Consider the following 268,575-nt stretch of genomic DNA (forward strand, 5'->3'; position numbering starts at 1 on the left):
GGTAAATAAAAGCACAGAACACTGACAGCCAGGACTGGTATCTGTCAACAAACTTACCGTGATCATGGGAAACTTGTCCACATCCATGGTAAGTGGACATCTGGCTAACCAAACTCATTCCAGACCACAGATGTTGCCAGACCAGAGTGTGCCAGACAAGGGAGGTTCAACTTGTATGGTCTTCTAGTTAGGATGCTATGCTGAGGTCTTGATCACTTGATAGTGTGGGAGTAAAGTAGGTAGCACTAGAGAATACATACGTGTTCCCGCCTTGTTGCTAGTTAGATAACCATTGGTTAAAAAGGCTGAATTAGTCTGTGATCCTTAAAGATTTCATGGCTCCCCCTTCTTGCTGCCCACAACTTGACGGGGGCAGGGGGTGAGGGTTATTAATCATAGCTGGCTAGTCACATTCTCTCCAAGCAGTGAATAATCACGTAGTCCTTACTCAGCCCCAAGCCAGCAATGTTTGGAGCAGCGCATGCCATTTCGGTGAGTACCATTGCAGGGAAGTGTCAAGAAATGTGGTCCATGGAATTTCATAAGCAATGGAATTCAAGCAATCCAACTAAACTGAAAAATAGGGGTGTAATTTGAGCTAGGGAGGAATACACATTCATGATGTCTTTGTGACATATGGTCAGACTCTCAGGTGGCCCTGCCGTGATTATGGGTAGGACAATACAAGATAAAAGGATGATGTGACGGCATTGGGAGACACTCTTTGCTGGGGCAGTATGCAGGGGAGATGCTCTTTGACGTGAGTCCGTTAAAGGTTCCTGCGATAAGGACACTTCATAGGAGATCCTGATTCAGCAGGGCTCTTGAGCATGTATCTACTATAGTCCTGCTGAAGCCAGTGAGTGTTCAGGTTAGGCATGTGGTGAAGTACCTACCTGTTCCTGCTCCTTAAAATCATGTTCCCACCTTGAGTCTTGGTTAGAAGAGAGAGTTGTCCATTACCAGTCACTAATAATGTGTAATAATTGGTCAGTAATCAATAACCAGCTGACTGATAACCAATGATCGATACACATTTTAATTCTGATATATGTTTAGTGAGAGGGGTTCTCTGAAGTCCAGATTAGTGTAATAAGAACAAACTGGAGATGTGTACAGTTTGATGGGGTCTATTCAGTCCTTAATTTTCAATGAAAGATGCTCAAGCGAATGTTTTATTTTACTCTCATAACAGACACATCAGGCCCGGATGTGCCAGGGCTCTGACCTGCCAGGCCTGGAGGTGCTGGGGATCTGAACTTCCAGACCCAGAGGAGCTGAGCTTTGAACTGCTAGCCCTGGAGGTGCCAGAACTGTGAACTGCCAAGCCCAAAGGTGCCAGGGCTCAACCCTGGCGCAAATTAAGCACTGGATATCTTGCATAGGTGCCGATGTCCCTTCTCTCCAGGGAATGCTCAACCCTCCCCCCGCCCACCCCCACACCTGCCCTCCCCCGCTCCACCCCATCCTACTTCTTCCTGATCTTCTACTGCAGCCACTCTGTCCCCATACCACCCCTTCTCCGCATCCCCTGCTTGGACCTGCCTCTCCCCACCTCCTTCCTTGAGTGGTGCGCCCCCCTGCTCATTCCCTCGCCCTCTCCCAGAGCTTCCTGAATGCTGTGCAACAGCTGTTCTGCAGTGGGTCAGAGGTGCTGGGAGGGAAGAGGAGGAGTTAACTGGCTGGCAAGAGGTGCTGGGAGGGAAGCGACAGAGGTGGTGGGTGAGGGGGGAACTGCTGGCTGGTGAGAGGCACGGAGCGGGGAGCGAGGAGGGTAGAGGGGTGCTTGGCTGCTGGAGGGTGCTGAGCACCCACTAGTTTTTCCCATGGGTTCTTTAGCCCTGGAGTCCCTCCCTCCACCCCTGAGACAGCACCTGTGACATACTGATTTAATAGCACAGAGAGGCGTAGTTCCTGACAGCAGCAGGAGACCTCTCAGACTGCCCATGTCCAGTGTGCAGAAGATCCCACTTCATGATGTCTTAGGATAATTCCACCCTTTGTTTTCCTCCTTGGGTAACACTGTAACAACCCTTATTGACATCCTCCTTTCTGGCTCACAATTCCACGTCTAGGCACTGGTTTCTCCTCATTGCTGGTTCCCTTATTTGAAGAATTTTGTTTTTCCATGGTATCTTTCACACACCATTTGCACTCAATGTTGCCAAAATAGCTGTACTGCAAGATTGCTGCTCAGGAAAATCTCGCTCACAATGAGCTCAACCACAAAGAAGCTCCAGGTGTCAGAGACGAGGAGGTGGGTTGTCATGCCTAGTGGCTGGAGCAGGAGTTGGTAGCCAAGAATCAAAGCCCAAGCTCCGAGGTCAGATGCCAGAGTCAGAGCAGGAGACTGAAATCAGAAGCTAAGGTCAGGGCTGGATTATTTGGAGTGAGGCAGTGTAGGGGCAGAGGCCAGAGCAGGGCTGAAGCAATCCCGGGAACGTGCAGGAGCCGTCACAGCTTTGAGAGAATGCTTTGAGCAGTAACTGAGCTGCTGCTGGGTTAAGAGTCAGTCTGCTGTTCCTGCCAATGAATCAGGCAGGGTAGCCAATCAGGCAGTCTACTACAGGCAATATACAGAAAGAGCATTGCTCAGACTGGCTGTTAGATGTGTTCATGTTATTGGGAAACTTTTCTTGCCAGCTGGGGTAACTGGCCCTACCCCACATTGTCTGCTCATGTTAGGAGCTGTGGCTTTTCAGATTCTCATCAGATGTAAATTAACACTGAAGTCTCAGTGGAGCAGTCGTGGTTTTCATCAATGGAGGATCTGGCCCGGCCTTACTATAGTCTCCACTCTCAATCATTTCTGGGCCCTTTTTGCCAGAACTACCAATCAACAAAAGGATTAATCAGTGCTCAGGGTTTGCTGTTGGCCTTTGAGGAGATGTATCTTGCATACTCTATACAAGCAGCTCACTGGTGTCTTATCACTACCTACCTGACTGTTCTAATTTGTTGCGCTCCCCAGTTACACCACATTATGTTTTAAAGCTGAGATCTCAACTATGCTCCTGCGGGGTGCACCTCTGAGAAGTGATGATGACGTGAGCAAAGAGATGAGCTCATTGCTGCAGGACAGAAAATAACTCGGGATGCTTCTCAACACCGTATGCCTGAATTTAGGCAAAGGAGCAACTGAATGGGGGCTCTGAATCCCCCAGGATGAGCTGCATGTTCTGAGGCTGATAAACCAGCTCACCTGTATTGTACAAGATTGGGGTCAGATTTGTAAGCATGTAGTTAGTGCTTGTGAGATGGTGTACGCATTAATCTTCCTTGGTACGTTTGTATCCCATGCTATAAAGTAACATGTACGTTTTGCTTTATAACTAAAAACGCCTGCTCTGAACTTGTGAACCCAGGCGGGAGGAGTGACGCCGCTGCACGTCAAGGAGGACCAAACCTCCCTACACCAAGAGGCTAACCTGAAATGCATGTCTGAAAGGCTAATGGCTGCACTTTATGGCCAAGTTAATGCAAGGAGTCTCCCTCCACAATAAAGTTAGCAGAGACGTCTCCAGGGGCCTAGCAAAGGAAAGCTCTGAAATCTGACGCCTCTTAGAAACCTTGCCAAGTGGAAATGTTTTTGTGGTCTCTGACTCCAGTTGGGGCTAGCACCCTGCTTTTAATTCAAAACCTCTAAATCAGTTTATAGCCATTGCATGGGCAGTCTGAAAAGTTGCTGGGGCCAGCTCTGCTCTGGTGTTACTCCCTTGGCTTCAGCTGAATTACATTTCAGTTGGATTTGGCCCACTGTTTGCAAATAATACTTTCTACCAGGAATGAATCAGACATTTCCCTCTCTGTCCTCCTATATCCATGTTGCATGCACTCCTAATGCCCTCCTGTAAAGGAGTCTGATACTAACAGAGTAGCATTTCCCCAATGGGATTTTACCATAATGATTAACTTCTCAAAGAGCCATATTCAGGCCAGTGTGAGTAGGTGGGTGTACTGCTCACACAGGGGCAGTTGTCCTACATGGGCTGCCAAAGATATCCTCAGGGTAGTTTTTAGCTACCAGTGTTTGGTTGCTGTCTGATCACCCCTAGAAAGACAGTGGAACCCTAATTAAGTACTAGTAGGCTCTGCCCGATTATGGATCCATGCAGCCTGACAGTTGGAAATCTAAGGTACTAAACTGCTGCTTCTCAGATACCAAAAGTCATGTGGCTTTATTTCCCAGTTGATTAAAACAGGTTGCCTTTGATTCAGCACATCACTTGAGCCTGTGCTTAGGCTTCATTCAAGTCAATAAAATTTAAGTATGTGTTTTAGTCTTTTTCTGCATAGGGCTAGTTTGCAAAACAGAGGACTTGATTTGAAGGCAATAAAAACATGTTATGTTTTCCCATCTGTTTTAATGCTCATAAACTTCTGCACAACTCTGTGGGCCAGGTGGTCTTTCATCTACCCACACATGCACAGTCTTCTTCCCTGTCTAGGTCCTGATATGTTTTAACCTTTTTGTCTCTCCTTTCTTCTTTTGAATGGACTAAAACTACTGAGCATTTAAAGCGAATCATGTGAGTAACCCCATTGAAATCAAGACTCAACATGCAGCTTTTTTTTTTTTTTAAAACCATTCCACTTCCCATGTTCATGGAAAGTTTGGCCTCATGGTTCATTTTGCTTTTAAGAGGCATTCACATCTTTGATTTAAACTTCTCCATTCACAGGAGTGGCATTTTATTTACATATTGATCTCAATACTTAAAGCAGAAGAGAAGGTTCCCCTTGTTTGTGTATGAGCCATGATCATGTCTCTATAGACCTATGTGCATGCATGTTGTGTGTGTATATATTGTGAACCTTAGTGGTAATATTAAGGGCTCAGTTGTCTGATGCATCTGAGTTCCTCTCAAAATTGTGTGGAAGGGCACTGACCTTGCATCCTCCAGGACTGGTAGTCGTCGAAGCATCTTATTGGTTACTCCAAGTCATATCCCTAAGGAACCTAATGCTAATAGAGGATTGGATGGTGCAGATTATTATTGTTTTATTATTAGAATTACTGTAGTTCCAAGCAGAGTTTGGTCATTCCTGTTGCCTCCCCAAGAATGCTTCATCCTTTCACCATGATACCTATGTATGTCGTGGGTCATGGGAACTGGCTTTACACTAGCAGGGACTTGCCCTCAGCAAGCAGAATTCTTCACCGGCAAAGTCCAGTGACTTTGCTGACATAAGTGGCTCAGGCAAGTCTGAGAGTCCATGCTTAAAAATACCTATGTTTTTAGTACTTCGTGTGGTATGTAGTGCAGCATCACTGAAGGGGCTTGGTAAGGCCTATTGATAAGAGGCTCTGATGATCCTATATAGGCCATGAAAATGGATTCTGCACACCTGATGTTTTTTAAAGAGCTTGCTCATGAATAAAATGTGTCTTCACTCTTCTGAAATACACTGTTCTTAAAATGAGAAATAATCAGTTTTATAGCACTGCGTTTTGTAGGGCTGCATCTACAATGGCCAGAAAAACCATAACACATAGATCTGTAGAGAGTTGGCTTTCCTGAGGTACATGGGTAAAACCTTTAGACTGCTCTGGGGTCTGCTGCAAATGTGAGCTGAGTGAAGCAGGTAACGCACATTAAAGAGTCATTGATTTTGTTTCTTAAATCTATGGAGGTTCTAGTACTGAATCCTGGGGAGGGAGATGAAAGAAAGTGTAAATTAGAATCCAAGATTTCTTTTTTTCCACAATAAACTCTTGGCAAAGGGCTCCTCTTCTGCCCTTCCCAGCTTGTCTCAGGGGGATCTTTAAATAGCAGTTGCATTTTATTTCCCGTCTGCCTTTAGTGTTTGCTGTTGGCATCAGTTTTCAAACCCTGAGTCACAGATCTTTGGGGATCTGCCTTGGAAGCATGATGGGAACCAAATACACATCACCAGCCCAGATGAAATTGTTGGCATTGCTCAGCAGGGGAATTACAGCATATGACTTGGGATGGTGTAGTGCAGATAGGATAAGCAAAGGTGTACTGTTTGTGAGCTGAGTGGACTAGCGCTAAAGGCAACCACTGCTGAAAAGGTAGGGGGACAAGCGAAATAAAGTCTTCTTTGAAAGATTTGACATTTGGCATGAGAGGGGTGAGAAAGCAGGCAGCAACCACATGACCATGAATGCATTTCCCTCTCCTTTCAGGCCAACGTTAAAAAGAGTTGCAAGCTGATGATTATGTGTTCTGTTCATTCCCTCTGGGGCATCTGGCATTGGTCTCTGTCAGAAGATAGGACACTGGGCTAGATGGACCTTTGGTCTGACCCAGTGTGGCCATTTTCATGTTCTTAGGTTCACTTTCATATGACAAATCAAAAGTGGGATTTACTTACTGCACTGAGGTTTAGAGTAACAATGGCACCAGCCTTGGTTTACTCGGCTGAGATGAAGATGGCCAGGGTCTCCCTCTGAAGTGTAGTGTGGAAGGCATCCCGTGCAGATAGATGGGACTTGGGGTAGGAAAGATGGCCACAGAACAGTCCCCCCGTGCACACACACACTCTGCTCAGTTCTCTCTGTTGCAGCTACATGTGAGCTTTGCTTCTTCTCCCTTCATGTCTTTTAGTATGCAAAAAAACCCCTAAGAGTCAGCTATTGTCTTACTGCCCAGGAGGTGAACCTGTGAACCTGTTAGTAATACATTTTCTAAAGGTAAATCTATACTAGGGCCTGGTCTACACAAGGGAGCAAAGTCGATCCCAGATATGCAATTCTAGACATGCCATTTGCATAGCTAGAATTGACATCTCAGGATTTACTTTCTTCCCTGGTGTAGATTGGGTCTCTTTGGGCTCACGTCGACATCCCTTACTCTAACCGTCAGCGTGGAGTACCAGGGTTGACAGCTGAGCCCAGAGATATTGATTTTTGGTGTGTCTTCACATTTTAAGCATTGATTGTGCAGATCACCAGTGCAGAGTGCAAAGCAGCAACCAATTCCAAGCTGCAGCTGCTGTCTGCACTGTTCCAAGAATCCAGGGGCAGCCTCACTGCAAAACAAAATGATGGTGTCACTGCATGTCTGAGAAAGATCCCTATCTCCTTGACAACATAAGACAGCTGGATGCCGTGAGAGATTCCATAATGCCATGCTGCACTTTCCATGCTGCAGAGAAGTATGCTGCATGTGCACTGTGCAGTTGGGTCCCTCTGGACCTCTGGGGCTCCTGCTAATGGAACTGGGCATAAGATTTAGTGCAGGTGCTGCAAACTGTGCTGCTTTTTATAAGCTGACATCTGGCCTGTCAGCTCCCTTGGCACTGAAGTCACTAGTTATGGCAATTGCCAAGAAACAAACTATTTCTGCAGTGCAGGAACTTCAGTGTGTGGAGGTTGAACCAAAAAAAAATGTAGAAGGGTGCAACATTTTAATACATTTCAGTGCTAAGAGGCTTCTAGAGGTGTCGCATTAGGAACTTGCACAGATGTTATGAGCTGCTGAACATTTGGGGACATAATCTGAATTTGCATGACAAAGGGAAAAAAAAGCATCATCTCCACATTACTTCTTTGTTCACTCAGCACTCTGTTCATGCCAACTACTTCATTCAGACAGGGGATTGGAATGCCAGGGTCAGCTGCCAGGGAAGCACACTGAAGCTTGCAGGGGTGTCATCTTATACCTCGATCCTGTTGGAAAGCTCGTGAATACTACATAGATGTATTTTGGGGTGCAGCTCCTGAGTCTGACCAAAATCAAGTGGAAGACTTCCACAAACTGTAATAGTGGTTGGCGTCCAGCCCCATTTGCTCACTTTGAGACTGACTGACAATGAAGCTCACCAATTTCAAGGCAGGCTGGACTGGATCCTGAAAGCATGGTACTGCTCCTTCAATATCCAGGGGGAGAGAGGCAGCATGGAATTGTTCCAATGCACCATTTTACTATTGCTTGATATGCCACACCCCTTTTCTTCTAGGATGTCTTCTCCTGGGGTTTTCAGTTGTTGTCATTTATTCTTTGTATTACAATAGTACCTTGGCTGCAACTGGAGTCTGATTTTGCAAGGTGGTGTTGATACCCACATTCTGAGACCATGACTGCCCTCCAGAGTTTACAGTCTCAATGGACAAGACAGACTAAAAGAAAATTGATAAGAGGTGTACAGAGAGAGAAAGCTTTATGTTTTCAGAAATGTCTAATGATTTTTGGGTGCTTCTAAGATTTGGGAGGCCAACTTGAGATCCCTGAAAGAGACCTTTCTCTTAGAGGGTAGGCACACTCATGTCTTTCAGAAAATCCTGCCTCTTTAATGTGCCTCAATCTGGGCAGCAAATGACAGAGTCTACATGGGGGAGCAATGTGCTCTGTGGAGTTGCATTTTCTAAAATGCACCAACCTTGCACATTAATTAGTCTGTGTGGGTCATGCCTGTGCAAGCTGAATGTTCCATAGCTTGGTTTAGGATAGTACTGGGGCAGTACAATAAGCACCAGCTGGGTCTGCAAAGACCAGTGTGATGTGGTATACAAACCCCACACAGGACAAGAGGTTAAAGCACTGCTCTTAGCTCAGGCAGCCCTGTCCTGCTGCTCCTGTAGGAGATGCTCCAGCTGGAGAAGGAGTGTTAAAAGGCAGGAGATCTGCTCCACTCTGCAGCTGTGACAGAAGAGCGGCGAGACAGAATCTCTCCCCAAGACAACTGCCTTTAGGGAAGAGAGGGCCTTACACAGAGATAGCCTGAGGGGAAATGCTTCCCACTCCCTCACAGGGTCTCCTTATGCTTTATTAAAACTGGCTTACAAATATGCATAACTCAAATATACTCTATGCAAAACAGGTCATGTAGTGTATCATTTTTAAAGTTACAGTCTGCTGAAGCTGTATATCCTATTTTTGTGCATGTATGATTCTTGTATACAAAGTTAGAAGTATGGAGTGTGGATCTGGTTTTAATTCTAAATGTGCTGATGAGGGCCATTAGTGATACTATAACAACTCAAAACAAAAAAGCAGTCAAGTAGCACTTTAAAGACTAACAAAATTATTAGGTGAGCTTTCATGGGACAGACCCACTTCTTCAGACCATAGCCATACCAGAACAGACTCAATATTTAAGGCATAGAGAACCAAAAACAGTAATCAAAGTTGACAAATCAGAAAAAAATGATCAAGATGAGCAAATCAGAGAGCGGAGGGTGGGGAGTCAAGAATTAGATAAAGTCAAGTACTATATGCCAAAGAGCCCCTATAATGTCCCAGAAAATTTACATCCCAGTTCAAACCACGTGTTAATGTGTCAAATTTGAATATGAAAGAGAGTTCAGCAGCTTTTCTTTCTAAAGCAGACTCAAAATTTTGTTACTATAACAACTCAATATGTCAGTACTCAGACCAATGACCTGTGAATAGTTTTATTTTTCCTGTAAGCCCAAACTGTTGTTGGTCTTAGAAAGACGTGTGACCGTGCCACTGGATACTGGAATCCATCTTGAATCTTGTATTTAACCATGGGGATGGGGAGACTAAACAAAGGACTTCTGTCCTGGGGGAAAGTCTATTTAAGGACTGGGAAGCAAGCAGGTCTTTGTCTTCACTTGACCTTTGAGACTGTCTCACCCACTCTAAGAGGATACACATGAGGAAACCTGATAACAAAGAACTTTAAAGAACTGCGAAAAAAAGCTGTAGGCCCAGGCCAGAGTAAAGATCAGCTCTGACCTGAAACATTTTTCCAGAGATCAGAACAACTGTTTAGGGCATGAAATTGCATGTAACAAGTTTCTTAATATATTAGAATGAGCTGGCATCCTTCTGTCTGTTTTCATTTGCTTTAAATCCCACTTTTTACACTTAATAAAAACACTTTTTGTTAACTGTCAAGCCCAGTGTAAACAATTGTTACCTGGGAGAAGGGGAGGAAGCAACCATTGTGCATATCCCTCTTTCATTGTTAAGGGGGACAAACATCTTTAAGAACTTTCTCTGTGAAAACTTATTAACAGGGTAAGACAGGTCTATTTGAGATTTTGTTCCTTTATAGCTGGCTCTTCCCAGACCTGAGCTGATTCAGTTTCTGGGGTGCAGTTACCCCAACTCTGTGCCATGGCTGGTAAGACCAAAGCTTTTGGCCCAGCAGGACAGGGTGGTGGAGAGTCCCAGAGGGCAGGAAGGCAGTCATAGTGGCTTGATCAGGCACACTGGGGACTATCCCAAAGGGACTTCTGTGATCCTACCTGTCACATCCATCTCGTATGAACTCTGGGAGGTTTGGTAATTCCTTTGGTTTGAATTCCTCTACAGGGGAAAGCCCAGGAGGATGGGCCACACGGTGTGGGACAGCAGTTGCCTCCCATGAGAGAGGAAGCCACTATGCTACTTGCAACCACCAGACACTGCTTTGTGGTGACCAGACGTCCAAGGATGGGACAGGGTGTGTGGAGGCGTTTGTGTGTGTGTGGAGAGGGGGGCTTGGTAAATTGGAAGTGGCCCAGGGGAATCCTTAAGCACTGTCACTGATGGCCATTCTAGGGCCTTGGGTTACAGCCCAGTGGAGTGGGAAAGCCTGGACTCCTCTCCCCTACCAATACCTTCCTGCAAGTCACGGGCCTACACCATGAACACTAGGCAACACTACGTTGCCAGCCAACAGCCATCTCCCCTGAGCAAGGACCCTAACAACCAAGTCATGTATAACACATGAATGTGCTTTAGAAACCCTTCCCTGCCCATAATGCCTGTTACCCCTTCGGGTAGACAAGTCCCAAGTCATCCAAAATAAGTCACTTTTGAAAATGTAGGTCTAAATGATGTGTGGAATGTCGAAGGGGCTGTCTGTGGAAAAGCTGGGAATTTAACCTAAGTTTGAATTCCAGTTCAGGGCCTCACCCACCAACCCATCCTTTCTCTCTGAGAGACTATCATCTCTTACCAGTGAATTGGGCCAACGTGTTATGCCCAAACTTTATATTTTGGTTGGGATTGAGAAATTAAATGGCCCCCATCAAGCTACATAATGGTTTGGCCACTGGCACATCAGAAACCTCATGGTTGTAGCGTGAGCAGGAAGATCAATATTATTTGTGAGAGCCAGAGAATTTCTCAGTACTTCTGGGACTCAGACTGAGAAGTCCCTCACCTCATGAACTTCCCTCTACAACATATCCTAGATCCATCTAGAAACTGGATGACCAAAGTTTAACAGTCTGAGTAATGGTGTTGCAAAGCAGTCAGGTAGTTAATGTAACTCTCTATTGGCAAAAGCACTTTTCACTGGTGTAATTGTATTTACATTGGAGTTCGGCCAGCATAGAAGTGTCATGAACTATCACACCACACACCGACACCGCTGTACTGGCAAAATTTCCAGCATAGACCTGGCCTCAGTCCCATTGAAAATCAATTGCATTTAGGCTCCTAAATAATTTAGCTATTTTTGAAAATTTTACCAAGTGTGACTAACACACATGTTCGAGCCCTTTGATGAAGAAGAATGGGGTTCCTCACATGATTACAGTTCAACATGTGCTGAAGTGTTTTCCTGAGCTGGGGTTATATATTGTATAGTCTGTCTCCTGGCTGGTGGAAAGCCCATCTTTCCCCAGCAAGTTACTGTTACTCGCATTTCATTATCACCTTAGACCAGCTTACATAAAATAAACTTAACATTCCAAATAGGGAGCCAAATGCTGAGGTCCTTGAGCCCAGTTGTGCTACATGTCTGGTATCAATGAGATTCTATCTATCAATGTGAGTAAGGGCTTTAGACTCAAACCCTTAGATTTTATGCAGGGCTTGTCTACATGGGGACATCCAAGAAAGTTAATCTAAATTAACTAAAGGTATGAATTTTCAGTGGATTAGTTAAGTTTCATTAAATCCCTGTGTGGATATTGTTATTTAGAATTAAAGTAGTCTTAATTTGGTTAATCATTGGAAGTGAGTCCTGTATCAGCTGTTCCATCATCTTGCCAAGGACCAATATCAGATTGACATAACTATCCAGGTCATTTCATTTACCCTTTTGAAAAACTGACACATCGTCAGCTTTCTTGCAATCATACGGAACTTCCACAACACTTCAAAAATCACTGAAAATCAACATTAATTATACAGTTAGCTCCTCAGCCAACTCTCTTACAATCCTTGGGTAGAAGTTATATGAATCTAGTAATTTTAAAATGTCTAACATTAGTGTCATCTGTTTAATATTCACTAGAGATACTAGTTGGAAAGAAAGAATGTTATCATCATCATCTTTGTCATATGATGGGAGTATATCATCTCTTTTCCCCCTAATACAGAACAGATATATTAATTTGGGCACTTGTGGTTTCTCTGCATTATTATTAAGTCTACCATTTCTATCTAGTAATGGATCAATGCCATTGTTAGGAGTCTTTTTGTTCCTAATATATTTAAAGGGCTCTTTTTTATTGTCCTTCACTAAGCAGGCCATTGATTTCACCTTGTGACTCTTTCCTTTCCTTTTCAATTTCTTATAATTTCCGGCTTCTGAGTTATGTTCCTTACTATCAATTTATCCTCTAAATCATGCCAAGACTTAACTTAGATATGAGGAATCCCAGATCCGTACCTTCACCATAAGGCCATCCTTCATTTCAATAGCAACTTGATGTTGGAATTCCAAATTATTCATTTATCCTTTTCTTGTTCCTTTGATATGTTCTTCAGATCCAAACTCTTTGCTGTGCAAGTGAATCATAGTAAAGTTATAAAGTCCTCAAAGAAAGAGCCAATTTAATTAATTTGATTAAAAATATACTTTGTGACCAACAAAATGGAATCCATTACAATGAGCCATTTCTCCTCCTCTAGCCCAAACTATTCCACTTAATATCTTAATCATAATGAGTTTTACAGTCCATGGACATTCGGAAGAGCAGTGGTCAGTAGTTACGCAATTAATTTGGCTTTGCACTGGATTCCTCTGCCTGTCAGAATCATTCCAGATTTGAAAGCTGACATGAGAGGAATAAAATACTTAATCAAATGTTTGTATTTTGATAATCTAACTCAAGCAGATCGCAGCATCTTTGCTCCATATGTACAGCATCTTTTTCTAGGACATCCAAAGGATGTCCTAAATTTTATTGCCAGCAGTTTTTAAAGACATGATGAAACTAGATTAAATATAGAGGAACATACAATCGGATTACAAAGTGAAGACAGGAGTCTCAAAATGTCTGATATGTCCAAGTAGAGTATGTGTGATGATTTGGCTGCTAATATAAATTGCAAATGCTGCCCAGCCTGAACATTTGAAGATGAGACTAGAGAAGATTATAATATATGTGCTATCAATGGTTGCATATAATTGCTATTGCTTTAGAAGGAGGTTACCCATGGTGGTGGGGGTTGGCTTTGAATTTGCTGGCTGGTGATGGAACTTCATACAAATTTAAACTACGCTGAGAGTCTCTCAGACTTCTGTTCTTCCATTTTCAGAAAATCTTCCCCAGAGTCTCCTTATATAAATTCCAGATTACCGTCTGATGAAAGCACAGGAAACTTCAGGGATTTAAAGCTAACTGTTTATGCATTGTGAAGCCTTTGTCTGAGGATATGATATACAGGAAAAATAAAATGAATTAGAAGTTTCACCTTTAATTCTGTCTCTGAAATTAAAAATACAGCAAGTTTCTAGTCTTACATCAAACTCAGCTTTGTATAAATAGCTAGTTTAGGGCAAAGGGAGTTAGCATTAAATGATACAGATTATAATGATTCTTCTTCTCTCTTACAAGTCTTATCCTACCAAAGGTTCAGGCTGGACTCATCTTCCTTCTTTTACGGGTCATTCTCAGCATTCTGGTGGCTTTCTAAGGCTATGTCTAGATTACAGCTGTAAGGAATGTACCAACAGGGACTCAATACTGCTGAAGGATTTGGGGAATGCGTCCTTCAGAGATAATTTGCATGAAAATGCAAAGGTATGCATATGTAATACCTTGTGAACAAAGCCTGATGGGAGCAGATGAAGCAATGAGGTTTTGTCTATTGTAAACAACATGTTGTAAAGTCACAGTTTATGCTATCATCCAGTGTAAGAATTGTGGAGCCTCACCAATGCTTGAAGTTTTGTGGGGATACAGAGCAGTCATCACTACTGTGTAAGATATGGATTGCAGAGGGCTCCCTCCCTGTAAGCATTGTGAGGTGAGAAAGGGGGAGGGATAGTGGTTGAACCAGCTGGCTGGAAGCCTTTTAGCTATACAGCTGTAAGACTTGTTTGACTAGTTCTCCCCTCCCACTGTTCAAGGTAGATCTAAAGATAGATCTATAGTTATTCTGAAAATCCACCTTGGTGGGTACTAAGATGCTGTCGCTAGGACCAGATCTGAATGCCACTATGAGCTGAAATCACTGGTAGCTGAAGGTATGGAGAGCTGGAATCACAGGGTTTTGCCTACAGCAAAACCCACAAGACAGCAGCGGATGGCAAGTAGGAGGAGCAGTGGGTGGCCAGCAGGCGTGACTGGCACATGGCCAGTAAGAGGAGCAGCAGGTGGCTGGCAGGAGTGACCAGTGGACATCTGGTGGGGCAGCTGGCAGGGGCAAGTGGAATGCCAGACGAGCGCAAAGGTGGCATTGCCTCGGGTTCAGTGAGGGAATGCATCAGGGTGATGTGTCAGGGCCTGCATGAACTGGACGGAGTTGTAAGTGGAGCATTTGAAGAGGGGTACAGAGAAAGTTTGGGTGTGTGGATTGGCTGTTTACAGCATTGGACTGGTGAGTCCGAGAGGCAAAGGACACTGCTCAATCCATTTGAGCTGGGACAGTTACTTGAGGATTGGTTATGAATTCTGGGTGTGATATTTTCCCAAGCTTATGCCATACGACTTTTCTGCCTCTTTCGATAAAAGTTCCTTTTCTACACTCAGGCTCTGTGTTTGCGAATGGGGAAGCATTGCCTCTCTCAGGCACCCAGGGGTATGTGACTTTCCCAGACTACTGGGTGGGGGCTTGAGCCGGTTCTGTGTGAGATGGGTGAAAAGAAACCCCTAGATGTTGAACCCGGCCCTGCTTGCTGCCGACTCCTTTCGGCCGAAGGGTTACACAGCGATTTATCAACAGAAGTTATCTTCCAACAAAACTTCTGTAGACAGATTGTGGCCAAACAGCTAAGCAGATTGCAAAAGCAATCTTCTCTGTTGACAGAGGTGGCCATATTGCCCAGACGCTCTCTTGACGAAATGGCCAACTGGAACTGCAGCAGTCAAGCCTGCCCAGCATCCCGGAAGCTCTGTCTGTTGGACATCCAGACCAGATTTCTGTGAACAGAGATCTGTTGACAGGCATTATACCTTGTGGGGAGCAGGATAAGACTGTTGACAAAAGTGCTGTGTTCTGTCAATTTACTGTTGACAGAATGCCTTGGGGCATAGACTTAGAGAGAGCTTCTCATTGAAAGATCTAGAGTTCCAATTTAATACTTGGTATTTTTTAAACAATCAATATAATATCCAGGACAGAACTTAGAGAAGTAGGTTCTTCTTAATGACACTCACAAAGGCCATGAGCCCAAGTGATACAAAATCTCTGAGTACTCTTTTTCCTTCTGAAAAGATTTTCAGTGGGACTTAAAGTGAACACCTCTCATTGAAAGACAGAGGGAGATGGGTACTTTAATTTCCAACTCTTCTTTGTATAATAGTAGCCCTAGTTTCAAGGATCAATGCCTGAACCAAAAAGAAATAATTTGGGGCCGTGGACTACCAGAGAAACACATCTCTGGGTTCACTAATGCTCCAGTTTTCTTTGAGCGGTCAATTTCTGGAATCCTTCCCATATAAAGAAATAAACAAATTGATTAAAATGTTCAATGTCGCTTCCTATTTATATTCAGAACAACATTTGCATTGTGTAAATAGCAGGATGATTATCATTAACTTCATTTGGACTCCGAAATGTTTATATTTTTCACATGATTTAATCAAGAATTAATTAGGTAGTATCAGTGAAGAATACAGCAATTTAAGCCCTGGATTGCACACTCTATGACAAATTTAGGGCTGAGGCAAAACAAGTCTAAAAGAGTCTAAAAGGACACAAGTTACACCTTATTCCGGCTCCATCATGGGCGACTTCATTTTTTGGGTAGCTCTGTTGGAATTCTGCTTTCTCACCCAGAGATCTGATTAATGTTCTGCATGGTCTTCTGGAGGACCAATGGAATTACTAACGAGATGCATTTGCCCCTCCGCATAGGAAAAACTGTCACATAGCAGTAAATCGCAGAGCCCTGGTTAGCTGACTCAGGTTTGCACAGGTCAGGTAAGAGTGGGTGTGTCTACACTAGGAACTAACTTTGAAGTTAGGCGCTACTTCGAAGTAGCCAGCAGAGAGTCTACACACATTTTCCCTTACTTCAAAGTTAACGGGGTGAGAATTCTGGGTGAGAAAGCAGAATACCAATGGAGCTACTCAAAAAATGAAGTTTCCCATGATGGATCTGGAATAAGGTGTAACTTTGAAGTAGGGAGCCCAACTTCAAAGTCCTTACTCCATTCCTGGGAATGTAATAGTGCCTTACTTCGAAGTAGGGTGTGTACAGATGCTCAACTTTGACATAAGCAACTTTGAAGTTATTTTTGTAGTGTAGACACAGCTGGTGTGTGTGTGTGTGTGTGTGTGTCGGAGAGAGAGAAAATAACGGTGTTGACATTCCCACATGTGTGGAGTTTGGGCTCTGAGAGCCTCCGCACATACTGGCTGCCAGAGCCCAGGTTCCAGTCTTTAGAGGGAACATTTACATGGCTATTTTAGCTGCATAGTGCAAGCTCCGTGATCCTCAGTGAATTGACCTTGGCTCATAGACCTGTTGCTGCAGGGTGGTGGTTTTACTGTTTTTCTAGCAGTATTGATCCCTAGTCTGGGTTTGGCCTTCCTGGAGACTATAATACTATGGGATCCTGTGAGGTTATACAACTGAAGTTACAGCTATTTGGGCATACCTGCAGAATGAACGACAAATCAAAAATCAAGATCCTGGTATTTGGCATAATGCACAGTTCGAATAGGAGAGGCAGACCCCACAGAGAATGGGTAGATGATGTACTAGATTGGTGCGGAGCTAGTCTACAGAAATTAAGCCACTCTGCACTGGACAGAGAAAGATGGAAGAAAATACTGAGGGAGGCATTGGACACCAACGGGCACTAAGACCACGGTTGTTGTTGATGATGATCGTATGATTAAAGACTATAATAATGCAAGAAGTTTGGTTTAAGATTGAACAGGCACAGGCAACCTCAGTCCTAGCATTTCCTCACTTCTGTGTGAATGTGTTCAACCCTAATGGCTTGGTCCACAATGCAAAGTGTTAACCAATATATCTATGTCAGCTAGGAGTGTGAAAAAAATCAATCCCTGCCACCCTGCACTCTGCAAACAGCACAGCAAAGGCCTATCATAGACATAGTTATATTAGTCAAACAGTTCTTCTATTAGCATAGCTAATGATATTATGGGAATGGACTTTGCTAAGCAAGCAAAACAGCTTTTACTCCTTTTGGCCCTGCCTTGATAAGCAGTGAAATAGTTGCCCATGTTGAGCATGCATCTGAATTATCACTCTTTGGCACAAAGAGGTGAGTCACACCTCACAGCTGTGATTTCAGGCTCTCAAGAAATCCAAGCAGATGTCTCTACCTTGGTTACACTCACATCACAGCTTGAAGGTTTTCGTCACATCCATATGAGCGAGAGACTGGCTTTTTAAAAATGCAAGCTGAGATTCTGGGGAACAACCAAAACTTCTGCCCATACCATTTTGAAATAGAACAATTTTAATATACAGATGTTCACTCTAATCAAGATTGCAATTTGCTCCTTGCGGAGCACTGAAACAGAAACTTTTCCCTATATTGCTATATAAATAGAAAGATTCAGGTTTATAGTAAATCCTTCTGCTTTATAGATGCACTGTGATAGAAAGAAATGAGATATTCATGGCTGAGCATGGTGGTTGCCTAATTGTACAATTTGTATGTCATGATGACTTTTTTATTACAGTGAGTTTTAGCAGACTAGGCTCATTGTTGGGATAGGAAATCTCTATTTTTAAAATGAGCTTGATTTTTTTCCCAGGGGAAAATAGGGGTATATCTGACTTAATCTAATACTTTTAGCATATTTTCCACCCTCATGAAGGAGGTGCACCCCGCCTCCTCACAGGATTGGACATGCTTTTGGGATACACAGGATTAAACCTCTGTGCATCTGCCCATTGTTCACAACATATTTTACACCCAGGGTTTATTATTCTTATACTTTTGTTTTACAAGGTCAGCAGCAGCCATGTCACTGTCCAGGGTTTGAGAGCTGTGACACTAAATTGGAGATCTCTACTGTGCCAGTTGTTCAGAGCTGATGTGCAGACAAGCGCAGAAAAGCCATTTGTAGTGTTCAATAGCAAAAATTATTGGGCCTTCAAAACCCTTCTGTCTTACCTGCTCTTGAGTGCCATTAATTTGCACCTTGTCCATTCATTATTTCCATATATACAGATCTAGTACACGTTTGTAACATCCATTGCTCTCTTATACTAAACACTCCTGAATTACTGCACCTTTAGCAATAAGTAATCTGATGGAAGAACTAGCTTTATTATAGGTTTTGGTGTCTTCAGTAAGATTTTACTGAGTCAGAGGAGGGAGAATTCTAAGAGAACTCCTTTAACAAAACTAAAGTTTTCAGATCTGGTTTCATTTATAAGCCTGGAAGCTAATCACAGCATCTCATCAGTAGGCGTGGGTGTTGGGATGACCTCATGGAGTCTGAATTTTTACGAGCCTTCCAAAATGTTATGGGTAGAGTTTGCAAAGCGAGATGTGGTCTGTGAGCCATCTTCCTGTGTAATTTAAACCCATATTTTTCAATTATGAAAAAGAAAATCTCTGACTAAAGGGAAGTCTGTGGTATCCATCAGGGGTTAAAAAAAATCTTCCAAACCTCGGCTGGCTTGTGTGTGTGAAATGCATAAATAAATATAGTGTAGACATAGATGGACTAGGACATATTCCATCCATTTTCCTTTTCTCTCCAGTGGGCTCCTTCCCTGTGATTGTAGCATCGAGTATTAGTGTCAGCACAAAGGTTTTTAAAAGAGAAAAAAATATATGAATATTAATAAGGTGTCTGGATGTGAGATGTCTGATCTTTCTGTGCTGGAGACTATAGTCTCATTTGTCCGATCCAGGGTCAGTCAACTGAGATTTACCTCAGTTTTTATAACTGTCTTTTTTTCCCTACATTGAGAAATGACTGTGTATAAAGTAAACCAGGTAAAGTATATTAGAGAATGGTTACAAAATCAAGGAATTTGGGCTAGAGAGGTAACATACAATAAAAACAGAACAATAAAAATGTAAGTGTTAAAGGGACTTATTCAGTGAGCTTGAAACTCAGACCCACCTTGATAAACTCTGGCCAGGGAATTCAAGGTAAGGAGACCTCTGAGCTGATGATGGATGGTGGCTGCTGCCTAAAGGTGCTCAGGGCCTTCAGTGTATGATCTCCACAGAGGGAGGACAGCTGAGTCCCTCACTGTGATCTGGGGATTAGGAGAGCTGCAGGTGTTTCAAGGAGGCAGGTGAGTAGCTGATACTGCAGTGATGGTTACTGGATGGGATGTCTTTTCCTTTTTCTCCTCATAGACACTGATAATGGTCCTCAATGACGATCTGAAAAGAAAACGCAGACGCTTGCTGCCTCTGGGGCGGACAGCAAGTGGCCAACGTCACTCCCAGTCTTATAGAAGCTTATTAGTGGGAAACCTGAGGGGAGCAGAACTCTAGCCAAGGCGGGAAGATCTGGTTAGAACCAGTTTTCCAACAGTCTCTGAACGTTCTAGAGAGAGAGGGCAAAGTTCAAAATGGAGCCCAGGAGTCAGAGGTGACTAGAAATACAGAGCTGGAAGGGACTTCAGGAGGTCATTGAGTCCAGTCCCCTGCCCTCTTGGCAGGACCAACCACCCTCCTTTTAATTTATTTATTTTTTTAATCTACTTGATCCCTAAATGGCCCCCTCAAGGATTGAGCTCACAACACTGGGTTTAGCAGGCCAATGTGCAAAACACTGAGCTATCCCCGCCCATAACTCCATTTTATTTTACATAAAATTGGTGTTTTATTATTAAAATCATTACTGTATGATCATGAACAAGCAGTATGAGGTATTCAAAATTAACCGTGAACAATGGGGCTGTTTACAGCCTGATATCAGCTTCTCAGATGCACAAAGCTCAGGCACAGCACAGCGAAGAGTGATACTAAACTGTCCTTTATGCCTCTCCCAGTCCTGGGGTTGACTGAGGGCCAAACCAGACTCCATTGCAGGTAAGAGCAGCACTGGGAGCACAGCGACTATCAGCTGAGCTCATGGTCTTCATGCCCCACCCTCCTCATACCCTGCCACATCGAGTCCCCCACACTAACCCCAGTGCACCATTGGGGCTGGCCTTCCATGATTGTCCCACTCTGGTGGACAAAAGGGACCTTAGCAGTTCCTGGCTCTGGCCCTACTATGGTTTGCTGTTGAATTAGTGTGGTAGTGTGTGGTGGGACCTCAGATCTGCAGCTGAGGAACTTGAAGCATGTTTTCTCAAAGGAGTTTTAAAATTTCCCTGAAGTGGGAGCTGAAATCCATATTTCTCCAGCCTTTCAAGATCTATTCTCCCCTTTGGTGAGTATGAATAAACTCATTTAACGGACAAACTTACTTTTCCATGGTTCTTCATACTCCCACTATTAAAGAATATCTATTTACTTTAATTACGGTCCTCACCCACGATTCTCACATCAGCATGTTAGTCATTTTCCATGGGATAAAAGAACATCATTCAGAAGTATTGCAAGATGTTCAGCAAAACCTCAGCCGTCCCTTGGTTCTCCCCAACTCCAGTGAACCATGTCTCTGCTGGGTAATGGCAGTTATTTTCATTCTGAATATTCATGCCACTCTGATTTGTTTAAAATAGAACCGGACACTAGAGCTGCCTTTTGGTCAACTGTAAAGTCATACACAGTAAATAAAAAAAGAAAAAAGATTAAGCTGTCAGAAAGTGGGGTTAGTTCATGAACATTGAAAGATTTACCTTTGCGGTGATTATTTTTCACAACACCTGCTTTAATCTTAAACCAAAGGAAAAAAGATTGGTTGCGGGTTGTTGAAAATTGTTTTAAAATGATAAGCAATCACTAAAAATTCCCAGGGTTTTCTTGGTTCTTCTTGCAGGCTAACAGAGTCTTCACCAGTCAGTCTGCCTAGAGCCAGCGTAGAACAAGGTGGGTGAGTTATGCCTCTCAACCTTAGAGAGCAGACTGATTTATCATTCTCTGTTTTGAGATTCCTGTGTGTTATCATGCTGGACTTGAAGATAGCTGTTAGGTTGAAACCTTTCTGCAAGACTTCTTTATGTTCTGTTCTAACTTCTCTTTTTTTAAGCACTGAACATAACACTGTTGAATACAATAAGAAGAAAACATGACTTGAGTTTGAGAAGAAAATATATTCCAAATTTGTTTTGAGTATTCATAAATTTCACTTTTATCTAGCTTGTTCTCCATAGGCCCTCATTAATAGCCCAGTGAAATCAATGGACTTCTTCCATTCACTTCATTGGATGTTGGATCTAGACCCATTTTGGCAGCAAACTATTTCAAAGCAAAACCCAAATAAAACTAGTTGTAAAAAAATAGAAAAAAAGTCTAAATAATAAGTGGAATGTTATCAAAGTGTATTGAATTGGGTGTTCTGGAACATAACCAATCCCTATATCCAGTTACAAAACTGTCAGTATCCAGGTGATTGTTTCTTAGTTCTCTTGTGGACATATTTGAATTCATTGGAGATAAGAAAAGGCTGCAAATTCATAAACAGAAAAGTTCACTCCCATCATCTTTGAGGGAAAGAAGGCTAAATCAGGAAGAAAGATGATCTAATAGTTGAGTAATTGGACTGGGACAAGGAAACTGGATTTAATTACTGGCTTTGCTATAGACTTCCTATGTAATAGTTAGCTGTTGCAACCCAGATCATCAAATGGATCCAATTGTATTGTAATCTCTCTGTGCTTCAGCTGTTCATCTCAAATCCCCAGAAACAAGGATAATAATTCTTTGGAGCAAGACCTATCTCTTACTATTTGTATGTATTAACAAAATGGGACCTGATTTTGTATGAGCCTTCTAATGACACTGCAATATAAATCATAACAATAATGGTATAGAAAGGACTTTTTCATAGATTTCAGTGTAATGGAATTAGCTGCAATAATGCCCAAATGTATTCCGTTTAGTCAGCTTCGTCATAGTTAACACAAAATCACAGGCATTTGACCTTTGCTGCAAATGTTCCAGGGAGCTGTGTTCTTTTTTTTTGCGTGTAACCAGACACCACTTCGATGTAGAGTTCTGAGCTGCTGAAAGGAATCAGTAACACGCAGAACAATGCAATCTGTTTTGTCCTCTCTTTTCCTCCTTGTTTTTCAAAGTGGTGTGGGCCAAAAAATGAAGTGATTGGGCACTGGAAATGGAAATATCCCCATACGTTATTGCTGGCACAATACTATTCTCTGGGGCAAAATTCGTGAGGCAACAGTAGCCCTTCTACTATGCCCTACATCACAGCAATACTTCATACTGTTCCAGGAGGTATTGTATCTCAGTGTGCTGTGTCAAATTTTCAGGGACTATACACCCTATAAAAATTCCCTCCAGTCTAACTGCAACTGACCAAAACATACACTTCACCATACCTACATATCACTTGAGAGCTAGGCAACTGTTTTCTGTCATCCAGTTCCAGTCCATCGCTCTGTCAATACCCACTTTTTTGGTATATCCCCTAGTTTTAACAAATATATTTTGTAGTTGTAGCACCGCATTGTTTAGATCTTCACCCTAGACCATATCAGAGTTCATTGTGAGAGCTGTAGTTGCTCCTTTCAAACCTAATAGCACACGTAAAATATAAACAGAGACAATTTACCATGAAAATTGTCTTTGGATTATTCCTTATAAACCACACACATTTTCTGGTCCTGTTCCATGGCCTCCATGCTGCTCAGTGCAAGCAGTAGACTGGGGCTGGTGGGTAATGTAGCCAAAGTACAATCCATTCTGGCAATCTCCCACTGCCAGGTACTCCCATGAGGACTACAGCCAGTTGACACCAGTTAGAGCCAACCCTGGCTTGCTCTAACCTGTGCCTGGGGCCAGGCAGTGCATCAGGTAATCATAAATTATTTTTGTCTGTCCGAAGGTCCCTGCTTCAACCTGCATGAAGCAAGCAATGATATTCGTTCTTTCTCAGAACTTTGTTTTTTTTTATTATCCTTAACTCGAATATTTGCACAATTTCTCTCCTAAGGATTTGGGTGGGCTGCCACTGACCTGAGCCTTGTTAACCTGCCATTTTTCTGTCATCACAGGTTCTTGCCTCTTGTGTTACTTGGCTGCTTGCAGCATGTTTCTGTTGTTTAGCTGGAAAAAAGTGTTTGTTGAGCAGCAACAATGGCATTTGGTCTCTTGGCAGGTGTCTTTGCCATTGGCACTATGTCTGTCATATGACTGGCTATTAATAATGTGATGGCCTACATTGCTTTGCCTTGAAGGATGCGATTTGACTTGCCATGGAGTTTATCTGACCTGAGCATTCTGAAGAGTGTAAAGTCCTGAATAAATCACTCCTGAGATTAGAATCAGTGTGTGTCTCAGAGGGTTGCATCTGTATCGTGTAAACTAAGATGAAGATTACACATTGACCTTACAACTACTGTAGACTCATGACAATGGCTCTCCACTATTACAATTGCTCCAATTTCTTGGCCTTACTGACACAAAACTCTCCACAGTGTAGGCCCCCTATCTAATTCCTTTCACAAAATCAAGTTCAAGTTTATCGACCAGTGCTGTCCACCTACACTACTCACTTCTTCTCTGACAAGCACTTTATCTGTGTTTCTCTGAAAAATTTCCAGTCAAAATCTATAAAGCCACCCCGTTGTCTTCATCTGAGTACCTCCTCAAACCCCATCTCTTCCATGATGCACACTATGAAGTGCAATCTGATTGCTACTAATAACCATATAAATCCTGCATGTCCTATTAGGTTTATTACACCATCTGTGCAGCCCGATTGTTTGTCTCATCTACCTACTGTGTCTTGCCTATTACATTGTGAGCTCTTTGGAGCAGGGAATATTGCTTCCTATATCTCTGTGTAGTGCCCAGCCCAGTGGTGCCACAGGAAGTTGGATGTAAAATAAAGAAACCTTAAGGCTGCTCTAACTTTTGACTGGGACCAAATAAACCTGCCAGCCAGCCCCACAATTAGGCAGGCATAATGATAGATTAGAACAACTTTTTTGTCCCTTTCCCAGACTCAGGAGCTGGAACAAATATGTTTTCACAGAAATTTGTGGAGAACCCTGTTAAGTGTTTGTAGACTCCAGTTGGTTTCATCCCTATTAAATTCAGCTGGACTTTGAAGATGAGTTTTAGATGGGAAATGGAAATAATGAAATATAATCCAAAAATGCTGATTTTACTGCATTTCTGGAGCAGATGGAACACAGGATATGTGGAGATCTTGCTAGAATGACGAACCATACTAGGATTCAGAAATTCCATCAAAAAGCTCTGGGTGTTCCCAGACTCAGCTTTTGGAACTTTTGAGATTGGTCCTCACATGCATATGCAATGGGGTCATTGTCAGCAAATGGCATCTCAATTAACTCCAGATGTGGAAATTGTGCACTGTGTACTTAGTACCATGGACAAAACATGAAACCACAGATAATGAACCAAAATCTCTTAGTACAAGAGAAGCCAGCACCATACACTCATTTCTGGTTTTAAAACTGAAGGGACCTACCTCCTTGTAAAATGAACATGAATGAAAAATGCCCTTTACTCTCAAGAATTAATAGAAGTACATTACCATTGCCCCAACCTTGTTTGTTCTTGGCTTGTATTAAGACTGTCAGTTACTTCTGCCCCCACAAACCAGAGAGGGATTTTTCCAAGCATTGCACAAGTTTTCTTTCTTTTTTTTTTTTTTGTGGTTCTTGAAAAGGAACAGTGGAGCTTTGATACTACAAACCATGGTTGTCCTTCCCCATATGGATCTGATACATGTTTTACCTACATGGAAAGCCATGCCCAGCTGGCACAGAGAAACTATGCACTAATGTGAGTCAGAGAATGGGTCAAGGCATGTACCATTACACACTTCCCACATGAGTTCTGCTGGTTTTGATGGAATGCCCGTTCATCCCTGTTTTCCTCTCTGGCTGCCATGTTAAGGGGAAACACAGAAAGCTGCTGCTTCCAGATTAGAAGGTGTCAGTAGAAATGCAAACATGTGACCGTTTTAACCGTTTTGTTTTACGCTTTATTTGAAGACCAAGAATCACAAAGAGAAACACTTGATCCCAATGTAATGAATGGAGTCATTCATTTACCACCTGGCCCTGATTATCTGAGTTAGTCCGTGGATAAAAGAAGTACAGATATATGCAGAGTGAGAGAGGGACAACATTTTCATATGGTACCTCTTTACCAATGGCTCAAGGAGTGCTCCCTGCCCTGTTCAGCCCCAGGAGCACAAAGGCATGCATGTCTTCTGCTCCAGAAATCCTGCTGATCTCTGCATGTGCTGTCCTGACTTGCTTTCTGCCAGTCCTCTGACCGAGAACACACTGTGCTCCTGTTTCTGGCACACCAGTAGCAGCAGCACAGAGCACTGAAAGCAGCAGGGAGACTTTTCACACCTTTCAAAGTCTCAAAATGACAAATTGTTAGCATCACCATCAGTACAAAGGGGTGGATGGTGAGCTCAGCAGGAGGCCAGACAGCCAGTGGCATGAAGATGGAACACCTGACTTACAGAAGGCTTTCCACGTTGCGGTACCTGGGGAGGGGAGGAGCAGCATAACAAAGGTAGCACTTTTGCTGTGTCTGATCTGTGGATAAATGCCTGTGTCCCAGCATGACATCACCGAGGTGCAATCCAGACCTATGAGTAGCTGTGGCACCCCTGTCCTCTTACCCAGAGTGCCCTTTGCACAGCTTTACTGCTGAAACTTCCAGCCTGGACTGCTCACAAATATCCTCTAGCATGAGAGTCACTCCCAGCTATGTCGGTGTATGCTTCTGAGTGCGTTGCAGACTGACAGCCACATGTTGGCTCTTACCAGCCTTGGATATACTACAAAGTGATGCTAGCGTGTTCCCCAGTCCCTGATATCCCCCAGAAAGGCACAATGCAGGTTGAGTCTCTTCAATCCAGTACTGGTCCTGCCGGACCATGGATGTTGCAGGACCAGAGAGTCCCAGGGCTGGGGTCAGACTCACATCAGTGGGGCTGGGGCCAGAGCAGTGGCTGACAGCCTGGCCCAAGCCAGAGTTGAGCTCCCACTGGCTCTGCTGCAGCATGAAGGGGAGAAGAGCCCCCACTGGAGCACAGGGCTGTGGCCAGAACCCTTGACAGAGCTCCCTGCAACACTATGAGGCTGAGACCAAAGCCTCCATGTGCCAGAGCCCCATGACAGCCCCAAGAAGGCAAGAGTACCCAGGGAGCAGGATGCTGGCATTGCCTAGGGCAGAAGCCCTGAACCTCGCCTGGTCTGGCAAATTCTGTCACTCGGGACCTGTCTCGTCCCGATCATGCTGGACCAGGGAGGTGCAACCTGCAGAACCTCAGAGTAATAAACACCCTGGGAATGGAGGTTGTTCATAAAACGCTTAACAAAACATTATGGTTGACATTCAAAAGCTCATAGCTGAACATTGACTTTGAGAATTTACTGCGCGGACAAAAAGTGCGGTGTTCCCTTTTTATTAGCAGTGTGCCGTTAGCACAGAACTCTGATGTATTTTTGTTTTGTATCTGCTTACATACTTGTTTCCTGCTTGCATATTTCTGGTTCCAAATGCAGTGTGTGATTGACTGGTGAATTCATAGTTTTGATGTTTGTAACTTTGAAGGTCTACTGTATCTCCTGAATTGCCCAGCCCTCTCTTGGACAGTACAAGTTTATATAAAGCCTGTTATTGCTTTAGCAGAAATAATATGCACACAAATGGAGTTTCCTCAAAAACACTGGATTAGGTAAAACAACGAAAGAAGTTATAAACTACAACAAGGGAGATTTAAAATGCATGCAAGTGATGAGACATAAATGTCAGCAATGGTTACAAGAAAAATAAAGATAAAATGCAACTGGTGCCTAACCTAGCAAACTATATTAAAGTCAAAGCAGTTTTATCACTGCATGCCCTCAGTAGTGTTACTGATTGAACTTCTTGGGTCTGGAGTTTTTCTCCCAGAGTTCAGCAAATGCTATCTTTGTCACGTCAGGCACCATGAATGCTACGGGCAGGGAGAGAGAGCGGTAGTGCCCTGGGATGTTTGTGTTTTTTCATAGCCTCAATCCCCCTCCTGAAAAACTTTTCCTATTGAGACTCAGAAGAGAAAAAATCTATTGGGAAAGAGGTTCCCTGCTGTTTTTTCTCACTTATTTGAGTGCCTTTATTTCCCTTCCTGTTTGATGAGTCTATTCACTAATTAAATGCAAATTAAGCAGAATACACATTCCTTTGTTTAGCACAGACCTGTTTGTCAAGCTCAGTTTGGAACAAGCGTTAAGAACACCATACAGTGGAATCCTGTAACATCACATACAGTGATACCACACACCCATTTTATCACTGATCAGCAAATTATGAGGTTTTGGCTGATCCCTTACTGTGCATAATTTATACAAATATTATTACACTATTGTGCAAAGGAATGAATACAGAGATGCATTATGTTACCCTCATGCTGTCTGTCCAGCACCTTTTATAAGCACCATTGATAACTGCTTTTGGAAATCAATTCAGATGGGGCAGTCTGTTAAAGCGTTATTCTAAACCAGTAGCAAAATGAACCTCAAGACTTATTGGAACAAAGTTTTAGTTCAATAATTTTTCCATGAGAAATAAAAGGGTGAACTTTTGGAAGTCACTAAGATTACTGTGCTGCCATTTTATCAGGATTCTTACCACTCTAAAGTCCTAGCTTCTGTAGTTCTGAGTTTAGATGGGAATTTTATTTTTCATGTAATAAAATGGACATCTCCCACCCTCCTGGAAAAGTTGGAAGCCTATTACAAAACACCCCACACTGATTGTTATTAAATCCCCAAGATGTTTAAGCCAATGTCATGACTTTCTGAGGCTTGACTAATGACATTTGAATGGTTGGGGTTGGCAATATTGCAATTACAACAGCAATCGCTAAAGTGTAGCCAAAGCACAGAGATTACAGAGACCTAGGACATGCTGCTTGGCAGAATGCAAGAACTGTGTCTGTAAACATTCCCAACTAACACCACACAACACTCTAGCAAAGAGGGAGGCTGAGCACAGGAGATTCACTATATAAGCCAAATAGGCCTTAAACAAAACATGACAGCAATGCAGAGGGAAGGTGATTGGTTCATACTCCTGGCTCAGCTTTAAGTGGGAAGTAGTAAATTACATGAATTACATTTTCAAATCAAATCTTGCACTTTGGTCACCTTCTTAATTTATGGGGGATTAATGTTTATTCCTTGGGCTGAAAGCTTAAGACAACATATTTTGGAAATAAAAGTTTGTTTTTTTCTCTCCAAGGAGACCAACACAAGTCTCCTCCCAATCAATGGGACATTTCACCCTTACTGTGATTTCTCGCATCAGCTGGCTTTGTTTCCTTGTCACTGAAAGGAAGAACACCACGACTACATCTTTCTGCTTTCCCCAATAGTTGCATCATATAAGAGATTTAAGAGATGTAGAAAAATCGCATGTGAAAAAGTGTCTCGGGTTTTGCACATAAGACTAAAATTTTGATGTGCCCAATTTAACTGAGAGCCAGAGAAAGCCCATACGGGATAGCCAATCTAAACAGTATTAGACTGATACAAAAATGATTCAGAAGTATAACTGCTATATATAAGGTCAAGCTGTAGACCTTCATGGAATGGCTGTTTGTATGGCTAATATGATTTAATGTTTTATTTTTAAGGCCTCCCAAATCAAGAATGCCTCTGAGTGAACAGAAATTTCTATCTACCCCACTCCCTAGCAAACTATATTCACATTCAAGTTACTCTGCTGGCACTAACCTAGCTATAACAAACTTAAACACACTGCAAAACAGCACTAGAGCGATACAGAGTGATTGGATGAGTAACTAGTGAGTGGTAACTCAAGCTGCTGCATCCTCACTCTATTGGAGGCAGGGACTGTCTTCCTGTCAGTCATCTGTAAACATCTAGCACAATAGGGTCTTGCTCCATGGGTCTCCAGGTGCTATGATATTACGATTAGTAATAATAATTATTATTATTATTCATAATACATGTATAGGAGTTCCAGCGGCATGTGGGCTTTCACCCAAACCACCAACAGCACAGCTAGCCTATCTTAAAGCACCACCACCATTTTTGGGAGCTGAGCTAAGAGTATTACTTCAGTTACAGCTTGAATTAATGCAATTTTTACTATCAGAGTGGGTGTCCCAAACAGCCAGCGTCTTGCTTTTATTTTCCCATACCCTGTTTCCTGATGTGTGTATGTGTGAGTAAGCCTGACGTGTGATCTGGTGTGGACCATCTGGTGGATGTTTCTAGCAGCTCATTTTGCTTGGGGTGGGATCAGTCCTTAAGTAAAACTAATGTAGAATGTTACTATCTTGGGCATTTCTCCTCCTACATTAAAATGCTGCTTTGCAGCCCAGTTATCATTCACTGACATCAATGGGCAGCAGCTAGTCCATGGAGGTGTAAACTACAATGGGCTCTTGTAACCAGAAAAGTAACTCTTTAGAATGATTCCTTGGGGGTCCATATTTTCACTGCCTGACTCCCTGATGTATAGGTTCAATTAGACTCGATTGATTTTATGGTCAGTGCAAGCAGGCTACCCCATAGACACCTACAACAGGGTTTATTGAACCTTCCTTTGTTGTAGACAGAATGGACTCCTTATATCCCCAGTTTGATCCTGTGTGAGAATTCCTTTGTCCCTTCAGTGGTTTTCTATCTGCCAGTCTTGTAAACTCAACCTGTTCGCTGGAATCAGCCGGTTTCCATATCCTTCTGAGGTTCCATTCCTCCTGTCTGGTCATGTAAAAAGTGTACCCTGTAGTTCTGTGTAATCAGAATTTAGCTGAGAATTCTGCTGCTGCTGCCAGCGGTAAGATGGGGTATTTTACTGCCTCTTCCATTCCCCCATATTCCCACTGTCTCTGAACCACTTCCCTTCCACCCCCGAGGTGGGGGAGACAAAGGACAGGGAGTCCCTGTGGGGAGGAAGGGTCGGGAGGCTCTGATGGTATAAAGTTTAGCACTACATCATTGCTCAAAATAACAGGTCATAAAGCCTTGGGGGGAAGGGGCTTCTGGACCTGACCCCACCACTTCTGAGCAGGTAGGGGTCACTCTGGCTCATTAGGCAGCTGCCTAGGGTGGCACTTTTGCCTTTGGTGACAGGGACAGCCAGTCCTAATGTGTGGCACCAGATCACAGCGCCCCTCACTCAGAGGTGGCCTGTCCGCTCTCTGTCATGATGAAGAGCTGGGCCAAACCTGAGGCAGTGTTGCTGCAGTTTGGTCTGGCTTGCCCTCTCCTCCACTTCTTTAACTGCCAAACCATACTGTGAAGAACAAATCTCTGCCCCTCGCCTCTTTAAATATCACTCCAAAGCGCCTGCCCCCAGTGTCCTGTTTGGTGGGGTTGGTTGTCTTCCAGCTTGAATAGGTGCACAGACTGCCATGCTGTATTAAAGAGTCTGGGGCCTCAAAGCATATGTGTGCCTCCGGCTCAGCCCTGGGTTAATCTGCCCAGGGTTCTGCTACCCCTTAGCAGCAGAGAGAGGATTTCCCCAGGCTAATGAGCACATTGTACTGCTCATCCAGGCCAAAGTAGCATGAAACAGAAGCTGCAGTTGTTAGACTGGCTGTGCAGGGTGGTTGCACTGATGCGGATGAGCACCTGATTGGAGCACACCTCTCTCAGTGCTGCACCTACAGCTAGGGACTCCCAGGAGTACAGAGTTTGGACAAACAGGCCACCACAGCTCTGCATAGGATGTGGCAAGTCAGGAGTTAAAAACTTTCCTCGGGCAGTAGCAGATCACCCAGCTGCTGGCAATTACACGTGTCAGTATTCCCCTCAGGAAACTCCCTGCCTACAGAAGGGTGATTGGGTGATTGAGTCTCCCAGATAAATTGCTAGCAGGCAGCTGTGTTCCCTGGAGGTGGTATATAAATACAACAGGAAGCAGAGTTGGTGGGTTTTGCTGTGATTTGGGTGAGGGGTTGTTGCTTAGGAGGCTGTAAGGTTATCTGGACAGGCTATTACTTTTACTATCAAAGGCAAACTGTGCTGCTTTTTTAAAACAAAGTGAATGGGGCCAGCTGGGGCTTTCCCTCTCTGCAGGGCTGATAAGGCTGTCAGCTGCTGAGAGCCAAACTGGGTGAGGAATTCATATCAGTACAGTAGTCTGCTACTGAACATGTAAGGAAGAAGTGGCTGTACTGTATGTCTGTACTGGGCATTATCTGCCCATATGTTGCCAGCTCAGTTTCTTGAATAAGACTTTCTAAGGAGCATTACATTCAGCAGAAAGGACATGTCTAGTGACTTTGTTAAATAGGGGAGGCTGTGGAAGTAGATAGGCTTTTCTAATACAGTTGTAAATGTGTCCACTAGCATGATATTCATAAATAAAGCTAGGGTTCCCTGACTGTTATTCCCACAGCTGTTTTAATTGGCTGAAACCATCTCTGTACCAGACAATTCCCATACAGTCCATTTTAGCATTTTTGCAGAAAACAAGTCTCCATCCTAAGAAGATGGTTTCATGACAGTTTACAGTGCAGGTTGCTTGCTAACTGTAATGAAGGAAAACAGATGGTGAATTTCCTGTTTACAATGCGAGGGATAAAATACATGTCCTGGGAGTTACACTGCTCTGCAGAGACCGGATGTTGCTAATAAGTCTATTTTTCTGAGGAGTTGCATTGTAGAAATTCATATCGGCTCTAAAAGCTTACCAGAATTCCTTAGCTTAGCATATAAGCATTTTTTTACGATCACTTTGGTTATACTTTATCATTCTGGTTGAACAGCTTTGTCAAGAGAATTTCTATTGACACAAAATGATGAAATGGGAATTTGGGGGATTTCATCTTCCTCAGTCTTCATTTAGCAATTTCTGTAACTAAAGCTCAGAATGCAAGGCTGGGTCTGGCTTAAACCCATCAAACAAAGTGCAAGTTACTGCTGTAAGCATTAGCTGTTGCCATTTACTGTAATTAGACAAACAGTTGCCTGGGATATGTCCTAGTTAAGCTATTTTCCCACTTAGACCTTTCTTTTTAAAGGACTGTGCTATGGTTATTAATTATACTTAGTTCACAACATACAAGGGGCTTCACATGCAAATAAAAGCTTGTGCATTGAAGAGATTACATGCCCAGGAGAAGGGTGTGGGAAGGGTGACTGAGTGGTGCATATGTATCAGAGAGGTAGCTGTGTTAGTCTGTATTTTTGAGAACAAGACAGATATTTTGGAGCATAAGCTTTTGTGGGCAAAGACCCACTTCATCAGATGCATGAGCTTCACACATGCCTTCTAAGTTCTGTGACTGGTGTAGGCTGATTTTGGTTAGCATATTTGATATTCTGTTGACACCTTTACTCTTTCTCTGCTCAGGAGCCTCTAGCGCTTCTAGCCCAGGAAGAAGTGTACATGTAACTTTGTCATTCAGAGGTCTCAAAGCTCATTGCTATGGGGACACCCAGAATGTCACACAGTATTCAAGGTGTGGATATACCACCTATTTATATGGCAGCATTATGATATTTTTTCTCCTTATCTAGTCTCTTTAAATGGTTCCTAACTTTGCTGGCTTTTTTGACTGCTGCTGCACAGCAGAGCAGATGTTGTCAAAGAACCATACAATGGACAAGATGTTTCTTGAGTGGTGGTAAATATCTTAGCCCCCGCCATTTGGAATGATCGGGATTGTTTTCCAATGTTCATGAGTTTGTACTGATCAACATTAAATTTTATCTGCCCTTGTGTTGCTCCATCACTCAGTTTTGTAAGATCCCTGTAGCCTTTTGCAGTCTGCTTTGGATTTTGCTGTCTTGAATGGTTTTGTATTCTCTGCAAACTTGGACTTCTCTCTGGTTATCCTTTTTCACCAGATAATTTATGAATATGTTGAGCAGCGCTAGTTCCCATACAGATCCTTGGGGGACCGCCTTCTTTGCATCTCTTTTAACCAGTTACTGAACAAGCATAGGACCTTCACCATTCACCCCAGACTCTTTTTACTTTGTTTAAGAGTAAGAGGAACCTTGTCAAAAGCTTTTAAAAAGTCCAAGTACTCTGTAGCCACTGGGTCACCCTTATCCACGTGTTTGTTGATCCCCTCAAATTATTCCTATAGCTTAGTAAGATATGACTTCACTTCACAAAAGCTGTACTGACTCTTTCCCAACAAATCATGTATGTGTGTGTGTATCTTGATAATTTTGTTCTTTACTGTAGTTTGTCTGGTACTGAACTTAGGCTATCAATTGCTTAGATTGCCTCTGGAGTCTTTTCTAATAATCAGTGTTATTCTAGCTATCCTCCAGTAGTCTGGTATGGAGGCTGATTTAAATGATAAGTTACATACCACAGTGAGTAATTCTACTGTTTCATATTTATGTTCCTTCAGAATGCTTGGATGAATACCATCTGGTTTGATAATTTATTACTGCTTAATTTGCTAGTTGGTTCCAAAACCTACTCTAATAACAGCTCTGTCTGAACATGGCCACCCCTCTGAAGCTCAGCCTGAGACAGTTCCTTTGATTTGTTATGTAAAAAGAATGTGTTAAGGATATCCTCTGCAAAGCATTGACTTAGCTTCTCTGCATTGGCCTTTTCCTTGCCTTGAGAGCTCCTTTAATATCTCACTTCTCCAGTGGCCTCAGTGATTGGCAAGCTTCTTGCTTTGAATGTACTTAAAAAATGCTGTTGGTTTTGTCTTTTGCTAGTTGTGGTTTAAATTACTTTGATTATATTATACCTGAGTGGATGATACAAGCTGATCTCACTGGCTGACTGGTACCATTGTAGCACGATACCTTCCTCCAACCTAAAATTAGTGCTAGGATAAACAAGGGGTATGTGGGCAGGGGAGCAACTCTTAAATTCACTGCTCTAATCATAGGGAATAAGTTAGCTGCATTTTGCTGCCCTTATCCATACGTTCCTTTGGGATTCTTGCTGATGTTGTATATGTTTAATATTGACACTGAATTAGGTCTTCACAATGGCCTTACATGAGACATTGAAACAACTTTTGGAGGCTACATTATTTACTTTTTGTCTTGCTGTAGTTCTTGCATGCCTTAGTTATGGGAAAAACACAAAACCCAAAAGATGCTCCTTGCCCTGGTCAGCTGAGACTGTAATTTTATGTAATAAACACATTTTTAGAAGAAAAGAGTGCCAACTCTGTATGGTTTCTAATGAAGTGACTGTAGCCAGGAACTCATTTTCTCCACTACTATGATACACTAGGAGAAAGGGAGTCAAAACCAGGGATTTTTCTATACCTCAGTTAAATGCATGATAGCTTTTTAAAGTGCTTAAGGCAGGCAGGATGGGGCAGAGAAGTCATTTCCAGCACATGGAACCAAGTGGAAGAAGAGAGAGATGATAATATTTTGGATGCCTTTTATCAATGTCTGCTTTTTATCCAGCAATATGCAATGACTGTTTGGATCAGTTTAGGCTATGAATTTTACTTTTCACTCACTCCTATTTTTTTTTCTTAAAGAAAAGAATGACCCTGTGCCACTGCAGTATGGGAAACCTGTGGCAATCTAATAGGAAGGTTAATACCAAGCCATGAAAAAGATGAATGAAATTGGCATTGAGAGCACTACGCTTATCTTCAGTGGCACGGACAAATTTTTTGTTAAAGTTCTTAAATTAAACCCATCCTTTGGGAATTTTATTCCTCCAGTGTGTAAATCGAAAGATAATCCAATTTCTTCCCTCTCTCCCGCTCAGTGCCCTACTTCAATTTTCTTTGGCAGGATGTGTTAATTTTCATGGCCTTAGGGAATTAATCCTTTTCCCTGGCAAACCTGTTCCTTGGACACAAAAAAATGAATGGCTCACAAAAGAAACAAGCAATTCCTTCTATTGTTTAAAATACATAATTGGGTATTAACGTTGTCAGTGATCACAGGTCACACTTGATGCCATGACTACCAGGGACTAGTTTCTCTAGAGGGAGCCAAGCTGCCTACATTAAATCATAGAATCATAAAAGATTAGGCTTGGAAGAGACCTCAGGAGAGCATCTAGTCCAACCCTCTGCTCAAAGCTTGACCAGTCCCAACTAAATAATCCCAGCCAGGGCTTTCTCAAAATGCCTTCAAAATCTTTAAGGAGGGAGATTCTACCACCTCCTCAGATACAGTGCTTCACCACCCTCCTAGTGAAATAATTTTTCCTAATATCCAATCTAGAACTCCCCAGTGCTATGTGAGACCATGGCTGCTGCTTCCGTCCTCTGTCAGCAGTGAGAATAGCCTGGCTCCATCCTCCTTGGAACCACACTTCAGGTAGTTAAAGGCTGCTTTAAGATCCCCTCTCACTCTACTCTTCTGCAAACAAAACAAGGCTATTTTCCTTGTGTTTCTTCATAAGTCATGCGTCCCATCTCCCTAATCATTCTTCTACACTCCATTGGACTTTCTCCAATTTTTCCACATCCTTTCTGTAGGTGGGAGTGGGATGGGGGGCAAAACTGGACACATTACTCCAGATGTGGCCTTATAAGGGCCCAAATGGAGGGGAATAATCACTTTCGTTGATTGCCTTGCTGTACTTCTAATAATGCAGCCCAATAACATGAGAACTAGGGGTCACCAAATGAAATTAGTGGGTAGCAGGTTTGAAACTAAAAAAGGAAGTTTTTCTTCATGCAGCACACAGTAAGCCTGTGGAACTCCTTGCTAAAGGATGTTGTGAAGACCAGAACTTTAACAGGGGTCAAAAAAGAACTAGATAAATTCAAGGAGGTTAGGTCCCTCAATGGCTATTAGCCAGGAGGGATAGGAATGGTGTTCCTCTCCTCTGTTTGTCAGAGGCTGGAAATGGATGAGAGGAAGAGGGATCACTCAATGATTACCTGTTCTGTTAGCTCCCTCTGGGGCAGCTGGCATTGGCCAGTATTGGAAGACAGAATACTGGGCTAGTTGGATCTTTGATCTGAACCATTACGGCTGTTCTTATATCACCATGGCTGTGTCTACACTACCTCTCTACTTCAAAGGGAGGATGGTAAATAGGGTGTTGGGAGATGATTAAAGAAGTACCGCGCTGCATATGCAGCACTTCATTAAACTAATTCTCCCCTGTGGCAACTTCGAAGTGCCAGCTGGCATGTAGCCGTGGCTAACCCGCTGGTACTTCGAAGTGCCTGGGCAACTTTGAAGTCCCTTTACTCCTCAAAATTTTGCTGGAGCTCTGCAATCATACTATTCTTTTACACAGAGTGCAACTTCTCCTCCTCTTCTCCTCCTGCCTGTCCTTCCTAAACAGTTTACATGCATCCATGACAGCGCCCCTGTTATGTGAGTTATCCCACCAAGCCTCTATTGTTCCAGACACATCACAGTTCTTTGACTGTGCCAGGACTTCCAGGTCTTCTGGCTTGTTTCACAGCCCTCTTGTGTTTGTGTACAGGCACTCATGACAACCAGCCAATTGCCCTACTCCAACAAAAAACAAACAAACAAAAAAACATTCAATGAAAATAGTTCCCCAGGATAGCAGTGCATGGAATGGATCATGTCTCAGAGAGACTGGTCCATACAGCTGCCATCTAACCTCTATTTCCCTGCATGCTGATTAATTTCCTTGGAAGGCTCCACATTCTTTTCACCACTCCCCTACTTGTTTAGTGGGTGGCTGGTACATTTTGATTACATTTTAGGGTTCATTTTTAAATTAGAACTGTATTTTAGCCATGAAGGACTCAGTTTTATTTGAAGGGGCATCACACTATAAATGCAGCCAGGCATTCAGCAATATTTTAGTGGCAATTTCTCATCACATGGGGAGGTGCTTGTGACATTTAAGAACTGACCCTTCTGTTCTCAGACTGCCAGGGTTGAAAAAGACACAGGCCTCACCTGTTCTATTGCACTGTTTCAATAAACAACTGACGACACTCATGCATCATTTTTCCAGTGTTTCTTATTACAAATTAAATCCATCCTTTTAAGAGCAATCTTTTTGTTGTCGATGCCCTTTGGTAAGTAAAAACGAAAGGCACAGCTGCTAGAATCACAAGATAGCCAAAAGCTGAAAATACAGAGAGAAGAACAGTTGTACTTTATTAAGGATATATTCCAAAGTCCATTAAAGTCCATGGGAAGGTTCCCATTCATTTTAATTGGGATTTGGATCAAATGCTAAAATTAGCCATCCATTTCTTAATACATACATAGCAAATATCAGATTGCATCTCAAAGAATCGTCTAAAATGTATAAGTGTTAGTTGGAGAGACAGGTCCTAAAAATTAGATCCGGAGCAGATTATAACAGTTCTGCTAATCTAGATCCATGTGAACCTTCTAAACTACCCATCTGGATTTCATTTTTATAAATAAATGTAACAATTTTGAAGAACTTTATGAATATGTTACTGTGCTACATTTTACACTGAGATTATAACATTGAAAGTGGCAGGGGTTCTTCTTTCTTTCGCTTGAGCTATCAGTTTAAAAGTCTATTTTGCAGATCAGTGAAGATATTGATCTTGGACCAAGTTGCTATTTTGTGTAACTTATTCTAGGACAATATTCCTGTGCTCTTAGCTTTCAAGTACATTTAGACATCATGCTGCATGAATACTGGCTAAATGAAAAAAATATTTTTAAAATGAAAAGTGGTTTTCGGGTGTTCTCGTTGATTGTTGAGCTTGAAAACTCTTAGTTGAGGGATAGTTTCTTTGGATCATCTCCAAATAGGCACCCAGAAATACCGACACTCATAGTCACTGGCTTCTGAAAAATTTTAGCCCACAGATGCATCTTATTGCAATTTCAATATAGTAATTACACACTTCTATTAACTGAAGCTTTAAAGGACTGAACCACTCAATGTAAAAACACCTACACGCACGCAATGAGTTTAAACGAACAATTGGGAAATGGAAAAGTATAAAGATTCTCACAGCAACATGCAGGCATCTACCCTGCATACCCAGAAATAAGCAACAATAAAAAATATAGGCTGGCTCAATGGGTGCCTTACTGTATGTGCTTCTGAAATCTTCCCACATATCATACATACCTACTAGGTGCTTGTTTTCGTATTATAAGACCTGCAGTATTTGAATTTGCTGATTTTTTTTTAAAAAAAAATTATTTAATTTGCATGCTTAAGCTTTTACATTTAATTAGCTTGGGGGTATTTATAAGGTGAGGTTTGTCCAAGGGATCAACTCCAATATGTTTCTATATGCAATGAAGGGATTGCTGTTGGGGCATATTGGTGCTTGTTTTGTATCGTCATCAATAAAGGAGGTCTGGTGATGAACACTGCTCTTGATCCTGCTAAGCTTTTTTTCCCTGTGAATCCTGAATTGGTTGTCTTCAGCTGCAAAAGTGTGAACATGGGTTTCTTTACTCTTGGAGAAAGTAGTTTGATAGGGCGTTGTCTTGCATCCAAGCTTTTCTGACAGCCCTTTGAATAATCAACTTATAGAAAACATCTAAGCACAGGCTTGAATTGCACTGAGATCTGTGGGAGACCACCCAAACTGCAGAGATGACCTCCCAGGGTGTAGTACATGATAATACTGCTGCCACAACGGCCAGCTTAGCTTCATGAGATGGAGAGTTGCATCGGGGTGTTAGGCAGAGAGTGGGCTCTGCTTAGGCTCCGTTTAATGTCTGCATGTGAATTACTCCTCTTTTTCTCTGTGATTATGTTCATTAGCAAAGTGGCAACAGCAGCAAGATAATGATTTATATTGCAGTGGTGTCTACAGACCCCATTATGGGAACAGGCATTACACAATAGCTGATTCTTTTCATCAGGGCTGATGACTGATTTCCCAGGCTGACACCAAGGCTCTGACAGTAGCAAAGACCACTCAGGATCTCCTATGCAATGGGAGTCCACGTTAATCAGGCAGAGAACAGGTAACCATGCAGCATCTACCAGTACCCAGGGAAGGGTCACATTGGTGAAGGGTCTCAGAAATGCATCTGATTTAACGAAGGACTCCCTGGGCCCATCCCTTCCTTCCTACTGCAGGCACGTCTGACTCGTGCATATACTTTTGGATATTTTTAAAATCTCTGCACAGGCAATATTGATACTGGCATGGGGAGGAAGCTGTGAGTCATAGGAGCAAAGGGAGTAAGTCTGAATGACTGTTATAGTGTATAAAAAGAACAGAGTTGGTGGGACTTTCCAAGGACATCAATGTTCCACTTTAGTTCAATTTGATAGGAGCTTGAGCCTCATCTTCACCACAATTAAAAAAGAAAACAACAGTACCCTGGGAACTGACTCATAATTCTTGTAAACTATGCTTGGCCCTCAGAGAAAACTTAATAGAGAAGTTGGAGGAGGCTCAAAGTAGGATATATTATTTATCTGCCTGTAACCCATTTGAGGCTTCACTAATGAGATGCAGCTACCGATGTGGGCACAGCCTCTTTGCCACAGTTTCCATACAGTTTGAGGGCTCTTTTTGGGACCACATCTTCATGCAGCAAACTAGCTGTATCTAGAAGTGGATACAGAAAATTTGCTAGACTACTGACTAAAGGCGGGGTGGGGGGTTGGTGGGAAAAAACCCTGTTTCAGCAACTTGTTTATGGGGGTGAAGTGAGTCAAAACCTCTAATACCACCTACTGTGCTTCCCAGGCTGTGGAAAAAGTAGGTTTAATGGTCACAAGAAGCACAACCCAAAACAATAAATAAACTACTACATTGAAAGAGTGAGAACATCTTTTACACTGTAGGGGACCTGAACTGATTCAAAGCCAATTGGAATCCATACAAAGACTCTCCCTGAGTTTAGTGGGCATTAGACCAGGGGCTTAGCGCATTCTTGCGAATGGTAAATAAATGTGGAAAATATAACAGGGTAGTACAGTAGCAACATGGGCTGATTTTTTGCCACTCTTTCCTGTACAGTTGCCTTTCTTAGGCAGCATCAGCAGCACTGGTGATAATAGCACGTTCTATCCATAGACACCTTGGAATGGCAAGCTGTATTGGAGAGGACGTTTGGGTGTGTGCTGGAAAAGGATAATGCTATGTTTGTCTTTAGAAAAGGCCTTTCCACTGGAGGAACAACTCTTGCAACACCCACATGCCCTTGTGCACCATCAGTACCAAACCAGTTGAAAAAAGATGTCCCCAAAGCAAAGCCAAACCAAGAAAAACTAAATTAATAAAATCTGCAATATGAACCCTACCCTAACTCGAGTTTCTCCCTCATAAAGGGAGACATCCAGAGACTCCAGGAAGGTCCACTCAAGATTTTGCTATTTCCTTCTGTTTCATGCAGAAGGCACTCAGACATTGTGGTGGTGGGCTGCAGTAAAAATCCTTTAATTACAGAGATGAGTTGCTTGGACAGCCATTAGAACCCCAGTCCTGCATTGAGTACAAGTTAGGCCATCCACCATGCAGTCTTGGGACCAGTGTTCATGGAGTCATAGAACACTAGAACTGGAAGGGACCTTGAGAGGTCATCAAGTCTAATCCGCTGACCTCACAGCAGGAGCAAGCACAGTCCAGAGTCTCTAGACTGGGGGTCAGCAACCTTTCCAAGGTGGAGGGCTGAAATTTGACCTTTTGACCTCTAGGTACGGTCTGAGTGCCGGCGATACTTTTTAAAGTCACTAACAGTCCTACTTACAACATTCATTCATAAATGAATTAAAATGCATAGCTTTGCTGTTTATGTGGTGGTTGGTAACATTAGATGGTCTTTTGTTTATCCACAGGTGGCGTGGCTTTGAGCAAGCACTTGTCCGTACGGGGGAGGAAGGGTGGGTCGGAGCTCCCACCTCACATGCCAGTGAAAAATGACTCGTGAGCCACTCTTGGCACCTGTGCTGGAGGTTGCTGACCCCTGCTCTAGACCGTTCCTGACAGGTGTTTATCTACCTGCTCTTACATATCTCCAGTGATGGAGATTCAGCAACCTTGTAAGCTATGCATTTGCACAGCTGCTCAGGAGAAGTTAAAATATTTCTGCTGGTGGTGCACATTCACACATGCCTTGGTGCACAAAAAGTGTTTTCCATGCATGCACAGAAGAAATCTGCACATGTATGGAAAAGGTTAGAGGGAAGATTCTTCAGGACATAGTTCAATTCCATCTTGATGTTCCATGGGCCCTATTTTCAGCTAAGGAAATCCACAGTCAGTCCTAGGGGGCTGAGTTGCTTCCAGGGAAGAGTACATAGGTATTTGGCTAAATTTTCTGTGAGAGGTTTTGTCTATCTCTGCCAAAGGACTGGAATATTTAAGTGCATGACAATGAGTTACACAAGAAAACTCACCTGACACATCAGAGTCCTGCTCCAGCAAAAAGCTGATCAACACGACCCTCATATCTACTATCAGTCAGCAGAAGGGCACCATTATTTTAAGGTTCACAACATTCTTATCATAAAACTTCTCAAGTTACTTTTGCTGTCAGGTTTTAGGGGAAAAGCTTTCCTATTAAAAATAAATCTTATGTGTAAAGGTTTCAATGAGAATGATTCAGAAGTGGGACAGTGAAATTTCTCCAGTGCTACCAAACTCCATGCTGTCTGTTCCCTGCCAGGTTCACACCCAAAACAGGTGCCAGGAAAGTTGAACTCGTACACATGACTTTGATTTGCTGAAACTCAGTTGCATATTTCATTTCCAGGGAAAATAGTCAGAAAATGAAGCTCTTAAGGACATGCTTTCAGCTAAATGTCCAACACGCGCTGCAAAGAAGAAATGTTGGCTGAAAAATTTTACCCCATGCTTATGAAATAACATAATTGAAAACGCATGTATATTATTATTACTATTATTATTCTGGAGAAGAACCAGAAAGATGGAAAGGTAGTTTTGTATTCAAGAGGTCCTTTCTAGTTCTACGAGATATGTGTATCCCCACACATCTTAAAAAGAAACAATTACACCCACAAAATTGTATTTAAAAAGTCCTGAATATGTTGTTATCCAGGAGTTTCTTTTTCCACTTCTCCTGCTTCTGCAAAGACTTGCAATCATACATTAGTTAGATGTAATTGCTAAGTAAAGATTGATGTGGCTTTAACAAACATAAAATAGAGTTGTGATGTGTTGGATCACAGAAATCCCCTTTGGGGTGTCACCTGGTGTGTTGACCAAGCCACTTATGCCCACCTCCCTTCCCTCTGGAGCTCCCCACCACCCTGTCCTGCTGAGCTAGAAGCTCTCGTCTCCACCAGCCAAGGCGCGGAGCTGGGGTTACCATCCCCTCCCCCCTGCAGAGTAACACAGACACTGATCCAGTTCAGCACTGGAAGAGCTCATCACCTAGGAAACAAACCCCCCGTAGTGACCAAACTCTCAAATAAATCTGTCTTGTCTGTGTAAAAGTTCTACACAGCCAGCGCTCAGAATGTTAATGCCTTTTAATGACTAAAGAGAGAAACACAGAGGCTGAAATACCACAAATGGCCCTCATTAGTGCATTTAGAACCAAAACCTGATTTCTACTTCATCTTTCCAACTTCACATAAAGAAATAATCCATGCACAAACCTAGAATATGTACATTCAGCAGTTTGTAACTTTAAAACTGATATATTACTATGGTGATAATTGCATAATGCATTTTGCATGAAGCATCTTTGACTTAGGCACATTCATCTTCATAAGCCAATTTTCATTGGGAGGCCCTGTGATAAGACTACAGGAGGTATTACAAAACATAGCAAGCAAAATATTGTGCGGATTGATTTAAAACCAAAAAACATGGAATCAATTACAGAATTGTGTGTGTGTATAGCAATAAAATTAGAATATACAAAAAGTACGTTGAGCATTTAATGGTCCTATAGGGAATTCTGAAGGGATTATCTACTTAGAACTAACTTGTGCCAAAAGATTTGCAACTAACATTTAAATATCAAATAGAGAATAATGGTCCTTATTCATTATTGCTTTACTCCAGCAGGGTTTGGTTAAAATTTAATGATATTTTCCTGATGTAAAGAAAGTTTCAGAAGGGCAGCCGTGTTAGTCTGTATTTTCAAAAACAAACAAGAAGTCCTGTGGCACCTTATAGGCTAACAGATATTTTTGGAGCATATTGTGGGCAAAGACCCACTTCATCAGATGCATGTCATCTGACGAAGCGGGTCTTCGCCCATTAAAGCTTATGCTTCAAAAAATCTGTTAGCCTATAAGGTGACACAGGACGACTTCTTTGTTTTCCTGATGTAAAATGGAGTTAATCAGTGATTGCTTTAACATCTTTATAGTTCTTTGCCCATTCCTTTAAATAACACTTTCTGCATCATCCATGATCTCAGCAGTTGTGCAGGTTTTCTTGGCAACTATCATGTAACTCTCTGAAGTATGATTCACTATCCCACTGCATCTATGGCCAGTCATTTGCACCATTGCTAACTCAGCATTTACCACCACCATCCTGACTGCGAGGCAGAGTCTGGCCCACAGTGCACAGCAGTTCGACAATAGATGAAACAAGCCAAATTCAAACCTGGTGGAACATGGTGCAAATGGGATTCAGTCATCCAAATCCCATTGGAATCTGATAGGACTTCATTACCTAAGAGCCTTAGGACAGGATTTTCAAAGGAACCTGTGAGGGTTACTTTCTCTTACACCTCAATAGCACTGTGCTCTCGCAGTCTCTTATCCTGACTTCCACATTCACCTAATGTGCCCCCCGTAGGGAATCTGCAGAAAGGGATCTATTATGCTTATTCTAATTGCTCTACACCTGTGGGCCTGTCAGTGTTACAAGAAGGGAGTAGGTGTATGCAGGTAGCCTGTAATTTTGGTTTAATAGAACACAAGATCATAGAACACTAGAATTGGAAGGGACCTTGAGAGATTGAGTCTAGTCCCCCTGCCTTCACGACAGGACCAAACAATGTCTAGACTGGGGGTCTGCAACCTTCAGGTACAGAGCACATGTGGCTCTTTAAGGACTTCTTTGTGGCTCCTGACACTACAATTGCCAAGTTTAAAAACAAAAGAAAACAAACAAAAAAAACCACACAAAACTCCTGATTTATTTTGGATAAACAGTGAACATCTAAAGGCCCACAAATGAACAACTCATATCTAAATAGCAAATGATATGTGATCTTGAAACGTTGGATAACTCCACCTAATGTCCTCCACAGAGAGAGAGAGGGAGGGAAGGTTTGGGAGTGAAAGTCAGGAAGACAGTTGTACAAACACACAAAGTGTGAGGAAATAGAATATGTAATAAGTTTGTGACCATCCTGCAGTAAACATGTATCACATTACAAATCAGTGTGTGCGCGCTATTTTTAAAATAGGGGTTTCAAAAAGTCTGGCTTGATATTTATTTAGGACTGTCTGATATTCCCATGTCTTGAAGTCTTTGAATTATTGAGGTTTTTCTAACTAATTGGAAAAAAATTACTTTTCTTGCTATTTTCATTGCTGACCCCTGGTCTGGACCATCTGTGATAGGTATCTGTCTAACCTGCTCTTAAATATCTCCAGTGATGGAGATTCCACAACCTCCCTAGGCAATTTATTCCCGTGTTTAACCACCCTGACAATTAAGAAGTTTTTCCTAATGTTCCACCTAAACCTCCCTTGCTTCAGTATAAGCCCATCGCTTCTTGTCTTGTCCTCAGAGTTTCTTATTTATTAATTAGTTAAGTTTGAAATCTCTACAGGTTTGTGAGGTTAGTCACTGCTTCACTTTAGTGACTAAGACCTCCTGGAGTCATCTGTCTGTATTCAGAGAACTGTCTATGCTTCAGTCATTAGGACAGACTTGTGCCGGTACCTAAATGCTATCCTGAATCAGGACCAAAAGAGGAATAAAGTGGTGACATTAAGAATAGTCAGTCATTTGCCAGGCCTGTGTATTGAATATAAAATGTTTGATGCTTGATAAGACTTTTTAAAATAAAAATATCTATAAGTAAAGTGGGAAGGAAAAAGAGCAATAACTGGAGGAAGTTACTGCTGCGTTCGGCTACTCCTTGAGTAGCCTTTAATCATCTCTCCACATCTAAAAAATTGCACATACCAAGGCTCAGAGGGAGGGTTGGACTGTTTACTGACTTGTATTTACCAGTTTCCTTGGTATTAGCCACATTGGTAAGCCTACAACTAACACTTGGCCCACAATTGTAATGAAGCTAGTGAAACAGTTTGCTTAATGATTAAGAGCATATAAATATGATCTGAGTAAGAGACTGCGTGTCACTTGAGCAAACAGCTTCCTTAAAGTCTTTTTGGGGCCAGAAATTCAAGACTACTGAGTGAAATAACTAGTAATCTACTTGGGTCATTTTTTAAACAAGTTCAGTGTAATCCATGTTGTTCTTTTCAAACAGCTTTTAAGACTCCCCTGGAAATGGTGAGTGTTGTGAGAATATTTGGCATGCCTCAAGCACGAAGGGAGAGAAAGTTACCTTTAACATTTATGGAAGATTAGTGAGTCACAGTGGTGTTTAGACTGCTGTATTTTGGTTGCTCTCTGAGTCTTTGAAAGGGTTCTCCCACACTGCCCCCCACTAAGGTTCCCCCGCTTTTTTTTTTTTGCATATTTCCAAAACTGCCTGTCCTGCCAACAGCCCTAGAACAAATAGATACAAGTTAAAATGTAGGGAGCTGGAGCTTCTAAAAGGTCATCTGTGAGAACACAATGGGTGCATCTACGCTAGCCCTGAGTTTCTAAAGCAATTTTGAATTGGGGCCCAATTTCGAAAGAGGTCGCAGAGCGTCCACAAGCATAATGGCCTCTTTTGAAATAGTTTTTGGTGAAAAGGGATATGAATTTCGAAACCGCTCTTCCCATGCGAGTTCAGGAAGAGCGGCCCCTTTCGAAATTGATTTTCGAAACAGAAAATGGGTGGACTCCAGGGTGGTGCCCCTGGCCTCTGCCCAGCCCCACCTCCCTGTCGTCCCAGCCCCGACAGGGCCCCATGGACCCAGGATGGTGGGGGACCCTGCACCTTCCAAGGGTCTCACCCCTCCACTCCTGTGGAGGACTTGACTTGCCTGCTGCTGCGCCTGTGGCCCCCCACTACAGGGGCACCCCCCATGTACATAGTCTTCCCCATTTGCTCCCGTACCTAGCTCCTGGTTTAGAGGACCTCATACTGCTTTCTGTTCAAGTGTAGTTTATTTACATGTTTTGTTAGTTTCCATTCAGTAAAGTGTTCCATTGTGGACCCCGGTGTCCCCTGTGCTTGTGTGGGCTGTGATGTGGGGTGGGTGCGTGGAGGTCAATGATGCGGGGTTGGTATGGGCTGGAGGGTGCCAGGGGAAGGGTCAGAGAGGCTCCTGGTCATGGGCCTCACAGATCCTTACCCCATCCCTGTGCACCTGGCGGCATGGAACCATGGGCAGCTGCTCTTACCCACAGCTGCCATCTGCTGCCCACCCTTGCATGAAACGCTCATGCTTGCCCTCCACAATGTTGTGCAGTGCACAATAGTCTGCGACCACCCTGGGGACTTTGGGGAAGGCTGACATCCAGCCAAGTGTTAAGACATCGGAAGCACCCCTTTAGGCATCCGAAGGCCTGCTCCACAGTGTTGTGAGCGTGGTTGAAGTGGTGATTAAAAGTGTCCTGGCTGGCGGTGGTGTGCCCTGTGTAGGGGCGTATCAGCCCTGGCTGCAAAGGGTACACCACATTGGCCATTATGTATGGTGACCCCCATGGGGAGCTTCCGGGTAGGGAAGTATGTGCCCTCCTCCATGCAGCTCCCCAGCCAGGAGTTCTGCAATACCCAGGTGTTGTGGGCTCACCCAGACCAGCCCACACAGATGTCACTGAGGCAGCACCTCGTGTTGACAAGGGCGTGCAGCACCACCGAGTGGTACCCCTTGCGGGTTATGTAGTGGCCCACGCTGTGGTCTAGGGTGTGGATTGCCATGTGGATGCCATCAAGGGTGCCGCAGGAGTTGGGAAACCTGATGGCCATGAAACTCGCCATGGCATCATCCAGGTTCCCAAGGTGGATGGCCCTCTGCAGGATCACATGGTTGATTGCCTGGACTACCTGTGTGAGGGGGGCATTGACATGTGGGTAGGGAGCCCATTGAATGGCAGGGAGCCCCATGGCCCTCCATGCCCCACATTCTCCTCCCTGCTTCCCCCCCCCACAAGTCCCAGGAGCCCGCTCCCCCTTCCTGGCGTGGTTGTGGGGCCTGGGTCAGGCTTACCTCCAGGAGAATGACTTCAATGGTGGCCTTGCCCATCCCGAATTGGTGTCCCACCGAACAGTGGCTATCCAGGGTGGCCAGCTTCCACAGTGCAATCCCCAGGCATTTCTTTACCGGATGCACGGGCCGAGTGCAGGTGTCCACATGCTGCAGGGCGGGTGTGAGCCACTGGCACAGCTCCATGAATGTCTGCCTCAACATTTGGAAGTTCTGGAGCCAACTTTCGTTGTCCCACTGGCGCAGTACCAGCCTCCCCCACCAGTCCCCACTGCTGGGGTGGCTCCAGAGGCACTGTAGGGGATGGGGGATGGGGTGTGGTGGTTGCCCTGTGGCCAGGGCCTACAAGACCCCAGTGGGGGGGTGCGTTCATGGGCTGTAGGGCTTCCACCATGGCCAGGATGGCCATGGCCATCTGGGCTCCGGTGTGGGCGGTGGTGTCAGCATCAGGCAGCTGCTGGTGCTCTGTGTGCTGCACAGTTCCCAGAGCATGGTCTCCGCAGTGTTGTCTGCTGCTCTGCAATGCTGTGTGTGTGCAGGGTGGGTGTGTTTGGGAGGGGCCCTTTAAGGGAGCTACCTGGTTGCGAGACCCAGCAGGGCTTGTCGGCCATGTGCCCCCGTGCGTGGTGTTTCCTGGCTTGTTCTTTTGAAAGGGTTCGTGTTGCTGTATGGCCGTTCATTTCTACAGACCGGCAGGCCTCTTTTGACATAGGGTTTCGGTAGAGTGACCCACTTTGTGTAGTAGCATCCTTCAGTCTACGTAGACTATGGATCGTGCCCTTCGTAGTTCCGTTTGGCATCCTCATTTGCAGCGTTGGCTGTGACTGTGAAGACCCACACGAGAGTGACAGTCCTTGCTGCATCTGTTGCATATGTAATGGGTGTCTGGCAGGTCCTTGCTGTGCTTTCTGTGGGCTCGCTTCTCCTTTGTGCATCCCCTTCTTTTGAAATCCCTTGTTTCAATTTCGATTTTCAACATTCCAGCTTTTGAAATTTGTGTGTAGTGTAGACACAGCCCTCATGTGAAACACAAGCACACAAAAAACTTCCCTAAAGGAGACCTTTTTATCCAATTTTGCGATATATCCTAAAGCAGTGTTTCTTAAAATTATTGTGACCACGGGACAACAAACAATCATATTTTTATGTGCAACACCTATGAACATTTTCTTCCAAAAAATTGTCAGACCGAAAAAAAAAATCAACATATATAGCAAAACCAAAAGGAAGTAATTTCATCAAGTATCATAGCAATGAAGAAGTAACATTGTATCTGGTTATCATTGTAAAACATTTGTTGTAAAACTTTGAATTATTTTTCCAAACGCTCGTGGCACACCTGTGAGTTGTTCATGGAACACCAGTGTTTTGCAGAACATAGTTTAAGAAACACTGATCTAAAGTTTGTGGGTTTGTGATATCCTTCTTGAAGACATAATTTTTCTCATCTTTCTACCTTCTTCTGTACTTTTTCCCTTCTTTAGCTCTACTGGTGGATTAATAGATGTATGTGATTATGACCCTAATTTTGTAACGCCTTAAGCATCTGCTTAAATCCCACCCAGCTCAGCAAAATACTTAAATTTATCCTTAAATCCCTGAGGACTTCTGTTTGGCCTCACTGTAGCTTAAGCCCTGCTCAAGAACTTTGCAAAATCAGAATCTCTTTTCACAGATTCCAAGGCCAGAAGGGATCCATAGGATCATTTAGTCTGACCATCTATATAACACCAGCCATAGTACCTCCCCCAAAAGAATTCGTGGATCAGCTCATACAGAAAATCCACTCCACAGTGTTTTGTCCCAGCCCCCATGTGCTTTATAAAAACTGGCTTATGAATATAAATTTGCATAACTTGAAGATGCTTTATGCAAAACTGGTCATGTAACATATAATTTTGAAGTTACAGTCTTCTGAATCTGTATATCCTGTTTTTGCCCATGTGTCGTTCTTGTATGTCAAGTTAAAAATATGAAGTGTGATTCTGGTTCCAGTTCTAAATGTGCTAATGGGGGCCATTAGTGATACTTTAGGAACTTAATGGCTCAGTACTCAAATGAACAACCTGTCAAAGGTTTTATTTTTTCCTGTAAGCCCTAACCGTGGTTGGTCCTAGAGAGAACTGTGACCATGCCACCTGTTGGTGGAATCCATCTTGAATCTAGTACTTTTCCATGGTGACGGAGAGACTGGACAAAGTGTTTGCACCCTGGGGGAAAGTCTAAGGAATGGAAAACAATTAGGTTTCTGCTTTAGCTGGCTTTTGAAGTTGTCTGGGCACTCTAACAAGACCCACATGAAAAAACCTGGTGAAGGCAAAACTGTTGGTCCTGGGTCAGGAAAAGATCAAATATAACCTGACATAAGCACAACTATTTAGGGTGAGAATTTTGTGACAAGTTTCTCAGTGTATTAGACTTAGCTGAGATGTTTTATTTTAACTTAGTAACTTACTGTGATCTGTTACATGCAATCACTAAAGTCCCATTTTTATACTTAAGATGATTGTTTTCATTCGAGTCCAGTGTAAATAATTGTTACCTGGGGGATGAGCAACCACTGTCCATCTCTTGTTCATTGATAAAAGGAGTGAATATCTTTATGAGCTTTCTCTGTGTAAAACTTACATCCAGAGTAATGGATTAATTTGGAGTGTTTTACCTTATAGGGGTTAGTTTCCTGGGTGCTATCAGTGGCCTCGTAGCTATGAGCTGAGCTAGTTTGGCCTCTGTGTCACTGTGCACAGAGGTGGTAACCCCAACACTGTGCTTTGTTTGGGAGAGACCAGAGTTTCTGCTGCTGGGGGACAGGGGATGGGGAGCCCCAGAGGGCAGGAAAGTGAGCATCACTGGATTGATCAGCACAGTGAGTGTCAATCCCAAGGGATGGCTATGATCCAACCTGTTACGTGTGTGACATGGGCATACCACCAACGCACTGTGTTAGATCCACAGTGACACTCAGAATGACATTTCTGCAGGCCGTTTTTAGAGAGTTGCCCATCCAGAGCACTTGAAAACACTGTTAATATTACAACTATGTTTGAATAGGCAAGGTTTTTTAAAAATAAGTGAAATTTTACTCTGAAAAGGGGTTAAAAATGGCAACGCGGGGCTTGGTGTTTATTGTCTCCAAGGGGCTCCATTTGCAAGTCAAAGAGCTTTCCCCTAGCTAGCCCCACAAACTCAGACTGGAATCTGAAAATCAAGCTGGATACTTTCCTTCCTCGTGTCACAACCACTCATAAAGTTTCTACAGGCCAAATTAAGACCCGGGGTGAAGAAGATGTGCTTAGTGCTATTCGCATGCTTGAAGTTATTAAAATTGAAAGTCTACACTATTCATGTGCTTAAACAGGGCGACCATATCTCCCTGTCCCAAATATGGGACAGGGAGATGGGGGGGTGTGCAGCTCCTCCAAGCCCTGGGGAGCCAGAAAGGAGGCAGCAGCTGACAGTGCTCTCTGGTGGCCCCAGGAAAGCAGCAGCCACCTGCCTCCCCCAGAGGCCTGGGGAATCTGCAGCCCCTGGTGCTCCCTGGAAGCCCTGGGGAAGCGGCAGCCCCTGGCACTCCCCAAGCTCTGGGGAAGCTGCAGCTGCCCATGCGTCCCCGAGGCTGGTGGGGGAACAGCCCAATATCGGACAATTCGTCTCTTTTAAAAAATAAGTGAGGATGCCTTTTTGGTGTCCCAAACACGGGACCGTCCCACCCAATACGAGATGGACGGTCACCCAATGCTTAAAGTTAGACAGGGTGTATGAGTCCTGAACCAGGATCTAGACCAGGAATGGGTGAGATATGGCCCACAGGCCAAATCAGACCCACCAAGCCTGTTAGCCTGGCCTGAGGCAGCTCTTATGGCTGCAGGGGGGAAAGAGCTTCCATGTTGCCCCTGCCTCCCGTAAAATCTCACAGGTCCTATTAGCCCAAAACCAGCCAATTGGAGATGACATTCTTTGATGGAGGTGGAGCAGGACCGCACAATTAGATTTCCTTCCAGTAGGAGCTGAGAGATTTTGCTTAGGCAGGTCAGCACATGAAACCTGCCAAAGGCCTCTGAGAGAAGTTACAGCCCTCTGACCGCCCCCTTTCTCCTGCACCTAAGTTCCCTACCCCAAGCCCCTGCACGCAAACTCCATCCCAGGACTTATACCTTCTCCACAGAAAAGTATCCCCCTTGACTACTTACAAAACCTTGGACTGCCCCCCACCCCCGTCCCAATCAAATTATTGCCCACAATTGATCTAGACCCTCAGTCACTTTGTTGTATTTGGCACAACATAACACATCATATCTGCTGTCTCTGCTTATGCTGCAGCCTGGACTGGCATGGAACTTGACCAAACTAAATGCATTTAAGTACCACACCACAAATTATGGTCTTGCTGGTCAGAATGTTTGATGCTAAGGAAATTTCGAGACATCAATTATCAAGAGGTTAAAGAATTTTTTTTCAAAACTTGTGACTTGGTTGCTGCTGGGAAGGAATCTAGCATACCAGGGCCAATTTGCCTGCATTTAAAATAACAATGGATCACTTTTTGAGTGAAATAACATTTTCTAAGAAATTGCAACACTGGGAGCCCATGAGCTGATTCTTTGACTACTCTGAGAACAGGAACTGGACATTGAATAGCTTCATTTTCCCTTGCTGTTGGAGGAGCGTAAACTTGGATGGCAACACACACACATGTACACACAAGAGTCAGAAAAATGCTCCTAATACCCACCATTTACCTCGTCCTAAAAACTGCTGCCTTAGCAAATTTCTGGATCCCAGTAACTCAGAGCCTGGAGTACTGAACTTGAACATGGATCTCCCACATATCAGTGAAGGCTACTCGGCTCCTTCTTCTTTATTCACAATGTGGTTAAGAGTGCATACCGTTTCTTTTTCCTATAGAGTCAGTATATAATGGGTACAATGTTTTGACCATTTCATCAACTTTGGCTAATGAGTTGGAAGATAGTTCTGATTAATTTGCTCACTGCAGCTAGCCTTCTGTCCATGTTTTATACTAACTTTTAAAAAAATAGTTACTTTTAAAGATGACTTACCCGAGGATAGCTGAGTACTGCACAAAAATAGAAGAGCATCATGAGGAAGTGTAAAAGAGGAAATTAGTTCTATCAGTAAAGCACTGGAAATGGCTTGGAGAAGGTTCACTCAAACATATTGCTACTAACCCTCTGATCAACAGTCAGAGTGGCCCCCCAGAGGACACATGAGACAAAACCAAATCCATTCTGATCCCTACTCAGAAGGATTTCATAGCCAACTCTTAAGAGTTGAAGGGATATATATATAATTTGTGGCACAGATTTTCCTTTAATACTTTAAGCCTACTGTATTTTACCATTGCAGAAGGAGGCTGCATAGCTAACCGCAAGAACAAATCAAATCTCTTGGGAAATGCTGCAACAAATGAAAGCACTGGCCCGCCCCGGTGTATTATAAAATAGCGTTGCATGTTATTTTAAGACTTAGAATACATGCCCTGTTTAGGCTTGCTTTTCCCCAGCTAAACTCCAAAACTCAGAGACAGTATTCACTATGGCCAGTTCACATGACCTCAACTGGCGTTTGAGCGTATAGGACTTGCCTGTTTTACAAGATTAATTATCACTGCCATAAGGGAAAAGCTAAAAGATGTCAGTGCATTTCTGTTCATATTGTTTTCCCTGATGCGTGGGGTGGGGTTGATTTTGTCCCTTTGGCGTGGGAGTAAAAACTCTGAAAAGGCCCAGTCCTGTTATACACTAACCACCAGTGTTCCCTGTAAGCTGAGTGCTTTGGTGGCCACCTAGGAGAGATTCAGATGCTGCCCAACTGATTAACAGATCACCCACAGCGGGTAGCCTGTGTTTATGTTGCCTTGGTGCATATAACAACATTTATTGTTCCAATGGATGGGAAAAATTAGAGGGAACATTGCTGACCCTACAAAGAGGCACAACCTCTCAGGATTTCAGTAAGAGCTACATGCTCTCAGCACTTAGATGGGACAGGCTGGTGCAGACCCCAATGTGGCATTTAGTATAAAAATAACTCAGATGTTCAGTTCCAGAACTTCTCTCATTTTCAACTCCTCTTGACAGTGGCGTGACATGGGCAAAGGGGAAAGGGGAACTGCGTATATTAACATCCAGAGATATTTGGCCAGCAGCGAAGAGAGAAAGTACCCAAGCTAGGTTACATTTTTCAAATTTCCAGTGAATGAGAATCAATGAATCATCCTCCCACATGCAGATGATGCTCAGGGGCTCAAGTTGGAGGACATTTGATTGAGGACAATCTCACAAATGGAGATGTTCTGGGAAACCAGAAGATGTGCCAGTGTAGAGGTCCTCAACAAGGTGCCAAAGTCCTAGAAAGCCTCATTTTAATGGGGGGAATGTGGTTACCCTTGTTCAAGCTGCATAATTACGAGTGCGGCATTCATGTAAGGACAGTAGACAGATGGAAAAGACTTCGCTGTCTCTTAGATGTTTTTTTTCTTCACTTATGACCTGATTTCAATGGGTGAGAACATCTCTGAAACACATTCAAGCAAAGGAACAGTGAAGCAGTAAAAAGGCCACTGTTCAGAGAGACAGATTCTGGTGTTCAGCAATGGGAAGATTATGTTTACGTGTTTAATGTTCACTGAACAGAAAAAACCTAAAAACTAGGTCAACTGAACGTTTACCCTGCCAAGGCAGGTTTTCCCCTGCAGTATCTTTCCTAATGACTTTCCAGATGCCTTTTACGTGTCCAAGGAATGGGTCTGAAACACTTCAATGACTATTTTAAACAGGCCGATAGATTTCGCTATCGGTTTTGTTTCTGCTCTTCAGCCTAAATCTCCCCTTCTTAATGTGAGGTTCACAGACTTTAGGGCCAGAAGGGAAACTCATGATCAGCTAATCTGACCCTCTGCATGTTGCAGGCCCCAGAATTTTACTCACCTGCTTCTGTAACACACCTTTAACCTCTAGCTGAGTTACTGAAGTCCTCGCATTATGCTTTAAAGATGTCAAACTCCCGCATTTGCACTAGTTTAAACCTGCAAGTGACACATGCTGCATGCTGCAGAGAAAAGTGAGGGGAAAAAACATATCTTTGCCCCTCTGACATGAGGAAAAGTGCCTTCCCAGCCCCAAATATAGGAATCTGTTGGACCCTGAGCATTTCAGCAAAACTCAACAGCCCAGCAGCTGGGAAAAAATTCTCTGTCGTTACCTCACAGCACTCCCCAGTTGGTGTCCTATCATTGACTCTTGGGGGTATTTGCTTCTAGCAGTCACAAATTGCTTACATGCTATTGGAGGCAACTTTGTCATACTTCTCCCTCCATAAATTTATCAAGCTTGGTCTCAAAAGCTAGCTAAACTTTTGCCCCGGTTGCTCCCCTGCGAAAGCTGATCCAGTACTTCACGCTTCAGAAGGCTAGAACCCTTCAACTAATTTCAAGCCTAAACTTGTTAGTGGCCTGTTCACATCTGGTTGTTCATGTGTCCACTTCGGTCCTTAACTTAAAGAACTCCTTTCCTGGCCTGGTATTTATCCTTCTGATGTATGTGTAGAGAACAATCACATCTCCCCTCAGCCTTTGTTGGCTTAGGCTAAGCAAGCCGGGTGTCTCAATCTCTGCTCGTAAACAGGCCAAGAGTGTTGAGTTGCCGCTCATGAAGTAGATTTTCCATTCCTTGGATCATCCCAATAGCCCTTGTCTACATTTTTTCCAGTTTGAATTAATCTTTTGTAAGCATGGGAGACCAGAACTCCACACAGTATTTTACATGTATTGTGCAACAATATTAACACTTCCCTAGCTCTACTGGAAATATATCCACTGACGTATCCTAAGATTGTGATCAACTATTACATCTGGTCTTTGTCCTCCTCTGTCACTTCCAACTAATCTGACCAGTTGTCCTTTTTTTATAAAGACAATGCCAGTAGTTGGGGCTTTGTCTTGGAGACCTATTTCTCTCCCCTGACCCTAAGATTTTCTACTCTTGCTATCTGATCACCTACTTCCAACTGGTACATCCCTGTCTATGGCAAAAATTCTTGTTTAGTCCATAAGCGCGTGATTTTGCCTTTTGCCCTATTAAATTTCATCCGATTTCTGTTACCCCAGTTTTCAAGGTCATCCAGATCTTCTTGTATGATATTCTGGCCTTCTCTGTTTTGGCTGTACCTCCTATCTCTGTGTCATCTGCAGATTTTATTAGTACACTGTTGATTTTCTGTGGCAAGGCCATTAATAAAAATGTTAGATACAATTGGCTCCAAGACTGAACCATGAGGAATTCTACTCATATCCTCCTTCCAGCCTGACAATTCATGTTTCACTGTGACCTGCTGTAGTCTCCCCTTTAACTAATTCCTTAAATACATCCTGATTCTCTTATTAATCCCCAACTTCTCCAATTTAACTAACTCCCATGTGAAGCTGTAGCAAATGCCTTATTGACCTCTAGGTAGATTAGATCTGTGGCATTTTCTTAGTCTTAGTTCTTTTAATATTCTTGGATAGAGATTATCTGGCCGCCCTGATTTAGTCTCATTAGCGGGTTGAGTTTGACTTCCACTTCAGTTGTGGTAATTTCTCGCCTCGTTTTGATTAGCTACTCCTAAGCTCCTCATTACCCTTATTACAATTGGTATGCGATAGTATTACTCTGCACTAAATGCCTTCAAACTGCGCTGCTTTCTCCCCTCAGCCCCCACTTAATGCAAACACCCTCTGCTATCCCTTGTTCTTCCTGCCACATACAAAATTTAACATATCTCTACTCCTGAGTCAGTGACTGGAACTGCTTAATCACTGCTGTAGCTGTTCTATAAGGACTCTGTAGTTTGTCAGTGCCTGGGGAGTACCTAGTGAAAGAGCCTAAGTCTGATCACACCAGGGTCATTTAGGAGACCTTGAGTAAGTTGCAGAGCACATGGATGGAACTGGGTTTCTCTTTAAATCTCTGGGGTTATGGTGAGAAAGTGAAGTGGCTTGTTGTGTGGTAAAATCAGTCAGATGTTTCTAAAGTCCAATCTCACTGTATAGCTTGCTCCAGAAATCCATTTCTAAAGGAGTTAGGCCCTTCTGAATGTCCCAGATATGTCCTCCTGGGAAAGACATTGTAGTATATTGAAAACTGTAGAAAGTCTAAAATGTGACTTTAAATCCATGGGGAGGGTTCTGATTTTTCTCACAGGCTTGGGCTCAGAAGGCAGCACGTGTTTGATTTCCTGACCAAACCGTCTGCTGAGAGTTAGCCTAAAACAAGTGGGGTGAGTTGTGCCTCTCTCTTTTAGGGAGCAGCCTGCTTTGTGTCTCTCTGTTTTGAGAGCTGTAGCATGTTGAGATTCTGGATTCCAAGAAACAGAGTACTGTTATGTTGCAGCCTTTCTGAAAAAGTATTTTATGTCTTTACCTAACTGCTCTGGGTGAGTGCCATGAACATAACAGACACCATATGCATTCTGATAAATGAAGTTGGTGAAAACTCACAGCTGTTACTTTCCAATAACATCTCTGGCTCCCTGACAGAAACTTTGGTTTACACTATCATAAGTTAAATTAAAATACAGTTCTTGTTTAAAGCCTTTCTGTAAATTAAAGATTATAGCATTGGGTCAGAAAGCAAGAGCACAGGAATATGCCAGCACATGCGCTACAAGAAGTGTTGAAATTCCATTCTCAGTGTGGACTTACCATATATTGCAGGCAATCTCCAGCTCCGTTATTAACATCCAGGTTGGTGTGTGGGAAGCGGCAAGAGGTCAACCTGCAATACATTCTGGATGAGATGATGATTTTGCATAATTTTGGGGTGTGGAAATGGTTGGATATAGTCCGTTGATTAAATTGTACATGAAGTGGCACTTCTAACATCAAATTGCTTCCATCAAAAATAACTGTCTAGGACTTTTCCCTGTCAGATGTCTGTGAAAGGCTAGTACAGTGCAAGATAGAATAACAATGAGGTGCAACTGTGAGAAATAATGGTAAATTCCACTTGCTGTCATGTATGTTGGCTTACACCCATACAACTCCAAGGAAATGCTATTACTAGACACATTTACAGCCTCCAAAGAATGCTCAGGAATACTTGCCAGCAGTTTATTGAAAGATGAGAGGAATAATACTATAGCTAGCTAATATAAACAATACCCAAGGGCTGAAATGAATCACTTGTTTTATAAGGTCACCTTACTATAGTAAATTGGCCTGGGGTAAGTAGATCCGGGAAGACCTGATATGAACAAGGGATGCTCACAGACACCGTCAGGAGAGCAGAGTGAATTATAACAAAGGAGATGATAGGAAGAAGAGCAAACTGGTTGAAATACGATCCGTTATTGGGACATCTTCTCTTTGAGCGACACAGAACACAGCTTCAGGTCTCGGAAATGTACTGAGAAGTGTCACAGCCAAACATGAGATGGGACAGGCTGCTTACACGTAGTTAACACAATTTTAGGGAAAAAAATATTTATCGCTGAATTGGATTTCTTCAGACAGTATCTTTGGCATCTGGCTTCCCAGAGGGTGAACCGGCTTCCCTCAGTGTATAACAACCCTCTTGCTCATCATGGGGAATTGAACTTGTGACCAGTATTCTCTGTAAGCCGAGGTCTTGGGCTGCCACCTAGGAGAGATTTGAATGCCACCCAGTTAATTAGCAGGATGTCCACAGCTGGCAGCATGTGTTTCTCCTGGCGGTGCACATCCACACATGCCTCAGTGCATATAACAAAATTTATTCCACACAAGATTGGAATAGAATTAGAGGAAATGTTGCCTGTGACCTGCACAGCTTAATGGCACTGAAGGTCTCTATAGCACAGGCTAACAAACAAGCTCTTCTTGTATGTACCTCTAGCACACTCATTTGTAGCTTGGATCGCAAGCAGGAAGCATAACACAGTGGACAGTTGATAACACAAACACAGGAGCATCTCCTCTCCTAAGCAGGTTGAACACACTATGGTTCATGCTAAAATAACACAACAAATGGAATTTGAACCAAATTCTCCTCCTCCTCTCCATCACCCATTTTGGAGATTTGAAAAAGTATGAGACATTTCTGTCCAGCTGATTTTTGTTTCATGGACATTGATAAGTATCTGACAAAAAGGGCTGATAGCAACAGCACTTCTCCACCCTTAAGTAGAAATTTGATATCCTTGGCACAGTGCTGCCATTAAACTACATGTTCTTTTTATGCAAATAAACCTTTGATAATGTGATATGTTCCACATTCACCCAGTGCAATTAATAGGCAGCTGGTTTAAAACAAACAAAAGGAAGTATTTTTTCACGCAATGCACAGTCAACCTGTGCAACTCATTACCAGAGGATGTTGTAAAGGTCAAGCCTGTAACTAGGTTCACAAAAGAAGTAGATAAACTCATGGAGAATAAGTCCATCAGTTGCTGTTGGCCAAGACGGATAGGAATACAGTCCCAGCATCTGGGTGTCTATAAATCTCTGACTGCCAGTTCTGAGACTGGAAAAAAAAAAAAAAGAGGAGATGGATCACTTGATAACAGCCCTTATCTGTTCATTTCCTCTAAAGCTGTTGGCACTGACCACTGTTGGAAAACAGAATATGGTACTGATTTTGAACCACTGATCTGCTCCAGTATGGTCATTTTTTAACATTCTTATGAATTATGTAAAAATGAAGGCTCTGATTCTGTAAGGCACTTAATCCTGCACCTTACTTTAAGCCACTTTAATAATGCCACTGAAGTCAATGGCTCTACTCCCATGCTTAAGGTTAAGCACAAGTTTTAAGTATATTATTGAATCAGGGCCTATGGCTGGAGTTTTTAAATCATGTCTTCTATATCATAAATTGTAGGATTGTTCCAGGAATGTCTTCAATGCTTAACATAATCCAGTTTTGCTTTACTCCAATGATGATACTTCTTTTTCCTTCCACTGAGAAACTATCCCACACTCTGGGAGACTTCACTGTAAAAAACAGAGGCACAAGAAGCCATAAAATCTGACCAGGGCAAGCAAGCACATGTGCAAGCAAGCTTTAAAACTTCGATCAGTCTGTGAGGTCATGGGAGATGTAAGCCATGGTATTACTTATGCTATCTTTACAAAGCACATACGTTAGGCCAGCTGACAGATCATGGCCAGAATCTGATAAGAACAGCTCTTGAAATATTCAGCGATGTTAAAGCTAATCCCAAATGATTCCTTCATTTAAGGTTGAAGTCAAACACTCATTTTTAATTCCACTCTGGAACAGAGTGCTGGCCCTTTGGAGCATGTCTCTGGGAAGGGAACTTCTCCTTCCCAGTTAGATATCCCTCTGGATTTCTGAAGAGGATTTACTTCTGGATATCACAGAATGGAGTGCAGTAAATCTTCAAAGCACCCACACGGCGATGACTAGTCAATCATTTTATTTGGAACTATAATTTAAGGGCAAAAGAGTACTTCCCTAGATGGCTTTTGGAAAGCATGCATAAATAACTTACATGCATTTAGATTCCATAGTAAAGCATCACTGGTTTAGAGAAGATTGTATCACACAAAATACTTTAAGTGATGCTGGTTCCCAGCAAGAAGGAATATGTACTTCTGTCATAACTGGCAGAGGCAGAGCCATGTATTTCTTCTTTTGAAAGAGACAACAAATGTAACTTTAATGAACAATGAAGGGTCCTGTGGCACCTTATAGACTAACAGAAAAGTTTAGAGCATGAGCTTTCGTGAGTTAACTCACTTCTTCAGATGCTGCATCTGAAGAAGTGAGTTAACTCACGAAAGCTCATGCTCTAAACTTTTCTGTTAGTCTATAAGGTGCCACAGGACCCTTCGTTGCTGCTACAGATCCAGACTAACACGGCTACCCCTCTGACATTTAATGAACAATGTTTTTCAAGTCTGCCAAAGGGATGTATGTTCACCGATCATCACTGCGCCTTAGCAGAGCTGGAGATGGTCTAATGTGGTGTCTTAAAAAAAGACTCGTTCTCCATTTTTCTTCACTAAATAATTCATGATACAGGGTCAAACAGCTAGAGAGCCATGTAAAAATGTTGTTAGACGTGTCACAGTTAAAGGAGAAAACAAATCCAAAATCATAGAGGTAAAATCCCACAGAGCTTTGTTTACTATAGCAACTGCAGAGCAACAAGAGCCTGTGTGCCCATGTGTACACACGGAAAGGCCACAGGGCAATGGGACTGCTGCAGCTCCACAGGGTGAGAGGCAGAGGATGCAGGTGTCAAAGGAATACTCCGCAAGGCCTATACTGGGGTGGCCAAACTTGCTGGTCTTCCAAGCCACAGACAGCAATCTTCAGAAGATCAAGCTGTGGCACACCTACTGGGAACGGGATGTTGTGGCTTCATCCATGCTCTGGCTAAAGCCCCAAGACCCTCCTTCTTACTGAACAGAAGCTGCTACCACTCCACTGCAAGGGGGAAGAGTCCTGAGCATCTTTGCCCCCCACCCAGCAGTGTTCCCAAAGCAGTTTGCTTGTGCAGCCCTCCAGGAGAGATTCAGGTGCTGTCCAGCTGATTAGCAGAGTGCCCACAGCTAGCTTTTGTGTATCTATTGGTGGTGCGCATTTGCACATGCCTTAGTGCACATAAAAACTTATTCCCCACATGGATGGAAAAGAATAGGGGGAACACTGGCCCAGGTTTGGTTGGTGAAAAATGAGTGTGTGGGGGGGCTTTTTGAGCTGCACTTTAATGGTGAAATAGCCAGTGTAATGGTTTGTTAGACAGTTTGGCCACCCTTAACCTGTATGCTGAGCAGTTGTACGCAATGGCAGCTCTCCACGCAAGGGCTGAGGTTTGGGGCACAAAGAGGTATGGGGGAATGGGGAGTACCCATAGACCTTGTGGCTAAAATGCTGCCATTGCACTCAGTAGTCAGTCAGTAGTGATGGCTGTGGGAAGGCTGCCTCCTGCTCTGCACATAAGGGGTGGAGGATGTAGCCATGTCTCAGACCATGCCAAGTTCCTTCCATTAGTCCCATTCAGGGTCTGCCTTATGGTTTTCAGAGACTTTTCCCTGTCACCCTGTCCATCACAGCTTTGTCTATCGAAACTGGCTTCACAGCAGAGATTCCCGAGCATTCCTCTGTTATTTTATTGCCTGATGCCAGAAGTAAGTAGGGTGGTGTCCAATCTCTGGGGTTGATGTCTCTTAATGATTGCAGGGGTTCAGCCCCAGCTACATCCCATGGGGTTACAGCCATGGGATTGAAGCAGAGATTGGCAGGCAGTCAAGTCAAAATAAAGCAAACAGCTTCTGTTTAGGGATGGGCACAGAGCTGCAAAATTTTGCTCCAGATCTGAAATGTGGGTGTGTTCAAAAAGACTGGGACTTTTTAGCTAAAGAGACTAAGGGCAAGGGGGAAATGACAGAGATCTATATAATCATGCCTGGTGTGTAAAAAGTGAATAAGGTAAAGTCATTTACTTGTTTCCATAACAAAAGAACCAAATGAAATTAATGGACAACAGGTTCAAAACTAGCAAAAGGAAGTTTTTCTTCATGCAGCACATGGTGGGCCTGTGGAACTCCTCGCCAGAGGATGTTGGAAAGAGCAGGACTTTAACAGGGTTCAAAAAAGAACTAGATACTTTCCTGGAGGTTAGGTCATCAGTGGCTATCGGAAAGGTGTCCCTGACCTCTGTTTGCCAGAGGCCGGAAATGGATGACAGGAGAGGGATCACTCAATGATTACCTGTTCTGTTCACTCCCTCTGGGGCAGCTGGTATTGGCCGCTAGTGGACGACAGGATACTGGACTAGATGGACGTTTGGTCTGGAACATGATCGGTTTCCAAACTTTGTAACCAGTCCATGACTTCACAGTGGGATAAATCATCCCTCTGCCTCCTGCAAGCTCTCAATCTGAACACATAAGAATATAAAAATGGCCATACTGGGTCAGACCAAAGAGGTAGGGGTGTGTGTGTGTGTGTGTAAAATTGTGAAACACATTCATCTTCCAGCCTCAACTACGTATCATTGGAGCATGCTACCCATTCCTATTTGGCACTGAGCAGACCACCACTAACTCACTCCGACCACCACATGCTACAGCACAGGCCAGGGTCTGCTCTGAAGCCACACATCCAAACTCATATGTGTTTGTAAGAGCTGATGAAATACAGTGAAGCCTCGATTTCACAGACTAGTCAGGGGGAAGGGATGTCCATTAAATCAGAGGGTTTACTGAGACCTAACCCCACCAGACTCCACCAGATCCAGTTCCCACTCCTCATCTGCTTTTGGAGGAGCTGGAGCCCGGTGCCATTTGCACTGGAGTTGTCCTGTGCCCACACATCTGCAGGGAGCCCCTGTGTCCTGCTGCTGGAGCTGCCACCAGACCACGCAGCTGCAAGGAGCCCAGAGCTGTGCAGCTGGAGCTCCCAGAGCTTGCCATGCAGCTACAGGAGCTGGTGCCACCACCGGAGCCACCATATGCTTCTCCCACCAGGGGTGGGGCATATGCAAGCGCCCTTTGCCGCATACTCCTGGTGGGAGGAGCGCATGGCGGCTCCAGCAGCAGTGGCTCTGGTGGCTGGTAAGTCCTTTACCTTTTTTTTTTTTTTTTTTTGGTGTGGGGAGGGATGATTTAGGATTTTATGGACCTCGTTGAAATGGCTTTGGGAACAGCGGGGGTCTGGCAGATGTCCATTGTTCCCAAAGTCCGCTAAATCAGGGTCTGCAAAATTGAGGATTTACCATAATAGGCTGAAGGAGCTGCTGCAACAAATGTTTAACACTGTTGGGTCAGCTCCTCCACTGGTTTCAATGGATGTAGTTCTATTAATCTTAGGTCCAGGCTACGTCTGCACTACAGCAATCTTTCCAAAGAAGTTCTTCCAGAAGAGCTCTTCTGAAAAAACTTCTTTTGAAAGAGCATGTCCACACACACAAAAAAAAAAAGCAGATCGAAAGTTCAAGCAGCTCTTTTGATTGAGATTGTCCGCATGGCCCCCCTTCTTTTGAAAGAACAGGCCAGGGATCGAAAATTCCAGTGCCATGAGGACTGCTCTTTTGGAAAAAGGGCCTGTGGAGTGTCTACACATGCTTTTTTTCAAAAGCAGCTGTCAAAAGGAGATGCTGTTTCTGAGCCAGGAGTGGAAGATGGCTTTCAGAAGAAGAGCCGTGTTCTTTTGATTTCAGAGCACATTTTGGCCTGATTTTCCAAAAGAACTTGCTAGAGTAGATGCAGCCCTATGGTGCTTAAACAGGAAGTATATGTTGAAGGTCCTTGTAGGCCTTATGATAGGGGTGTATGAATACTTGTGCACAGAAATGCACCCATGTAAGAAAAAAAAAGCATGAGGAGAGAAAGGCAGCAAAAAGAAACATTCCTGTGGACTTTTTTATTGGCACCAATCAAATCCCTGCTGAGCGTGCACTTGGGAATGCTGGCAGACACTACAGAGAGCACAGGGATAAACAAAGCATAGTAGTTGTTTTCACATGGCCCCAGCGCCATGCTGGGGATGTCACACAGATGTTGTGCGACATTGTGTTTGCGATGCTATCTCTGCTCCATCCTAGTTCTGATGGGTGGATGTGCTGGAATGTTCCCCTGATTTGCCCTTATGGAAATGCAGGGTCTGTGTCTTGGGTGAATTAATTAATCAAGCTGGAGAGGGATGGGTGTGGTGAGGAGGGTGATATAATGAGCATTTGGGCAGCCACCAGCCATGATTCAAATGCTGCCCAGCTGAGCGGCTCACACACAGTGTGCACAGCCAGCAGCCTGTGTTTCTACTGGTGGTGCACATCCAGGGTTCACATAATAAAGTTTATTCTGTATGTGGATGGGGAAAATTAGAGGGATGGCTGCCACCCAGGCTCTGTTCCTGGGTCTGACAGTAGCTCAGTGGGCAGCCCAGGAATTTGCACTGACTGGCTTCCAGAGTGCTGTGTATCCCCAGCTGCTGCAGCCCAAATGCTGAAGTGTCCCCACTTGCAAACCTCCGTTGGAAATGTAACAGAGAGTAAGCCGTGCTAGTCTATATACTATCAAAACAAAAAAACAGTCAAGCAGCGCTTTAAAGACTAACAAAATAATTTATTGGGTGAGCTTTCGTGGGACAGACCCACTTCTTTAGACCATAGCCAGACCAGAACAGGCTCAATATTTAAGGCACAGAGCACCAAAAATAGTAATCAAGGTGGACAAATCAGAAAAAAAATTATCAAGGTGAACAAATCAGAGAGCAGAGGGGCAGAAGGGGGTGGGTGGGGGAGTCAAGAATAAGATTAAGCCAAGTATGCAAACGAGCCCCTATAATGACCCAGAAAATTCCCATCCCGGTTCGAACCACGTGTTAATGTGTCGAATTTGAATATAAAAGAGAGTTCAGCAGCCTCTCCTTCAAGAGTGTTGTGAAAATTCCTCTTCAGTAAGACGCAAACTCTTAAGTCATTAACAGAATGGCCCGCTCCATTAAAACGCTGGCTGACCATTTTGTGGATCAGGAGTGCTTTTATGTCTGTTTTGTGTCCATTAACTCTCTCTCTAAGAGAGTTTGAAGTCTGTCCAATGTACAAAGCATTGGAAATGTTGGCTTGGCCCTCTCTGAGCCTAGGCCTGGCCTGGTGTAGGTGGGCCTCCTCACTTACACTCACTGGGAGTCTTGACTCCCTGCATGTTTCCTCACCTGTGAAATGGGGAGAGAGTCCTGTATTCTCTGCAATAGGCCACCGCTGTTGGACAGCATCCTGCTGTGATAGGCCACAGCAAATATCCCTGGATAAAATGGGCCAGCTCCACTAGAAGAGTCACCTCAGCAGCCAGCCCCCAGCAAACAATTAGGCTGCTTCAGGGCTAGTTCCCGTGATTCTGTCTACCCACCTCTCTCGGGAAGCCTTTGGGACACTAGCAAGGCCACCACATGGGAGGAGAAGGGGTACATTTTCCTGAGGTCCCGGAGGCCTAGCCCAGGCTGCAAACAGTCCCGTGTGTGCGGTGGTTACAAGTTTGTACTGGGCCCAAAAAAATTATGCTTGGGCCCTGGCCACTAGACATTGGCAGAGCATGGAGATTCCCTGACTACACTGGTGGCATGGATGTAGACTGCTGTAGGAATGAGGTGTGAGGTCTACTCCTTCTGGGGATTCCTCTAGCCCAGGGACTGTCCCAGGGCAGGCAGTTAGGACTCTTTACGCCAGGAACAGTGGAGCTGACAGCTACTGGGGACAAAGTGGGAGGGGACCTGGAAATGGCAGGACCAAGGGAGGAAGAGGTGGGGCTTACGGCAGCCAGCCTTGCTCCCGCCCCATCATGACGCGTGGAGGAAGGGCACAGCACTGTGTGGCATTTCAAAGGGACCCAGAGCTTCAGACACCACCACTGCTACCGTGGAAAATCAGGCCTGAAGGCAAATGCCCCTCCACTGCCCACCCCACCCCTCTGTGCACCTGGCCACGAATAGCCAGGAAATGACTGACCAAACACTGTGGCTGCATCTACACCAGCAAGTTCGTTTGAAGATTTTTTCGAAAGAAGAGGGCTCTGGATGCGTCTGGATTTAATGCACCCCAGGGTACTAAGGGAATTGGCGGAGGTCATTGCTGAACCTTTGGCCATTATCCTTGAAGACACTTGGCAATCGGGAGAGATCCTGGATGACTGGAAAAAGGCAAACGTAGTGCCCATCTTTAAAAAAGGAAAGAGGGATAATCCAGGGAACTATAGACCTGTCAGCCTTACCTCAATTCCTGGGAAAATAATGGAGGGAATCCTCAAGGAATCCATTTTGGAGCACTTGGAAGAGGGGAAAGTGATCAAAAGTAGCCAACATGGATTCACCACGGGCAGGTCCTGCCTGACCAATCTGATTAGTTTCTATGACTAGGTAACAAACTCTGTGGACTAAGGGAAGTCAGTGGATGTGATATACCTTGACTTCAGCAAGGCTTTTGATACGGTCTCCCACAACATTCTTGTATGTAAGTTAAGGAAATATAGATTGTATCTTTGGACTATAAGATGGATAGAAAGCTGGCTTGAGGGTTGGGCCCAACAGGTAGTGGTCAATGGCTCAATATATGGATGGCGGTCTATTTCAAGCGGATGCCGCACGGCTCAGCTCTGGGGCAGGTGTTGTTCAACATATTTATAAATGACCTGGCTGAGGGACTGGATTGCACCCACAGCAAGTTTGCAGATGACACAAAACTAGGGGGAGAGGTAGATTCACTGGAGGATAGAGAGAGAATCCAGAGGGACCTGGATAAAGTGGAGGATTGGGCCAAAAGAAATCTGATGTGGTTCAACAAGGAGAAGTGTAGAGTCCTGCACCTGGGGCAGAAGAATCCCAAGCATTGTTACAGGCTAGGGACTGACTGGCTCAGAAGCAGTATGATGGAAAGAGACCTAGGGGTTATGGTGCATGAAAGGCTGGATATGAGTAAATGGTGTGCCCTTGTAGCCAAGAAGGCTAGGAGCATAATAGGGTGCATTAGGAGGAGCATTTCGAGCAGATCTAGAGAAGTAGTTATTCCCCTCTATTCAGTACTGGTGCAGCCACATCTTGAATATTGTGTACAGTTTTGGGCCCCACAGTATAAAAAGGATGTGGATTTGCTGGAGCAGGTTCAATGGAGGGCAACAAAAATGACTAAGGGGCTTGCGCACAAGACCTATGAGGATAGACTGAGGGAATTGGGCTTGTTTAGTTTACAGAAGAGAAGACTTCGGGGGGATTTAATAGCAGCCTTCAACTTCCTGAAGGGGAGCTCTAAAAAGGAGGGTGAGAAACTGTTCTCACTGGTGTCAGATGGCAGAACAAAGAGTAATGATCTGAAGTTGAAGAGGGAGAGGTGTAGGTTAGATATTAGGAAAACCTACTTCACCAGGAGCGAGGTGAAGCATTGGAATGCGTTGCCTAGAGAGGTGGTGGATTCTCCCTCCCTTGAGGTTTTTAAGTCCCAGCTGGACAAGGTCCTGGCTATGATGACTTAGTGCGGGGTTGATCTTGCTTGCAGGGACCTCCTGAGGTCCCTTCCAGCCCTAGGATTCTGTGATACATTTCTCTCTCTGTGTCTCAGTTTCCCCATCTGGAAAATGTGTATCAAGAACTTCCTCTCCTCCCAAGTAGAATCTGTCTTGTCTGTTTAGATTGTTGGCTCCTTGGGGCAGAGGCTGTGTCTGTACAGTGCCAACTCCCCTCCTCTCAGCTGAGGGTCTCTCTGTGACATAAGAATACAGTTCATAATCTTTTTGGAATTGGGCCCAGAACCAGGAGTGCCAAAATACCATGAGAAACATAGTTTCTGTCCCGGGCTATTTCATGTTGCAGGTTACTGAGATCAGTTTGAACCAAAGTCCTGAGACTCAGCACAGAGGTGGCAAAACTATACATCAGATATAAGTTCCCAGGAGCAGGGGAAAGTCCTTCAGTTCTGAGTTTGTATAGCACCGTGGGTGAGACCTAGGCATCACCACCATGATGCGAGAGGTTAATAATAATGTCCAGATGACATAGGTGTCTCTCCCCAGGCCTGACTAAACACCCAGAGTCCCATTCCAGCATGCAGTGGAAAGCCTAAGCTGCTCTGAGCAAAGCACAGGCTGGTCTCTTTGGGGTGGTCCTTTTTCTGGTTCTGCCAAGGTCCATGCCATGAATCTGGAGATTTTCCCAGGACACTACAGCTGAGAAATAGCTGGGATCTCATGAGAGAGCCTGAAGTCACACACTTGCCAGCCTCGTTTCCAGCCCAACGTGGTCTGGATATGCTTCAAACTTTTCAATGCTTGGTCCAAGCCAACTCTCTCAACCTCTTTGGGTTCTGCCTCTCCTAGTGTGCAGTTTCTATAGGGCAGCGCTGCAGATTGTGCAATGGGTGTCACTGCAAAGACACAGCTGAGAAGCACACGGATTTCCTGAGTCTGGTGCAGTCTCTGGACAAAAAAAATCTCATGCATTTCCAGACACGTACATGGCTTGGACTGAGCAAGGTATTGAGAGAAGTAGGCAGCGATTGGGAGAAAAACTATTTATTCACTTGTCACAGTCTGACTGCAGCCCATGGAAGCAAAATGGTTTCCACTTGGAAGCGCAAATCGAATTAGGCTGGCGACACGTTTTCCTGCGTCTGACGAGAAGCTTACTCTGGAGTATTCTTCCTCAGCTGAGGAGCTTTAACTTAGCTCCTCGCTGGAGTTTGGATGCCTAATTCCCACTCGTGGGAGTTAGGTGCCTAGGTACCATTGAGGATCTGGGCATTAGGAGATGAAGACTTCCTGTCTTTGTCTCGTGTGTTTGGCATTGCACAAGCAGCACGTGGATGAAACCATGACAAACATCCCTGCAGGGTTCCAGGGACAGTCCCTGCAATGGACTTGCCAATACAATTCATATACAGCTTCCTGTTGTTTTGTTTTACATGCATCATGTGTAGCCCACTTGTGTTGGAAGCACCAAATTCAGGTGGGGATTAGTCACATTCTTCTGTTTCACAGGGATCTGAATTTCCCCAGCTGTTACAGAATGATTGCAATATCCCCAGGTATTTCTCTCTCTCTCTATCTCTTACTTAGGTCCTTTGGTAGCTGCTGTGGTTTCTTGCTCCAGTTTAGACCCTCACGTCCCTCTTAATAACCAGCTTCTGTCAAGCCCAGGAGAAATAAGGGACATCATTGCTGAGCTACAAGTGCTTTGGCACCTTCTAGACTAACATATTTTGGAGCATAAGTTTTCATGGGCAAAGACCCGCTTTGTCAGATGCATTTCTGAGCTGTATCTCAATCATCTGGAGAAGTTGCTTTCTGTTGTCATGACACTTTTTACTGCTCCTCCACTCTGGTGGCTGAGTGTGTTTGATCTCCCAGCAGAAATTTGACTATCTCACAGCAGCTCAGACTCCCCACATCACAACCCTGCTTCTGTCTCTCCTGCACCCTTAGGGTACATCTATGCTACGGAATGATTCCAGAATTACTTATTCCAGAGTTACTGTTCCAAAATATGCTGTTCCAGAATAATGTGTCAACGCTACTGGTAAGTCCTGAAATAAGCAAACTTTATTTCAAAATATTGTGTCCTCACACAATACAAACTATTTCAGATTAGAGTCCCTGGAAACACTATTAATCCAAAATAAACTATTCTGTGCTACATCTACACAGCAGGGTTATTTCAGAATAAGCTATTCCAGGATAATTTATTTCAGAATAGGGGCTTGTCCTTATAGAATGAGGTTTACAGAATTTGAAATGCCACATTGTATTCTTAATTGCCGAGACATTACTCGACCCTGTGCTCATAATGGTCATTTATAACGCTCCCCTTTCCTGCCTCCCCAGCCCCGCATAGAATAATTGATTTTGTTTGTTGTTTTTTTCTAAAAGAACTAATTGCTTCTGTAGCCACGTTGGGTTCCCCCCAGTTACAGGCCCAGAACAGAGTACCATGACAAACTAGACAATCAGTATTAACAATCTGACAAAATCCACATGACTTCATCGTAATGAGTGGGTGTCTTGATGCTGCATCCAGCTCACCAAGGAAAAAATCCTCAGGCTCCTACTTGGTTCTCTGCTGGCCAAACTTGCACTGAACGCTTCATATCTGCGATGGATCCAGCCCCATTTTATTATATGGGGATCGTGGACAAGGGTTGAACCAGTCTTCAATTTGTGCTATTTGTGGAGACTTCTGTCACAGCTGAGCAAACCTCAGCCCACCTCACACACAGGACACCTGCTAACCCTTAAGTTCCATGAAAATGGTCCCATGCGCACACCACACAGGTTGAGAATGGCTGGGGTCAAGGAACAAGGGCAGGTCCGGTTTCTATGACACCTGTAGCACCAGAACCCTATGCAGTGGAGCGGGTGAGGGCTCATCGGCTGAGGATAGCAACTACTTTCGCTTCCGGGGATTGGGTGGCAGAATTGCAATGCCTCAGTGATTGTACTCAACCATTACGGGGTCAGAACCAGAGCCCACTGAAGTCAAAGGTGCCCAAGAGCTTCAGCAGGCATTGAATCAGACTTCTAGGGCCTGAATACTCCACCTGTGTGGCTTTGAGTCAGGAAATATCCCTATTTGGGGGAGACATATGCACAAGCTTATAGTGAAGCAAGTACTTATGGGCTTACCTGAACCACTCCTTATGCACACTGGATTTCACCCCAGTGAAAGATAGCAAGAAAAACATGTTGATCAGAGAGGCAGCACTGAGGGAGCAATACATACCAACCAATAGTCCCTCTATTTTTTACATCCATGTGCAGAATAAATTTTGTTTTGGGCACTGAGGCATATGTAGAAGTGCACCACCAGTAGAAATACTTGCTCCTGGCTGTGAGTTTTTGCTAATCCGCTGGACAACATTTGAATCTCTCATGGGTGGCCGCCTAAGGGCTCAGCTTAGAGGGAACATGGACGCCAGCCAAAGACAATATGCTCCAACCCAAAGAACTTAGAAGCCAAGAGTAGGTTCCTTTCCTCATCCTCAGATAGATATTTGTAATCCCTTGACAGCCTGATGGGAGCAATCCACTATTACAAACAGAAAGCAAAATACCACTATCTCACTCATTCTTTCCTCAGTTACAACTGCAGAGAAGAAAACAATGATGAAAAAAGAATCCCCACCAAAAAGAGGTTCAGAGTAACTATGATTGGAACAACAGATGGTTTATGGCTGGATCCAAAGCCTACTGATAGCTGTGGGAGCCTTCTTCTTGCCTTCAGTGGCCTTTGCATCAGGCCTCTTGTGCTTTCGGGGCCTCTGGTGAAGTATTGTGTGATGCTTGGAAGTCTTCTTCTGCAAATAGCATTTTTCTCTGAAGACAGCCCACGCCACCTCCAAAATGGGTTATTGAAATCATGTAAGGCTTTGGCTGGTTTGCTCCCTGGCTTCTGCAGCCGGTTGCCTGTCAACTCGATGCTCAATCTGATTTTTCTGGAGAAGCCAGGGGAGGCGTTTTGATTTTTCACATTTCAGAAGCAAGGCCACACTGTGCTGCCAACTGGGGACGTGCGGCGATGCATTTTCCAGGGCAGGCTGGCATGGTCCCCAGAGACTGGCAGGTTCCCTAGAGGCCTGGCTCAGCTTACGGTATCGTCTGCTTTTCAGCTGAGTCACTGAGAGGCAGGAAGAGCCTTGGGAAGACTCACTCACCTGAACTGCGGCTTCCAGGGGGAGAGGAGCCAAGCAGTGTTGCAGCAAAGGGTGCCGTGCTTTGCATCGCAGCCGCTCCACTCAGCGCCTGCCATTCAGCAGGGCTGGCAGCCGCTGGGGCAAGACGGGAGAGGGGCTCAGCTCTGCGCCCTGGAAGGGGTGAGGCCAAGGGCATTTGACACTCAGTGCCAGCCAGACTGGGGCGCTGCCCTCCCCCCACCGTACCCTCACTGCTGTGGCGATTTAAAGGGGCCCGGAGCTCCATCCGCTGCTGCTACTTCGGCAGTGGCGGTGGCTGGAGCTCCAATCCCCTTTGAACTGCCAGGCCTGGAAGCAAATGCTCCCCACCCCTCGCCCGGTGAGTGGGCCTGCTGCCATTTACACTCAGATGGAGTCTGGGGCTTTCTTTCTGGATTGTCCTCTTTTTTTGTGTGTGGGCCAGATCCTCGCCTGGTGTGAATCAGCAGAGCTCTACAGCCGTCACAGTGACAGAGAGCCGCTCTCGGATGCCCCAAAGCCCTCCTGTGCTGGAGCTAGTCAAGCAAGACCTGGCAGAAACATCTGCTTCCCTGCTGACCACTGTTTTTTTAATGCTTCCACATCCTTCCACCTCGCCCCAGCCTCACTGACCTGCTTCTTCTCCTGGTGTGTTGTCTGTGTGCTTCCTGGGGCAAAGACTGGATTTCAAGTCTGTAATGTGCCTACCACTGGCCTGGGAGCCTGGCCAGCTGGGATTTCATCCCATCGCTGCCACCAATGTGCTGGATGGCCTTGAATTCCCTTCCCACCCCACTGCTTTGTCTTTTTTGGTGTGGCCAGGTCCCTGGCAGCTGGGTAGCCTAGTGGCTAGGTCACTGAGTAAGCAGGTGGACAAAGGGGGTGCTTGGCCCCCTGTCCTCCTGACCAAGGAACTCCAAACCACTGCCCTGTCAAGTCCTTAAGGTGGGGCTTGGCCCCAAGAGCCCAGATTCCCCTTTAGTTGGGGCTTCTCAGTAAGCTCCCCATTTTTCCCAGAAGGGTGCAGGCAGGGGGTTATTTGCTCCCTTGGCTGCTGCGTAGTCACACTCTGGCTCCTGTCCTTAGACCACCAAAGTGGGATCGTGCTTCTTCACTGATGAGCCTCAGCCTGAATCAGGCTCCTCCCCTTTCTCCTGGCATTGGTTGTTGGTAAAGTTAGGCAGGGCTAGCTGATCCCAAGGCTTTCTCCAACCTTTGGGATGCTGGGCCCTCCTTTCATCACTCTCTTGCACACAGATTTTAAACCTTTGCTCAAATTCGGGTGAATGAGCCTAACCTGGATCGGAGTGAAGTACCTTGGCGTTCACGGAAACGGGCATGTGGATTTTAGAATACTTGAACTAAATCAGCCCTTCAGCAGTGCTGCAGCCCTCTTAAAATATGCAGCACCTAGCATGAAAAAGCCTCACCTTTTGATCATGTGTTCCAACCCGCTATCATAAGATAAATACATGTGCAGTGGGGTGACTTAATGAACAGCGCACTGGGCTGGGACTCAGGAGGCCTGGCTTCCTGACCTGACTCTGCCATCGGCCTGCTGGCTGATGTTGGGCCAGTCACTTTGCTTCTTCGTGTGTTAGTTTTCATATCTGTGAAATGGGAAGAAGGACTCTGGCTGCCTTTGTGAAGTGCTTCAAGTCCAAAGGTGCATATTCTGTGTGAGCACTGGGTAGTGAGATATGCAGAGCAGCAGCGTTACATTGGTCTCCTCTTATCAAAGTGAGGTATTTTTGCAGCAATCAGAACCCACCTTCCACCCCAAGGTGGTACATCAACATTGCTGGAATAGAGGAATGGACCAGGCAAAGTCCTTCTGGCCTTGGATGAATGCATTTTATGACATCTTATGGCACCTGTGAGCGTCGGACAGCATCAGCACGCTGCCTGCCAGCAGGAGTTAGCAGCTGGCTGAAGACAGCAATGTGGATATCTGGGATGTACATCAGAGGTTAACTACCAGCACCTCCTGCTTCTAGCCTGAGCAAGTGGGCTTGTTTTTAAGGTGGTCCACCACTCCCAGCTCCCAAGCTCTCTTCTTGGCTGGAGAGAGCAGCTGCTCAGCATGGCATGGGCTCCTGGCAAGCAGAGGGAAGTACTGATACAAAAGCTGGTATGAGTTATGCTGCTGACAGAAGATATAACTGTACCAGGTGGGACAGAATAGTCTGCAGGGAATGAGGAGGCAGAAGGAGGAGGGGGCTTGGGCAGGACACATGGTAGCTACATACCCTACTGGTCCCCTGAGAGGAGCCAGCCAGTGATTTTAGATTGACCTCCCACCAGAGCTCCTTAGAGATGACTGCCTCCTGAGGCAGGCATGGGGGGCATTTAAAGGGGCTGGGAGCAGGGTGGCAAAGGTTTGACTGGGCACACACCAGGGTAGTGATCTCTGCCCTATGGCCTTGAGGAGGGTTTATTGTGTTAGCAGGCTGCGAAGCTGCCTGGGGAGGATGTGGCCGGAGGCAGCGTGATCTGCCCCACTGTAACAGCAACGAGCCCGGAAAGGCCCCCTGCCACTGCCAAGATCTCTTGTTTCTCAATTTTCCTAAAGCAGTGGCCACTGCTGAGTGTCTTTTCCAGCTGCTCAGAGGATAACCCCTGCCCCTGCTGCAAGCTCCCAAGTGATGCAGGCTGCGTGAAAGGCAGGCCGCTGCCAGAGGTGGATGGCCTGCCTCTGTTTGGCTGATCTGGTGCTAGGTTTCCACACGCATCGTCTGACTCAGGAGGCTGAGTTGCCTCCTGCCCCCTCCCTCCTGTTTACCCACCCATGAGGGCAGGCAGCAGGGACAAAGCTCTTTTAATTTCCAGTGGCGCCTTCTCCCAGGCAGGGTACAATTAACAGTGACAGATGCCCCTTTGCCCTTTATCACAGGTGCGTGTAGTACCAAACTCCTCATCCCTCTCAGCGTGGGGCAAAGCTATGGCACTCGAACCTGCCGCTCAAGGGGGCAGAGTCTCATTCCCCTCAGCACAGGCTGACACGGCTGCACAGCGTATAGGGAGGCATCCTTGCAGAATGTTTTATTCCCACACCCAGGCAAGGGGCTATCACCATCTCCTCTTGCTCACAGCACAAGTGTCTCATGCAGCAGCAGCCTTGGGGCGGCTCTGGGAGTGCACCCTCTGAGAGCAGGGTGCAGTACTGGCCTGGCCTGCCCTGCAGAAGGACTGCCAGCAGGGGGAAGCGTGTCTCTCCTTGTGTGAGGCAGGCCAATACTGTGCCCTGCTCTCAGAGGGTGCACTCCCAGAGCTGCCCCAACGCTGCTGCTGCATGAGACCCTCGTGCTCTGAGCAAGAGGAGATGGTGATAGCCCTTTGCCTTGGTGTGGGAATAAAACATTCAAGATCTAACCCACAACGCATGACCAGGCGCTCATTTGAGAGGCTGCAATAAACACCAGGCCGCTTCCAGGGAAGAATGGGGGTGTCCTTGGTGCAGAGCGGACCTGCACCTGGACCTGAACCAGGACCAAAGGGCTGCAGAGATGACGAATTATTTACTGCTATTGGACGGTTCGCCGTAATGCTGAGATTTAACAATGGTTACATTACAGAATTATCCCCCCGCCCTTCAAATCTCAGGGCAGGTGAATCAAATACTGTGTTGGGATTCTGAATGGCAGGCTCCGAATTGCAGTGCCGCATATTGGCTCTGCTAACTTTCCTTGCTTGGCCTCTCTGACCAGCAGGGCTTAAGGTAGCAGGAGAAAGTAGGGAAGGAAATGGTGATTTTACTTTGCGTTCATCAGTTGAATCAGAGGCCAGAAAGGAGCTGTAGGGCTCTAGTTTGGCCTTGGCTATAATATATCACAGCCATGAGGCAGGTGCACAGGGGAACGGGGTGTGTTCCCAGGCTGACTTGTACCAGAATCATGCCGCGACCCCAAGGAGTTTGTTAATTGAAGGCTCACAATACCTTCTGTGCAGAGTGAATTCAGATCTTCAGATGAAGTGTGAAGGTGTCCAAAGGTTTTGCAACAGTAGTGGTGTTGCACAGCATCTCAGAGTCCTAGTCATGGACAAGATGCTCTTTGTGCTAGGAGCTGTACAAACATAGAACAAAAAACCTGTGTGCCCCAAGGGCTTCCTCAGCATTTAAACATACCACCGCTTGCACCATACATTTTATTATGTGCACAAGGCTGTGTGGATGTGCACCACCAATAGAAACACATGCTGTGGGTGACTGTGGGGGCTGTGCTAATCAGTTAGGTGGCCCCTGAATCTCCTGGGTGGCTGCCCAAGGGCTCAGCTTACAGGAAACGTCACTTATAACTTACATGTGAAACAGCAGACACCTTGGGTAACAGTATCTGTGCAAAGTGGGGTGTCCTCATCTGATCATGTTTTGCACCCACTTTGCACGCAAGGGGCAGGAGAGAATCAGGCCCTAGGTATCTTAGGGTGTGTCTACGCAGCAAAGTTAGTTTGGAATAGCAGCCACGGCTGCTATTCCAAAATAATTTTGTGGGCGTCTACACAGCAAAACCACTATTTTGAAATAATTTCAAACTAGCAGATGGCTGATTTCAAGTTCTGTAAACCTCCTTCTACGAGGAACAGCACCCAGTTCAGAATAGATACTGTAGAGATGAGGAGCAGTGGGTATTTCGAAATAAGCCGTTCTAGAAAAGCTTGTTCTGAAATAATGCTGCTGTGTACATGTACCACCAGCATGATTCCAGGGGCTCTAATCCAAACTAGGTTGTATTGAAATTTTGAAATAAGTTTAGCTTATTCCTGGACATTCCTGTCCTGTGGATACATTGTTCCAAAATAGCTTATTTCAGAATAACTCCGGAATAAACTATTCCAAAATAGCTCTGTAATGTAGACATGCCCTTAGTGGAGAGGGTGACTTGCATCTGCGCTGAGTGGGCTCTGATATCCTGGCAAAGTAGTGACATCAAAGAGAGCTATGTGTGACATGGAAGTGACATGTTTATCCATCACTAAGTGGTAAAGACCAGCACAGAGACTGATGTGTAATCGATCCAGATAATTATACGGCCCCTTATCATTATAGTGTGTAAGCATATCATGGGGCCATGTGCAGTAGTGTTGTATTATTAGCCTCCTCTTCCTCTCCGTTTTCAGATGGGGAACTCAGGCACAGAAAGTCTACAGCTGAGCTGAACTATAGTTCATCCAGAGTCCCTGTGGTGACTGCTTTTAACTACAACACTGCCATTCCCTATAGAGCCTCCTTTTCACAGAGTTGGCAAGAAGCTCTCCTATCACTGCCCTGCAGCCGTTAAATCCTTCCCCTCTGGGGGCTTGTGCCGGGGCAGGGCCCGGTGGCTCCAAGGAACGTTCTGAGTTCTTGAAAATTTCATCCCACTCTGTGCCAAAAGTCACGTCGCTCGACAATACGTTTTTGCAGAGTGGGATGAAATTGCCCAAGTTCTTGCTAAGCTGTGGGTATGGAAGAGGGTGAAAAATTATCACAAAGGGCACAATGAGTCATTTGGGCTTCCATTATAACATCCTCCCACCCCTGTGCTATTTAAAGTGTGGCTATTATGGTCAGAAAAGTGTCTTTGCAAGAGCTGTTCTGATGTTCTGTATTAATTCACTAGCAGTGACTCCCATACCAAATGAGCTTGGAGCACAGGGTAAAACAGCATTTCTCACGCCACTAGCGTGGTGCAGTGCTGACAGTCAGGCTGTGTTCCTTCTAACTTTCACATGATCACTGACAACCAAGAGTCCAGAAATGGAACTTAGCTGGCAGTTGGATGGAGGCTGCAAAAGGCCAAATACAATACAGCTTGTCCTTTGCAACTGAATTATTGGTGAAGCACAAACAGCATTTTTTTTTCCAGTGTACCGAGCAGCACCACTGAAGGCCTGTTCCAATTTGAGGAGCAGATAAGAGCAGGAAATGAAGTGCTATTTTCAGAAGCTCACTTCAGTGACCCACTGTCCCATGTAGTGGCACCCAGACAACTTACAGAGAGAGAACATGTGTCCTCTGCAGCCTTAGATGAGAGCAGGGCTGGCTTTTAGCTCAAACAGTAGACCAGGGTCAGCAGCCTTCCCCAGGTGGAGTGCTGAAATTTGACCTTTTGGCCTCCTATGTATGGTCCAAGTGCCCGTGATACCTTGTAAAGTCACTAATAGTCCTACTTATAACAGCATCTTCAATAAAGAGGCAGAACATTGCCATTTAGGTGGTGGTTAGCGGCATTAGCTGGTCTTTTGTTAATCCACAGGTAGCATGGCTTTGAGCAGTGGTGTCCAATAGGAATTCAAAGCTCACCACACTTGCGGTTGTCTCTTTGCCTATGCACCACATTATATTACACAAAACTTTTATTAAATAATATAAGAATATTGGTAGCTAAATAGATGCCCTCTCCTTCCATCAGTGCCAGGCACCCCAAGCCCCCCTGTTCTAATTCAATCTCACCAGAGCTGCCAGGGCCGCAACCGCCGTACGGTTCTCCCATGAAGGGGTGGGGGGCATGTACAGAGCAGGTGGACGGCACTTCCATTGTTCTGGGAACGCTACATCACATACTAAGGGCAAGTCTGCACTACCAAATTAAGTCAGCCTAAGTTATATCAATACCCAATCACTGCAATAATTGAATCAGTCTGATGGGTCCACACTGCACGCATTGTGTCGCCATTGCATACCCTCATTGGAAGTGCTTGTTCTGTGGAACAGCTTTTGAAAGGCAGCAGCCGACGTAAGCCCTACGGTGTCCACTCTGACATTGTCACTACATTCGTCTTGGAGGAGGAGTTACTAAGTTGGTGTAGAGGGCAAGGCACATCACTTGGAGTGATGTTTTAGTAGAGTTGCTTGCAGAGGTAGGTCATTGTGAGCGGCCATAGGTCGCTGTAACTCTGTAATGTAGACCACGCCCGGGAAATTGTCCCTGCATCTGAATAGACAAGTTGGACAATGGAAGTATTATTATCCCTGTTTTACTTGTGATTTGCCTGTGGCCATGCAGAATTGGCCACAAACTTCTTGAGTTTCAGCCTAACGCTTTAATTGAAAATAAACCTTTTCCTCTTAAAAAAATAAAAATAAAAGCGTCTCCTCCCTTCTGATGGGACATTTGAAGGCTGTTTCTAATAAGGCTTGTGATTTCCTGCTCTGCCTGCTATGGCCCGGAGGCTTTCCTTCACTGTGTTCGCTGCCTTGCCTTCACTTTGTTCGCTGCCTTACCTTCATTATATTTAGCTGCTTTCATTATGTTCAGCTGTAAAGCAAGAAACCTACAGTATCCTTTATCCTGTGGGACATTGGCATAAGTAGGGTTAAGTAGGCTATAACCCATGGTACCTAATGGTTACATTTCGTTTCTCGGAACTAAGGTGAGCCTGGCCAATGGTAGGAGGTAAAACATTCCAGCAAGTGCTACAGCAAGGAAATATGAAAGTAATAATTGCAAAACCACATAGGCAAGGGATGGTGGATCTGAGTGTGAGTGGAAATGGTAGGCGCACATAACAATGTGCTAACCTATAGGACACCTCAACATTAGGAGGGAAAGGAAATACAAATAGAGAAAGGGGAAAATTTGTAACTCACACACTTTCTGGGTGTGGTGTACTGTCCCATCTGCTGGCACCGAGACCACTTAGAGACTATCTCTACACAAGAAGCATCTGTCTACAGAGGTTACTGTTGGAAGAGATATTCCGGCAAAACTTCTGTCGGTGAGAATAATGAGTCTGATATACAGCCTTAACTAACCTGGCTTTTAGTGAGTGATAGAGGCTCATACGCTAAGCTCCACAGGTCCCAGGTTTGATGATACAGGGGTCTGTTGACATTACTTGTGCATTACATATAGTGGTATCGGTGTAACATGTTAGAAAAGTTGCACCTTAGGCTGTTGGGTGGGAGAGAGATGTTGCTCTTGGAAGGGACCAGAACGATGGACACTGGTGATGAGGAAGATACTGGGTAACATTTCAAGTCATTGTGCAAAAGGATGGTGTGAGCATGTAGACGTGCAGAGGTATGTTCTGTGGTTTCTCCTTCCACCTTACTAAGTTTTGGTTTGTACTTTGTGAAATGTGTTAATAAACTACACAGAATAGGTCCTATAGAGTGTGTTGCAAGTCTGCATCTTTGAGGTTACCAGTTATCTAGTAATTTTAATAAGAATGGGTCTGATCTTGGAGCAAGAACCTATCAACTCTCCAGAAAATAGCTGGGAAATCTTAAGTATCTATGAACAGACAATATCATTTTACATGATGGTGGGGCCCCAGCTCTGCCCGAGGCCCCATATGTACCCCATCCCCCTCCACCAATGCCCCACCTCACCCCGCCTCTTCACACCTGGCTCCACCTGCACCCCACTTGTTCCCATCCAGTTCCACCCACTCCCCCCCACACACCACAGTTTTGTCAAAATAACTGCCGTGTAGCCATACCCTCAATGTCCAAGCCTTCCCAACCGCCTCAGGCTAGGAGTTCAAAAAGTTAACTGCTTGTGTTTTGCTTTGTTTTGTTTTTTCCAAACCTGCTGCTTATTAACTGCTTTTTGTGACTCCTAGGCTATGTCTACACTAGCCCCAAACTTCGAAATGGCCATGCAAATTGAAATATGAAATATGAAATACATATTCAGCACCTCATTAGCATGCGGGTGGCCGCGGCACTTCGAAATTGACGCAGCTCGCCACTGTGCAGCTCGTCCCAACGGGGCTCCTTTTCGAAAGGACCCTGGCTACTTCGAAGTCCCCTTATTCCTATGATCAGATGGGAATAAGGGGACTTCAAAGTAGGCGGGGTCCTTTCGAAAAGGAGCTCTGTCTGGACGAGCCGCGCAGCAGCGAGCCGCATCAATTTCGAAGTGCCGTGGCCGCCCGCATGCTAATGAGGTGCTGAATATATATTTCAGTGCTTCATTAGTAAACTTCAAAATGGCCATTTGCATGGCCATTTTGAAGTTTGGGGCTAGTGTAGACACGGCCCTAGTTCTTGTTTCATGTGGAGGAGAAAATAATTTTTCTTTATTTACGTTCTTCATGCTGGTCATGATTTCATAGCCCTCCATCATATTTCCCCCTTGGTTATCTCTGTTCCAAGCTGAAGAGTCCTAATCTTATTAATCTCTCTTCATATGGCAGCCATTCTATACCCATAAGCATTTTTATTGCCCTTTTCTGAACCTTTTCCACTTACAATATATCTTTTTTGAAATGAGGCAACCACATCTGCACACAGTATTCAAGAGGCAGATGTATCATGGATTTATATACAGGCAATATTATAACTTGTCTTGTTATATAACCCTTTCTTAATGAGTCCAAACATTCGGTTTACTTTTTTGACTGCTGTTGCACATTCAAAGGATGTTTTCAGAGGAATAGCCAAATGACTCCAAGATTGCTCTCTCGAGTGGTAACTAATGTAGAACCCATCGTTTTCTATGCATAGGTGGGGTCGTGTTTTCCAATGTGCATTACTTTACATTTATAAACATTTGAATTTCATGTGCCATTTTGTTGCCCAGTCACCTACTTTTGTGGGATCCTTTTGAAGCACTCCCACGTCTGCTGTGGACTTAACTATCTTGAGCCTTTTTGTATCATCTGCAAATTTTGCCACGTCAGTGATTATCCCTTTCTCCAGTTCATTTATGCACATGTTGAATCGGGGTCTCAGCATAGACCCCTGGCAGACACCACTACTTATCTCTCTCCACTCTGAAAACTGACCATTTATTCCTACCCTTTGTGTCCTATCATTTATTTAGTTACCAGTCCATGAGGGACCTTCATTCTTGTTCCGTGACAGCATACTTTACTTACAAGTCTTTGGTGAAGAGCTTTGCAAGAGAACCAGACATAAGCATGGGAGGTAGAGGTTCAGGAGACGCTGCCCCTCAATGGGCTTCCAGCCACCAGCCCATGCCTGGAGGTCCTGTTGCCACCCAGAGTCCTGGCTGTCAGCTCCAGGGGTCTCAGCCACCAGCCCCACTGCCTCTCAGGATCCCTGCCAGAGAGCCCCATGGGCTCCACAGTTGGCTCTGCCTCAGGCCCCAGAGACTCAACAGTCAGCCCTATGTCCAGGGCTCTGCAGCTGCCCCAATTGTGTCCCCAGCCTGGGGCAGGGAGGGCTGCGGCTGGGGCACGTGTACCCTATAAATTATTCCAACACTACTGGAGGCCACATCTTGGCAGAGGAGAACGCAATCAGAAAAAGATGTGAGAAGTTGGAAGAAATTTCATAATAAGCATTTGCAGCTTTTTCAAGGCCCCCTGCTAACCCTGCCATGATAGGGTGAATGCACCTCACTGTAAAGGGGAGTTGTGGTAGAGGAGGGAAGTCCCTGTTTATTCATTTGCTTCTGAACTCCTAAAGGAAGCAAAGGAGCCGATAGATAGTAGCCATCCGGCAAACCTTTGACCTTCCAGCTATGCCAAGTAGCTTGGTGATGAGATAAAGAGTTCCAGAGTTCAGAAGAAAGTGACTGAGAGCCACATTCTAGAGAGTAGCTTAGATAGCTATAAAACTTCCGGGAGCCTCTGCATAAAGCACTACATGTTGCCAGGGCAGTTCTCTTCACCAGCTACTGATCTGGAATCATCGGGAGGACAGGGGGCCAGAAGGGTTGAGCTTTATTAATGACAAGCCTATAGAGCATAGTTGGTTTATGAGCTATTAGTGAATTAAGGGGTAAATTGTGGTAGCTGGTCCCAAAGTAGATCCTCGAGATCTTCAGGCTTTGGGCATACTGCCCATTCCACAAAGTAAGAGACAGGGTGATGTCAGAATTTCTCCTCTGTCATGTCACATCCTCAGCTGGACCCTGGAGTCAGGTTCTGTAAATGCAACTAGTCACTTAGAGCTGTAAACTTCTTAGTTCCCTACTAAGTTTCTCAGACCCATGAGTGTTGAAGGAAGCAGCTGACAAGGGTCTTGTATGCTATAGGGTTGGTCCCAATTTTTTCAGCAAAAAATTTATTCATTATAATGAATAGTTATTACTCAATAATAACTTTTCTAGAACATTTTAATTTTTGTTTAAACAAAAATCAGATTTGCAATTGTAAAATAAAAGGTGAAAAAAGTCAGATCGTGGGTGGATTTTTGGTTTTTTTGTTTTTGTTTTGGTAGGGTGTCTTTTTCATTCCTTTTTTAGAGGTGGTAAATAAAGAAATTCATAGATGTGTTAGTGAAAAGACTCTGAAGTAATAACTGGAATATGATATGGCAAATCATTGCCAAGAATTTGAATACTAAATGAATTTGTATTGTTATATTTGTATTACTGTTTTGGTTAATTGGCATCTTTTCAAGAACAGGATGTGGTTGTTTTTATGTTTGAGTTTGAGGGCAGTGTGTGGGAGATTAACCTGTGTGGCCAGAGAGTGGAGGACCCTCTTCACTAAATGTGGAAAAAAAATACGGTAAAATAAAGGAAAAGTCTTAAATGAATCAAACATATACTAACTAGCGAAATATAATCTAGATTAATTTGTTATTAAAACAAATTGAAAGGCCATATTCAGAGTAGTTACCAATAGTTCCCTGCAAAACTGGGAGGAGGTATCTAGTTGATTCATGCTGGGGACTATTCTGAGTCTGGTACTAGTCAATATTTTCATTAATGACATGGCTAATGGAGTGAAGCATATGCTTATAAAATTTGCAGATAACACCAAGTTGGGAGGGGTTGCCAGAATGGTGGCATACAGGATGAGAATGCAAAATGACCCTGACAAATTAATTCTCATATTTTTTGCGGATATGGACTAACACGGCTACCCCTCTGATAGTTGGAAAATGCATCTAAATCAACAAAATGAAATTAAATAAAGACAAGGGCAAAGTACTACACTTAGGAAGAGAAAATCAAAGGCACTACTACAAAAGGGGGAACAATTGGTAACACAGAAAACGATCTGAGAGTCATGTGGATCACTAACTGAATATGAGTCAACAATGGGATGCAGTCGCAACAACAGATAATATCATTGTGAGATTTATCAATAGGTGTGTCATACTAGAGATCTGGAAGATTAGTGCCCCTCTCTGTGTGTCACTGAGAAGGCTGCAGCTGGAGAACTGTGCCCAATTCTGGGAGTCAGACTTTAAGAAAGAAGTGCACAAACTGGATTGCAGTCATGAAAACACTTGCTCCAGGGTCAACCCAGCCCTGTAAGACTCTCCAGTGCTATTGTCTAAAAGACAGAATCCTCCACTGGTGTAAATCAGCTGTAGCTCTGCTGACCTCCATGGACCTCTGCCCAAATACACCACCTGGCCCAAGGTCCTATTTTTTGCCCTTCTCAGTCTGTTCTTCCCCAAATCATCTCTTCCCGGAGGATGGATTATCCACCAAAACCACTTCCTGGGAGTGACTCTTCAGATAAAAATCTCCCCATGATACAGCTTTTAATATCAGCTTTTAACACTTCAGTACGTTGAAGTCATCCCAGATGCCTGCCCTTTTCTTGCAGCGGTTACTATAGTAGCAAATGTCCAAACAAAACATATAGCCTTAGCTCAGGCAAAGTTTTCCTGGCAGATGGCTTTCACATTTATTTTTTTACAAGCTGCCTTTTGGAAGATCTCTTAGTTTCCATTAGCTGCCTCTTTCTCTGTCCTTCTCCCCCGTTGTCTGCCCTCTCTGTCTCTGCCGAAATTGAGATAAAGGTTAGACATCTGTTTCGGATCTACCCACATTGTTTAACTGAAAGCCAAGAGACCCAAGCTCCCTGACTTGTAAATCACTGTGCATCTGGAGCACAGTCACAGCTAATAGCTGGGCCTGTTTACCCCACTCTGTCTAATTTTGAAAAGAGTGACTTCATTTCCAATTAGTTGTGTTCTGTCGTTGGGTTATTTTGGCCTTAGGATTTGCTGGGGTCAGGAGTGAAGAATGGACAAATTTAAAAAAAAAATCCTTAGAGTGGAAATTGCCATAAACTTAAACTACAGAACTGGGGCATACCACACCTCAGGTAATAATAATAAATGACTGATATAGATACAGCAAACTGGGGGAGGTTGAGGTGGAAAGAGATTTTTTCACGGACACAAGGCATTAGTGACCTGTGGAACTCGCTGCCACAGTATGCCCCTGAAGCCAAGTGCTCTGCAGGAAAGGATTGGACATGAATTGGGAGGACAAGAGTATCCCAGGTTAAAAAGATGAAAGGAAAACACCCACCGAGAATACTTTGAACACTGATGAGTCCTAGTGCCTGATGACACAAATCGGCTCCTAGCTAATAGCAGTCAAGAAGGAACTTTCCCCAGGTGTTCCCATAACTGCCTACTCCAGGGTTCTTCTCACCTTCCTCTGCAGCTGCTGAAATTGGGCATTATTGAGGACAGACTACGAGGCTAATTGGACCGTCGGTCTGAAGCAGCTTGGCAAAACCTGGGTCTGCCGGATATACGAGACCTGTGAAAATTGTGTCTGAGACCTATTCAGAGGCATGAAGAAACCAGAAGGCTACATCCTTTTTTTTGTTGGGACAGAGACCAATAAAAATGCAGGACAATCACCAGTGTCTGCATAGTCCCTTCATCACTGAGGAGAAACTACATAACCATTGCCAGCTTGCATTCTCCAAAGAGCCAGCCCAGAAGGCAGGAGACCACACCTCAGAATAGTACAACTCCCCCAAGAGCCCTTGCACTATCTTCATGGCTCTGTGAACAGCCAGGCAATGTCATTCCTGGACTCACTGCCTCCAAATTCTTTGGACAGCCACACACTCAGCTGCTGTTCAACAGCTCAGATGGCGCATGGAAGAGCAATCTATGAGCTCAGCAGGCTAATGTTACACTGGTTTCTGCCCGCAGAGGCCCTGATTGGTGGTACCTACTGCATTTCCCTGATTGGCTTGGGCATTCTCTTTAACGCCTGGGGAAAGACCTGGAGGTTGCTTGTGAAACAAGGTGCTGCAGTAGCTTGCAGGTAGAGTCCTGGCTAGCTGCTCTCCTGCCAACAAACCAAATGCCGCTCACAGGGGGCAGAAGATTTTGTCAGCAAAAGGGCCAACAAACAGTGTACGCACTGCCTGATTTTTAGCAACACAACTGTGTTAACACAGCTATGTTGGTAAAAGCTGTGTTGTATAGACATACCCCTAGAAACAAGCAGAGCTTTCTGGTGTACTTTGCATGCAGCTCTGCCTACATTTGTAATGTAGTAGTGTCCAGGAGCTTCAGCCATGGGCCAGGACTTCACGATGCTCAACACTGTACAAACACAAACCAGAAAGCCTGTCCTCACCCCAAGTAGTTTACTATCACCATCTTCTCCACCAAATTCATATATAATATATATGTAAATCCTCTAACCCAGGACATCCAGTAGTTCACACTTCCCTTCTCTCAGAATGCTGGCCTGAGATTCAGGCTAGAGAGAGGTTTTTTTAGGTTACAGGTCCAAACAGGCAGGTGTCCACACAGGTCGAGTTCCAACTTTGTATCCCTCATTTACCAAGGAGCATGTCCTCTCTGGAACTGTATACACTGCACAGTGAGACATCTGGTGGTTAAATAATGCCCTCCACATAAACATAGAAGTGAGAGACACTGAATCCACGCAGGTCACAAAGCAAACAAATCTTGAGTTCCCTGCATTATCCGGATTCCCTTTCAAGAGAAAACGAATTATTTTTGCAGTTTTTAAAATTACATTTCATTTAATTTTCTGTCATTTTCTTCTCAAATTGAAGAGGACTAGTGAGAAGGAGAATGGAATCTCAGCTTTTCAGTTTCCCCTTATGGACTGTTAAATAGTCGGCTCTGATTAAAGGGAAAGCATCATTGTCAGTGATTATTTGTCAATTACTCCAAGGCCTCACAGACAGAATTGCTGCCCCAAAGCACTTACGGTCTGTATGAAGAAAGTTATAACACACAAGGAAAACAGCTGAGACAGAGATTTAAATATTGTGTTGACTAAGAACGGATGGCTGAGCATCACATCCAGCACTGGAGTGGTCTTGTATAATCTTTATTTCTCTTTCTTTTATCTTTTTTGGCAATGCTTGTATTAAAAAACAGAGTTTAACATTTCATCACTTGTCATTATCCAAGTACATCTCCTTTATATATTCCTTTCTGAGAAGTAAACTCTTATCCTTTCCATCCAGTTTCATTGGACTAAGTGTATTTCTGGAGAGAAGTCCAGGTACATCAGCCAACCTTTGAGTGCTCCACCATGCTGAGTGAGATGTGCATTATTTCTTCAGATATAGAATATCAATACTGAAAGGGGGGAAAAAAAGCAAATGGATACATACAGAGCATTGCATATTTAACATACCGCACCCAAGAGAGTGAACTAGCCAAAGAGAACATCATTCCAAGTTAAGGTGTATCACTGTATGGTACTTAACATGGCCCCATTAATGGACTATCTGTGTTCCAGACTCTTTTTAATATATTTAGCCTCCCACAGCCTTGTAAAATAGGAACATGCTCTTATTACCTTCTCATAGATGGGGAACTAAGCTCCAGGCAAACTAGGCTGCAAACCTTGAAGGTATGTAACCTCTCAACTTTGATTGAGTTCAAGGAACATTAGGAGGCCTTTGTGGCTCTGGGCCTCAGTGACTTGGCCAAGGAAGTTGAGATACAGAAAGGAACTGCACCCACATCTTTTAAGTCCTAGCTTAGTATTCTGACTACAGGCCCGTTCTTTCCATCTAAGGCCAGATGTCTCAAGCAAGGCTTCTAGAGGTCTATTTATGTACCTAGATAAGCACTCTGATTTTCAAAATTGCTGAGCATTTAATACACCCATTTTCTGAGAGGTTTGTCTTTTAAGAATCAAAAATCTATAGTACATGGCATTTCATCAACAGTAGAATATTATGGGCAGAGATGGAGGGACAGACAAGGATATCAATGCTAGAATAAGGAAAGCAACAGCATTCCAGACTCTTCATCCCATATGGAGTTCACAAATATCTGCGAAGACGAAACTGCAGATCTTCATAACAAACGTGAAGAGTGTGATCTTGTATGGATGGGAACCTCATGTTCTAAAAAGTCTTCAAATCACAAGCTACAAGACATTCATAAACAGATGCCTAAGATACATTCTCAGCATCAAATGGCAAGACATTCAAATCAAGACAAGAAAGTGGAGATGGCTAGGCCACACACTCAGAAAACGATCATCCAGTATAGTCTGTCAAGGTCTCAAATAGAATCTGCAAGGAAAACGCAAAAGAGGAAGACCTCTGACAATGTGGAGAAGATCTACTGAGATTGAAGGACAACAACTAGGGTATTCTTGGAGTCAGCCAGAAGTTTTATCCTGAGACAGAGGAAGTGGAGGAGACTTGTAGATGACCTATGCTGTACCCAGTGTACAAGGGTTTAAGTCAAATAAGTCATATATTACTTTGTAAAATGAAGGGGATTCATAAGTTAAGTGCAATGCTATATGCTTAGACTGACTTCACTTACAGGGGCTATAAACCTAATACTAGTTCATGAAATATTTCAGAGCCACTATGAATTGTCTTATAAAAGTTTCCAGGGGTGGATATAATTAGAGGCCTAACTCCAGCATTAGTGCAACCTAAATGCTGAGACCTCGAGTGTTTGAAAGATAGTAAATTCCAAAAGTGGCTGCCACGGTGGTTAGCTCTGTTCTGTTTCACATCCAAAAAATGTTTGATAGACATAAATAACGTAGGAATGAAATGAAAAAGGACATTTTATGAGGGAAGCAGCAGCACAAAATGTTCTGTAATGCTACTTATTTACAGCTTAGCAGAGTTAGACATTGCAGGAGCAGCCTTAACTATTGCAGGTTCCGAACCATTGAATGCTTGATGCTTTAGTTTGAACAGGAAACACTGCACTTCATTTTTCTGGGTGTGTTTGGAATGAGAAGAAATAAAAAGAAAAGGGTAGAGTGGAAAAATCCAGGAAACAAACATAGCATGCTAACTAATATAGTCTGATTGTTTTCTTGTGCTCCCATTCTGTCTGTCAATCTGTTGTCTCATGGCTTATATTTAGACTGTAGGCAGGGACCATCTTATTGTTCTGTATTTGTACAATGTGCAGTCCAGTTGGGTCCTGATCTCTCACTGGGACTCACAACTGCTGCACTAATATAAATAGTAAATAATAAAAATATCAGGGTTGATTGGCCTGGAGAATTTTCAAGTATTAGCAACTTCCTCAGTAGAGTTTGTGCATTCCGTGTTGCCATGTGTATGCCAAGGGCTCCCTGGGCTGGTACTTATTCCTTCTGGAGCCTATAAACTCCCTACTGGTTCTAAAGCAAAAGCAATACTTAGCTCAGTTGTTCCCCTTGGCCTGAAAAGTTCACAAACTCTACTAGCTTTGTGAAATTCAAATATGAGATTGCCATCCCAAAATAAAGTAAGGAAATACAACCAAGACCCTGGTGCAAATTCCAGAGAGAATAGATCACCCTTGCATTCTTCTCTAAAGATCTGAAGGCCCCAGTTCTCTTTAGACTAATGGCGTATTGAAAGGTCAAGGCTCTCCTAACAAAATACACAGTCATCAGCACTCATAATCTAGACAGCAGTTCTACCCAAGCTGCTCTCGGCCTTCGTGATTGTATTGTATAGGGTTTTGTAGACCAAAATCAGCACCTACTGAACCCATGGTCTCTCTCTTGGCAGTCACTCGATAAAGAGTAGGATGTCTTCATGTCACCCTCCTATTTGTGAGTCTGCGGGTGGCTGTTCAGCCTGATTCTGGAGCCGCAGGTCTTATCACAGAAGGGGCAGATGTTGGTAGCTGTTGGAGGGGAACGGGGCAGTTTTTGCCACTCTTTTCTTCTTCTCCACCTCTCTTTGTCTGTACTGTGCAGGGGTTTCTCAAATTGCACAACCTCTGCATGGATTACAGCTCTCTACTGGGGATGGTCCTGGGCAAGGTTCTCCCAAGTGTCGACACTGATGCTGCACTTTTTGGTGTGTGCCTTCAGCACATCCTTAAGCTGCTTCCTCTGGCCCCCAATGCTCCTCTGTCCTTCCTTCAACTTGGAAATCAATCTGTTTGGGAGGTGCTAATCGGACACCCAAACCACATGACCAGTCCAACAAAATTGTTGGTGAATGATAATGGCGTCTAAGCCGGTCATGTAGGCTTTTGTTTAAAGGCCAGGGATCGATCCTCAAAAGTTGTTGGATTGATTCCCAGTTCTGACAGAGACATACGACTTGTTATTCCTACTCATAACAGTGATCCAGCTAGTCAAGTATGTTTTCTGAGAGCAGCCATGGTAGGATATTTTTATGATTTTTATGATCTTTTTCAAAGCAAACTACAAGGAACTCCATCTACCCAGAGTTGGTGCATCAAAAAATAGTATTTGTTTATCATTTTTACCGTGCAAATATATGTGATAAAAATACAAGGTAACCTGTGTACAGTTTGTATGCTGTGTTGTACTTTAAATCAATGTATTTGACCATTTATGTTAGTTTTCATAAAAATTAGGGCTGTCAATTAATCACAGTTAACTCTTGCAATTAACTCAAAATAATTAATCACAATTAATCACAGTTTTAATTGCGCTGTTAAAATAGAGTACCAACTGGAATTTATTAAATCTTTTGGAAATGTTCTACATTTTCTAGCCTGCATTAATCTCCCTCTGGATGACACCTGAGATCCCAGCACTATCAGGTGCCATTTGATGCTCTGACCACCAGAGGCCTGAGAGCTTGGGACACTAACAATGAGACAGTGCTGATAGCGTGTAGAGCTGGTCAACATCATGCTCAGATGACACGGCAGCTCATGGGGTCTGACTGGGGCTGGACAAGAGAATTTGCCAGACCGCAGGAGGTCAATATTGTCTAACGCATTACCAACACTCCCACTGCTTACTGGGCTCTCGGAAGACATTTAGGGGCAAATTACAGCTAAATAACAGCACAGAACACTGAGAGCCAGGACTGGTGGTTGTAAACAAACTTTATGGGACTGCGGGAAACTTGGTCACACCCGTGATAAGTGATCGTCCGGCTAACTGAAATCATGCCACGTTACGGATGTTGCTGGATGAGAGAGTGCTGGATTAGAGAGGTTCAACCTGTGCTTAAAAACTTGTACTCCTAACTTTGCGTCAATGCTGGTTATGAACTGTACATGCCTTGTGGAGTTCTAAGCAAGGCTGCGAATTTTCAATAATCCAAGCAGGCCCCCCTAGATGTACAACTGCCATCTGCTAAACCAGTGAGTAATGTGATGTTTGCTTTCCAAGATTAGTTTTAATAATTTTTTTAATGGACGGCTTTAATCAGCATTGGGGATCAGACCCAGTAATAATGCAACCCCAACTCTGTGGCCTGGTCAGACGGCATTGCTCAAAACTAGGCAGCTTCTCTCGAAGACCAGGGAAAGGCACGGAAGGGAAAAGTAACAGCTGGAGATAATTAATGTATCCACGAGTTCAGTTTGGCTGCCCGCACGCTGAAGCAAACACTTATGAGTTACAGACAGAGCCGAGCTGCTTCTGCAAAGGCCTCTGCAGAGTTATTTTTGGTCTGAGTCCCCGGCCACGCTGGCAGATGCTCTCCCAGCTGAATGACAATCGCTTCCATGTGTGCAAGCCGGAATGCAGCTGTTGAGCGGATTCCAGCACCATGATGTGCTTCCTTAAAAGGCCCGAGAAAGCTGAGCCTGCTGTGCAGGGAGTGAAAAGGGAGGAGAGTTGATGGCTTCTCAGACAGTCCCTTTCCAGAAAAGAACCACTTAGGTGGGTATACTCGGATCGCAAATAGCTAATCCTCACAAAACTCCCTCCAAGAAATCCCCATCTACCCCAGGTAGATGCAAGAGGACGAGGAGAGGAACCTCTTTTGGGTTGGGGGCCACAGACCCACAGAAAAATCAGCCAGGGCCCTCATAAATGCAGGAAGCAAAACAAAAGTAGAAATTAAAAAGCACCGTACTGACATGGCCCCTGAATGGGACAGCACATCCTGCCTGGGCTAGACAGGACCTGCGGGGTCCATCCAGCCCAGATTTGCTTGGCTCTGGCCTGTGAGGCTCAGAGTCGCGCCCCCCACACCCCACCGGCCACACGGTGGGCAGCAGACACTACTGCTCCAACCTCATTGGAATGGGGGGCCATGGGGTTGGAGCCCCAGCTCATGTTCCCCACAATAAGTGGGGGCTGTGCCCTGAGATTCATGGGCTGGACCCAGACAAGCCATAGGCTGGGTCTGACCCATGGGCCATAGGTTCCCTACCCCTGCAGTAGGAAATACTGTCTCATGTGCAAGATGGATCCCTGGTCAGTTTTCCCTCTCTGCTTCCAGTTAAAACCAGAGACCTGGGGAGGGGATTATTCAGACAGGCTGCAGTGCTCCAATCCTGATTTGCATTTACACTAAGACACTTTTAGAGCACTCCTCCAGGAATGCAAAGAGGGCAGAAAATGCTTCTACAGGCCTTATTACCCTGGAAAGAGGCCTCTGTGTAAATGAGAATCAAGCCACAATGCAATGGGGGCATTTAAAAACCCTCAAAACAACCCCTTTCCCACCAGCCCTTTTTACAATTTAGTGCTTGAAATGTGCCAGGAGGCCAGTCCAAATCAACCGCTGGATGGCTTGCCTTCCAAGGCAGACCATCTCCTGCTGATGGTGCAAGACCTGTCTTGTGCCCATCCTCCCACGCCTGCACCAGAGCAAGAACAGCTCTGTATCAACAGAGGAATACAATACAGGGAGGAGTGAAAAAAAATCCACTTTGAACATTCATCATGGAGTGTCAGAAGAACCTGTAGAGAACTGGGTGGTGATGCACCCTTTGGGTGGGAGAGCTGTCTGGGAAGAACAGGTGTTGAAATTGATGCACGTGCAGTATGGATTATATTTGATTGGAGAGGTAGGAACACATTGAGAGTCAGATGAAAAATGAATGTCATTTGGTGTCCTGAAGTTAAGAACTGTTGGCTCATTATTTAACAGCTTAGTAGAATTCATTAGAAGATTAGTGCTCTAGATATGGAGAACTTCCACACTAGGTAGGATAAAAATTATGCATAAGAGATCCAAAGTCTCTTTTGTTAAGCCAAACAGTCATGGTCTTGGATGGAGGAGAAATTCCCCCTTGCATTGTAGTCTGAATCATCACCCAAAATCCTGATAGTAGCCCAAAAATCATGGGTTTATGAAAATAAAAATGGAGAAAATGTTGATTTGTTTTTATTAAAGTATTCTCTGTAGTATTTCACAGCCTCCATCAGATTTGCTGCTCATAATAGACTCTCTGGTGTTAAATTCTGCAGCTCTGTGAACCTAGAGAAACCCCCTTTTCCTTGTAAAGAGAGCTGGGCACAACATGGCTTTCCCATCCCACAAGAATTTTTTGAGCTATTGAAAATTTTTCCCCTTCCAAATCAGGAGGAAATGTTAAAACAGTTTGACAATTTTTGTAAAGCAGAAATTCAAAGGCAAAAAGAGGAAATGTTATCAGATTAATTGAAGCATTTTCTTTTGAATTTATTTCAAAAGGTTTCAAATTAGACCTTTTTTTTTACATTTTTAGTTTAAAATTATGTTAAACAAACAAAAATTCATTTTGAATCAAAACCTAAACCTTTTCATTTAAAAAAGTCAAAAATGGACAGTTGAATGATTGCAATACATTTTTTTTTCCAAACCCTATCCTGTGAAAATTTTTGCTTCGCTCTCAAGGGCAGGGACTGTCTTATGTGCTTTCCTAGTGTGTAGCACAATGGGAACACATTTCACTCTGTAGATATTGTATCACCCTCTACTGAGATGTAATTGCTTTTAAGGCGAGAAGGAAATGCTATATTATCATGCAACATGTGGATAATAAACCATTTGTTGTACAGTAGGTGAACCATTATGGCTTTGTTACATGGCTGCTTTTATACAGGGCATAGTCTAAAGGCTTCTTCCATTAGATGTCTTTTTCTTGTGACTGTCCTGCTTCAGTTACCAAATTTCCTCCGGTCATGCACTATTCATCCAGGTGTTTATCTTTGCTTTCAGTCAAACTGGCAAGGTGGACTCTTCACAGGGAAATGTTTCCATACTGGGCTATAAACCACACACGGAACTAACCCAAGACTTCGCTCTCTACACAGTTTGTTGGAAAGATAATGAAAGCTGCTTCTGCTCACACAGCAATGCACAGACCGTATAAGTCAGGCAGTGCCCTCTGATGTCCATGTTTGATTTCAGAGCCAAAACAAACCTACTGAAAACTGACAAGCCAAATATCTTGGTAGTCTGTGGACGATGTGGAGTGTTTGAATGGAAAATGATATAATTCCTCTGTTAGTTACCGCTTCTCATGGTGCTTAAAAGAGAGACAGTGCTACAGAAAATAAATGCATGTGCTGGAAAGGTTATGTCAAAGGCATCTAGACCGTGCCAGACTGGATCGCTTGTATGGTCCAGCTAGGCCAGTATCCTGTCTCTGAGAACAGCCAGGAGCAGCTGCTTATGAAAAAGGTGTAAGAAACACTACAACACCTAATTATTGGATAACTTGTTGTATGGAGGTCTCATTCTAATTCCTACTAGTGAGTGTTGTCTTGAGCCCTAACATACAAAGGTTCATCTCCCAAGAAATTTTTCTTATAGTGAACTTTGACAATGCTTTTCTTGTAATGCATAAAATGTCTGATCTTTGCGGAAGCTTGCAAAGCTCTTGGCAATGATTTTTATGCTCTCAAGACAGCATGAAGAAATATTTGGTACCATATTCCAGCTCGCTTGCTCTCTTTGTGTGTTCTTTGATGGCCCCTTTCATCAGCCAAATTGGTTAAAAAAAGTTTTACTTTGACCAAAGAATTTTTTTCTGTTTTTCTTTTTAATTCAAACAAAATTGAGGGGAATACAGAATGAAATGTCTCTCCAAAGCAAAAAGTCAAAATGTTTCATTTTGGAAATGCCAAAATAAACTTTTTTACCATACTTTTTTTATTTTTTTGTTTTGGTTAGCCAAAACAACTTGCTGCCAGTTTAGTTTATGAATTGTTGTGGTTGACCCCAATCTGCATTGATGGTGTGGAATGGCTTTGTAAAAAAAAAAAAAATCCCTCTTTTCTGCTTCTGAGACTCAGTCCCAGGGCTGATGCACAAGACACCTCTTCTGCTACCTTTTCTTTCATCTTGTCGTATCTGCCAGTTTTCTCTTCACTGGAGTGTCTGAGGATCTCACAATAGCTCATAGAGCAGTGATCCCAGACTCTTTCCTTAGTGCAGACCCAGAGCCCCCTGATTGTTCAAGGACCCCCATCAAAGCCAATTCTAGCCACTATGTATATGTCATTAAATGAAAAAGGAAACTACGGCATAGATTTTCAGACAGCAATTAATCACATTAGTGAAAGCAAATTAATTTTAAAATAATCATGGATTGTACCTTTGCAATTTATTTAAAACTTATTTTCTATGATCATTTTTATTTAACTTTATTTTTTCACAGCCCCTCTGCAACACCCTCACTGACCCCTAGAGGTCTGAAGTAACCATGATCATATCCTATCCAGCTTGCACCTCAATGAGTAGGGATGCGCCACGGTCCATGTGGAGCCCATTGGCTGTCGTGGCTGAGCCCAGTGCTCACTCATGATCCCAATCCAATGTTTTATCTGCTTGAGCATCCATCCTGCCTCCACTTTGCTTCTTGCAGGCACAGCTCACGTAGCATGCACTGGGGTACCACCAGTACGGCACATTTGGACACAAGGATGATGCAGATAGGCTGACCTCTAAGGATCACTCATGCTCTGAGGAGCTGGAAAGCTCGTCCACCCTCCGTGTCACTTGTTTTAAGCCCCAGCTTTAAACTTTTTTTTATTCCAATTTGCTTCACCACACTAAGGCAGAGCTATTTCCAACAAACTTCAGAGCAACCCGTTTGCAAGACTGCACGCTGCTGCTGGTTATCATTCTGTTCATGGTACAGGTTGTACCTCTTTAGTCCAGCCCCCTCGGGACCTAACTGGTGCTGGACAAGAGAATTTACTGGACCACTAGAGGTCAATGCTATCTAGCAATATTACCGACATGTCCACCACTTACTGGGCTCTCAGTGTCCTGTGCTGTTGTTTAGATGTAATTTACCCCTAAATGTCTTCTGAGGCTTGGTCTACACTAGGAAGTTAAGTTGATTGCAGATACCCAATTCTAGCTACAGCAGTTGCGTAGCTGGAATTGACGTATCTGCAATCAACTTACCTGGCAGTCCTTGCTAAGAATGGTCAATGGAAAAAAAGTCTACCATCAACTTCCCTTACTACTCATGATAGTACTGCTGACCCTGATAGATCAATTTCATGCATCTCTGCCAGGTTCATGAAATCAAACCTCGGAAGATTGACCCTGTCTGGGTCGATCTTCCGGGTAATGTAGATGTAGCTTGAAAGCCAGGAATGGTGTCTGTAAACTAACTTTATGCGACCATGGGAAACTTGGCCACACTCATGATCAGTGGCTGTCCAGAGAAATAAAACCATGCTGGATTATGGATGTTGCTGGATGAGAAAGTTCCAGATGAGAGAGGTTCAACCTGTATAACACAATGCTTTGGTAACACTGCTGTGCTAATGATAGACCATTCTCTTTCCCAAAGGTGATTTTTAAAAAGTCCCCATAAAAGATGTTTACTGGCTAATGTGTGTGCTCCGTATTAGATTGAGTCACACCAATGACTCAAATCCAAGATGGAAAATTAGCTCTATTGTTTTCTCTTAGAAAGTCCCAAAAAAATCAGCAAAGCCCTTTTCTCTACTCCCATATTATCCCGTGATTTCACTTGACCGCTCCAATGGATAATTTCCATCCTCTGAAGGAAATTTTTTCCCCACTTGGCTCTAAGCCATTCGTTTTCTAACCTGTTTTTTCCAATAAGTAAAACATTTTTGATTTGATAGAAAATTATAAATCCAAGAACTCACACAAAGACCAGATCCTGGATCCTAAACAGATATGAAATCTTCTTGCAGCCCACAAATAAAAAGCTAGCCGGAGACAGCAGTCTTGGCTTCATGACCATTCCAAGAAAATAATCCAAGGCTGTGTCTACACTACCTCTCTACTTCAAAGGAGGATGGTAAGTAGGGGGTTGGGAGTTTATTAATGAAGTGCTGCGGTGCATATGCAGCATTTCATTAAGCAATCCCCCCCCACCCCCGGCGCGGCAACTCTGAAGCTTCAAACTTCAAAGTGCTGGCTCGCATGTAGCTGCAGCTAACCCACTGAGGAGTAAAGGGACTTTGAAGTACCTCAGGCACTTTGAAGTACTGGCAGGTTAGCCACAGCTACACGCGAGCCGGCACTTCAAAATTTAACACTTCAGAGTTGGCGCGGGAGGGAAATTTGCATATGCACCACAGCACTTAATTAATAATCTCCCAACACTCCACTTACCATCCTCCCTCCAAAGTAGGGAGGTAGTGTAAACAAGCCCCACAGGATCCATATTCGCTTCCAGGTAGCAACGTCACAGATGCAGTGTTAATAGGGCTTAGAAGAAGAGAAGTTGTGGGGATCAAAAGTAACTTGGACATGATTTGAGCATCATTTTTCACCTTTGTTTCATGCAGGGTTCAGCAACCCAAGTAGCAAGAAGAGCCAGTTTTTTCCAATTCAGTAAAAAAGTCAATAATTCAAGAGCCACATTGCATGTGACTATGAAACTGTCCTTAATAAACAACAACAAACCAGACTTTTTGTAACCCCTATTTTAAGAACAGTGCACACCCATGATTTGTAATGTGATAGACATTTACTGCAGGAGGTTCACAAACTTTTTACATATTCTATTTCCTCACACTTTATGAGTGTGTTTGTACCACTGTCTTCCTGACTTTCACTCCAGAGCCTCCTGTCTCTCTGGAGGGCACAAGGGGGAGTTATCCAACATTTCGAGATCACATATCATTTGCTATTTAGAAATGAGTTGTTCGTTGTTGGGCTTTTAGGTGTTCACTGCTTACCAAAAATAATCAGAAGGAGTTATTTTTACTTTGCAATTATAGCATCAAGAGCCGCAAAGAAGTCCTTAAAGAGTCGCAGGCAGCTCCAGAGCCAGACCCCTGGTTTAGTGCTCTGAATACATACTGGCCTTTTCCCCCATGGAAGCAAATGCTAGTTCTGATCCTAGTGAGATTTGCTGGGTCTCTTTTCCTGGATTAACCTACAAGGCTTTTGGGATCCTTTCAAAGAAATGGATGTCCTTTGACCCAGTATGACTCAAGATGATAATAATTTGCCTAATATGACATCACTCATCAGCTTGCTGCTCTAAATTGGGATTCTCTGATCAAGTAATTGAAGATGGCGCAGTCTACTTTCAAAGCAGTCCGTTTCAAGGGTTGTCTTGCATAAATCTGGGAACAATGATACAACAGCACAGAAAATATCCAAAAAGTCCAAAATGCCAGTGCCAGATCTCTCCTTTCTGGCTGACTTTTTCCTGACTGGATAAAGAGGAAACACCACAAACACCCCAGATGGATCCAACTCCTGAAAAAGGAGGTGCTGGACAGACAAGTCAGTGTGGAGGGAGTAGTTTTACTCCCCAGTGCCCAATGTGGGCAGGGTTGCTGTCACATCACGTCCCCACCTCTGTTAGGTGTAGCAGGCCACCAGCAGCCTGATGGCTATGGGAAACGCTGGTGACCCCTTGACAGGAGAAATCTCCCATCAACTTTCCTAACTTGTCACTCCTGGTGACCGTAACAAGGGGGTGGAAGGCACAGGAACCCGATGACAGGAAGAGTAAGCGGGAGACCAAAAGAGCGTGGGGTGGCTAGAGCCACACAGAATGCAACATCCACCATCCTGGATCCGATACTAGTGCCAGACTCGGGCCTTGGCTGCTGTTTGAGCTCAGATAAGAACTGAAACCCTGACAGGTCACTTTGACATCATTCGGCCTGGCAAGCAAATTTCTCTGGGGAGAGGGGAAACCTTCTGCTGGAAGGTTTCCTCTCAGTTAATAAAATGCCTCCTTGATTCTGGTTTGACTGTGTGTGGAGAGCGGTGTATGATTGGGCTTCACGTCAATACGGCATTGACTGACAGACCCTTCCCCCACCTGTAGCATAACTGTCGGGTACACCTGTGGTCCCTGCCCTGTTTGAGGCACATTGGGGTGCTCCCTAACAGTATCCCAGGTATGCAAATCACACCAAAGTGGGCTGGCAGGCTCTTCCCCACCCTGGTTCCATCCTCTGGAGCTAGCCTCTCTGGAGCAGCAAGCACCCGACAGGTCCCAAAGGGAAGACTCTTACCCTGCAGGAAGGGGTTTTGGTGGTTCTGTACCCATCCTGCCACTGTCAGGCGAATGATGATGTACAAAATGTGTAAGGGCAGAGCTGTGTGAAAAGTTGGATCTACATATCTGGAGGCTGCTTGCTGAAAACAAGGTCACTGTTCATAGCCTGCCTGCAATGGTATGTGCCAGCCACGTTTGTTACCACCATGGAGACTTCTTCCTTGGGGAGTTCAGACGCTGGCTTCAGTTGGTGTAGCCTCAAACCGTTCTACCAAACTACCCAATAATTCAGAGTTTTATGGGTTTTACAAAGCAGCATGGTCAAACAATTATGTCATTGGACAGCAGGTCAGCAGAGCAGGGTTCTTCTCCCAGGACTCTCCCTGACTTATTTGGTGAGCTTGTCACATGTCCCTTGTTCCTCAGTTTTCTTATCTGTAAAATGGGGATAATGACACCAATTTCCTTTGCCAAGTGCTTTGGCATATGTGGGTGAAAATTGCTACAGAAGGTCTAAGTATATTTATTTGGTCTCTAAAATCCACTTTCAGCTCCTTGTTTCTTTATTTTGGTCAATGTTGAATCTCTGATCCTGCAAAGACCTATACAGGAGGTGAGACTGGATAATATGGTTGTTCCTTCTGGTCTCCAGCTCTGATTTTATGTGCTAGTGCTGTTCACATGAGTGTTTCCACTGACATCGAAAACCATCCCAGATTGTAAAAGATGGCACAAAACCATGAGGCTCTCAAAACCTTCAGTAGACTTTATTTAAAAGTTCTTTTGTATAGATTTCCTAAAAACAAAAACCACAATACAAACATAATCCCCTGCCCTGCAAACAAACAAAAAAAAAAAAAAAGATAAAACACACAACATTAGAGGAATGCCAAAAACATTCTACACCATGATTTAAAAATTCGTTAACTGAGGCGTTGGTCCCTGCAGTGCATCTGTATTCAGAAATCTTGCTTTTTTTCTTGACTGGTTTGAGTGATCGCATATGTCACAAATCCGTAAAAAGAGAATCAGGTGGAAGTTTAATCCAGCAAGAGAAAAAAACAGAATGAAAAAATGAACTGCCCATTTATCAGAATTAACTACTCCTTTTACACATAGGCTTTCCATCTAAAGTTATGCTTAGTTATGAAAATGATACAAGCAAGTACATAACAGTTGCAGTGAAATAATTTTGTCCCTTATTTTCTAGATTTTACATTGCCGTAAACAGGCATAACGCCAGAATCTGAAGGAAATGGTAGTTCATAGACATGTTCAAGCAAAAGAATCGGTAGTGGATAACTATGACATAATGTTGAAGGTATATGCTATAACCCGGACACATGGAGTACTCAGTCCACAAACAGTTTAGCACCATATTGATAGGTCATGCAGCAAAACGCTCTCTTCAAGGTTTGCTTGGAACTGAAAGCATGAAATAGTGCAGTGCAAGGTAGTCTATTCCCTTTGCTTCTAAAGGGGTAAGTTGGCAATGGCTGACTCCCGGTTCTCTTAGAGGTATGTGTTGATATTTTGTTGACTTTAGGTGCCGATTGTCGTGACCACTGCAGGGTTAATGTGAGCTGAAATTTGAATGGAGAGAAAAACACAACGTTATCGTGTGGCTGGGAGACCCTGCATGTACAATGCCAGACCAGCAATGGTTAAACACTGACAGTCAAATCTTCTGCCTTGTGTTCCTGATATCTTCCAGGGTTAGATTTAGCAGGTCTAGTATGGACCCATTAAATCCAACGCTGAGGGAATCCCCATTGACCTTGGTACTTTTTGCAGTCATGAGGAATATGAGAAGTTGATAGATTTCTCCTGTCAACCTCCCACTGAGGGGATGGCAGAGAAATTCAGCCTAAGGTGCATCAACTCCAAATACTTTATGGTCATAGCTGGAGGTGTGTATTTTAGATTGACTTTCTCCTCTAGTGTGACCAGCTCTGGGTCAGGAGCAATGTTCCCTCTAATTATCCATTCCCTGGGTAGAATAATTTTTGTTATGTGCACCAAGACGTGTGGATGTACACCACCAGTACAAACACACACTGCCGGCTGTGGGCATTCTGCCAATCAGCTGGGCAGCACCTGAATTTCTCCTGGGCAACTACCCAAGTGCTCAGCTTACAGGGAATGCTGCCGGGGTGCAGATGTGCTGACTTTCTCAAGGGGCATTTGCAAGTAGCACAACACAGCCCTGGACATGTTGACCTCAGAGTCTTCGCCCACATGGCCACTTACACAAGGGTTGATGGATTACTGGATTTGGGACTGTCTTAATTATCTCTGGTCACGCCCCAAAGAACTGCACTTGTGGAATACGTCAAGAGCTATGGCTTTGACTGGCACCTCTTCTATCTACACACATGCCCTAAATTAAAGAGCTAAGCTACAGCACATAATCTAGGGGGCTTTCTGTACTGCACCCTCTCCGCTGTCCTCCCATGCCCACAGATCTCGGACCAAGGGCCTTCTTGGAAGAGAGGCTTCAAGGAGGATAATTCAGTGCACCTGTGCCTTCATCCACAGCATGCTGAAGTCAAGGGAAAGACTCCCGTTGATGTGGATAGAGAAAAGGGTGGGAATTTTTATCTGAACTGCTTTGCAGTCATCACTGGGACAGTCCAGGTGACACAGGTTTGGACCATTCTGTAATCAGAAACCAATGTTTTGGTATCAGGTTGGAAGCGGCAACATCCTGACGCCAGAGCGATTATAGACCAGACCCACGACTGCTGTAACTCAGAGCTGCTCTGTTGACATCAAAGGAGTTACTCCAGTTTGCACCAGCTGATGAGCTGGCTCCAGGACTTTAAATTATGATCAATGGCTTATAGTTCCACTGCATCTGTCTGGACATTGTCCCCTACTGGAGAGGTGTCGGGTGGAAGGGACTCAACTTACCCGGAATGCAAACTGTTTCACATTCTTTCTGCGTGTTAAATCTGTTTTCATTTCCAGCGCAGCCACCATACCAGAATCTAGCACAGCTCATCGTCTGTGAGTCATAGTACCATTTGAGCACAAAACTCCTGCAGGTTCCTTTGTCCTTTTGCAACCTGCAGATATCTGTGACTACAAAAATAGAGAGAGAGACAGAAAGTCTTAACAATGACGTGTAAACACCACCACTGCACTTCCAGGGTTTCACAGATGCAATTTGACATAGATACATCCTCTCAGACGGTGCATGCGTAGGAGACAGAGACAGATGGATCATTGGGTAAATGGTGGCATGCAGGGTTAAAAGAGAGAACCTAGAAATTACCAGCTGATCAGACTACTGGTTCATCATTCCAGAGTCCTACCAGTAGCACCTGCTGCTTCAGATAAAGGCAGAGCCACCTTGCCACCCTGGCAGTGCATCGAGCCAACTGGGCAATGCTTCCCGTGAGGGACGAAATTTCTTCCTGGCCCCTGCAAGGGATGGCTTAAAGTTCTGAAGCACAAGGTATTGGCCAGATTCTGGTCAGCCCCTTGGTGGAAGGGCTTCCCGTTCCCTCTTTTACTTGGGCTAGCTGGAATCTTTATGAGATCATGGTCCCAGCTTCTTACAAGTATCTTGAAGAAGGCTAAGCACCTGGCAGGAGCCGAGGAGAAGGCAGGGCCGTCTCCGTCCTCCCGCCCATGCCAGCCTGTGGAATGTGCCAGCTGTAGACAGGGTAGCGGGCTGCACTAGCTTCAGTGTGTGCAGCCCAGCAGGGCCAAGGGGACTGGCTGCACACACTGTGCTTCCCACTCTTACGTGCCTAGTGGAGAAGGGAGCCGAGCATTGATCACAAACACGCCTGCCAAAGCCCCCCAGCCAAACGTGGCTCTAGTTCTTTTTTAAACTCCAGGCCTAGCAGAAGTCAGCCCTGCACAGGCTGCTCTGCACAGCAAGTGCTGCTCAGGTGTGGGAGTGGAAACCATCTCATTTCTCTGTCTGCTACTAGGAATAAACTCCTGTCCAGCAATGGAGAGTGGTGCTGCATCATAGCCAGCAAGTGAAAGCCAAAAGGCCATGTGGCCTCTGCAAGCTGACCTCCCTCATCTCCTCCCAGAGGACGGCACTTTCTCTCCTACTGAGGAGTCCACACTGACATTTTCTCCCTCCAGTATTCCTGGCCCCATGCTGCTATGGCTGGAGACGGTGGGGCCTCACCGAGAATGTCCCTAGTGATCCCACTAGCCAGAGATGGGTGGGATGGGGGTGGGGATGTTTCAAGGCATTCATCAGTATGAGCTGCGTCTGTGTTTGCCTGGCTGTGGTGTGTGGGTGTGGGTGTGGGTGTGTCTGTGTGATATGTCTCTATTAGATCTATGTGGGTGTGATAAGAGAGCTCTGGAAACATTTAAGTCACCTTAAATATTGCCACAGAGGTTCCCCTCCTCACAGTGATGGAGGGATATGTAATAAACCACTGGCAGCTGGGATTCTGCCCCACCTCGCCAAGGTCACCACCTTCCCGTGTCAGCCTGCTGTTGCGGGCTGCAGATTTCTCTTTCCCGAGCAGACGTGGGGAAATGCTTTGGTGCAAAGGGCTGACAGCAGTCTGCGGAGATCACCACCTGCATTACCCCATTTCTGCCCTAAATCACCATGTTCTTCTGCATACGAAATCTGTGCTGGACATGCCATGTGAGCCAAGGGACTTTGGGAGCACAGGTGGACTGTGTCCCACTTCAACAGTGTCAGCTGAATATAATGGATTGTCCTTGTTATCATATGAATTGCCTATACCCTTAAGTCAGCCCAGTTCTCAGAAACTGCTTAGACCTAAAGATCTGCATACGGCATGTCAGACGCAGGTGGCTTTTCCTCACGGAGCTGTTTTTGGAGCTGTGCAGTCTGTACATGCACGGGTATCTGGATTGTTTTTTAAGTGACAAAATTACTTGCAACATGAGCCATAGTTGGCTCCTATGACCTGCAGGAGGTGTAAATGCATGCAGCCAGTGTAATTCAGCCCCATCATTTACCCCCGCTCAGAGGGGCTGCTCCACAGGACAACAACAGGCCAAAATGATTTTGTGCTTATCATTTTTTTACCGAAAAACACAGCTTTGGGTTGACCAAAATAATTCACGGACTCCAGTAGACTGTGGCAAGCAAATAAAAATGTTGGCAGTGCCAGGAGGATTGGTTTGGGGTGGGTCTAACCAAAAATGTTTTGGCTTTCCGTTTTGGAATTTCACACAATTTTTTTCTGAAAAAAATATAAACCCAAGTTTTACAACACTAAACCCTTGAAAAGGATCCAAGCAGTCCCTCTGGCCCAAAGGCCTTTGCTCTGACTTGTTTCACTGGGGAACAAATGGAAAACTGTTCGTTTTGGGTTGCCCTGAACTTTTAGCATTTTCCAGCTCTGCAATGCAACCCAAAAATCACGTATTCACCCTGTTCTCCCTGGGACCACATGGGATGTTTGCAAACCTTCATTTTACATCCTGGCTGCTGCACAATCCCCAGCTGTGAAAAGATGCTGCAGGCCTAAGGGAGGCTTGTATTCAACTATCCCCTGGGAATGACCATGGGGTCCAGCTCCTGGGGGTGGGACATGGGGCTCTGGGCTTCTGTCCCGCTGCAAGCCCTGGTTCCACACGTCCCATTGGCTAGTTCCTGGTGAATAGAGGTGGGTGGGGGGTGCCTGTGGGAGAAGGCAGTGCACACAACCGCCTCCTCCCCCAGTAGGTGCCTGACCTGTTAATCACTTCTGGGGCACAGCATGGTGTCAGGGGAGGCAGGGAGCCTGCCTTAGCCTTGGTGACCAGGAGCTGCCAGAGGTAAGCCCAGGCCGCTGCCCCAGCCCTTGTTCTCCCTGAACCCCTCGCCCCTCCTGCACCCCAATCATCTGCCCCAGCCTGCAGCCCTCTCCTGCACTCTGAATCCCTTGGCCACACCCCCAGTCCTGGAGCCCCCCCCCCCCCCCCCCGTACCCCAAACTCCTTACCTCCAGCTTTCTCACAACCCCACCCCCCGACTTCCTACCCCAACCTGGAGCCCCCCTGCACTCTGAACCCCTCATTTCAGGCCCCTCCCCAGAGCCTGCACCCCAGTTGGAGCTCTCACCTCCTCCCCTGCCCCTTCCCTTCCCCAGTCCGGTGAAAGCGAATAAGTCCAGGGGACAGTGAGCCATTAGGGAAGAGGTGGGATTAAAGCGTTCACTGGGTGTGATTAGAAAGTTGACAGCCCTAAGGTGACATAGGGTGCAGGAGCTGTGGCTGGGTTGATGCTATGCCCTGATCACCTTGGCCTGCCACAGCAGCCACTTGGAAGCCAATATCAGGGACACAAGTTAGAGCAGTCCTGAACGTGACCATTTCTGGGGTCTAGTTGGACTCTGGATCAAAGGGCAAAGTTTTAAACTCAGCAAACCTTCTCTGGCACCCCCCGGGGGTTCTGTGCCAAGCACAGATCTGCAGGACCCACACATCTTCCGCAATATTCCCAGCGGCTCGTTCCTTATTTTCATACTGACATCTTTCCCAGACTGCCACTTGATTAATAATCACATACAGCACACACGCGCGCACACACACAAGCCACAAAGTAAAACCAATTAGTTGGGGAGGAGGGAAATGCTGACACACTAATTGTTGCAATATTCTCCCTCTTGCTTGGGAACATGCTTCTTCAATAACAAGTTCCTGGTGTATTCATGTAATTCATAAGCTGCAATGGGGAAAGGACACTAAAGCTTACAAGGACTTTCAGGGCTGGCCGTGTGTGCATTCAGTTTTGCAAGACAGTCACAGAATGTGAAAACGAAAATAACTACTTCTTAATTGCTTGGTTTTGCATCAAGTCAAGAGTACATTTTTTAAAAGTTTAAAAGCCTTTTCCTTGCTTTCCGTATGAAATTTAGCCTGGGTTTTTGTAGAGTACAGTTCAATATATAAACAGGAGTTTCAAAGCTGACTAGCAATTTGCTGTAACACAGCACAAAACCCTTTAAAAACAGGCCCTCAGAAATTGTTGCAAGCTGGACATAAAAAACTTGAGCTATTCAACAACTAGTCATTTTCAGCCGTCTCAGCCTACATGCATTCCAGCTACGACATTTCCTGCAGCCGTCACCCTGACTATAAAATTTAGGTAATGTTAACAAAGCACAGGAAGTCCAAACGTCTCATTGAACTTCAGGGGACTACCTGACCAAGTAAGGACTAGTCATGGGAATAAATGGTTGTGGGATCAGAACTGTTTCCTTTAACGCACTGAGGGCAAAGATCTTTTTTCTCATTTTTTATAGTTTCCTCTGAGAAGACTATAAACAGCCAGACTGGGCCAGACCAAAGGTCCATCTAGCCGAGCGTCCAGTTACTTTTAAATTATAGGAGAGTCTCCACACCAGTGTTTAGCTTTTCCAGCTCCCCTGCAAGCTGCCAAGTCCCTCTCATAGTTGCATGTGCAAGCATCCACTGGATCTTAATTTTAAAGGTGAAGGTACTCACCCCAGAAGTGCTTGCTTATTCGCCTCACCAGGGAACATGGACCATGTGATTTATCTAACCCACACAACACTCTGAAAATCTATACATTTTGGGGGATTAAAAAAAATTCTTTGGGTTGCTCATGAACCGATCATAGCAGATATTCAATATTCCCTGCCCAAGCCACGTCAAACTAACTTATGCAAAGAAATGCTGCTCGTAGCTGTCCCAGGAGCATAAAAACCTCAAATCAATTGGCTAAATTATTCACCATGACTGCTTCATGTTACTCTGGCCGTGTCTACACAAGCCCCAAACTTCGAAATGGCCATTACATATATACAATACATATTCAGTGCCTCATTAGCATGCGGGTGGCCGCAGCACTTCGAAATTGACGCGCCTCACTGCCACGCAGCTTGTCCCGATGGGGCTCCTTTTTGAAAGGACCCCACCTACTTTGAATTCCCCTTATTCCCATCTGCTCATAGGAATAAGGGGACTTCGAAGTAGGCGGGGTACTTTCGAAAAGGAGCCCCGTTGGGACGAGCCGTGCAGCGGCGAGGCGCATCAATTTTGAAGTGCCGTGGCTGCCCGCATGCTAATGAAGCGCTGAATATTTCAGCGCTTCATTAGTAAACTTCAAAATGGCCATTTGCATGGCCATTGTGAAGTTTGGGGCTAGTGTAGACACGGCCTCTGTGTTTCAATTTTTACTCAGAATAATATTCCTGTGGCTTGTGTGTGTGTGTGCGTGTGTGCTGTATGTGCTTCTGTACAGATAGTAAAACAGCATCTCTTCAGTTTTCCTGTTAAGGTAAATTGACTTTGATGGTTATGCAATGGGACCTCTGATTAAAGTTGTAATTTCTTAACAGTCTAGTCCTTTTCATGTACCTCTAGGAGTGTTTTTAAACCTCCTTCCCTGATTAGCTTTTTTAGCATTTGGATTTCAGCACTGATCACACCAGTGCATAGCTGTTTTCTCCCTTGATTTCTTTGACAGTTAGCTAGAGTTCCTTCTCACTGACTGGTCCAATTTCCACACAGCACTGTATTTTTGTTCTGATCCATGACATCATCTAGTCCCATGCTGGGGTCTGGCTTGTGCAGTAATTTGCTGAGGTGGTGACTCTGTCTTCCTTTTGCTCTCTCTTTCAGTACTCGCGAAATCTTTTAATTTCTTTCATGCATTGTCACAGCTTCACCTCCAGCCACTGAATTATACCGGAGGTTCTTGGGAGACACTAACTCAACTGAAACTCCCACCGTCGTTTAAGGAAACACCAGAGAATTAGGTGTCCTATTTTGGACCTTCATTCACTAAAGCTTCTCTGTTCAGGAAAGCACTAGAGCCTGTGATTGAAGCTAAAGCCTTTGTGCTTGAGCAGAGGGTGTGGTTCTGTGCTGTTGTCCCACACTTCAGCTTTGTTGCCTATGCACTTAATTTCCTTTCCTGTTGCAGCTTTTGTCTTCTATGGGACAGTAACACATTCTCTGATGGTTTTTCCCTTTGTTGTTTTCCACTTTCTGGGACTAATTAGTTTCTTATTTACACAAGTCTCCATGTGCTTCCCATGCCTTTCCTTCCTTTTGTCTGTTTCCTAGCTGGTTCTTAATGTTCATTCTGCATTCTTTCCCAATGTTCCTAACCATAGCTAATTACTTTGGGTGGTATTTTTGAGATCAGTTACTTTACTGGGAAACTGTGCCACCTGGTTGTTGGTCTGGGGGATTGAGACCTATGGGACTTTTGGCTAATCTGACGATGTAATTTTGGGCAAGTAATTTACCCTCTTTCTAAAACAGAGCTAACACCTTTCGTTGATATTCCTGGAAAAAGCGTATGTAAGTAACATAAGCTCAGTTCAGAACCTTTTTCAAACATTTCCATTCACCAGTCTCACATACCCAACTGTTTTCAGGGCCTCCTGCTCTGGCTAAGCATTGTTTTTTGTTTTCTCGCTTCAGTGGGACTCAAAGCTCCACTGTGCAGTTTGCTAAGCACTCGCCAGACACATGGAGTGATCTCAACATCCATTGTCATCATTGAGTTCTGCTTGAATAAAGAGGGTGTCTTCACACTCACTCGAATTTCCTGTGTGTTCCCTGCATTCTTTCTATTTGCTTTTTGGTTTTTCAGTCTTTACTGTGCACTTGGATCATGTTTTGAAGGATTCCTCCACAACCCTCGGGGCTAGGAAGCTGCTTTTTAACAGGAAATATGAAAGCCAAGATTCCCATGTACTCATAGAACTGTAGGAGCTGTGGTATTAAGACAAGCACCAAACAACATGAGACTTACACTACACTCATGAGAGGTGGTAGCTAGACATAGTCAAGAATTTGCCAGCAGAAAGATTTGCTGGTGATTTGCAGCTTTGAAATATGCGTCTACAAACTTCATCCTGAGGGGGGATGATTTTTTTTCCCCAAAACTCAAAATCTGTGCTGTGCCGAAAGGGGGCGCTATTTACCTCTGGCAGGAGGTTCTCTGAGATGTGCAGTCCCTATTTCACGCCGACAGACTGTCGTGTGAAGAAGAATCCCAGAGCGCTCCGTAGGCAGTTCTCATGTGGCCTCTAGCAATCGGACTAGATGACCTCTCAAGGTCCCTTGGAGCCCTACGTTGCCGTGGTTCTCTGGCATTAACTTTCTTCCTGGGTTTGTCTCCCCTCTCATAATGGGTGATGCGTGAACCCTCAGCCCTACCCCTGCCGCACAAAGCTCCCAGATGGCCGAGGCAAACCCCCCCCTTCCCAAGGGGACAGTGCATAGCCCCAGATGTCCTCCCAAGGCCATGGGCTTGGGGGGGTGAGGAGGGCCGGCAGCATCCAGCCCTGGGTAGAGTACAGGGGAGTGGGAGAAGAAGTGGTGTGTGACACCAGCCATCCTTGGAGCATGGGGAGGCCAGCTTGTCCCCAGAACACAGGTGCTGCATGTCCCCAGCCTCCCTAGCTCCCAGAGGGCTGACAGCTAAGCTCCAGCCTCCAGACAGCCTGAGGAGACCTGGGAGCGGGGAATACTCTGACTGGGCGGGAGAGGCTGGGGATGGAGCGTGGGCAGGGCCAGGCTGGCAGTTTGGGAAGGCATTGCCTTCCCCTGCCTCTGATACCCTCCATCCGTGCCTCTCCAGGAACGGGCTGCAGCACAGCCATTGCAGGAGGCAAGAATCTATCCATTCTGGCTGGACTCTGTCCCTGGCCAAAGCTGCACCTCCCCACCCCCAGCATAGAACACAGGAAATTCCTTAAGGAGAACATCGCAGTTTTCTAGTGTGGTTCATCCTCCACCCCCGCCCACCCTTGCTTGTGAGTGTTTTTCCACATAAGGGGAACATCTGGATTCAAGATCCAAGCAGCAAAGAATATTTTCCAACTCAGTATATCCGCTAAAGAAAAGCGTACAGCTAGGCAGGACTGGCAGAGGAGCAAATGCATACACCAGAGTGATGACATGAGTTAGGGACACAATGAAGGAGGCCAACACAACCATGCTAGCAGGAGTTTCCTGGTGATCGCAGTCCTCTTCCCAATCCGGTGACCAGGTATTTATCATACAGTAAACCCCCCGCCCCCCAGGTTTTGCTGGAACCACAGGTTTCAACTAACTCATGTTCAGCCTGGCAATTCAGGAGGCACTGCGAGGCATGCCAACAGCGTGTCCATGCAAAGCACGTGATGGGACCTTCTCAGCTGCTGGAGAGCACAAGTGAGGAAAAGAAAGACACATGCTTGCTGGCTCCATTTGCCCTAGTCCCACAGTGGCAAAGCTCACAACAGAAGAGCCTAGAGCAGTGACAGAACTGTGGTCGTAAAGGCGGTGTCTGCTGCATTTGTGCGTTTACCTGATAATAATCTTTTCTCAAGGGGCGGTTGCTGCATGACTTTCTCAGCTGCTGTAGGGGGAAAAAGTGCAGGGGGAAGGGGTTGTTTTTAAACCAAAATTTCTTGCCAATCTAAAATTGTATTTGACAATTTTACAGAAGTGCAAAATGGTTAACCCTGCGTGATACTTACATGGCTTCACACATCTGCTAATGCACTCAGCTTCTGTCTCAAATCTATTGGCATTCCCGCCACACCCACCATACCAAATCTGGGTGCAGATCTTGTTTTTGAAGTCAAAGAACCACACAACCTGATACTCCTGGCACTGTGTGCCCATGTCAAAATCCAGCAAGCAAGGATCTGTCAAATCTAAATTTCAAAATGTGCATACGTTAAATGACTCTGAAAGGGTTAAAAGCTGAAAAGGCAAAGAGAGCAAAAAAAATCAAGCATTCAAAAAAAGTCCCCGGTAGAGCTGGGCCTGGCCTGACCTCTGCTTGTGCAAGGTCTCTGGTCATATCTGCAAATACGCTTGCACACACCTCACTAGAGACAACATGCTAAGCAGCTGTTGCATGCACCTCAGACATTGTTTCAATAGGGCTGTTCTTGTTACGTGCTTCTACCTAGCCTCGGACATAAGCATCGAATCAATGCACTCTAGTAGTCAGCAGCCAAATGGAGCATGGTGAAAGTGCCAGAAGAGCGTAAGACATTTCCCAGACCAAGTGAAATTCAGGACTTTATTGTCTCCTGTTGTTTCATGCAAAAACAAAACAATTTTTTGCCTGATTTCAATAGTGGGTAAAAGCAGATTTCTCTGGGGTGGACTCTGAGCTCCACCTGGTGAGCAGTTACTCACAGGAGCAGTCCACAGGGACAACCTGTGTAAAACAACTACTCATCAGGGATTCACAATCCGGTACTGTCTATGCAACCTCCCACCTCCACCCCAGAAGCCAAAGATCCTGGCAAGGGTGGGGGGTGCCTGGGCTGTGCACGACAAGGGTGGGCAATGTATGGCCCTCGGGCCATATCCAGCCTGCCAAGCCACTGGATCTGCCCCATGGACCTCCTCAGGTGCAGAGCAGGCAGTGGCTGCTATAGGAGACTGTCTGCTCCCTGTAGTTCTCTAGTCTGCACAGCGGGAGGGAAGGGGAGGTTTTGTGTGCTGCTCTGCACCCTTGCAAAATATCTCAGCTCCCATTGGTCAATTTACAGCTCCCTTCTGCACTCAACCTTCATCCCAGACCCCACACCTCCTCCATTAATATCATGGATGAGGGCAGCCCCCTGACGATCTTCTAAATTCTTGGCAAGACCCCCCCATCCAAAATTACTGCCCACTGCTGGACTATGAAGTCCTACTGCATAGAGGTGTGATTTCCCAATCCTGGCCCATCTGTCTCTAAGCTGCTCTCAGCACGGGCATAACCGCTGTCATTTTGTCAATTATGGAGGGGCAGGTCATGGGCGCTGGGCTGGGTGGCACTGCTCTGGTCTGTTTAATGGGACCACTCCAAGGTGGGCAAGGGAGGCCTGGGCTGGCTCACAGAGGCCCATGGCTGAGGGCACAAGAGTTTCCTGTGCATTGCAAAGCAGAAGAGAACCTCAGCAAAGCTGGGGACAGTGGGTGGGGTTTGCCATTGGGGCATTTCTAGCACTGCTGGCAAGGCAGGATAGCCCAAAGGGGCCGGAACAGGGAGGAGGAAGGCTGCTCATCCCAGCCAGTGACAGCTAGAAGCACATCCCACACCTTTTCCAGAGATCTAGCAAGTATCCCTTTGGGAAGTGCCACCCCCAGCAGTCCCTACTGCCCTATTCAGTCATGGCGGTTTCCCATTCACCTCAGCTTGGACAATACACCCCCATCCCATGCACTCTAGGAGTAACTGGGCCATCAGTCATAGCTGGGCATCATTCTGTGGCAGGATTTAGGCAGTGATGGTGCCAGGTGAAAGATCGCTGAGGTTTTCCAGCTTGGCGGAAGGGCTCAAGCCACTCCTTTGTATGCCAGGAACTTCTGAATCCACTCAGCTATCATGTATGTCACTGAGGCTAATGGAGCCAAGCACCCAGCTTCCTTGGGAAGCCATTGGAAGCAGTCAGACTAATTCCCTTAAGCTCCTCAGATAACAGTGAAGATTGGATTTTCAAAGGGAAAATTAACTTAAAATCCCATCTCCTGAAATGCACAGCTCCCAGGGGAATTTTCAAGGGCTCAGAATGGGTGGTGTTTATATGAGGGAATGGTGGATGGGTTTTCTGGGGTTAATAATGGGTGAAACACTTAGGAATTTCAGCTTTACTCCTGGGTCCTCTGAGGTCTTTGGCTAGGAATTGTTTGCGTGCTGTGGTCCAGTCCTGCTCCAGTTTACATCAGTGAGAAGTCTACTATGGATCTTAACAGGAGCTGACCTGGGCTCTAATACCGCATTCTGAGCGTACTAGTGTGTGGTATAAGTGTGTATTCAAATGCCTGTTTGCCTTGGCATGAGTTTTGGTTTTAAAGTACATTTTAAAAAAACCTCACTGATTGCAAAAGCTCTGATTTAACTAATTGAAGACTGGAATATTTAAACGGAGCCCACAAGTGATATTTTAGGGTTAAATCCTGCAGTTCCTGCTCCAGCCAAAAATCCCATTTACTTTAAGAGGAGTTCTGACTCTGTGAGGACTGCAGGGTTTGGCCCTCACTATATAACCTATTACAGGTTGAACCTCTCTAGTCTGGCAACCTCAGGACCAGATGGATGCTAGATGAGAGAATTTGTCAGACCACAGGAGGTCAATGTTGTCTAGCATGTTACCAGCACTTCCCCTGCTTATTGGGCTCTTAGAAGACATTTTAGGGGTAAATTACAGCTAAAGAACAGCACAGAACACCAAGAGCCAGGACTGGTGGTGGGAACCAAACTTTATGGGACCACAGGAAACTTGGTCACACCCATGATAAGTGGTTGTCCAGTTGACTAAAATCATGCCAGATTACAGATGTTGCCAGACAAGGGAGTGCCAGGTCAGAGACGTTCAATCTGTAGTACATTTCAGAGCACGCTTTGCTGCGTCAAATGGCTGACACAAAAGCTTACAGGCAGGTTTAGATTACAGAATCCAGTATTTCTAGTCTGCTCTTCTGCTTAATGTCTTAGACCCCTGGCAGGAATGCTGAGAAGCTATTGTGAACTGTTAAACTCTTTATCAAACTGCATGTTTCCTCTGGGATCACTAGCTCCTGGGAATGCTGGCTCTTCTGGCACCACAACGCTCTAGCAACGACTTCCCTACTCTCCATTCCACAAGCACACATGCCTGATTAGCTATTGCACCGTGTATAATTTGTGCATGTTGCTGCTGCTTTGTTCCATCTAGCAACCCATCAGCATTCCCATGAGACACTGTGTGAAGGCACAGAGAGATAAACCAATGGGCAGTACACCATACAGTTCATGACACTATTTTGGAACGCCTGACGGGCAAAGTGTTAAACGTGTAGGCAAAGGGTTAAACGTGTAGGCAAAGGCTAGTTGTGCATTCCAAACCAGCTAGGTTCTTCCAGGTGAAAGACGGTGGGGAATGGGGAAAGAAAATGCAAATGAGTCCCATGCAGGCAATGGACATGGTGAAAGGTGATGAATGAACAGAGATGTAAACTCTGATGGAACCAAGCCGTGTACTACAGCCAGTCTCAGCAATGGCATGCTGTCCAAACAGAGAAATGAAATGTTTCTAATCTGGAGCCAGCAAGTTCAAAGAGCTACTGCTGAGCAGGGCTGTTTAAATGCAATGACAGTGATACATCCTGCACCCTTAAGCAGATTGCTCCAGCCTCTCCTCCTGCACAGATGTGTTAATCGTAGGAAAGCTAGCAAAGATTTTTCAGACATTCCTAGAAATCCTGGTCCTGCACAGTGCCCTGGGACTGTGGGAAGAGCTACGATTTATTCTGTGTGAGTGTACATATGCATGCATGCAAAATCACCTGAATAAACTTAGAATCCTAGACTCCTAGGGCTGGAAGGGACCTCAGGAGGTTATTGAATCCAGCCTCCTGTCAAAAGCAGGACCAACCCTAACTAAATCACCACTGTCAGGACTTTTTCAAGATGGGACTTAAAAATCTCTAGGGATGGAGATTCAAACACCTCTCTAGGTAACACATTCTAGTGCTTCACCACCCTCCTGGTGAAATAGTTTTAATCTTAATCTGTTTTAAAAAAACAGTGACCATGTTATTTTACCCTCGTGTACTTCCTGGGAAACCCCATTGATCTCAGAAGGATTAAAGGGCTGGCCTCAGAGTTTCCTAATTCCCATTAGAAATTAATAAGTACTTATTGCCCAGATCCCCTAGCCAGCTCAGAAAATGTCACCCTCCAGGTCTACATTTGTAACTCAAACTCATAGAGCTACTCCCAAAGAAAACAATGTGCAGGTAGCAATAAGGTCTTAATGAGACAAAAATTACAGACCTCAGGACTGCAGTTTGGACAAGGAGCCAGTTTCACACCTCACCAATGAACTGCAATGCAGGAAAACAGCACCTCACCAATGAACTGCAATGCAGCTAGGTTGCTTTCCATGAGTTGACTTTCGCCATACATCCAGAATTCTCTCCTTTCTGGCTTGGGTGTCCTGGCCAGGGGGCTGGAATCAGTGCTAGCTGAGGTGTAATGGATCAGACCAACTGCAATCAAGTGTTCAATGGACTTTTTTGGGGGAGGTACCTCTAACGTAATATCCTTATGATTATTTCAGACCAGGTGGAGGAGTTGTTATAGGTATTAATTGAAGCAATTGTACATGTTAATAACAAATGTTCACGACAAACACACAGTTAATTGCTGAACAGGAGCAGATCACTTGCTCATTAATGGTTTATTGCAATAAACCATTGATGCCGCGGTGGAAGAAATGAAGAAGAGGGTGAGCAGGTGACGGGACTTACAGTGTGAGGGAAGCCTGCTAAACTGCCTCAAAAATGTCATGTGACCATTTGGCATAGGATCCCTGGGAAATCTTTCACTTTTGCCCCCCTGGTAGGCCACAGACTCTTGGACAGAGCTGTGTGCACCAAGCAGTTCATTGTCCTCAGCTCATCCTCTGATGGACAGTTCATTCCATCCCCTGTCCCACACTGGTACAATAAGGGCTGCACATGGAGCAACCAGCACCATTTATAACTTCACACCAGGAGGTTGCCAGAACAGTACAGAACACTAATGGGGTCATGTCTGATGTCCACCCAAGAACCTGATTCTGCAAGCCTCACTTACAGGGGAACTGATGCACTGAAGTGGATGGGAAGAATCCCATTGACTTTAAAAGGCCATGGACCAGGACCCGGGAGTCTGATCTTAATCCCTTGAGCAGTCACACAGAGACCAATGACATTTCATGCATTGTAAGTTCCTGTTTGGGGTCAGGCCATCAGAATCTGGCCCTAAATGAACACACATTTCCCAGCTCTTTACATCTGTCTGACGAAATAATGTCACTCCTAACAGAAATAACTGGTCAGATGTTCTGCTGGTGGAAATCATTCCAGCTTCATTCATTTCTCTGCAGATCACACTAAGACCTGATCCAAGGTCCACTGAAGTCAACAGAATGATTAGATCAGACCTCTGCTGAGGGCCTAGTAGAGTCACAATGTGGGTGATTACGGAACCTACTGTTCCAATTCGAAGTGCCGTGCTACTCACCGATTTCTGGATGTTCCAAGGGCTCAGTATTCACCATCAGATTAGCAGTTGCTACTGAAGGTGCCTTGGGCACTGGCAGACTTTCTGTAAGAGCAAAATCAAATAGAATGATTGAAGGAAGGGAGAAAAACCTTTCAGCAAAACATGTAACTAAAGGAAATCCAACACCACCTCCCCCTAGGGATTTGCCTAGCTACCTGTCTTACTTCTTGCCTACTAGAAAGCTACAGTTCAGACCAGGAATTGTGCTTGTCAGCAGGAAACAGACCAGATCATACTGAATATGGAAGGAATTAAATAAAAGTTAGTAAATAAAATCTTTGGCCGAAGTGCTCATGAGGGGAGGGAGAGACACCGCAACGTTCAGCACTGGTTTTGTTTACGTAAATACATAAACTCTGGAAATGGGTCTTGGTTGCAGCAGAGCCAATGAGTAATTCAGGTCAGAATAACTGAGCATTGTTGCCGGGGAGGAAAAATTAGTCCCAGACAATCAGGCTGGGCTGCTTTATTCTGTATTATAACAAAGCCAATGGTTACTAATTGGTGCTTACGTTGGAGGCGATCATGAAGTCCTGGGGTGGAATTCTCCACAAAGCTCCTTTAATGAAGATTGCCCCTGGTTTTTCTACTGGGGAGTTTGGAAACCCCTGGAAAGGTCCATGGGGCTTGCTCTCCAACTCCATGGTCCCTTGGGAGGCCTGCTTATATCCCTAGCAGTCTGAGTACAAAGTTGCTGGTAGAAGCCCCACTATAAGTGCATGACCAAGAACTCACTCCTGGATACAATTGTTCTCAGGACTTTTGGAATGGAGGACAGCGCAATTCCCACAAGGCATTCCGTCCTATGCACCCCTACTCCGACCTGCTCACCTAGGCTCCCCACCCCTAGCACAGACCTCAAATCCCCCTTGCACAAAAATGGGAGGAAGGAAGGAGATGATACCAAAAAGTAGCTGACACTGATTTCTTTCTGCATGGGACAGGGTAAGTCACGTGTGGATTTGGGCTGGGAAGGGAGCTGAGCCCACCCAGTGGGGCAAATACTCAGCTGGTGTAAATTGGTGCTGCCCACCCCGTTTCAATGGAGTTGCATCGATGTACAACAGCAGAGCATGCTACCCCTCCATGCAGTTTGCTGTTCCCAGGTCTGGCAACAGTTACACAGCTGTTTTGATGATAACGTTTGTGTTTGAATGTTACCAGAGATACACAGGCCTAGCCAAGTCTGAACTCTGCTGGAAGGGCCTTGCTTCACACTGCATGTGCACCAAAATAGGCTTTGCCAATAGCATACGGAAGTCAAGAGGACAGGTTCAAAACCATCCCTCAGCCAGAAGGATAGCTCTCTGCATGAATTCTGCAGGTGTGCTTGTGTGGGAATGCCTGCTTTTCAAAGCGCAGCTGTATGTGGGCATCAGTGATAGATGGAACCCTTTACTAACCAGCCTAGCTTCTGATTCAGTTCATGCACATGCCTTTTCTTTGGGTCGACGGCTTTTCGGTACATTCTGCTGGGTGAACCACTTGCTTGCAAAGGTAAGCGACTGCATCAAGTTGGATTCCAAAGCCACCAAAACCAACAGGAAGCCTTCCATGACTCCAGCGACGTGGGGGAGGCTCTACCAGTGCTAGAGCTGTCAAGCAATGAGCAATCTTCCCCCTACCACTCAGCTAATGCCTTTCTTTGCTGATCAACCAAAAGCTTGGGCTTCTCCTGAGGAGCTACCACCAACTGTCCCACGGCTTTGGAAGGTTTCCTGCATTACCTACATGTGGATTTGAACTTGGGTCTCCAGAGGACAAACCTGCTGTTTAAGCCCGTCTGAATGGACCCATGTCATACGTTATGCTAGGACAAGAGGGTGGGTAGGTGGAATGGGAAAGATATGATCACACACTGAGTATTAGCAAGGCATGAATCATCACCAATTTACTCCCCATTGTTAGTCATTATTCCATTTAATGTTTTCCTTCGGGGGTGGGGGGAAAGGGGTAATTTCATCCCACATGCCCAGAAAGACACTTACTTGTGCTGAATGTTCCTGTGTAGGTTACTTTGGCTTGTGATTTGTGATACCCGGTAATTGTTACATGGTATTTCTGCCCGCTTCTGAGGCCCTCAATCACTTGTTCAGTGCTGGTTATGTTTAGCTTCAGGAACAGAGAGTGGTCACGTGCAGAGGTGATGGTGATGTCAAAGAAATCAGGGGTCAGGGGCTCAGGGTTCACCCAATGGAGTTTAGCGCTGTTCTCTGTGATGTCAGTGATCTGGATTTCACTCTTCACTTTCACTACAATGAGAGACAAACTAAAGTCAGAGTCTTCAGAGTAAATTCTAGCCCAATTTGCTGCTGCTGAGCGGGTGGAGGGGAAGGTGAACTGTGGCTTTAACCATCTCCTATGGAACAGATTATGGAATAGTAAAGCCACAGTTTTAAAAAGTGACTTGTGATTTTGGGGGAGGACAGGGCACTGTTTACAGATGCCCAACCTGAGGTACCACACAAGATTAAGTTTTCAGAGGGCGGATGTGCTGCACTTTCTGAAATGCAGGGCCCTTCTAGGGGTGTCGAGCTGGGCACCCAAAAATTGAGACACCTGAAATCACTAGTAATGTTTGAATTTCTTGCTTTAAATACAGATACTATATAGTACCCTGATTCTGAACGGAATTTTTAAAAATGTATTTGCCCTAGAGAAAATAAGCCATGCTCTTTAATTCACACCTGGAAGTGACTTTAGTCCAGGCTGATCAGGTATCTCATGTTGGCTCAGGGAGGAAAAGCTCTTGATCCTTGCCCACCTCTTGCCACCCCGGGAGCAGAAAAGAGCAAAGGGTAGAGCAACCGCAACAGGCTGATGGCTCACAAAGGGGACATGGTCTGAGGAGCCCATAGAGACAGCAAGGAATGTTCAGTGAATAGGGTCTGAGGGACCTGGATAGGTCAGGGGAGAATCAGTGACTCCATAGCCAAAATATTCCCACAGAAACGGAGCAGGAGGACAACTGCTGCGGGTACAAAGGCAGCTCTGAGAAGGTTGCTTCACGCCTTAGGCTCTGCTGCTGAGCTCCAGTCATGGGGGAAGACTGTCCTATGACCAGAACAGCCCCAGCCCTTCCCTAGGGCTCACCTATACTTAAAACACTACAGCACCACAGCTGTGGCACTGCAGTGATTTGGTGCAGTCTCTACTTACGCCAAGGAATGAGTTCTCCTATCATCATATGTTATCCACTTCCCTGAGATGTGGTAGGTAGGTCAACAGAAGAATTCTTTCATGAACCCAGTGCTGTCTACAGGGATTATAGGTCAACTTAATTACACTGCTCAAGGGCATTGATTTCTCACACCTCTGTAATGTGATGTAATTATGTCAATCTAGTTTTCTGGTATAGATGAGCCCCCTGTCTGTTCTCTGACTTATTTATAGGTGCCAGAGTCAGAACCGAAGAAATGAATGCACGTTGTGCCATGTGTTACTTCAACACCTCAAAATAATCAATTTGGTTCTAAAGGGCACATTTCTTCAAAGTTTTTCATTCTTTCTATAGACAAAATGATGGAGCTGCAAAAATGCACTCATGAACAATTTTGAATAAAAGATGTGAATTGGCTTTCCCACACTCAACGTTTTTGGTTCAGAAGTAAATTTAGAGAAAGTGAAGTCTTGGGAAACCTGGAGCAATATTATGATCATGTGTCAAGCTAGGATAGAAATATTCCCTCTTTCCTTCTTCCTCTGCGTAAAAGTTTTGCTTACCCAACTATCTGACCTGACAAGCGACCAAATCACACTGCATGTAGAAGAACAGTAACTAGGCAAAGATATAGCAAAGCACTTGTCTTCAAAGCCCCCCACAAACTGGAATATGTTTGTCTGATGCTCCTAACAAGTTCAGATAGCAAACAGATCTTCAACTATCAGCTGGCCAACGCTTACAGAAACACAATAGCTCCACTGACTTCTGAGTTACACCAGCTGCAGTCCTGGCCCAGTGTCCACCCAAGGATAATTTATGAACAGAAAGGAGATCTAAATGAGTCCAATTATTTGCAGTGAAGAGTTTTCCCAGGTCTGGACAAAACTGTGACAGAACTTTGGGTAAACCATTAGAAATGCTGGCTGAAAACTCCAGTGATGCATTGAACTGCTTCTTCCCAGCAAACTTATGAAAGAGTCAACCTCTAAAGAAAGTGTAATCATATATTTACATGGTGACATGAGTTTCTCTGCAAACATTTAGTGTACATCTGCCATTTGTTCTTTGTTACTTGTTTCACTGATAAATAAAGACTCGTGCAACCCCCTTACTTTGCACACGGAAGACTTCTTTTTCCATATATGGTGCCAGAGTTGGTTCTGTCTGCACAAACTGTGATGTTTCCATTTAGCTGACTGAGAAGTCAAATGATCCTATACAGCAGCTGTGTTCTTACCCACAGTGGGCTAAATTCAGCCCTGATGTATTGCTATGCTATCAAAGACCCTCAAGGTCCAGCTGATGGCATTACACTTATGACTCAGTAGCACTGGATTGGACTGTGTATAGATTGATCATTATATTTATTCTATCTAAACCACTGAGAAACAACTGTGTGTTTGAACAAAGAAACATCTTTTATTTATAGCTGGGTTTAGTCCAAATTCTGTCTAATCTTTACTTCATTCACAGCCATGAGGATCTAGGCACAAAAGTTAGAAGGTCAGATCTCCCTCTGGTGTAAATCAGCAAAGCTCCATCCAAGTCAATAGACTTGTACCACTTTACACCAGTAGAGGATCTGGCCGGCTCGATGCTCTTCCATGAATACAGCCCTTTCTGAGACAGAAAGCACTGACTATTTTATTTCATGATATCTTAAGAAGTGAGCATTGAATTTTATTGCTCATACCCTAGATCACAGAACACCTTCTTAAAAATGGGAAGAACTCTGCCTACCTGTTGGCTTATCTGTAGCAGCTGCACTTCCGTTGAGGATTATAGTGGTATGGGGACTGGTAGCTGTGCTTGCAGCTGTAGTTTTAGTCATATGGGCACTGGTGGCTGCGCTGGCGGTTGCAGTTGTACGGGCATTGGTGGCTGGGCTTGCAGTTGTAGTTGTACTGGCACGGGTGGTTGGGTTAGCGGTTGCAGTTGTACCGGCACTGGTGGTTGGGCTACCGGTTGTAGTTGTACGGGCACTGGTGGTTGGGCTTGTGGCTGTAGTTGTAGTTGTACGGGCACTGGTGGTTGGGCTAGCGGTTGTAGTTGTACGGGCACTGGTGGTTGGGCTTGTGGCTGTAGTTGTAGTTGTATGGGCACTGGTGGTTGGACTCGCGGTTGAAGTTGTACGGGCACTTGCAGTCACGTTATGTGCAGCATATCTGTTTAAACAAAAACCTGTTGTTACTCCTAGATATATTTTTCTATTTACCCTAAAGGAAAACACCATTTTTTGTTAGTGTTATACGAGAATTCTGAAGGGGGCGAAGGCCTAATAAAAGTCCATGAAGGTCAATAGGAATCTTTCCATTGACCTCCCTGTGCTGGAAACTTTGCCCAAAGAGGAATGAAAAGCTGGGGAATTTCTACCAAACCACTGAACACTCCACCAAAGTGCTATCGGGGCAGGCGCGTTCCAAGTTCTGTTGGCAAGTAGGCAGTTACTCAGAGAGCTCTACAGATAGCCTGCCACAACCAGCTTCTTAAAAGAACTTCCCTTTTCTCATTTTCAAACTGTCCTGGTTTTCATGTCATGCCTATCACCGTCCTGGGGGAATCATCTTAACACACATAGGCTCATAGCAATGCATGGCTGGATGGAAGCTCAAGTAAGCATCTCCTCCATCCCCACGCGTGGTGAGTCAGGACCAAGTATATTGAGCCCATACCTTATGGCATGATTGTGATATGAGAGAGGGCAACAGCCATTAACATACAGCCCAGGACAGCACCACCATTTTAGTGGTGATTTACCCTGATGCCAATGAAGTAAGGGAAAGATACATAACTACTGAATGAGGTACATCAGGCTCAGTCTTGTTTGCTTGGTGCCTGGAATTCTCGTTGAACTTACTGGGATTTTGATGAAGAGAGAACCTGACAGATTGGGTCCATTGACGTGACTAGTAAATGTAACATAAAAAAATCTGCTTTTGGAAATCTTGGTCCAAATGAACAAAATAAGTTCTATCATCTACAGCCTGTGGACCATATCTGGTCTAGGAGGGCTCCACATGTGGCCCTCTGGGACTCCACCTGCAGCCTGTAAAATACTGGGTCCCCACATGCCTCTTGCATATAAATGGCCTGATTCTTGCTCCATCCCCACTCCTCTCTCTTCTCCCCATAGCTGGAATGCATGAGAGGTGTGTGCAGGAGGATTCAGACGGGGGGACCGCAGGTGGAACCGTGCTAGGCCATGGGCTTCTGTGGCCCACTGAAATGAAGAAGGGTCACTCGTGGCCCACCCACCCTTCGCAGTTGCCCATTGCTGCTCTACTTAGCAGGATTATATCACAAAATTATCTAACAACAAAGACATGCTGCTTCTTTGATACAGCACTAAGAACAACAAGCTGCATCAACAGTTAGATGACATGTGAGAAGATCCACTCAATATTAAAAGAAATATGAAGACTGTTCCTGTCCTTCAAAGATTTCACCTCCAAAGCCCAATCTGTGGCAGGAAACCTACTACTTACAATGATTTCTGGCCAAATTTAGAAGAGGTCTTTGCTGACTGATCACTTTGGAACCAATCACATTGTTTCCTTATATCTGGAGACAGGTAAAAAGAGTTTTCACCTAGACAAAGAAACAGCTCAGTGTGAAATGTTTTTTTAATAACGATAATATTTTTAAAAAATTATTTCATGTTAATTTAACCACATTGATCTCACTTTGGCCACAGAAGAGAGCAGATCTGTTTTAGCTTGGACTATTGTGTTAAAAACAATATTATTATATCTCTGGTACCAGATCCACTTGATCACTACAAAAAAATTAAGCCGAGTTATTATTTCAAAACGTCACCATTTCCACAGTGATCATAAGTTTTAGATTTATTCGGGACAAACCCCAAAAATACATTAGACAGGCTCAGCTGAACAGGTATTTTTTTTCTGACAGTTTAAAAGATCTGGGTCTCCTGCTTCTCATAGAGGGAGAAACCAAACAGCAGGGATCTAAACAGATACAGGTTTAACCTTTCTAGTCTGGCACTTTCATGGGCAACATCCGTGCTCCAGCAGGATTTTTAAGCTGTGTCTACACGTGCACGCTACTTCGAAGTAGCGGCACTAACTTCGACGTTAGGCAGTGAGACGTCGAAGTCGCTAACCTCATGAGGGGATCGGAATAGCGCCCTACTTTGACGTTCAACGTCGAAGTAGGGACCGTGTAGACGATCTGCGTCCCGCAATGTCGAAATTGCTGGGTCCTCCATGGCGGCCATCAGCTGGGGGGTTGAGAGATGCTTTCTCTCCAGCCCCTGTGGGGCTCTATGGTCACCGTGGGCAGCAGCCCTTAGCCCAGGGCTTCTGGCTGCTGCTGCGGCAGCTGGGGATCCATGCTGCAGGCACAGGGTCTGCAACCAGTTGTCGGCTCTGTGGATCTTGTGTTGTTTAGTGCAACTGTGTCTGGGAGGGGCCCTTTAAGGGAGCGGCTTGCTGTTGAGTCCGCCCTGTGACCCTGTCTGCAGCTGTGCCTGGCACCCTTATTTCGATGTGTGCTACTTTGGCATGTAGACGTACCCTCGCAGCGCCTATTTCGATGTGGTGCCGCGCAACGTCGAAGTTGAACGTCGACGTTGCCAGCCCTGGAGGACGTGTAGACGTTATTCTATTTCGATGTTGGCTTCACGTGTAGACGTAGCCTTAGTTAGCCAGATGTCCACTGATCCTGGGCATGGCCAAGTTTCCCATGGTCCCATGAAGTTTGTTCACAGACATCAATCCTGGCTCTCAGTGTTCTGTGCTGTTATTTAGCTGTAATTTACCCCTAAATGTCTTTTATGAGCCCAATAAGCAGTGGAAATATTGATAATGCTGCCAGACAATATTGACCTCCCATGGTCCAGCAAATTCTATTGTCATCAGTGGTCAGGTCCCAAGGGTGCCAGACTAGAGAGGCTCAATCTGAATTTTATTCACAGATGCCAAAACTGTATGATGTTGGTCTGCAGGGCAAAACCCCAGTTCTGAGGCTTTGTTAGCCCGCTGGGCTGCTTTTGATGCAGCACCAGATGGATTATGTACTGTGTGAGATGCAGTGTTGGGATGAACTGTCTACTGTCAGCACAGCATGTGAGGCAGCATGCTCCACCATGCCGTTTTTTTTCCTTGGGTAACATTTACAAGCTGCATGAAACACCCAATTCTCCTTTTAGTGGGCCAGATCCTTGGCTGGCACACATTGCAGGGAATGGAAAGCGATGGCTGTTTGTACCAGGTGAGGATCAGTCCCAGTCACATCATACTTCCTGACAGGCGGGAGGTACTGGAACAATTTTTATAGAGGGGGTGCTGAGAGCTGCTGAACCAACCTGGTATAGAACGGAAGCCACTTCAAGCCTGGGGGTGCTTCAGGAGCCCCCCACCCCAGCCCTAGTTCCAGCACCTATGCTGACAGGCATTTCTAGTGCCACACCATCGAAAGGAGCCATGCTCAGTAAGCTTCAGGGGACTCAGTTGCCTCAGCCCTTTGTCATTTAGAGGCAACAAACCGTTGGGATCTGACTCTTTGGGTAGTGTAGTGAGGGGAGTGTCCCACTGCTTCAAAGTAAGGGTTAAGGCAGGCTGGAGGGAGCCTGTGCAGCTCCACCAGCCAATGAGGGAAAGGCTCCTGTGGGAGCCAATCAGAGGGCAGCTTGCTAGAGCAGCCTTACATATAAGGAGCTGCTCCAACAGAGCTAAGTCAATTGGGTCCTGGCCAGGCAAGGGGCAAGACCACTCCCAGAGAGAGCTAGCACCTTAAATCGGTGAGTGCTAGGCAGCACAAGGGGAGCTTGGGGAAGGTTCCAGCCTGAATTCTGCCAGACTGCGGGCCCTGAGGTGGAGGCCCAGAAGGTGCATGGTATCACAGTGGAAGTGGCCCAGGGAGTAAGGCAATGAAGGGGAGTAGCTAGGCTGCTGAGGCCTGACTGTGAGCAACTGGGCCACTGAGGCCAGAGTGAGTGGGCCAATGGGCCTGAACTTAAAGGACTAGACCACTGGGCCTGACTGACGGGGTGACTAGGCCACTTAAGGCTACAAACAGAGGGAGAGATGCTGTGGGGTGGGGCAGGAGGCCCCATCACAGGGTCCATGATTTAGATCACTAAGCTCCTGATCAGTAAGCTCTGAGAACAGCAATCCCTAGCTGGCCCTGTTCAAATATGCCCAGGGTGGTGTGCTGGGGTGAAGAGGGAATCAAGCATAATGAGTCGCCGGCATGCTGCAAGACAGGAAGAAACAAGGCTGCACTGGACTTGTCCCTGAAAATCTATATAATCTCTGCGGTTCATTGAGCCACTGAAGATTTTGCATCAATCAAGGTTTTGCACTACTGAAAGCAGTGAGCACAGAACTCCCCTTTTGTGGAACTAATTGGCATCCACAAGACAAAAGGATAAAAAATGGTCAGTGGCCTGTGCTCCAAGGGGTAGGAGTGGAAGAGGATTACCTACTGGGGGCTAAGATCTCAGATTTAGAGCCAAAGTTCCCAACACTCTGGGCTGCCTAGACCCAGACTTTTTATGGATTGACCTGGGAGCCAGGGAGCCAGAGCTAAATTCTCCTAACAGCCTCAGGTGTTCAGCTCTGCAGCTTGGGCTTTAGGCCCTTCTCTAGTTAAAATCATAAAAGACAGCAAAGCTAGGCCAACAACTGCTAATTTGCTGTACTTTTGTGCTCTCCCCATCTGCAAGCTGCACTACATTAGCATTTTTATTCTTCCACTTTTCCCAGGCCCATGCCATGGTGTTATACTCACTGCTGATAAAGGACGGTAACAATTTCCCAAAGCGCAACAAGGGCTCTTCGTGCAGCTCGGATGGCTTCTCGACCAATTTGAAGAACACGTCATTTGGCTCACTAGCCAAGCTGTAGATATTCTTGATGTTCACTTTCTTGCCAATGCCAAGCACCACGAAGAAGTACCCTTTACATTTGGCACCCACAATAACTCTTTCAAGATGCTCAAGTTCTTGCTTTTTCACTTCTCCAGTCATCATCAAAACCAAGACTTTCAGATCTCTTGGGTTTGGTGCACTTTCAAAAACATGCCCCGTTGTGTATTGAATTGCACTTCCGATAGACCTTGTGCCATACAGCTGGGTCATCTGGGTCCGAATGAAATTCAGCATCTCCTCTTTGGACCCGTAATCTGTTAAGGAGAACTCAACTTTTACTGGCAGGGAGCTTGAGTCACTTTCGTATTCATAAGGCGCATGTTGGAGAACCGCCACTCTTGCATGGTGCTGGGATGACTTTGGATCAGAGCTTATCTCCAGCTGATTTACTATGTAGGCAATGTACTTCTTCATCTCATTGAACTGCAAAGGAGTGGTGCTCTGAGAGCTGTCCAGGAGGAAGGCCATGTCAATGTCTACGTCTGTGGGGACTGCCCTCCTGTCTCTGAAGAAAAGCCTTTGAGGAACACCGACACATCTGGTATCAGGATCACACACATCTAAAAAAGAAACACACCCCGTTTCATTTGCACGCCCTTAAGAGGACTGCTCCTTGACATACTTATAACCTATTTTCTGTTGAGCCTAGACGACACAGACATTAGTACTTTGGTGTGTAATATCCCTGGTAAATAATGCAGTTTTGCTATAAAAGCAAATCAAATAATACTTTTGTGTGTTTCCACAATGTTGGCATAAATTAAGCATTCCTTCCAGGAGGTGCAACTGAGTTGATTGCAATATTGCTTAATTGTTTCATGTTTCTTAAGCAGTAATATGCTCAAATGCTATTTATTTGTATGGACTGAAAAATATCCCCTAATAATAAAAAATACTACCAAGGTTTGAGCAGGAAGGAGTAGATTATGAGGTATAAAGAATTTCATCCCAAGGCATCTCCAGGGCTAGCCAACTAGAGAAGGCGGTGTTCTGAGCACTAAGTAACGGGGAATTGCAGCACTGGGACAGGAAAAGGCACATGGAAGGAACATAAGCAAAAGTTATGATCTGCAGAATGCAACACCTGGAAAGCCTCTTCAGACCAACATGTGATCTGGGCCCTTTCTGCTCAACATTCATTTCCAAACATAATTCATCAAAGCATATACATGTGAATGTAGCCCATCATATACTGCATAAAGGCTGACTTATGATTGTACTTCCATCACATGAGAACTTGTGTTGGCTCTCCTGGGGCTACTCACATAAATAAGACAAGGTCCTGACTAAATGGATTTAAAAGGAAGTAAAATCCAGTGCCTTACCGAAACAAAGGTGACATGTCAGTAGTCTTGTAATGGTTTGATTAAGCTGAGCTGCAGCAATAGGAAGAACAATAGCTTGTCCAGCTGCACTGTTATTTATCTGGTTTAGACAAAAGCCGAAAGCACAGGGCTCATTACACAGTATTCATATGTTTTGAATAAATTAACTTCTTATGGTAAGGGTCATCTTGTGTTAAGGCACTGGTTTGGAGATTAGAGAGCTGGATTCAGTTCCCTCATCTGCATACACACCCTAAGTGACCTTGGACAAATTATTTAATCTTTCTGGGTTTCCCATCAGTAAAATGGTCATGATAAAGTGGTACATCCATTCCTATCCCTATGCCCCGCCATTCCTTGGTATTGTCTGGTTAAGTTGTAAGATTTTTTTTAAAGGAGGGACTGTCTCTCGCTGTGTTCATATAGCATCTAGGGCAATGGGTGATTGGGGCTTTGGGGTACTAATAAATAATAAGTGCGTTGGAGCCTCCTCAGAGTTTAAGTGCAAAGAGCTCATTAAATTTCTGCCGATGTATTTAGACTTATTTCTTATCCATTCACAGTTAGTCATGTTGCGTACTTGTGTGTGTACTTTACTGAGACTGACAAGGAATTTTTGGGCTATGTTTGTACAGCACCTGGTGCGACAGGGTTGTGCTCCACGACTAAAGCTTCTAAGAGCTGTCACCATGCAAAAAACAAATGTATCATTCCACAGCATGCATTGCATTGCAGAAGGTTGCATGAAGTCCATTGTTGGCCCTGACAATGTTGCTCAGAATAAAGCATTTGGAAGTCTTGATTTGATGTTTATATTAGGTAAAAGAAACGTGCCAACTCAGGCCCACTGATGGGGGGTGGGGAGGGAGGGCAAGGGGAACAACTGCACAGGGGCCTGGAGTTTCAGAAGGGCCCCTTTGAAATGCTGAGGTAGTGTCACCGTGCCACTCTACGAAGCTTGGCCCCACCCGTTCCACCTGAGGCTCCGCCCCTTCCAGACCCACAGTGGCTATTAGCCCTGCTGTGCCCACTGAATGCTGCAGGAGCTATACAGAGCTCATCAAGCGGACAGGAAAGAGCAGGAATGAGTGACCCAAACCTGCAGTGCATTTATGAGCACTCGATCCTCTCGGTTAGTGAGGAACACAGACATGATTCCAGCATCGTAGAGCTTCTTCACAGCATCGTTCAGTTGGCTGGAGGTTCTGGTTAGACCGTTGCTGAAGAACACGGCCATCTTCCTCATCAGAAAGCCGCTGCGCACACGCTTGAAGGTATTTCTGGCTATGAAGGCCATGGCCGTCTCCAGGCTGCGTTGCTTGGTTGTCTGGGTGATTTGGAGGTTCTGAAGCCTTTCCAGGAGGTTGGATTTCTTCTTGGCATCCGCAAAACGGATCTCCGTGGTGATGTCACTGTTGTAGGTCACAACTGCCACCCGGGCACCCCGGGGGCAGTTGCTCTCAGCAATGGTTAGATTGTTAACCACTCTCAGAACTGTCTGCTTCATTCGATTGAAAATCTCATTATTGACGCCCGAGGATGTATCTATAGCAAATGCCAGTTCTGTTGGGTACACAGGGCATTCCTTGGGGCCTACCAAAAGATCGGATTAAAATAATTAATATTAGATATTATTATTAATTAGCTATGACCAGCTCCTCGGTGGGCATAAATCAACTTATCTCCATTAAGTCAATGGAGGGTGTCATGTAGCCTGAGGCTTTGGCCCAGATTAAATACGTACATAAAAGTTACTCTCGGAAATTAAATCATTGATAGTGACTTACCATAGCAGCAAGCTGTGAATAAATAAGAGAAAGTGATGTAAGTGAGTCAGTTTGCATAGCATGAGCATAAGACAAGGTAGTGACAGAAACACCAGAGCCTAGAGGTACTTACGACATTTATCTTTGATGTTCCTGATAAGTGTGCATAGCTTTAAAAGGGAGGGAAAGGAAAAGAGAGAGAGACAGATAAACACACTGTCACATAAAAGATATTTCAGAGCAAAATGGAAGCAGAGAAGTTAATATTCAACTTACATCTCTGGATTCTCCTTTATCCCCTTTAAGTCCCTGTTAGAGTTTGAAAGAAAGGTTGCATTACAATACATATTGGTCAACTGTTATACCAAAGTTACTTAAAATTGTTATTTAACCAGGGAGCATGCAAAAGTAAGAACAAAAGCTTTATATTTTAATTTCCATTTCCACAAATCATTCTGTCCTTAGCCATCTAGTACAGTAGAATCCTTATTTGACAAATTACTTGGAGGTTAAGGAGTTCATTTCAAGGTTCTGTTGTACAGGTTGAACTTCTCTAATCCAGCACTCTCAGGACCTGACTAGCACCGAACAAGAGAATTTGCTGGACGATGGGAGGTCAGTCTTGTCTAGCTTACCAACATGTCCACTGCTTACTGGGCTCTTAGAAGACATTTAGGGGTAAATTACAGCTCAATAAGAGCACGGAACACTGAGAACCAGGAGTGGTGGCTGGAAACAAACTTTATGGGAGCGCAGGAAACTTGGCTACAACCCCGGTAAGTGGTCATCTGGCTAACTGAACATGCTGGACTATGGATGCTGCCAGATAACAGAGTGCAGGATTAGAAAGGTTCAACCTGTAGTACAGTGATGCAGGACTCTTATTGCTCATCTAAAGGTGCGTTCTAATGGACAACGTACGTCTTGTACATGTTAGTAAGCACCAGAAAGTAGAGCAAGTTCTCGATAAGACCTTTCACTGGCACGTTTCCACTGGGAGATTCTACCCTGCCCAGGGTGTCTTACTGCACCCAGAGCATGAATGAATTTTATCTGGCGATAACAGCAAGCTATGAATTATAAAGCAAGCACAACGAAATCAGGATCCCACTCAACCCAAAGGAAACATGCAACATATCCAAGATAACGGAGAATGACCTTGCCATTTTGAGAAAAAGAGGCAAAATAGAGTCTGCTTCAATTGGTGGCACACATGCTACATACGAATGGAAAGGGAAATTAGCAAGATCTCTGGGGACAAGGAAGCCAGTCTACTAGATCAGCTGTAAATACAAAAAACACTTACAGGTGATCCTGGGTGTCCAATCTCTCCTCTCTGACCTTTTGGCCCTGGATCTCCTGCATTCCCCTGAAAGACAGGAGAGCAAAGATCACCAATCCCCCTTTAAGATGTTTGAACACAAGAATAGGAGAATTTCCCAAATGCTCTTCCAGGCAGTGTCTTAGCAATCCCCGGACAGCAACAAGGATATATCAATAACTGATGAAAAACAGTTGTACAGAACTCAAAAAGCTGAGGCGCTGAGCTATCTTTCTCTCATTTCTAGCACGAAGGACTTCATGAAAAACTGCGTCATGGTAAAACTTACCCTGCGGCCTCTGTTTCCTTTAGAGCCAGGATCTCCAACACCACCTCGAACTCCAAATGCGCCCTGTTTAGAAAAAACCATAAACAGTAGTTGTAGCCGCAGGCAGCATAAAGAAGACATTTGTTACATTTGCAGAACAGGAAGGGAAGTTACATAAGCTCAGCCATACCTTTGGCCCTGGGTATCCCGGGAAGCCTGTTTCTCCCTGTAAGAACAGAAAAATGTGTTCAAATTTAGGGTCCGAACAAATAAATCTTGTTTTGAAGAGAGATCCAAAACAAGTTCCAGAAGAAAAAGAAACAGTGGAGGAAGTGAATGAACCTCCAAGCAAAGAGGGAAAAACAAACTGAAGTGATTTTAAAAATCAGACCATTATTAATATCAAACCAGACTGAAATGAAAACAAAAAAGCAATAAAGTAGCACTTTAAAGACTAAAAAAAATAATTTATTAGGTGAGCTTTCATGGGACAGACCCACTTCTTCAGAGGGTCTGTCCCACAAAAGCTCACCTAATAAATTACTTTGTTAGTCTTTAAAGTGCTACTTTACTGCTTTTTTGTTCTGGTGGTATATAGACTAGCATGGCTTTCTCTCTGTTACTATTCAAGACTGAAATGAGTTATTTCTAAAGTGCCATCAGCATGCAGGGCAATGCACAACATGCATCAAAGAGGCGGGGTTTGGCCATCATTTTATTGTGATGCAATAGTCAGATAAATTAGAGCAGACCCTTGTTTCTACATGCAGCTCCACTGATTTCAACTCAAAATCCCATGGCTCCATGGGTACAGATCCAGTTGTAGGATGGAGGTCCTTGTTACCTCCCAGGTTTGGGTTGGTTTTTAAGGTCCCTCAAGCAATATCGTTAGCTATATCGTTGAGCTTACTCTTTTGCCTTTAGGTCCTGGCCTGCCAACTCCATCTCGCCCATCTTCTCCCTAAAATTTGCAAACATGAAAGCATTAATTTGTATCACATGTGCTAAGCTACTTGGTGCAATGTGAGTCCCAAAAACCCATTCAATCCAGCTCCAAAGCCCATAGGAATCAATGAAAAATGGCTTTTAACTCAGGCCCTTTTAGAATTAGTTACTTAGAAGTAAAACCAAAGACGTTAAATTGAAACCTTGCTTGGCGCATGCGCAGGCTGGGTGAAATCTGGCCTCACTGAAGTTGAAGGGAATTTAGCTGTTGACGTCAGTGGCAACAGGATTTTACCCTGTGTGTTTATTTCACTGCTCAGCAGCAGCCCGAAATCTCTCAACCATCTATTGGATAGTTATTCTATTCCTAGAGGAATCAGGGACACCAATCCAGCATCCAGTGGAGACAATGGACACGTTGTCACCTCCTTCAGTGGCACCACTGCACGGACCTCATCAAAACGTACACCCATGCTGAACTTTTCATAAGTGGCCGAGTGCTTTCAGGATCAGCCCTTGTGTTTGTTCCTCCTTATTGTAGGCTACCAACCTTTATCTCACTGATGGCCCAATCTTACAGGAAAGCCAGGTATATGAGACGGCTTACAGGTGACTTTCAGGACTGCAGTATGTATTGTGTTGGGAGTCGCAGGAACTATGCTGACTGCTAACTAGGATAGCCCTCTGAGCCCAGCACAATGGATCAGGAGACATAGGTATCACTTCAGGGAAACGGTGATTTCACCCATAGCAATAAAAATATTTCTTGCACTGCTCTGTACACCTGTTCTTGCTCATTGTGAAGAATTCTTAGATGCTAAGAAACGGGTAAGAGAGGAAAAACAAACCACCTAATAGCATCCCCATCAGTGAATGTAAAATCTCCTCCAAGAATGCCATTTTTAAAGGCATGTTTGCATGAGAGTAAACTATGATATATATTTCTCCCTTACATGCAAGATACAAGGACCACAGACATGCCAATGATGCTAAATTTTCTGCCTGGCTGGAATTTTGCACATTTGTCCCAGAAAAGGATTCAGCCCAGAATCTTTTAGGTGTGCCCATAGCAACACTTACCGTCTCTCCTCGTGGGCCGGGAAGTCCAGGCTGTCCTTTTGTTCCAAGATCACCAGGCTCACCCTGAAAAAGGCAGCATTCATGTCAGCCTATCTCCCAGTCACGCATTGGTCCTTTCCCACAAATTCAGCTGTAACAGCCCCTTGCTGTAACCATGGCCTTGTTTACACAGCTAAACATGTGGCAAAAACACTAGTGCTCTTTATCCTTTTGCCTGATCCAGGGATTTCAGAAATGCTTCAGGATACAGAGAAGCTGCAGTGTGCAGGTCGCAATTTGTCTCTTTTGAGCATATCGACCAGCAGGCCAAAATACAAAAGGCCAGATGTTTTGCTGGTAAAATCAACGGAGAAGTTACAACAGCAGATTAGGCGACCCTATGTCTATTGGTGAAGAGAGCATCACAGTGGGATATGGGTCTTGACAAAAGTGGTAGGATCATTTTCTGTGGCAAGCCAGCAAAGTCAGTGATGCTACACCAATTTCTACCAACTGGCCCAGAATGTTTTGAATCTCAAAGCTGTTTTTTATGCTAATCAATGGGCCTTATGGTTCAATGAAAAAGGATTCCAGTCAAGCAGCCAGTGGCTTAGCCTGTATGTAGCTTTCTTCACTCCACCCTCTATATAATAAATCACAAGTTTTCTACAACAGGTTGACTGCCAGAAAGTTTTATGAAAAAGATTAAGCAGCTTTCCAGTATTATTCTAGACATTTGATGCTCAATATTTTGCAGGACATACCTTCCGACCCAGGGGACCAATCCTTCCCCGCTCGCCTGGTGGTCCAGCAGCACCTCCACCACCCTGCAATACAAAGAAAAGGTTTTGCAGTGGGTCAGTAAAGCTCAGTAAATCGAAACTAGATCTGTACTAATAACGTGTGTGTGTGTGTGAGTGAGAGAGAGAGAGAGAGAGAGAGAGAGAGAGAGAGGGAGAACGAGCCACAACACACAATGCAGAGGTTTTGCTGGACAGTGGAAATCGCCTATTAGCTATTCAGAATATCCGTCAAAGCTGCTAGGGCAGGGGTTGGCAACCAAAATAGCAAGAAGAGCCATTTTTCTGACGTCGTTAAAATCTCAATAATTCAAGAGCCGCAATGCATCTGAATATGAGACTGTCCTTAATAAATAACATCGAACCGTACTTTTTGTAACCCCTATTTTAAGACCAGTGCACACCCAGTGATTTGTAATGTGATACGTGTTTACCGCAGGAAGTTCACAAACTTTTTATATATTCTATTTCTTCACACTTTACGTGTGTGTTTGTACCACTGTCTTCCTGACTTTCACTCACAATCCTACTTTAATGATGCAATTTTACTTCATGTTTAATTTTAGTTTTCTTAAAATGCACATTGCCCTTCACAGCAGGAATGCTGCAAGCTTCCTTTTCAAAATCAAGATTTTATTAGCAACACGATCAAAACACAGATACAGTATAATATCCCACAATGCACTGTGCATACTAAAGGGGGAGTTATCTGATGTTTTGAGACCACCTATCATTTGTGTTTCAAAGTGAGTTGTTGGGCTTTTAGACATTCACCCTTTATCGAAAATAATCACAAGGTTTATTTTTCACTTTGCAATCATAGCGTTGGGAGCCACAAAGAAGTCCTTAAAGAAACACCTGTGCTCCAGAACCGCAGCTCTGTGCTAGGGTTTCAGCTGCCCAATTCTCATTTATTTTAATGAAAATTGAGTGGAAAAATGAGTTAGTGGCATCGTTAATATCAATCTACATTAGACTAAATTCCTGTTAATTCCTGAGTAGCCCTTCCTCACCGCCCCCCCCCCGCCATAAAGACTGAGGCACTTTGCCCATAGAAGCAAGAGGCAGGAAGTTAAGCAATCCACCCACTAGGCCACCTGACTCTCGAAGCCCCTTGGAGTTCTGGGAGTTTGCCTGAGAAAAGATTTGAAACCTGCTCAGGACTTGAGCCGATGAATTCAAAATTAACGTTTGTGTTTAAAGCAATGGCTTGAGAACCCTTATCACAAGCTGCAAACAGAATTCTTTTGGCAAGGCACGTGGCGCTGGGGAGAAAGAAATAATGAGCGTCATCCAAAGTCCCACTGTGGGTTCTTGTTGACTTTGTTGAACTCAGGCCCAGGAAGCTTCTTCTGGTCCCTCAGAAGAATAGAAAGAACAAGAAAGACTTACTCTTGGGCCAGGAATGCCTTGCTCCCCTCTTAGACCTGGAGTTCCAAGCACGCCAGGAGGACCCTACACATGGAAAGGATAAATACCCAGTAATGTTTAAAAGATTAAAGGACTGAAATAACACTGTTAAAATGAGACTGTGAGGGAGACCAAAAGACAAAGGACCAAGAGACAATTTAAACCATGGGGCCAATTCTTCTGTTTTATGAGGTGACCACCACACCACGAATTTAACAAGTGATTCAGGTCCTGGGGCCTGACAGCCACTGGGCTGTTAAACAGAGTCCCCTTGCTGTATTATTCACAAACGTTTGTCAGCTAGTCTCAAAGATGTTTACACAGAAGAGTGCAAGGTGAAGCTTACTGCAGTAGCAAGGGAAATGCAGCCACACAGGACTGGCCAGTGAAACTCACTCACCTGTGGTCCTCTTGTCCCCGATTCTCCCACATTTCCTTGTGGACCTGGGGAACCTTTGGCACCCTTAAAAGACAAGGCAATGCAGATGAGAGTGGGCACATGGGGGGTTGCAAGTGATTTGCAGTGAGTCCCAACTTCCTTCCCTTTCTTTACAGCTAGAGAGGAGGGGAGATGTGACGACTGAATGTCACTGATGTGGAATCATTTCTGCCCTTGTTATCTTGTCTTCTGCTTTAGCAAAAACAATTATTCTGATCACCGTGTATTGGAAGACCCCTTTACCCCCACCCTAGCAAAGGAAAGTGCCCATTGGATAATGAGAATCAAGCACAATGAAAAATAACCCTTTAAGACCAGTAAGCTATGCACACGAAGCTGTTTGTTTCTCCTACTGATTCATATGTGGCTAAGTCCCGTTAGCATTAGTGAACTGCCTTACAAAAGTGCGGGCTGATTTTGCAGTTCTTACTTGAATAAACCTTGCAATGAAAGCACTAGAGTAAGATCCGCAGAGCTAGGTTCCTGGGTCTATAATAGTGTAGTACAATAGGACACCTGAGTCATAGATCTCAGGATGACAGGGACCATTTGCTCATCTGGTCTGATCCCCCTGTCTACCCCAGGGCAGAAAATTTCACCCACTTACCCTAGTCATGAAACACAATTGTAACTGTATTATTTAAATGCCTGAGCTCTCTAAATACCCACTCACTTCAATGGGAACGGAGGGCACTCACTGTGTCTTGGGGAGACTCAGCATTTTAGGATGGAGGGCACAAGCAGGACCCCAAGTGGCAGCAGGCTGGTGGCCTGGCTCACTGGGACGGTGGGCTACAGAGCCCACAAGGGCAGCAAGTGGTGGGATCCTGGGAGTGGCAAAGCTGGAAGGATCCTAGAAGAGCCACCTGGAGGCCAGGACCTGGGACAGCAGAGCCCATTTCAGGTTGGCCAGGAGGCTGGCCTTGGATGTGGGGAAATGGGGTACTTCCCACACCTGTGTTGGGAACAGGAGTGAAAGAGAGAGCAGAGCAGGCCTGCACTTTGCAGGTGTGTGTGGGGGGGTCTAACTTCTCAGCTCCCTCCTGTCCTGTTGTGAAATGCGAAGACAGAGGTAAATTTGGAGAAGATGTAGAGAAAAGTAAGAGAGAAATGAAGCGCAGTTCTGCTTCCAGAACAGCACAGGTCACTTTCAGCTCTCTGTCCGGAACACATCAACTCGATACAGCTTAGTGGTCTGCAGTGCAAGGTGGCTGCCCCTGCCACATTGCCAGATTTTATAGTTACCACACACCACATTAGACACTTACTTTGGGTCCTGGGGGCCCTCTTCTTCCAAAACCACCCTGTGAATCGATAAATCACAATATAACATGTTATGCAAAGCAACTGAATTGAATTCTCACAGCTTGTGCACTGCAAATTCTTTTAGCCACATGCAATGAACACACTATGGAAGAAACATCCCAGAGCAGCAGTGGCAGGTGTCTCCAAAGGGGTCTGATTTACCAGCTGAAATAGCAATGACCTCCATTTTGCCCTTTAAAAGAGGGAGGCCATTTTCTGCTGTCTTAAACTCCACAGACATCAACGGAATAAATCCAGTGGCAAAGAAATTGGAGCCTAACCTTAAAACCCTAGGAAAAGTGTGGAAAATCTCAAGACCTTTTCCTCTTGAGGTTTATTTGGTTTTTTTGTTTTGTTTTGTTTTGTTGTGTTTTCCTCTTAGAGTTGCAAGGAACATTTGAGGTAAGGCGCAAGATCTTTCTGTGAACAAGATTCCTCTGACATGAACTAGATTTACCCCAGCTGAGGATCTGGCACTAAATATTGCCAACTCTAATAACTTCATAGAAAATACATGAACTACACAGTTGTGACTCTGAAGATTCACTGTAGAACAAGGCCTGAAGGCCAATACCAGGACCCTATATCAACTGAATCTGGGTGCATTGTAGTTACACTTTCAGGGCTCAGGTTTGATCTCAAACATAAAAACAAGAATGCGGAGACATCCTGAGAGTGCCACAGCAGCATCCAAAAGGAAGCAGTAATTTTTTGAAGAGACACACAAATGGACAGTGGATTGGATTAGATTAGCTAATATAAGTAGGTTAGCACCCACAGAGTACAGAGAGGCAAGATGGGTTTTTTTAACCAATACATTCATTTCAAAAAGGAATTCACTGCTGTGAACATGAGCCAGGTCCGATATACCTGGTGCTCTTCTGCAAACTGCTAACTAATAATACCATTCTGTCTGGTGCAACACTGTTCTTCCAGATATATCATGTCTTTTAGGCATAGCCCTGAACTGGGAGGAGGACAAAGCTGCGAATTTGGGGAGAGAGTTCATTTAATTTGCTTTTGCTCTGGTTTTACATGACTATACCTCCCCAGCCTTCTTTAGGGCAGTTGTTCTTAACCTTTACTGCAGCCTGCACCCCTTTGGTTCTGAAAATATGTTCTTGCACCCCTTCACAAAAATGAAAAATGGAGATGGGAGCCCTGTACACTTTTAAATGCTTATTAAATATACACAGCATAGTTTTGCTATTACTCATCACAAATAATAGTACAGTACGCACACAAAAATACACAAGTGCTACCCAGAGATGTTGCAGAGTTTTGCTGTGGAAGTAAACTGTAACTGATGCACTAACGTTTAGCGGCTAACTGACTTCAAACAAAGGCACTGCACTGCCACATCATCGTCTGTGCATGCGTCAAGAAATACCCTGCAACGTGGCAGTACACTGTGTTTTGTAGTGAGATAATTTCACTACAATTTGCTTAAAAAAGCTGAAAATAATTTTTTTATTTGTATATTACAATAATTGTTAAAAACCGTATAATGTTAACTAATACATAGGTTTGATGACACAAAGTAGTTGTACTTATGTGCCCGTGCTTAGTTTGTGTTTTTGACGATTCATCTTCTAAAAAAATCCGGTATGTCTTGAAAGGGCATCACGCACCCCCCCGCCAAGGAGGTGCATGCACCCTGGATTAAGAACCACTGCTGTAGGGTGTAATTGAAAGCAGAATCTGGCCTTTGTTCTGAGATCTGTGTGGCACATTCTACACCGGATGTCCGTGCAGCAGCTGACATTCATGTTATAGGTCAAGACATTCGCATGTGACGTGTCAAGTTGACTTTGTTTCAAAATGAAGGAAGGATTTTTTTTTTGTTCTAATAGATGCTAATAGATAGATACTTCTTTTTGCATATTGGCTATCAAAATCAGAGACAAAACTAAGCTACCACATTACAACCCAACTTTTCCACAATTTGGGATGTGCTGGTTGGTGGTTTGGATTGGGCCCATGTCTACTAAAAATACAAACCTAATTCTGTAAAATAACTGTGCTGCTGAAACATTATGTCAAACCCCCATCTAAACAAATGAAAAACTAATGTAGGCTTAAATCCTGAAGTCTCTATTCAGTCCTTGGTCAGGGACAACTTCCATTGAGTTGGCAAAGGTTTGATTCACTAAGGTGGGAAAAGACAGCAAGAGGTGGACTTTTATGATTAAACAGCACTGTGAGAAGTGACATTTTGCTTGGGTTCCATTGGCTGTACCATTCCATCCTGTCTACTCTTAGTTTTTACATTGATTCTTCAAGATCCTTTGCACAACACCAGATACTTCCTTATGGGGCTAGGGGTACCGACAATACCAAGATAACTAAGGCTACTCACATCATTGCCAATGCTACCAGAGGAACCAGGTGCCCCATCCGGTCCAGGTTCTCCCTATGATAAAGAAAAGACTGAGATAAGAGTCCTGAGGTTAACTAGCAAACAGAACACAGCTTAGGTCTCAAAAATTAAACATTTAAACCATCTATATTAGGGACTGATCCAAAGCCCATTGAAGTGAAAGGAAAATCTTTCTATTGACTTTTGTTGGTGTCGGATGAGACCCTTGATACACACCTTAGAGTCCATCAAAAGTCAGAAATTTCCAAGCTATAGAAAATTACAATATTTGTAAATTTTTTAAAAAAATTCTTGTTCAACACAATTTTGGAAAAAAATAAGGTTAATTGAAGCATTCCATTTGGGTCAAATCAAAATGCTTCCTTCCAATCCTGGAATTTAAAAAAAAGCAAACAATATTCTAAATTATAATGTATCATATATTATAATTCATTGGCTTAATTGATAATACGAAATAATTATATTTTTGAATGAAGAGCCCTTTCAAAGCGACATTGCAATGGTCTGGTCCAATAAGCCTTAATTTAAAATATTTGTAAATAAAATTTTGCTAAAAGTGGCATGGTTCCCCAGAAAGATTCAATTTCAACAAATTGCCATTTTCAAGGGAAAATAATGCCCTCTGAACAGTTTTGACGAGTTGTCCTAGCAATTTCCTCTTTTCATGTTTTCTTTGTTCTATCATACTTTAAAAAAAAACTCAATACTTTACCATTGGTCCCATTTCTCCCTTTAAGCCCTTGAGTCCTCGCTGTAAGTTATTAGCTCCTGTCTCACCCTAAAAGTAGCAGAGGCAATAAGAAACAGCCCTATAAGTGGAGCCATCACATGCTGTAAGATATTCCATCATTCTTCATGCAGGTTTCATTTTTTAGTATAAATGGTGCAAAATATATCACAACGGTTACTCAGGATAGGAGACATATTACAAGAATAGAATAAGAAAAGGGAGAGGATTTCATATAATGAAACAACGTTTTCAATAAGGAAATAGGTGGTCCGTTTAGTATAAGTCAATATCAACAGGCAGGTGCTGGTCACATGTTGATCCCACACTAGCAAGAAGTATGTTGGGGCTTTCCTTTGCGCATCTGGTAACTTATGTAATAGGTAGGATTCTGTATATTAGTGCTTTGATATCGCCACTTACATAGGTGCAGGGGAAATATGTCTATCTGTTTAGATAACTCTTCTCATCTGCCACAGGGTTTCCAACCCACAGAAGTTTCATTTACGGACAAAATGGGAAAAATTCACAGACAGACAAAATTTTTTACGCTCATAATTTTTATCCTATATTAAGATGACGTAAATGGCTGAAAGTGAAAAGTAATTGTGGTAATTAATGCATCACAAGAACAATGTGCTATTTAACTCACAATCATTTAGCTAGTCATGTTGCCAATGCGCTGATGCTAACTCAGTGGGATAAGGTAGGTGATGACATCACGTGGATCACGTGATTCACGTTATGTCACCTCAACCACTGAGCTAAATAAACAACTAAAACATCCAATTTCCGCTGCTCTGCAGTAAAATGGTGGGAGCAGCACAGAAGAAATTTAATTGCAATAGAATAATTGCTGCTTTTTGAAATTTTATTGCACTTTTATGAAATTTACGGACACCTACATTTTTTTACAGACACATCCAATTTTGGCTAATTTGTTTGGACTGTCCACAAAGGTACTTATGGTTGGCAACCCTGATCGGCCATGTAATACACACTGTTTCGTTTGCTTCTTGTAGGGCTCTACTTTACTTCATGTCTCTCAGCCTCATATTTTTCAACTGAACCTTTCAAAACAGGAATGTTTCTCCCGTTTGTTTACTCAGCCACCTGTAACATTAACTTGCACATCTGACTGAGCAGTCCTCTTTGGCAGGGTCAGTGGGTCACATGCTGGCAGGCATCTACAAACAGGCATGTGATTGACACGTGTATGGCACCAGCAATTTGACATAGGTCTGTGTAGCCACCAACCAGTGGACTTGAACCCAGGACTTCAGTGTCTGATCATCTACAGCTTGAGCTAAAAGCCACAAGCCTCTCACCTAAGGCTGTAGAGGATGTGCATTCTTTGTCTCTGTAGGTGGTCTAGGTGCCACTACATGGGACAGTGAACTGCACCCCCCGGTGTGTGGGTTACACCTGTAATCTGGAAGTGGGGCAGCTGCACAGATAATGCTTGCTCAATCTATTCCTCATAAGGGCCTGGTTCTACATTCCTAACACAGCCAGGACCAAATCGGCCACTGGTGACTTTACTGGACCTAGTAGACACCAAGGATCTAGCCTCCACCCAGCTCGTGTTCTGGGGGCCCCGGAATATTGGACCATCCTTGTAGCTAATCCCTGCAGCGGGCAGGGTGCGATGGCCTAGCAGGTGGTAAGCCTGACAAAGACTGAAGTATAGTTACCGGATCGCCTCGCAGCCCTCGTTCACCTCGTTCACCTCTGTCTCCTTTAACTCCTTTGTCACCCTTCAGGAGAGACACAGAAAATTAGAAACACTGCAGAAAGAGCTTACACACCTGCCAGAAAGAGCTTACACACCTCAGCCCCTCAGTGCTCACCAGCCCAACCACGCTCTGTCAGGCCAAATGGCTGAAAGGATGAAGTGAGCAGTTCAGGATCGAGCTGAGTGAATGGCACTCAATGGTCACGGCTCGGAAGAGTCCCTTTGGCTCGGATTTGCCCACAGCTATTGGCTTGGGTACAAGCGTTAATGAATACAAAGTATTTGGCCACTCGTAAGGAAGAGAGCATATTGGCTGTGGTCCTTAGGTACACACACAGCAACCCTGCAGCTGTTCTAGGAGGGTGTCCCTAGTGTAGGTGGAACCCCTGAAGCTGTACAGCTGATACAGTAGCTCCAATGCTATCCAACTCTCTGCCGAGATAAGGGGTGTTTCAGGAGAATGGGGGCACAGCCAGGGCTTCTCTCTGCCCCAGGACTCATATAACAACCCCTTGAGGATACAAGGAGCCAATGTAATTTAGAGCAGCCCTCCAGCTGCTCTTAGACCAGGGGACCAGATTGTTGCCCATTCACCACCAGCTGAGAAGAAGCTTAAACATGAAGAAGAAGCTTCTCCTGAGCTGGGTAGTATGTCCCTCAAGCTCAGTCTAGGACTGGGGTCACCAACTCTCATCCTTATGGAACAGCGAATATAATAAAACATACCCTTCTGCCTTCATTTCCTCGCTCCCCAGAAGTGCCTGGTATGCCTCTGTGCCCCTGCCAAAGACAAATGCATTAGCAGAATTCCCACTGCTTTACGGGACAATACCCTGGCTGCTCATTAAGAGACAACTCATTAAACCAACTTACTTCTTCTCCATTTATGCCATCCAGGCCAATTTCTCCCAGTTCTCCCTATAAAATAAAAGAAGCATCGAACAAATGATTAAACCTACGCATAAGGGAAGAGGGAAACTTCTGCTACCAGTCCTTAGCACAGGGTCTGTAAAACTGTCACATACCTTTTCTCCTGGGAATCCGCGAGAGCCCTAAAAAGAACAGAAAGTAAACAGTTACTTTCCCCTAGAGACTTCCCACAGATGGCTGCAGCTACAGAAAGATGGGGCAGTCAAATTAGGGTCCTAAACGTCCCCCCTCAATCAAAGTGAGAAGGGAAAGCAGCCAGGTTATCCACATCCTTACAGCCTTTCAGCAAGCATCAGTAGCATTGATCGTGCTTAATTTGTGCCAGTTCCGAGCCCCAGCACCTCCACTCCTGGCTGTTCCGAGCCCCAGAAGTTCCGAGCCCCAGCACCTCTGGGCCTGGTAGGTCAGAACCCTGGCACCTCTGGGCCTGGCAGTTTAGAAAGTTATGAAAGTAAACAAATTGCTTGAGCCTCAGCACCTAACTGCTGAAGCCCTGGGCCCTCTTTGATTACAAATGAAGCCCCGGAGCTGGGCTGTGTGCAAAGTCAGCAGATAAGCATGAAGAGTTTGGAAAAATCTGCTCTGGGAGCCAGCAGCTCTATTTCTCCAAACAGCTGTTTTCTGAGGAGCTTTGACAAGTGTGAGGAGAGCTGGGGATGAATTGAGCTGTTCCTGAAGGACAGGCTGAAACTGAAGGAAGGGACAACGTGTAGCTGAAAAGCCCTGGGAAGGAATTTTACAGCTCACTCACTGCAGCCTTTGACAGAGCGCTTCCTTCCGCTGAGCAGCTCCCAAGAGCAGCAAGTGGGAAATGACAGCGAAGAATCCACCTAATTCTCCAGCCCTTCCCACTGCACTCCATTGTCACAGGGTGTGTGAAGAGAACAGGGCACCCAAGATCTGGGTGGATCTTAGTCTAGCAGGGACTTGCCAACTCACTTGCCTGAGTAAAACCGAGCACCATCTAGCCAATAAGTTACTTTCAAAGATTGTGATGCAGCAGGAGAATAGGGGCCAAAATGATGCCTATTTTAGCCCATGTCCTTAATAATATGTTACTCCTTAAACAAAGCCCCTTTTCCTCAACCTAATGACCTCACGCCTGAGCTCTTTTCTGCGCCTCAATAAATCCGTCTCCAAAGGTCGTTCTAGAGTGGACCTCTTTCTGAGAGAGTCGTTCTAGCTCAATGACAAGATATGGGCTTGATACAGAATCTCTGAGGACAGGTCTACACAGCAAAGTTATTTCAAAATAATAGCCATTATTTCAAAATAAATATCCTGCCACTACTGCTACACACTGCAGCTGCCACTCTGAAATAATTTTGAAATAGTGGACGGCTTATTTCAAAATTGGTAAACCTCATTGTCTGAGGAGTAGCGTGTATTTCGAAATTGCAATTTCTAAATAGGCACTGTTCATACAGGGAATAGAGCCTATTTCAAAATAAGCCATACTGCATCCAATGGCTCTGTTTCAAAATAGGCTCTATGTGTGCCTATTTTGACGTAGCTAAGTTGTATTTTGAAATGCATTTTTGGGTGTGCGTCTACGCTAGGAACTAATGTCAAAGTTAACTGTGAAGTTAGGCACTACTTCAAAGTAGCCAGAAGAGAGTCTACACACATTTTCCCATACTTCAAAGTTAATATCAGAGTAGGGAGCCTGACTTCAAAGTCCTTAACCCATTCCCAGGAATGGAGTAGTGCTCTACTTCGAAGTAGGCTGTGTGTAGATGCTCAGCTTTGAAGCTGCTTACTTCGAAGTTGTACTTTAAAGTAAGCAACTTTGAAGTAATTTTTGTAGTGTAGACGTAGCCTGTGTGTAGCAGCGTTATTTATTTATTATTGAAATACCTCTTCCAGAATAGTTTATTTCTAAATAAGGCTGCTGTGTAGACATACCCTGAGAGAATTTCTCTGACGTGGCAGAAGGCACCCTTCCAGCCCCAGAATCCATGAATCTCAATATTTATAACAAAAATTGCCAATCTCGCCAAGGTCTGGCTTTTTAGCTCCCCTTCTCTGAGCCATTATTTACTACATCAAGCTAAAACAACAGCCATCTTCCCACTTAGCTCAGTTTCCCTGTCGCAGGTTCCTTCCCCCACACAGTCTCATCCCTGAGCCAAGATTCACATATGGTGATGGCGTCAAGACAATCAATCTCCTCTCTTTCCTTCCCCGCTCTGGTCCAGCTGCAAAGCCTCCCAAGGATGATAATATTTTTTCTGCCGGCTGCATTCATGAGATTATGTTCAAGCACTTGGCATGGCACTGTTCTTTCATGTGACAACTCTATGAAACGCTGAAACGGTGACATATGTAGAAGACACCATATTTCTGCCAGGCTATCTTGGGGAAATAGCCCTTCCCTAGCTTCGCACGAGCTCCTCAGCAGGACAAAAGGATAACTACTCAGGCTGCCAGCTTCCTGGAACCAGGGGTCCTGCAGCTCTCTATCCCACCCAGACACTTGTTCCCAGGAAGAGCAGCAGTGGAGTTACACTGCTTGACGCCCACTTTGGATCCATCTGTATTGTCGAGAGGCTCACTTAAAAAATGTACCTTAATTCCCCTCTGACCAGGACAGCCCTGGAATCCTTGCGTTCCATTGACACCGGGTGGACCTCGCTCACCCTATTGGAAGAATAGAGCAATTAGTAATTGGTTCCCAAACTGGGATCCACAGACCCCTGAGGGCCCATGAGAGCGTTCCAGGGGGTACTGCAGAAACTGACTGGTCTGTGCACTTCTTGCATTTCACTTGTCTTGGCCACTGAACATACGGGTCAGCCAGCACAGCGAGCACATGTGATTCTGGTTCTTTCTGCTTTAATAAGTAGCAGTGGCCTCAGGAACATAACAAAACACATTTCCTTTTTTTAAATATGTGCCTTTTTAATTGGATTTTTATAATAAAAGGATCATAGAAAAATAAGTTTTAAATAAATTGCAATATTGCAATCAATGATATTTTTAAATTAAATATCTCCCAATCATGCTATTAATGGATGTCCGAAAATCTATGCTGTGGTTTCCTTTTTCATTTAACAAAGTGTATGTAGCCATTAGAATCAGAGGGATAGCTGAGTTAGTCTATATCTTCAAAACCAACAAGAAGTACCGTGGCACCTTATAGACGAACAGCTATTTTGGAGCAGAAGCTGACGAAGCAGGTCTTTGCCCACGAAAGCTTATGCTCCAAAATATCTGTTCATCTATAGGGTGCCTCAGGACTTCCTGTTTTTATAGCAACTCCAATTGGCTTTGCTGGGGGGTCCGTGAAGACTGGGGGTCTGTGAATGGTTTGGGAAGGCAATTGGGGGTTGAGAACCACTGGTTTACAATACACCTTGCTACTCACCCTACCTTTGTTTAGTTACCCATTCAGAGTGTGGTTTTACTGTACCAGACACTGACGATGTCTATAAGGGCTGGGTGGGGTTACACAACAAAGTGTTACTTTACTTTCCAGAGGTCAGCAATTGATGAGGTCAGACATATGCAGTGTGAATTTCCTCACAGCAGCCTGCCAGTGACCTTTGTCATGACATGTGGCGGGCTGACTCTCACCTTAGGAAGCATTTGAAAGAGAATAACTTCCTGCTAAATTGTCTCCAGCCTCCCAAACACAGCTTGGTTATAGGAGGTTCTTTGGACAGCAAACACACTCTGGATGGCTCCATAATGACAGCCGGGCCCTTAACTACTCAGACACAGCTCCCATAGCAGAATTGGGCTTCTTCCTATCTCCTAGAGCTGGTAGGGACCTTCAGAGGTCATTGAGTCCAGTCCCTTGCCCTCACAGTATGGCCTATCACCATCCTTGACAGATGTTTTTTAAAACTATTTGCCCCAGACTCTTAAATGCCCCCCTCAAGGGCTGAGCTCACAACCCTGGGCTTGGCAGGCCAATGCTCAAACCACTGAGCTATCCCTCCCCACTGTGATGGGGCTGGATGGATGTCCACTTGGCCTCTGTCTCAGCAGCTGGTGCTATACAGCACAGAGTGCTTAGTTCTCAGTTTATGTATGACCGTGAGGGGAAGTAACTGTTCCGAGGTGGTGATGCGAATGCGAAATTGAAGCCACGAGACAAATTGTCTTCACCATCGCTGTTACTGCCCGATATCCCCAAGGTTGGACTGCAAAGGGCAGAGCAACCGTGCCACATTTCTTTCTGTCTGTATCTGTTACTTGTGGGTGCTCCCCTCCAGTCACACGCTCAGGGAGTTTGCTGGGTATGTCTGGCTTTCTGTGTAACCAGGTGTGGCCAAAGCTGCTCAGTGCTTTACAACCTGCCCTGAGGAAGGGGTGGTGAGTTTGAGAGCAGCCCTAGGAGTATGACCAGGGCTTCTTCAACTCCCAGCCGCTTCTTACCAGGAGGAGATTTTGGGCACCAAATCCCCATGCCCCACCACCCTCACAACCAGAAACCATCTCCGCTCCATCAGACACCCTTTTCCTTCCCCTCTGAAGCAAGAGAACACTCGGCAGTTACTTACGGGTCCACCTTCATCTCCTGGGTAACCTCGGTAGCCATTCTCCCCTGAAACGCCCTGCAAACCAACACAGATCAGTTGCTTTTTCACACAATTATCAGAGGTTTCCTTGCTGCAGTCTGTTCTCCCCATTTAAGGCCCTGTTCAAAATTGCCCTGGGTTGAATGCACAGCAGTCATTGGTGTCATATACTCTGTTGACTAAGAAGTTAAATAAATCATCTAATAACAGTGTCTACAGACCTGGTAGCTAGTCTGTGCATCCACATATTTTCTATCACTATGATTCTTCATTTGCACTACACTGTCCCATCCAACTGCTGCACAGGCTTGTTGCATCTGGTCTTAAACTAGGTTGTAAACTCTTCAGGGCAGGCTCCGGCCCTTACTAGTTGTGTACAGCACCTGGCATAAACAGGTTCTGAGCAGTGTTCCCTGTAAGCTGAGCACTTGGACGGCCACCCTCGAGAGATTCAGGGGCCACCCAGCTGATTAGCAGAGCACCTGCAGCCCCCAGCATGTGTTTCTATGGGTGATGCTGAACTGCACATGCCTTGGTGCACAAATAACATTTATCCTGCCCATGGATGGAAAAAATTAGAGCTACCACTCGTTCTGACTCTGACAGGAGACTCTAAAGGGAACTGTAAGGAGAACTTTGGCATGAATGCCTTTGCTATGTAACACAAAGCTCTACCACTTCATGTGTGTTGCTTTAAACGATTGTCTTTAAGAGCCAACCGTCCTCCCGTATCCCTCAGCGAGGAGAGCATGATGCTGAAGCGAGCGACTGAGTGCAATGTGTGTATGCCTGAAAGCTGGAGGGGATTTCTATGCATCATGAAGTGAAGTCGGGACGTTATGAAACCAGAGGCAACAACGTACCTTTGGTCCAATAGTACCGGGCACACCTCTATCACCCCTCTGCCCAGAACACTTGCAGGGAACTTGGCAGCACGCTTTTTCTGCAACATTGTCCTGTAAGAAAGGAAAGCTGTTACAAAATCCAGCCAGAGAGGAACTCCCTAAGCAACCTTCATCTTTGAGTGTTGCCTGGAGTACACAGGGAACTCACACACCTGCTGGTGTGATTCACTGTCCTGTGTAGCGACACTTAGACCACTTACAGAAAGAAAGAATAAGTTTCCTCTATAGCCTTAGCTAACAGGTCGTCTGCTTTTACCTCAAGCTGTAGAGGCGCATACACTAAACTGCAGAGGTCCCAAGTTAAGTTCCACCTGTCGGTGGCACAGACCGCTGCAGGAAGAGTACTTCATTAGATTAAGGAGCTAACAAGAGGCTCAGCAACGCACGGCGCAGCTGCCAAGAGTGGCACATAAGCCGATTTCCATTAGCACTCACGTTGGGAGCTCAGCCCCACCCCTCCTCCCCCACGCAGCCAGGAGCTGGCGCAAAGCCAGGCCGCCTGTGGATTAACATAAGACCAGAGAATGCTACAACCACCACCTAAATGACAAAGCTCTGCACCTGCATTTATTTATGAATGAAGCTGTTCGTAAGTAGGACTATTAGAGACTTTATAAATATCACTGGCACTCGGACCGTACAGAGAGGTCAAAAGGTCAAATTTCAGTCCTCCGCCTTGGAAAGGTTGTTGACCCCTGTTTCATCCCCCAATACTCCAGTGAACACTGAACAATTTAATGGCACGGTTTCAGTGTAAGGTAACGACCTAGGTTTTAGTGGGTTTTAGTGCCTCAGAAACAGCGCCAGACATTCCCAAGGATTTCAGTCACTTTTCAATGGAATTTTACCCTCCACTGTATTTGCAACCGTTTCTATTTGCTTTTCCCAGAGCTACATGCAGGCAGAGATGTGTTTATACAAATGGCCAAGGAAAACGAATGCCAGACTCCCAGAGGAGATTCAAGCAAACGCCTTCTCGGGCAGAAATGGAAGTAACTCATACAACTAGCTCACATAAACAAGGGAAAGAGGATCTACATTCGTCCCAGGCAGAGGTCCAATGCAACAACTCATGGGAGAGTTAAGTGCTATGTTGGCCTTGATATGCCCCACTTTCATTGGAACCAATGCCATATGATTTAAGTGACCAATCCCATTGCTGAAATGCTCATATCATGAATGTACCCCTTAGAGAGCAAGCCGCAGGCATGCCACAGGCTGAAAGTCATTTGTACGAAACAATCTCAAAGAGCAAATGAATTTATGAAATGTAGGCTACGTCTACACTAGCCCCAAACTTCGAAATGGCCACGCAAATGGCCATTTCGAAGTTTACTAATGAAGCACTGAAATGCATATTCAGCGCTTCATTAGCATGCGGGCGGCCGCGGCACTTCGAAATTGACGTGCGTCGCTGCCGCGCTGCTCGTCCTGACGGGGCTCCTTTTCAAAAGGATCCCACCTACCTCGAAGTCCCCTTATTCCCATCTGCTCGTGGGAATAAGGGGACCTCGAGGTAGGCGGGGTCCTTTCGAAAAGGAGCCCCGGCGCATCAATTTCAAAGTGCTGCAGCCGCCCGCATGCTAATGAACAGCTGAATATGCATTTCAGTGCTTCATTAGTAAACTTCGAAATGGCCATTTGCATGGCCATTTCGAAGTTTGCGGCTAGTGTAGACACGGCCATAGTCTGGTTTGTGACAAACAATTCACTTTGTGAATTTAATTATTGGTTTCCTGCTAGTGAACCATCCCAAAGGTCTCACCTATTTCTACTCAGGATTTTACTACAGGCTGAACCTCTCTAATCCAGAACTCTCTCATCTGGCAATATCCATAATTCAGTATGTTTAGTTAGCCGGATGACTACTTATCAAGGGTGTGGCCACGTTTCCTGTGATCCCATAAAATTTGTTTCCAGCCACCAGTTCTGGCTCTCAGTGTTCTGTGTTGTTATTGAGCTGTAATTTACCCCTAAATGTCTTCTAAAGCCGTGTCTACACGTGCACGCTACTTCAAAGTAGCGGCACTAACTTCGAAATAGCGCCTGTCACGGCTACACGTGTTGGGCGCTATTTCGATGTTAACATCAACGTTAGGCGGCAAGACGTCGAAGCCGCTAACCCCATGAGGGGATGGGAATAACGCCCTACTTCGAAGTTGAATGTCGAAGTAGGGCACGTGTAGACAATCCGCGTCCCGCAACATCGAAATAGCGGGGTCCGCCATGGTGGCCATCGGCTGAGGGGTTGAGAGATGCTCTCTCTCCAGCCACTGCGGGGCTCTATGGTCACTGTGTGCAGCAGCCCTTGGCCCAGGGCTTCTGGCTGCTGCTGCTGCAGCTGGGGATCCATGCTGCATGCACAGGGTCTGCAACCAGTTGTTGGCTCTGTGGATCTTGTGTTGTTTAGTGCAACTGTGTCTGGGAGGGGCCCTTTAAGGGAGCGGCTTGCTGTTGAGTCCGCCCTGTGACCCTGTCTGCAGCTGTGCCTGGCACCCTTATTTCGATGTGTGCTACTTTGGCATGTAGACGTTCCCTCGCAGCGCCTATTTCGATGTGGTGCTGCGCAACATCGATGTTGAACATCGACGTTGCCAGCCCTGGAGGACGTGTAGACGTTATTCATCGAAATAGCCTATTTCGATGTCGCTACATCGAAATAAGCTACTTCGATGTAGGCGTCACATGTAGACGTAGCTTAAGAGTGCAGTAAGCAGTGGGAGTGTTGGTAATGCTGCTAGACAATATTGACCTTTCATGGTCCAACAAATTCTCTCGTCCGGCACTGGTCAGGTCCTGAGGGTGCCAGATGAGAGAGGTTCAAAAATTCATTGTAATTGAATTAGAACGAGGAAAACTGAAAGCTAGCTCTAATATGTTAGGCAGTGCTGAAAAGTGGGGTAGTGATTATGGAGAGAACTGTTCAAGTGAAGCATCACAAAGATTAGCATGAAATTTGGTCTCATTTAATATTGTAATTAATGATGTGCAAGAGAAGGGTAAAATAAGGGCAGAGAGCCAATTAAGAAGAGAAAGAAATTATTGCAAAGAGCTCTAGAGAGACTGCAAATTTGGATAAACAATAAAATTGCCAGCTAGTTTATTAGCAGAAATACAACTCAAAGGCAACTATCCATGCAGAGGAAGAAACCTACAAAGCAGTACTGCAGGTTTGGTGCCATGGAATGAGAGCTAGGTAGCCAAGAGTTAGAAGTACAATAAGGCAGCAAATTGCATATACAGAGGCCTAGCTTCTTGGAACAGGGAAATAATAGACCCATTCTGTGGCATCACATCTGGCGTGTTGGGCTGAATACTCTAGGGGTCTGAACTGGCATATAGGTCCTCTGCAATTCACACAAGCAAGTCAGGGTTTAATGGTATTTATTGCAGCATCCACAGAAAAGCACAAACAAGTTTATAGGGCCAGATCCACAGCTCGTGGAAATCCACAGAGCTCTGTGGAGGGAGGATTTTCACCAGCCAAAGAGCCAGCTCGTACAGAATAGAAACTTTATAAAGTTACTTACAAGTTGTTCTGCCAGTTCGAAATCTAAATCCAGTAGATTTACTCGGAGAGGCCTGTTATAGGTGAACCCCCGTCCAAACTCTAACTTCATCACATCCTCAAAATTTGGTGTTCTCTCCAGCCCCACAAAGATGAGCGCCTTTGCACCTGGGGGATTGGAACAGAGCACATTTCTTATGTAAGTGCCAGCAACATCTGGAAGCCTAAATCTTGTAAAAATCTAATCCTGTCTGTTCAGCTGGAAATCTAAAGAAAACGTGTATATGTTCATTCACTTGAATGATTTTAGGGCTTTGGCTAAACAAGGGATTAATAGTCCACCTGCTTCTCTCTGGCTTTGAAAGTCATCACCATATTTAGGTACCAGTAGTAGTGGATGTGTGGCTCCTGGCCTGAGCTACACCCTTTCGCTCCAGGCTTTGAGATGTCCGGGTTCAAATCGGAGCCCTTCAGCATGGGCTTGCGTGTTACAGGCCATACACAGAATGTCCTCCATAGCATTGCTCAAAGGGGAAAAGGATTAAAACCACCATGTGTGTGCGAAATTCACTTTAATTCTGACCTCACCCTCCACAGAGTTGTCAAAACCCTGCACACACTTCAGCTCTCAGAAACCCAGAGCAACACAAAGCAGAACCGAAATATGGGTGTTTTGGCATGCTAACAGGCTACCTTCTCTGTGCAGTGCAGCTGAGGCAGCCTCCATCTGAGCCATTCTTGCATCTACACCATCAGTTAAGTGAATTACCACCTGAGAAAGAAACAAACTCAATTCAGGCCTCACTTGTGAAACAAAGCCATGTACAGCCATGCAGTGAAATAATTGGCCAGATTCTCAGCTGGTTTCATTGCCTCCAGGGGAATGACACAGACTTGCACCAGAACATTCCAGGCCAATCTTGCAATAACATACTTCCCTCAGGTGCACATTTCACCTGAGGTCAGCCTAGCTGACCCTACGATTCCTCCTGCCCTTCAGATGCATGGATGTCTGGCTTTACATGCCAATTAATGTTACTCACATGTACATTTTCCAGTTAGTAATAGCTACAGCTCAGAAAATAACCCAAAATGGTATTCACAAATATTAACTGGAGTGATGCTCAACAGTGTTGCATCCGTACAATATATTTTCAAATGCCACTCATGTGCAGCAAGACAATGGTGTTAAGATGCTCTAACAAGGATGCTTTCTTTATTAATCTACTTGAACCAATTAAACTAAGATATAGTCAGGAATATTCCAAGTAAAGAAAGAATGGGGGGAATCTGATGCTGAATAGCCAAGGAAATCTTTCACGCTCTCATCATTTCAGTGGGGCGATATTCTAGCTGGCAGAGAAAAGTTAATTTCTGTGGAGCTGTGCTTGTTTAAACCAGCAGAGACTCTCCCCCAAATGGGGTTCTGTGTCAAAGGCCACAGGAAAACCTCCGCAAGGAGGGGAGAACCCAGACTTACTTTCACGTTGTCCGCAGGAGCTGTTCTGAATTTGTTCTGGTAAGATCGCAGCGTCTCTGCCGTCAGAACATATGGACCCCGGTTGCCCATGTCTTGGAATTTCTCAAACAATTCAGGCTGGTACTCAGAAAAGTCGAAGGCTTCCACTGCTCCGGTAGGGGTCTGTGCCATGATTGCCACCCGCACAGTGGGCTTCTGGTTGCCAGTACAGCTGAGCCTTTGCATCTGGGTAATTCTGTTCAGAATGATCTCTACCTTGGACTCCAAGGCTTTCTGAGAATTAAATATATTTTGCCCAGGTCCGACATCCGAGACATCAAATCCAAGTATCACATCCAGTTTGCATTCTGGAGAGGCAAAGTACATAGAGTCATTCAAGACACAGAGTAAGGCAAAGGGAAGGAGGAGAGTAATGATAACTTCAGAACAGAGCAGACTCATAGCTCATGTTTATTTTTTTTCACTGAGCAGCCGCTTATCTGTCTGCTGAATATTGTCTGCATCCTAGATTGTGGGTCCGTGGCCCAGCAACACTCTTTGTGCTATTTGTACGACAGCAAGTACAATGGGGCCCTGATCCTCGCTTGGGTCCCTAGTTGCTTCTGCTGCTACTACTAATAATGATGATGAATAAAAAGTGGTTATACTGGGGAGAGGGCCTCTGTTTTGCTCTGTGTAGCTGTTATTTAGAATTTGACTTCATCTTCTGTAAAAACAGAACAGAAAATGAATGTGTGGAGCAATATATGTATCTTAGATGCCTGGGGAAATTATCTTGCTTTGCCTCTTTGAAAGCCTGTTCATCATTTAGTAGTTAGCAAGCAGGCCTACTGATGGGGGAGCAAAGGGAGCAGCATTTCAAAGGGGTCTGGAGCTCTGGCCGCTGCTTGCTACTTCAGGCGTAGGCCCTGCCTCTTCCACCCTTGGCTCTGCCCCTTCCACCAATGGCCCCACCCCTTTCAGGTAGCAGAGTTAGCCCCCCCTCTCACTGTGCTCCGGGGCCCATGGTGGCTGTTGGCCCTGCTGTGAGCAAGTATTTTCACCTTTCATTTGTTACCACTTCCAATTTGTGACCAAAAACTGGAGTTTCATTTTACCTCGATTTGCACAGAATTACACATCTTGCTTTATTCTTGGAGAGAATTAGTGCAAAGCTTTAACAAGAGCTGGGAAAAGTCTAGTGGTTAAAGCAGGGCACTGGCAGCCAGGATTCCTGGGTTCTTTTTCCAGTTTAGTGACCAAACAGATTTACATCATTGGGTAGGGTAGGTGTAGACTCTGATGGCCCCAGTTTCATCATCTGTGTTTCTCTACTTCTCAGGAATATTGTGAGGTTCAATCAATCTCTGTGAAGCACCTTGAGAACATTGGCTGAAAGATGTGATTAAAGTGGAAAATGTTTTTCTTATCTGCATCATGGGCTTGTCTAACTTCTCCCCAGCAGGGACCACATCAAAATAAAGACATGAAGTCTCCCCTTCCCACTCTGTCTCCTTTCTATTTTTTCAATAAGCCCAAGGCAACACCAACAGTTGTTTATGTTCAGCTACTCTGGTGTGCCCTCCTTATGGCCTAATGCTCCTGCATGCATCCTGGCCTGGCTGCATCCATGCAGTCCCCAGGAAACAAGGATCAGCCAGCCTCATGTGAGCTGGCAGCTGTCTGCAGATGTCCAACTTGTCCTTAGCAGAACACCAGTGGCCTACAGGCCACACTCTGGGAAAGACGGGAATAAGGGACAAAGCAGCCCCTGCTCACATGGAAGACCTGGCCCAGGGCCCTATTGTGGCATTGAGCTACTAGATCAACCAAAGGCTAGGACAGAACTGCATTGCCCAGTGGAAAGTCAGGGAGGGAAATTGTTTCAGAAAGGCACAGCTTCTCCTCAGGCCACCAATATGGAGGGCCATGGTAAAGGCCATCTCCCGTGAGCAAATACAAATGGTTTTGATACAAGCTGTAGAGGGAAGGAGGAGGTGCCTGACTCTCTCCCCCATCTCCATGCGTCTCATGCAATGGGATTACTCACTCGAGTATCTACTACTCCATAGGCCTGATCAAAGCCAAATGAAGTCAAAGGAGCTTTCCACTGACTTCAACAGCGTGGAGCAGGGCCTATGCAAGTCAGAGATGGTCACATGAATGAGCACGTTTCCCCTGATTATTCGAACGTACGTGTGAGTGACGTGTGAAAAGGCGTCAATGCAACTTGAGGCCCTTGGCAGTTCAGTGATTTGCACTTTGCTGAAATCTTACCAAAGTGGATTAATTTTGTGAAACTAAAATCCTATAATAATGGTGTAACTGTCAGTAAGGAATCTAGAACACTGTGTTTTTAGGGTATTTTTAATGCATTGGGGCAATTTATTTTGGTATCCTTTCATTTGCAAATCTTGGTGCCTAGTTACAATGAGTCCCAGCAAAGTCAACAGCTGCAAGGTCTGAGAGCAAAGCACTAAATAAATTCCAAGGTGAAAGACTTCCCCTTGAAAGACATATCCTCCAACCCTCAACAAGTCTTTAGAGGGTGGGGAAGGGAAAAACCCATCAGCTGATCTTGACACCTGCCAGAGAAGTGTTTTTTCCAACTGCTTGCTCGCACTCTCAAGAGCTTTATAGATGAGGGTCAACACTCAACCACGTCCACAAGCAAATGCAGACTTTCTAGCCCTGGTTTCACAAGAGCCTTGCAGCTGATGCAGCCAAGCGAGTTGGTAATTCAATAACTGCTGTTGTTTTCAAATGCTCTTGAAGGGTATTTCAGTGCAAAGGGCATTCGGGCAATTCTAGTCTATCTGGGTTCTTCTCCTGAACCCATCACCTTGGTACCTGAGTTTCTCAGTCTAATCAGGGGGTCACAAAGGCCAGGGTAACCATGGCAAGATCCATCCCAGAGGACGAATCTCCCAACAGTTGTGCTAAATAAAGATCACAAAACACTCACAAGGCCACCAAAGTCAGCTGGGACAATGGAGGATCCAGAGGTACCACTTTACTGAGCATCTCACTGACAGCATGGGCAAAGAGCAGAGGATGGCCCCAACATGCATCTGGGTCAGATAGCCCCACTTCTTTTCTTGCAATGCCGTGGGGTGTCATCTCCTTGTCCTGCACCCCAGGGTATCCCCAAAATTGCATGGATTCACACTCTTTCTCACCAAAGGCCCCTATCTTAGCCAGAAAGCACCCTGTCGGGTGAGGGGGAAGTTAATTAAAAGAGATGCTTGGCTGAATGCAATTAGCTCACTAAAGATAGGTAGCTCCTACTGCCTCCCCAAGCAGCCTCGGATGTCCATTGGAAGGACTCGAATACAACTCCCTTCTCATCAGCAGGGCCCACACCTTGTTAATGAACCCCCCACCCCCGCCCGAGTATAGGAGAGTAAACACTGAACCCTTGTCCCACACTAGGAAGCCAAAAGCAACCACCCAAACCAGAGCATGCCTCATACTATATATGAGCTGCAACACTGATCAACAAGAAGTCAGGAGACATGACCGCGGAGGGACTTTTACCACTACCCTCCCATAAAGGGCAGGTGGGAGTCCTGATGAGGGGTAGTACCACTGCTCAGAGATGTTTTCTCAAGCAAGGATTGAACAGCACCTCTTTGAGAGGGGCTGGCAGCTCTCCTGAATCAGGGAGACTTCAGCAGTCACCATCAGCAATGGGGACATCATCTCCCCAGTCTGAAAAGGCTTGTTCTCAGCCAGCAGGCCCTGGGCTTTCCTCAGGACCTCCCGGAGCTCAGCAAATAGGGGCCACAGCTTAGTTACAGGGTTGGGTTTAGCTCAGTGGAGATGTACTGTCTGGCCAACAAATGGCTGGATAGAGATGTCCCTCAGAAAGCTGCTGGTCCAGCCCATATGTGACTGATCTGATCCACAAAGGGACAAAAAGAGAATTCTTCCTAGCAAGAAATAATTCTCTCTCTTTCCAAGCTGCGGTCACATATTTCATGCAATAGTTGTGCTCCAGACTGGCTTTTAAAAATTATACCCACCAGTGCCTAGTCTATCATCCAAGTGCTGTATCTGTCTTGGGCCACTTGTACTCAAGGACTTGTCAATATGATGGACAGGCAGAGGATGTTTAGCTGCCAATGTATGGCAGATAGACAATGGGCAAATGTCCCACTGGGTTATCTACAGAATGATTCATGAGTTGTATGGTACTTTCTTTTGTGTCTATCTAGAGCCAAACCAAGTCCACCAATTTCTTGAGAACAGGACAAGGAAATAGATCCCACAATGTGACAATGTGCTCTGAGGGTGAAGGGAAGAGAAATAAAGCTCATTACTCTTCTCCCCACAATCCTGAACCCTCCAATATCTGTAGTTAAATGCAATTCGGATCTAAAGGCAAAATCCACCTGTCGAGGCTGAATTCATGGGCATAATGTGCGTACGGATGGTGGACAGTTAGTTTTAAGTTTACTACTTAGTTTTCATGACACAAAGCTTACTAACTGTCAGCACAAAGATAAGGTTACGCCTAAATCTGTAGGGGAACATTAGATTCTAGAGTAACTAGTTTGAGATGGAGATACTGTCAGAGTCAACACACAGTCAACTCTAAGTGCAGGAGACTGGACTAGATGACCTCTGGAGCTCTCTGCCAAGTTCTAAGAGCCTGTGCTAGTGTTTGTTACCTTAAAATGCCTCTTGGGATTGTGATTTGGCATATACTGCAGTGACACCCCACCCCATGTGTCATAGGTGCTCCACAAATGCATGGGATGGCCTGGTTCTAGGCACAGATAGCTTACCATCTAGGGAAGAGATTACAGTCCAGGGCCAAGCTGCAGCCACAAAGAGATTTTAACACCAGATTACAAAGGGGGACATCTGATTTGGAATTCATTTTCAAGTTTGATACCTATCACCATAGACACAATAAAGATCTCAATTATCTTACGCATTACAAGGATAATTTCCCCATATTTTATATTCACAGTGATGGCAGGCATCCCACTTAACTGACACTTCACAGGGTTTTTTTTTTTCTCTCTGCCCCTTCTTCTTTCCCTGCTTTTAGCTGATTCCTTGATTTTCTCTCAATTTTTCTTTCTCAGTATACTCCAGATCTGAAGAAGTGGGTCTTTCCCAGGAAAGCTCATCACCTAATAATAGTATTGCTAGTCTTTAAGGTGGTCCAGGACAGCTGGCTTTGTTTTGTGAAGATACAGCTACTCTCCAAGACTGCAATCACGCAGTAGGATTTGCGAGAGCAAAGCTGCAGAGAGCATGGGAACAGGAATACAACGATACAACCATAGAACTATACATGAAAATAACAGTTTTGAAGCAATCGTGTTTACCTCTCATTTCGGTCACTCCTGGACACAGCTTCTCTTCCATAACGGCATCGAGAGTAATCAGCACTTGCTCATTCAGCTCTGACAGCTCTTGGGCATTTGCCACGCGGAAAGCCGTGGCACTGTCCGAGGCCAGCTTGCTGACATCATCCAGGTCGATGTTCTTTACGCCTACAGCAAACACCTTGACCCGTGAGTTGGTCAGGGCCAAGGCGGCAGCTTTCCCGTCGTCTGAAGGTTTGCCGCCTGTCACGATAAAAGCAATCTGAGGGACGTTGTCCTCCACCCTACTCCCAGCCTCCTTCACAAAGTGCTTTGTGTGGATGTGTTTAATGCCCTCTGCAGTATCGGCCACACGGCCTCCTTTATAAATTACTCGGTTGATAGCATTTAAGATCTGGTCCTTGGTGGTATAGTCCTTGAGGAAAAATTCATCCGTCACATCCGAGTTGTACTGAGCCAAACCCACCTTAATGGATTTATCGTCCGAATAAAGAGCATCGATTATGGAATATACAAACTGGATAACCTGTTGGAAGCTCTCTCTCCCTAAATTGATGGAGCTGTCCAGCAAAAACACGATGTCCGCTTCCCTTTTGCCATCTGAAACAGTTAAAAACAAGGTGTGTGTTAAATCCTTTGTGCCCCCCCCCATTGTTGTAAACAGGAGAGGCAAACAGACCATTCTTAAATGACAGCCGAAGGCTGCTTGATGCACACAGAAATAATTCTGCATTTCATTGAGAAAAGCGTCTTGCTTTTGGAGAATAAGATGAGCCATGAGACCATGACTGATTCAGAATGTTTCAGTGAAAGCCAAATTCCTCAAAAATGAGTGGATGCCTCCTTATTTTTGGTGGCCAACCTTGGAGGAAACTAATTTTCAGTCAGCAGCTGACTGTTGCATTTTCTAAAAGTCAGGCCCCCTTTAAAATCTCATTCCTTTTGGGCACCCCCAAAATGCTAGCACCCAAATTCCTTAGTCACTTGTAAAATCGTGGCCAGAATAGACAATGTGACACAAACCCCATCTCACACCTCACCCTTTTGGGGGGATTCATATAAGCACATGAAGCCCCAGGTTCCTCATGGCTCATCTCTGCTCTGGCTCCTGCTCTGCAGGTTTGAGCTCGCCTGCTAAAGCCATGGCTGAATCTGTCAGTCTGTGCTGGAGACAGTGTCCTGAAGCACCAATGAATCAGGAAAGCTCTTGGAAATGTGACATTTGAAGAAACCAGACAGCAAAGCAGGCTCTGCAAGATCTACTGCGACCCCATTTTGGATTTGGCAAAATATCAAGCAGAGATGACCTCTTAGGATCAAAGAGAACATTGCAACAGGAAGGAGCATCCATATGCTCATTTTGTGACAGCCATTTAGGGCGGCAGATTATATGCTGAGAACACAAAAGGCACAGGTTAGGCTCACTGAAAGAGGCAATAATAGCTACATGGAGAAAAGGGTAAATGTATTTAAAATGGTTTGGATGAGCACCATAAGGTTATGGGTTTATTAGACCCAAATATTAAGAGGTCTGTCCGTCCAGGTTCCAGATTAGGATACCACTGGGCGTCATTCATTACTGGGTGCCAGTGAAATTTCAAGCAAAGCAAATGCTCAACAAGCAAGTGATGAAAACAATGATTCATACACAACATGCAAACAGGCCAGAGTGAAGCCAGAGCAGATAACAGGATAGATGGGAGATGGGGGAACAGAAATCCAAGTGCCAAATAAGTGTCCATCCTGCTTTTATTTTAAGACTCAGGGAGCTTCTAACTACAGTCCTGATCAGTGTTCCCTCTAAGCTGAGCACTTGGGCAGCTGCCCAGGAGAGATTCAGGTGCTGCTCAGCTGATTAGCAGAGCCCCCACAGCCACCCATAGTGGTCAGCTTGTGTTTCTATTGGTGGTGCATGTCCCCACAGGGTTTGGTGCACATAACAAAATTTATTCCATCCATGGACGGGAAAAACATTAGCGAGAACACTGTTTCTGATCCAGCACTCGTGGAAGTCTGTGGAAGTCTTTCCACTAACTTCAGTAGACTTTGGAGCAGGACCGAGGTGAAGTAATGTCAAGTTTTGCTATTGTTTCCACGCTTTATTTATGTTTTTTCAATGACTCATGAAATTTTGATGCCCAAAAGACAGGGGCTGTAAAACATAATAGTTATGATGGAACCATAGAGTTTAAGGCTAGAGGGCACTATCACATCATCTAGTCTAGCCTCACCTCGGCTGTGGCTACACTTGCCCCCGCCTTTCGGAAGGGGTATGCTAATGAGCCACTGCGGCAGATGCTAATGAGGCACTTCCATGGATATGCTGCACCTCATTAGCATAATGGCACCCACACATGTTTCAAAAGGCTGCTTTCGAAATGCACAGTGCTCATGTAGACAGGGGCCTTTCAAAAGGACCCCTGGATTTCGAAAGCACTTCCCATTTGATTTTGGAAAGAAGGGGCTTTCGAAATCCAGGGCAGGGTTCCTTTCTAAAGGGCCCTGTCTACACGAGCATTGTGTGTTTAGAAAGCAGTCCTTTCTAAATGCGCGCAGTGGCCATTATGCTAATGAGGTGCTGCATATTCATGACAGTGCCTCATTAGCATATGCCAAAGTGGCTCATTAGCATCCCCCTTTAGAAAGGCAGGGGCTACGGTAGCCCTGGCCCTCTTGTATCATGCAGCCATCGTCACAACCCAGAACCTGTACACTAAGAGCCCGAGGGCAGGAATCAGGCCAACTACCCATATGAAACTCGAGGCTATGTGCCACAAAGGACAGGCATGACTGAGGTGTATCAGCATATGAGGCCCACCACAATGCCAGGGAAACTATGAAGTGAGATACCCAGATAATCCTGCAAGAGTCTGCTCCCACATGCTGATGAGGAAGGTGAAAAATGAAGGTCACTGCCAATCTGACCTGGGGCAAAATAAATTCAAAATAGTGCGTCGTTATTTTGGACTTCATAAACCTCATTGCAGGAGGAATAACGCCTCTTTCAGAATAGGTGCTGTTAAGACACAGAATAGCGCTGTTTCGAAATAAGCTGTAATGGCCTCCAACGGCACTATTTGGAAACAGACACAATGGCTGTGTCTACACTAGCGTTCCTCTTTTGAAAGAGGCATGCAGATGATGGAAATTGAAAATGCAAATGAGGTGCAGATTTACATATCTGGCACCTCTTTTGCATATTTTTCTTTTGGAAGAACTTCTTTTGAAAGAAGAAAAGCAGTGTAGACACGGCTCTTTCGAAAGTAAATCCCATCTTCGAAAGAACACTTCTTCCTATTTTTTTTTTTTTTAGGAAGAATGATTCTTTCGAAGATGGGGTTTACTTTCGAAACAGCCGTGTCCACACTGCTTTTCTTCTTTTGAAAGAAGCTCTTTCAAAAGAAGAATATGCAAATGAGCTACCAGATAAGTAAATCTGTGCTTCATTTGCTTTTTCGATTTCCCTCATTTGCATGCCTCTTTTGAAAGAAGAATGCTAGTGTAGATGTAGCCTATGGTCTGGACACGCTATTTAAAAATAGCTGGGTGCTATTTCAAAATGCATTCTTGTGTATAGCTGTGTTATTTCAAAATAAGCTATTTCAGAATAGCTATTCAGGAATGGATTATTTCAAAATAATGCTGCTGTGTAGAAGCAGCCTAAGTGCTACAGGTCTGCTTCTTTTTTGGACGAAGCTGCAGACTAGCATAGATGCCCCCTCAGAATATTTCTATCTTGTTTGTATTCTAAGTTCTACTGTTTTCCCAGTTTCACTAGGTCCTTTTGGTGAGTATTCTTTCTTGCAATGCCAGGAAAAGAATAAGGACCACAATGCATTGATTCTAAACAGCTTCACGTTTGAGAAGTTTATCCCATGCTGCATCCCAAAGATTTCCCCCATTGTATGTCAACATGAATAAAAGACTGACCAGGAACATAATCTGGACGAGATGTGGGTATAGGCTCTTGAGGTTCCTCAAATGATTTGAAGAACCTCTTTTCAATGGTTGGGAGTGCTGTAAAATCTCTGATGGTGAAAACAAGTCTAGGGTCATCGGTAATCCTCTGCAACTGAATGCTGTCTGCGTTCCTTGCTCCTACGCCCATAGTTTTAACCCCAGTGGATGCAATCAAAGCAGAAGGTCTAGTCACATCATCCTGGGACCTCCCTCCAAGGAGGAGAACTAAGTGCTGGGGGACCTGGTCTTCTATTCTGCTTCCTGCAGACTTAATAAAGTAATTCTTCACCACATAGTCCAATGCACTTCCAACATTCAGTGGGGCCCCTCCTCTGAGCCGCAGGCGGCGTATGGCTTGCAAAACTGCATCTTTGGTCTTGTGTGTTCTCAGGAGGAACTCTGGGAAAATCGTGTTGCTGAATTGGGCCACACCAACTCTCACTTTGTTCGGCCTCACATCCAGCTGCTGAACAATTCTGAGAATGAAGTCCCGAATATGAGCAAGGCCATCGGTTCTGATGCTGTCAGAGCTGTCAATAAGGAAGACGATGTCCCGCTCATCGCCTTCCAATTCTGCAGGGGAAAAAAAGCATCAAAGAGAGAGGAAAGTTACTGAAATGAAACGCCTCACATGTCAGGCAATTGTGATATATTTGACCCTAATAGGTGCTCTACAATGAAAACCCAGCCTGTAGGCATGGGAATTGACTTCTTTTTGAGGATGGTGCTTTTTGTTTGCATTTTTTTTGTTTGTTTTACCAGTCAGTTTAAATGGTTGCATCCATATAGGATATATCTCCTGTAGTCTGATTACTATTTTAAGCCTTTATTTCCTTAAATCTTCCTAACCTCCCTTGGCCCCAGGTTTATGCTCATTTTAACTACAGAAGTCTCCAGGCAAGATAAGCAATGCACATTTTGCCCAGAAGCGTGAACTGTCAATATCTTCAGGAAATCCCTAATGAATCCCCATTCTCCTGACTGTGCAAACATTCCAAGTTTGTTTTTAAGGGTGGCCGGGGGGGGGGGGGGGGGTGGGGGGGGGGGTGGGGAGGAAGCGGAATCTTTTGTTGGCAGAGAATGAATGGAAAGTTATTTGCCCTTCTAGCAATAGCTACTTTAACAGCAATGCATAATTAAACCATCTCACCTGGAGGAGCTATGTCTCCCAGGAGACTCTGTATCTGGTCTGTTGTCAGTGTTCTAATCGGGGTCAGCAGCTTCTGATCGAGGTTGACCAGTTCCTGGAAGGTTCTCACTGGGAATACATACTCAGAACTAAGAGAAATCTTTGTCAGCTCTGCGGGATTTGCATTCTTGGCAATAGTCAGAGGTGCTACACCCACTTGTTTGATTTGGAGTACAGAGTCATCTACCTCATCAAAAGATGGGCGGGAATAGAGCAGTATTAAAAATTGAGGGACGCCTTCTTCTATGCGACTTCCAGATGGTCTCGTAAAGATATTCTTCGACACATATTCTAAGGCGGCTCCTACGTTAACCTGTTGGCCAGATTTGATCCTTAATCGTCTCACAGCGCTCAGCACCTCCTCCTTGCTGGAGTGCGTGTTGAGAAGAAACTCAACCTTGGAGTCATCACTGAACTGGATCAGGGCAACCCGGGTGGCATCAAAACCCACATCCATGGAGTTCACCAGCCGCTCGATCAGGCTACGGATTGAGTTGAACTCACCACTAACATACTGGGAGCCATCGATGAGAAACACAACATCTCTTTTGGGGCTCACTGTCAAAAGAGAAAGAGTTCAGTGAGGCACATAGGCCCAAGACTTACATAACTCAATGATCTAAGGTGCAACATGTTGAAGGCACCCCAAATACATCCTCCTCTGGGGAGGCCATAACCAAGCAGCCTGGTGGTGCAATCAGCTTTCCAATGAAACCAAAGTTTAAGATTAAATCAGGTGGAAATCTAGGATGCAGTCCTCACACACAACTCTGACTTCCCTCTTGCAGAGTCCAAGGGAGACAAGAACCTGCAAGCCCCCCGTTGTGCTCACACACACTCTCACTTTGCAAGAGCCACTCATTTTACTAAACAGGTATCCTGATTTGTCTGTGAACACATGCTAACCTCAGTGCACAGAGTGCTAGATGGTCGGAGCTCTCATTTGGCCATGTTAGGAAACAGAAGCAATAAGGCCTCTTGTGCACCTCTAGACAATGTGTGGAAGAATGATGGTTTTTCTCCTGCTAATGAGTCTTCTAACTAAACGCTAGGAGGGGGCTGAGCAGGCAGGGAGCTGAGGAACCCCACCCCTATTCCCTCTAGCAGAGGAACTATTGCAAAGTGAGGTCTAACCACTGTGAAAGGGAGTTCAGTGCTATTTCCTCTCTTTACATCACTCTGCACTTGCCATCTGAGAGTGGTTTTGCCATTGCTGGGATTGCCTAGAAAAAGGCTTGTTCCCTGGTGATCAGCTTTTATACATGGTTTCGGATGAGCATCACTTTCCTTGCTGAACTACAAGTGTCTGACAAATTGTATTTATCAGAACAGCAAGCTGAACATTTAGGCAAGTGTCAGTATCGTATATAAATGATAGAACTTTCTTTGGAGGCAGAAATTGCCTGGTTATTGGTAACTAATATATCACCCCATTTATTTATTGTAGGACTATGGTCCAGATGTCACTTTGACTTCAGTGGACTGTGTAAACTTAGTAGTCTGTTCACATGGACAACAGGACAGGATTGAGGCCTGTAGATGTACAGGTTGAACTTCACTCATCTGGCACTCTTGAGATCTGACCGATTCCAGACAAGAGAATTTGCCAGACTATCAGAGGTCAATATTGTCCAGCAGAATTACCAACACATCTCTACTTACTGGACTCTTAGAAGAGATTTAGGGGATAAATGATAGCCAAATAACAGCACAGAACACTGAGAGCCAGGGCTGGTGGCTGGAAACAAACTTTATGGGACCACAGGAAACTTGGCCACACACATGATAAGTGGATGTGTGGTGAACTAAAATCATGCCAGATTGCAGATGTTCCCAGATGAGTGAGTGCCGGATTGGAGAGGTCCTACCTGTATTTGTATATCTGACTGTAATTACACAGATCCTCACAAACCCAAGGTCAATTGACTGGGCAAATAAAGGATAAGTTGGTAGGAAGAGGAGGTTGTTTCTGGAGTTTTATTTGAGAATGCCTTGCCTTTCTCTTTGGGCCTCACACCCATAATGTTGTTTAAATGTTTGTTTTTGTCTCTGACTCTTACTTGTATGAGCATCACTTTGCGGACACCGCTGCCAAAAAGCAACATCTTACCTGGACTGGGTGTTGTCAGTTCCGGAAGGGTGGTTGGAATTCTTGTGTCTGTTGGGGAGAAGCCCGTGACTTTATCTGAGATGACTTGCTGTAGGCGATCCAGTTGACCGAAGTCGGAGATGGTCACCACAAAGTCTGGAGAGTAAGAGATGGTCTGCAGCTCTGAGGGGTCAACATTTCCAATCCCGATGCCTAAAGGCACCATGCCGCCCCTCTTCAGGTCTACCGCAGGCCTTCGCACATCATCCCTGGATTTGCCAGTTGTCAGCAGGATCAATATCTGAGGGACACCTTCAGCTATTCTGCTGCCTGCTTGGCTGATGAACACATTATTTTTGACATAGTCCAGGGCTGTGCCCGTGTTAAGAGGAGACCCTCCCATAATGGACAGGGCCTGGATGGCTCTGATCACACCTGCTTTATCAGCGTAGGTATTCAGAAGGAACATGGGTTGGATGACATTGCTGTATTGTGCCACAGCCACACGAACCTTGTCTGGGCTGACATCTAGGCTCTCAACCATTCTTTGCACAAAGGTCTTCAGTGCAGGGAAACCACTTCGAGCACCATCTGAGCCATCAATCAGAAACACCACATCCTTCTTCTGACTTTCGTCAACCTTTACTGGAGACAACAAGGGAGGGGAAGACACGTGAGGGTCTGTGTAAAGGAGACAACCTCAGTATAAAATGAGTCACAAAGAGAGGAAAGATTTGGGATCTTAGGTCAGCTAACCTAGACGCAGATCCAGTTTCTTTATAGTTTACCTTTAGCTAGGCAGTCAAATGCTCTTGACTAATGGGTAGATGAATGGAAAGCCAATGAGAACCATGACACATCTTGTGCTGGGTGATACGTACTTAGTTGGGAGGGGCTCTATACTCTTTCATGGAGGCATCAGCCTTCAGCAAGGGAAGAGAAATGGAGAACGTAATCAGGGAGTGGAGATCAATGTTTCTGAAGAGTAGCACACATTCATACCAGCGCACTCTACTTAGGGTGCCCCAGAGAGGTGGCAGATGGAGTAGAGAGAGAAAAAAAATTCCCTGTGGAGGAGGTGGGGATGGCTTGGTGGTTTGAGCATTGGGCTGCTAAACTCAGGGTTGTAATCTCACTCTTTGAAGAGGCCATTTAGGGATCTGGGGCAATTAGAGTGAAAAAAAAATAAAGCTGTTAGTGATAGGTCCTGGTGTGAGTGTCGTGGACTAGATTTGATGACTTCTGGAGGTCCCTTCCAGCTCTATGAGATTAGGTGTATTTCCATATGTTTAGAGTAGTCTAATCTAGAAATAAGTAATGCTGTGCAGGTAGACTCACATGCATAGCTGCCAACAGGTGGACTTGAACATAGGACCTCTGGAATTTAAAGCAGCAGCTGCTACAGGTTGAGCTAAAACCTAGCTGGCTCCCAGCTAAGGCTGTAGAGGAAACTCATTCTTTCTCTGAGTATGCTAGGTGCCACTACATGGGGTTGTGAACCACACCCAGTTGGTGTGTGCATTAAATACACTCACACAAATTCCATAGTTGACTGAACAACAGTGAACACATCTTCTGACAATATTTCAACTGACTCAAGCCAGCAAAATAAATAAGTAAAATAAAATAATAATGAAAAAATTCTCATAATTTTCATGTAAAAAGTAGTTGAATATTTCAAAAAGCTGTAGAAAGTTCAATCAGTTCTACTAATGAACAAACTTACACTACACTGCAAAACTGTAGTTCAGGCCAACCAGAAAACAGGCACTGCCTGTCAACAAGCATGTAAGGTTTATCAGGCTAGGACCCTTTGGCTACATCTACACGTGAAGCCAACATCGAAATTGTCTATTTCGATGAATAACGTCTACACGTCCTCCAGGGCTGGCAACGTCGATGTTCAACTTCGACGTTGCGCGGCACCACATCGAAATAGGCGCTGTGAGGGTACGTCTACACGCCAAAGTAGCACACATCGAAATAAGGGTGCCAGGCACAGCTGCAGACAGGGTCACAGGGCGGACTCAACAGCAAGCCGCTCCCTTAAAGGGCCCCTCCCAGACACAGTTGCACTAAACAACACAAGATCCACAGAGCCGACAACTGGTTGCAGACCCTGTGCATGCAGCATGGATTCCCAGCTGCGGCAGCAGCAGCCAGAAGCCCTGGGCTAAGGGCTGCTGCCCACGGTGACCATAGAGCCCCACAGGGGCTGGAGAGAGAGCATCTCTCAACCCCCCAGCTGATGGCCGCCATGGAGGACCCGGCAATTTCGACGTTGCGGGACGCGGATCGTCTACACGGTCCCTACTTCGACGTTGAACGTCGAAGTAGGGCGCTATTCCGATCCCCTCATGAGGTTAGCGACTTCGACGTCTCACCGCCTAACGTCGAAGTTAACTTCAAAATAGAGCCCGACGCATGTAGCCGCGACGGGCGCTATTTCGAAGTTAGTGCCGCTACTTCGAAGTAGCGTGCACGTGTAGACACAGCTTTTATGGAGGTATGAGGTGAAGTACTTTGCATTTTCCCTGCTTCCATCTGCTGGTAGGAGGCAAAGCAAGGGCAATCCACAAAAGGAAGCCCATGTACTCACAGATATCTGTAGGATACCGTGCTCTTTATGATCTTTGTAATTCGATTGTTACCCTTTGTTATCTTTTATTCCAGTCACAGTGTTGGAATTTCCTCCAATTGCAACTGCATTTAAATTACTCCTTGACACCTGGGCACAAACTATAACAGTGGTTCATGTTTAGATTACACTTCAGAATACAAATCATGAACCGTAAGATTTTTAATTCAGTGAGAAAGTTTGTGCCTAAAGCATAAGAATGGTAGGTCCATCTAGCCATTGGTCCATCTAGCCCAGTATCCTGTCTTCCGACAGTGGCCAATGCCAGATGCCCCAGAGGGAGTGAACCTAACAGGTAATCATCAAGTGATCCCTGTCCTGTCATCTATTTCCAGCCTGTGACAAACACAGGTTAGCGACATCATTCCTCCCAATCCTGGCTAATATCCACCGATGGATCTAGGCTCCTTTGAAATACTTTCCTGGATCAGGGCCTGAATGAAGGAAAACCAGAAAAACATAGAACTCCACTTGCTACGTAACTATTTTAAACTTCAGTCATATTGGGCCTGAACTACCCTGACATCACTGGTAGATTTTTTCCACCAGCTTCAGTGTGCATTGGAACAATTGTTTCATATGTTGTTCTAATTTCTACTATTTTTGCAACATATTTTCAGTCTTCTGAAATAAATTTGATCTATGTTCCAAAATTATAAAAACAAAAGAAATGGTGGCTTTCCATACCTGGTGGTTCAATTTCTATAGTTGTCAACAGGCTCACTATGTTTGATTGTATGTCACCGATATTAGGAAGGGACTCAGCCTGCAGAATGAACTGTGGCCCATAAACAATTCTCTCAAGTTCTCTGGGATCGGCATTCCTGGTTGCGATAATGAAAGTGATTACACCAATTTGTTTCAGAGCCTCTGCTGGTTGCTCCACGTTGTCAGTGGATCTCCCAGCAGAAAGCAGAACCAAGAACTGAGGAACACCTTCTTCAATCCTGCTTCCAGCACTCCTCACAAACAGATTCCTCAGTGCGTAATCCAGTGCAGCCCCTATGTTCAGTTGTTTTCCAGTCTTTATCTTCATTCGTTTCACTTTCTGCAGTATTTCCTGTTTGCTGCGGATTTCATCAAAGGTGAATTCCACTTGGACGTTGTCACTGTACTGAGCCACAGCGACACGGACAGCGTCCGGCTTCACATTGAGGCCAGAAATGATTCTGTGCACAAAGTCCCGGACAAGAGGAAACTGCCCCAATAGGTTGGCAGAGCCATCAATCATGAATAAGATATCTTGCTTACGGCCTAGAGCTAATGGAGAGGAAAGGAAACAAGCTGTTAAAATCTTTTTTTCTTTGTATGGTTCATCATGGACTCTTTTCTTACAAGGACCTGGATTTTCATATTTAAAATGATTGAGTGGTTTTCATTAACTAAAGTAGCTAAATAAAAAGGGACACAACCCATTTCACTTTGGTCACCTTTCAATTTCATTGACTTCCCAAAGCAAAGTTATCTGTTTGTCAAATTCCCCTTAGTTTTCTCATTTCCAGACTGAAAAATCTTAATCTTTTTACTAGCTCCTTCTGTCAGAGGCTGGAAATGGATGACAGGAGGGGGAATCAGTCAATGACTCCCTGTTCTGTTAGCTCCCTCTGGGGCACCTGGTACTGGCCACTGTCGGAAGACAGGATACTGGGCTAGATGGACCTTCGGTCTGACCCAGTCGGGCCATTTATTATGTTCTTATGCTCTTCTGGATGGAGCCACAATAAAAAATCTCAGAGAAAAATATTTCTAGATCTCAGGTTAACTTTAAACCTGATACATATTTTTGGAGCTAAAGTCAGAGACTTTCTTAAACTTTCAACTCATTATCAGGAATAAATTCTGCCCTTTTCTACACCTGTACCAGCCCACTGATTTCAGTGTGGTTTCAACTGAGGTTTGACTGTCGCCATTTTGTTTGGGGTTTGCTTTTGTGCTGTTCTGCACCATATTCATCTCTCCATTTCATTTTTTGCTCCCCACATGTGAGCTGGACCATACAAATACCAGTCACCATCGCTAATGCATCCCAAGAAGTCAGGATACAAAGGCTGCAGGAACTACTGGGCAGAACATTTGGTATGATGGTCATGGTCCCATTCTGATCTCCATTTCAGTGCTGAGTCAGCAAGGCACTTAAGCAGCTGCAGAATGAGGAGCGTGTTAGAGCTCACTTCAGTGAGTCATTGGATCTACCCACATAAAATTAAGCTTAGGCTCAATGCTTTGCTGGGTCAGAGCTTTGCAGAAGGAAGAAGCTGTGCAACATTTAAAGAAAACAATCAAAAGAAACAAAACCAACTTAATACAGTCAACATGAAGAAAGGTAGATATTACCTGTTGGGGTAAGTGGAACTTCTTCCACACCTCCACTAACATAGGTTGTTAAAGGACTTATTAACTCCTGTGGTAAAGCTGCCAGGGAACTGAAATCATCCATAAAATATACCATGCTCGGGTTAAATGCCATCTGCTGAAGTTCTGTCTTATCTGCATTCCTAACTCCAACACAAAACGTTAGCACTCTGGCCCGTGCTAGCGCATTGGAAGCTTCTGCGACTGCATCAGCAGATTGTCCTGCTACAAGCAGGACGAGCACCTGTGGAACTTGTTCATCTATTCTGCTCCCTCCAGCTTCAGTGAAGTGATTCGTAAGGACAAAGTCTAGTGCAGAGCCAGTATTCAGCACCGACCCCCCTCTAGGGAGCAACTGCCTCAGGCGAGCAATGATATCTGCCTTGGTTGGGAATGAGTTTAAATAGAATTCGGTGGTAGGAGTGTCACTAAACTGTACTAGGCCAACTCGTACTTTGTCATATCCAACATCAAGGCTGTTAACTAGGCCCACAACAAAGTCGCGTACAAATGGGAAGTTGGCATTTCCAACGTTGAGTGATCCATCCAAAAGAAAGATGATATCCCTTTTGCTTTGAACTGCAGTGGAGCACAGAAAATAATATGAGACATTATAGAAAACATACCAGTATTTGTCATGTGTGCATACAGTCTGCACCGCACACACATGTATACCTCGTTAGAGAGAAGAGGGGAGCAGGAGAGAGAGAAAGAAAGGAAGAGAGCATTTCCAAGACAGTAATGGCAAGAACACTGCATGAAGCTGTTGGAGGTTTGGGGTTCAACTTGGGCCACAAACAGTATTTGAATGGCTCATATTTAGAAATGGAGCCCAGTCCTCCTCTGCTGCATAGAAAATGTGAAATGTGAAAAATGTGAAAATGTCATTACTCTGGGTGAGAACCTCGGCTGGTATAAACTGATTAAATTAGCTTCAGTAGAGAAGCAGTAATTCACACCAAATAAGAACCTGAAATTCTGGAGTTAGCCTCCATTCACTCTGCTGGGAGAGAATATTTAAGTAAAAATTTATTAGCACTTTGCAGAAGGCTCTGTAGTAGGTAAGATACACTGTGATCTGAATCATGGTCAAATACAGTGAAACCAGCACCAGAGACCATCCTTATGAGACAATCTCCCAATTCAAGTGACTGCTTCAAAGCCTAGTGAGACAGCTTTTGCTCTAATCTGAACTAGCCACATGGACTCTTGTAGAGATTTACCCAGAGAGTAGAGTACAGTAGAGTAGAATAGAAATGACCCCTGCGGTACAATTGGACTGCACTTGCAGAAGAAAATCACCTGTCTTCAGCAACCAGTTTTAGCTGGTACTTTATGTGGCCACCTAAAATAGATTTTACTGATATGTTTCTTTTTTTAAGTAGGTGTCGCTCATGGCTGTGTTGGGATGACTACACAAGGTGCTTATGTGTCTCCACCCTTCCTAGCTGCCGAATACGTCGTTTGCATTTTGTTGTCAATGACTGAGAGGAACTTTGGGGACGTACTGCCTGATTTGGCACTTCTTACTTAGGTCCTTATTCTGACCTCTTTTAAGGATGATGCAGAACATCTGCCCCACCCCTGGGCCCTTCCAGCACAGAAGATGGTGGTATCAGAGCCACAAAGCCAGCAAAGTCCTGCTAAAGATCTCCCCCTACACCAGCACTGTGGCCTTTTGGCTCTGGAGATGGGCAGTGAACTGCAGGATCGAGGCCAAAATGCCCCAACTTTAAAGGGCTGAAAGATACTGCTAAATCCCATTGGGAAGCTTAGGGTCAAACATTGTTCCAACTGAAGTCAATGGCAAAGCTCTTAATGACCTCCGTAGAGCTGGGACATCACCCTGGGAATCTCCCTTCTCCAATTCCCACCTCTGCTCCTTAAAGGTTCTGTGATATCAGAACCTTCCTATGTACTGAAAAGCTGCTGTTGCTTCCAGGCTGAACCTGGGCTTCTAGCTGGGATCAGCTGGGAGTGGGGAAAGAAATTCCACTTTTAAGGGGATGCCGGTGTCAACTTTTCCCTTGTAGTTTGATTTTTAAAAATGTGTCTTGTGTTTGAAGTTGCTGAGGGGTTTGTGATGTTAGTGGATGTGTCTGGGAGTTGGACCAAGCTGGCTGGAGCCATGGTCCAATGTCTGAGATAAATTGCAATATATATAGCAGTATACTGCACGCCTCTCCACTTTATCACATGGCTATCAATTCTGCACATATATATAGGCATGTACTTAGGAGTGTTCCTCTATTTTAAAGGTTCTTAAGTCAAGGATGATGTTTGACATCTTGAAATGGGAACATTAGACTTTAAATATTAATTTCTCCCAACTCATGGTTTTTCCATAGGGTCCTAGTAAGACAGCATTAAAAATCACCTGGGTAGAACGGGCCCCTTTGGAATGAAATTATTTCTGCCAAACTATACGGATTGAATCACCCATCTCTGTTCTCATATGCAGTCACCATTCAAGGCAGTGAAGGCTATGTCTACCCAGTAAGGTTATTTCTAAATAACAGCTGTTAGTTCGCAATAATTTTGCAAGTATCTATACTATGTACCCACTATTTCAAAATAAATTCAAAATTGAGGGCACATTATTTCAAATTTTGTAAAGCTCATTGCAGGAGGAATAACACCTATTTTGAAACAGGCCCTATGAAGATATGGAATAGCGTTATTCAGAATAAACCATAATGGTGTTCAAATAGGCACTATGTGTCCGAACAGGCTATTTTGAAATAGCTGGGTGTTATTTTGAAATGTGTTCTTGTGTGTAGCTGTGTTATTTCAAAATAAGCTATTTCGGAATAGCAATTCCAGAATGGATTATTTCAGAATAATGCTGCTGAAGAGAGCTAATATCCTCAGAAAGTCTACTGGAGTAACATACTGAGCAATAACACCTGTAATGGGTTGTTGGAAGGGAACATTTACTTGCATGAAGTGTTTCTTTATGTCTGTGTGTATGACAGAGAAAGAGGGACAGAGAGAGAAGTGACATTTATAAGTCATAAAGAGCAAAAAGTTTAAGGACATTTTTACTTAGCATTCAGAAATAAAAATGTCAGGGTTGACATGTAGCCATGCGAATCCATATTAGCAGGAAACACATTTGGTAAAAAGCTGTTAAATGATAGCTTCTTTTTCTGTGATAGTCATCTTAATTAAGGACCAGTGCAGCCAAACTGTTTTTCAAAATGTCATCTCTCCATACGGAGCAGTCATTGCATTTTTAAAGGATTCCTAAAACCATATAGTTTCCCTGCATCTGGGTTATCATTTTAGTAACTTGGTGAAACTAGAAAGTGATACAGACCTGATCCAATTCCACTTAAGGCAATGGAAATTTCTCTAGTGACTTTAATGGGAACTGAAGGAGGCCTTGTTTGTCTAATATTTTTCTGACATGGGACTTAATTGTGAGTTTAGATCATGACCCTTTTGTATTTTATTACAAGAATCAAACCTCAGACTCCTCCACTGGATGAAAAGTCCTGAGGCAAACTGTAGTACAAAATCTTTGGGCAAGTAAACCATATATTAAAATACATGGAAAATTGCTTTAGAGGACATTGCTCAGGTTACTGTATAAGAGTCTAATCCAAAACCTACAAAAGTCAAAGTAAAGAAACAACTGATTTCAATGGGCTCACGCTCTAAATGGGTACAATTCCATGCTTTTCTTATGCTCTACTTAGTTTTAGACATGCTTAACTAATGAGAGTGTTTGCAAATTTGAATTAAAACTCAGAAATGTTCACAAACTTTTCAGGTTCATTTTCTCTGAAAGTATGAATGGCCAAGCTTTAATTTCACACACTGCATGATCAAATCTCCATGGAAAGTAAATTTCAAATTGTATATTTGATTGTGTAATTCAAAATTTGTTCTCTGGTGGTTAGTTAAATAAATCCTCTAATCAGATATCAGAAACAATATCATGTGATTAAGTAATTAATAAGAATAGCACAAATTGTGAAGTTTAGATTCTAAATATTTCTGACAAGTATGAGGAAGGGTAGCTATACAAAAATATTAATGAAAAATCTCAAGTCACACATGCATTAAAAATGCAACAATATGCTCATGAACATTTGCAAATAGAAAGGAGGCAAAATATAATTGAACTAAATCACCACTCATCTTCCCTAGGTATAAAATAAGAACTGAAAACTATCTCAGCTGAATCTCCTTTGATAAACAATTAAGGTTACCTTGTGGAATTTCTGGAACTATGACTCCAGAGAGCGTTTTTATTGGTGTCAGCACTTGAGGGAGAATGGCTTGTAGACCTGGGGCACGGAAGTCAGATGAAATGAATGCAAAGTTTGGTTCCTGAGCAATCGCTGCAAGTTCTGACTGATCTGCATTTCCGGACCCAAGGGTGAGAACCACAATTCCATTTCTTTTCATCTCTGCTGCTGGCTGGGCAACATCATCTGCAGACTTACCACCAGCAATAAGTACCACCATGGGCAGAACACCTTCTTCACTCCTGTACCCTGCAGAACTGGTGAAGAAGTTTTTCCTAACATAGTCCAGTGCCATACCAGTATTGAGTGTCGTACCGCCCATCAACCTCAATTTCCTCACGGCATTGGCGACATCTTTTTTATTCTGATTGGTCCTGAAATAGAACTCTGGTTTTACAGTATCCGTGTATTGTGCCACAGCTACTTGGATAAGGTCTGGTCCAATTTCCAGCCTTTGGATGATTCTGACAACGAAATCACGGATTGCATTAAACTGGGTAGCTCCCAATGCAGTTGTGCCATCTAGCAGGAAGACTATGTCCTTCTTGTTCACTTCAACAACTGAAAATAACAATATAAATATATGTTGTCAGTGGAAGTGCTCAATCAACAGTGCTTATCAACGCAACATCAACAATTGAATGGGCTAGATAGATGACTTCTGGTTTGCCCGAAGTAAGTTTTACCATTGCTTTACATGCCTCTTATGGGCACTTTGGTTTTATGTCCTGAACTTCATTTCTTTCTCTTTAAAAGTGCTTCCTGTCAGAACATTGCCCCTTTTTCTAATGGGGGGTTGCACTGTATTCTGTTACAGTATGATTTATTATAACAATGTCTCTTTCTAAATAGTGCAAAATTATATAACATACCAAGGCTAGACATGATAAAATTGAAAATGTCATAGGATATTGGAGTGCAGAAAAACCATATGAATGAAAAACCTTCATAAGCGTCAGTGGGCTAGAACATCAGTTGTCATAAACTTGTGTATTCCTATTAATTTCTATGGAGGCATGCTAATTTACATCTTTCGGGTGCCTCAAAATGGGTATGCACACAAATGCAATTAAGTTCTTACTCATTCCACTTACCTGTTCCCTGCATGTCTTCGTGCCTTATCTGTTTCCTTAGCTAACAAAAGCAAGTTATTATAGTTCTTCACTCAACCTATCTGTGGAAGAGTCAGCGGGTTTTTATTTTGGCTCAAATCTCATAAAAAATAGTTGATAAAAGTTTAAGTTGCCAAATCTATTTAGGGGTGTTGATTTAAAAAGTAGAAGGAACACAACTGGATTTTCAAGTCTCTACATGAGCCTGAAGAGCTGGTAATTAGAAAAAAAACAGTTGTGCCTTACTACATGTTGAGCATCTCTAGTCCAGCATGCTCTCATCCAGCAACATCCATGGTCTGGCATGATTTTGGATAGCCAGATGACCACTTATCACGGTGTGGCCAAGTTTCCCACGGTCCCATAAAGTTTGTTTCCAGCCACCAGTCCTGGCGCTCAGTGATCTGTGCAGTGACTTAATTTACCCCTAAATGTTTTGTAAGAGCCCAATAAACAGTGAAAGTGTTAGTAATGCTGCTAGACTATGTTGACCTCCCATGGTCCAGAAAATTCTCTGGCTCAGCATTGGTCAGCTTCTGAAGATGCCGGACTAGAGGTTCAACCTGTGGAATCAAAATGCCATTATATTTAACACAGAAAATGAGAAATATGTGAAATAAATATCAATATGTTTAGTAGTCATAACAAAATATGATACGCAGGCACTATCGTAAATAAATATGAATTGCATCCCTTGTGCCTGTTAATATTGCACAATCTTGGTTTAGCTTTTGACATTACCCTAGAAGCAGTAATGGAAGACTCAACAATTACAGGGTGGAGAGAGGGTCATTTGATGAGTTGCATGTTCAGATTTAACTGGCACTTACTTCTTTTTACAAATTCCTGGCTTTTCTGGGGGGCAGTGAAAAACAATTATATAAGAGCAGCAGAGGAATTTTTTTTCAGGTTTGGGTTTTTGGGTTTTTTTTGCTCACAGCAGGCAAGATACTCAAAAGTAGCTAGTTGTTTTGAGAGCCTTAATTTCGGGTTCCAACTTCGGATGCTTTAGGAGGGCTGGATTTTCCAAAAAAGGGCTGAAAGCCAGACCCCACTACAAGATTTCAAGTTGGGCACCCAAAAAATGGTATTCAAAATCATGAATCCCTTTTGAAAAAGCTTACCTGATTTGTGTTGCATGTTTTGGGCTAACTGAGGATTTGGCTATACTTTTGGGAAGAAGACTGACTTGGTCAGGGTCAATCTTCCGGAGTTCAGTTTTGCATGTCTGGTAGAGATGCATGAAATTGAACTATCTGAGGTTGGCTGTCATCCCCTGTACTCCTCAATATCATGAGGTGTAAGGGAGGTCAGTTGGAGAAACTCTATCAGCCTCCCTCTATGTGGACAGCCAGGTAAGTCGATTGCAGGTAAACCAATTCTAGCCACACAATTGCCATAGGTAGAATTGTGTATCTGCAATCGACTTACCTGCCTAGTGTAGACCAAGCCTGAGAAAGAAGGGTGTAAGGAAAGCACAGTGCTGCAATGCAGTCTGTGATGAGGCTGGCTGGTGGAAAGCAGTGTGCCTCCTTAAAATGCTCTTAGGATCATGATGCTCTGACAGGACAAAATCCTTAGTCAGGGCCATTGGTGTGGTCAGAAAGCCCAGGAAGCAATGGAGTTGATGCACTGATGGACAGGCTGCTACTGGGATTCAGTACTCCATGTGCGCATTACCGCACAGGTGGCAGGGGTTCTGTCTGTGGCAGCATGTGCCAGAGGTTTGGCCAATGGTTTCAGACTATGTTGCAGTCCAGCACCACGAAGTAGTGGGAGCACAGAAGTAATAGCCTATGCTATTAGTGTAGTGGGAGGAAATGGCAGACTGATAGTCCATTAGTGATTCCCTGGCGTGGAATAGAAGCCTAGTGTTTGATCTTATTTCCTTTCTCAGGCAAAATCCCTACTGGCTGGAAAGATTCCTTCAAGAGTTTTGCTTGAATAAGGACTGCACGACTCATACTTTGTTAAAGGTTAAAGCCAAAACTCTGCCCACAGCCCATCCACCTACTCCTCGATGGGGAATAACTACATTCCTCTGGTCCTGGACTCAAGGTCCAAGTAGCTCATATAGGGGGACGCGGGAGTTCTTACTCCATCTGTCCCAGTGTATAATATAGATCATAATGTAGTTCTCACTGCCTGAGCATCCCAGTTGAAAAGGGGTGTTACTAACATAAGCTGCCAACGTTAAGCTAATCGCATAGTATTCATTAGTGGTGTAACTTCCCCACTTTCCAGAACCCTGGTTCGTATCCATACCCTTCCAAAATGTGTTCCCCCAGCAGGCGGTCGTGCTTCTCATCAATTTCCTATTAGAATGGCCTGAGGCCAGAAAGCTGGATGTAGGAAGGATGCCAACTTCATAAGAAGGCTTGTTAAAACACTGATTTGTGTCCTCCAGAAAGATGCCAAAAAAAGTACCCTCTGGGCTTGTGTACAGCTAGATACCCATACATGGAGGACCTAGGCTATTTTTTAACTTTATGGAGCTGTCTATGGGAAACAGCCAAAGAGTTTGGCAGGTACAAAAAGTGACCAATATGGCACAAATCTCTGTTAATCAATGTGATTGCCATGACCAAGTTATTCACTGCTTTCCATCATGAAGCAGGGATTGCAGCTAACCTGGGCCCAGACCAGTGATCCCTCTAACTTTTTTCATCTATGGGCAGAATAAATTTTATTCTCTGCACCATGACTGGTGCAGATGTGCACCCTCAACAGAAACATATGCTGCTAATTATCTGGGCATTTCCAGCTTGCCCCTTGCAATGGGCGAGGTTGAGACAAAACCATTTCTTCCAGATTATTTAGGGCAGGAGGGGGCCTTACCCTCATCTCTCAGATCTGACCCGGAGCCTTCTGAAGCCAATGGAAACACTCGCCCTGATTTCAATGGGGTTCCCTCAAGTTGCGTTGATTTTACTGGGAGGTAGGAGCCTAACAACCTATGGGAAACTGGGCTTCAGTACTTCACAGTGTTTACATGAAAGAGTTCTTACAGCTTGCACTAATCTGTGTAATGTACAAGCTATACATTCTGGGCAAAATATCAAATGCACAAATGGGAATAAGGTACCCAACTCCCATTGGATTTGTGTGCCTAAATCCCATAGGCACATTTGAAAATTCCAGCCTCTCTGTCCAGGTATCTATATACACACGCATCCATATCTTAGACATTTTCCATAATGTTTCAGACCAATACTGTTGTGATGCCTTCTTCAAACAAGTTGTGATTCCTTCTTCAAACAAATTATGCTATAAATAGAAGGAGAACAACTGACAACCCCTGTGGCCTTGTGAGAACTCGAATGCGGAGTCTAATCCATCTCTGAGTAGCACGTTTCCCAAAAAGTCCTTCCCATACAACTATCGAAGAACTGAAAAAAAAGTTTTAAACTCAGACCCTATAAGCTGCAAGTCCCAGGCACAGCTCAGCTGTCAGTTGGACCCTGTGGGCCTCACTTTAACAGGCTTGAGAATCGACATTTTTAGTTGCACAGAAGCAAATGCCCCTAATTAAATTTGGAAAGCAGGCCTGATGATTTGCTACACAATCCTGTTCAGAACAAATTACATGGACGCATTAATGGATGGATGGTGGTAAGATCTGCTCTGGGTTACATCCATGCAGCTCCAGTGAAATATTGTATTTCAGAATATAATGGACTGAAACATATTGGAATGAAGTTTTCAAATGCCTACTCAGTGGGATGAACCACACAAAATATACCATCGTCCATACAGGCCTTTGGATTCAGAAAGGGTGACTAATGTACACCATTACGGTAATGAAATGCTCAAATGGAGATCTTTATCTACTCCAGGAGGAGAGGCAGCTGAATGCAGGCATGAACATTTTGGAAGGCTCACTCATGACAGGGGCCTTTAAAAATTTGGCAGCTCATGTCTATTATGATAACCGCTGATTCCAGAATTTATCTTAATTAAAGCGATTATCAAATGACAGTAACCTAGGGATTCTAATTAGCTGCGTGTTCCATAAACTTCATGTGTTAAAAATTAACTCCAGCACAGATGCTTCATTTCAGGGAGATGTTACTGGATCTACTTATGCATTTTCTTACAATGACCCTGTTAATGCTGCTGAGCAATAGAGAGGTTGGTTTATTACTTTAAACCCTCATTGCCATTAAACTGAGAAGTGACACTTAAGTATTCTGCTTTCAATATCTCCACATAAAGTGGCAAAACAACTCAGCTACTGTATTCAAAGATGTATTATGTCAGTAGGAGAGGGATTTTCTCTAAAAATAATTGAGGGCTGGTTAAAAACAAGTCACTGTAATTGTACTGTCTAATGCAGCCTTCTTCCTCATCCCTGTACAGATAACAACTATGTGCCGCTCAGTGCTACCAACAGCTGCTGCAGGCCCCAGAGCATGATTGGAAGGGGGCCTGGTTCTGCACCCTGGAAGGGGAGGAGCCAAGGGCAGAAGAGGCGGGGTCTAAGGCACCTTTCCTCAGAGCCATGTGCAGTACCACTGCTGTGACAATTCAGAGCGGCCTGGAACTCTTTTCAGTGCCACTGCCAGATGTCTCGCAGAGACACTTGCAGAGGTTATTTTTCTCTCCCCTACTCCTTCCTTCCCCCTCTATTTAGCTGATTCCTCAGGGTTTTCTTCCTCTTAGTTCTACTTCTCTCAGTAATTCTCCGGATCTGAAGAAGTGGGTCTGGGCCACAATAGCTCATCACCTAGTGAATAATATTGTTAATCTTTAAGGTTCGACAAGACTGCTTGCTTTGTTTTACTAGGGCAGAGTGACATTTGCCATCAAACTTTATCAGTGGAAAGGTATGTTTTTGGCTAAATGACAATATTTGCAGAACATTTTTTGCTTCCCTTTGAAATTTTAAATTTTCTTCTCAGAAAACCAGAAACGAGAAGAAAAGAAAAAAAGAAAATTCGGGTCTCAGATGAAATATATCTGCTGTCAATTGCTGAATGAAAAAAAAGGGGGAGGGCTTCTTGGTTATTTATTGAAGGAAAATCAGCATTTTCCTGAAGAGAGCGGGAAATTCCAGCTAGCTTCCTCCTCAACCAAACTGGATCAGAACATTCTTTGACCATAATAGTAGTTGAAAACATCCCTTTTACAGGTTGAACCTCTCTAATCTAGAACTCTCTCATTCAGCAACCTCCATAATCTGGTATGAATTTAGTTAGCTAGAAGACCACTTATCATGGGTGTGGCCAAGTTTCGTGTGGTCCCATAAAGTTTGTTTCCAACCACCAGTCTTGGGTCTTAGTGTTCTGTGCTGTTATTTGGCTGTAATTTACTCCTAAACTTCTTCTAAGAGCCCAATAAGCAATGGAAGTGTTGGTAATGCTGCCAGACAATATTGACCTCTCATGGTCTGACGAATTCTCTTGGCCGGCACCAGTCAGGTCCCAAGAGTGTCAGACAACAGAGGTTCAACCTGCAGTTACTTCTCAGTTTACTACTAAGAATCAATCCTAATCTGCAGCCATCATCTATAATACTGTATATTCCTTATCTGCATTTTAGCTTCCCTGACCAAAGGTCACACTTAAGTCATCTTTTAAAGTTTTACAGCAACACATGATGAAAGTTTGCATGACACAAGCATTCTTCAGAGACTGACAAATAATTTGTCTTCGGAGAGATTTACACGCTGCTTATGTTGTTTGAAACGCCTCTTGTGAAAGCATCAGGTCAAAATGTTATTTGCTGCGGTGATGCATTTCCTCAATATTGTTGTCTTCTTTCTTTCTCAGAGAACATACCAGAGATGGGTTTTCAACATGCAAGAGGCCATTCATTCAACGAAATACAACATTCCATAAAGGCATACATACCTTCTGTAACAATGGTTGGGGCATTTAACAAAATGAGTCTTTGGGCCACTCCAACAATGTTTGGCAGTAAGAGTTCCTGAAGGTCATCAAGGTTACGAATATCCAGGGCAGTTAATGTGAAGCTTCCATCAGTAGCAATCTGCTGAAGTTCTGCACGCTCAGCACTGAGGACCCCAATGCTAAATGCAAAAATACTAGCTTGCTTCACGGCTAACACACCCTCTCTGACATCATCACTAGACTCTCCACCACTTATCACCACTAAAATCTGAGGCACGCCTTCCTCTATTCTGCTGCCTCCTGCCCTGGTGAAGTGGTTCTCCACCACAAATTCGAGGGCTGTACCAGTGTTAGCTTCCTCACCACTGAGGAAACTAAGTGCCTTCACTGCCTTCAAAACATCAGCTTTTGTAGAGTAGCGGTTCAAAGAGAACTCAGTTCTGGGTTGATCGCTATACTGCACCACCCCAATGTGTATCTGCTGAGCTCCAACTGAGAGTCTTTCAATGAAATTTACAAGGAAATCACGTATGGCTGGGAAATTGACACTTCCGATGTTGTTTGATCCGTCAATAAGGAAAATAAGGTCAGCAGATTCTTGCGCTTTAAAAAAAGAAATGCAAAAGGTGAAAGCATTAAAACAAGTGATTACATGCAGTTGTACAGTGTTCTGACATGTTTCTTTGGAAAACAGTAAGAAACACGAAAATGAGGAAACAAAATAGACGTGTATTGAGGACAGTGAAATTTGCCTCTCCGTTCTGCATTCTGATTGAATATGACTTAATAAACCAAATATCTGTTTTAGAAGACAATACTATATTTTATTTTGAAATAATCTAAATTCATTTTTACAGTTAAATACCAGAACAATATGGGGAAAAAACTCTAGATCATAGAATTTTGTGAAATCTAGATAATTTCTTGTCTGAATATTTATAGGTGTTAGGAGACCCAAAAAATAAACAGATTTATACATAAACACACATTTGCACATTCAGCAGAAATAATTTGTAATCACAGTTAACCTCCCCTGAATTTATCTCATTGCATTTTTTCCAAACCAATTTGCAATAGGACTTTCAGGAAAAATGTAGCTGCTGTGCTGTACAGCTATATATAGCTGGTATAGTTCTTCATATATGAAAGTTTCAGCCTCTTTTTGAAAATGAGCTCTTTTGTATGATTAAATGTAGGCTGAATATATATATCTATATATTTCACACTGAGTGGCTGTTATCTAAACACGTTTGTAAAAGTATAACTAAATATTCTGTTCAACTGACTGTTTGATTCATTTTAGAACTTTATTCTCAATTGTCTAATCCATATGCAATATTAGTGGGACAGGTTTGTCATTACAGGTGCAATTACTCTGCAGATGAAGGCTACCAATAAATTTGCTTATATTTGTGGTTTTGCATAAACACAGAACCTGCGTTGATTACAAATGCAGGTATCTGGTTCTGTATTTTTGCATGACTGCTGGATATTCAATCAAATAATGCAGAATCATGTTAAAACAGGCTGATGAAACCAGTCATGACATAATTATCCAACCACACTTGTAACCGAGCCCTGGATGGCCAAAAAGACAATGTGAATATGTACATCAAATGAAATGTCAGAATTAGGACATCCATCTCACCAGGACTTACCAAAGCAGACTAAGAATTTCCTAAACAATCTAGTTTTCCCTCTTTACACTTATTCGTGTCAATGGGGGCAGTACACCATACCCCAAAGAGGACTCAGGTGTTTTCGGGATACAACTCGTTAATCCTCAGGTCACTAATAAATAATTGACAAGTGGATATTGGAAATCTTCTCTGACTCTGAGCTTTAAAGCTCCTATGGCAAAATCCCAGACCTATTGACACAAAACTCCCATTAAGTTGGATGAGGTTGTCATTTTATCTCTGGTATTTGCTAGGAGCCAATTTTGTGAAATACCATCACACAATGCAGATATGTGATTCATACAATACGGTAAAGGGCTATTCTTGTCCATTACCCAATCCATGAGCTATTTTAGTCCCCATAAACAATACCATATAAAGAACTTAGCTGTGGTTAGCAACTACTAGGGGCTCAGAGATGTAGTCAAAAGGGAGGAAAGTCCTTAACTTTCAATTTAGGTGATCATCTCAGACTGTGGTGTACTCAGCCCCCACAACAACTAAAAGATCAGAGACACTATCTAGACCAATACATGGCTTTGATCATGACTCTTTCATGTGTCCTGGGTCTCTTCTTAATAGCGGTATTTAACTGATTGACCATCCTTTGGACTGTGATCATCACCACAGCATAAGTAGCTCCTGTATAGGAGGAAACAACAACATAAGGGAGGCAAATGTTGGATAATTTGTCATCACTGTAAAAACCTTGTACATACATACACACTGATGGAACAAGCCAGTGATGGAGAACAAATGAAAGCATGCTTGTTACACTATTAAGCAAAGAGTGTCAGATTAGATGGACAGCTAAGATTTAATGTTGGCACCAGGGCAAAATCAAGGCTGACATTCCTATTGAGTCAGTTCTGGGACTGTCGAAGTTTGACATCTTTCTGTTTTCTAGAGTGCAAATACAACATCTGCTTTTCCTCTTGAACATGTGGTTCATGGATTATAATGCTCATGGCATTTTTTGGCTGGAAAAGGGGCTGCATGGTATCACAAGATAAAATGAAAGTCTATCACCAGTTGAATGAATGACGCCATAAAGTCATCTTAGAAGATCTGCTTGGACTACGTCTAGCAGAGCTCACAATATCATCCAACGCTGATCATTCACTGCAGCATTATTTTTATTACAATTCTTATAAAGGTTGTGTAACTCACCCATGGACAAAATGCAGTTAAATACTAATGTAACCTTTCATTTTTATTTATAGAAAAATAACACTCGCCAAAATTATTCTTGAATGACGGTAGCCTTAGAAATACTCCTTCACAGATATAAACATGGATTTTGGGCTTCACAATATTTTCTTCTCTAAAAATATAAGCCAATAAGGAATTATGTACATTACGCTGGTTCAAGTTGTTTCATAGAGGGTCCAATCTTCCACACAATAAGCCAATGGGAAAATGCTAACTGTCTTCCATAGGAGTTGTATGAGGCCTTTAGGGGTAAAAATTATGAACACTCCATAGAGTGAAATCAGTACACTCAATATCACAATTATTTTATATATTGAGAAAAAATATATTATCACAGAGAAAATTTAGATCACTGGTGGATGAAAGGTTTGATTTCCCCTTGGATTGCAAATGACCTGTCTGTTTGCCCCATCAAATACTTAGCAAAACAATAGGCCTGTGCTCACGCATTTTTATGCAGAGTATCATGCAATGATGGATGTCAACTGATGGGACTGAAATGAGGGGTTAATTAGACAAGACAAAATGAGTGGATTAATGTTATATCTTGTATGCCACTGTTGTCTTACATTACCAAATGCTACTGTCATTTAGATGGAGTCTCGGGGATAAAAACAAAGGTTTGATCACTAGGCCTTGTTATGCAGAACATACAGTCCTCTTGGGATTTGATCATCGCATAAATGGGCAAAATTGTCTTATTCACTGGGCCCTGTTCTGCGGACTCTTGCATCCAGGGCAGTACCCTAGAAATCAGTGGGGCCCAAAGTGACATTTCCTTCTATCACAATAGTTCTCGTGCCGTCCTGCCGCAATGCAAAGGGGATTGCCAACTCTCCTGCTTTCTTTGAGCAGAGAAGAAAAATTCCCACTATTCCAGTCGTTTTCAACCAGTGTGTCAGTATGCACTGGTGTGCCGTGAGAATTCTCCAAATGTGTCATGAGATTTTGTCAATTTCCCCTTGCTGCAGCTGTTGGAAGAGCCACCACAGGGGGAATTTGATGACCCTGTGCCAGCAAGGCTGCCTGAGTCCCAGCTGGCACAAGGTTGGTCAATTTCCACCCCCAAGACAGCTCTTGGCAGAGCCATTGTGAGGAGAAATGCCGACCCTGCAGGAACCCGTCTGGAGCAAGAGGCAGATGAAATACTGCTTCCTGCCCTGAATGGACTGGTGGGGAGCCCGCCCTCACCCCTCTGCTGTGGAGAGAAGGGAAGAAAGGAAGGAAGGTGGGCGGCTGTTGAAACTGGGATGCAGTTTAAATGCTGTGTCCCGGCTCCAACAGGGTGGCAGGGAGAGGCAATGTTTATGTGCAATTAATTCGGCTGAAAAAGTGGGTGTGCCATGGAATTGTCTCATTGAAGTGCAACGTGTTACTGAAAAGGTGGCGAACCACTGCACTATTCTACAGCAGGGATAGGAAGTGGACATTCCTGGAGCCAGGTCTTGCCACAATTATTACCAAGCAGGGAGCCAACACGAGGAAGGAGCTGTATTTGCTCCACCTGTGCCCAAGAGACAAGCAGGAAGACTAGCCAGAGGTTTTTAAAGCTGTATCTTCCTGAGAGTGCAAACATGACTTCTCTGAAGCTCCTTATAGTGATCAGTGCTTCCAGGTTTATAGAATCCACAGCATCTTCCCAGACAACTTCACTACTGGCCAGATCCCAGCCTGGAGTCTCTGGAATAGCTCCCATGGGTTTCGATGGGGTCTGAGTCACAGAAGTGTGGCCCATTGCATTTCCCACACGTCTTCCTCTAGATATAGTTGATGGACACACGACTAGTTTGTGGTCCCACTGAGATAGGTGACATTCTCCCCACTGATCTCAATGAGTTCTGGATCAGGGTCTTATGGGGCATTCTTTCTATGGCTGGGGCTATTGCTGCTGGCTTTTATTTCACAATGCCCTGTGAGTCAGTGGCAGCAAGGGAGCTGATGAAGCGGGATTGTCTTCTAGTCTGGCAGCTGACAGGACGTGCCCCTCCTTTAGCATTTATATAAATTGATATCAAAGAGTGGATTTTATGGGACATACATGAAGCTCCTTAAAGTTCTTACAAAACACCCCACAACGCTGTTGGTTCATGAATGCACAGCCGGAACTCCCGGTGGGATTTCTGCAGTCATTTGCATCACTAACCCCATCCATGCAGAATACAACTTTCCTACAGAAGAGCCCTACACTTCTTGATCAAGCAAGAGTTAGCCCAAGCACTGAGGCTATGTCTACACTGCAGGGGAGAGGGGTGGCTTTCAGAAATAACTTATTTCAAAGTTTTAACAGTGAAATAAGTTATTTCTGAAAAAAGCATTTTGAATTTGAGCGGTCACACTAGAGAGACCAATTTCAAAATAAGTCCAATGATCAGCTGCCTCTTTGAAGGCCAAGTAGGTCATATTTACCTCTATTTAGTATACACTGCGTCAATTGCAAAATTGAAAGGGAGAGGGGTGAAAGTCATTCGTTTTAGTGGATATGCTATTTTGAGTTAAATGCCTTCTTATTCCAGAGTAATGAGCTTTGAAGTGTGGACGTAAGGGTTTTTCGTTTGGTTTTTGGTTTTGTTTTTTTGGGTAGGGAGGGGGTTTGGGGAAACCTTCTTTTTCCCCATAAAGAAACCCCAAGCCAAACCACAAAAAAAAAAAGAAAGTATTGTAGACAAGCCCTGAGTGTGGGATGAGGGTGCCCGAGTCTTATGAGCAGCTCCATGCAAGCAGGTTGACGCTTGTGCTCCCATGGATTATATCACAGGATCACGGCCTGCATTAGAAAGATTGACTTTTTTTTTTTCCATATTGCTTAAAGGGTCAGACATACAGACCTAGACAAAGCTGGATTTCATAACCTGGCAGGGTTTTGCAAACAGTAATCACCTTTACTGTACAATTTGCTTAGAAACCTTTGTTTTTAACCCTTTGACCGTCCATCTCCCTCTTCCCCTACAAACAGTGCAATACCAGCAATTACCATACTTATCTCAAGGATCAGTATGGCAATGTCTCAGCACAGCAGTCTGCCATTACCTGTGACGTCTTTAATCTCTCCTTTTGCTCCAGGAATTTCTGGAGTCATAGATGTACAGACACTTGCCACTAAGTCTCCTACTATGGCGTGGAGAGAAGTAAAATTCTCTAGGTTGAAAAGGTGCGTATCGAAGGGTTCACTCGCTACTTCCTGTAACTCCCCTTCCTCTGCATCCTGCACTCCAACTGCAAACACGTTTACGTCAGCAGAGTTAAAGACAGATGATGGCAGAGCGACATCATCCTGGGATTGTCCGTCCATTAACACTATAAAAATCTGAGGGATGCCATCACTCGCTCTGCTTCCAGCATCTTTAGTGAGAAGGTTCTGAATTAGGTACTCTAATCCTTCTCCAGTCTTGTTGCCTCCCCCCAGATAAGTCATGTTCGAAATATGGGACAGGACATCGTGGGTAGAGAGATACGTATTCAACTGGAACTCTGTGTGTGGGTTTCCGCTGAACTGGATCAGGGCAAAACGGAAATCATTTCCTCCCACAGCTAAGGATTTTACAACATCATACAGAAACTCTCGAACAAGTTGGAAATGTTCCTTTCCAATGCTCCAAGAGGAATCCACTAGAAATATTATATCAGCAGCAGCACCGATTTTGACATCTTTAAAAAAACAGATGGGTTTAGGATTTTCTACAGGTCAGCTGAACAACTCCATGATGCACGGCCTATTTTGCATTATCAAACAAAGCCCATAGTCCCCCTATAACCTGGGCCAAAAGGATCATTCGAAGCTAGACTGTGCATAGCCCTGCGCAGGGGCACCAGGGGAGGAAAAGAGGCAAAGAGACATCTTCTCCACCACCTGCACAAAGGCTAGACACAGACCTTGCACTCCCAGAACAACAGGATGAGAAATGATGACATGTAGCGTGGGCAGCAGCGTGCCCCATTCCACAGGTGATGCTCTTTCTGCACAGCAAGAGCATCACGGTGTCTCCGACATAACTCTCTCACCGAGGGACTGTTTGAACATGGTGTGACTCCTCCCCTCCCCTCCCCTCCCCTCACTTTGGGTTTGCGGCATTAGACTCCGATCCACTGGTGCCAAAGAATTTCATTAGTTGCACTGTCCCAGATCCTCCAAGGTATTTAAGTGCCCGACTCCCATTGGGAAGTTGGCACCCAACTACCTTGGAAGAGCTGGGCCATTGAGGTAAAAAAGATTACTCATGATCTTAAAAACCTACACAGGCTTCAGTGCTTTGCTGGACTGGGGCCCCAAGACACCTTTCCACCCCTGGTGTTTTTAAAGGATCAAAGTTCCACTAACGTATTCTTAGAACCTGGACTGTTAGCACCAGGCAATCTCCTGGATAGAGTAATGTTAATATACATGAGTACTGCTTACAAGTAATTTATGCTATATGACCCAAACGCTGTCCCCTTGCTTGCTTGGAGAAGGAGTCCCCTTGACTTCTCTGCACTATTAAGGACTAAGGATGGGGCTCTGCATACTGATTTTCAGGTGCTTTGTACTCCCAGCAAACTCCTAATAAGTTAATTGTAATCCAAACAAGGTTGTTAAATCCCTTCAGAAAACTAAAGCAGCTTTCTGTGCGGCAAAGCAGACAGCGCTCATCAGTGGGAATAGCTGAAAATCAGCATTCAATTCATTGCAACATTGTCTTTAACCCCACAAGCGTTCCGTCACATAGGGGATGCAAACGACCTCTGCCAAGAAGCACAGTCCAGGGGCCAGCAACCTTTCCGAGGTGGAATGCGAAAATTTAACCTTTTGACCCCTTTGTACAGTGCCAGTGATACTTTTTAAAGTCACTAACAGTCCTACTGTTAGTCCTACTTACAACAGCTTCATTCATAAATAAATGAAGATGCAGAGCTTTGCTGTTTCGGTGGTGGTTGTAGCATTGTTATTGGCAGGCAGCATGGCATTGAGCAAGCTCTCAGCTGCATGCAGGAGGAGGGCTGGAGCCGAGCTCGTGCCTGGCGTGCTGATGAAAAACAGCTCACATGCCACTCTTGGCACCCATGCCAGGGGTTGCTGACCCCTGGCATAGACAATACATAGGGTGGGGACCCAGGAGATGCAAACGCTCCATTTGCAATGACCTCATCTCACACCGAGCACCATCCAACTCAGACATTTTTTTCTCTCCGTGCTTAGGATCACTCAAGCCTCTGCCTTGGCACTCCACCGGACTGATTTGCGAGGTGCGCTTACTATGCTCAGATTAACTCTCAGTCAACAAACATGGGCAGGTCACAACATATTTCCCTCGTGCACCTTTGAAAACCAGCCAGGGACACAAGACGAAATACCACCACCATGTTGCAAATAAGGACCCCTCCAAGGAGGTTGGAGGCTTACCTGCTGCCTGCTGAGCCTCAACCATGCAGCAGCTTGAGAGCACGAGGCAAAAGATGGCCGCTAGCGGCAAATGTCGGTGTTTCCTCATGGCGTCGGTGTCTCTCGTTTTTCAAAGCACTGAAGTTGTGCCCTAAATGGGAGCAGAGAGGGGATCAGTTCAAATGGCATTCTCATGCCAGAGCTCTCGCTGGTGCTTCTCCCCCACCTCGCTGTCAAGGGAATGGCTGACAGATTAAGGCATTTATGATCCGCCTCCTCCTGCTGTTAGTAAATCCCATAAGCCCCCCCCCCTTGATGCCAAAGTTTTACTGGGAACTTCCGCTGGCTCCTGCTAGAGGTCTGTGACCGAAAAGATGCCATCAATGGGACATGTTCTCGTCTCAGTTGTGGTGAAACATTCAGCGCTGGCATCGGCAGATGTTAACAACCATAACATTTTCCAGTGAGTAGAAGATACCACAAATAGTGGAAAACTGACGGCGCTACATAGAAGAAGGCTGATGGCCCAGTGGTCAGAACATACTCCTACATAAAGGGGTAGATCACGCCACAAGCAAGGGAGCAGTGCATGGCTGTTCTGTGCCAGGCAAGCCACAGTCTTGCATGTCCTCCATGCTCCATGCAATAGTAGTTTACTCCTGCCCTACACAGCCACAAATTCCTACTCTCCTTCCCCACGCACTAGGGTAGCAATGTGATGAGGCAGAGCCATGACTCCCACCACACCCAACCAGTGGTCCCTTTAAGACGAGCACTTGGGCAGCCACCCAGGAGAAATTCAAGTGCCTCCCAGCTGATTAGCAGAGTGCCAAAGCTGGCAGCCTGTGTTTCTAGTGGTGGTTCACAACTGCATGGGCCTAGGTGCATGTAACAAAATTATTCCGCACATGGAAGGAAAATTATCGGGAATGCATGGGGACGGAGGGGTAGAGCTGAGCTCTTGCCTGGGATGCTGACGAAAATCGGCTTGTGTGCCATTCTTGGCACCCGCGCCAGGGGTTGCTGACTCCTGGCATAGACAGTACATAGGGTGCGGACCCAGTGGGAGCAAGTGTATGGGGCTGAATAAATGTTGTTATATGCACTGAGGGAGGTGCACCACCAGTAGAAACATGCTGCCAGCTGTGGGTGCGCTGCAATCAGCTGGGTGGCACCTGACTCCCTCCTGGGTGGCTGCCCAGGCGCCGCTCAGCTAACAGGGCACTCTGCTGCCTACACCACCTCTGAAGCTCTGCCTCCTCCTCTGCCCCAGCCAGAACCACTGGGACTCCCTTTGCAGTCCCAGCTTGAAACTGAGCTGGGGGACAGAGGCCTGGAGGGGGCGAGCGAGCCTCCTCTGAGCCAATCCCCGTGGGCTTAGCTTGTGCTGCTCCTCTGGGCCTGCTCACCACAGGGCCTGAGCACAGTGCTCCGCCATGGAGCAGCTGCCCATCATTCATGGGGTTGTGCAGGGTCCAAGGACTCATTACATAAGGAGGGCCCTGCTCCCTGCTATGCCTTTCTTCCCCCAGCCCAGATGGCGCAGTCGCTAGTGCCTCTCTAACAGGCCCAAGAGGGGAAGGGGTACATGAGAAAGTAAGAACGGGCATACTGGGTTGGACCAAAGGTCCCTCTAGCACAGTATCCTCTCTCCCGACAGTCACCAAAGCCAGCTGCCCCAGAGGAGATAACAGAACAAGTAATCATTGAGCGATCCCTCCCCTGTCATCCATTTCCAGCCTCTGACAACAGAGGCCAGGGACACCTTTCCGATAGCCACTGATGGACCTAACCTCCAGGAATGTATCTAGTTCTTTTTTGAACCCTGTTAAAGTCCTGCTCTTCATGACATCCTCTGGCGAGGAGTTCCACAGGCCCACCATGTGCTGCGTGAAGAAAAACTTCCTCTTTTCTGTTTTAAACCTGCTGCCCATTAATTTCATTTGCTGAACCCCCAGTTCTACCTGGGCCCCCCTTTCTCCCTTCTCAGTAGCAGCGATGTGTAAAGTTCCTTTTGACACTATGTGGCTGTGTCTACACGTGCACGCTACTTCGAAGTAGCGGCACTAACTTCGAAATAGCACCCGTCGCGGCTACACGCGTCGGGCGCTATTTCGAAGTTAACTTCGACGTTAGGCGGCGAGACGTCGAAGTCGCTAACCTCATGAGGGGATTGGAATAGCGCCCTACTTCGACGTTCAACGTCGAAGTAGGGACCGTGTAGACAATCTGCGTCCCGCAATGTCGAAATTGTGGGGTCCTCCATGGCAGCCATCAGCTGGGGGGTTGAGAGTTGCTGTCTCTCCAGCCCGTGCGGGGCTCTATGGTCACCGTGGGCAGCAGCCTTTAGCCCAGGGCTTCTGGCTGCTGCTGCTGCAGCGGGGGATTCATGCTGCATGCACAGGGTCTGCAACTCGTTGTCGGCTCTGTGTATCTTGTGCTGTTTAGTGCAAGTGTGTCTGGGAGGGGCCCTTTAAGGGAGCGGCTGGCTGTTGAGTCTGCCCTGTGACCCTGTCTGCAGCTGTGCCTGGCACCCTTATTTCGATGTGTGCTACTGTGGCATGTAGATGTTCCCTCGCAGCGCCTATTTCGATGTGGTGCTGCGCAACGTCGATGTTCAACATCGACGTTGCCAGCCCTGGAGGATGTGTAGACGTTATTCATCGAAATAGCCTATTTTGATGTTGGCTTCACGTGTAGACGTAGCCCGTGACTGCCTGCTCCTAAAACCTGCCCAAGGCCAGTCTGTGATTTCACCCTGCCGGGTTGTTTTACAGCACAAGGGGAAAAGGTATTCCGGAATGACAAGCCTGTGGGCAGGAGGGAATCCCAGGTCTCCGCAGAAGGAGATTTTAAGGTCTTTTTGTGCTATTCTGGCTGTTCAGCGTCTAGCACACAGGCCAAGAGCTAAGCCATGGTCTCTGTGTATCAGGAGTTTGTAAGGTCAGACCTCTCTCAAGGACTTGGATGGTTCCTTCTTTACCTGTGCAGACTGTCAGAGGCCACACAGTCAGGACCAGCATCCAATGATCAACTGTTCTTCAACTGATATTTCCTTTCTTAATTTTAGCCATCCCCGCCTGACAGTCAGCCCGGGACAGCTCTTCTCCTCACTTCACCTTTCAGAGGCACCGAAGGCAGGAGTGGAAACCTCACTCCAAGTTCAAGTCTATTAATTTTTCTGCCTGGCAGAATAAGTAACTACAGGAATCCTGCAAGTTTCCAGTCCTGTTTCTGGAATAATGTATGTGGAGAGGACCCCAGAGTATGAACATGGAAGGATCCCAAGAATAACTTTCTATGTTGTAGCTAGGATGTAATACCTTTTATCTCTTTTTTTCATCTGACCTGCATGGCAAATCTGCTGAAAGAGTATATCCCTTAGTATGACAGCAGATATGCAGGTTTACGAGTGGTAAGTTTGTGATTTAACAGTTGCTTCCAATCTTGAATATCACAGCGCAGTATTAGTACTTAACTGACAAATATCATCCAAGTATAAAATGTAGCAAGTAAATATTTCTCTTTCCCCAAAAGGATACGAGGCATTAAAATGACAGAAGAGCTGACTATTAAACAAAGTCAGCTTTAAAAATGACTTTGCTGCTGTTTTTGCCAATTCAGTTAACTCAGACTCCTAACTTTGAGATCATTAATGAAAAGAATAACAAGGTTTTGTAACAAAATTTGGAAGTCAGACAGCTGAACAAAAAACAAAAGCACCTTCACGCATCTGAAACGCACAAATGAAGCAGTACCTGAGACGTTAATTGCACACAATGGGACAGTTTCATGCTCTTTTCATGATTACCATGCTGGTTTTGAATGATGAGTCAGACCTCATCTGCTGTAAATCAATATAGTTCCCTGACTTCCTTGCAATAAACCAGAGACTCCAGTCCTGTCTGTTTCAAGAGAAATGCTAGACCTATAGGAAACTTACACACTTTGTGATGAATTACTGAATGCCCATAAGGCACACATTTTTCTTCCTGTTCAGGAAAAGGAATGCACAGTGTTTACTCTCCTGGGTGCTGTGCATGGCTGGGTTGCCCTGCTACTCTTCCTAGCTCGGTTTCTTTGCTTCAGAGAAGTAAAGCCACAGACTAAGAAAAATCAAAGGCAGGATCTTATTTGAAAGAACTGAGCTTGTTCAGTTTAGAAAAGAGGAGGCTGGACGGGGACATGATAGCGGCTTACAAGTATCTAAAAGAGTGTAACAAGAGAGGGAGAAAATTGTTCTCTTTGGCCTCTGAGGATAGGATAAGGAGCAATGGGCTTAAATTGCAGCAAGGGAGGTTTAGGCAAGACCTTAGGAAAACTTCCTAACTGTCAGAGTGGTTAAACACTGGAATAAATTGCAGAGGGTGGTTGTGGAATGTCCATCACTGGAGATATTTAAGAGCAAGTTAGACAGACACCTATCAAGGATGGTCTAGACAGTGCCTGGTCCTGCCACAAGGGCAGGGGACTGGACTCGGTGACCTCTCAAAGTCCCTTCCAGTTCTAGTATTCTACGGTTCTGTGATTTCCTGGTGAGTGAACAAGTGTTATAGTGGGTGCTTGCCCTTAAAAATCATCATATGCCTACACCTAACCCAAAGCAATGTCCAAGGCGATGCAACTATTTCAGGTCTAAGGCGTTATTGCCATCATAACTGACGTGCAACAGTTCCACTGGAGTCCCAGTCAAAGTAAGGACTCTCTCCCAGCAGAGCGCGCCCAAGCTGTGAGAAAAGGAAGGTGGGCTCCACTGCCAGGCCTTTGTCATCCAACCATACCCTAGCGGCCTGGAGAACTCCCTTCCAGACGGGTATCAGGGGAAGGCTTCCCTCTGAAATGTGGCGGAAGGGGATGGAAAACAGGGGCAGGCACTCTCCTCAGCAGGACAGAAATCCTAATGGAAGTTAGTCGGGGGTCGCAGCTTTAACACCTGAGGAGTCCACTCCATTGATGTTCCTCAACCTCCCCCTGCTAACTTATTTTCATTATTGGTTTATCCGGGGCACCCGATTCCAGCTGCAGTACACCAGACATACACCTCAGTGATGAGATTGACACGGGTGTCAATCAAGCCCCTGTTTCAGAGTACCAACAAAGCATTGCCAGATGCTACAGCACAGCTCCTTCTGGAGGTCTTCATCTCGGCCTGGGCTCTGTGGGATCCATGGGGGCCGGGGAACCGTGTGCCTCAACCCCTCTGGGTCTGCCCCCGATTGCTCCCCCTAGAGAGAGAGGAGTGTGTGAAAACTCCTGGGGATACCTGCCAGCTCTGGGCCCCTTCCACAAGTTACTCCATGGAAGGGGCAACTTGGACCTTTATTCTAATAATAGTGAACTGTCATTACAAACAGGAGGGAAAGGAGAAATACAAGCCCAACACAAGTCATGATCATTCTAGTGGATCCACAAAGTAATGGAATCCTTAGGAAATTCCATGGGAGTTAGGTGTCTAGCTACATTGTAGGATCCAGGCTCAGATCCTTGGCTGAAATAAAATTAACATTGCACCATTAGCTCTAATGGAACTACACTGGTTTGCACCTGCTGAGGATCTGGCCTGACATATTTTACATTCAATCACTGTCAACTATAAGACAGCCATTCACGTTGGAAGATGATGTGACCATTATATGATAGCCATAAAAGAACTCAACACTGCTTCATCCAACACTGTTATCTATTTGCTATCTATTTGTTATCTATTTGACATCTGGTCACTGAGCCAACTGACTCCATAGGGTCTTGCCAGAAATATGTGATCTGATTCATCTCCCTTGGAAACTGACAGCATAATCCTTTCTAAGCTGCAAAAAAGGGGTGAGATTCTGGCCCCACTGAAGTAACTGACAAACTGGCCTCGCACACAGTTACCATTGTGAATAGTCCCATCCACTGAGTTCAAGGTTTTATTCACCTGTGTAAAGTGATCCAAATATGTAAGTGTTTGTAAGATCTAGATTTTAAAAAATAAATTAAAGGACAAGTTAACACTTATCTCCCATTATATCTGAGTGGAAAAATCCCCTTGTGGGAAAGATGGAATTCTAGAAATACTGGACAACTGGGTGTTTCATGCTGTGATTGTTTATTAACATTAGTTTCATCAATTGCGATTAAAATGAAGACATCATTAATCAAATATCTGACATATAATGCATAATCCAAAAAGCAGCTTCAGAATGTTGCGGTCTTTATTTACCTGAATGTGAATAACACGTTTTATTTGATAAGAATATCAATATTTTTCTGGAAGGTATAAAATTTTATTAGTATTGCAGACACGAAGTACTGACCATCCGTATTTCATCTTATAAAACACGGCACAGTCTATTACAGCTGGCCTGCAGAGAGATGGGAAAGAATATATACAAACTGAAGCAATCTTTTTTCCAGCTAATAGGAAAGGACCCATCCAAACAATTTTGGTTCTGTGTTTTAATATTAAACAGCTGTAAGTCATTTTCCTAAATTGTTTACAGGCTCTGAAATCCAGCATACCAAGAAAACAAATATTAGCAAGACGTCCACTGAGATGAAGGAAACCCTTTTTACTGTGTTTAGGTTGCATTGCATATTCCACACTCTGTCTAGAACAGAAAAAAAAAAAAGCCTGTATTCTGGTACAAGACCTAAAAGAATATGAACCCCAAAATATGTTGTTAAGATGGAATACTTATCAATTAATACTTCACTCTGCATTCAGAGAGCTCTCCTGTTGAAATTCCCAGAGACCCCAATCATCCATTGTTCTACACTGGTCACTGGTCAGACATACAAAGCCAGTCCCTGTTCCAATGTGTTTACAGACCAAATAGCTGAGACAACAGATGGGAGAGAATAAAATGTCAGTCTATCAATCCGCGTAAGATAGATATAAGGTAGGTGTTGGTAGATAGATAGATAGATACATAGATAGACAGCCCTTATTAATCGTAGAATCATAGAATACTAGGACTGGAAGGGACCTTGAGAGGTCATCGAGTCCAGCCCCCTGCCCTCATGGCAGGGCCAAGTACTGTCTAGACCACCCCAATAGACATTTATCTAACCTGTTCTTAAATATCTCCAGAGACGGAGATTTCACAATCTCCCTAGGCAATTTATTCCCATGTTTGAGCACCCTGACAGTTAGGAATTTTTTCTTAATATTCAGCCTAAACCTCCCTTGCTGCAGCTTAAGCCCATTGATTCTTGTTCTATCCTCAGAGGCCAAAAAGAACAAGTTTTCTCTCTCCTCCTTATGACACCCTTTTAGATACCTGAAAACCACTATCATGTCGCCCTTCAATCTTCTCTTTTCCAAACTAAACAAGCCCAGTTCTTTCAGTGTTCCTTCTTAGGGCATGTTGTCTAGACCTCTGATCATTCTTGTTGCTCTTTTTTGGACCCTCTCCAATTTCTCCATATCTTTTTTGAACTGCGGTGCCCAGAACTGGACACAATACTCCAGCTGAGGCCTGACCAGCGCAGAGTAGAGCGGGAGAATGACTTCTCATGTCTTGCCCACAACACACCTGTTAATGCATCATCCCAGAATCATGTTTGCTTTTTTTGCAACAGCATCATGCTGTTAACTCATATTTAGTTTGTGGTCCACTATAACCCCTAGATCCCTTTCTGCCATACTTCTTCCTAGACAGTCACTTCCCATGCTCTATGTGTGAACCTAATTGTTCCTTCCTAAGTGGAGCCCTTTGCATTTGTCTTTATTAAACTTCATCCTGTTTACCTCAGATCATTTCTCCAATTTTTCCAGATCATTTTGAATTCTGACCCTATCCTCCAAAGCAGGTGCAACCCCTCCTAGCTTGGTATCATCTGCAAACTTACTAAGCGTACTTTCTATGCCAACATCTAAATCGCTGATGAAGATGTTGAACAGAACTGGTCCCAAAACAGACCCCTGCAGTACCCCACTTGTTATACCTTTCTAGCAGGATTGAGAACCATTAACTACTCTGAATAGTCTCTGAGAGCCTTTTTAACATGTTTATCCTCACAATACCCTCTTGCTGTGGTGTCCAGTCAGTTCTGAAGCAACTTAGTCACTTTATTCTATTTATTGTTCAAGCCAACTAGCCGCACTCAACCAGACAAATAGCCACATGTGGCTAGTGTGTTGCACATTACAGCCCAGGGGTGTAGCCAGGCTAATCTGTAACTTCACAGATAACAAGGAGTCCTGTGGCACTTTACAGCGTAACACATTAATTAGCTCATGAGCTTTCGTGCATAAAACCCCACTTCATCGGATGGGATTTGGAGTGGAAACGCAGAATGCAGCGGTTATATAGTGGACATGGGGGGAAGAAGTTACCCATCACTAAGAGGTCCCTAGTGAGATAGTGGTGGGAGGCAGTTGTGTACAACAGACAGAATATTAAGCTGGTGCTCAGGAGACTGGGTTCTAGTCCCAGCTCTGTTTCATTATTGCTCTGTGCCTCAGTTTCCCTATCTTTAAAATGGGGATAATAGCGCTGACCTCCTTTGTAAAGTGTGCTGAGATCTACTCATGAAAAGGTCCATGTCCAAGCTTGGTGTGATTATTCCTATTATGCAGATAGGATTTCCAAAACTGCCTCGGCAAGCCAAGGATCTTATTCCCATTCATTTTCATCCACCTCTCCAAGTGGCCTTGAAAATTTAAACAAAGTAACTTGCCTTCTTCACCCTGAAGACCTGAGATGGATCAAACCATCAAACCTAGGTCCCCAGATTCCCACTCTGGGGACCAAATTACAAGACCACCTTCTCTCTGACTCCCCGTGGATCTCAAAGGGCTTTCAAAATCTTAACCTCCCTTGCAAGACTCCTGCAATATAAGCAGATTTTAATCTTCTGACTTTATACACTCCAGATCATCAGCCTCAAACATCTAAAAAGCAATTGCTGGACCCCAAAATATGAGACTAACCTGCAAATCATAAGATATTTTGCAAAATAATAATTCTGTGCCTTCATTTACCTTCAGGCTTTGGCACCTTTGGGACACATTCTGCTCAAGTTCTCAAGCTTTGCTCTGTCACTGTGGGGGCTAGAAATTGATTTAAATGGCTGTCAAGAGCCTAATGTAATAACGTGACTCCAGGAGCAGGGATATTAAGTGAGACACCAACCATCACGAGAAAAGCTGAGATCCATCCACACAAATCTGTGGCTATCCCAATCACAGGAGAAAGCCGCTGCTGCAGTAGAGGTGAAAATTAAGTTGCAGCACAGTGCAGGAAGGAAATAGCAGGGAGGTCAGAGAAAGCAGCTCACTGCCAACTTGGAATCACTCCTGGGGGGGGAGCAAGGAGGACTGCTTCTGTACAGGTACCGCATGCAGCTATCTCACTCTTCCCTCTGCTGGGAGCAAGCCTGGGTGGTCATCATGGGCTGTTTACAGCCACCAGTCCTGACTTTCCATATTCTATGGTGTTATTTAGCTGTAATTTATCCCTAAATGTCTTCTAAGAGCCCAGTAAGCAATGGACATGTTGGTAATGCTGCTAACGATATTGACCGCCCATGATTTGGCAACTTCTCTCATCCAGCACCAATCAGGTCCCAAGAGTGCTGGATGACAGAGGTTCAACCTGTGGTTGGAAATTTCAAGTTTTATGTCTGGTGACAGAGAATGTATATCGTATGTACTAACCCCTCAATATATGTGTTCTATTACATCAAATACTATACATCTGCTAGTAATAACTCTTTCAAAAGGCAATCATTTTTACCGCTAGCATAATAAAGTGATTTCCTTAAATATTTTCCCCACAGCTATTTTCTGCCTTTTGTGTATCTTTCTGTCCATAAAGTTTGACACAGTGTTTCTAGTGGATGTTTAAAATTGACTTTCTAAAATCCCCCTTTGTTTGCTTTTTCACTCAAGTGTAGCTTTTGGAAAAAAAAAAAAGAGAGAGAGAGAGAAGTGCAAGGCAGATGACAAGATCTAAAAGATCCAAACTTGAAAGGCAGGAAAAAATGGCTACAGCTGTTTCAGATCACATTGATTCATCACACATGTGTCATCGGGCCTGACTGATTTTGGGGGGAAAGGGTGGGGGAGCATGGATGGGACTCCAGTGTGTTTGTATGCAAGGGGAACAATTTCAGGGTTGCTTGAATACTCCCCTTAAATTCAACTATCCAGCTACAGAGTGTTTTAGGAATTAGTGATATGCATCGGGGATGACAATCACCAGAGGTCCCAGGGCAAGGTGGGAGGGGGGCTCAGCTATGCGCCCCAGAAGGGGCGGAGCCAAGGGTGGAAGGGGTGTGGTGTAGGGCAGTCCCATAGGGCTGCCTGCCACTGGCCCCTCCCACCACACAACTGCATGGAGCAGCAGCACTGCCGCAGCACTTCAAAGGAGACGGGAGCGCCAGCCGCCAATTGTGCTACTTGGGCAGCACCAGTACCTGGAGCTCAGGGCCCCTTTGCAATGCCAGGCCGTGGGGCAACCTCCCCCTTCCTCCCACCCAGGCGGTGGACCTGGTGATATAACGCATGACCATGCAGGGACACCAGGCCAGTATTTAGCCATGGACTCGTGTGTCCTCAGCCTAAGCTGACTCATCCTGCAGATCAGCGGCTTGTCACGTGGTTCTTTGGGAGCACTCACAGTGTTCAGATGCTGCTGAACTTCCCACTCAGGTTTCCTGCTCTGGCCCCATGCCCTTTTCTCAGGGGATGGATGTGTAGGCGATGTAAGAGGGAGAGAAGCTGAGGTTGCAACATTGCCGGGAGATTCAGGGGCTCATTCATCACTCGTTTTAATGTGCAGGGGGTGTTCAGATCCCCACGTGACATTGAAGATCACAGAATCGCAGATTATGGTTGTGAGAGACCTCGTCTAACCCCCTGCTCAAAGCAGGGCAACCCCAACTAAATCATCCCAGCCAGGGCTTTGTCCAGCTGGGCCTTCAAAACCTCTAGGGATGGAGATTCCAACACCTTTCTCGGTAACTCATTCCAGGTCAGCCCCACCCTCCTACTGGAATAGTTTTACCTAATATCCAGCCTACACCCACATACCTACTGCCATGTGAGACCATTGCTCCTTGCTCTGTCTCTACCACCACTGAGAACAGCCTGGATCCATCCTCTTTAGAACCCCTCCTCCAGTAGCTGAAGGCTGCTATCAAATCCCCCCTCACTCTTCTATTCTGTAGACTCAATAAGCCCAAATCACCAGAGTTGAACAGAGGGGATTAGTCACTTCCCTCCAACTTCTGGCAATCCTCCTATTAATGAGGTCTAATAGGCCATTAGCCTTCTTGGCTACATGGACACACTGTTGATGCATATCCATCTTCTCAATCACTGTAATCCCCAGGTCCTGTTCTGCAGAACTGATGCTTAGCCAGTGGATCTGCAACCTCTGATAGTATTTGGGATTCTTCCATCCTAAGTGCAGGACTCTGCACTTGTCCCTGTTGAGCCTTATCAGATTTGTTTTGGTCCAATCATCCAATTTGTTTATGTCACGCTGGACCTATCCTTAACACCCCCCACTCCCCAGAATATCTACCTATCCCCCCTCTCAGTGTCACCCCTAAACTTGCTGAGGGTGCAGTCTATCCCATCAATCAGATTGTTAATAAAGATACTGAACAAAATCGGCCCCAGGACCGACTCCTGGGGCACTCTGCTTGATACCATCTGCCAATTAGACAACAACCCATTGATCTCTACTCACTGAGTCCAATGATCTACCCAGCTTTCTATCCACCTTACAGCCCATTCATCCTACCCATACTTCTTTAATGTGACGGCAAGAATACTGTGGCATCTGATCTCACCTGTCATGTACTGTAGCAATGGTATAAGCCTGCTGGCACTTTGGCCATAGCACTAAGATGCCAGAGGATCAGAGCCTGTGCAGAAGAGTGAGAGGTCTTTTTCCAAGCCATTTTGTGCTTACATTTTACTCACACCTAATATGAGAAAGTAAAACCTGCCACACGGGGTCAGACTTATGTTCCATCTAGCCCAGTCTCCTGTCTCTGACAGTGCTAGGGACCAGCGCTTCAGAGGGGTGCACAGAACAGGGCATTTAGAGTCATCTGCCACACCTTTCCTTGCTGGTGTCTGGCCATCAGAGATTTAGGGTTGCCCTGAGCGTGGAGGTGCTTGGGTGCCCGGGGTAGTTGAAAGCCACTGATAGATCTCACCTTGATGGACTTATCTTGTTCTTTTTTTTAATACATTTACCCTTTTGGCCATAACAACGTCCCATGGCAATGAGTTCCACAGGTTAGCGGTGCCCTGGGAGCACATCCACTTCTGCTGCCTATTAATTGCATTGGGTGACCCCTGGTTTTTGTATGATATGAAAGGGTAAATAACACCCCTCTGTGCACTCTTTCCACCCTATTAATGATTTTACAGACATTTATCTTATCCTGCCTTTAATGGTGTCTTCTCGAAGCTGAACAGCCTTAATCTTTTTTATATCTCCCAGTGTGAAAGCCATTCCATGCCCTGGATCTTAACTACGGCTCCTCGGAGAATTTTCTGAACTACGCTAAGAGGCTGTTTCTCTTTCTAACAATAAAACTCACTTCCGTGTGTACAGAAATGACTTCTAGTCTGTGTCATGAATTAAGGGTCAGACAATGATCAAGACAATGAGGATCAACCAGTCCAAGAACTACAGCACAATCACACTCAGAAGGAATGACCTGGAAGATGTGGAGCAGTTCACCTACTTGAGAAGCATCATGGACAGAGACAGGAGAACAGACACAGATATCAGTGCTAGAATAAGGGAAAGTAACAGCTGCATTCAAAACTCTTTGTCCCATATGGAGTTCACAAATAACATCTGCAAAGATGAAACTGCAGATCTTCAACACAAATGTGAGACTTGGTGTACTAAAAAGTCTTTAAATCACAAGCTACAGACTTTCCTAAACAGATGCCTGAGGTATAAGCTTTGCATCAAATGGCAAGAGTTAGTCACAAATGAGGAGCTTTGGAACAAAACAGAAGAAGAACCACTTGATGTTCAAATCAAGAGAAGAAAGCGGAGATCGCTAAGCCATGCTTTCTGAAAAGCATCATCCAGCAGAGTCTGCCAAGCTCTCACATAGAATCTGCAAGGAAAACACAAAAGAAGACAACCTTGGACAACATGGAGAAGATCTACTGAGACTGAAGGACAACTGGGCACTCCTGGGGTCAGCTAGAAGTTTTGTCCTGAGACAGAGTGAAGTGGAGGAGACTCATAGATGACCTATGATCCAGCTGGGGTTGTAGTCAAGAGTGTCAATCAAGTTGAATGGCCTTATTCCTCTCCACTCACTACCCACTTCAAAGCACCCACTTTAAGCTGCTTAGAAAAACGGGGCTAGGCCATCTCTTCTTAGCTAACTTACTAATGGGAGAGGGAGAGTAACTTTGGATGCTACTGAGCCACTTCAGAAGAAATGTTTTTGTAATTCATGATTTAGTTCTGTCCAGTCATCCCTGGGGTGCCAACTAAAAGGGCAGATGTAGAGAAGACAGTCTTATCTCTTCAGCTTTCTGCTTTGGCTGAACTTCACATGATTCTTTCTGGAGTCCATTGCCAAGAGACATATTTCACAGTCTGAGTTTTGCTGCCATCTGCTGGGGGCCTTGATTTAAATTTCTTCAACTTATGCAGTAACATTTACCATGTTCTCTCAAGTACCGGTAAAAGTCAACATGAGTTTCATATTCCAGCTATTAATTGCTGGTAAAGTAGTTGTCATATTCAAAGAAATGTATAAGCATGCGTGGATCCTCATAAGTCCCTGTGCATTCAGTAAACTCAATTACATTGAAGGTGGGTGAGCAGATCAGGGGAGACTGAGGCACAGAAGAATTAAGTGCCAAAGGTTCAAGAGCAACTTCAGTGTTAAAAGCTCCACCTCTTCCCCTGAATGCAAGTGTTTTAAAAGGCAGTACTAAACATCATGTACATAGCATAGCTCTGTTCTGTGTTAATGCCTCTCAGCCCTTCTGGCATCTGAAAATTCATTGGTCCATAAAAAGCAAATCCCAGCATGGACGGAATTTGACTTCACCTAAACATGACCAATTTTTTTCTGCAGATGGTTTGCAGCAGCATGGGGGAATGCAAGTTCATTGCTGAGTCAGTCTCACATCTCTGTTTACACAACCAATCCCATGGAAAGATAAATCCTGCTAAATCAGTGGAACTACCTACTCAAGTATGGGGAACTGAATTTGGCCCATTCCTTTAAGAGTTAAAATTGGCTGCTATGAATTTTGGGATTAAGGAATCTGACAGGCCACAGGGAGCAAAAAGAAGAAAAAAACACTTTTCAAGCCTCAAAACCGTTTCCTCTTTTTCTTAGCACTTAATGAAAGCAAAGACTGACCACAATATGAAAAAAAGGGCTTTGAACTTTCAGACTGTTATGGAATCCCTAGACACCCAGCCTTTATTTACAATTCATAAAGGTCTACGTCTCCTAGGACAGAAAAGGGCTCAAATGAACTCTGACACAACCAAAGCAATGCTGTGAAATTCTCTAGAATGAAATACGTCAATGTCACACCTCCAAGCCAAACAGAGTCTGACCCTGTTGGAGGAGGCTAACGGAGAATCTAAGCTTTTGCTTTTCAATTCGCCGCTGAAGGGGATGCAGCTACTTTATCTGAGGAAGCGCTCAACATGCCCTAGCCTTTTTTCGGCCACTGCGATCCATCAAGTTTGTATATGTTGTCCATGGCATCTTTACAAATCAAAGCTTGAGGATTCCAAAAGAGTCAGAATTAGGTGCTTATCTTCAGACGATGACCAAGACAATGAGGATCAACCAGTCCGACAACACCACCATCAGACTGGAAGGAGACCAGTTCACCTACCTGGGGAGTATTATGGGCAGAGACATTGATGTTTAACTGAGAGGTAGGATGGCTCATTGGTTTGGGCGTTGTTCAGGGATCTGGGATTAAATCCCTGCTTCTCCACAGACATCCTGTATCAGTGTGGGCAAGTCAGTTAGTTCTGGTCTATACTCTGGGGTAATACTCACTATTGGGGTGTGATTTCTAATGCACACTAATGTGTTGGATATTAATTGGTCCATGAGGACCCAGCTGCTACACACCTAAAGTTCCCTAGTTCTTTCTAACATATTGCTATTTCAAAAAGGACTGAACTAAAGCTGCCTAAGAAACTTTTAGTTCCCAGCAGCAGGATCCTCAATGATTAATTAATGTTAAATACCTTAGCTTGCTTTAGAAATTAAACCCTGTCAAGCACATTGCTGTTCTACTTAGTCACACCCTAAGGCTATGTCTTAACTTTCTGCAAGGTTTACTCTTTCAGAGTCAATCTTCTGGCGTTTGATTTAGCGCACCTAGTGAGGATGTGCTAAATTGCACCGCTGAGGCTCTGCAGTTGCCCTTGGTACCCTCATTCTCATGAAGAGTAAAGGAGGTCAACAGGAGGATTTCTCCCATCAACCTCCCTCTGTGTGGATGGCCAACTAAGTTGGTTATAGACAAGTCGATCCCAACTTTGCAGTTGCTGTAGCTGGAATTGCGTATCTTAGATCGAGTTTTCAGTCTAGTGTGGACCTGGCCTGAGTTTCTCCATGCTTAGTCCCTGCAACCCACCTGTCTAATGAGGATAGTAGCACCACTCTACCAATCAGGGATGTTTTGACAATCAATGCAATAAATATTGTCTATTGCTCAGACACTCTGGTGAAAGGCAGAGACCACCAAATACCAAAGACACAACCTGTTTAGGCCCCTTTGAGAAACTGGTCCTCATGAGCTGAGAAGGACAAATTTGTCCTCGCTCCAATTTCTGACCATTTCAAACTAGAGCGGGTGACTTTTCTATGTGTACTACACACGGCCACTAAGCTCTCGGACTGCTGAGACACAGCACACATCAAGTGTCCCTGGTACAGCTCCATACAAAGCATAAGTCCCTCATGCAGAGTGGCTGTCACAAAACTGGAGAACCATGGTGCCAGTGGCCAGATGGTTTTTCTCTGTATTTTAAGTCAGATGACTTTTCAGTGCTTGTTCCCTCTTTGGCCAGCTAAATACTTACCTCAGAAGCTTCTTGTTAGTTGCTGTTTTCCTGGAACTCTGTCCTCTGAGAACTGAATCATCTACAGCTGCCGTTTGATAAATTCCAAATCTGAAATTTGGAAGACTTTCAAAGGGCCATACCCCAGAGTCACACTCGCAGCCCCTTACGTTGATCAATAGTAAATGTTGGAGAGCTGGAAGTCTAAGCCAATTTGCAGAAAGGTGCGTGTGCTACAAGTCTCCCTAACCACCAAATCTTTAGCCCAATATATCTGTGGCAGGCTCAGATGGTTCTTGTTAAATAGGATATACTCCCTCAAATGAAGCGGTGAGGGCATTTACCATGGAGCATGCTGCCAGATGCTTGAAAACAGTAGCCAATGATACAGAGCAACCATTTGCTAATATGACATTCTCATTGAAGGCTCTAATTTTGTGCCTTTCACATCTGTTCTCCTCATATCATAGAAGGCAGTGTTTTTCAAAAATTCCTCACAGGCTCAGGAGGCTAAGTCTAATATTCAAAAGTGACTTGGGCACTTCAGCACCTAAATCCCACTGATTTTCAGTGAGACTTGAGCTTGTGAGGTACTAAGGTGCTTAATTTATTGGGAATTTGGAGCATTATACCCTTTGAATATTGGGACTTCACAAGCCAAAAACATTTTTGAAAATGGCACCTGGGCTTCTAGACCACTCAAACCCATTGGCCATATTGTGGCAAGCAATGCCATCACCAAAGAAGCCTCTGTTGAGGTTTCTTTTGACACGAAAGGGCAGTTCCTGTGCACCCTCAGCTGATGTGAAGCTCCACTGAGTTCAGAGAAGGTGTGCCAATTCACGTCCGCTGCAGACCTGGTCCAAACCGTATTTAACAGCAGCGCTGCTTACTGATGGTGAAGACTAATGGTACTTGAAATGTGAAGCAAAAGCAACAAGAAGGCCTGTGGTGCCTTAAAAAGGAACCAATTTATTAGGGCGTAAGTTTTTGTGGGCTGCAGCTCACTTCGTCAGAAGCAGGAAGTGAGCTGCAGGTTGCAAAACTTACACCCTAATAAATGTGTTATCTTGTAAGGTACCCCAGGACTCCTCATTGGTCTTGCTGAAAAGACTCTCACGGCTACCCCTCTGAAACTTGAATAGTGAAGGGTTTATTAAGCTGATGTCCGTTCCAAAAGACTACAAGTTAAATATGGACTAAGTGAAAAAATAGAAGATTCAGAACCTCAGAAAACCCTTCCACTGCAAAGCAATTGTTCTGAGCGCTCTTGTTTTGCTGAAGGCTGGGTTTCTCATTTTGGAATATGTTCTTCTCACATTGTATCTGGTTAACTCCACCTGTTCGAGCTTTAATGGTGGTTGCGTATGTGCATTTAAAAAAAAAAGGAAGAATTCCCTTTGGCTCCAATTCCACTTCAGATATACAGAAATATAAAGGGGAGTGACTCATTGCTCAGCTAGCTAACCGCCAACTAAATTCATTAGTAATCTTTGGTGAGGAGTGTAGCAACTGGATGTACACGTTCTGTGAGCCCCCCTTGGTAAACTTCCCCAGCATTCGTATGCAATCCATCAGCTGTTTCATGCATCCTTCGAGGAAAATGGAATGAGTGCATAAATTAGGAACAGACACTCAAGCGACTCTTCTCATTTATGCTACATAGTGTGTTGACTCATTTATTTTATTGCCTGTACTCCTTGTGCCTGACCTGCCCCCTGCTGGAGTGAATGGGAGATTTTCGGCTGACCTAGAGACAGGGTAAGGTTCCACCGAAAAATTCTTGGAGTATCTCTGTTCAGCACAGCTGATACAATGCAAACACTGGAGGAGGCGGGAGAACATTTTCTCTCCTTGGCCTTTGAGGACAGGACAAGAATCAATGGGCTTAAACTGCAGCAAGAGAGGTTTAAGTTGGACATTAGGGAAGACTTCCTAACTGTCAGGGTGGTTACACACTGGAATATATTGCCTGGGGAGGTAGTGGAATCTCCATCGCTGGAGATATTTTAGAGCAGGTTAAATGGACACCTACTGGGGATGGTCTAGACCAAGGGCTGGCAACCAAAAGAGCAAAAAGAGCTTTTTTTTCAAATTTAAAAAAAGCTCAGTAATTCAGGAACTGCAATGCAAGGGATTACATGATCCTTAACAAATAATACCAAACCTTCCTTTTTAAGAACACTGCACACACATCCCACAATGCACTGCACATGTTACAAGGAGAGTCACCTCACATTTTGAGGCCGCATTGTTTGCTATTTAGATCTGAGTTGTTCATTGTTGGGCTTTTAATGTTCACCAAAATATCAAAAATAATCAGGAGGGTGTTTTTTTACTTTGCAATTGTAGTATCAGCAGCCACAAAGAAGTCCTTCAAGAGACACGTGTGGCTCCAGCACCACAGGTCACAGACCCCTGGTTTAGATGGTGTGTGGTCCTACCAGGAGAGCAGTGTATGGGACTTGATGGCCTCCTGAGGTCCCTTCCAGTTCTACTGTTCTATGATTCTATGATATTAGTTCTGCAATTTTTCTCCCTACGCTCCGAACTAAAGACCACATACCAAACTCTTCTTCTGGCTCAAAGGGAGTTCCTTTGGAACAGATTTCTCAGCTCTCTTGTGCCTACGTGAAAGGAAATAAAAGCAACGCAAAGCAAGGAGAGGAAAGGAGCATCCAGGGCTAGTGGTTGAATCATACAGACTTCAAACTGTCTCAGACAAAGAGTTAAAGGGCACAAAACAGACATCAAAACATTCCTGATCCACAAACCAGTTAGTCTACATTTTAATGGAGCAGGCCATTCTGTTAACGACAAGAGTTTGTGTCTTATTGAAGAGGAATTTTCACTCTGCTTTGGAAAGAGAAACTGCTGAACTCTCTTTCAAATTCAGCACATTAACACATGATTTGAACTGGGATGCAAATTTTCTGGGACATTATAGGGGCTCTTTTGCATATTTGTCTTAATCTAATTCTTGACTTCCCCACCTCCCACCCCTCTGCTTTCTGATTTGCTCACCTCGATCATTTTTTTCTGATTTGTCAACCTTGATTACTGTTTTTGGTTCTCTGTGCCTTAAATATTGAGTCTGTTCTGGTCTGGCTATGGTCTGAAGAAGTGGGTCTGTCCCACGACAGCTCACCTAATAAACTATTTTGTTAGTCTTTAAAGTGCTACTTGACTGCTTTTTGTTTTGATGGTACATAGGCTAGCATGGCTTCCTCTCTGTTACTGATCTGGGAGGGATTTTTCTCTTTAAAATCCTCTTCTCATTTTACAATCTGGCTATGCTCTGCTGCTTACATCTGGGACTGAAATAGAGCAGTTAGTAAGAGGAAAGAGAGTATTTACTGAAGGGATGGGGAGACTCCCTCAGGAATCAATGACTCTTTATTATACATAGTAACCTACTCTAGCAGGTCCCCTCCACCCATGCTACTCTGCTTCTTAATATGGAGTGCGGATCATTAGAATGTGGAAAAACTGAGGGACGTGTGGTACAAACGCTGGACATCTGATTCAGAAGTGAAAACAGGCACAAAAGACTCCAGAGAGGCAAACGATGCATTTAGCGTGTGTGAGTGAGAGGCGGAACGACGGACTTTCAGTCAGGTTTACAGTTCAAACTGACCACAAGCAGGAAAAAGTGGACAGAATGAAATCCCTGCCTGGCAACCAAGAGGAAAATGGTAATTTCATGCAAATATCTGGGGCTTCCATTGAAGGTGCCACCCTGTAGGTATTTCACACACGTCAGAAACTAAAACCGGAATTATGAGAGAAAAATCAGCAGGGCAAAGTTAGAAGTAAATTATGGGTATTTTTAACATGTCAGGTAGGAGTATTAGGGCCGTGTTTCTTAAACTTTTTCAGACCACCGAACACCAAACAGTAATGCTTTTTAGGCAGAACACCTCCGGAAATTTTCTTCAAAAAAAAGTTATCATCAGACCAAAAGAAAATCAAACAGCAACATGTGCAGCAAAACCAAAAAGAGGTAAGTTACTCAGGTATCATAGCAATGAAGAAGTAGCATTGTAGCTGGTTTTAACAACAGAAAATAGATACTTTTGCACTATTTTTCAAAATGCTCACGGCACACCTGTGGGTTGCTCATGGAACACCAAGGTTCCACAGAACATAGTTCAAGAAACACCGTTCTAGGAAACCACTTTGGGTGATATTTAAAGTCAGTGAATCAGTGGTTGCAGAATCACAGCCCTCATTTTCAGCCTGAAAAACTCAATCCACAAAGCCACGGCTCCATGGGGCTTACACAGGGGGAGACCATGATCTGATGGTAGGTCTGCTGCCTGGAGGTAGGAAGTCATGCATTGTCACCACAGCACAATCTGCTGTCAATCAGTCACTTGTCTGTTGTGACTATTTCCATTGTATTATGAAGAAACTGTAGGGAAGAGGTTGGAAACCAAGGTGTTGGTTGAGCCAATGTGATGGCCGGGGCATCTGAAATGCCTGCTCCATGGCAGTCGCAAACAATGGGATTAAACTAGCAGAAGAGAGGGGTGAGTAAAACCACGGGATTAAAATTGACAGTCTCCAGAGATCCTGCCTTGAAAGGGCCCCAACTAAGCAGCGAGAGCTTCCTGTCTCAGCTGCATCCCACTGGAGGGGAGCTGACTTTGGCCAGCCAGGGCTGGGGCAGAAGCAGTCTTGGCCCAGATGTATGGTCAGGAAGCAGTTAGGGCCAGGAACATTTTTCTCACCAAGGGCTCTGGTCTGGAGGGGGCTGGGCTGCTGCAGTTAATGTGAAGGGGATGAGTCAGAGCTAACATCCCTCAAGAGAAGTCTCCCGGCTATATCTTCGGTGGCCCAGGAGTAAAAAAATTCTGGGTGTTGCCCCGGGAGGACATCTTGGCTTCTCTCTCTGGCTCTTGTGTATGTGAAGGTCAAACTGCTCCATTGCCTCCCCCTGGAAGAGCCGTCATCGACCAGGATCTCTCCTTTGTGAGTAGCCCAGGACTACTGAAGGTGGGAGAAGCCACTCAGTGTGCACAGGACTGGCAGAATCAGCCTTGCCAGGACCACTGGGCACCCCTCCAAGGTCCCTTCTGCACCAGTGCCCCAAGGAAACAGCTCGCTGGGAACATAAGTAGCAGTGGCAGGGTTCAGCCAGCAGGGCATTTAAACAGAGCAGGGAATTAGCATCTCCGTGCCACCAGGGAGCCTGGCCATTACGGTGCACCAAGCAGCCACCTGCCTACAGCCAGGGTCCCGCTCGTGGTGTGACTGGCCGGCTACACCCCGCACCCAGGACAGCTGCTCCCTCAAACCGGCACCGCCCTGCTGCCCCGGCAGAAAGGGAAGGAAACCGACACTGGCCACTGCTTCCCATTGTCACAGCTTCTCGCCCTGCCTGCGTCAACGCATGGCACCGGGACCTACGCAGCCGCCGCTTCCCAGCGAGCGGGATGCCCCAGAGGCTCTGCCAGGAAATCACCTAATGAATGTCCAGCCGCTGAGTGAGGGCTAGGCTGGGCGAGAGGGGGCAGCGCTGGGAGTGGCAGAAGGCGGAGGGGTGGGTCACACCGGGGAGCAGATAGGGGAGATCTTGGAGACGCAGGGTGGGTGGGGGCAGAGCAGAGGCCAGGCAGGGGGGATGAGGAGTGACTGTGGCTGGGTAGGACCTGCAGCTCCCCAGCTGCCCACTCTGCAGTTTCTTTTCCATTCTGGGGCAGAGCAAAACAGACGTGAAAGGCCAAGAGTGACAATCTAGCTCCTCTGCAGCCTCGGGTGTGCCCTGCCCCTGGCGCTGCCTGCCCAGCCCAGGTACTGCTTCAGAGGCAGCTGAAACAGCACCCCCAGGCAAAAGCACTCCAGCCACAGCAGTACCGACGGCCGGCCGGCCCGGCTTGGGCTGCTGCTGCGATAGCCGTGTTCCCTGGAGCTGCGCTGCACAGGGACAGAGCAGAGCCAGCTCCACAGGGGAGCGGCGTGGCCCAGCCTGGCTCTCCATCCTCCCCCGTCACTCCAACAACACTGCTCAAGCCAAGCAGGACCAGCCCAGGCATCCGCACCTGGGGTGCACGGCCCAGCCCGCAGCCACAGCCGCCTCCACCCAGCAATGGCTGTGGTACACACCCTGCTTGCAGCCTGCCACTGCCCTTCCCTGGGGCCCCTCCACAGAGTCCCCCCTTCAGGTGACAGCCCTGCCACTGCCCTTCCCCCAGGCGCAGCTTCAGTCACCACCCTGCCCTTCCCCAGGCCCTCCCTTGGGCACCCTCACGGTCCCCGGGTCTCCCCTCAGGTGCCAGCTCTGACCCTGCTTCTCTGCCACTCCCAGGCTTCCCCTCAGGCACTGGTCCTGCCACTGCAATGGCCGATCCCAGGGGCTCCCTGTCGGGTGCTGCTCCCTTCTGTGGGTTCTTCCCCTCACCCCCTTGCTTTCCTGAGGCAGGGCCACAGCGACATTTATGGCAACAAGGACAGCAAAGCCAGGGCCCCAGTGCTCAGCAAAGCCAATCAAATGCCGCTAATGGCTTTGAACTCTAATTAGTTCCCTTCCTTGCGAGAAGAGGGTTAAAATTGCTCCTCACGATCTCTGTGCTTGCAGCCGCCAGACTGCTCAGGTGGCTGTGTGAGAACCCGGCAGGGTGCAGTGAGTGGTTCTGCCTTTCCAAGGAAAGACAGGGGACCCAATTCAGCCTGAACGTCACCCTGCAGTAGGGCGACCAGCCAGCAAGCGTGAAATAGCCCGATGGGGAGTGGAGACTAACGGAGGCTTGTACAAGAAAAAGCCCCGAATCTCAGACTGATCCAATAAACTCAGGATGACTGCTTCATTCATCCTGCAGGCTTCAGGGCCATTACACCTGGAATGAACCTTGCTCCTTGATCACATCATAAAGAGAGGCTGCTCTGGCTAAAACTACCCGAAATTTGCAGAGTCAGCGCATGCAAGCTGAGAGTACAGGAGAGAGTCGCTCAGTGTGTAAAGAACAATGATAAATACAGAGCTGTCAGAGCTCCTCTCTAGCCAGAAGCACTTACCCCAGATAAACGTGAAGAATTACTTATTCCCAGATCTTTTACACCAAATTATTTGCAGCTTGGACTCATCTCTTCTCCTTGGTGTTCCTCTCCCGGTCCTGGAGTCGGTGTATTCTCCACAGTGAGCTTGGGGCTCTGAATGGTAAATATCCCCTGGCAGGTTTTTTCCAGTGAGGAGCTGCACAAAACCTTGCCTTTGGTGGAGAATGCAGCGTCCAACTGGCTTGCCTCTAGCGTTACAGTCAAGGCCGCCTCATTGGGGGACCCAAACTGTAAATGAAAAACAGACTTGCATGACGTGGTTTCTTCTGGCCCTTCTGAGGGTGATGTCACAGAGCCAGCGTTGCCTCTGTCCCTGCAAAATAAAAGTTTGTCTCTGTGCTGATCACCTTTCTGAGTCACTGTGCGTGGGGAGGCTCTTGCAAATGGGATGTCTGTTTCAGACTCTCTTTCCCAGGGTTTTATTTGCACTGTTATCTGCGAGGAGAAAACAGGAAATACAATCTAGCTTGTAACATTTAAAAATAAAAAACTGCTTATTTGAACTATGGGGCCCACGTAGGCTACTGCTAATAAGTCCTCCTTAATCGAGGAAGGGGTTTTTCATTTTACCAGCAAGGGAAATGGTCCCTGGGTTGGAGCCTGAGCAGTAAACCGAGAGCAAGCCCTGTGTTCCCTACTGAATCTCTTCTTATTAAGTGGCTAGAGGCAGCACTGAAATTGCAAAACGAACCCTCAGTGTGGCGTGTTCCAATCTGTTTCTGTCTTGAGACAGCTAAGCCTGACCAGGAATGTTCATTGTGCTTTTCCTCTGCCTAATCTGTCAGCGAGCAGTGTATAAGCGTTCCCGGCAGTCCTCTTTGTGGGATGTTACATCTATCTGAAAAATAAGGGATTTTGATTAGAGAGATGAGATGGGTGAGGTAATATTTTTATAGGACTGATTTCTGTAGATGAAAAATCCAGGTTTTTTGAAACCCGAGGAAGGGCTCTGTGTGACCTTGAAATCTCGTTGTCACTCCTAGAAGATGGGCCAATAAACGATATTCCCTCACCCACCCTGTGCCTCTGATTTTCACGGAGCAATACTGCTATCCCAACACTGCAAATGAGGCTTTGGTTGATATTTAAGAGACAATTTCTGTGTCACATGTTCAAATACTGATTTACAGTCTGAAGTCCCATTTTCAAAAAATGACTTTGGACCAGATTTTTCAGAGAGATTTCAGCATGGAAGACACCTAGTGGAATTTCAAATATGCCTAAGTTTTTGCCAAAAAGCATTTTAAGGCAAGTTTGGCATCTGAACTGTGTAGGATCCCATTCAATGCTTTTCTGCATCTTTAGTACCTAGCCACCTTTAAAAATTTGGTCTTGGCTCAAGTTTGAAACTGCAACATGGGCCACTAAATTTAACTAGTTTTGAAAAGAACCGTCAAACAAGTATTTAACATAAACTTCTCTCTCCAGAATGATGGGAGACATTGATTGAAATTAGAATACAAGTCAAGCATCCTTGGGACCTGAATGAGGCTGAAGGGGAGAATTTGCCAGACCACAGGAGGTTATTGTTGTCTAGCATATTACCAACACTTCTACTCCTTATTGAGCCCTTAGAAGGCTTTTAGGGGTAAATTACAGGTAAATAGCAGCACAGAGCGCTGAGAGCCAGGGCAGGCGATTGGAAACAAACTGTATGGGACCATGGGAACCTTGGCTGCACCCATGATGAGCGGTTGTCCAGCTAACTAAAATCATACTGGATTACAGATGCTGCCAGACGAAAGCATTCTAGAGTAGAGAGATTCAACCTGTAGTTTGTGTTTGATTTTTTTTAAATATAAAAGCAATTAGGAAAAGGTAACATATTGCCTATTTCAGTCCTTGCAGAGGCTGGAATCAAGCTAAAAGTAAAATGCTCCTTGACGTATTTTATGCATTTTTACAGGGGGTTTTACTGCGTTTGTTCTTGTTTTTTCTGGCTTTTCAAATATCAGCCACATACGAATTGGCTGGAACACTCTAATGAAGGATACCCTGGAGCGTTCCTACTGATGTAATAGCCAGTTGTCGAAATAGCGCTTGGCACTCTTTGCTTGCTGTCAAGTAGGCTGCTGCTTTAAATTAGGGATCCTGCACCTTGACCTGACATAAAGATGTAGTACAAACATCCATACTCTATGTGTCCTCCTGAAAATGGATCCTAAGTACAGAAAACCTGACTTCTGAGGAAGCTAATTTCTTAGCAGAAATCTGATACATCTTGGAAAGTGTCCTGCAAAATAAGAGGCCGAGATCCCTCTTACATTGGTGTATCTGTTGCATCCTGGGAGCTGTTTTGGTTGGCACCCTCTGAGGATTGGTTCCAAATTCTGAAGAGTATCATCTAAAGTGCAGGGAGCTGAGAGTCTCAAGCTTTTCCTACTACATGCACATCTTGATATATTGGTTCGTGCACCTCCTCCCTTCCTTTAGCAATCACTAGGGCTGTCTCTATTGCTTTCACGCTTGCCTGCAATACCCCTTCCCATGCATGCTCACATCTAATTCCTGGGCTGACCACAGTAATTACTTCCATGGAAAAGCAATATCAGTCTGGCAGGGAATGTATTTTCAGCTGCACTTTTGAGGCCATTTGGTAGCTGGAAATAAGGCAAGCCAGCATGATGTGGTCAGCAAATGCTCTACAGCTCACCGGTAGTCTACAGCCCACATTTTGGGAACCCTGGATCTGGGAATCTATTCCAACCCTGCCACTGACTTGCTGAGTCACCCTGGGCAAGTCACTTGGGCCTTTATTTTAAAACATCGGCATTCAGCTATTTACTCAAGCCAGTATCTATTTTATGCATCTGTTATAATTGTATTTACAAGGTCTGGAACTCACTTTCATCCAGGTGGCAAGCTGTCTGCACAGGAGTAACTTACCTCTAGCAATGGGGAACTGCATTCAGAAGTGATCGGCTCTGGCATTTGCATGTATAATAACACCAGTTTGCGCACACAAGCAGGGTGGCTACGCACACCAATTAGAGGTGCAGTGACAGATATATTTTGCACATACCTTGCATGCCGCAAATCAGAAATCATGTTTCTTTGTGCGTTAGCATCCCCATTTATACAATGGGGATAGAAATACTAACCGTTAAGGGTGTCATGAGGCTTAACTTAAATTTGCCAAGCAGGCTGCTATAACTGGACTATCGTAGCCAATGTTTCATTATCTTCCCTCTCTATAACAGGAAAAAAACCAAAAGCAAATCTGCATGGACGTTAGAGGTTGTGTGGAAATTAGGCTGACATTTTTGCTGATCAGTTTTACTGGTGAGATGTTGCAATGTGGGCCAATAAAATTCCAGTTTGAGACAATGAATATAAAACAGAACATATGGCTGAGCCTAACTGGAATGCTAATTAACGAGACCAAAGACTCTCCCAGGACAACTAGTTGGAATAAGTTTTTCTACAAAATATGGACAAGCATGACACATTGTGATACAGCAGCTGGAGTAAGGGCTGCTAGACAAGTAAATCTGTACAACCAGTACAAAGTTCAAGTAATTATTGACAAAAATGTTCTGCCACTTCTTCCAAACCACAGGATTTACTTCTTCAGACTTGAGGACCTGGGACCAGATTGTCATCTTGCATAAATCTGCATAGCTTCATTGATGTTAATATCCTGGACACTGTAACGCACCTTCAGAAATAGCGATAAGAGAAGTATTAATTCAAAATCTCAACAACCACTATAATTTCTGAAAGCCCCTATAGTCTATTTCGTTTGTGAAAGACAATTTACAGTTGCCCACTTGAGACAGAGATTAGGTCTTCAGTTTGCCAGATTAGCCTGGATTTAGGGTCAGATCTGCATTCAGAGCTGTATGATCCTGTTTCTAAATAGTGTGTAACTTATAGTTTGAATAGTCACAGAGGGGTCTTCATGTGACTTTCAGCACTATTTCCAGATCTGAAGAAGTGGGTCTGCCCCATGAATGCTCATCACCAAATAAATTATTTTGCTAGCCTTTAAAGTGCTACATGACTGCTGTTTGGTTTTATCGTTTGACTTGGTCGAAGCAGGCTCCACATTAAACTGTCGATCTGCTGGGGTCGCGCATTGTGCCAAAAAGCAATGTTATGCTAGAGATACACCTATCTCAAGCTCAGGTCTCATTGTATGCAATTCTCATTGGCTGTGTCTACACTAGCCCAAAGCTTCGAAATGGCCATGCAAATGACCATTTAGAAGATTACTCATGAAGCGCTGAAATACATATTCAGCACTCCATTATCATGAGGGCGGCCGCGGCACTTCGAAATTGATGCGGCTCACCACCGCGCGGCTGGTCCAGACGGGGCTGCTTTTCAAAAGGACCCTGGCAACTTCGAAATCCCCTTATTCCTATAAGCAACAATTTCGAAGTGCCGCGGCCGCCCGCATGCTAATGGGGCGCTGAATATGTATTTCAGCGCTTCATTAGTAATCTTCTAAATGGCCGTTTGCATGGCCATTTCGAAGCTTTGGGCTAGTGTAGACACAGCCATTGAGTCTACATATCAAAGGGATACCAGGCCCCAACGGGCTACTCTGTTTGGGGCTTGACACTGCACCAGTCAAGCCAACGGGAATGTTTACACTGACGGGAATCAAGTTCTCACAGGGAAGTCAGTGGCATGACTCCAGTTTTTCATTGCTGCAAATGAGGGGCGAATTGGGCCCCAGAGTTGGGAAGTGAGCTCCTACAGTCAGACACGCTGTCACCGGTGAGGTCAGGTTTTAGACCCTCACACAAATTACCTTCTGAACTTGGAACCAGTCTCTGGAGAGTAATTCACCCCCAACTCTTGACAATTTGTTGTGTCTCCCCAGGTTCATAGCTGGCAGGAAGCCATCGGGTTACAGGTCAGAGCTCTCCCTTGGAGAAAAGTGATTGTGCTAAGATCAGAAGCGGATCTGCAAAATCTCCTGAAGATTCTGGGCTGTGTACTGACTGAATGCACTGGACTCCCCCGTGCTGGGTGCTCCCACAAAAAGCTGTCTGCTCGGGTGGCAGGAAGTTGAGGCCTGGCCCCTCATAGCTCTCTCAGAGACAGGAAGAGGTGATGTTGTGATCTGAGGAGCAAGTCTTTGCCATGCTGCAGAGGCCTGCCTGGGGGCCCTGCAGAAGGCTGCTGTGGTTCAGAGGCCGACAGCCAGGCCAGAAGAAGGCGCAGTTGTAAGGACAGGTAGGTAGCAGCTGAGGGCTGCCACGCAGGACCCTTGTGTGGACCAGCAAGGGTGGGACCGGAAGGCCTCTCACCGCACTGTGTGCAGCTGCGGGAATGATGGGGAGGGTATGGCATCTCCTCTGGTGAGGGATCTGCAATGCGCTGAGCAGCAGCAAGGCCTTGGAAAAGCATGAAAGGGAGCAACAGGCAGCATGTGAGCTCACACGCGTGTGCTGGAGGAGATGCTGAAATGTTCAGCACAGGGCACTGCCTTGGGCAGAGCTGGCCCCTCTTTGCAGAACCTCAGCTCACCCATGGCTGTCCACAAGGGCAGATCTGAATGTGGTAAGAGGAGGTGCCAAAGTCATCCTTTCCAAAGCATTGCTGGCAATGACGCTTGAAAGGGAACAGCTGTGCTTGCTAGACCAGAGCCGTTCTTGGCCTTTCCCACTTCTACCATTGACCACACTTAGCAGCTGAGTTTTTTGCAGCTCCCTTTGGGCTTTTTTTTGGGGGGGGGAAGGTGGGCAAACATTTAATGAGCTAACTGATGTAGCTACAAGTAATTTTCACACACCCATAATGTCAACTCAGGGTCAAGACACTCCAGACGGCCTTATTCCCTTCCTGAATGTGGTTTCCTAGCAAAGAGGTGTGTAAGAGAGTTAGAGAAATGGCCCATCTCCCTACTTTGAATGTCCCTGCCGAAGGCATATTAGAATCTCGCCGCTAGCCTGCTGGCTTTTTTGACGGGAGAGAAATGATGAGGAAGCCAGTTAGTGGCCACACAGTCAAAGTGAGGCTCGTGGCAGATGCTCAAGAATTAAAATAGGCTATAGTGATTGGCAAACCACAGACCGTGATTGCCCAAAGCTGTGCCAACAACACTTCGGAAATGATGGCCTCAGACGCCAGCCAACTGACGCTGGGCCAACGCTCACCACTTACAGGCAAGTCATGGAACAAATTTTTGGTGTCAGACTTTTGCCTCATCTGCGCTACGCATATTCAGCGCATCCCTTGCACTGTTCGAATGAGGTCCCATTTTGAAGTCCACACTCCGTTGTCACCAGAGAAGAACTTATGCCGACCTCAAAGGGAGCTTTGCCCGAGTGAGAACTAAGGGCTTGTGTACACTGGAAAGGTCACAGAGACACAGCTAGAGCACCTCAGTGTAGAGCCAGGCCACTTCCTGCGGCTCACGCTGGCTGGGAATGGCGAACCATGGGCACTAGGAGCTGTGAGCAACCAGGCCTGTGGATGCTCAACTAAAGCATCTGGTGGTGGCTAGTCCAGATGAACTGTGTCTACTGTAGATACTACGTATGCTGACGGGAGAGGTTCCCGCAGCCACATAGGTAATCCACCTCCACAGCAATCAATACCCAGGTTGATGGAAGAATTCTTTGGCCAATATAGTGCTGTCTGCACTGGAGCTAAGGTGGTTTAACAATATTGCTCCGGGTGGTAGATTTTTCACATCTCCGAGAAACACAGCTGGGTCGATCTAACCCTCGTGTAGATCATACCTATGCTAGGACTTCAGGATTTGCCTGTGTAGAGGTTATAGTTAATAGCTAATTAGCTATGGCCCTGTGGACAGGGCCTAGGAATCAAGAGCCTGAGAGACTGTTTGTATCTGGCTCTGTCACCGTTTGGCTGTGTGATCTTGGGCGATTTTGTTCAGTTTGTGTTTTTTCCCTCCCCTGGTCTATTTAGACCTTATGATCCTTTTCTGTCTTCTTACCTGATCCTACGATGGCTACCACAATGGGTCCCTGCTCTCAGCTGGGTTTTCTTGAGTCTATTGTAATACAAACAGTAATTGATCATAAAAATTAGCCTAAATTAATAATGAAAAGTGATCCCTGTATAATTCTGAGCTCTGTCTTCGCCTTCTATGGGTATATAATTTGCATTGTCGCCAGTACAAATTACATGTAAATACCCAAGAATACACTGGGATTTATTATACTCCAAATTATGCCTTACTTGGTCCTTTGAGTTTTTTCTGGACATAACATAAGCAAATCAGAGGAACTCTCTGCTTAAAAGAAAAAAAAAGAGGGCTAAGATACGGCCTCAAAGATAAATAATGACACTGATGAAATACATGTGGCCTGCATTATGTTTCAACAGCAGGTCTATTTAAACCATATTTCACTGGCAATTTAATATTTCAGATTTTTATTACACCAGTTTTTTTCTTAATATGGTTTTAATATCGAAGCTACCTAACTTAGTGCTCTGCACATCAAAGCAGAGACATGAGGTTTAAGAGCTTACATCTGATTGGCTTTATGCTAAAAAAGCTAGTGAGAGGTTTTTCCTTTCCTCAAGAAGGGTGGAAAACTTCATGGTGAGGGTCTCATGGCCGATCCAGCAATGGGAGTGGAGGGGTTTTAAATTCATAATGTTTTTCGGTTGTTTCTGTTAGTGGTTTCATAACAGCATCACCCCCAACGCCTGCAGCTCCTTCCTCTCTGCAGCAGCATCAGGAAATATGCCATCTGCCTGCTGGAAAATATCAAAGAGAGACATTCCAGAGAGCAGCCGTCAACTCCAAGCAAATCCTCACCGTACTTAATCCCAGTCATTGGGGTTTATCAAGAGATGATGGGCTATAAACACAGCATAGAAAATGGCAGAGCGCTTCTGAGACTCAAACTTGTTTCCATCTTAAGGAGGAGGATGGAGGGGAGCTCTGATCATTATTAAAACACAGAACCTTGACAGGCCAGGAAGGTCAGCAGACAGTAGCCCAGCAGAATGGCTAACCCTAGTAAAATTTCCTCCCTGTAGCATTAGTAACCAGACATGAGTTAATGGCCATGAGTCAGGGTTAGGTTGCTCAAAGATTCCTTGCCCATCTAGCCAGCACAGGGCAATAAAACAAGCCAGTGAATTGTTTTATGGTCCCTAATGCAAAGAACTAAATGGTGGGTTTCACTACATACCTGAGCAAGTTGTACAGGGGGGGCAAGTTATACAGAATCAGAAATGTCAAGATGGAGTGGATATAAGGAGGTCATCTAGTGCCACCCCCTGGATTAAATATACAAAGGTCGTATACAGCCTCATGCAGGCGTGGCAGGGCCAGGGTGGAGGACCCCTCAGAGGAAGCTCAAACAAACAGAAGGGCCTGCAGGACAATCACAGGCACCTGGGTGGGAGATGGCTCAGCCTAACTGGGGCCAGCTGACCCTAATGACTGGGCTAATAAGAGGCCTTTACAAAGCCTTCCCTGGGGGCAGGGTGAGGAGAGTGTGAGAGGCAAGTGGAGAGAGGGGAGAAGACCAGAAGTGGGGAGAGAAAGCAGGTTGGAGAGGAGCAGAAGAAAGGAACAGGAGCACCAGGAACCACAGAGGGAGAGTGGGGAGCTGCAGCCTGGAGAAGGCACCGGGGGAATTGTCTGGGGGAGCGACTCAGGGAGAAAAGCTGCCGCACCAAGGGCTAAGGGAGTCAGCCCTTCCCCCTAGCCATCACATAGTGTCCCCGGGCTGGAACCTGGCATGAGTGGGTGCGGGCTGGGTTCCCCCAGACCACCCCTCACCCCAGCGAGGGCAACTGGGCCCTTGAGAGGGCCCAATGGACTGAGTAGAGGCCAGAGGCCCAGGAATAGGACTGACTTTGTCACATGGGCTACCTTGGATTCATCTGTCTGCCTTGCTGAGGTGCTTCTGTGTCCCCCATTGTAACTGTATCCAAGCACCCCACATTCCTTATTTATCCTCAACTTCCCTGGCAGGTAGGAAAGTTCCAATTTTCCTGTCAGAGGTGAGCCCGGCTGGAGTTCCCCCCTCAGCACAGTGGGCATGTCTGCCTCAGTTTCCCTCCTTCCAGTGCCCCAGGAGTACTCTGAAACATCCTCCCACGTATAAAGATAGCCCTTGTGGGCCACGTCTACACGTGCATGCTACTTCGAAGTAGCGGCGCCAACTTCGAAATAGCGCCCGTCACGGCTACACGTGTTGGGCGCTATTTCGAAGTTGAAATTGACGTTAGGCGGCGAGACATCGAAGTCACTAACCCCATGAGGGGATGGGAATAGCGCCCTACTTCGAAATTGAACATCGAAGTAGGGCACGTGTAGACGATCCGCATCCTGCAACGTCGAAATAGCGGGGTCCTCCATGGTGGCCATCAGCTGAGGGGTTGAGAGACGCTCTCTCTCCAGCCCCTGCGGGGCTCTATGGTCACCATGTGCAGCAGCCCTTAGCCCAGGGCTTCTGGCTGCTGCTGCGGCAGCTGGGGATCCATGCTGCATGCACAGGGTCTGCAACCAGTTGTCAGCTCTGTGGATCTTGTGTCGTTTAGTGCAACTGTGTCTGGGAGGGGCCCTTTAAGGGAGCGGCTTGCTGTTGAGTCCGCCCTGTGACCCTGTCTGCAGCTGTGCCTGGCACCCTTATTTCGATGTGTGCTACTTTGGCGTGTAGACGTTCCCTCGCAGTGCCTATTTCAATGTGGTGCTGCCCAACATCGAAGTTGAACATCGACGTTGCCAGCCCCGGAGGACGTGTAGACGTTATTCATCGAAATAGCCTATTTCGATGTCGCTACATCGAAATAAGCTACTTCGATGGGCCGTGCACGTGTAAACGTAGCCGTGAAGTTCTTTTATTACTAGAATTCCCTGCACCTCAATTGTAATGAGAATCCCACGTGGAAAGTCCACATTTTCCCAAGTATAATCCAAACCGTACATGCATCATACAGCTGTATCATCCCTCATTGGGCCACAGCTCACAAGTGCAGAGCCAGTGGTGCCCCTCACCAGGCCCCAACACACCTGTCCTTGTACCAGTTCAGTCTTCCAAATGTAGTGCTGCCCTGCTCTTCCCAGCCGGGCCAGTTGGCTCTGCCTTTGTTGGGTTGCTCTCTGGTCCTTTAGAGCCCTGAGGTACTGTCCTACAGCCACCTGGGAGCCTCTGACCTGGTGCAGGGGCTGTTTCACTTACAGGGGCCACCCACCCTGTGTTTGACTCATGGGGAGATGAGGCACAGGCTGAGGGGGAGCCACAGATGGCAAACAGGAACCCTTGAAAGTCATTGGGAGCTAGACACCTGACTTAAGGGCATTTGCAGCTACAGAGCAGCTCCCCTTAACTGGTTCATCTTCTTTTCCTCCCAACTATTTGGGTAGCCTCCCTGTGTGCTTAGTCTTTCCTCAGAGACAGCTGGCAGGGAAAGGCGACTTGCTTCCACCTGACACTCACAAGCCAACCTGTGTGAGACAGCAATTACTGTGGGTGTATGCCAGCTGGTGAGTGCGCAGGACCAGCAGTTTCCTGAGTCACCATTCCTTCCTGGCAATGCTTCTGGCACAACATGGTTATATGCTGCGCCTTACTATGGGCTGCGCCCCCAGGACACAATCTAGCCCGTGGGCCATATCTGGCCCATCAGCTATTTTAATCCAGCCCTCGAGCTCCTGCTGCAGAGTGAGGTCTGGGGCTGTGTGCAGCTCCCAGAAGCAACAGCATGTCCCTCTTCTGCCTAGTTCCTATGCACTTCATGAGCTATGCCCACCCCAAGCACCACCCCGGCAGCTCCCATTGGCTAGGAACCAGACCCAATGGGAGCTGCCAGTGCAGCATCCGCAGACAGGAGGGCAGTGCTTGCCAGGGCCTCCATGTAGGAGCCAGCTGGAAGGAGAGTGCACTGCTATTTCTGCGGGCTGCTTGAGGGGGTAAGCACAGCCTGAAGCCTGCACCCTGAGCTCCCCTTTGCCCCTCCAACCCCTTGCTCCAGCCCAGGTCCCCATCCTGTCCTCCAGCCCCCTCAGTCCCTGACCAGAGCAGCATCCTGCACCCCAGACCCTCCTTCCTGGCCCAACCCCAAAGTTTTCATCCCCAGCCAGAGCACTCACCCCCCTCGGCCACCCCAACCCCAATGTCATGAGCATTTCTGGCCCTTCATACAATTTTCATACCCTGATGTGGCCCACAGGCCCAACCGTTTGCCCACCCCGATCTAGCCCAAAGGCCAGCAAGGGAGAAAAATCAGTATTGAACTCAGCGCCACAGTGCCTGAACAGTTTTTAACCCTGAAGCCAATTGGGTGCGGTTCTGGTCCGGGTGACATCCAAGCCATCATCTTTAGGAGACAACCAATCAGATGACAAGAGTGCTGTGTAAACTGACCAGTCAGACCCAGGATGTCCTGGCTTTGGGACCCATACTGATCCTGCAGCCAGACATTCAGAAAATTACTGAGGAAAAATAATTAGGGCGAGGATTCTTCTGGAGCTGCCCACATTTTTGCACCACTTTGTATTGCACATTGCACAGTGAGACACAAGATTAGCACCTGCTGTGAGCAAGCTCCTTCCTAGCTTTGAGTTCCAGTGGCTCAGAAGATATTCGCCTCTCTGTAAATCAGCAAATTCTTGGCCTAGGAGGTGGAAGAGGTGTAGCTTTGGTATTGTCCTAAAGAAGCGCATGTTTAATGCCAAAGCAGATATCCCTTATTGATCCTGCAGGCTGGGAGACCCTTTCTCTGTCGGCTCTGGGCCGGATTCTGATACCTTCACTCAGTACCTTGCACCACAAGTAGCCTCACTGATTTTTGGTGGGTTATTTCAGCTGAATGAAATGCAGCGGGGTCAGATTCTTGCCTCAGGTGCAAGCAGAGAAGCTGCTGGGAGCTGTGCATGTGGAGAGGACGGTGGGATGCATCCATGTGAGGTTAGCAGCAATTCCGTGCCAAAAAGAAAGAATGTTACTTGTTATCCCCAGACTATGGTAAATTGAGCATCCATAAAATAATGGCATTGTTTGTAAAGAACAGATGTTTATTCTTTTTTTGTAGGAAAAGTTGTAATTACTTCCAAGGGTGTCCTCTGTGGCAACCCACTCCTTTGGAGTGCCTCCATTTCATGTACACCCTAAGACAGACCCCACATTAGGCATCCTCATACTGGAGAGGGTAGGGTGACTTCACCACCCTGTCCTGCTCCGCCTGGTCCTCTGGTCTTCCCCAGCTAAGGCACAGAGTTGGGGTTACACTGATTAACCGCACTTGTGGGAAGGTGCAGCTCTATGGCACAGCACCTGAGAAATCAGCCCCAAATGAATGAGATCAAAGGGATCAAAACCCCAAATGAATCTGTCTCTCTGTGCAAAATATTTGCACAGGGAGAGCCCCTTATGTAGGGCCCCTATGTATGTGAAAGATAGGCGTAGTGGTAGCCCTCTCCAAGTAATAACAATTTACACTGGGCTTGATGATTATAAACAGAAGAGTTTTTATTAAGCAAAACAGTAGGATTTAAGGGATTGTAAATAAAAAGAGGACAATCAAAGTGAGTTGCTGAATTAAAACAAAAGAAAAAGCATAGCTAGTTCTATTCCACTAAGAATCTAGTTACTTGTGAATTCTTAACCTAACCAGCTGCCTTTAGATCAGGTGAAAGCTTAAAGTCAGAAAAAATCCTATTCTGTCCTGGGTAGCCAGTAAACTGTATAGCATTTCTGTTTCTCTTTAGGGTATGCCAGGCAATTCCCAAGGCCGGCTGAAGACAAAGGAGCTGAAAAGTTCCTCTTGCTTATAAAGGCTTTTCTCCTGGGCAGGAATCCTTTGTCTTAGCATTCCCTAACCACCCTCCCCGGTTGGAAAAAACCTGAATTCCAAAATGGACACCTGTACCAGCTGGCATGGTCACATGATTTTGTAGCACTAACCACCTCCCAGCCTTACAGGGAAAGTAAAGTATCAGAGGGGTAACCCAATTAGTCTGTATCTTCAAAAACAACAAAAGTCTTGTGGCACCTTATAGACTAACTTTCATGGGTCTTTGCACGCGAAAGCTTATGCTCCAAAATATCTGTTAGTAGTTCGTCTATAAGATGCCGTAGGACTCTTGCTGAGGAAAAGTAAAGCCAGTCATTAGAGTAGATCACCCTGTTCTTTGGGTTGTTCTGGGAGCAACTTTAGCACCTTTAAAATTATAAACAGACAAACACTTCATACTGCCATCACATAGCGGAATGATACAGGCACAGAAATACGACGTACAGATTCAGCAGGCTAGAACACTAAAAATGACACATTTTTTCTAAGCATCCCTGAGCTACACATTTATATTCCAAACCCATTTTCCATAAAGGGCGCGAGAGTCCATCACACACTGCAGAAAGCCCTGCTTTGGGGTACGGTCTTCGAGGTGGTCAGAAGGTCCCCCCAGCAATGCTGCATTCACCAGTGAGAAAGGGAGGCCCCTGAGCTTTGCTCCTTTCAAGGGCACTGTTACAGGAGTGTGCTGTGGCTGAAATTGGGTACACAGGCTGATCATGAGGCCCTGAAGAAGCTCCAGTTTTCACAGCTATCCTCAGTCATCCCTGCAAAGGTTGGCTTGTTGGCCAAAGAGCCAAAGGAGTGAGATGTCTCTGGTTTCTGATTCGCCATTAAGAGGAAGCTGTGTGCAGTCCTGATATCAAGCATGGGCGGGGGAGGCTACAAAACCCAGGTTCTAAGGTACAAATTCTTGAGCATCCTTTGCTGAAGCCTTACCTAGGAAATAACCATTTCCATAGACACACAGAAAGCACTCTCATAACTGTCTCCAGAATCAGGAGGCTCCATAGACTATAGACCAGGGCGGACACCGCATTGTGGTGAATGCAGCTCTTGGAGCCTTGAACCGCAGCTCCTCCTAAGAGACGCATGCAGGGAGTGATGTCTGCCCTCTCCATGCATGTGCCCCACTGTTTGGTGGGAGAAGCACGTCATGGCCCCATTGGTGGACCTGGCAGCTCTGAGTCGCTGGCATTGAAGTAGAATGGGAGGGCTGGGGGTGTCTGGCTCTGGGCGGGGAAGGGCATTTATTTAGAGCGTGGAGGGGGATTGTGGCAAATATGGAAAGATGACAACCACCAATGTGGCGATCTTTGAATTCCTACTGGACTCTGCAGCTATGGGCTGTTCATCTTGTCCCTCTGCCAGCAACAGGAGAGGCGCTAACCTGGATTCTGCATGGGGAATGGAACTAGAAAAATCTGATTTTTGCATATGTTGTGCCCTGTCACCTTAAAAAACCCCTGTTCTTCTGTTTTTAGTATTTCCTTCTCCTAATCCAAAGGATGTGCATCTAGACTAGGACTGCAGCTGCATTATAATTTTGCTTGAAATAAATGTTTTTCATTAGTTCCAAAGGATCTGCCATTAGCTTTGTATTTTTTTCCCCCGGTTAGGCAATGATCTGGAAAATGTTTGCTAAAGCCTCTCTTGGTTCTATTTCTCTCCAAGTTTTGCACGTCACACTGTGTGCAAACACTTCACTGCCATTTCCACCAGTTACTCGTTTTGAGCCCGAGTACAGACCCAATTAGGGGCAGAGCGCAGAGGAAATTCTGAGGTAGGTGGTTGTGGGGGAGGGAAGCGTAGTCTGGATAGAAAACAGCAAATGTTGCTTGTGAATAAGCTAGGAGAATACACACCCTGTCCTGCCTGTCCCATCACGGGGTGCAAAGAATACACCTGCAGCCAGGGGAGTGAGTCAAAATAACATCTGCCTCCCAGATAGGACTCCCTCCTTTGTCCTGACCGCCAGGGCCCATGGCTATTGTGGGCCCCAGTGCAAGGTGGGAGAGGGGCCCTGGCTCTGCACCCCAGAAACGGGGGTGGAAGGGGCAGGGCCTAGGGCAGTCAGCCCTCAGCAGGGTCTGGACTGTTGTGCTGGGTTCCTTGCGTCCCTCACAGCCAAGCCCATTGCTGCGGCAATTCAAAGGGGCTTGGCACGTCTGTTGCCACCACTACCAAAGTAGCTCCAAGCCTTTTGATGTGCTGGGTCCCAGGGCAACAGTCCCTCCCCCGGTTCCCACCCCCATCCCCCGCAGGCCTGGTCCTGACTCTGATGTGATGTGATGGGGAAGCAACAGTGGAATTCAGGGGTCCCACAAAGGAAGGCGGAACCTTGGCTGGATTCTGATGAGTAAATCAGAAGATTTGGGGTCCAGTCCCAGATCCATGAAGTCAATGGGAAAACTCCCCTTAGCTACAGTGGAGAAAAGATTTTACCGATATTCACACTGGCGTAGTACATTAGTGCTGATCCTAGGTCCGGGTGAGTTGTTATGTGAGGAAGGGTAGCCCACAGAATAAGGGCACTAGCCTACCAGTCGGGCAGTCAAAGCCTTGCTAAGCGATATGACTTTGGGCAAGCTCTTTTTGCTTCAGTTCCCTATCTGTATGATGGGGATAAGAGCGCTGTCCTGTCTGACAGGGATGTAGTCAGGTTAAATGCATTAGGAGTTGTGATGAGCTCAGATACTGCATTAATGGTGGCCATGTACCCAAAAGAGCTGTGTGAGAACTAGCATTCTCCTTCTGGGGGATATTCATAAATATGAAACTTGTTTCCATTCAGAACAAATTCAAAATTTCAAGATTTCCTGTACAAGAAAAATTGCAGGGAGGGGCAATTAGGGACTATCATTTTGGGTTGATTTTTATATTCTCAATTTTTTTTTTTAAATTGAAAGACAAAAGGGGTTTTGAAGCAGTCTTTTCACAATGGAAAAAATTGCAAAGTCCCTTCTGAAAGTGTGGAAGCAGCACTTTCAGGCATTATGGGAAGCACTTTGTGTCACTTCTTAAAAATGAAAATCCATCTCAATCAGTAGGTGTTCAACAAATTGGGATTTTTCCAATGGAAAAACATTCTGATGGCTGTGGAATAATCTGAAAAAGGGATGGCAAGCAAAGTGCCAAAATTCGCCAAGGGCTCGAAATTATGATGGGAATGAGCAAAGAACCTGTGCGGGAGAATGTTTAAAGTGGAAAAGCTGTTGCACAGGGACAGTCCCACTCTCTCCACCGCAGCAGCCTGGTTCCAGTGGTACGAAAAGTCGTCACAGCTGGGACTTCCTAGGCTGCAGTGCATGGCCATGCCATCTTTGGTGCCTTGTCATGCCCTTCACTCTCCACAGAGTGCTGCAGAACTGCCTTCCTGGTTGTTGGATCTTACTGTTGATCTCATCTGCTTGGTCTGCCGTGGCTGACTTTGCATCCTGGGATAGGCAATTCCCTATCTCACCACAGGTTTCAGACCTGCTGGCTACCTTCACCTAGTTTAGCCCACGAGTGTGGCCGCTGCATGCTACAGCTTCTTGGAGCCACAGGTGAGGGCTGGGTGCCAGGTGGGGACTGAAGGTGCATGAACTGCTCCGTAGAGAGATAAGTCCCCACACCAGAGGTGCTACCCCTCCCTGGACACCCCATACACCCACTTGAACATATGGAGGCTAATCAAATCTCAAAAAGTGTCTGCATCATGACCTAACTGGGCAAGAGGATGGCAAGTTAAAATCAGTCTAAGAAAGGATATTGGGAATTATTGGTAGACATTCATGGGTTTTAAAACATCTGTATGCATTCCAGAAGGAGAAAAAAAAAGCCCCATGACTGCTCATTGAAAACATCTGCTTAATTTGGGGTAGTAAATAAACAACATGAAGGCCTATTACAAAAGAGACCAGTGCTGTAAATGTTATAATGTCGTTATATAAGTGTACTATACATCCTGACTTCAAAGGCAGTACTCTCTGCTGGTTGCCACACCCAAAGGAGAGTGAACAGAACATAGCAAGAATTGACATACGGATCCTGTGCTGTTCAAGGCAATGCTTGAGATGTGTGCCCTGAGCTTTTCTGGATTTCTTTATACAAAGTGATGTTGAGCAATTATTTTACTTAGTACATTACTGTTTTCAAGTCAAATGGCATGAAGTTATACGGGCAGGGCCAGGCTGGAGTGGGGTTTTTAGTTTTGCAGGGTCAGCATGTCTGGTTTAAGTATGGGGACTCCAGGACTAAGGAATGGACATTACAAGCCTTTTCATAGGGATGTTCTGGATGTGTCTATGCAGCAAAGTTATTCGGAATAGTGGACAGCCTATTTCAAATTCTGTCAACCTCATTCTATCAGGACTAGCACCAGTTCCAGAATAGGGGCTGGATAAAGAGAGAATAGGGACTATTTCAAAATAAACAATAGTGTGACCAAGGGCTCAAATCTGAAATAGGCTCAATTGTGTGTGGGTGCTCTGTTTTGAAATCGCTGAGCGTTACTGCGATATGCATTTTGTGTGTGGGTGCGCCATTTCAAAATCTGTTCCAGAAAATCTCTTCCAGAGTAGCTTATTCCGAAATAATGGTGCTATGGAGATGTAGCCTGTGAGGGCAAAATTGCAAGCAGATTCTGAGCAAACTTCCAGTCCCTTTGCCTTTCTTGTTCTGGATTCATCTAGCATACAGGGGTCCCCGCCTAGCACAAATGGATCCTGTGTGACTTTTTTGCTGCTTTCTGTGCAAGGGGGTGTACTGGTGGAATCAGAGGGGGAGGGATAGCTAAAACACAAGGTACTCCAGGAATCGCCACCTAGCAGATGGTCCCTTGGGACATGTATTAGCTGGTGTAGGTTCGAGCAGCCCTCAGGTTGCTCCCTTCTGTGTCTGTCTGTGGCAGGGCTGGATAACAGTGCAGTAAGTTTTTACAACGCTGGCTGCTTCACCAGTGTAAGATGGATGAAGAAGAGAGGTGCCCTGGGAGATGTAAAGGAAATTAACCTGATCCAAAGCCCATTGAAGTAAATGGATGCCCCTCTTTTGACTTTGGTGGTCTTTGGATGAGGCTGTCAGTCTGCATTTTTATATTGCACCTACTCATTATTTGACTCTAACTAAGAAAATAAAAATGGCTCTGGGGGAATTCACCATTTATGGAGCTCCAACCTATAAATCTATACTGCTCCATCGGTTGTCTTCAACTGTGTGTGGCTTTATTATAACAGCTGCTGCTAAGGGTTGAACAGAGATCTTTGCACCACTGGGCTCTGCATGCAAGAATAGGTAAAACAGAGCTGGGGGTTGAGTGTGGGAGGCACAGCTTGTCCGTGGGGAACCTATGGTTTGCTTAGTTCATGAAAAACATTTGTGATCGTTCCAAACATCTGTAGTAGTTTCACTTGAAAGCCCTGATTGCTATACAATGCAAAAGTCAGCAAACACTCCCTGAGGATCTCTGCATACCAATTCTGTGGTCTAGGGACCTCATTTTGGCCACAAGAACAAGGATCGTTAATTAGGCTCTGTGCTGCCTGTCACATTCAAATCAGAGATACTTTAGAGATATTTTTGGCAACTTTTTGGTGCCAGTATAAAGACTAAGTGCTGAGAAGAGCGGTGCCAAGTTTAAGACTCCACTGAATTTAAGAGTGCGGTGCCAGTTTACACCAGCTGAGAACCTGACCTAATAATTTGTCCATGATAAGTACATTGAATAATGAACTCTTTGCTCTATATCACACATACAATGAGTGCAGTGTTTCCAGCTGGTTTCCTTTTCTGTTTAATTCCCTCTCGGAGCTAATCCTGCACCTCATAGTCCCTGTTCATATTCTTAGCGCTGTAATGTGCCGTGTTTGTTTCCTTCTGTGAGGTTCAGATTTGCAGCAGAAGGTTAAATGGCTGCGCCCCTGGAAGCTGGAGGAATTTCTACAGAAAATTCTTGCATCTGAATCCAGGACAAACAACTCTTTGAGCACAGACTTCAGAAGGCCCAGCAGCAGGAGTGCCTACAACACACATCCACCTCCTCTTCTGCCTTCCCTGCCCCCCACCTAGCGCCTCGGCTAACCCCAGACACTAATTACAAGTTAATTATAAAAAAGCTAGTCTATGGCTACGTCTACACGTGAAGCCTACATCGAAGTAGCCTATTTCGATGTGGCAACATCGAAATAGGCTATTTCGATGAATAACGTCTACACGTCCTCCAGGGCTGGCAACATCGATGTTCAACATCAACGTTGCGCAGCACCACATCGAAATAGGCGCAGCGAGGGAACGTCTACACGCCACAGTAGCACACATCGAAATAAGGGTGCCAGGCACAGCTGCAGACAGGGTCACAGGGCGGACTCAACAGCCAGCCGCTCCCTTAAAGGGCCCCTCCCAGACACACTTGCACTAAACAGCACAAGATACACAGAGCCGACAACGAGTTGCAGACCCTGTGCATGCAGCATGAATCCCCCGCTGCAGCAGCAGCAGCCAGAAGCCCTGGGCTAAGGGCTGCTGCACACGGTGACCATAGAGCCCCGCACAGGCTGGAGAGGCAGCGTCTCTCAACCCCCCAGCTGATGGCTGCCATGGAGGACCCCACAATTTCAACGTTGCGGGACGCGGATCGTCTACACGGTCCCTACTTCGACGTTGAATGTCGAAGTAGGGCGCTATTCCGATCCCCTCATGAGGTTAGCAACTTCGACGTCTCGCTGCCTAACGTCGAAGTTAACTTCGAAATAGCGCCCGACGCGTGTAGCCGCGACGGGCGCTATTTCGAAGTTAGTGCCGCTACTTCGAAGTCGCGTGCACGTGTAGACACAGCTTCTGTGAGCAGCGGAGGAAGTAAGCCCACCTCAAGGGTCACTAAGAGCTCAAGAAATGAGGGAGTGAGTTAAAGCGACCGAGAGGCGTGAGGGGCTCGGAATCTGCCGGTCCGAGATGGTTTCTAGTCAGATGAGGACAGGAGTCAGTCCGAGCTCATTGACAAGAAGATGGAGAGCATGTTACAGGGCAATACAACTCAAGGTTAAATCAATGATAACTGTAAACTGGGGTAATAAACTCTGAGGCCTAAGATACCACCTCAGAGACAGAGAGCAGCCAGCCCGTTCTATTCTATAGAGATTCCTTCAGAACCCTCAGTCCTGTAGTAACTACGGCCCAAACCTTCAATGGAGTGTAGGTGCCTAACTCTGGGAGTTAGGAAGCTAAATCCCCATGAGGATCTGGACCTGACCACCTTCCATTTGTGCATCAAGAACAAGATGAGCATCTATCAGGTGACACCCCTTTCTCTCGTCCTTTTCGCCCCGGGGAGAATTGTACTTACAAGACCTGAGGCTGTTTTTAAGACTTCCCTCAAAACCTTCTGCGGAGAGTCAAAAAGCTTCAATGACATGAGATTTACCCCCTTAACTTTCCTTTTCCCAGTCCCCCTCCTCCGCTGGAGATTGAGTGGTGGGATGGGGCAGAGACCTATACACTGCTTCGTTGCTTTACGTTGCCTGTTGTCAGATGGTCGGCATTTCAGATCAGGAGATTTTAGTAGAAATGTTTTCTGTGTAGGGTGACTATCTCCCTATCCCAAATACGGGATGGGGGGGGTCTCCCTGGCCGCCCCTTTCCTCAGGGAGCCAGGAAGGAAGGAGCAGTGGTACCTGTGCCCCTCCCAGCCCCCCTGAAGTGCAGGGAGCCAGGAACTGGGCAGGAGCCGCACAGGTGGGCTCTCTGCTTCCCATGCTTCGTGCAGCTGGGAAGGAGGTGGCAGTGGTGTTTGTGCTCCCCCGGCTTCCCCAGGCCTCAGGGAGGTGAAAAATATCTCCAACCCTTTTAGGCTCCCTACTGGCTCCCTCTTCCTGTGGCTGGAGAGCATGTACTCACGTACGGTATGTGCTCTCTGGCCGGCAGCTGGTGAGGGAAAAATTCACCTGGCAGGGGGAGGGGCAAATACGGGACAATTAGCCCCCTTTTAAAAATAAGTGGAATGCCTTTTTGGCACCTGAAACATGGGACAGCCCTGCGCAATACGGGACAAAGGGTCACCCTATTTCTGTGGCATCCAGTCACCGGAAAATCTATTGCTATTTGTTGATTAAGGGCTTTCCCCCAGCCTATAAGAGTTACTTAACTTGACTTAAATCCTTGTACTCCACGTGGAGCAAAGGTCATCTACAAGTCTTCTCCACTTCACTCTGTCTCAGGACAAAACTTCCAGCTGGCTTGAGGAGTACCCCAGTTGTTGTACTTTAATCTCTGTAGATCTTCTCCATGTTGTCCGAACTCTTCCTCTCTTTGCAATTTCCTTACGGGTTCCGTGTGAGAGCTTGACGGACTCTGCAGGCCGATGGTTCTCTGAGCGTGTGGCCCAGCCATCACCACTTTCACCTCTTGATTTGAACATCAATTGGTTCTTGTCTTGCTCTGTTCCAAAGCTCCTTGTTTGTGACCAAGTCTTGCCATTTGATGCAAAGTGTGCCTCAGACATCTGTTTACGAATGTCTGGAGCATGTGATTTGAAGACTTTACTTAGCCAGGTCTCACATCCATATCAGAGCACACTCTTCACATTTGTGTTGAAGATCTGCAGTTTTGTCTTTGCAGATATAGTCGCGTAAATGTAAACAACCTCAACAGGAGTTGAATACGTGTATAGAGAAAATCACTTTGAAATCTACCATGCAAAATTAATAGTTTCCAGGCATTCTTTAGTACTTCTGCTGAAAATGCTAAATGTGGGTTGACCGACTCCCTCCCCTCCTCCTGGGCAAAACTCCCCACGTGGAAGTGGTCTGATTGGAGCATATTAAAATACCTGTGTTTTACAGTAGGTTCCTCATTGTTTCTGGTTGCAATCAGGTATTAGTTCTGAGGTAACATTTTTTAAAACATATGAGCATTTAAATCCCAGATTTGTCAAGATATTTAAGCATTGCTGTGCTCAGCATTATAACGATCGAGTGAATGTCCTAAACCTCATTTTCAAAAACGATTTAGGCACCTGGGAGCCAAAATCCCATTGTCAGATGATGGTTAAACCTATGGTTAAAATTTTCAGCAGCAGTGTCAAGGAATTCACAACTAGCATAGATGGTAAAATGACTTGTGACTGTGTGCAATTAAAGTCAGGTTATTGAAGTGAAACCAAAGATCGTATGGTGTGTTAGTGTCACTGATGTACTTGATAATGTGTGAGGGCCATGGTGCTTTGGTATGAGAATGGAAAGTTCAAAGGAAGAGATAATAAAGAGAGCAGCCCTGTGTCTAAAATCCTAACAGCAATTAAGTTTGCATGGTATATTTCAAGCTCTCTCATTTTCTCTGCACGCATGCTTGCTCAACTTCAGTTGAGATTAGCTATAGTTGGGCATTGCTATCAAGAGAAAAGAGCCCTTAAAAGGCAAACAGCAATGGGCTTTCGAATCCCGGGATCCAACGCAGAACATTTGTATTATCCTCCCAGGGATTTCAGAGCAAATCAGGTGCTTGAATAGCTCTACAAATCTAACCTGTTGAAAGCTTAAATTTTATTCTGAGTGATCAGGACTTAACAACCTAAATTCACTTTTCAAAATGGGACTTCAGCTACTAAGGCTATGCCTACCCTTCAGATCCTATGCCAACATGCCTTCACCAACATGTGCCCCTACTTCAGAGCCAGGGTAAGCCAAGAGAAGGGATTTTTCTGCTGGTGTAGGAATACCATCTCCCTAAACAACATTACCTGAGCTAACAGAAGTGTCCTTCCATCAGCATGGGGATATGGCCAGTGAATAGCTAAGCAGCTTTATTTTCACACCCTGACTGACGCAGCTGTGCTGGCATACGTACTATGTGAAGATCAAGCCTAAGTGAATTGGGTCCAGAGCCACAAAGGTCTATAAGCTCCTAACTGCTACTGAAATCAATGGGAATGGGGAGTCTAAATACCTATGAGGGTCTGGTCTCTCAGCGCTGTTTAAAACTTTACCCCTGTTCTATGCGGTTTGTGACCTGTTCAGTACCTCCTCCCTACCACAGCATCACTGTAATGCGTGAGATCAGCTGCAGCAGTTTTGCAGGGACCCCTTCTGCGAAGTCCTTTTCACTGCAGCGGACTGGACCTATTCATTGCAGAAGGCACTCTGTGGCAGAAAGGGTGGCAGAATCTTCCTGGCAGAGCTGGGGAGCAAGGCATTTTAATGGGGAAGGGGAAGCATTTTAAAGGTGGCCCTCACTCCATCTAGCCAAAAAGCCCGAGTGTTGGCTCCCTGAGCACAATAGGAGGCAGGTCTCTCTAATTGCTTGTTTATGGGACTAGAAACCTTTGCTGGGTGTGGGAGGTGGGGGGCGGTTCTGGTCAGTGACATGACACACAAAGAGGAGAGGGCTGTTGTGGGCTCTTCGATTCGCTGTGTGGCTGAAATTGGGACTTTTAACAGGTGAATATTCTCCCTGGTGAGCGCCTACGATATCCTGAACCACGTGCAGGCCTGATGACAGGAAGAGCAGGGGGGCAGACGGGAGCAAATGGGACGATTGCCTCAGGGCCCACCATTTCAAAGGAGCCTAGAGCTCCAGCCACTGCCGCTGCTACTTTGGCAGCAGTGACAGCAGGAGCTCTGGGCCCCTTTGAAGTGCCACAGCAGCCCTATTCCACTGTACTGCAGCGCTAAGGGCTGAAGGCCTAAGCCCCGCCCCTTCTGCCCTAAACCCCGCCCCTTCTGAGGCACAGCGCGAGGCCCATCTCCCACCTCGCTCCGGGCCCTGCTGACCATAGGTGGAGCTGACTGAGCTGGTTAGCTATTTTATATGAAGGCTGTCTGGAGTTTTTTGAGGTGTGCTTTGCACATGCAAGACGTACATGTTCTCCGAGAAGGAAGAGGTGGGGAAGGATTACATAGTAACAGTTTCTGTTTACCAGCCTTTCCAACAGCTTATGGCAGAAGTCAGTGGAAAAAGGGCTTCAGAATTCCCTGTAAAACAAGGCTCAAAAGAAGATGCAGCCTGACTAATGCATTCTCAGTCAAACATTTCATTCATTCCACATGTGAAAGCCTTGTCACCCCACCAGTGTTACAACACTGCACATTTGTCCCTTTCTGTTGCGGGGGAAAAAGAGCTGTGTAGCAACAAGTTGCTTGTATCTGAGAGGTCCTCAGAATTTGCTCCGTATATGAGCACTTACAACAGCTAAAACTAGGGCAAACAAACCTCAATGGCAACAGCAAAGCTCTGAGGAGTTGAGCTGTAGCTCCCAGTAAAGCACAAAGAATTGGATTGTGTCCCTTTTGGTGATTTTTCTCTTCCATTGGAACAGGATCTCACTGGCGTATAGATAACCGTTCCTAAAGCAGAGCATAGAGAGGATGAATTTTGAGTATTTGCTTGGCTACAGATGGCAGAAAGGTATTCTACATTCTTTTTCCCCTCTATGGAATAAGCCACAATAGAGACAAAGGAAGTGTCTCGGATACTTTAGCCATGGATGGGTTTATCTTAGACAAAAGCTTAAACTGTAACATCACATGGTCTGATGAATGGCATAGCAGATAACTTATGAAAGATCACAGCATCACTCCGGCGGAGCAAAATGAATAAACATCTGGAAGAAAAAAATGCTATTGCGCAAAAACCCAATTGTGTGATTTTCATTTGGTAGTGAAAAGCCCATCTTTTCTGTCACAGCTAGGAGAGACTAATATTCATGTGTCTAAATAGTAAGCAAGGATGTCAAATCCGCACAGTGGTGAATTCTGCAAATTGTATGGCATCATTCTTCACGATAATGTTATTCAGCCAAAAACTTGCACCAAGAAGTAAGTTATCTCCTGTCTCCTTTAAAATGTTTTTCACCTTCCGATCAAGAAACAGAAATGATAGCATGGGGCTCAAGTGACCAGCTAAGGATGGCACATGTAAAATAGTTAAAATTAACAGTTCAGAAGCATCTTTTAGTCTGAACTTGAGCTGGGCAGGAAATGTTTTTGCTGTCCTGTGAAAATTTCAAATTTCAAATAAATTGCTGTTCCACAGTGCAAGTGCATTACCCCAGTTAAGCCTGGCAGGGAGGGCACTCTCCTGGGACGTGGGACACCCAGCGTCCCTTAGAACAGGAACTCAGGGGTCCCCTGTGCCAGCTGCAGCTCTTTAAATATGTTTCATCACACAGATCCTCACTGGGAGACACATACTTTCTGCAGCATTTAGGAGCCTACGTCCTATTTCAAAAGTAACTGAGGTTTCTAAGTCACTTTGGTGTTTTGGAAAACTTCTGGGCCTGGAGAAGACAAGAGGGCCATGTAGTTATTTAAAGCTATACATTGGCTCTAACCTCCCAGCCCCTGCAAGATCAAGCTGGAGTCCCTGGACCTTGGGTCCAGAGGTGAAAGCAAGGATTGAGTAGCTGGTTCTCCACCCTGAGCAGGGAGGAGCGGGAGAGTTACTGGGCAAGGGCAAAGTTTGCCTGAGCTCCTCGGCTCACAGCTGGGAGGGAAGTGTGCTACACCCTTTAAAAGGGTGCAGCAAAATTACAGCCCCTTCTCCCCAGGAGGTGGCAGTTCTAAGTCAGATCCTCCCTGGGACATCACCAACTATGTCATATTCAGAGCCCCGCAGAAGGGCTTATTCTAACCCTTCACCTAACACAGCAAGAAGCATTTCTGTACATCGTGCCAAGCTTGGCCCTATTGAACTCTACAGGTGTCTCTGCGCTGATTTCAAATGAGTGTTATATGTCTTCCTGGTCACCTTATTGGACAAATAGGCGAAGCCCCAGTGGTAACAAGGCTGGTACAAGCGCATTAAGCAGAATGTGTGTTTGTAACTGGGATACATACAGACCACAAAGGCTGTTGGTGCTCCTGATCGGGGGAAAAAATAACTTTTTCCTCTCCTTCCAAGCACAAAACACAATCCCAGCCTGAATGTGCTCAGTCTCTTCCTGAGTTCGGAGCCTTTCCCACCAAGGAGCACCTGCTGGGGCTTTCTATAGACATGGATGGAACACACCAAGCTAGCCAGTTTGGCAACTACCAATGGACTCTGGATCAGGGTTGGAGCTGGTCAAGTTACTAATTGTGCATAAGGTACATTATGGATTTAACCTTTTCTCTCTTTTTAGTTCTGGAGTTATTTGTAGATCCAGATTGCTGCTGATATAATCTTTCAGCATAATCATTACCAAACAGATTTTTAAATGCAAATCAAATAAATGCCTGTCCTAATGTGTATGAATGAATAATTTACCTGATTAGATTACAGCCTACATCATACTTGTGAACTGCTCGCCTTCGTTATCCACTAATTCCTGCTCCGTGTTAGGTTGACTGGAGTTCTTAAAGCAAAATCTAAACGCATTTCTGACCTGAATTTTCAAATGACAGTAACTTGGAACTGATTAGGAAACTCTTTCAACAAAATCTCAGGTGACACGCCTTCTTTTTTTGTCCCTTCTTCGTCAGACATCTTTCGGTGAAAACCAAAAACACCTTTACTTTTGGCAAAGAAAAATCTCAGGTTTTCAGGAGGGATTGAAATCTGGAATCTTAAAAGCTGCTTTTGTTTTTTTTTGTGTGTGGTTTTTTTAAAGGCATTTTCCATCAAAAATTCAATCCAGTTGAAAAACACTTTTTTTCCCACAAATAATCTGCCGTCAATCTCTTTATCCTCTTTAAGTAAGTCATATCAGCAAAGTCCCTGCTGCACAGACATGCAGTGTCATACCAACTGCAGACTGCCTAGAAATGTAAAGCTGAGTGGGAGGGAGGCCATCAGACCACCTCCAGGACTTTGATGTGCACAAGTGGTTCTCAGACTTCTTTGATCACGCCCCTTCTTTGTTCCTGTGGTCACTTTTGTCCATCCTGCCTGCTCCCACCAAAAGTACATATACTATCACCCAGGTCTGAAGGCAGTGGTGCCACTACCACCAGTGGCAGAGAAGAAAAGTTGACATGCCATGGAATTGTCACCCTTACTGTTGCTAGCAGTGGCATCGTCTTCACTAGCGAGCATCTGGCCACTCCCATTCCCCAGTTTGAGCACCTCTGTTGGATACAGCGAGATCATTCTCGCTGTCTAAACAAATCTGTCCTGACTTAGATTTAAAATGAGGGGTAACCCCAGGTGGCAAAGAACCTCAGCTTAGCGACACGTTAAACTTGTCTGTGTTGTGCCTGATAAATACTTGTAACGTTCCTTTATTTCAGTTCAGAATTTTACTTCCTTAATTGCAAGAATATGTCCCTACAGGAGCACAGCACTTTACACATAAACTTTAACAATTGGAAACAAGGGGTAGAAAAAAAATATATTCTTTGCAGATGCAGATGAATAGTTGTAAATTTTAACTCCTTGATCTTGGAATACAGCAGCTCTAATTTCTTTCCTTTTTCAATTTTCCCACACCTTCGGGTGCACAGAGCCCTAATACAAGGGTATGAAAAAAATGAGAGATCATGGAAGCAGCTGGGTATTCTCCTGAGACATGCACTGCTCTAGTGCCAGATCTTGAATACCAGCTGTTAACACCCTGAGGTGAAATAAGGAAATAACAATCATTGTGCTTGAGTTGTGAACAGAGCTTGAATTTGGACCCCTCCGTGATTAAAACTTTGAGCGTCTCCCAGTTGAACTAACCAAGTTACAGGCTGAAGTAGTCACGTCTGCTATAGACACCAGGTGAACATGGACAGTCTTGCAAGAGCAAATGACCGAAGGAAGGGGATCTGGATGGGAGGGAAGAGGATTTGTAGCTTTTTGGAGGTTTGTTGGTGGATAGATTAGCTTGAATTGCTGCTTCTGCCGTGGCAATTTATGGCATGGATTCCTAGGGCAAGATGTAGGCGTGTTCATTAATTAACTCTTTTTGAGGGGGACGAGAGGTAAGGGGCAGGGGAATGGGGGAAAAAGATGTGGAGGGCATCTGCATGGAGAAGGGGGGAGCAACGGAGGCCTGGGAACGCACAGCAGAAGGGAGAGTTATTTGATGGCAAAGTGAGTAGGTAACAGCAAGTGTCAGCACCATCTGTGAGACGCGTGTGGTGGGGGGGCTGGAGCCTGGGATGCAGTCTAGACAAATACGTGCTGTGATGCTGGGAGAGCAGCAGCCTGTGAGCTGTGAAAGTGCTCCCCGCCTCCCTCCTGGCTTTGCCCAGGCCTCCAAAGGAGTTGGGACGTCAAAGCTGCACCCTCGAAGGCCTGGGCTGTCCGTGGGTGAGGGCCATGTGGCAGTCACGTCCCCTAGTAGGGCCAGGCCTGCTAGTGTCCCCCAGTAGGGCCAGGCCCCAGGTCTCTCCTGACTGCAGCGTTGTCCTGAGGCGCAGCCTCAATTAGTGCCATTAGCTGCAGCCAAAGGCTTTAACAGTGAAGGAAGGTGATGGATAGTCCCTCAGCTGGATGTCTGCCCCCGACCTACAGTCTCTCTTGCCCAGCTCTGGCCCCTCCGCAGCCATTTCCCCATCTCCGGGGTCCAGTGTTTCCCCAGCAGCTTTGCCGAGTGGACGCTCTTATTTGTGGCAGCAACGTTTCCCTGCCTCTCCCACCATGAGTAATGCTGGCCTGGGGCCTGTGTGACTTTTCCACTCACGCTTCCAGGAACCCACATGTGCACTTGACCTGCCAGAGCTGCTCCTGCCCCGCCCCGCCCGCCGCCTCTGGCACCAGCAGACCAGAACGAAGACTCAACTTGTTCTCTTCCATTGCCCCTTCGTTAGTAACTAGGCTTTAAATTTACCTCTCCTTGGAGGCTCAGATTGGGCTCACTCTGCCGTTAACTGGTAGTCAGAGGCCCCTTATTCCCCCTCCTAGGGAATAAGGCTGGTGTTCGCTACCAGCACAGACAGCAATGGCTGTCACTAAATGGCCTCTGCAAACCATGGACACTGTGCCAGGTGCAGGAGAAATGGTCCCTCCTAGCTAGGCGCATGCCGGAGTAATCCTAAGTACAGTGGGGGGTGACTGGCACCTCTACTCCTGACTAGATGAACCACAAGCCAGCTCCCATGGCCCAGGCCCCAAGCTGTGCATTGGCACTGGGATAATTAGGCTGCAAGACACTCCTGGAGCCTTAGCAGGCAATGCCAGGGACATCCTGGCAGGAAATTGACGGGTTTCGTGAGTAGAACTCTCCATCTGTGCCTGCCCTTCTGTGTGTAGAAACGAGGTCTCTTTGGGGGAGAGGGGATCCCTGTGAGGGAAGGGAGTGGCTGGCAAAGGGGGCCCTTGCCCAGTAGGGTAAATACCACAGCCGGTGTCATGGTGTAGAGCTGTGGCCCCTGCTCAGCCTCAGCACAGCAGGCACGACTTTGAAAGCCTTGGCTGGCTCTTCCTTTCGCCGGCCCTCTTCCCTTTCATGCATGCTCGGTTCTCTCCTCATGGCTCCCTGCCAGAACCCTTACGCTAACCTCCTCTGGGACTGACTCACAGGGATTTGCTGGCTGGTGCAAACTGCTCAGCCATAAAGACAATGAGCCTTATTGGAGGGGATGAAAGTTCCTTCTTCCCAGCAGCACTGAACTCCCGCTGTGTGATCTGCACCAGAGAACTCCAGGATTTAACGTAGCAAAAGAACACATTAATAAAACACACTGGCTAACTCCCTGCTAACCCTCCGACACCCTGCTCAGTGGCACGTTGGAAAATTGGGTGCCCAGGCCAGGCCCATCCATTCCCTTAAAGTGTCCCAAGGACCTTGCCCATTTGCCGCCAATAACCTCTTTGTTCATACCGCTGGTGCGTCTTTTCACTTGTGCTTTTTGCACCTCGCGTAACTGAGCTCTTGTGCTGGGCCTCTGAAACGAAACCTGCGGTCATGCCATTCACATATTGGCCAAATTGCTCTCCTCTGCGCGCCTGTAAGCAATGCCGCCAACCTTCCGCTTCCTGCAAAGACTTTACGCTGCCTCTGGGACAGGGGAATGCAAGGGCACCTGCTCGTTCTCTGGGCTTCACCTCACGGAGGGGTGCATGATAGCTTGTGAAAGAGGGACATACCTGCTGAAGGGGGCCAGCTCATCTGGCTGGTCTGTGGGTGGGGTGGAACTAGCCTTGTGAGTGGAACCAGCCACAGTTCCGCCCTTGGCCGTTGCCTAACACAAATGTTGCCCTGAGACCACGGCAGGCCGTTCAGTGGGAGCCAGCACTTGGCCCTACCAGCACCAGTAGCAAAACTCCTCATGACTCAGATGTGATATGAGCATGAGTGTACAGCAGGAGATAGCTGGGTCTACAAACGAAGAGACTACAGGCCATACAGAAAGAGAACAGCCTACCCCAGCACCATCCCTTCTTCCAGGCCATCTCTGTAAGCTAAGGTCAGTCCTGCTTTGAGCAGGGGGTTGGACTAGATGGCCGCCTGAGGCCTCTTCCAAACCCAGTCTTCTCTGATTATAGGAGCACAGTCATAACAAGGCTACATACAGCTTGGATTCCCCACTGCCTTTCAGCGTCCCTCATTTCAACGTGCACACAGTTGCTTGAGGGAATAAGGGGCCTCCAGGAGACCAAACAAGTATCCGTCTTTCTAAGAGGAATGCCAAGTTGCCATATCATGGGCCATGCCTAACTGCCAGCACTTAAACTTGCAACAGATTATTTTAATTTATAATCAATTTCTGTTTCTTAACCCATACGTCACAATTAATCCAGGCACTCTATCTTTACTTCCAGCCTCGTAAGAAATTTAATACCTCTGAAAGGCCTGTTCCTCTCACAATGGCAAGTTTCATTCCTTAACCCATCTGATTTATTGTTCTCTTAAATTAGAGCACTCCAGTCAGTTCTGTTCGCTGGCAATTTATGTTCAGCTTTTGTACATTCTCATGTGGCTGCTATAAGGTGGGCGCGCAACTGCTTGAAAAACCAGAGAGTAGTTGTCAGTGGTTCACCATCAAACCAGAAGGACATAATGAATGGGTCATGCAGGAATTGCTCCTGGGCCTGGTTCGCTTCAGTATCTTCATCAGAGATTTAGATAATGGCATAGGGAACGCACACATAAAGATGACAGGTAGCTGGGAGGAAGTCCAAATGATTTGGAGGATAGGACTTAAATTCAAACTGAGCTGGACAACCGAGAGAAGTGGTCTGAAATAAAAAGGACGGAATTAAATGAGCAAGAGAAGAGAGGTAATTTGTCCACTCTACTCCATGTCTCAACTGGAGGACTGTGTCTAGATCTGGATGTCACTTTTCAGGAAAGATGTGGATAGATTGGAGAAAGTCCAGAGCAGAGCAACAAAAATGATTGATGGTCTATAACATATGGACTATGAGGACAGATTGGAAAAAAATTGGTTGTTTAGTCTGGTGAGGAGAAAACTGAGGAGGGGCATTATGGTTTTCAAGTACATAAAAGGTTGGTACAAGGAAGAGAGTGAAAACTTGTTCTCAGCCTCCGAGGATAGGACAAAAAGCAGAAGGCTTAAATTGTAGCAAGGGAGGTGTAGGTAAAGCAAGGCTTTAGAAAAAAAAACTTTAAGAAAAACTTTGTCAGGTTGGTTAAATACTAAAATAAATTGCCCTGGGGGTTTTCAGAATCTCCATCATTGGGATCTGTTAATAACAGGTTAGACAAACACCTGTCAGTAATAGTCTAGTTATTACTTAGTCCTGCCTTGACCCCAGGCAACTGAAAGTAGAATTTGATGCTACATTGTTTTCCACGTTCTTCTTTGTGTGCAAGCCAATGATCAGTCATTGGAAGATACGCTGTTCTACCCTAACCAAACAATGCAAGATTCTAGGAGGAGGAACCGTCTGAGCAATAGTGGTGTTTAATCAGGGCCCAAAGCAAAAGACAGAGTCAGTTTCTGAAGCATTAGTCTTGCCTGGCTCTCCTGAAGCTGGAGATTATTACGAGATTCTTGAAACAAGGGATTGCCTATTTGTGGTCTGACTATCTTATTTCAGGAGTGGCATAATTAAAGCACATGACATTTAGAACACAACCAGACTCTATAACTTTCTCTTCTGGAAAGCCAACCCCTCTGGCATCGGCAGCAATGCCTCCATCCGCCACAGGACTCTGGGCAAGGTGGGAAGGGAGCCTGGCTCCATATTCCCAGATGGGGTGTAGTGGCCTAGGATAGTCAACCTGTGAGAGAGTGAGGGGAGGGCCTGAGAGGACAGGAGCTGAACAAGACCTTTGGACCCAATTAGCCCTGCACCTTTTCACCTGTAGCCAGTGCCAGGCCTGGAGGGAGGATGAAAGGAGGGAACTTGGCTCAGTTAGGGGATTAACAGATGACCAGCTAATGTTACCAACCACCACCTAATCAGTAAAGCTCTGCATCTTCATTTCTGAATGAAGCTGTTATAAGTAGGACTGTTAATGACTTTAAAAAGTATTACTGGCACTCAGACCATGCGTATAGACCAAAAGGTCAAATTTCAGCACTCTGCCTCAGAATGGTTGCTGACCCCTGGGTCTAGGTGCTCTTCACCCTGAGTTCAAAGTTTAACCACATATTAGATGGATATAAGTTAGTGCAGTGGTTCTTAACCTTTTCTCTGAGGTGGACCCCTAAACCATTCGCAACCCCCCGTCAGAGCCAATTCTAGCTGCTAGGTACGTGTCACTCAGTGAAAAAGGACACCACATTATAGATTTTTGGACAGCCATTAATAACACTATTGGAAGACATTTAATTTAAAACTAATAATAAGCTAACTTTTCAATTTATCTAAAACTTATTTCTCTTTTATTTTTTTCATTCCCCACCCCACAACCGCAACACCCGGGTCCGCGGATGCGAGGTTGGGAACCACTGAATTAGCGTATACCTAACACCACACAAAGTGCTCTGATTCCGTTTAGAAGCCCACAATCCAAAAGCATCAGCTTCCTGTCTTTTTGGCAGTTAAATACTACCCAGGAGTTCAGGCATCCAACAGAAAAGCATTCTATCTGCTTCAGTCATGTGAGCGCCTCGGTTCCAAAAGAGAAACTACCGGCTATAGCCATCCCTCTTAGCCAACAGAAACGTGCAAATAACGTACAAAGTACAGTGTGTACCCAGCACTCGTGGGAGCATGTTCTCTCCAACTGTCCTCTGAATGGTTCAGCTGATCTATAGGCTCTTGGAACATCCAACTAATGTCCTCCTTGCTGTTCTGTAGAAACACAAATCTCCGCAGAAAACATCTGGTCAAGCAGCTCAGCCAAGCATCCCATTAATACTCCCTGGATAAAATAACTGCAGCAAACTAACCCAGTGGAAATACATGCAATGTGAAATACGCACCCGCGGAGCTGTCTAGCTGCGATGCACTTGGCAGAGGACTTTTAAATGCTTTTTTTAGCTCTTTAGGAAGTTTTAAGAGGTTTAAAAATCATAACCATGTAAATATCAGACACAAAATTATGATCATTAAACACTGAGCTGCTGCTTTTTTTTCCCTTTAGAGAAACATTAGTCAGTAGCATAATCATCAAATCAGTGTTCTCTTATGAAAAATAACCTCTTTAACAAACCCCAGGATGTGGTCTCTTTCGTGATGTCTGTTAAACTGAGTGAAATTGACTCTACAGCTATGTCTACACTAGCACCCCCCTTTCGAAAGAGGGATGCTAATAAGACACATTGGGGCACGCTAATGAGGCGCTGCAATGAATATGCAGCGCCTCATTAGAATAATAGCAGGCGCAGCATTTCAACGATCGCGCGTGACTCGTCTATGGGGGGGGGTCCTTTTGAAAAGGACCCTGCAGATGTCGAAATCCCCTTATTCTATAACCAAGCAGGATGTCCAAAAATGAGCAAGAACCAAATAGAAATAAGGGATTCTGACACGTGCAGGGTCCTTTCGAAAAGGACCCCGTGTAGACGAGCCACGCACAATCGAAAGCGGCACTTTCGAAGTGCCACGGCCGCCATTATGCTAATGAGGCGCCGCATATTCATTACAGTGCCTCATTAGCATATCCCAAAGTGTCTCATTAGCATCCCCCGTTTGAAAGAGGGGTGCTAGTGCAGACACAGCCTACTTGTTGTGATAAAACCGGGTGTTAAACACTAATATACTAAAATATCGGACCAGTGTACTTAGAGCCCTTTCATTTTTGCTGTCTCCACCCTCTGCTTCCTTCTCCCTCGGCCTGTCAGTCTACCTTCCCCAGCAGTCCCACCCTGGGAGTCCATGACCGCTTGATGTGGTGCCCTGTCCCGCTCTAGTGGTGGCTGGGCCTGTGGTTGAGGAGCCTACTTAAGGCTTGGGCCATACCAGGCAATAGGGACTAATGCATGAAGTGTAGAGAGCCAGGGCTCAAGCCCTGCTTGCAACAACCCACATAAGGGGGTTACTCCCGTGAGAATTCTGCTCTCTGACCTCCTGAACGACTGGGTTTCCCACCCCTTTGCAGTGCTTCTCCTGACCACTGGCATATGAGCTACACGCTCAGAGTTCCCCGAGTGCAGAGATGTTTTGGTCACTGCTGATGGGCGTTTCATACTCCTCCAAGCCATTTGGCATCCCCAAGGACAGAGCCTATACTATTCCCCATCAAATTAAAACCCAACACTCAAGCTAGTGAAAGAACCAGGCTGTGATGGCTACACAGACCAAGCAGCATGTCCAAAAATTATCAAGAACCACCAGAAAAATGCAGAATAAAGGGAACATTGAAAGGAAACCATTGCCACTGTAAATCGGCTAAGCAGGCACTGGCAGTGAATAAAGTTACTGAGGCACAACTTTAGTTAGTGCAAATGGATTTCAGAAGAGTTTTGCAGAGTTCCGCCAGCAAAGAATCCTTTTCCATCACCTTCTAATGACAGGACAACTGCCGCGGAGCCCTTATGGCAGAGGCTTTCACAGTGATGACTGATTGCTTGAGTCCCATCTTGAAACCCCTTTTAAAGGGGACTGACCATTAGAAAGAGTTGTGAAATTAGGAATTTTCTCACAATATATTGTGATGAAGCTCCTCGTTACCCAAAGTGGATCCTGCACTTCTGGACAGTGGTAGGTTGCGTCTCATGTCTCCCCAGGTGGGGGAAACGGCAGCTCCCTGCCCAGTTGCTCACCTCAGGGGATCACTACAGCTCTGTATGGAACCCGCTAATTCAGGGGCAGCCTGTAGTCTGATTTAGCCATTCTCAGCATTAGCATAGCCGTGAGGAAAAGAAAGTGGAAAAGTCTCCTAGTCTGGTGGCCTCTAGGTGGGACATAGTGGAAACAGACTACATTTCTTATCGCCGCCTCCCTGCTCTCGTAGGAGTTTTCCTCCCTCTGACTGCTGGGGTCTGAAGGCCTGTTAGCCAGGCAGGACATGCGATGCCCCTTGCCTCTGTGTCTGTGGGGTTCCTGCCTAGTTCCTGACAGCATCTCTGCAGTTCTGTTCTCCTAGCACAATACGCAACTGGCTTTTAGCCAGTTCCAGCCAGTCCTTGACTGGCTCCAGTATTCCCAGTCAGACCTGGCTCAGCAAGTTCTAGCAGGTTTTGGATTGCCTCCAGGTGTCTTAATTCACCTAACTGCCTCAAATGAGTTTAAGGACCTTCTTAATTGACCTCAGGTGTCTTAATTAACCTGCAGTAACTACCATTTGACTGCCATGCCAACAGGGATTTGTTCAACCTAGGGCTAATATATCCATTCTTTATTACTTTCTGGTAGCCATCTGGCTTCCCCCCTTCACAATATATATATATATATATATATAAACACCTTGGCACATACAGCTGTATATCAAAGTATAAGTTTACAGAACCACATAGCATGTGGTAACTTCATTTCTGATGTATATTATAAAGTATCAAGAGTTTTATATCTTTTTGTCTGTGACAAACTCTTAAAATGGATCTAAGACATAGTGTCTATTGGCAATTTTACATAAAAAAGATCCACAAAATAATTGAATGTTACAAACAAGGAAATTCAGAGCTGTTAATGTTTGGGCTTCTTTGAAACCAATCAAAGGCCTGTTACCTGTAGTGAGGTGGTGCTAATTACCATATGACGGTGATTTCTGGTTGCAGACTAAACTGGTAGGTTAGGGAGGGTGTTTCTTCCTGTTAGCTGGTGATACTTATATTAGCACCACATCTAGGAGCAACTATAGACCGAGATACCAAGGTGCTGGGTGCTGTACAAATACAGAATGAAAAGACAGTCTCTCCCTCAGTGCTTACATGCTAACTACAAGATAAAAGACAACAGATGGAGACAGAGAGGGGAGGACAAGAAAACTGAGATAAGCACGGTCAACATAATAGTCTGTGGTACCAGTGTCCCAGTGGCCTACCCATACATCATGTAGCCATCACATATGGGAGAGTTTGAAGGGGGATAATGTGGTGGCTGTTGCGGATCTTCCCAGTGTGAGGGGCACCCTGTCAAAAATTAGAAAGGAGCTTGTTTGAAAATGTAACAAGTGATGGAGAGAGGCTGAGAGCTGATCTGCAGAGGACGCTGACACCTGGGTAACAAACCAGAGCTCATTGGTAGCATGGGAAGAGACTTTAAAGGGTCTTGACAGTAAAGACAAGCAGCTTATGTCTGATGTCATGGAGAAGGGGTAGCTACTGGAGATGTCATCTGTGTCTCTGCTCTCAGGTTCTCTGCATATTATAGGCTGTAACCTCATCCTGTCGTATATCTCACAACATATCATCCATCTACCTGCACATCGATCACATTTCCCAGTGCGCGTTCCCTGGCACCTCTCGCTGGTTATCACAGCCTTTGGTATGACCCGGAATGGCACAACACCCTCTGTAATGGTTTCAAAGGGTGTGATCTGCCCCCTCGAAAAGTCAACTGCTAAACTACAGCAAAATTCCAGCCATGCATTTGACCGGTAGCTTACCTGCCACAATACAGAAAGATGAGGCAGAATCACTGCTGCCAATGTTCTTGCTCTTGAGCCAGTTATTGGACCCACTAGCAGTTGCTTCATCAAATGCGACACAGGAAGGGGCTGGGTGGCCCATCACAGGAGCAGAGCTTGGACAGGTTATGTCCTGGCCCAATGTTTCCAATGTTTAAAGATGCTGTGTTTGATTATTGCTCCATGGGCTTGCCTGCCCCTGCCACACCTCCGCAGAGGAAGTTCAGAGTCCTTTCAGATTTAGGGGGACCCTCTGGGAAATCCACAGGAGGCCAACGCCATCTCTGCTGAGGCCCCATGTCTTCACACATCCTCCAACTGTGCTGGGCCACTCTCCCTGCTCCACCATCTACTGTCTCTGCCCCTGTTGTCCTTAGGGGGACTAGCAGTAGAGCAGCTCCTTAGAAAAGAGGAGCGTGAATGGGGGCACAGCCATCTCTGCACCATCATCTCCACCAGACCTGGCATAGGAGGCTTGGTATGGGTGTGGCCAAGAAAAGGGGATATACCTGAAGCACAGCTGTATTCAGCAATCCCCTGGTAGAGTAACTTCTGAAGCACATAACACACCACTGAAAAGTAGAGCAGCCATAAGGCTGCTCTACGTTGTGCTAAGGAAGGAAGCAGAGGATCCAGCCGTCCCAACTGCTCCCAGCCCCCCATGCAGTTATTTCTTGGCACCCATTTCCTGTATAGTGTGGGTCCTGCTTTGGTGTTTCTTACACACTCAGACTGCCCGTTGGTTCCTACAAGAGCCTTGCAGATCTTGGACACCTCATGCAGATTTTAAAAGGCATCCTTGTTTTAACGGGATATGCTTGCACACATCCAAGAGCCCTGGGATGCCCTGAGCACTAAATGAATCTCCTCAACACTGAAAAGAAAGGCAAGGAAAATTCACCCAGCAGGCTGGCTTTCACTAACACCATTTGCAAACAGTTTATATTTTTCTCCGTTAGCACCAAAGGCGACGAGGCGGGGGGAAGGCAAACAGGCGGTCACTCCCACGGGCATGGGAATGCCTTCCCAAAGGTGGTTAAGAAGGGGAATCTGTCAACCTTCTGTTTGCTGCGTTTCCAAGGTTTGCCTTTCTGGCAAACGAAAAACGACCTGTTGACAGGGTCTGGCAACAGAATTGCATGAAACAGCTTTCTAAAGCAGCAGCACAACATGTGACCCTTGTGCCCATGGAAGTGTTAGGCTCTGAACGGGCATTGTGACCGACCAGGCACCCTGCTCCGATAGGGCTGGAAGGCCCCACTGCCACCCCCTTGAGGAGTAATTGCTGCTCTGACAGAGGAAATGCCAAACTCTAGCCTGGAGTCTTTTTTTTTTTTCCTGCACGCCCTCACAGCTTCAAAAAATAGGTAGCTCCCTTTGTAGGCTCATTCCACTGAGATGTGCTGGGACTTAACTCAGCAAAGCACCCACCCTGTGAATCCCTTAAACCAATGCCTAACTTTAAGCACATGAGTAGCCCCACTGAAGCCAAAATCAGGCATGCAATTAAGTGTTTTGCTTGGGCTGTTGCCAAAACCCATAGAGCCAGGGTAAGATTGTAGCACTCCAGTTCCTGTTATCCTCTAGACCAGGCATTGGCACTAGGGAGCTAAGCTGTAGCCGGCAGTCAGCCGGCTCCAGGGCAGGAGTGAGCCGGTGCCCAGCCTAGGTGCATGCCCCTCCACCAGATGGCTTGTGGGCAGGGCTCACCCATCCCTCTCTGCTCCCCTGCTGCATGGGGCAAGGAGGGGCAGGGCTGAAAAGAATGGTGCGCATGCCAGGGCTTGCTGACCCCTGCTCTAGACTATCCTGCCAAATGCAATTTGTATCACATGCTGCTTCATGTCGTAATCGTCACCCTGCGACATGTCTGGTTTCAGTATTTGGCAATGACTGGTTTCAAAACTACAGTCCAACCCACAGGGGAGTGAAGCCACATTCCAGCCAGTTGGCTGTAACTTTTCATACCCCTGGACAGCTCAGCAAACAGGGAACAGGCAGGTGATGTTACAAAAGATGGCAACCTGCCATCTGCTATAGCAAAACACAGACATGCAGTCCAGTACGGCCGTGCTTACAGAATGGGGACTACCGGACATGTTGCATTGGTTCCATTTGAGATGTTTCAGCTCAGCATATGGACAAGATCCCTTAATTTTTTGTCCACACTCAGATAATCAGTGAGCTGTTAAAAATAATCAAGCTAGCTTGCATAATAAGCACCTTATTAAACACAACTTAGCGCCTAGCTCTGGAAGGAACTCATTCCTTTAACAACATGTTTGTTGGACATGGTTAATACGTGTCTTTCTCTGGTTGCGGGGAAGTCTCAGTCCAGGCCACGTTTAGCTGGGCTCTGTAGAGCTATTCTCCCTGCAACTGTGTTCCTCATTGTAAAATGGAAGTAACAAGCCCAGAGGAAGTTTGTCTACACATGGAGAAAAGTCATTCAGAATATTTTGGATTTTTGACTTTCTATAACTCTTAACATATCACAAGCCATTTCTGAAACTGTCCCTTCAAAACATCCCATTTTGATCCAGTTGCAAAAATAGTTTGATTTTAAGAAAAAAGCTTCACTGTGATTTTTTTTAAATGAAATTTCATCTAAACTGGCCCTTTCCAATGGCAGATGATTCTGTTAATTCCACTAGAGAGCTTTGGATCAACTCAACCTCTTAACAGAAAAAACAAACACAAAGACAGATGGCTTCATTCAGCACCCTGTACTGAAATCAAACCCACGTACTGGGACTGTTTCATCTTCATAGCTCTAGAGTAGATGAAAATGTATGCTCAGTGCCAGTCTCAAAACCAAGTAGCTCAGGAGACGACAAGTAGGTGGCCATTAAGTTGACCCACAAACTGCAGGAAGGAAAAATTGATGTTGGTCTTAAGCCAGGTACAAGGTTTTAGTGCCATAAATATCTTGGTCAGAGGTATGAAAAAAAACCACCCCTAAGCAAAACACCCAGTGTGGACACAGCCAGGCCAAGAGAATGCTTCTGTTGGCATAGCAAATCTAACACACAGAGGGGGGCGGTTACTATGCGGGCAGAAAAATGCTTTCTGTCGTCATGAGGTGGATCTTTGCAAGGATGTTCTGTGGGAACAGCTACACTGGTATCACCGTAACTATGGGGCCCTTGTACCCCACACCTGCCCCGAGCCTACTGAAAATGAAAGGAAGGTACACATGGTGCAGTTTGGAAGTAGAAATATTTAAATGACTTTTGAACGATCCCTGTGATGCCTGTTGACCGTAACACTTTATGATGACTCGTGGAGTGACCATCTGTCCTGTACTGAGCAGGGCGGTCCCTTATTTGGGATGCCAAATAGGCGTCCTGACCTATTTTTTAAAAGAGACGAATTGTCCCATATTGGGCCGCATCCCACCCCCACCTTTTCTGTCAGCAGCTCTGGTTTTCCCAGGTCTCCGAGGGATCGCCAGTGGCTGCCGCTTCCCCGGAGCTCCGGGGCAGGGCCGACAGCTGCCGCCTTCTTCCCAGCTCCCCTGGGCTTGAGGGAGCTGGGAGGAACCACCATCCCCCACCATATCTCCCTGTTCTGTATTTGTATTGACGCATCAGTTCGTGCCTAGCCATCTTAGCTGCTGACCGCTGCTTCCCCGATGCCTGAAGGAGCCCTGTCCCCTGCGGCTCTGTCCTGAACAGACGGCGCTCTGAGCTCTGCGATGAAAGGGATGCTAATCCTCTGTCCTAGCTGCAGCTGGCGTAACGTCCAGCATTCGCAAACTTCTCGATCCTCCTGAAGTCTTTCACAACCGCTTCTCAAGAGGTTAACGGGCTGGCTGAAGGAATTTGAGTTGAAACAAATGCCCCTCGTTCAGAGCAGCTGTCTGAAGGAATGTATCCCACAGCTGTTTCCCAGTTCTCCAGTTGTTGGGAATCCAGCAGTTTTTGAGACAGTAATAGATAGCATCACCCCCTTCTGCTTTAATAAGGGGTTACACAAATGTCATCTTTCTGGCTTCAGTCCCCTCTGCCGTCAGTTTTGCAAGAGGCTTCCTTCTCCAGAACTGAGCTGAGCCTGGTCTGTCTTGTCTAGCAGTGGCTGTCTCCTCTCGCTAGAGAAGTGGGAATGCAGGGAGGGGCAAGATAAGACAATCGCCTTTGACAAACTCATTGCTACTGTGGAAGGCCCAATATTGGTGCATCCACATTTCACAGCAGTTCGTGAGCTGGGGTAAATCAAGGTAGCTCCATTGACTTAGCTGCAGTGAAGGTCAATCTACACCAAACCTACATCTGACGAAGTGGGTCTTTGCTCACGGAAGCTCATGCTCATCCATTTCTGTTAGTCTATAAGGTGCCACAGGACTCCTCGTTGCTTTTGCAGATCCAGACTAACACAGCTCCCCCTCTGATTCTCTACACCAAATGAGGCTGTAGCTCTTCTGCACCAGGATTCAAGGTGCCAGGGCTGGGAGGAGGAAGGGTTCACAAGAACATAAGCCATGTGAGACTTCCCCAAATGCTCCATCAAGAGCATTGTGCCCTCTGCCCATATTCAGCTTCTGGATTAAGAGGGACTTTCAGACGCTGCTGGTAACATCATCCATTTATTGAGAGATGACTTTGGCCAACTGGTCCAAGTCGTTTCGCTGATTGCGGTGGAGCATGGCATACTGGGATCAATAGTCTCCGCAAACCTCTTGCTTCCTGAAGACCACTTGCTCTATGTGGCAGAGTTCCATCTCTCACTTTTCCACTGAAGGCCAGATCTCTCCTTCAGGCCTCTCTGTGCCACCACTATCATTTTATGGCAGCCAAGCCTCTCCGACCTTCCACTGGGTGGTTCCAAAAGGACCACTATTGAGTTCTACTTGTTCCCCTTGTTCTATTCTTGTGGCTGCCAATGGTGCCTTCTGACGCCTCCCTGCTCCATCACACAACACTGCATTTTCCCTCCATCTGGCGACACTTCTCTTGTATGACATTTTGGTGCTCGCTGGGGAAAACAAGGAAGAAATGTGGCGGTGGCGACTTATGGGAGTTATAGTTCAGATGATTCACATCCCCATTCTCCTCTCTGGACCAGGTTCTCTCATAAGAACACATCTCCCATGAAGCACCACATTCTGACCTCAGACTGGAGGTTGTCTCATGGGAGATGTGGTCTGGTAGAGGAAAGAAAGGAAAATGGGGGATATGAGGAAAACAATTACAGTAGGGTCTCGAGAGTCGCAAACTGAAGGTTCGCGAATTCCATTATTCGCGAGCGGCCACTTCCCCCAGGGTTCCGGGCAGGAGCGCCGGCAGCCGGGCTCCAGGCGGAAGTCATATTCGCAAAATTCAACATTGGCGGGGGTTCTCAACACGGAACCCTCGCGAATGTTGAGACCCTGCTGTAATTCCCACGAATCACCACCACATCAGTTCTGGATCTTGTGGCTTTTGGCTTTTCACCGAATAATCGCCATTTTCCCCAGAGTACAGGCATTCCTGGCAAAAATGGGCTTGTAAAATCCCGGTTTTCTGCCCAAACAGCTTCCGCAGACTTATGACGGAGTGAGGCCCACGCGGCCAGTTCAAACTAATATCTGTTAACACACACGCAGGAGGGAGGAGAACATCTTTCCTGGCTGCTGATGCTTTCCTGCTGATCTCCCTAGCTGCCTCACTGCTGAATCTCACCATCCCCCAAAAGAAACACGTTCTACCCTCTCCCTTCTCTCCTCAACCCTTTGATCACCCCTGCCTTTCCAGCCCCAGCTCCCTCTGAGCTCACCAAGGCTATGGCTAAACTGCAGCCCTATTTCAAAATAAGGTATTTCAAAACAGCTATTTCAAAATATTATATTTGGAATCACACAGGTCCACACACGATGCATTTTGAAATGGCATTGCCGGGTCCATAACGCCATTGGTGCTCGTTATGGCTTTTTTCAAAATACACTCACCCCTCATTTAATGAGGACTTTACTTAGGAGTACTCGCTAAAATGAGGGAGGCATATACTTACCACTGTTCACCAACCGAGTGAAATTCCCCCACTCATATGAGCCCGCTGTGGGGTCCCTGGCTGGGGTGCGGGGAGATCCTCAATCCCACCCAGCCCAATCCCAACACTTCCCCTGCGGCAACTCCCCGCACATCCCCCCCACCCCACCTTGCCCAGTCCCAGCATTCCCCCAGCCCCCGTGCAACCCCCCCAGCCCGCTCCCAACACCCACCCCATCCCCTTCCGAATCCCCCTGCCCGCTGCACACCCACCCCCGCCCCCAGGTACCTCTGCTGCAACCAGGAGGAACAAGCCACCACCTCCTCCATAGGAGCCGCCTGCAGGTTTTAACCCTCCCTCCCACTCACGGCCCCAAACTGCTCCCAGCCTTTAACCCTCTCCAACCCCCCCACCCCAAGGTCCACTTACCTTTCCAAAGCAGCACCACCTGCTGCCACTCCTTCACTGAGTTTGGGGCGTTAGGAACCAATCGGACACTTTTACGTGTATTTTAATGGTAATGTAATGTCCTTCTCATGAGTTTTCCTACGAGCAGAAAGCTGGGACCCAATGGGGCTCGTATCACGAGGGATGAGTGTCACGCTAGCCCGTGTCTTAAGAGCACCTATTTTGAAATAACTACTTCAAAAGAGGCGTTATTGCTTTCACTTTGGCTGAATCTTCACGTGCCGCTTCTTCTGGGAGCGGCGTGGGAATAAGCTGTCCGGAAGATGCTAATGAGGCGCGGATGTAAATTTCCTGCCCCTCATTAGCATATGGGCACATGATTCGAAGTCCAGAAGAAGCTCTTCCAGACTCCAAAATACACGTGCAGACGCACGGCCCACAGGGATCTTCTGGAAGGAAACGCTGCTGCCAGAAGCCCCTTCTTCCTCAAAATTTCTGCCTCCTTTGACTGGGATCTAGAAACGCGGTAACTCTGAGCCGTGGCATGGAGAGAACCACTGCTTTGCTCTCAGTCTCAGGCATTGTTCTCCGTACAACCTCCTTAGTAAGATTTTGTAGCTGCAGCACGGGTGGGACTTTTCAGTCATAGCAGAGCCTTTCACGAATGCCTTGAGCAACATAAGGCGGGTGAGGTAACACTTTTTTGAACCAACTTTTGTTGTCAGAGCCGTCCCTAAGGGGAACACAGGGCCTGGGGACAACTTCTCTGGCCCGTGCCCCAGGTGTGGGGCCCAGGGCAACCCCCCATCTCTTCCCACCTCTGCTCTGCCCCCTCTTGCCTCCCCGCACCCCTTCCCAAAAGCACCTTCCACTGAGAGTCACGGCCCTGGGGCAGAAGCTGTGGGAAGCAGAGTGACAGCAGCAGGAAGAGGTGCACCCCAGCCCCAGTCTGCTCCCCCGAGCCCAGCATTGCTCAGGGGAGTGGCACCAGCTGCGACTGGGTACAGGACCAGAAAGCTTCACTGCTGCTGTGCAGCAGAGCATTCCTCTGCTTCCAGTGGGACCCACCGCCTCCGTAAGCGAGGGGGAGCCTGACCCCTGCTGCCAGCCCACACAGCCCCTGGGGTCCGTGGCTAACATCCGGGCCTGGCCCACCCTTAGGACAGTTGAGGCGACAGCTATAGGGGCTCCCAAAAAGTGGGGCTTGGGGCGCCCACCCCAAACCAGCCTATGGATGGGAGGGCCCTGTCTGCTGGAGACAGAGACATGCTTTCAAGCACCACAGAGCTGTGACAGGTTAGGGCCCCGGCCTTGTAAACCAGGGGTTGTGAGTTTAAGCCTTGTTGGGGCCTCTGATGTATTTCATAACCACCTCTAAGTACCTAGGGGCAGGTTAGATAAAGTCTATCTGGGACGATGGAGATTAGGAGTCATCAACCTTTCCAAGGCAGAGTGCTGAATTTGACCTCCATGTACGGTCCGAGTGCCAGTGACACTTCTTAAAGTCACTGGTAGTTCTACTTACAACAACTTGATACATAAATGAAGCTGCAGAGCTTTGCCGTTTAGGTGGTGGTTGGTAGCATTAGCCGGCCTTTTGTTAATCCACAGGCAACCTGGCTTTGAGCAAGCTCCCGGCTGCATGGGGGAGGAGGGGCAGGGCTGAGCTCCCACCTTGGGTGCTGATGAAAGTCGACTCACGTGCCACTCTTGGCACCCGTGCTGGGGGTTGCTGACCCCTGATGTAGATGGTGCCAGGATCTGCTATCAGGGCAAGGGACTGGACTGGATGACCTCTTGAGGTCCCTCCAATTTTATGACTGGATTTGATTCTATAAACCAGTGGTTCCCAAGCTTTTCGGCCTCATGCCCCCCAGCTTCTTTACCGTCATCCAAACCTCCTTGTAACAAAAAATTCAGTTTGTAATTTAAAATAAACCCAAAAATTTGATATAAAACTTATTTAAAATTAAAAATGAGCACAAATACTTCTTCCTGGCCCCTTGCGGGTGCCCAGTGCAGCCTCAGCTGGGCAGCCGCCTGAGCCCTGTGCCAGCCGCTCGCATGCCTGAGACCTGCACAGCCACTCGCCTGCCCACCAGCTGCCTGCTCCAGGTGCGGGCCAGCCACCCAAGTCGCCTGCCCAAGTCCCACACAGCCTGGGCCAGCCGACAACCTGCCAGCCCGAGCTGCCTGAGCCCTGCCATGCCAGGGCTGGCTGCCCAAGTCATGTAAGCTGCCCAGCTGCCCAAGCCCTGCGAGCCACCTACCTGAGCCTCTCCCCTCCCACAAAGCCAGGCACCACCATTCTTACCCCATCCCCATCCCCTTTACCCGAGACAGGCACCCCAGCCCCCCACAACCCCATCCTCCTCCCCCGCCAGCCCACACTCACTCACCTTGGCACATGGGTCTTCGCCATCTGCCTGCTTTTTACCACGGCTGCGCCGGGTCACCTATGTAAAATGGCAGGGGTGGAGAGCCGGAAGCAAAGGCCAGCTTTTTCTCTGGGTGGGGGCGCTGGGTCGCCTCGTAGCCCCCGGGAGTTTCTGCACACACCCCAGTTTGGGAACCCAGGCTATAAACAACAAGAAGTCTTGTGGCACCTTATAGACTAACAGATATTTTGGAGCATAAGCTTTCCTGGGCAAAGACCTGCTTCGTCAGCTGCACGAGTCGGGGTGGAGGGGGTGGTTTCAGAGTTTGGGTTGCAGATCGCTGACGATGAGTTGGAGAGGCCTTAGGTGGGGGCTGTATGTGATGGTCATACTTCAATCTCCCAGGACACTCAGTAGCAGATTTACGGGTGGCCGTCCCGAAACAAAGACATTTCAAAAATCAGATGGAGAGAGAAATCTCTGAGCTGCAATGGCTCATATCCCCCGTCTGATCTGACTTGGTTTTTTTCTCTTTTGATACATACTATCAATACTGGGCCATCTCCACCTTGCTGAATAGACCTTGTCAGCTCTGGCCCTCCCTTTTACCGGGACCCTACTCTTTAAATACCCCTCTGACACCACCCCCCACTCATGCCTCTGATGAAGTGGGTCTTAGCCCACGAAAGCTGATGCTCCAAAATATCTGTTAGTCTATTAGGTGCCACAGGACTTCTTGTTGTTCTCAAAGCTACAGACTAACCCGGCTCCTCTCTGATACACGCTGTAAACAGTGAACCAATTGCTCATGTGGCTATGCTCAGAGGCTGCCTGGCTCGAGTGATGGCCAATAGCCACTAGGTGGCACAAGACAACCAGTCATACCCAAGTCCGTGGTACATGCAGAAAGCAGCTGGGAAAAGGCGGCTCTGCACGAAAACGATTAGGAGGTGTTCACGGGCCCATTTTACAGCTCTGCCAGCAACTGTCAGGTGCTCGTTGGGTGCCACTGTAACCTGACACCAGAAATAATCGAGCAATAGGACAGTGCAGTGACGATGTCACAGGGTTACAAATAAACCCCTCTCTTCAGAGCTGCCACTGGGGGTTTGGGGCAGACGGGGGGCAGGCTACGCCCTTGGCCCTTGGCCGACTGGGAACTCCACTTTAAGAGATCAGTTTAAAACGGATGTGCCCCGTGACTGCCTCTCCCCCGCCAGCTGTCCGCCTCTCAACCCCTTCCACTGATCTCTGGCCCGTTACCGTCCTAGCTAATCTCTTGAGTCACTCACACTGCAGGCTGCAGCTTTATTTCCTGTGCATCCCCAGAACAGCCCTTGGCCCTGTCCCTGCTGCCCACCATCCTGTATAGCAGATAATATTCCCCTGTCTGGAAACAGCCTTCTGCTACCCGCGTGTGCCCCTCCCAAGACACTGGGGTCACTGCTGGACAATGCGGGGCACTTCGTCCCTCCTCCCCTTGACTGTGCTACGCACCAGCTCTAGCCAGCCTGCAGCTTGGACTTCAGTCACTCGTCTAGGGCATTTCGGGGGTGGGATTGTTCAAACCCCACCTACAGCCAGTGAGAGTCAAGTGCCTACTTCTTCCAGGCTCCTCTGAAACCCAGCCTACCTCTCCAAATCCCTCGCCAGGGGTATTCCTCAGGGTTGGTAACATGCCAGCAAAGTAGCACGAGCCCCACTTTCTAGCTGGGGGGCAGACACAGGCAGGCCAAAGAAAAACAGGCAGAACAAAACCACAACCGAAAATGCTCAGGCTGGTCTGCGGGTCACTGCCTGTCCACAGGGAAATAAAGATATTAACTAAAATGGCCGCAGCTGGCTAATGGCTCTCACTAGGCTGGCAGATGCTACACACAGACTGTGTGTCAGAGCCCTGATGTTACTCCAGCAAGACTTCAAAGCTCTGTGTGCTACTGGCAGCTTCCTGGCTCGGGTATGCTGCAGACAAGCCGCTCAGGGAAGTTCCCTTTGTTGCACCCTGCTGAAATGCCACCACACGCTGTGGCACGCCCTCCTGGTCTGCCCCTGTGAACGGGTTGCCAGCTTTCCCCTTTCACAAAAGCACACACTGCAGCCAGGGGTCCCCCAACACATCTGCATCCAGGGGCGCAATGAATTTTGTTCCGTGCACCGAGGCATGTGCACCACCAGTAGAAACACAGGCTGCCGGCAGGGGGTGCTCTGCTAATCAGCTGGGTGACACCTGAATCTCTCCTGGGCAGCCGCCCACGCTCCCAGCTTACAGAGAACACTGACTACACACACACACACCCATTGCTCACTCTCCCAACACTTGGTCCCCACTTCTCCCACCCATCCTCTTTCCGGGACTCCCCTGCCACCTGCACAGGCAGCCTGGGAGGACACAGCCTGCCTGCCTACCCAGTCGTGCCCTGTGGGATAGAGGGAAGCAGGGTGGGTCCCTCAGGTGAGGAACTGGAGACAGCCAGGGAGGCTGAGAAGGTGGGACAGGGCATCACAGAGGGTGAGCTCAGTAGCTGGCTGCACTCTTCAAATGCCGCATGTGGTGAGGTCCCTCTCTGAGGCAGCACCGGGGGCAACCTCTCCAGCAGAGCCGGGAGCCCCGTCCTTAGCCTAGGTACCTTTCCCTCTGCTGCATTCCTCCAGCTGTGCTTCCCACCCTCCTGGAAGCAGGGGCTGACGTGCAGTTCCTGGGGTGCCCCAGCAGCTGCATTCATCAGACACAGCACAAGTCCCATTTCAATTGGACTTCCTGGCCGACCACCAGACACTTGGCACCCTTGCCTGTGAATTACGGCCCTTCCCTCCTCCGCCTTCAGCCTCTAACTGTGAGCAAAACTGCACGTTTCCTATCTGCCTCTGCGGAGCAGCTGCGGCTTGGACTGGGACAGTGGCAGGACCAGGGGTGGAGCTGCACAAGTTGCTGACACCCAGTCGAGAGAGGGAAGAGGTAAAACGGGGGTCTCTGCTGGGATCCGAGAGGGGCTCCAAGAAGGGGAGGGGGATAGAGGAAGACAGGAATCTGCCACCCGCACAGGGCTGCGAAGTCCCCAGTCATGAGCCACTTGCTTGGTGTTTCCTGCTTACCTTCTTCATCCACACCCCAAAGGCAGCTCTGATGAAGCACACCCCTGTGCTGGCTCTGGTCAGCTGCACCACCCGGGAGCCCCTTGTGAGCCATCCGCAAGTTAACAGCCCCAGAGAAGCATCTGCAATACAGACTAAGAAGAGCTGGGCTTCAGTGTGTACACTTCCTGGCCTGGCCTGGCCTGGCCACACTGGGCACAACAGGGGAAGGGCAGATGTGTCCTCTTCTCCTTCCCGCTTGGGGGGCAGTTCTGCAATGGAAAGCCACCAGCTGGATTATCCAGTCCTCTAAATCCCCAGGGATAGCCAGTACCTCTCAGCACTCAGCTCTGTTACCAGCTGTAATTACACACAAGTGCAGGCTAGATCGCCAGTTGCCAGCATGTACCGGTTGAAGCTCTGTAGTCCAGCACCCTCGGGACCTGACAGGTGCCAGGCGGGAGAATTTGCTGGACCACAGGAGATAAGTATGGTCTAGCAGCTTTACCAACACTGCCACTGCTGACTGGCTCTTAGAAGACATTGAGGGGTAAATTACGGCTCAATAACAGCGCAGACCGCTGACAGCGAGATAGCCGTGTTAGTCGCTATACTATCAAAGCAAAAAGGCAGTCCAGTAGCACTTTAAAGACTAAGAAAATAATTTATGAGGTGGTGAACTTTCGTGGGCTAGACCACCACCACCACCAGTGGGTCTGTCCCACAAAAGCTCACCACCTAACAAATTATTTTCTTAGTCTTTAAAGTGCTACTGGACTGCCTTTTTGCTTTGATAGCACAGAACACTGAGCACCAGGACTGGTGGCTGGAAATAAACTTGATGGGACCACGAGAAACTTGGCCGCACCCATGGTGAGCAGTCATCCAGCTAACCGAATTCATGCCGGATGCCAGATGTTGCCAGAGGAGAGCGCTCCGGATTAGAGAGGGTCAGCCTGTGCCTTCAAAAACACCCAGAAGTCCTGTGGCACCTTATAGACTAACAGATTTGGAGCATAAGCTTTCGTGGGCAAAGACCCCCTTTGGTCAGATGCATCTGACGAAAACAGGTCTTTGCCCAGGGAAGCTTATGCTCCAAAATACCTGTTAGTCGATAAGGCGCCTCAGGACTTCTGGTTGTTTTTGCAGATACACACTAACACGGCCACCTCTCTGACACCTAAACCTTGTCTCCAGGCTCCTGAGGGCATTAGGATGCAGCAGACAGCTAACTTGCACATGCTGTGCGACAGACCCAGCAAAGCTCACCGGTTAGCGGCTGGGTCACCGCTTTTAACATAATAGGGGCCAGCTCCTCAGCCTGTGTCAATAGGCGTAGTTCAGTGATGTCAGTGAGTTTATGGCAAGCAAGGCCTGGGCCCAGACTGGCATCGAGCCACGAACTGGATGGATCAACGGCCTGTAAGAGGAGCGTTTAAAGGTGAGACGGGAGATGCAGGTGCTCCTGCTTATTCCCGGGCAGCCCACTGGGAGGTCCCATATTAAGTGATGACTGGACGGGACAGAGTTAATGCCACCTTGGCAGGCTGCAGGCCATTCCCTCGTTCTTGCGCCCACCCACTTAGCAAGGAAGTGACTTTCCCCAGCTCCTCCGGCTGGAGTTGGTGTATGCGAGAAAGTTGCTCAAGCCCCACTGACCAAGAAGCGGCGGGTGCTTGAAGTGAGAGCATGAGGGCATCTTACTTCCTTTCCCTTCTCCATCACTAACTAGGACGACTTCCCTGCATACCTGCTGCTTTCCCCGCTCCACCAGGTGGGGGCGAAGCCGCGCTGTCTGGCCGCCGACGTGTTCGGTGCATGACAAAGAGCAGCAGGCCAAATGGAAACTCATTAGAGACCAGCTCGATAAACTGATCCCTGCTGGGCTCTCCTTGCCCAACCTTGCTGGGAGCAGTTTCACAGCTGAGCTGTGTCCCATGATGGACTCCCGCCTGGCGGGGGAACAGCACGTTATTCCTTTGGCACAGCAAACGCGCTGCCTGTCACTGCATCCCTCTGCACCTTGGCACTTTGCATCTTTGTTTCTCCATCTGGTTTGTTCTGTTTTGCAAGGACTTAGGCAACGCGGCAGCTGTCACCATAAATGCACTGCCTGCCCGATGGACGGTACACGTACGCTGCAAATGCTACAGAGGCGTGCAGGAGCCTTTCCGTAGAGTGTGTCTATGCCGGCAGCAGCAAGAGGGGATCTCCCACCAGTACAGAGAATCCCCCTCCCCGAGCGGCAGTAGCGAGGTCGATGGGAGAATCCTACTCCCAGAGTGACCTTGGCACAGCTATGTCACTTGAGGATGTAGCCGTGCTGATGTAAATTGCCAGTGCAGATCAGACCTAAAGAGACCTAATGCAGTAAGCAGTTGGGAACAGGCTGCCTGTACATAAACTCCAGAGCCTCTGCGTGCTTAATACAGATCTCTTTGCTACAATGCCTGCCCCTCTACTTACCACAAATTCCATTGCCGGCGAAGTCACTGCAGGTCTGGCACTCTCTCGTCCAGCAACATCCGTAGTCCGGCATGATTTTAGATAGCTGGACGACCACTTACCATGGGTGTGGCCAAGCTTCCTGTGGTCCCCTCAAGTTTGTTTGCAGCCACCAGTCCTGGCTCTCAGTGTTCTGTGCTGTTGTTTAGCTGTAATTTACCCCTAAATGTCTGCTAAGAGCCCAATAAGCAGTGGGAGCGTTGGTAATGCTGCTAGACGAGGTTGACCTCCCATGGTCCAGCAAATTCTCTCATCCAGCACCAATCAGGTCCCAAGACTGCCAGATGAGAGAGGTTCAACCTGTACCATTTTCACCAGAGGCCAGATTTAATTATTGATCTTGCCCACAGAAAGCCACACTAAACGAGCAGTAGTGAGGCTGCCGATCTCAACGTGCAGGAAGTGCCGGATGTAAGGCTGCCTGTGCAACTTTACTTCAGTGGGTCCATGTTGTGATGGTCTTTAATCACACAATGGCGCTTTGTTTTTTTCCCAGGATCCCTTTTTCCCGCAGCGCATGGCATGGACCATACTTAGCTAACGAGCAGTTGGACAGTCTTCTGTTCTCCCCTCATTGTTCTCCCGCGTGGCCTTATTTAGTGTGTGCAATCCAAATCCTGCTCTGAAGGCCAGATTGCTAATGGCCTTTATTTATTTCCACCGAACGCCTGGCAGGCCACTCCGCTGCTGCCTGACCCTATGGGCTTCTAGATTCTCCAGGTGCTCAATTTTCCACTGTTAAAGCCCGCAAGGCACTTTGCTTTCTGCTCCTGGGCAAAGCAATACGGCGGCCGTACGCCCCGTGCACACACGGGGTGGGACAAAGCCGGGCAGACCCTGGGAGAGCCCTGGTACAGGAAGCAGCCCCAGGCAGTGGGGAGGAGAAGCAGCAGTGACCCCCCCCACTGGCAACTGCATGGGGATTGCAGTGTGGTTTATGTGCAGCCAGCGGTGGTGGCCACTGATGTCCCACCCGCAGACGCTCAGGCTTTCCCATTTCCTCCACACGCCTCTCATGCACTGAGGGACCCGAGCCCTGCACGTCCTACTCCTCCCAGCACTTTCAGAGGAGTCGGCTCTGTTCCCACCACGCCTCCTCTCTCCCAGAGCTGGAGTGCCGCAAATCAGCTGTTTGCGGCGTTCCGGCTCTGGGAGGAGCAGAGAGAGAGCGCGGATCGGGTGATTCGTGTGCTCCAGAAGTGCTGCGAGTGAGGCGGAGTTGCTGGCTTCTGGTGCCTGACAAGTGCATGGAAGAGAGGAGCAGACAGGTGGCCACCGGGCCACAGGTGGAAACCCAATGGGCCGCGGGGCTGTTGCGACCCACTGAGGTGAAGGAGGGTCATTCGTGAGGTCATCCGTGGTTGCCCAGCTCTGGGATTGGCCCTCAAGCCTGAGAGGGCATAGGGATGCCCAGCTCTGCTCCTTCTCCCTGCTGCTATGGGGCTGGCTCTGTACCTCAAACCTCCATAGCTACGTGGGCCAGAGGTTTCTGCCCCTGTGTGGCACCCTCCTTCCCTGACAGTCACCATTTTTACCCCGATTTCAGTGCGAGCAGGCAGCGGTCCTAGATTGCAGTTATATAACAGCACGCAGTTTATCTGTTTATTACATCCTTTGTTCCTGGAGGCTGATTAATTTTTCTCATTAATTGGGCAAGCGGGCTTGGGGGAGGGGCATTGCTGGGAAGTCACAAGCAAGGTTTTTTCGCAGGGTGCGTGTGATTGTTATCCAGAAAACACTGCACACTCTAGTAACAAGCAGAGATTGTTCTCAGGGGTCTGTCTGTAATGTCTCTGATCACAGGTTCCCTGCCTACCCATCTTCAATCCCCACTCTTCCGACTGCAACTGGCCCTGTTTTTATTTAACTGCAAAAACCGTGGAACGAAAATTGTCAGATGATGTCTCTGAGCTCCGCAATGAATGGGCCCGAGGCTCTTTTCCAATGCAAACATAACGGTTGTCACTGTTCCTGCTTACATAATAATCTAGAACCCAAAGGAGTGTGATCAGATGAAGCAAGATTTGACTCATGAATGTGAAATAGACACGTGGTGCAGGGAAGGGAAGGAAAACTTGCTCCTTCTCACGTAGCAAAACCAATGCGACTTCATGTATCCCCTAAAGCTATTCACCTTCCCTGCATGAAACACTGTCTTAGAGGCAATGCAATCTGAGGTGTAATTACATGGGATTGTATTTTAGCATGGAACCAGCTGTGAAGGTTTCCCATCTAACACCCGGCACCGCCTCGGCCTCCATCCCCCACTTGTTACATTTTCAAACAAGCAACTTCATGATCTCTGCCCTGCTGCCTCTTCTGGAAGGGGTGACCCCCACCCACAAACAACATCAACGTTGCCCCTCAACGCTCCTTTCCTGTCATGCCCATGAGTTGCTTCACAGGGATTAGGGATTACGACCTTCTGCCTACCAGCAATATCCTCTCGGTTTCTGTGTATGCTTCCATCTCCTCTGTTGTGTTAGGCTTTGGGGTGGGGACATGCCTCCTCTGTGTTTGAAGGTGTCTGCTGCTAGAAAATGGCTGAATTCTCCTGCTGGGGAGAGGAGAGGACAAACACAAGGCCGGGGGCGGCTCCTCTAACAGGCAGGGGTGGCGGGTCTGCCCCAAACAGCCCCATATGGACCCCTCCTCCTACTAGTTGGCCCCCGCCCAGACAGGCTGCTCCTCTTCCAGGAAAGAAAACCTGCTGGGGGGGCTGGGGTGGCTGGGGCTGAAGCCACCCCCACAGGAACCGTGCCACCCCAGGGGGGAAGAGGAATCTGCATGCTGCTCACCCAGTACTCCAAGGCTGGCAGCAGGGGACAGGGGGTGCAAAGAGGGGCCAGGCCTGGGGCGAAAGGGGTGGGCCAGACCCTGCCTCGCCAAGCTCACCCACCACCCATGACAGGAAGGTGCTCAGATACAACAGAGAGGCCAGCTGGGGAGGACTTTATCGAACCGGATTGCGCACTGACGATGTTACCTCGAAGGGTAACGAAACGTTTGCAATTTAATTGCCGAGCTCAGCGAACAGCCGAATATTAAACAACAGAGAGGCGCCTGTTATGAGAACCTACACTGAACCAATGGCATCAACCCGTTCTTTTGAGGACGGCCTCTGACAGAGAAGCAGCCCCGTAGGACGGTCTCTGTTACAATCGGGTTGCGGGCCGGGGGGCAGCTAAGCCATTGCTCAGGTTGCGTGGCCCTAAGGTGTTGATGTGGCCCGCAGAACATGGCCTAACTGTTCATGTTCTCCTCAGCACACCCCACGGACCCCTCGCTCTCGGGTACCGACTGCTCCCAGCGCTCTGCAGGGTAGACACAGGCTGACGCTCCGGTGCCACCGAATGAAATGGAAACAGGCCGCCCCATGGCTGGTGAGCAGCTCTCCCTGCTCCAGTCCCTGCTGAGCCTCTAAGGCAGCGCGATAACTCAAGTGGCCCCAAACACCCTGACCACACGGAGCCGGTCCTGGGACCTCCTAGGTCAGCCACCATCGCCAGCACAGACAGCCCGGGGCCCTGGTCTGGTTTCATCTCGCACGTGCTGGGACCCCACAACGGCGGCCTCCTGCAGGAGAGGTTTGAGAACTGAGCTCAGGCCTTCAGTCGCTGCCCAACGGCGGCCCCGGGAAATGAACTGCTAACCTGAGCAGCAGCTGAGGGGTCCAGAGCCTCCCACTCCGTGAAACAGGGCCTGATTCTGCCCCCATCCTCCCGGTGGGTGCTGAGCGGTCTCTTCCCTCGCCTGGGTTCTGTAGTGTTGCTAGTGGAGTGAGGAGCCATTCCTTGTGAGACAGAGCTGTGCCCTATAGGCTGGATCCCTGCCCCCCGGCTAGAAGGGGAGAGCAGTCAGAGAGCTGGGGGGCAGACCTGGCTTCAGCCCCTTTTCTTGCCGGCCTGGTATAGAAGGGGGATAAAGCTGTTTCTCCCAGCCCCCAGAGCACGGAGGTAAGCAGGTGAGCGCTGCGACCCTGCAAGGCACTGCACACACATTTGGTATAGGAGAGGGCACAGCCTCTCATCAGAAGCCAGCCCTCTGCGAACAGCAAAACCAAGGGCGAGGTCTTGCCTGGGACTCCCCTAGGGAGGCCTGTGTGGTAAATGCCAGATGAAGCGTCTGGGTTTGCACTCTGCGTAGCCTTCCGGGGCTATTGCACTGATGCTGCAAGGCAGGGTACCACTCAGCTTCACTGCGGGCCTTCGAGTGTGGCTGCGTGCTGGCCAGCTGCCACTGGAACTCTCCCGAGTGTGGGCTGGTGACGTGCCCCAACAGAGACAGGCCTGCGCTTCCGTTTGCTCCGAGGTCTGGACTTTGTCAGAGTTCAGGAGCGTTCTCATCCAGGCTGGTTCCCAGTCCCAGTCCTGCTAGAGGCTACCTGGAGTACTCTGAAAGGGGCACAGACATGCATGGTACTTGTGACACTCGCCGAGGTGATGGCTACACTTACACTTGATCGACAAAACTTTTGTTGTTCACGGGTGCGTAAAAAAAACCCCCATGAATGTCAAAGTTTTGCAGCAAATGAAAAGTGTGAATGCTGCTCCCGCAGCCACGGCGAAACCCTCAACAAAAGTGCCAACAAACAGCATTCACACGCGCTGACTTTTAGCAAGGAGGCTTTGCCAACACACTTATTGCTAAAAGCTGCGTGGTACAGACTTCCACTGACAGACTGAGCCTGCCCAATAGAGCTTAGTTTGAAGCTGCCCTGGAGATCTTTAATGTAGAGAATCCCACTGAGTTTGTTACTCCGCTGGGGCAGTTTGTATGCACAGGGCCAGTAAATACAACCTTTCCAAGCAAGTCTAGTCGCTCCGCTGTTCCTTTGAGCAG

The 268,575-nt window shown here is 45.7% G+C and overlaps 1 protein-coding gene across 5 annotated transcripts; it reads right to left on the reverse strand.

The window, feature by feature from the left end:
- Positions 1–99,624: 99,624 nt before the first annotated feature.
- On the reverse strand, positions 99,625–213,294 carry COL6A3 (collagen type VI alpha 3 chain). 5 transcript variants are annotated; one of them, XM_075001907.1, is made up of 46 exons: positions 212,818–213,294; positions 189,794–189,923; positions 187,447–188,064; positions 181,529–182,131; positions 174,526–175,125; positions 170,291–170,887; positions 168,644–169,216; positions 165,340–165,963; positions 163,191–163,787; positions 162,011–162,613; positions 158,081–158,680; positions 152,760–153,106; positions 151,973–152,051; positions 151,302–151,447; positions 147,730–147,822; positions 146,849–146,902; positions 144,909–144,980; positions 142,436–142,462; positions 142,284–142,328; positions 142,137–142,190; positions 141,370–141,432; positions 139,661–139,726; positions 138,928–138,981; positions 136,532–136,567; positions 135,225–135,287; positions 134,807–134,869; positions 133,379–133,441; positions 132,636–132,698; positions 131,521–131,571; positions 130,801–130,836; positions 130,632–130,694; positions 130,328–130,390; positions 129,298–129,330; positions 129,155–129,191; positions 129,043–129,054; positions 128,355–128,848; positions 127,256–127,355; positions 125,792–126,490; positions 122,524–122,626; positions 120,779–121,203; positions 117,864–118,127; positions 115,834–115,917; positions 110,318–110,497; positions 110,146–110,196; positions 101,787–101,957; positions 99,625–100,456 (listed from the first exon to the last, which is right to left on the reverse strand). In XM_075001907.1, the coding sequence occupies exons 2-46, from the start codon at positions 189,879–189,881 to the stop codon at positions 100,416–100,418; spliced, it is 9,798 nt and encodes a 3,265-aa protein (XP_074858008.1). In that variant the 5' UTR covers positions 189,882–189,923; positions 212,818–213,294; the 3' UTR covers positions 99,625–100,415. The 5 variants fall into 5 exon arrangements, with proteins under 5 accessions (XP_074858008.1, XP_074858009.1, XP_074858011.1 ...); XM_075001908.1 differs by lacking the exon at positions 110,318–110,497; XM_075001910.1 differs by lacking the exon at positions 170,291–170,887 and having other exon boundaries at positions 212,818–213,293.
- Between the last annotated feature and the right edge of the window lie 55,281 nt (positions 213,295–268,575).

Source organism: Carettochelys insculpta, chromosome 8, assembly GCF_033958435.1.
Source record: "Carettochelys insculpta isolate YL-2023 chromosome 8, ASM3395843v1, whole genome shotgun sequence".
Lineage (NCBI taxonomy): Eukaryota > Metazoa > Chordata > Testudines > Carettochelyidae > Carettochelys > Carettochelys insculpta.

Coding starts and splice junctions, on each gene's coding strand:
- COL6A3 (XM_075001907.1), bottom strand. CDS start 189,881: ATGAGGAAACACCGACATTTGCCGCTAGCGGCCATCTTTTGCCTCGTG. Junction 139,727..141,369: donor GAGGGCTGCGAGGCGATCCG/GTAACTATACTT, acceptor TGCTACTTTTAG/GGTGAGACAGGAGCTAATAA. Junction 134,870..135,224: donor CGGGGACAAGAGGACCACAG/GTGAGTGAGTTT, acceptor TTCCATGTGTAG/GGTCCTCCTGGCGTGCTTGG.